A 205,424-nucleotide genomic window follows, 5' to 3' on the forward strand; every position below is an offset into this window, starting at 1 on the left:
TGAGTGCAGCACTTTCACAACATCATCTTTCAGGATTTGAAATAGCTCAACTGGAATTCCATCACCTACACTAGCTTTGTTCATAGTGATGCTTTCTAAGGCGCACTTGACTTCACATTGCAGGATGTCTGGCTCTAGGTGAGTGATCACACCATTGTGATTATCTGGGTCATGATGATCTTTTTTGTATAGTCCTTCTGTGTATTCTTGCCACCTCTTCTTAATATCTTCTGCTTCTGTTAGGTCCATACCATTTCTGTCCTTTGTCGAGCCCGTATTTCCATGATAATGTTCCCTTGGTATTTCTAATTTTCTTGAATAGATCTCTAGTCTTTCCCATTCTATTGTTTTCCTCTATTTCTTTGCATTGATCACTGAGGAAGGCTTTCTTATCTCTTCTTGCTATTCTTTGGAACTCTGCATTCAAGTGGGTATATCTTTCCTTTTCTCCTTTGCTTTTCACTTGTCTTCTTTTCAAAGTTATTTGTAAGACCTCCCTAGACAGCCATTTTGCTTTTTTGCATTTCTTTTCCATGGGGATGGTCTTGATCCCTGTCTCCTGTACAATGTCACGAACCTCCGTCCATAGTTCTTCAGGCACTCTATCTATCAGATCTAGTCCCTTAAATCTATTTCTCACTCCCACTGTATAATCATAAGGGATTTGATTTAGGTCATACCTGAATGGTCTAGTGGTTTTCCCTACTTTCTTCAATTTAAGTCTGAATTTGGCAATAAGGAGTTCATGATCTGAGCCACAGTCAGCTCCCGGTCTTGTTTTTGCTGACTGTATAGAGCTTCTCCATCTTTGGCTGCAAAGAATATAATCAATCTGATTTCTGTGTTGACCATCTGGTGACATCCACGTGTAGAGTCTTCGCTTGTGTTGTTGGAAGAGGGTGTTTGCTATGACCAGTGCGTTCTCTCTTGGCAAAACTCTATTAGTCTTTGCCCTGCTTCATTCCGCATTCCAAGGCCAAATTTGCCTGTTACCCCAGGTGTTTCTTGACTTCCTGCTTTTGCATTCCAGTCCCCTATAATGAAAAGGACATCTTTTTTGGGTGTTAGTTCTAAAAGGTCTTGTAGATCTGTCTTGTAGTTAAGTTTTGTAAAACCCTAAACAACAATCTTAATCTAAATTGGTAAGGCTTTCAAGTAATTCATTCTTCTATTCAAGAAATTATGTGCTAAGCTCCTTCTATATTCAAGGCCGTGTTCTAATCATAGTACTCAAAGAGGGTGAACTTTTAAACCAGAAGTTGCAAACCAGTGACCTCTGAACTAAATGAGACCCATGAGATGTGTTTTACTTGTCTTGCATATTTGCCAAGCTTCCCAGGTGGCTCAATGGTAAAGAATCCTCCTGCCAGTGCAGGAAATACAGGAGATGAGTTCAATCCCTGGATTGGGAAGTTCTCCTGGAGAAGGAAATGGTAACCCACTCCAATATTCTTGCCTGGAGAATTCCATGGACAGAGGAGCCTGGCAGGGTACAGTCTATAGGGTCGAAAGGAATTGAATATGATTGAGCAACTGAGCATGCACATACGATATTTGCCAACACTTAAAAATTGAGACATTTCATTGGACCCCTGCCTCCAATCTATATTTCCAGCTTCACTTGAAAAATTGGAAAACTTGGCAACATAGTTTATTCTGGGGTGGTAACTCTTAACTGAATATAAGCAGCAAGAGCCACCTTTATTCAGGCCATGATATCCCCCAGTCAATACAGTCATGGGCATATGGGCCTAGCAGAGCTGATTAGATCCTTCTCTGGATCACTATATGACTCTAGAAAGAAGAGCCCTCTTTCTCTCAGGGTTGCTAGGCAGGTTGTCAATGTCTCAATACCTCCTTCCAGAAAAAGGCTACCTGTAGGAAGCGAGATCAAGCCAATTTGCAAGTAGAAGCAGAATCAAGCAGAATCAGAGGTCAGGGAGGGGAGAAAGGAAATGGCAACCCACTCCAGTACTCTTGCCTAGAGAATTCCGTGGACAGAGGAACCTGGTGGGCTGCTGTCTATGGGGTCGCACAGAGTCGGACACGACTGAAGCAACTTAGCATGCATGCATGGATTGGAGAAAGAAACGGCAACCCACTCCAGTATTCTTGCCTGGAGAATCCCAGGGACAGAGGAGCCTGGTGGGCTGCCGTCTGTGGGGTCGCACAGAGTCGGACACGACTGAAGCAAATTAGCAGCAGCAGCAGCAGCAGAGGGGAGAAAGAAATAGGTTTGGTTCATTGATTTCTATTTTTATCTTGATACCCTGTTTCTTGCAGCTATTTCAATTATCAGCTTTCCTAGAAGATAATCCCCCAACCACAAAAAAATTAGCAAATGTTTGTTGGTCTGGGTTGGAAGTTTTGTTTTGTTTTGTTTTCATTTCATTTTGCTTGAGCTTGATTGAGAAAGATTTTAGACTCTTGTAACCAAAATCATCAATAAAGGTGATAATAAATAATTGAAACCCTGAAATCTATTCATCCTACCAGAATTGTTTAGTACTCAGAAAGACCTTCAGGCTCCTTGGTTTGTTACTAGCGAAGCCTTTATCTCATCCTATGTGTTATTCAGGGACTGTCTCCCTTCCTTCCTCAGTCACCAGGTATTCTTCTGCCAGTCAGAGAAAACATGATTCAAATAAAGTCATGATTGATGAAACAAGAAGAAAGTTGGCCTGAGAATTAGAGCCTTCAAGTTCTAATGTTGGCCCTGAAACTTGCTAGCTTTGTGGATTCAGTAGCCACTTATTCTCCCTAAACTTGGGTCAGTCACATTAACAGTGAAAGGTTTGGACTGGATGATGTGTTAATTCCTCTGCAGGGCTAAGATTTTTTAACTTGTTACTCTTGATTTTTATTTAAAAAATTTTACTGTGGCAAAAGCTTATCACATAACAGTTTACCATTTTAACCACATGAAGGGTACAGTACAGCAACATTAAATACAGTCACAATAATGTGCAACCTTCACTACTGTCTAGAATCAGAACTTCTTCATCATCCCAAAAAGAAAACCCATACACATTAGCAGTAACTCCTCGTCTATCATATGATGATAATGTACAGCATTAATAAGGTTTATAGGAAACAGGTAGTTTCACATACTATGTGCATGCTCAGTTGCGTTCAACTCTTTTGCGACCCCACGGACTGTAGCTCACCAGGCTCCTCTGTCCATGGGATTCTCCAGGCAAGAATACTGGAGTGGGTTGCCATTTCCTTCTCCAGGGGATCTTCCCGACCCAGGGATCCAAACTACACTCACTATTGGAAGGAATTTAAGTTGGTTTAGCCCTTAGTCCAGACAGGAAATAGAAGGCACTCTAGGTATTTCAAACACAGGGAAAATAATACAGAGAATTGGCTCCACAGGTGATAGTAGATCTGAGAAACCAAACCGGATAGAGATTAGCAATAACAAGAAGATGCTGCCACTCCCAGGACAGAGAGGACAAAGGAAAGAGATGGTTACCATAGCCCAGAAACTGAGGCCAGTGGGTGGGAGCCAGAACTGCAGGTAAATGCAGACACTACAGGAGGATGGAAAGAGAAGGCAAGAAATCCCATGGATTCTCCCTTTCTCTCACCCTCAGATCTACTGTTCAACCCAGCCAGTTGACTCAGGAGCTGGGAAAGGAAATGTGCAAGGGAATTCCCTGGAGGTCCAACAGTTAGGACTCTGTTCTTTCATTTTGGAAGGCCCAGGTTCAATCCCTGCTCAGGGAAATAAGATCCCAGAAGCTTCGTGGTGAGGCCAAAAAAGAAAAGATATATGCAGTTTTTTAAAAAAGGAAACATGTAACCATCACCATTATCTATTCCAGAACATTTTCGTTACCCTAAAAAGAAACCCCATGCCCATTAGCAGTCACTCCCCATCCCGCTGCCCTTTAGCCCCCAGCAACTACTAATCTGCTTTCTCTATGGATTTTCTCTTCTGGACATTGCATATCAATGGAATCATACAACATGTATGGTCTCTTGTGTTCATTTAGCCAAATCTTTCTGAGGTTTATCCATGTTGTGACATGTATCAGTACTTCATTCCTTTTCATATCTTAGTTATATTCCATTATATGGACAGACTATATTTTGATTATCTGTTCATCTGTCAGTAGGCGTTTGGGTCGTTTCCACCTCTGGGCTATTGTGAATCATGAGACTGTGAACATTCATTTGTATGTCTTTGTGTGAACATGTGCGTTTGGTTTTCTTGAATATATACCTAGGAAGTGGGATTTCTGGGTCATACAGTGACTCTACACTTAACTTTTGAGGAACTGCTAGACTCTTTTCTACAATGGCTGCATCATTTCACATTTCCACCAGCAATAAATGAGGGCAGCCACTTTTTTCTTCTATATTTTTTGGCTCTGTGGCATGCAGAGTGCAGCCACGTTCTAACGGGGATCAGGAACTCAGCTTGCTGTTTAATCATGAATCATCATTAGCAATGTCATGATGCTGAAAGAACTGAATAACCATCAAAGATGTTTAAGTAGTTCTGAGAAATGGATGACTATCTCCATGATTTTATATCTCTGAACACTGTCATCCCCCAAGGAGAACTGTGCCAGGTAGAACCACTTTTCCCCGTTGCTCATTAGAGAGTAGCTCACCAGCATTTAAGCTGGCAGGTCACCTGCAGGTCCCAAGACAGATGGAAAAGCCAGCCTTCACCACCCGATCAGATGGGAAACTTCTTGTGCAATTCTGAGACACCATATTAGAGGAAACAGAAAATTGCTCTGAACAAGGAAAAATATAATATGTGAACCAGGTCTCCTGTGTGCATGCATAATCATTTTCTTTTGATAATTCAAGAAAATCCAGCTGAGAGGGAAGAAAAGATCCCCTATTGAATAAAACGATGCCCAACTTTGCCAGAGTCACGCAGAGTCTCAGGGTTCAATCAATACAAAAAGTTCTGGGTAATTAACTGAGCTGCTGGGGAAACTTGATCGCTAGCCTGACAAGCATCGCTAAGTATTTCCAGACCCAAGGTAACATTCCAGCTTCTCAAAGCTCATGAACTGAATTGACCTCACTCCCTGGGGAAAGAAACTCTCCTTGTTTCCTCTGAACCTCCTATATCATCCAAAGTCGACATCACCATCTGCAGCTGGAGGGATCAATGGACACATTAATTAATTGAAATTGAGTTTACGTTTCTATTGTCAACTCTCATTATTTGTTTTCAGGAACCCACTTCCCATATCTCTTAGTGCTATTAAGAAAAAGATAATATACATTACGTATTTTTCAGAAGTCTATGAGTATATCTTATACTCACCATTTTTTTTTTTTTTTTTTGCTGATACCCTGACTCACTCCTAATACTTGACTTAATGGCAGTTTCCAGGTGAAGTGGTTGTTTTCAATAATAGAAGCAGAAACTGCATTGAGTCACTGCTTTTCTTCCTTTGCAGGATGATTAATTCCTTAGTTTATAAAATATTTTTTAGACATTTCAGTTTGCAAAAATTTCTGCATCTGTAATGTTTGATGATCATCTACCGCCATAGTGGCAACGCATAGCTTTCTACTTACAATAAGGCTGTGTAACAGCTACAAAACCCTGAAGGCATGACAAGACACATGTTTGATTGGACATCTAGGGCGGTAGGCTAGGGAGCTCTGCTAATCTTGCTGGGGCTTGGTCACAGATGGGAAGTGTGGCTGACTGGGTGATCCAGAATGGGTATGCCTGGGGACAACTGGAGTGGCTCTAGGGGTCTCTCCTCCTCTGCAGCCCACCTGAGAGCATGGTAGAGACAGAGATGTAAGAAGGTGGGAACAAGTATATCCTACAGTCGTGAGCTAAGTGGTGGCTTGTATCAGTACTTCTGTGCACTCCTTTTTTATTATTATTAGTTTTAATTTTTGGCTGGGTCTCAAGGCTTGCGAGTCCGCCAGGGATCAGACTTGCACCCTTGGCAGTGAAAGCACAAGTCCTAACCACTGGACCACTGTGTTCTATTAGCTAAAGCAGAAGGCCAGCACAGATCCAAACTTCAGGAAGTAGAGTGGATCTTTGGCAAGAGGAGCTGCAAAGTCATGCAGCATCAAGTGAGGAGAGAGGGAAAAGTAAAGAATTGGAGCCAGAAGTGCAATTGCCCAGAGGCTGTCCCTTTTCATCCCCTTGAACCTCTGCTTATTTAGGCGAAGGGAGAGTTGAATCCAAGAGGCATAGATATAACTGATTTTTGTGTGTTTAGTCTCACACAAACAATTATATGGAGCTTCCCAGGTGGCTCAGTGGTGAAGAATCTGCCTGCAATGCAGGAGCCACAGGAAACTTTGGTTTGATCCCTCGGTGGGGAAGATTCCCTGGAGGAGGAAATGTCAGCCTACTCCAGTATTCTTGCCTGGAGAATCCCGTGGACAGAGGAGCCTGGTGGGTTACAGTCCATGGGTTTGCAAAGAGTTGGACACGATTGGTGTGACTTAACATGCATGCACGCAAACAATTATATAAATAGATGCATCGGCTGTCTTAGTTTGCTCCAGCTGCCATAACAGAATACCATAGATTGTCTGGCTTCCACAACTTGAATTTATTTTCTCTCAATTCTGGAGGCTAGAAAGTCCAAGATCAAGGTGTAGACCAGTTCAGTTTCTGGTGCTAGCTCTCCTCTTGACTTGCAGATGGGTGCCTTCTTACCATGTCCTCATTATGGCAGAAAAAGAGAGCTTCTCTGATATTTCTTCTTATAAGGACATTTAACCCATCATGAGCACCCCCTGACCAGGAGCTCATCTAAATCTAGTTACCTCCCAAAGGCCCAACACCAAATACCGTCACACTGGGGGTTTCAACATGTGAATATGAAGGGGGACACTATTTAGTTAATAACATGAGCTAAACTTAATTTTAAATTGGGGACTTCCTTGGCAGCCCTGTGGTTAAGACTTTGCCTTCCAATGCAAGAGTGTGGGTTCAATTCCTGGTAGGGAACTAGATCCCATATGCCATGGGGCCAAAAGAACAAAGAATAAAACAGAAGCAATACTGTGAAAGTGAAAAGTGAAAGTGTTAGTCGCTCAGTCCTGTTCAACTCTTTTCGACCCCTTGGACTGTAGCCTGCCAGGCTCCTCTGTCCACGGAATTCAGGCAAAAACATAATACTGGAGTGGGTAGCCATTTCCTTCTCCAGGGGATCTTCCTGACTCACTGACTGAACCCTGGTCTCCTGCATTGCAGGTAGATTCTTTACCATCTAAGCAATAGTACTGGAGTGGAATGCCATTTCCTTCTCCAGGGGATCTTCCCGACCCAGGGATCGAACCCTGGGGTCTCCCACACTGTAGACAGATGCTTTACCGTCTGAGCCACCAGGGAAGTCCATCTAAGCCACCAGGGAAGCCTTTAATAAACTTTATAAAGACTCTAATAAACAAATAAATTTGGTATCTTCATTCTTTCCCCCAAATGTATCTCTCACTTGAGCCACGATTGAATCTTCCTAATGTTAGAAATCAAAGCCAGAACTTAACTCTGGAGTCTAGAGATTGATCAGGGCATCATGGAATTTCTTATTTAGTCTTTAAAAACATGTCTGTTTCTACCAGAGTTAAGGATAAAATATGTACCTGATCTAAAGTTTCAATTGATGTTAAACTTGAAGGAATTATAAACCGTCTTTGTCATCCCAGATTTATTGGAAAATTCAAAGTGATTTGATGCTTCCCAGCCACAGCATTGGAGGTCACTCTTCCCATAAGCGTCTGGAACTTCTGAGCATTATTCATTCAATCTGAACAAATACATGATTTTTTCATTCTTTATTTTCAGGCTCCTAAATGCCTTGAACCATGACAGCAATTAAGTTGCCAGAGAACTTCTCTGATATCCTGTTCCTTTTAACTTCTTCGGAGAGCTTTTTATTCAATGTGTGTGTTGAATAAAACACAGAGAAAGGAAGAGAAACTCTTCTTCAGGATCTCAATTTGTTCCTATCAGTGAATTAAAGAATGGACAACTTGCACTTCCCTGGTGGTCCAGTGATTAAAAACTCTGCACTTCCACCGCAGGGGGCTTGGGTTTGATACCTGCTCAGGGAACTAAGATCCCACATGCCACATGGCACAGCCAAAAAATTAAAAATAATAATAGTAAGTAAAATAAAAAAACTATATACATGATTCTTGATATATCTTGCACAGATGATAAGTATTCCTGTGTTATGCTGCAAACAGACACATACACACATGATCTCAGTATAAATATTAAAACAGAAAAATACACTTGGCAAACAGGTGACAAGTCTTGAAGAGATATTGAATATTTTGAGCTTCTTCCTCTGTTAATAATGAATCCATTTTGGAATGTAAATTTCAACTAATCTCTTAACTCCTCTCCAGCCACTCTAGAGTAATAGGGGGGGAAAATGGTAAGTTTTGGATTTGATTCTTCCTTTCCAAGTACAAATTATCTTGAGGATATAAATTACATGATTTACTTTTTTTTCCCAGAGTAAGCCTTAAGGGAGACATTAAGAGGAAAAACACCATGCCAGTAATTTGCTGCACATAAATATTAGTGATTAAATAACCATTGAGAGTAGAAATATATTAAAGGAAAGAACATATTTTGAATATTATTTATGCCCCCACTATATTAAAGTGCTTATAAAACTTGTGACAAGGCCAAAATGAAAGGAAAAATTCTTTTTTTCTAAAAAAATTTTTTTGAGGTATAATTAACCATCTAAGGTGAACAATTCAGTGACAGTACATTTATTTTGTGTGATCTCTTGCTCTACCTAGTTCCAAAACATCTCAGTTCAGTTCAGTTCAGTCACTCAGTCGTGTCCAGCTCTTTGAGATACCATGGACTGCAGCACCCCAGGCCTCCCTGTCCATCACCAACTCCTGGAGATTACTCAAACTCATGTCCATTGAGTCAGTGATGCCATCCAACCATCTCATCCTCTGTCATTTCCTTCTCCTCCTGCCCTCAATCTTTCCCAGTATCAGGGTCTTTTCAAATGTATCAGTTCTTCGCATCAGGTGGCCAAAGTTTTGGAATTTCAGCCTCAGCATCAGTCTTTCCGATGAATATTCAGGACTGATTTCCTTTAGGATGGACTGGTTGGATCTCCAAAACATCTCTAGCTTCCCAAAAGGAAACCACATACCCACTAAGCAATTTCTGCCCGTTTCTACATCCTGTAAGTCTCTAGGAACAACAAATCTATGGTTTTGACTCCGCAGATTTATCTATTCTGGAAAATTCATGTAAATGGACTATGATCTTTGGCATCTGGCTTCTTTCAGTTAGCATGGTATTGATGTTCAGCCATGTTATAACATGCAGCAGTACTTCATTTCTTTTTATGCTCAAATAAAAAATATGTATGTATATCACTAATTGATACACACAAACATAAATTGATAGACATTTGGGTTATACATATCTTTTGGCTATAATGAATAGTGCTGTTACAAACGCTCATGTATGGTGTTGACCAGAAGGTTTGTTCAGGTTTTCCCGTACAGTGCTATGGAAAAATCCAAATGAATCTTTTGGCCAACCTAATATAAACCTTCCTTTGAGAACTTCAGTATTTCAGTTATTTGGGGTGTTTCCCTCACAGTGAAATTGCTAATTCTTCAGACTTTTCCCACTGCCCATAGTATCCAGTGTAGCCCAACTCTGAGCTGCTTCCTGAGGGTGCCTGTTTTGGGAGAGAAACAAATGCCATTAGCAGGGTAGAGGAATCCTATTTATTAAGGACTAGAGCCTGATATATTCATCACACAGTTCAAACAAACATACAAACAAAAATCTTAAGGGGGAATTCCCTGGCTTTTCAGTGGTTGGATCAGGACTTTTACTGCCAGGGCAGGTTCGATCCCTGGTTGGGGAAGTAGGATTTAATTATTTATTTGTGGCCAAAAATAAATAAATATAAACAGTTTAAAAAATCATAAGGGATATATATATATATAAAATATGCTTTATAGGATATTTGAAAGTATGGCTATTTAAGATTGACAGTTACAGGATCTACCTTTTCATATACAAGAGTCAGTTCCAAACCAGTTAAGGCTGAAGGCCTGTTTATCTGTTGCAAGATTCACTGGTCCCTAAAACATATAGGCACTACAATATTTGGCTTGATGAAAAAAATGTTTAACTCTAGAAAAATAAATGCAATCAAAACAAGAAAGACGCTGTTATGTAGCTATAATATTAGCCAATATTTAAATAAATTGATAAGTAATTACTAATCAAAATGAAGGGAATCAGGACCTTTCTTTACAAGACTGGTAAGAAGGCAAATTGATACAGTATTTTCTGTGGACAAATTTAGGAATTTTTATCAAGACCTTAAAAATGTTTATATTCTTTGACTCCATTTTTCTCTTTCTGGCTATTTAACCTTAGAGAATAACCACAAGTATTCATGATGATTTTTTAATGTATTCTTCATTACAGTGTTATTATAATGAAAAATTGAGAGCTACCTGAAATCCATCAACAGATATTAGACATAAGTTGATTCACAATTAAGAAGAATACATGTGAAACCAAATTATTTGATAGAAAATATTTAATGACTTGGAATAATGTCCATTATATTTTTAAATAGAAAATAATATGTGTACTACAACACTAAATTTCTAAAAATGTATCTGCATGCACAGAAAAGAATCAGTTTCCTTCCTCTATAAAATGGGGATAATAATAGCATGTATCTCATAGGATGGTTATAAGAATGAAATTTAATGAGAACATTCATATTCCAATGCTCAGCATAGTGTCTAGCATATTTAAAGCATTCAGTAAATGTTTAATTATTGCTATTGTTGTTTATCTGTTGCAAGATTCACCGGTCCCTAAAATATATAGGCACTACAATATTTGGCTTGATGAAAAAATGTTAAGCTCTAGAAAAATAAACGCAATCAAAACAAGAAAGACGCTGTTATGTAGCTATAATATTAGCCAACATTTAAATAAATTGATTATACATCAAAATTCAAGCTTCAGTTATCTTTGGGTAGTGGAATTATGAGTGATTTCCATTTCCTTAAATAGGCTTTTCTTTATTTTCCACAATTAATGTGTTTTTATTTTCTACGCAGAGGAAAAAAAAGGCATTACGAGAAAAGCATTGACTTTCTCCAAGCAAGATAATTCTACTCAAGAATTATTCTCACTTCCTTGCCAGAGAGAGTTGATAGCAGATAAAGATGTTGATATTTCCAGAAAGGTATCCCAAACTTTGCTGCCTTCTCTTTTGATTAAGAGTAGAGATGAAAGCAGTATCAGACAACTTTAAAAAAAGAGAGAGAGACTTCCTATTAGGTCAACTCTCTAGGATATTTCTATTCTTAGATATGAAATAAAATTTGGAGAGCAGTGCTTTAGAAGTTAGACAAGAATTTTAAAAAGCCACAGCTTACAACAGTTCAGTTCAGTTCAGTGACTCAGTCATGTCCGACTCTTTGTGACCCCATGGACTGCAGCATGCCAGGCTTCCCTATCCATCACCAACTCCTGGAGCTTGCTCAAACTCATGTCCATCAAGTCAGTGATGCCATCCAACCATCTCATCCTCTGGGATTACAACAGAGGTCACTAATTTCAAATCAATCAAGCAATCAAAGTTGGATTATGTCATTCACCTGCTAACATATTTTACAGCATCTCTTGGCCTAACTTAGGAAATATACAATATTCAGCCAGACATTTGAAGCCATTTCAAAGATAATTTTCAGAGTGAATTAAAGCATTTTCTTAATCTAAGTTTCGGAGTTTTCTGCTTTGCACTTTGGAATTTTAATTTCACACCCAGAGATAAAAGTGTCAAGAGAAAATTCCAAGAACTCTGTTCTTTGGATGTCACTACCACATACATAGTTGAAAACAAAACTCGAGAAACTTTCAGAAAAGGATTCTTCTATTTAACAATCTTTAGATATGGTGAGAAATTCTTGGTCATGTAGGTTGGATGGGATTGGTCCCACTCTCAGCCAATGGAGGGCTCCTACTCCTCAGCCATAGTGATTGGTTTAGTGATGGGCAGGAGGCTCAAGTTAGACCATCAGTTCCTCAATATGTGGAGGTGAGAAATGATGGGAAATAAATCATGCCCTGGTGCCAGTGTGCAAACACTAGATTAAGCTCAGTCTAAAGGAATCTTGCTGGAATAGCCTGTTTAGTTGAGTTATTACCTTGCACCCTGTTTAGGGGTAGCATATTAGCAGGGCAAAGGCTAATAGAGTTTTGCCAAGAGAATGCACTGGTCATAGCAAACACCCTCTTCTAACAACACAAGAGAAGACTCTACACATGGACATCAACAGACGGTCAACATAGAAATCAGATTGATTATAGTCTTTGCAACCAAAGCTGGAGAAGCTCTATACAGTCAGCAAAAACAAGACTGGGAGCTGACTGTGGCTCAGATCATGAACTCCTTATTGCCAAATTCAGACTTAAATTGAAGAAAGTAGGGAAAACCACTAAACCATTCAGGTATGACCTAAATCAAATCCCTTACGATTATACAGTGGAAGTGAGAAGTAGATTCAAGGGATTAGATCTGATAGACAGAGTGCCTGAAGAACTATGGACAGAGGTTTGTGACATTGTACAGGAGGTGGCTCAGAGGGTAAAGCATCTGCCTGCAATGCGGGAGACCTGGGTTCGATCCCTGGGTCCGGAAGATCCCCTGGAGAAGGAAATGGCAACCCACTCCAGTATTCTTGCCTGGAGAATCCCATGGGCGGAGGAGCCTGGTAGGCCACAGTTCATGGGGTCGCAAAGAGTCGGACACGACTGAGCGACTTCACTTCATTTCACTTCACAGGAGGCAGTAAGCAAGACCATCCCCAAGAAAAAGAAATGCAAAAAGGCAAAATGCTTGTCTGAGGAGCCCTTACAAGTAGCTGTGAAAAGAAGAGAAGTGAAAGGCAAAGGAGAAAAGGAAAGATATACCCATTTGAATGCAGAGTTCCAAAGAATAGCAAGAAGAGATAAGAAAGCCCTCCTCAGTGATCAATGCAAAGAAATAGAAGAAAACAATAGAATTGGAAAGACTAGAGATCTATTCAAGAAAATTAGAGATACCAAGGGAACATTTCATGCAAAGATGGGCACAATAAAGGACAGAAATGGTATGGACCTAACAGAAGCAGAAGATATTAAGAAGAGGTGGCAAGAATACACAGAAGGACTATACAAAAAAGATCATCATGACCCAGATAATCACGATGGTGTGATCACTCACCTAGAGCCAGACATCCTGGAATGTGAAGTCAAGTGGGCCTTAGAAAGCATCACTACGAACAAAGCTAGTGGAAGTGATGGAATTCCAGTTGAGCTATTTCAAATCCTGAAAGATGATGCTGTGAAAGTGCTGCACTCAATCTGCCAGCAAATTTGGAAAACTCAGCAGTGGCCACAGGACTGGAAAAGGTCAGTCTTCATTCCAATTCCAAAGACAGGCAGTGCCAAAGAGTGCTCAAACTGTCACACAATTGCACTCATCTCAACACACTAGCAAAATAATGCTCAAAATTCTCCAAGCCAGGCTTCAACAGTACATGAACCGTGAAATTCCAGGTGTTCAAGCTGGATTTAGAAAAGGCAGAGGAACCAGAGAACAAATTGCTAACATCCATCGGATCATCGAAAAAGCAAGAGAGTTCCAGAAAACATCTACTTCTGTTTCACTGACCATGCCAAAGCCTTTGACTGTGTGGATCACAACAAACTGTGGAAAATTCTAAAAGAGATTGGAATACCAGACCACGTTATCCACCTTCTGAGAAATCTGTATGCAGGTCAAGAAGCAACAGTTAGAACTGGTTCCAAATTGGGAAAGGAGTATGTCAAGGCTGTATGTTGTCACTATGCTTATTTATTTATATGCAGAGTACATCATAAGAAATGCCAGACTGGATGAAGTACAAGGTGGAATCAAGATTGCTGGGAGAAATATCAATAACCTCAGATATGCAGATCACACCACCCCTATGACAAAAACCGAAGAAGAACTAAAGAGCCACTTGATGAAAATGAAAAAGGAGAGTGAAAAAGTTGACTTAAAACTCAACATTCAGAATACTGAGATCATGGCATCCGGGCCTGTCACCTCATGGCAAATAGATGGGGAAACAATGGAAACCGTGACAGACTTTATTTTCTTGGGCTCCAAAGTCACTGCAGATAGTAACTGCAACCATGAAGTTAAAAGACGCTTGCTCCTTGGAAGAAAAGCTATGACAAACTTGAGTGAGTGAAGTCGCTCAGTTGTGTCCGACTCTTTGCGACCCCATGGACTGTAGCCTATCAGGTTCCTCCGTCCATGGGATTTTCCAGCAAGAGTGCTGAAGTGGATTGCCATTTCCTTCTCCATATGACAAACTTAGACAGCATATTGAAAAGCAGAGACATTAGTTTGCCAACAAAGGTCCGTCTAGCCAAAGCTTTGGTTTTTCCAGTATTCATGTATGGATGTGGGAGTTGGACTATAAAGAAAGCTAAGTGCCAAAGAATCAATGCTTTTGAACTGTGGTATTGAAGAAGACTCTTGAGAGTCCCTTGGATAGCAGGGAGATCCAACCAGTCCATCCTAAAGGAAATCAGTCCTGAATATTGATTGGAAGGACTGATGCCAAAGCTGAAACTCCAATACTTTGGCCACCTGATGTGAAGAACTGACTCATTGGAAAAGACCCTGATGCTGGCAAAGATTGAAGGCAGGAGGAGAAGGGGATGACAGAGGATGAAATGGTTGGATGGCATCACCAACTCAATGGACATGAATTTGAGTAAGCTCTAGGAGTTGGTGATGGACAGGGAGGCCTGGCATGCTATAGTCCGTGGGATCGCAAAGAGTTGGACACGACTGAGTGACTGAATTGAACTGATTAGGGTTGTTGTTGTTCAGTTGCTAAGTTGTATCCGACCCCATGGACTGTAGCCCACCAGGCTACAAGGGTACATATAATTAGTCTATGGGGTTTTCCAGTCAAGAATACTGGAATGGATTGCCATTTCCCTCGCCAGGGGATCTTCCCGACCCAGGGATCAAACCCAGGTCTCCTGCTCTGCAGGCAGATTCTTTATTTTCTGAGCCACCAGGGAAGTCTGTACTTCCCTGTACAGGAAATACTGTAGATTATAACTGAATGTCATATGCAACTGTTTAGTGCTTTAGTCATGCACATAGCTCTTCATTGCGGCTCATTGGACAAAATGCTGTATCTCAAATAATATAACATTCCTCTTTTAAATCTACCCTTTTGCCTTGTTTTTAACTTAAAGTAGGATTCATCTTGCTTCACCAGAGGATTTTTTTTCAAGTGTCAAATGATGAAATGACTATTTGAATAAAAGAGACCATTCTAAATCGAGTTACCTTGAATTAGAAGAAAAAAGAATCAAATAGAATTGAGCTAGTTGAAACAAAGCATCTTCAATGTAAGGTCAAAAGAGCTGTTTTGGATATCTTTTCATCACCACCAGTGATGAAAGAAAACAAGATTTAGAGACAGTTGGGTGTTAGGGAATATCATTCGACATCGTGATCTATACAAAATTATTAATGCTACAAGCATCATGATCCCAGAAAAGGGTTTTAGAATAAGGATGGATGAAAGATTGACATTTTAGAGAACAATAATGAGGCACTTACATATAATTATGTTTAAGATTTATTTATTTATTTTTGGCTGGGCTGAGTCTCTGCTGCTGTGCAAGGTCCCCAGCCGTGGCGAGTGGAGGCCACTCTGCTGCAGTGTATGGACTTCTCATTGCAGTGCCCACCTCCCCCGCCTGTTGTGGAGCACAGGCTCCAGGTACAAGGGCTCAGTAGTTGTGGTTCACGGGCTTAGCTGCCATTCAGCATGTGGGATCCTACCAGAGCCGGGATCGAACCCTTGTCTCCTGCATTGGCAGATGGATTCCCAACCACTGGACCACTTGGGAAGCCCTATATAGCCTTACATGATTGTCAATGAATATGGTGTCGAAGAGAAAAAAGTACTAAGTCTGCAACTGGAGTTTTTCAAGATGACTATCCTTATCTCAACCATCTGAATATCTCCATCCCTGCATGTTTATCTTGTTCATTTATGAGTTGATAGTGTTTGTATTCCATTGTGTCTGTCCAATTTGTCTGTAAATGTGATCGAGCGTCAGCCTGTCTGACTTGGACTATAAATTGTTAAAGAGAAGAGGCAAGGCTTAGCTAATTCTCTCTGTGAATCATTGAGCCCAGCATAGCACCACATGCAATTAGAGATTTTATAAATGTGTTTATTATGGCTCTTGGAAGGAGGCTGAGTCCCATTTATTGCCTTCTTGATCCTGCCGGCACTTCTCAAGAGAGTGGGGAAAGTCGACTTGATTTGCACTGTGAGCCTGGAAGCAAATGCTGAATGTGATGCCATATCGCTGAGGCCTCTCAATGATATCTGCTGGTCAAAGTCTGTGTATTATAATAAATACATTTGGCCTTTATCCCCAGGTTCATCGCACAGAGAACTTAAAGCCCTTGGAATTTCATGAATGATCAGGGTATCTTTTGTTATCCCTAGGAGCCCCTTTTGAGCGAACCTGAGCTAATGAGGGGTCTTAGGGTGGTGTGCCTAGATGGAGCTTGGTCACCAGGAAGATCAAATGATTAGAGAGTTGGGATTTTCAGCTGATCTTTTCAAACTGCTGATGGGGTTCTCAACGCAAGAGTACTGGAGTGGTTCGCTGTTTCCTCCTCCAGATTTTTTCTTGGGCTGCAAAATCTCTGTGGATGGTGACTGCAGCCACGAAATTAAAAGACACTTGCTCCTTGGAAGGCAAACTATGGCAAACCTAGACAGCGTATTAAAAGAAGAGACATCACTTTGCCAACAAATATCTGTATAGTCAAAGCTATGGTTTTTCCAGTAGTCATGTATGGATGTGAGACTTGGACCATAAAGAAGGCTGAGGGCTGAAGAATTGATGCTTTTGAACTGCGGTGCTGGAGAAGGAAGACTCCTGAGAGCCCCTAGGACTGCAAAGAGATCCAACCAGTCAATCCTAAAGGAAATCAACCCCGAATATTCACTGGAAGGACTGATACTGAAGCTGAAGGTCCAATACCTTGGCCACCTGATGTGAAGAGCCAATTCATTGGAAAAGACCCTGATGCTGGGAAAAATTAAAGGCAAAAGAGAAGGGGGCAGCAGAGGATGAGATGGTTAGATAGTATCACTGACTCAATGGACATGAACTTGAGCAAATTCTGGAAAATAGTGAAGGACAGGGGATCCTGATGTGCTGCAGTCCATGGAGTTGCAGAGAGCTGGACATGACTTAGTGACGGAACAACAACCACCACTGATCTTTGGGGAAGTGGGTGGGACTGGAGATTAAGCTCTATAAAAATTCTTCAATAAGATTTGATGAGCTTCTGGATTGGTGAACATATCTGTGTGCTGGAAGGGTGATGTACCCCAGTTCCATGGGGACAGAAGCTCCTGTGCTCAGGACTCTTCTAGACCTTGCTCTCTGTACCTCATCATCTAGCTGTACATCTGTATCTTTACAATACCCTTTATAATAAACTGGTAAATATAAATAAATGTGTCTCTGAACTTTGTGAGCTATTCTAGCAAATTATCTGTCCAGAGGAGGGAACCACAGGAGCCCCAATTTATAACCAGTTGGTCAGAAGTACAAGTTACAATGTGGACTTGCAATTGGCATCTGAAGTGGAGGCAGTCTTGTGGGACAGCCAACCTGTGGCATCTGATGTTATTTCCAGGTAGATGGTGTCAGAATTATGTTAAATTTGTGGGACCTCCAGTCAGGGTCTACTGAAAAGTGAAGAGTTGGGTGGTGGTATTGGAAAACATTCCAGTCTGAAATTTACGTTTTCACTTTTTTTTTTTTTTGCCATGCTGCATGTCATGTGGATCTTAGTTCCCCAACCAGGGATCGAACTTGTGCACCCTACATTGAGAGAGTGGAGTCTGAACCACCAGATGGCCAGTGAAATTCCTCAATAGCAATTTTTTGTTGTCACAGGTTGGATGGGGGCGATACATCCCTGGCTGTTAAAGGGCAGGGATGCTGCTAAATATACTACAGTGAGCAGGAAAGTCCCCCTCCCCCCAGCAATGTTTTCAGTCCAAAATTTCAATGGTGCTTGCATATTACTGGTTATATTTTCTAGGAGGATTGGCCCCTTTATCACTACAGAATATCTTTTTTCCTTCCTGATAACTTTGCTTACTTTGAAGTCTGCTCAGTCAGAAATTAAAAGAACTCCTGCTTTCTTTGGATTAGTGTTAGCATGGTATGTTTTCTCCAACCGTGTACTTTTAATCTATATTGGTGTGTGTTCTTAAGGTGAGTCTCTTGTAGGCAACACACAGTTGGGCTGTGTTCTTTGACACACTCCAACAGTCTCTTTGAGTTGGTGGGTGCATTTGGAGCTTTGACATTCCAAATGATTATCTGATCTGGTTGGATTAATACTTACCCTATTTGTTACTATTTCCAATTTGTTGGTTCTGTTCTTTATTTCTTGTCTTCCACACCTTCTCTGCCTTTTGTGGTTTCAGTCAAGCATTTTTTATTTCATTTTCTCTGCTTTCTTAGCATATCAGTTATACTTTTTTTTTTACTCTTTTTAGCAGCTGCCCTAGGGTTCGCAATATATGTTTACAACTAATCCAAGTCCGCTTTCACATAACACTATACCACTTCATAGATAGTGTGAATACCTTCTATTAATAATAATAAAGTAACCTAATTCCTTTCTCCTTCCTCATGTCATTGATGTCATTAATTTCACTTACATATAATTATGCATAAGTGTATATGTAATATACAATATGTAAAGAAGCATGTATAATCAAATACATTGTTGCTATTATTATTTTGAACAAACTGTATCTGTTGGATTAATAAAGAAAAGTAAGTTCTTATTTTGCCTTCACTTACTCCTTTTTTTTATTTAATATGCTCTTCCTTTCTAAATGTAGACCCAAGTTTCTAACCTATATTATTTTCCTTCTCTCTAAAGAACTTCTTTTTAAACAGTTTTTGCAAAGGAGGTCTACTGGCCACAAATTCCCTCAATTTTTGTTTGCCTGAGAAGATTTTTTTGAAGAATTATTTCCCATGATACAGAACTTTAGGTTGGTGAGTTTTTCTCTCAGCACTTTAAATATTTCACTCCATTCTCTTCTTGCTTGCATAGTTTATGAGGATAAGTTGTATGTAAGTCTTTTTTTTTTTTTAAATATTTATTTAGCTATAGTGGATCTTAGTTTGGTGTGTGGGATCTAGTTCCCTAACCAGGGATCAAACCTGGGCCCCCTGCATTGGGAGAGCAAAGTCTTAGACACTGGACCACCAGGGAAGTACCTGGATATGTCTTAACCTTGTTCTTCTATATGTAAGTTGGTTTTTGTTTTGTTTTTTTAACCCACCTCTGGCTTCTTTCAGAATTTTTTCCTTGATTTTCTGAGCTTTGAAAATGATATGCAGAGGTGTAGTTTTCAGACATTTATCCTGCTTGGTGTCCTCTGAGATTCCTGTTATCTGTGTTTTGGTGCCTGACATTAGTTTAGGGAAATTCTAAGTCCTTATTGTTCCAGATACTTATTCTGTTCCTTTCTCTCTTTCTTCTCCTGGCATTCTCAGCATGCATACGTAACACCTCTTGCACTTGACCCACAGTCCTTGTACAGGGTTGGCTAAAAATTTGTTTGGCTTTTTTTCCCATATGATGTAATGGAAAAGCCAGAATGAAATTTTTGGCCAACCCAGTATAATCTACTCTGGTTTTTTAGCCTTTGTTTTCTTGGCTTTTCAGTTTCAGATTCTGTTGCGATAGCCTCTATCTAACTCTTTCCTCAGCTATGTCCAGTCTACTAATAAGCTCATCAAAGTCTGTCTTTATTTTTATTGTAGTGTTCTTTATCATTCTGAGTGTTCTTTCTTAGGATTTCCATCTCTCTGCTTACACTGTCCATCTGTTCTTGCATGCTATCTACTTTATCCATTAAAGCCTTTACCATATATATATATATATATATATATATATATATATTTTTTTTTTTTTTTGCCACACACCCCAGCATGTGGAACCTTAGTTCCCTGACCCAGATTGAACTGGTGTCCCCTGCATTGGAAGGCGGAATCTTAACCACTAGACTACTACCAAGGAATTCTAGAGCCTTTACCACATGAATCATAGTTGTTTTACATTCCCCCAGTCTGATAATTCCAACATCTCTGTCATGCCTGGTTCTGTTGCTGGCTTTGTATCTTCAAATTGTTTTTTGCCTCTTGATATGCCGTGTAATTTTTTTCTGATAGCCAGTCATGATGTACCAGGTACCTGTAGTACAGTGATGGTGAGGTGTGGGGAAGGGAAAGATGTCTATAGCCCTATGATTAGGTCACAGTCTTTTAGTGAGCCTGTGCCTCTGCACTGAGAACTTCACGTGTTTCGAACTTCAGAAGTGTTTCTCAGTTTTTTCTCCCCACTCTCGCAGGATGGCCAGAATGGGTTGAAGTTGCCTGTTTCCCTTCTCCAAGTCACTTAGGCTCTGATGATATACCAGTGGGGTAGGCTCTGGTTAACTAGTTTAGTTAACCAGGCAAGCCTTTTTAAAAAGAGTGTTCTGGCTATTTCAAAGTGGTTCCTTTTCCTGCCTGAATCCTGAGGAGATTCTTCTTTGATGTTTACTATGGGAACCTTGTCTTGCTTCTGGAGGTAAATCTCATGATATTATGGGTCCCCCACCCACACCCCTGACTGGAATTCCCTGGACTCTTAAATTCTCAGAGTAAGTTATAGTGCAGGCACTGGTGCCCACTGGCCATTTCTCCTGATTTTCCTGTCTGTCAAACTTGGAGGTGGTGGTTTGCTTTGTGCTCTCTCCTCTCATGTGGATTCAGAGAGTTGTTGGTTTTTCAGTCCCTTCAGCTTTTTGCTTTTCAACATTCAGAAAACTAAGATCATAGCATCTGGTCCCATTACTTCATGATAAATACATGGGGAAACAATGGAAATAGTAAGAAAATTTATTTTGGGGGGCTCCAGAATCACTGCAGATTGTGACTGCAGACATGAAATTAAAAGATGCTCGCTCCTCAGAAGAAAAGCTATGACCAACCTAGCACTGACTTTGCCAACAAAGGTCTGTCTGGTTAAAGCTATGTTTTTTCCAGTAGTCATGTATGGATGTGAGAGTTGGACTATAAAGAAAGCTGAGCACCAAAGAATCAATGCTTTTGAACTATGGTGTTGGAGAAGACTCTTGAGAGTCCCTTGGACAGCAGGGAGATCCAACCAAGCAATCCTAAAGGGAATCAGAACTGAATATTCATTGGAAGAACTGATGCTAAAACTGAAGCTCCAATATTTTGGCCACCTGATGCAAAGAACTGGCTCATTGGAAAAGACCCTGATGCTGGGAAAGGTTGAAAGTGGAAGGAGAAGGGGACAACAGAGGATGAGATGGTTGGATGGCCTCACCAGCTCGATGGACATGAGTTTGAGTAAACTCCAGGAGTTGGTGATGGACAGGGAAGCCTGGCATGCTGCAGTCCATGGGGTCGCAAAGAGTCAGACATGATTGAGCGACTGAACTGAACTGAGGTATAATAGAGTGGCAACTTCGACGCTCCTTACTTGCAGAACTGGAAACAGGAAATTCCACTTATAATATTTTGATAGCTATCTCAGGGACTGGGGAACCTGGTGGGCTGCCATCTATGGGGTCGCACAAAGTCGGACACAACTGAAGTGACTTAGCAGTAACAGCAGTTAGTGCTTAAATTGCCAACATCCATTGAATCATAGAAAAGGCAAGAGAATTCCAGGAAAATATCTGCTTCATTGACTATGCTAAAGCCTTTGATTGTGTGGATCACGACAAACTGTGGAAAATTCTTAAAGAGATGGGAATACCAGACCACCTTACCTGCCTCCTGAGAAATCTGTATGCAGGTCAAGAAGCAAGTTAGAACCAGACATGGAAGAACAGACTGGTTCCAAACTAGGAAAGGAGTACATCAAGGCTATATAATGTCACCTTGTTCATTTAACTTATATGCAGAGTACATCATGAGAAAGGCCAGGCTGGATGAAGCACAAGCTGGAATCAAGATTGCCAGGAGAAATATCAACAACCTCAGATATGCAGATGACACCATCCTTATGGCAGAAAGCGAAGAGGAACTAACGAGCCTTTTGATGAAAGTGAAAGAGGAGAGTGAAAAAGCCAGTTTAAAACTGAACATTTAAAATACTAAGATCATGGCATCCGGTCCCATCACTTCATGGCAAATAGATGGGGAAACAATGGAAACAGCGACAGACTTTATTTTCTTGGGCTCCAAAATCACTGCAGATGGTGACTCTAGCCATGAAATTAAAAGACGCTTGCTCCTTGGAAGAAAAGCTATGTCAAACCTAGACAGCATATTGGAAAGCAGAGACACTACTTTGCCAACACAGGTCCATATAGTCAAAGCTTTGGTTTTTCCAGTAGTAATGTATGAATGTGACAGTTGGAACATAAAGCAGTCTGAGTACCAAAGAACTGGTGCTTTTGAACTGTGGTGTTGGAGATGATTCTTGAGAGTCCCTTGGACTGCAAGGAGATCAAACCAGTCAATCCTAAAGGAAATCAGCCCTGAATATTCATTGGAATGACTGATGCTAAAACTGAAACTTCAATACTTTGGCCACCTGTTGCAAAGAGCTGACTCGTTAGAAAAGACCCTGATGCTGGGAAAGATTGAAGGCAGGAGGAGAAGGGGATGACAGAAGATGAGATGGTTGGATGACATCACCGACTCAATGGACATATGTTTGAGCAAATTCCAACAGATGGTGAAGGACAGGGAAGCCTGCCGTGCTGCGGTCCATGGGGTCACAAAGAGTCAGACATGACTGAGCAACTGAACAACATCTTAGTATTCACATCTTATAGTTCTCTATGCTCTCTCTTCTTTTTAAATTATTTTATTAACATATCTTAGTTTAAAAGTCTTTTTACACCTTTTTATACAAAGTTGATATATTTGCATCCATAGATCTTGCCTCTGATAGCTTCCACATCTTTTATAATCCTAAACCTATTTCATGATACATCTGGAGTAAATAAAATATGCTTTCTCTTAGTTTAAAAATATATATACGTTAAATTTCTTGTTTGATGTAGACTTTATTGTAGATTAGAGTATAAGATCTATTTGGGAACTGTTCCCCAAAACTACATTCCCAAAGTTATCAAACAACTCCAGATTCTGAGTCCTGGATTATCTTCAAACGTAAGAGGAGAGACAGACCAGATTTTTCCTAAGTTGCTAGTAAAAAGCATGAAGTTGGAAACTAGAGACTTAGCTTCTGAACCCAGCTTTGCCTGCAGGTAGATGAGCACATTTGACTCTCTGAGACACAGCTTCTTCAATTCTAAAACGAGCATGTATATGGTCACCTTGAAGGGTCCTTTATGGCTCAAGAATTCTGTAGCAAACCTTGAAGGACTCATTATTTAAGTCCTGAATCTATAGGCCATAGTAAGACTCTTTTCAAACTATATCATTCCATGAAATAACTGTGAAATAAATGGGATGGGTAAGGGGGTAATTAAGTTAATTCATATATTCAGTTCAGTTCAGTTCAGTTCAGTTGCTCAGTTGTAACTGACTCTTTGTGACCCCATGAATCACAGCAAGGTGCAGGGAGCCAGCCCGAGAGATCCCACCCATGACAAGATCATGCGGAGGAGACCTGACAGGCAAGGCAGATAAGGACTCAAGGGACTCCCTGGACCTGCTCAAGCATCTACCCCAAGCCAAAATCTGTCTGTCTACTTTTTATGCCTTTCACCAACTCTTCTGACATTAACAGGGGGCTATCCCCGACCACCTTTCTCTGGAGAAAATCAGTTTAGGGCTCTAGTTGATAAGTCTCCTGGGCATGAAAGGAGCATTTCAATTCAAACCCCCCTGTTAGCATTCTAGCTTGCTTGGCAGGTTCATCCAGACTCTTGCAGCTACGTATACGATTGTTCACAACATCCCAACCATGACACGGGAAGCCTAAGCATTCTAAAAATGTAGAGCCCTTCGAGGGGTGAAAAAGTTTTATTAAAATAATACTGATGAAGGGTTTTATTGTTGAGCCAATGCTTGCTGCCAAGTTCCCATATCCCTTATCCATTGTGTGCCTGGGAGCGCATAGAGTTAGAATCTAGGAAAAACAAGCAGTAGCCTTGGCATTAGCAACATTAGACCTTGAGTTAATAAGTTCTTTCTTTGTTGTAACCCACTGCACCTTTGACTATAAAAATGTAACTCTGTTCAGGTATTCTAAGGGTGACGCAGATTAAGGAATTTAAGAAAAAACACTTCAAGGGAAAAAAAGTTTTCTGGTTGACCAACCTTTATCAAAAAAGAGTCATAAAATGTCAACAGGCCTCTGGGCCAGAAGATAATGTACAAAACATAAGACCCTTGTTTATGAAACGGTATGCAGGAATAAACCTGGCATTGATAAAGGACAAATTTGGAAAACTCAGCAGTGGCCACAGGACTGGAAAAGGTCAGTTTTCATTCCAATCCCAAAGAAAGGCAATGTCAAAGAATGCTCAAAAAACCACACAATTGCACTCATCTCACACGCTAGTGAAGTAATGCTCAAAATTCTCCAAGCCAGGCTTCAGCAATATGTGAACCGTGAACTTCCTGATGTTCAAGCTGGTTTTAGGAAAGGCAGAGGAACCAGAGATCAAATTGCCAACATCTGCTGGATCATGGAAAAAAGCAAGAGAGTTCCAGAAAAACATCTATTTCTGCTTTATTGACTCTGCCAAAGCCTTTGACTGTGTGGATCACGACAAACTGTGGAAAATTCTGAAAGAGATGGGAATACCAGACCACCTGATCTGCCTCTTGAGAAACCTATATGCAGGTCAGGAAGCAACAGTTAGAACTGGACATGGAACAACAGACCGGTTCCAAATAGGAAAAGGAGTACATCAAGGCTGTATATTGTCACCCTGCTTATTTAACTTCTATGCAGAGTACATCATGAGAAACGCTGGGCTGGAAGAAGCACAAGCTGGAATCAAGATTGCCGGGAGAAATATCAATAACCTCAGATATCCAGATGACACCACCCTTACGGCAGAAAGTGAAGAGGAACTAAAAAGCCTCTTGACGAAAGTGAAAGTGGAGAGTGAAAACGTTGGCTTAAAGCTCAACATTCAGAAAACAAAGATCATGGCATCTGGTCCCATCACTTCCTGGGAAATAGATGGGGAAACAGTGGAAACAGTGTCAGACTTTATTTTGGGGGGCTCCAAAATCACTGCAGATGGTGACTGCAGCCATGAAATTAAAAGACGCTTACTCCTTGGAAGAAAAGTTATGACCATCCTAGACAGCATATTCAAAAGCAGGGACATTGCTTTGCCGACTAACGTCCGTCTGGTCAAGGCTATGGTTTTTCCTGTGGTCATGTATGGATGTGAGAGTTGGACTGGGAAGAAGGCTGAGCACCGAAGAATTGATGCTTTTGAACTGTGGTGTTGGAGAAGACTCTTGAGAGTCCCTTGGACTGCAAGGAGATCCAACCAGTCCATTCTGAAGGAGATCAGCCCTGAGATTTCTTTGGAAGGAATGATGCTAAAGCTGAAAGTCCAGTACTTTGGCCACCTCATGCGAAGAGTTGACTCATTGGAAAAGATTCTGATGCTGGGAGGGATTAGGGGCACGAAGAGAAGGGGACAACAGAGGATGAGATGGCTGGATAGCATCACTGACTCGATGGACGTGAATCTGAGTGAACTCTGGGAGTTGGTGATGGACAGGGAGGCCTGGTGTGCTGTGATTCATGGGGTCGCAAAGAGTCGGACACAACTGAGTGACTGAACTGAACTGAAAACTGATGGAATGTTGAGCTGACTCTGCATGACTCTGCATCTTTCACTTTGCTCTATGTACAACCCAAGGTATAAAAGCCCCTTTTGAAAATAAAGTTACAGGCCTCGCTCACTGAAGCTTGGTCTTCCTGTGTCATTCTTTCATTCGCCGACGCCATTCATCCTGAGGGTATCTCTGGACCCTGCTGAGGCTGGACCTCGGCAGCACGCCAGGCCTCCCTGTCCATCACCGACTCCCGGAGTTCACTCAGACTCACATCCATTGAGTCAGAGATGCCATCCAGTCATCTCATGCTCTGTTGCCCTGTTTTCCTCCTGCCCCCAATCCCTCCCAGCATCAAAGTCTTTTCCAATGAGTCAACTCTTCACATGAGGTGGCCAAAGTACTGGAGTTTCAGCTTTAGCATCAGTCCTTCCAAAGAAATCCCAGGGCTGATCTCCTTCAGAATGGACTGGTTGGATTTCCCTGCAGTCCAAGGGACTCTCAAGAGTCTTCTCCAACACCACAGTTCAAGGGCATCAATTTTTCTGGTGTTCAGCTTTCTTCCCAGTCCAACTCTCACATCCATACTTGACCACTGGAAAAACCATAGCCTTGACTAGACGGACCTTTGTTGGCAAAGTAATGTCTCTGCTTTTCAATATGCTATCTAGGTTGGTCATAACTTTTCTTCCAAGGAGTAAGCGTCTTTTAATTTCATGGCTGCAATCACCATCCGCAGTGATTTTGGAGCCCCAAAAAATAAAGTCTGACACTGTTTCCACTGTTTCCCTATTTCCCATGAAGTGATGGGACCAGATGCCATGATCTTTGTTTTCTGAATGTTGAGCTTTAAGCCAACGTTTTCACTCTCCACTTTCACTTTTGTCAAGAGGCTTTTTAGTTCCTCTTCACTTTCTGCCATAAGGGTAGTGTCATCTGCATATCTGAGGTTATTGATATTTCTCCCGGCAATCTTGATTCCAGCTTGTGGTTCTTCCAGCCCAGCGTTTCTCGTGATGTACTCTGCATAGAAGTTAAATAAGCAGGGTGACAATACACAGCCTTGACATACTCCTTTTCCTATTTGGAACCGGTCTGTTGTTCCATGTCCAGTTCTAACTGTTGCTTCCTGACCTGCATATAGGTTTCTCAAGAGGCAGGTCAGGTGGTCTGGTATTCCCATCTCTTTCAGAATTTTCCACAGTTTATTGTGATCCACACAGTCAAAGGCTTTGGCAGAGTCAATAAAGCAGGAAATAGAAATAGATGTTTTTCTGGAACTCTCTTGCTTTTTTCCATGATCCAGCAGATGTTGGCAATTTGATCTCTGGTTCCTCTGCCTTTTCTAAAACCAGCTTGAACATCAGGAAGTTCACGGTTCACATACTGCTGAAGCCTGGCTTGGAGAATTTTGAGCATTACTTTACTAGCGTGTGAGATGAGTGCAATTGTGCGGTAGTTTGAGCATTCTTTGACATTGCCTTTCTTTGGGATTGGAATGAAAACTGACCTTTTCCAGTCCTGTGGCCACTGCTGAGTTTTCCAAATTTGCTGGCAGATTGAGTGCAGCACTTTCACAGCATCATCTTTCAGGATTTGAAATAGCTCAACTGGAATTCCATCACCTCCACTAGCTTTGTTCACAGTGATGCTTTCTAAGGCCCACTTGACTTCACATTCCAGGGTGTCTGGCTCTAGGTGAGTGATCACACCATTGTGATTATCTTGGTCTTGAAGACCTTTTTTGTACAGTTCTTCTGTGTATTCTTGCCACCTCTTCTTACTATCTTCTGCTTCTGTTAGGTCCATACCATTTCTGTCCTTTATCGAGCCCATCTTTGCGTGAAATGGCCCCTTGGTATCTCTAATTTTCTTGAAGAGATCTCCAGTCTTTCCCATTCTGTTTTTTTCCTCTATTTCTTTGCATTGATCGCTGAGGAAGGCTTTCTTATCTCTTCTTGCTATTCTTTGGAACTCTGTATTCAGATGCTTTTATCTTTCCTTTTCTCCTTTGCTTTCCGCTTCTCTTCTTTTCACAGCTAATTCATATATTAGTACTCACAATATTGAGACCACTCCAGTGGCCCAGCCCAAATCACAAATCTAAACATAAAGTCAGTCAGGTATTTATGGGAAATACCTACCAAGAAAACCTAACATACACCAATTACAATCCTCTAGCTCAGCTTTAGCTAGTTTAGCTTACCCTTGAAAACAGGACCTGCTAGACTTATAAGGAAATTCTCACCTTCTAGCCAGTCAGGTTCTGTTTCCATGTTGCTCCTTGTATTAATAACAGCTGTTATAAAATTCACTCTCACTCAAAATTCTTCAAGATGGTGCTCCATATCTTATGAGGTCCTGTACTCCCCCAACCCATGGATTGCTTTCTCTTGAATTAGGGACATTGAACGCGTTACTGAATTGTCTTAGTTTTGTCATATGACAGTAGTCAAAAGGTACACACCTCCAGTTATAAGTTCTGGGAATGTAACTAAAGTATAACGTGGTGACCATAGTTAACAATACTGTATTCTATATTTGAAAGTTGCTAAGAGAGTCAGGCTTAGAGTTCTCATCCAGAAAAAAAAAAGTAACTATGTGAGGTGATAACTAAACTTATTGTGATAATCATTTCACTATATATATATATATGGATCAAATCATAATGTTGTATACCTTAAATTAATATAGCATTACATGCCAATATCTCAAAACTGGAAAACATAAAATTATAAATGGGGAGGAATTCCCTAGTGGTCCAGTGGTTAAGACATGCACTTCCCTTGCAGGGGGCACAGCTTTGATCCCCAGTTGGGGAACTAAGATCCTGCAAGTCAAGCGGCACATGAAAAAAAGAAAAAGAAATGGGAAACTCAGTTTTTTTTTTTATGTGTTTGTTTTTTTAACTCTGTTTAGCATGTTATTTTCTTTTGGTGGCTGTTCCTACTTAGTGCACTTAGTACAGAGCTTGCTATAAGTAAGCAAACCAAACTTCTCTTAAAACTTAGAAAGGCCCAGAAATACACAACCAGAAAGAGCACACGGAATGAGACAGGTTTTGCATACGAGGGAAAGTTGTGCCCTAACACTCTGGTCCAGATACGGCTCCTCTTCAGTTGGTGAGTGACTGTATTGTTTTCATGCTCAGTGCTACCATTTCACATAAGTTTATTGCTGAAGACCTTAAACGTAACAGTCACCAGGGCTTCCCTGGTGGTCCAGTGGCTAAGACTCTCTGCTCCCAATGCAGGGGCCATGGTTTGGTCCCCGGTCAGGGACCTAGATCCCACATGCCACAGTGAGGATCAGGGATCCAGAGTGCTGCATCTGAGCCCACACAGTCAAATAAATAGATACATGTGAGCGTGTGTGTGTTTTAAAGTAATTGTCACCACCTGATGATGTGACCCTAGTTAGCTGAATCATCACCAACCATTGTTTCTTTCCAAACCCATTGTTCACCCCTCTCTGTTACCCTTCCATAAGTGTTCTTGGACCTTTTGTCCACTGAGTTTCACCTGAAAGCATTGGCTCTGATTTTCAAAGAACAGAGAGGCAGAGAGATAGTTTTGTTCTCAAGAATAACTTCTTGGGCTTCCCTAGTGGTCCAGTGGTTAAGAATCCACCAGCCAAAGCAGGGAACCAGTTTGATCCATGGTCTGGGAAGATCCCACATGCTGCGGGGCAACAAAACCCATGTGCCGTAACTACTGAACCCAAACACTCTAGAACCTGTGCTTCCCAACAAAAGAAGCCACCACAATGAGAATCTCACATACCACAGGAAGAGTAGCCCCCACTCATTGCAACTAGAGAAAGCTTGTGCTCAATAATGAAGATCCAGTGCAGCCAAAAATAAAATAATTTTTTTAAACCCCCAACTATGAAAGCAGACAGTGACATAATGTTTACCAGGGCCTGGGGGTGGGGTGGGGAAATGGGAGAGATGTGCCAGTTCCTGTGAGAGGCCATGGGTGATAAGGAAGTAATTTAAAGAGAGGAGAACTTTGCTCTTAGATAGCTTCCCAGATGGTTCAATTCAGTTCAGTAGCTAAGTCATGTCTGACTCTTTGAAACCCCTTAAACTGCAGCATGCCAGGCTTCTCTGTCCTCCACTACCTCCCGAAGTTTGTTTAAATTTATGTCCACTGAGTTGGTGATGCCATCCAACCATCTCATCCTCTGACTCCCCCTTCTCCTGCCCTCAAGTCTCTCCCAGCATCAGGGTTCTTTTCAATGAGCCCACTTTTCACATGAGGTGGCCAAAGTATCAGAGCTTCAGCATCAGTCCTTCCAATGAATTTTCAGGGTTGATTTCCTTTAGGACTGACTGGTTTGGTCTCCTTGCTGTCCAAGGGCCTCTCAAGAGTCTTTTCCAGCACTACAATTTGAAAACATCTATTCTTTGGCATACATACTCGCAAATGGTCGATAAGCAAGTCCTAATACAGGAGACCTAATACACAATTCAGTGATTGTAGACAATGATTGCATTATGGACATTAAACTTGCTAAGAGACTACAATGCTTATTGTGTAGAATTTCATTTTAAAGCTAGAGAAGGAACATTCAGTAGAATACTGAATATATTTTTCTCTTTCTTTAGTAGGCTTGCCTTGTATAGGGGGTTGTATGGTGCCCTTCCACAAGATATGTCCACCCAGAACCTGTGAATGTGACCTTATTTGGAAAAGGACCTTTGTAAAAATCATCCTGGATTATATAGTTGAGCTGTAAATCCAATGACAAGTGTCCCTTTTTTTTAAAAATGAGGTATAATTGAATATAACATTAGTGTCAGGTGTATAGCATCATTTGATATTTGTTTATATTGCAAAATGACCGCAATATGTCTAGTTAATGTCCATCACATACATAGTTACAGAATTTTTTTTCTTGTGATGAAAACTTCGAAGATTTACTCTCAGCAACTTTCAAATATACAATACAGTATTATTAATTTATAGTCACCATACTGTACATTGTGTGTGTAGGTGCTAAGTTGCTTCAGTCGTGTCTGGCTCTTTATGACCTCATGGAGCGGAGCCCGCCAGGCTCCTCTGTCCAGGGGATTCTCCAGGCAAGAATACTGAAGTGGGTTGCCATGCCCTCCTCCAGGGGATTTTCCTGACCCAGGGATTGAACCGGCATCTCTTACATCTCCTGCATTGGCAGGTGGGTTCTTTACCATTAGTGCCACCTGGGAAGCCCCATGCTGTACATTACCTCCCCATGATTTATGTATTTTATAACTGGAAGTTGGAAACTTTCACCCATTCCACCCACCCCAATGACTAGTGTCCTTAGATGTTGTGCACCTGAAACTAATACAATGTTATATGTCAACTACTTCTCAATAAAACTGAGGGAAAGAAAGACAGGAGACCATATAGAGGCCATGCAAAGATGGAGGCAGAGCATGGAGGGACGTGGCCACTGTCAGGGAACACCTGGGGTTACCAGCAGCTGGAGGAGGAAAGGAAAGGTCCTCCCTGAGACCCTTTGGAGGAAGCATGGGGCCCTGACATCACCTTAATTTAGGATGTCTGGTCTCCAAACTGTGCGAGAATACATTTCTATCGTTTTAAGCTATCAAGTTCATGGGGTTTGATATGGCAGCCCCAGGAAACATAGATGCCACTTCAGAAATTTCTTTCTCTCATCATGGCCATTTAAGCTCCATGAGGAGAGGTGCTGAGTCCCTCTTCTCAATGCTTGGCACATAGTGGGTGCTTAATATATATTGAATGATATATCAATACCAGTGGGAAATTGTACTGATTCTACATTTCAGTGGTAGGTGAATTGTTTCCCCAATACTGTATGATGTTTATGAAGAGGTTATATGTGAATGCAAATCTAATGTACAAGAATTAACTTGTTTTGCAAGGTCTGTCTCTTTATTAGAATAGTAATACAGGTGATTATAATACTGGGCTGGGAGAGAAGTCTTGGCAACTATTCTAACTTTCATCATATCCTCAGGAGCCTCAGGCAAGAGGGTTCACTTCTGTGGCTCAGTTTCCCAAGCCATGAAAAGAAAATCCTGTCTCCTTTCTAACTACTAAGGAGGATCATGGGGGATTGGGCTGCGCGGGGGGAGCCTGTAAAATGCTCCAGCTTACTTTTTTTTATTTGATGTGGACCATTTTTGAAGTCTTTATTGGATTTGTTACAAGATTGCTTCTGTTTTATGTTTTGGTTTTTTGGCCGTGAGGCATGTGGGATCTTAGCTCCCAAACCAGGGATTGAACCCTCACTCCCTACACTAGAAGGCAAAGTCTCAACCACTGGACCAAAAGGGAAGTCCCTCCAACCACTGGACCACCAGGGAAGTCACTCCAGCTTAAGAGAAGTATGATGCGGCCCTACATTATTTGATTTACTCTCTGGGAACAGTTTTAAGTTCTGTTTCTGTCTTACTTTCTGTATCTGTATTCTTCAACCATTCAGCAAAGTGGAAGACAATAGCCCCCCAGTTAATAATCTTTTTTTTTTTAACAGATGGAGAAATTTAAGGCAGAAGTGGGTTACATGTTCAAGTCAGCAAAGTAATTCACCGAGAGAATTCCGAAAAGATTCTGAGTCCAGAACAAAATGATTTTGTGGAGCCATCTGTTCTCCAGCTGCAGAGATGGTTTGCTAAAGTGCAGTGTTGTTGGAACCATTTTGACTGTAGCAGAAGTCAATCAGGATTCAGATAAGACCCAAATTAAGCATTCCAGTGAAGAGATGCTTCTTCATTGTAGAGATGAGCAAATTTTATGACCTCTCTACAACTTTGGCATGTGCAAATTCAGGTTAAAAGATGATAGAGAGTCCTTGTGGTCTTTTAAGTCATGCAACTTAAGCAGTGACCACAAAGGAGATGTATTATCTTGACTGGGTGAAAGAATTATACTGTATTTGTGAAGGTGACCAAGGATAAACAACACAGATCCATGGCTCAGATACTTTTGTTCTCAGATACTTTTGGCTCATATCTAGGCAACAGAGTCATGCACTAATCTTATGTTGCAACTTAACTCAGATGGGGGGTGGGTGGGGAGTGGGTGGAGAGATGCGAATGCTGGAGATGAGACAAGAATGGCAGAATGTAGAGAGTTGTTAAAACTGGGTGATGGATATATGGGAATTCATTACACTATTCTGTTTACTTCATCTATGTTTGAAATTTCCCCAAATAAATGGTTTAGTACAGCAAGTTGCTAACTAACATTGCAAAAGGCTCAATATGGTCTTCCATGACTTACTGTCTTTGAGACAATCCATTGCTAGAATAAAAACTTCTGTCCTTCTACTATATTGTCTAAAAGAGTACACGTGCTGTTGAAAGAACCGTTTATTCAGTAACTTTTATTTTTTTTTATTTTTATTTATTTTTTAAACTATTTATTTCGTTGTGCCATGTCTTAGTTGTGGCATGTGGGATCTAGTTCCCTGACCAGGGATCGAACCCTTGCCCCTTGCATTTGGAGCATGGAGTCTCAGCCACTGGACCACCAGGGAAGCCCCTATTCAGTAACTTTTAAACATTTTAATAAAAGTTTTGCTGCTTCTTGAATTTGAAAAAGGTTTTGAAATTATGTAATTGACTTAAGAGTGCATTATGAATTCAATAAAAGAATTCTTTTGTGGGATTAAATAAAAGACAAACTCAGAGAACAGCAAGTAAGTTTAGCTGCAATAAATTATCCCACATGTCTTGGGAATACTTTTATTCTGAAATACGAAGTATTAGGCTGTTGATGGTTATGTCAGCAACAGACCACATTTTCCTGAACCCTAATTGGTACAATTAATACACAGTTGAAAGAAGGGTGTCATTATACAAAGTTTGAAACAAAGAAAAAATTTCAGTCACACAATGTGTCTCTTTTATTGAAAAAGTATGATGTTGAAGCACAAAAATGCCTCTCAGGCTTCAGTTCAGTTGCTCAGTTGTGTCCGACTCTTTGCAGCCCCATGAATCGCAGCACGCCAGGCCTCCCTGTCCGTCACCAACTCCCAGAATTCACTCAGACTCACGTCCATCGAGTCCGTGATGCCATCCAGCCATCTCATCCTCTGTCGTCCCCTTTTTCTCCTGCCCCCAATCCCTCCCAGCATCAAAGTCTTTTCCAATGAGTCAACTCTTTGCATGAGGTGGCCAAAGTACTGGACTTTCAGCTTTAGCATCAGTCCTTCCAAAGAAATCTCAGGGCTGATCTCCTTCAGAATGGACTGGTTGGATCTCCTTGCAGTCCAAGGGACTCTCAAGAGTCTTCTCCAACACCACAGTTCAAAAGCATCAATTCTTCGGTGCTCAGCCTTCTTCACAGTCCAACTCTCACATCCATACATGACTACTGGAAAAACCATAGCCTTGACTAGAAGGACCTTAGTCGGCAAAGTAATGTCTCTGCTTTTGAATATACTATCTAGGCTTCAGGGGGTTCCAATTTCAAGTATTTAGCAACTGTGAACTTGTGTATACCCTCTTTACTTCCTTTTTTAAAAAACATTTTTCTTATTTTTTTCAATGTTATATTCCTTCTCAGTCTTCCAGAAGAAAGAATTCACTCAAACTTTGTTTTAAGTTAGGCACAGAAAAAGGTCATCCTCAAGAACTGCAGTGTTAAAATGGTCTCGAATACAATCTCTCCCTACTATTGTTTTAATTTCTTTTTCCTGGTCACTCTTCAGGAAACTGCATTAACTGTGTGTGTGTGCTTTGCTTCTCAATATCTTTATTATCATGATCACAGCTTTACTGAGATATAATTCACATACAACTCACTCATTTAAATGGTACAATTCAGTAGTTTTTAGTGTATTTACAAAGTTGGGCAACCATCACCACAGTAAATTTTAGAATATTTTCATTGTGCCCCCCCCCCAGAAACCCCTGGGCCCATTCACAAATCCCCCTAACCACCTCAACCCTAAGCAACTACTACTCTACTTTGTGTCTCTCTGGATTTGCCTCTTCTGGACATTTCATATGCGTGGACTCATATATGGCCTTTTGTAACTGGCTTCTTTCACTTAGCATCACGCTTTCAAGGTTCATTCACATTATGACAGGTATCAGTACTTCATTCCTATTTTAGTTAATTTTCCATTGTGTAGACATTTCATTTATCTGTCAAATAATGGACACTTGGGTTGTTTCCACTTTTTGACTATTATTGATTACGCTGCTATGAATGTTCATGTTATAAGGCTTTTTGGTGGACTTACTTGGGTTTTTATACCTAGAATTACTGGGTCATATGATAATTGTGTTTAATATTTTGAAGAACTGCCAGTTTTCCAAAGCAGCTGCACCATTTTAGCGTCATATCAGCAATGTAATTAGAGTTCCAATTTCTCCAAATTCTTAACAGCGTTTATTATCTTTTTTATTTTAGCCATCCTAGTGGGTGTGAAGTGGTATCTCATTGTGGTTTTAATTTGCATTTCCCTGATGGCTAATGATGTTGAGCATCTTTTCATGTGCTTAATCGTTAACTCTTCAGGTAGACCTGCCAGCTTCCTTTCTAAAGAGGCAGAAATATGACTTTGTACCACCAGCAAATTTTTATTGAGTTTGTGCCTGGATCATTAGAAGAATTAATACTTTCTCCTCCATTGAGATTCAGCTGCCGCTCCCACATGGTGAATGAAAGTCTTTCTTTGCATTTTTCCAAAGAAAATCCAGGACTAGAGAAGCTAAACTGTATTATCTGAGCAGTGCTTTAAGCCAGAAAAATAAGAAAGCGAGTACACAACGAGTATTATTGCAGCCTAAGTGGGATGGCTTTATGTTTTAATCTGACATAGTACATATAAGCAAATCTATTCAAAAGCAATAGACTAGACTTAGGTCCCCATGAGAAGAATTGACATCTTTATATCTCTTTCCCTACTTAAATATTTAAGTACTGGTTAGATGGGAGAGGAAGAATATAGGAAAAACTACGGAGTGTCATCAAATCAGGCTGAAGAAATCAGTACTTTAATTTACAAACTAATTTTCTCGATCCAAATAAAGCCAACTCCAAGGACTCACCTTAATTCTCTCACCGTGCTAGGATTTGGTTATTTTGAACATCGCTCTAAAAGAGCTGTTGGGATCTGAGAACCGTTGGTTCTTCAAGTGTTTTCAATAAACCTTGATTTTTAAAGCCGAGTCCTTGCGTGAGCAGCTGCCACTGCTCAGTGGACGCTCCAGAGAGGAGACCTGAGGTCATTACCTAGTGTGAGAGGCTTGACCGTCTGGAGAGGAAATCCGAGGCCCTGCTTTGACCGTTATTATTACAAAAACCTTCCAACCAAACCGGCTTTTTCAAATTTACCACGCCCCTTACCGCCCTCACCTCCCAGAGAACTTGACCACCCAGCCTTAAACCCAAATCTCTGCCCCACAGATTCTTCAGGGGATGCTGACTCCGATTTCAGCGACCCAATGAAGAGAACCTCTGGGAGTGTACCTACCGGCACCCCCCCAGACCCGCCCATCTCCGCCTGCGGCGGAACGGATTCTTCCTTAGCCTACCAGGCAGAGCTAGAGGCCCCGCCCCATTCCCGCCCCTTTATTGGCTTTGGGGCCAGGCCCCCGGAGTGTCGGCTTCAGATTGGCCGACTCGGCCGCCACTCGGGGCGCGCAGCGGGCGTGGCCACGCCCCTTACGTCTGGACGCTGGGTCGCCCAGAAAGGCCCCGTAATCGCCGCCCAGAAGGAAGGAGGGCGGTTGTGCTAGGAGCTGCTATGGTGCTGAGTTCCCTGGCAGAGCCGACCCAGACGCGGCGGTCGCGGCCATGAAGGTGAGGGGCCGGTGGGGCCGGGCAGTCCCTCCTCGTCTCTCATATTTGGCCAGGGCGCCTGAAGCGCCTTCTTTTTCGCCTCAGCTGTTACCCCGCCGGCACCACGGAGAGCTCCGCGGAGACCTGGGGCGGCGGGGAGGGGGGGACCCCGACCGGCGTCTGGGGCCCTGACCCGCAAGTGGGTGTCCTGGGCTGTCGGCAGTTCCCAATTACCACAGCTCTTCGGACAGCGAGGCCGAGGCCGGGGGAGAGGCCGGGCGCCCCCCGCCCTCATGCTTGGTGGGCCCCTCTCGGCGCCGGGCCCTGTCCGCGTCCTTGGGGGCCGGAGGCAGACCCACCGGTGTTTACCTCACCCTCTGTGCCTTTGCCTACAGCGTGCCCTCTCCCGTCCCGAGTCCTTGAACTAACCCAAATGTCGGGAGCACCACGGGACTGTCGCAGGACGGCAACTACGGGACGAAGGGAAAAGGAGTGTTGCGGAGAGTCGTAAAGGCTCGGGCTAGGCTCCCTGTTAGAAATACCTCAGGGCGGGGATCCCAGCCTGAAGGATCTGTTTACAGGCTTAACACTGGGGCCGTGACCTAGAGCGCTATCAAACCCAATGTGTCTCTGTCGCCGCTAGGTACGCAGCAAGTAATTTGACAGCTTGAGTCTTCAAGGTGGGTGTGAGAGCGTGGGAGCATCACTGAGTGAGAAGTTTAGGGGAAGGCGGGGAGATTCTGGCCCACTTTTCGGAACTGATTCTCTCAACTCTATCGCTGAGAATTCTGAAGAACTCTGGGTACAACAATCAATTCAAGTATTGATTCAAACCAAGTGGGATGAGTCATAAGGTGATAGTCTTTCAGACTTAGATGATTTTTTTAAGTTCTGTGAAGAGGTGTGATTGACAGTGGGTTAAGAAAAATAACAGAGTGAACCGCTAGCTTAAAACTACTTTCACAAAGCCCCAAGGAAATATTTTGTTGAGCATTTCCCACATGTTAGCTAAGAGGGATATTTCATGCATAGAAGTAATTCATAATACAATCGCATCCTTTGGGAGTTTGCCAACCAAAAGAGAAGAGACATTCTCAAGAGACCACATTCTGAGGGAGAATTTGATATAAGGTATCAAAAATGCAAAACCCTCAGGAGCAAGAAAGCATTTTTTCTGGCTATAGGAAGCAAGGAAGATTTTTGGAATAGGTAACTTCTGAACTGGATGTTAAGTATGAGTATATTCAAACAGCTTATTTTAACTTCCCATTTCAGCCATGAAATGTTTCAACTTTGAATTTACCTATTAAGGTATCTAAAACTAGCTTTCTTTGCTGAAAACCATCATCTTGCTGTGTTTTATTAATAAGATCCAAAAACAAAGCAGGAATCTTTATACATAACTCCTCAAAGAATGTTAGTATCTTTATTAGTATTAAATTTGTGACCTACCAAGAAACAAGGTGTCAAAGGAGAGAATGAGGGGCAAGTCCAGTGTTGAAATCTTTTCAGGAGTGTTTTTGAATTTAGGTGGAAGATGCTGCTTTCTGAGTTGAAGTTTTAAAAACCAAATTGGATGGGATTTGAAAATGTAAAAAGACATTTGTGAAACATATTGTGAAACAAAGTACAAACCTGATAGACCAGTCTGAACAAGACAAATATGAAGATTCTGTTTTCCATTTAAATTTCTGTGAATACTGGATTCATAAAATTTAGGATTTGAGCTATTTATTAACTTTGTTTCTCACTAGGATTAATTATGTGGTGTCATCTGAAGATTTCTGGGCAGGATCATTGATTCCTGATGTCATGAAATTCTAACATATGAATGTTCATCAAAGCAAGTACTTCTTTCACTGGAATTAAAATTAATTTAAAAGTCAAGCAATCAGATAAATACATCTTCACACAGACCCAGGAATAGGAGCTGGTTTTAGTATATGTATAAAATGGGTATTTACTTTCTTTAATTTTTGGGGGAGGAGTCTAGAAAATGTTGTTTTGAAATAGGTTTATGTCTCAAAGATTCAGGTAACTGTTTTACCTTTGAGTAGTATCTAATTAACTTCCTATAAGGGATTTTAAGAAAATACAAATTAGTGTCATATGTTCAGTTCAGTCGCTCAGTTTGCAACCCCATGGGCTGCAGCATGCCAGGCTTCCTTGTCCATCACCAACTCCCAGAGCTTGCTCAAATTCATGTCCATTGAGTTGGTGATGCTATCCAACCATCTTATCCTCTGTCATCCCCTTCTCCTCCCTTCAGTCTTTCCCAGCATCAGGGTCTTTTCATCAGGTGGCCAAAGTATTGGAGCTTCAGCATCAATCCTTCCAATGACTATTAAGGACTGATTTCCTTTAGGGTTGACTGGTTTGATCTCCTTGATGCCCAAGGGACTTTCAAGAGTCTTCTCCAACACCACAGTTGAAAAGCATCAATTCTTCAGTGCTCAGCTTTCTTTATGGTCCAACTCTCAAATCCATACATGACTACTGGAAAAACCATAGCTTTGACTAGACGGACCTTTGTCAGCAAAGTAATGTCTCTGCTTTTTAATACACTGTCTAGGTTGGTCATAGCTTTTCTTCCAAGGAGCAAGTGTCTTTTAATTTCATGTCTGCAGTCACCATCTGCAGTGATTTTAGAGCCCCCCAAAATAAAGTCTCTCACTGTTTCCATTGTTTCCCCATCTATATGCCATGAAGTGATGGGCCCAGATGCCATGATCTTAGTTTTTTGACTGTTAAGTTTTAAACTGGCTTTTTCACTCTCCTCTTTCACTTTCATCAAGAGGCTCTTTAGTTCCTCTTTGCTTTCTGCCATAAGGGTGGTGTCATCTGCATATCTGAGGTTACTGATATTTTTCCCTGCAATCTTGATTTCAGCTTGTGCTTCATCCAGCCTGGCATTTCTCATGATATACTCTGCATATAAGTTAAATAAGCAAGGTGACAGTATACAGCCTTGACATACTCCTTTCCCAGTTTGGAACCAGTCCGTTCTTTCATTTCTGGTTCTAATTGTTGCTTCTTGACCTGCATACAGATTTCTCAGGAGGCAGGGAAGGTGTTCTGGTATTCCCATCTCTTTAAGAATTTTCCATAGTTTCTTGTGACCCACACAGTCAAAGGCTTTGGCTTAGTCAGTGAAGCAGAAGTAGATGTTTTTCTGGAATTCTCTTGCTTTTTGTATGATCCAACAGATGTTGGCAATTTGATCTCTGCTTCCTCTGCCTTTTCTAAATCCAGCTTGAACATCTGGAAGTTCTCTGTTCACGTACTGTTGAAGCCTAGCTTGGAGCATTTTGAGCATTGCTTTGCTCTTGTGTGTCTTTTAGTTTGATTTAATTTTCCTTCCTGTTTTTCCGTATTTATATTGATTTCCCCCTTAATTGTACTAATAATGTTCATTGTTCCAAATTCAAATGAGACATCAAGAAGAAAGTAATCTGTTTAATGTAATTTCTTTTTTTCCTTCTCTTTTCCTTGAAAGGTGGGGGAGTGATGCTAAGGGTTAAGTATACTGTTTAAAAAAAGAAAACCCAAACAGAAAGAAGACAACATTTATGATCTCCAGAACACGTTATTGTAAAAATCAGTCAATTTGGTCAAATGTCTTGCATAAAAATATTACATTTTTAAGACCAGCATTTGTTTTTGCAGCCTGCTTAATGTTCAGATGGTATGAGAGAAAGAACTTAGGATGCAGAGTTTCCTCCTTTGTGGTATATGGTCTAATACTTGATCATTAAGGTAGCAGAGTTGCTGGCATATTATATTTCAGTTGAAGCACCAGTTTCAGTAAGAAATCCTTTGACGTTTTAAGAAACTGTGTTCCTCCAGTGGCTCTAAATAGGGTAAAGGTTTTTGCTTATTATCTTAACAGTTTCTTCTGGTTTACTTTAAGTGTAGGGAAGTTTAACCTCATTAAAATTAAAACTGTAAAACTTATTCTTTTGTATCATGGGTACTGAGATTTGAAATGCCTTGTCTTATTGTTAACACAAGGACATTGAGTTTCAGCAAACTGAAGGTTGTTCACAGTTTAAACACAGAGTTTTTGATGATTGAGTTCTCTGAAGAAGCTTCCACTAATGGAAGAACTGAATTCCTGCCTGGTCCTTATAACTTCTTACAGCATCCAAGAAAACTAATGTTTCTGAAATGGGAACTTTTAGGTTTATCCTTAATTGTGTAAATTATTACCACATTTAGAGTTAAAGCAAGCAATGCTTAGGAGGTGGCTTCATGATCACCTAGTTTAGTCAAAAGCAAATGATTTAGACTATGATCATTTAGATTATTTAGCTTTCCTCATAGCTCAGCTGATAAAGAATTCACTTGCAATGCAAGAGACCCTGGTTTGATTCCTGTGTCAGGAAGATGCCCCTGGAAAAGGGATAGGCTACCCACTCCAGTATTCTTGGGCTTCCCTGGTAGCTCAGATGGTAAAGAATCTGCCTACAATGCAGGAGAGCTGGGTTTAATCCCTGGGTTGGGAAGATCCCCTGGAGGAGGGCATGGCAACCCACTCCAGTATTCTTGCCTGGAGAATCCCATGGACAGAGGAGCCTGGCGGGCTACAGCCCATGGGGTTGCAAAGAGTGGCACAGGATTGAGCAAGTAAGCACAGCACCCATGATCATTTAGTTTTTTACTGTTTTCAAACCCATTAACTCCCCCTGCTTCCTGATTTAGTCTTCATGGAAATCAGTATAGCTTTTCTTATTCCTCATTCTAGTTTGCCTGGCTACTATTACATTTGGTGGACCCATTAAAAGGGATCACATCCTGATATAGTTTAGAAGAGGATTCAAAGTTTGTAGTAAACTTTTTGTTAATTCTCTCAGTTGAGCATTTTAGAAGTCTCCCCTGCCCTCAACCCCTAGCTATTCTAAACAACACATTAGAACACACACACACACACAGGCAGCAGCTGAACCTTGAGTCACTGAACACACACAACATACACACACACACAGGCAGCAGCTGAACCTTGAGCCACTCAAAAACTCTGGCATTGTGCCAGAAAGAAGGCTGGGCTACTGCTCTCCCAGAGAAACAACACATTTCCTCTTGCCTTTGTTGACTAAAATGATGATTCAGAATGAGCCTCTATTGTGACTCTGACTGAGGAACACCAGAGAGTGCTTATAAAATTGGTGGTCTGGTACTGTTGTGGAAATAAGTGTCACAGCACTGGAAACTGTTAGTCCCGCTCTCCTGCAAATTGTCTAGGTTTGTGAGTAACAAACTAATCTGGAGGAGAGGGACTTTCCTCTTCATTCTCTAGGAAGAAACAACGCAGGAGGAACACTTTCAGCCTTTCTGCTACTAGAAAATAAAGAGAAACTTCTATGTTGGTGATCTTAACAAAGGAGCTAAACATGCTTGACTCAGTACTTTCCTGGGACCTTCTCAGATCTCACTTCTTTTGGTTGGGATGACACTGATTAGCTGGATGGTAAGCTGCTGTTGGCCAGCTGTGTAGGTAATTGGGTGACATGTTATCAAGACCAGTTGGCTGCAGAGCTAAAGTCATGTTCTCCCATTGGTGTTACCAGTAAAAAAGCAAATATTAAAATTCTATTTGTCTTATCTGTTTACTCAGTTTTAGAATGTGAGTGACAAAAAAAAAAAAGTGTTATTGGCTCCCTAAGATCTTGGTGCACTGGCTTTGGAAAAAAAAAAAAAGAGCTGGCATTGGAAACCAGAATAACATGAAGAGATCTAGGTGTCTGGGGCAGTTCAGATAAGAGACTTTAAAACTTAATTTCTTACTGTGGGTCATGTAAGTTTTTAATATGATATCTGGTTCTTAACTGATGCCAGGCAGGCCCTGGTTCTGTGGCTAATCTGTTCAGGAATAATTTTAGTCTTAACAGGATGTGTAGGAAAGGGATTAGGTTTATCAGGAAAGTCATTTATTTTCAGTAGTCATTGATGGCTAGAAAATCAGCTGCAAACAGCTACATTCCCTGAGCTAGGAGTTTTGTGCCAGACATAAGTAGATGGTTGCCTTATTCAGTTATTCTCTATGTTGTTTTTGAACTATATTCATGGCCAAGAGAGGAAATGTCACCATCTTTACAGATTATTGTTCCTTCTAACCTCTTGGGTTCATGTGGTTTAGTCTGTTGAGTCCTGCTGTCAACCATGGTCCCAAGTAAGGTTTAGAATTGTTAGTCACATATACCCAGATCATAGCTTTAGTTTTCAGAGATCCAGACTTTGTCTTTTTTTTCATGGAAGGGTAGTAGGTTTGTTTGTTTGTTTGTTTGTTTAACAAAGTAAGCAACTGAAAGATGGGTGGTGACCTATATTTAGGTGACACACCTCTTTGTAACTGAGGCATAGCAACAACTTGAATTTACTGCAATTCCAAAAATCAAAGAGCTGTGTCTTGTGTACTGTCTGCCTAGAAATTGTGTTTGCTCAGAATATTCAGAAGAAAATGGAATAGTTTGGAAAATATGCTTCAATCTTACTATCAAAAGATGATCAGAGTGTAAATAAAAGCAAAATAAGAGAAGGCAGGCCGATTAAACTGGTAGAAGATCTTAGAGGACAGGGAAAACAGAATTGGAAAGAACATGAAGTTGGGTCTCTAAAGCTCTTCAAGGGAGGGTACAAGTACAAGAAAGAGGGCTTTTTGGTTACAACTCCCCTAGATTCGGGAACTGGGCTCCAAGGAAACGTAAGAGTCAGAGAGTCAAAAGCTCAGAGGATAAATTCATGTTGCCCCACCTGCCCCCTTCCCAAGAGCACACATTCAACTCAGTTGTTGGAAAAATGCTCTCTTAAGTTGTTCCTTAATTGCTTTTGGAGATTCTGTCACTTGAAAAATGGGACTGTTAGTGTGTGTGTTGTGTACTCAGTCATGTCTACTCTTTGCGACCCCATGGACTGTAGCCCACCAGACTTCTCTGTACAAGGATTCTCCAGACAAGAGTACTGGAGTGGGTTGCCATTTCCTCCTCCAGGGAATCTTCCCGACCCAGGGATCGAATTCCCATCTCTTGTGTCTCCTGCATTGGCAGGCAGATTCTTCCCTGCACCATCTGAAGCCCTGGAACTGTAATATCAAGCAGTAACAGAAGTTTGGATAGATTTGAAAGGGAAAGATTAGTATAGGACACTTCAAGTACTATTAACTGAATGGCAAGGTAACAGTTGTTAGGGAGGGTCCTTGTGCCCCGAGGGAACATCAGAAGAAATTTAGGCAATTAGGACTTTAAGGGAAAGTGCTAGAAGGTGAAACATACTAATGGAAGTCAGGGAGATGGAGCCTAAGCCTGGAAGCTTCATCTTTTGCGTGGATCCTTCAACTTAGAGGTGAGGAATGACAAAAATAGTTTGCGCAATGGCTGTTTTTGATGGACGTAGAAATCACTCTTTCTCCCAATACTGGAGATTGCACACAAGAAAAGGTGTAGAGGAATAAGTTAGAAAATAAGAAATTTGGGCCAAAAAGCAAAGAACAAATGAAGGACGGCATCAAATTTCAGCCTAAGTTCCAGGCTAATAATGTGTGGTAAAGGAGAGGAACTAATTTAAAAACCAGAGTAAATTGTTGAAAACTCAAGCTGAGCCTTTCTGAAAGAATTAGGGGAAACCATGGAGGGAAAGGAAGAACAGAAAGCATATCCCACTACTTGGGGCCTGGGGATGGGACATGGGGTGGGGAGTATACACAGGTCATGAGGAGCATGTGATGGAGGTGTTGGTCCTAGAACTCTAGAGGCACAGGCTTCAGAAGTAACTGCAGCCCCTTCCACTTTGGAATCTCTGAGTGATTCTCCAGCTGAAATGATGGAGGCAGGAAGGAGAAATCTAGACTCAGCAGGTGTTAACCATTTAACCTCGACTGTATGTTCACATCACATGGGGAATTTTTTTTATAGTTGACTTTTTTCTCTTTATTAAAAAATTTTTAATTGGAGAATAATTGCTTTACAGTGCTGTGGTAGTCTGTCATACATCAACACGAATCAGTCATATATGTCCCCTCCTTTATGAGCCTCACCCACCCCAAATTCCATATTCCACCCCTCCACATAGGGAATTTTTTTTTTGTTAGTTTTGATGCCCAGACTAGTTAAATCAGAATCTTGGGGCTCAGTATTTTTTACGGCTCTCCTGGCCAGTCCAACTACTGTCTTAAGGGCAGTTTCACTGGCCTAGGCAACTCCTTAGTGAGAGGCAGTGACAGCAGCCTCTGTAGTACAAGATTAAAAATACCTGCTCCAAAGAAGTGGGGGAGGTTGAGTCACTAGAGAGATCACTTTCATTTCAGCACTGGGGTGCCAGAAAACACAGTCTTAAAGGGGAAATAGAAATGAAGTTTTTAAGATACGCTGAATGGTAAAGAAAGGTACCTGGAATAAAACTGGTAACTGGGCTTCCACACAGTACGCACAGGTAGATTTACCCTTTAGCGGGATGTGAAGAATATTCTCTTATTGGGAGATTATTCTCATTTTGGGAGATTTTGTTCAAAATTGAGTTCACAGATCTAAGGAAGCGGAAACAGATTTTCAGTGTTTCAGATTTTTCTTTTTTTTCCCCTCTGGTATGGTCTTTGGCTGATTTGTACCAAATATTATGTTATAGCAACACATTTTTGCCTGGGACAGTGCTCTGGGAGTTGGCTTGGGCTTTGTGTTTTAATTTTTATTTTATAATGAAATAACTGAAAGATAGAAGCATTCTTTCCATTATATTCCCGTCTGGGGAATGAAAAGGAAATTCTCTCCCCTCTATAGAAACGTGAGGAATTGGATGAAATTGTTACCTTCCAATATTGATGTCTACACAGAGATTCAGTTGCTTTCCCAAAAACAAATTCTTCTATTCCCTTCAACAGAACTGTGTGTATTTTCAACCTAGAATTTTAATGGTTGTACTCATTAACATGGTTTGAAAATTTGTATCCTTCCTTTACTCTCGTTGTAAAAGTGTTTCGGGACAGAAAGAACAGAATGTGCAACAGAGCTACTTTTAGAAAGGGAGTATCATTCATTTTTTTGGCCTGCAAGGTCAGAATTTTTTCCATCTTTATTACTCTTTCTTAATAAGACACAATTTGAACTTTTTAGGTAGCAGGAAAAATTTAATTACATTGCCTTTTTAAAGAAGTATCATAATGAAACCTTTTACAGAGTTATTTATCAATTAGTCATGGTGATGCAACTATAGAAAGAAATTCTGTTCATGAGGAATTTTTACTGGAGTTAAGACAATATCACCCAGGAATTAAAAGGGTGCTAACCACAATTTAATCATTTAGAAGTTAGGTCAGCAGGAAGCTAAAGTTTCTCAAAACTATACTTCTTTAAACTCTTGGAATGAAAAAAGTTTTTCCTGGTGGTGCTTTCTGTAGTTGAGGTATCCCCCCCAAAATATTATGTGCAAATTGAATATTTTGAAAACATTCTCAGTTGTTTTAAGAGCTCACTGTTTAAAGCACTGAGGGTGAATCCTTTGCTTAAAAAACAATCACTTTAAATGGACTGTTAGTAAATCTGGATTTTTATGTTTTTATGTTTAAACAAATCATGGCTCTAGGGTCTGAGGTATGTATTTATTTAAAGGTATGAACTATTAATTATAACTTAACCTGACTTTAAAGGTATCACTATTTCTTGAGAATTATAGGGTTTGAAGCCATATAATACTTAAGTCAGTGACCCTGATGCTTAAGACTATTTGAACCTTGTATTGTGGTTTCATGTTTCTTTACCTTCTCTTTTCCCAGTATTTAACATAGCATACTACTTCTGGTGGGCTTCTCAAGTGGCGCTAGTAGTGGAAACCCGCCTGCCAATAGAGGAGGCGGTTCAATCCCTGGGTCAGGAAGATCCCCTGAAGAAGGGAATGGCAACCCATTCCAGTATTCTTGCCTGGAGAATCCCAAGGACTGGCAGGGTACAGTCCATGGGGTCACAAAGAGCCAGACACAACTGAGCACTTGAGCACACACACGCACTACTTCTGAGCACACACACGCACTACTTCTGGGTAGTAGCAAGAATGGCATGATCCTTCTCTAACATTCCAAATAACCTTTTAAGATTGTTTATAAAAAAGTTTTTTAAGAGTTCATTGGACGAGCAGTAAATGTTTGACAGAGTTAGATAATGAAGGGACAGCGTACTGTTGTCGTTTGCCCTTTTAACTAGTAAGACCTCACCTACCTGGAATTCCACTACTTATCACATTACCTAGAGTCTAGAATGTGCTTAATCAGGACAAGGGGCAAGAGCTCACTGGTTCCAAACACCGTAGCTTTTTGTTTTTAGCATGGGAAAATGCCTAAAGCCCTCACTGAAAATATATTTTTATATACACTTCTAACCAGCTTGGTTATCAGGTTTCTGAGTACAGTAAAAAAAACGAAGTTGCTAGAGGTAGCTATAGTGATAGCAGTGATGATTCACAGAAAGGGAAGAGATGGGAGAAAACATAAAAGGCAGCATATTAGTTTCAAGCCACTTAGTGGTGTAGCAAATAGCCCTTAGAACTCATAACGTCATTATGGTTATCGAGTTATCAAAAATTATGTTCAGTATTGTTTGCTTGTAAAAATTTTCCTTAATGTTAATGTATACATTCTTTTTAACAAATATTTATTTATTTGGTTGTGTTTGGTCCTGGTTGTAATAAGCGGGATGTTCATTGCGGCATCCTGGCTCTCTAGTTGTGATGTGCAGGCTCTGGAGAACTCTGTGACCAGCTTTGTTGGCCCATGTCATGTGGGATCTTAGTTCCCCGACAAGGGATCAAACCTGTGTCCCCTGCACTGCAGAGTAGATTCTTAACCACTGGACCACCAGGGAAGTCCCTAATATTTTCTTTATAAAGATTTGGAAAGCAGGGGAAAACTCCAGAAAACAAATTATATGAGATCTACATGATAACCTAGAGAGTGCCTCAGTTGGCATTTTGATGTTTTCCCAGTCATTTTTAAAAAACCAAAAATGTATTCATATGCCATAGTTTATTATGTCCAGTTACAAATGAGAGGACCGAAGTTTAATGAAATTAAATAATTTGAATTTATATTCTTTCTGCTAAATGACAGGAAAAACTGCTTCAGCCTACAGAACAGTGCTATCTGTAGTCACCAGTCTTTAAGGTTGCCAGGTAGAATACAAGACACTTAATTAGAATTTTAGATAAAGAACAATTTGTTGGGGGGGGGGTGATAAGCATTAACCCCAAATATCACACAGCATGTACTTCTATCCTGTCTTTTTTTTTTTTTTTCTGTGCTGTATGCACATACATCTCTAAGCATTTATGCGTGGGGTTTTTGTTGTTTTTTTAATGAAATTGGGTTCATATTGTATCTTTCTCCTTTAGTTAACAGTGTATCATGAGGATCCCCAAAGCCAAATATTCTTTGTAAATACCAGAATATTACCCACTGTCAAATAGCTTAAAATTTTGATGCTAAAAAGATAATCTCGATGGAACTTCCTTGGTGATCCAGTAATTAAGACTCCATGCTTCCACTGCCAGTTCAATCCTTGGTCAGGGAAGTAGAATCCCACAGGCCAGGCAGTGTGGCCAAAAAAAACCCCCTCACAATCTCAAAATTATTTAGGGCAAACATGCTTCTGCAGAATGGCATTCCTTAAGAATCCTGGAGAGCCCAGGTTCCACTCAGCTTTAAACTGATGCCTGTTTTTGTTCCTTTTCAGGCGGGTGCTACGTCTATGTGGGCTTCGTGCTGTGGGCTACTGAACGAAGTCATGGGGACTGGAGCTGTCAGGGGCCAGCAATCTGGATTTGCAGGAGGCACTGGTCCATTCAGATTTACACCAAATTCTGATTTTTCTGCTTACCCACCAGCATCTGCAGAAGGGCCTAATATAGTTTGCAAAGCCTGTGGACTTTCATTTTCAGTCTTTAGAAAGAAGGTGAGTTGCATGAAATGTTATATACTAAAAACTTATGTGTCAGAATTCTCAACTGTATGTTATTTTGAATACTTTCTTCATTTCTTCTTATGCATGTCAAAAACTTAGTCCTAATAACCATTTCCCATTTGGAAAGTATTAAGTTGAAGGGGCTGTGTATCATCGCTCAGTTTTTCTGACTAGACACTATTATTTCTCATGATGCTCAGCCATCCTTTCTCCTGATTCTGACTTTGTTTATCCACTTTGATTCTTCCTGATACTGCTTATGTTCTGAAGCAAAAGATTTAATTAGTCAACAATCTGTTCAGAGATGATTTACTATGGCTCTGACCTCAAATTTCAAAAAATATGCCCCTACCCATATGAACTCAAGTGAAGAAGTGACTATGTTAATATTGACTATTGTTTAAAGATTCAACATACCACACTTGGGCTAAAACAGTTATTTTTTTTTAGGACAGAAAGTCATTCTTTCTGAGAACCATCATATTGCTAGGTCATCTCCTAGTCTGTCAGTTTAGTCTTTTAAAATACTTAAGGAACAAGGTGTTAGCAAGGGTTGGTATTCCTAACCCCAAGTGGAAATGACCACATCTTAGTATCTCTAAGCTTTGCTCACGGAATGGCTTTGATTGTGATTTAAAGTTCTGCAAAGAATAGCAAGGAGAGATAAGAAAGCCTTCCTCAGCGATCAATGCAAAGAAATAGAGAAAAACAATAGAATGGGAAAAACTAGAGATCTCTTCAAGAAAATTAGAGATACCAAGGGAACATTTCATGCAAAGATGGGCTCAATAAAGGACAGAAGTGGTATGGACCTAACAGAAGCAGAAGATATTAAGAAGAGGTGGCAAGAATACACAGAAGAACTGTACAAATAAGAGCTTCACGACCCAGATAATCACGATGGTATGATCACTCACCTAGAGCCAGACATACTAGAATGTGAAGTCAAGTGGGCCTTAGAAAGCATCACTATGAACAAAGCTAGTGGAGGTGATGGAATTCCAGTTGAGCTATTTCAAATCCTGAAAGATGATGTTGTGAAAGTGCTGCACTCAATCTGCCAGCAAATTTGGAAAACTCAGCAGTGGCCACAGGACTGGAAAAGGTCAGTTTTCATTCCAATCCCAAAGAAAGGCAATGCCAAAGAATGCTCAAACTACCACACAGTTGCACCCATCTCACATGCTGGTAAAGTAATGCTCAAAATTCTGCAAGCCAGGCTTCAGCAATACGTGAACCGTGAACTTCCAGATGTTCAAGCTGGTTTTAGAAAAGGCACCAGAGATCGAATTGCCAACATCCGCTGGATCATGGAAAAAGCAAGAGAGAGTTTCAGAAAAACATCTATTTCTGCTTTATTGTCTCCGCCAAAGCCTTTGACTGTGTGGATCACGACAAACTGTGGAAAATTCTGAAAGAGATGGGAATACCAGACCACCTGACCTGCCTCTTTTTTTTTTTTTTTTCTGACCTGCCTCTTGAGAAACCTATATGCTGTTCAGGAAGCAAGAGTTAGAATTGGACATGGAACAACAGACTGGTTCCAAATAGGAAAAGGAGTACGCCAAGGCTGTATATTGTCACCCTGCTTATTTAACTTCTATGCATAGTACATCATGAGAAATGCTGGACTGGAAGAAGCACAAGCTGGAATCAAGGTTGCTGAGAGAAATATCAATAACTTCAGATATGCAGATGATGCCACCCTCATGGCAGAAAGTGAAGAGGAACTAAAAAGCCTCTTGATGAAAGTGAAAGAGGAGAGTGAAAAAGTTGGCTTAAAGCTCAACATTCAGAAAATGAAGATCATGGCATCTGGTCCCATCACTTCATGGCAGATAGATGGGGAAACAGTGGAAACAGTGTCAGACTTTATTTTGGGGGGCTCCAAAATCACTGCAGATGGTGATTGCAGCCATGAAATTAAAAGATGTTTACTCCTTGGAAGGAAAGTTATGACCAACCTAGATAGCATATTGAAAAGCAGAGACATTACTTTGCCAATAAAGGTCTTCTAGTCAAGGCTATGGTTTTTCCTGTGGTCATGTATGGATGTGAGAGTTGGACTGTGAAGAAAGCTGAGTGCCAGAGAATTGATGCTTTTGACCTGTGGTGTTGGAGAAGACTCTTGAGAGTCCCTTGGACTGCAAGGAGATCCAACCAGTCTATCCTAAAGGAGATCAGTCCTGGGTATTCATTGGTAGGACTGATTGTAAAGCTGAAACTCCAATGCTTTGGCCACCTCATGCGAAGAGTTGACTCATTGGAAAAGACCCTGATGCTGGGAGGGATTGGGGGCAGGAGGAGAAGGGGACGACAGAGGATGAGGTGGCTGGATGGCATCACTGACTCGATGGACATGAGTTTGAGTGAACTCTGGGAGTTGGTGATGGACAGGGAGGCCTGGCGTGCTGTGATTCATGGGGTTGCAAAGAGTTGGACACGACTGAGTGACTGAACTGAACTGAGGGTACAGATATTATAAAGTGGTGTCCTCTGTTTGCTTGGCTTGATGTTGAGAGATCAGTTGTCTTTCTCTTTTCTTCTCTGTGTTAGGGGCTTTCCCCTCTTCTCTTACTTATTTTTTATTTTATATTCGATATATTTGATTAACATGTGAACAGCTCCCCTTCTCTTTAAACAGGAAATTTTCACAGGAAAAGAGCAGGAAGAGAGTTTGTGCTTGTGCTTTTCTGCTCCATGTGGTTCAAGTCAGCTCTGCTTTGCTAATTACATGTTTGCACTCATGAGTGGAAAAGGTTTTAATTCATTAACACAAGAGTATTTTTTTTTTAAAGGGCTATATTTGTACTTCGGTGAATCCAGACTGCCTCAGCAATGACTGTTTTGATTTTCACAGCTTTGAGAACACGAAACGCCCATGGGTCTGGTGCCATAGGGGGCTTCATAAAAACTAAAATTTAATTTTAATAGAAAACGAAAGGAAAACTAGGGCTTTTGCAGTGGCTTATGTCTGGCTCTCATTAAATGCTTCTTTTCTCTCTGTCTCTTCAGCACGTATGTTGTGACTGCAAGAAAGATTTTTGCTCTGTGTGTTCAGTCTTACAAGAAAATCTCCGTAGATGTTCCACTTGTCACTTATTACAAGAGACGGCCTTTCAGCGCCCTCAGTTAATGCGACTGAAAGTGAAGGATCTCCGACAGTATCTCATCCTTCGAAACATACCAATCGATACCTGTCGGGAGAAAGAAGACTTGGTGGACCTGGTCCTGTGCCACCGTCGGCTGGGCTCTGAGGACGACTTGGACACGAGCAGTCTCAATTCCTCAAGGTCCCAGACTTCTAGCTTTTTTACACACTCATTTTTTTCAAACTATACAGCCCCGTCTGCTACCGCATCTTCGTTTCAGGGAGAGCTTATGGGTGGAGACCGGACCTTAGGATCTGGAGCGCTGGCACAGGTACGAGGGTGCAGTTACCCCAAGGGCCTGGCACATCGTCTGCTCTTGGCCAGTGTGGTGGGGCCCTCAGGGCTGATGGCTCCTTGCTGAGCAGAGGTTCCACGCTTTGCTGAACTCTGTGCCTTCTGGCTCCCCTAGTGTGAAGCTCTGCACTTGGGTGCTGTACAAAGGGTCTGAAAAGAGCTTGTCAGTCTTGACCTTAGTTATCCCAGTTTCCTTAAATCCTATAGTTAAATACTAGCTGTTGATATAATGGCCGTGAAACATAGCACATAAGTGTTTACAGGATGTAAACATTTTTACTATTTGTGTTTACTATTGAAACTAGTAAAAATGTTTACTATTTGTGTGTCAATGACCATGGAAACTATAAGGTAACCTAATGCCCAGTTGTCTTGCTACGGTAAAGTTGTGCTCATCTAGATATTGGGAAAGAGCCATCTGAATTAGCAACATGATATGGTTATTTACTCATTTCAAAGAAATGCCAGTGCAGAATGTTGTCCCAGTGAGGTCCTTGGGCATTCTGATGGAATAACATGCAAGGGCTTGTAATTAATACCCAATTTGTATATATGAATGATTCTAAAATGCTGAAAGAATTGTTTTGAACATTTCTCTCCTTGTTTAATTTTCTCCTCTGAGGAAAGAGGTTAGAAGCAGAGGGAAATGTGGTCTAGTTGCTTTCTAAATAGTCATAAATTAAATAAGCCCAAGCTGGGCATTTTATTGTTTTGTCAAATGGCAGCTGGCACAATTATGATGCAAACACAGGATGCATGTGTCTGACCTTCAGGTCACTTTGGGGTATATGACACCACTCAGGAGGTGTGGGTTTTGGGTATTGCAATATGGTGCTTGTGAACTACTGGGATAGAATACTTGAAATCAGAAATTGACATAGGGTTTCTGTTCTCCCTAAAGAAAAAAGTATCTGATGGTTGAGGAACTTCTAAAAACTAGAACTAGCATCCACCATCAGTGAATTATTCTAGAAAGCTTTGCTTGGAATTAGAATGTCTAAGTATGAGATAGTAAGACTGAGATCTTTGAAATCAAATAGCCCTGACACTAGGGCTGATCTTAGAGCTTTAGTTTCTACCTGTATCTTAGAGGCTCCAGTTAAACTAGCCGTGTGCAGGTCCTTTGATCAGGACACAGTGCAGTTTCATATGCTACTGGCTTTGGTATCCTGTGATGGCCCCTTCTTAACTCCTTGGGGAATTAATATTCTGGTTAGACTTTTACAGATTCACATTCTTATAGGAATTTGACCTGTGAGATAACTATGGAAGGTTAGTTATTTAGAGAATCATGTGGGGCCCAACTCTTTGGGAGGGGCAGCAGCTCTCAGGACCCTGGGAAGGTGTGGAGTATACCAGGTATTGGGGCCATTCTTAGGGAGGATGGCTGGAAGGGTTTTCTCTAGTATTAAATATGGGTTGATATTGCTAGGAAAAGTCCTGGCCTAATATCCATTATGTGTGTAGGAGCCCAGTGAAATAGCTTCAGCAAACACAGAAGACGATGACGATGATGACGACGATGATGACGATGACGACGACGATGATGAAGAAAACTTGGAGGAGCGGGTGAGACTGCCTGTGTAATTTGATTTTCCTGACATTTCTTCACCCTGGTAGGGAAAATACCCATGTGGACTTCCGCTAGATTAGCACAGGTTGTTGCTTCTAGTCTGAATGCAGCACAGCATATAGGACACAACAAGGACTCGTGAGAAGTCTGGATCGAACCTCCAGGACCAGTGATGCCCGTAGGGCAAATGTGCTACGCTGTTTTCCTTGCTGAATTTGCAGGAACAGCGGTAATGGATGCACTCTGATTTCAGACGCCTGGCCTCGCCAAGAAGAGAGTGAGAGCTTCTCTGTCTGACCTGTCAAGCCTTGAGGACGTGGAAGGGATGAGTGTGCGCCAGCTGAAGGAGATCCTGACTCGGAATTTCGTCAACTATTCTGGCTGCTGTGAAAAATGGGAGCTAGTAGAGAAAGTAAACCGGTTATACAAAGAGAATGAAGAAAACCAAAAGTCATGTAGGTTTATTTTTCCTTTTTTTTTGTCCTTAGAGTAGCCTTCTTTAGGCTTTTTAAAACTGGGCTGTCTCTGTCACAATGAAGTCCAATTTATTTTTGAGAAAACTGTCCTTTGATTGAGTGTGAATTAGTCATGAAGCTGTTTATAGATCTTTTAAGCAGTAGGTTCATTATGTAATGTTGGCTTTGAGATCACCATTGCTTCACCATTGCTGGTGAGTCAGGTAATCATTTGTTCAGTCTGTTTTTTCTTTCCATAATTTGTTAGAACTCTAATGAAATTCCTTGGATCTATAAAAAGGCTTCTTTTCTCACTCACCTGTCTTGCAAGCTGGTACTTAGGATTTAAAAGCTATAATTGAGATAATCAGTGGGGAAAAAAATTCTCTAGAGCCAAGATATTAAGTAGTTCTTAGCATCAGTATTAGTAGGTTTCTGTGTAAGTCATGAAAAGCTGAGGTTAAGAACTTCTAAACTACATACTGATGGAGCATGGAACAGAAATCCTCAGCTAGTAAAGGGTCAGGGCCACAGAGCATTTATAGGTAAGAGAAAAGAATTCAGTGGTGTTCAGACTGACAAATATTATGTTCTAATCTCAAAAACAGTCCTCCCATCATTAACTTTTATCATCTTGAATTTTTTTCTTTAAAAGCTGGTTATAACACAGCATTGGTTGATAAACAGGTCCATGCCCAGAATATGCAGAAAGCCTTTTGGCACACCTGTTTCTAAGATGATGCCACAATAGTAGACACAGGCATCTTAGTCACTGGAGCCTTTAGAGGCTTACGTGTCATCTTATTCCATGCACGCTTTCTACCCACTTTGCGGTAGTGGTGTGGGCCGAGAACTAGGACCTCAGAGGACAAAAATCTCTTGACATGGCAGTGTTTATTTCTCTTAAATCCGGAGACTACTGGCCCTTAGAGATTGGATTCCTGTTTGGTTTTCCTAACCTTCATGATTCCCATTGAGTCCTTCTGTGACCTGTAGAAGGGGAAACCTCACTGTCCAAAGCTCTGTGGCCAAATCTCAGGCTGCAATGAACTTTTTAAAATCATTCCACACCTTTCTTGTTCAGAACCAGAAGGTGCCTTTTGAATAGACAGACCCCAACAGTACTATCATAGCCAGAAACACAGATGAATTTCAAGATACTTCCAAGACTCAGGGGGTGCCTTCCCCCAGTGACAGGCAACTTGATGTATGATGCTTTAATAAACTTTCCTCAGTTCCTCCTCCAGAGATGAGGCTTTGGAGTCTGTGACTTTCCCAAGGCCACACAGTTGGGCTGGAAATTACAATCATGTTCTGACTCTGAGGCTCCTGTATCAGCCAGCCTGGGGTTTCTTCATTTTTATTTACAGAAGCAAACCATTATTATCACAAAAACCTTGTATTATGTACACATATAAAACAGAATCGAGGGTCCCCAGGTGGCTCAGTGGTAAAGAATCTACCTGCCAATGCAGGAGACACTAGTTTGATTCCTGGGTCGGGAAGATCCCCTGGAGGAGGAAGTGGCAACCAACTTCAGCGTTCTTGCCTGGAGAATCCCTCGGATAGAGGAACTTGGCGGGCTACAGTCCTCGGGGTCACAGAAGAGTCGGATACGATTTAGCAGCTAAACAACAGCAACATAAAATAGCATTAAATAGCTAACATTTGCTAGGCACATCATCCCTGGCCCTCAGCTTAGCATTCCTCACTTATTCTTCACACAACCCTACGAGGCGTCCTTACTGTGATTTCTAGGGGAAGGAAGCGAGGTGCGGAGAAGTGGGGACTGCTGCTCACGGTGGGGTCACTGGGTCCCTCCGCGGCCGTGCCCGCCACCTCAGCCCTCTGTTGCCTTTCAGATGGCGAGCGGCTGCAGCTGCAGGATGAGGAGGACGACAGCCTGTGCCGGATCTGCATGGACGCCGTCATCGACTGCGTCCTGCTCGAGTGCGGGCACATGGTCACGTGCACCAAGTGCGGCAAGCGCATGAGCGAATGCCCCATCTGCCGGCAGTACGTGGTGCGCGCTGTGCACGTGTTCAAGTCCTGAAGCCCGCCCCCTGCGCTGAGCTCGGTCCGAGACATCTCCGTGCACAGAAGGGGACTGGAAACTTCCTGTTCGAAAGCTGAAGCTATTTAAAAAAAAATTACTTTCACTCCTAACTGGGGACGGGAAAGATTCATCCTGAGTTGCGGCCACACTGGTCTATGCCGTATGCCCGTCAGCCTGAGCACGGGCTCAGTTTCCCAGGTTCTGCTGGGCTCCCTCACAACGCCTCTGATCACTCCTCGCTCAAGTGGACTGCTTATGGCATCAGCTACTGCTCTCTTTGCAGGACATTTCTCTTGTTCTCTTGTTTCTCCTTCGTCCTATTTTTAACTCAGATGTTTGAAACTTCTGTTCTCTTTGGATGAGATCACTGTCTGCAAATGGCTGACATGGTACACGCTGAGCAGTGGCACCTCTGAATGTTCATTTTATTAGTCATGTATATTTTAAATGCTACTATTTGATGAATGTAAGTTTCCACATTGTTGCTCTTTCTGCGTTTCAACATCATTGGGAACAACTGACATTCTATAGTCATCTGCCAGGGCCTTAGACTAAACATGTCCATTTTTGTTCAGGTACAGCTTTTTCTAGCAAGGGCTGCATCTAGCTTCCTTCATTAGAGAAGTGTGCGTGTTGAATTCTTTATTAACGTGTAATCTGTTTACACTGTTTTGTATAGTGAAAGTGTATTTTCAGTGCTACCCACTAGCTAATTTGAACTTTAGGAATAAAATTAGATTTTAAGAAATGTTTTTATGGACACTTTTCCTGGTCAGTTCCTAATTCACTTGGGTACAGCATGAATGGGTGTCCATGCCTGGTCCAGCACCTCCTTTAGAAGAAGGGGCACCTTCAAAGATGTTGCCCCCATCTACCCTTGGCTGCTGACTTAATGGTGAGTTTAACTACATTTTCACCGTTTACTGTGACCAGGTGTTGTGCCAGGTGCTGTGTGGTTATCTCCAAATATATATTACCTCATGTCACAGATGGGGAACTCACTCTGGGAAAACTTGTCTAAAGTCTGTTAAAAAGTCACCACAAGGAATTCCCTGGAGGTCCAGTGGTTAAGACTCTGTGCTCTCATTGCCGAGGGTTGGGTTCAATTCCTGATCGGGGAGCTAAGGTCCTGTGAGTCATATGGTGAGGCCAAAGAAAAAAGTTTTTAAATAATATAAGCCCCACCTCAGAATTTGAACCTAGCTCTGATGTTTTTTCTTAACTCCTCTAATACCTGAGATGATAAACCTGAGAAGCTAACTTATGCAAAAAAGGTGCTTGGGATATTAATGATCTGAAATCTCTCTTCTTTTAGATCTAATTCTGATCACGGTGGTTGAGTTGAGACCAACTGTGGAGTCACTTCCACTGCTGGTGACGAGGTATGTTTTTGGGAAACATCATGTAACTCCTTGGGTGAGTCCTGTGGATTTCTGATCTTTTGACTCTGTGCAGTGGGTAACACATGCCTTCAGGTGCTCAGGATCCCGAATGAACAAGATCTGAAAATTATAGCAAAGGAGGTAAAGAGTCTTCCCCGCTGTGCTTATGGCCAGAAGTTTGGCTATGAAATAAAGTTGCCTTTCTATGTTTTCTGATAGTGAGAGTCAAAAGCATGTAAACCAGTGCTTTGTGGATACTCTCAAAACCTCTTTTCTTGTGTTTGCTGGCAGACCCAAAGCTCAGCCCCTGCTGAAGCTATAGGTGCACTTAATCTGTACTTCTAGTCAGATAGTGAACTCCAGAAATTCAACATTACCCACAAATCACTAATTTGGTGGAGGGGTCTTCAAATCCCGGCTAGTGGGTGAGATAGTAAACACACCTAAATAGAAGCCAAGCAGCAGGTATTGGTGTATCTGAAGTTAAATTAGAAAGTTGAGATTTGTTTGCTCATAGTCTCAGCTGAAAACAGCTTATTTACTGTTTCCTCTTGGACTTATATATAGTATCAGGTGCTTGTTTTAGCAGTGAAAACTAGTGGTGGATCTTCTTAGGTATCATTTTCAAACAACCTTGGCTTAGTAAGAAGCAAACACATTTTCAGCCTAATAGATTGCAATAATAAGGGACTAATTTATTTGGCAGAGGGCAAACATCTCTCTCCGGAACCTGCATTTTCTAGCTGCATGCCATGTCTCTATTTCTGAATAGGTAACCTGTCATATGGATCCACAAGGGAATAGTGACATCTCTTTATCCTCAAGGTACGGAAGGATGTCATTCGATGGGCCATGATATCTCCCTTTGTCAAGGTCAGCATCCCTCAAGGAAAGGGTTGGAGCCTCTCCTCTTTCTTGGGTTAAGATGTGGTCTTACCCAGGAAGTGCTCCGTATGGTTTATGTGCCTTCCATTACTTCATCAGATACAATATTTGGGCTCAGAATAGCTGTTTGCAAGCATCTAGCTTGGCCCAGCCTCATCTAAAGCTCATTCTGAGGAACAGGTCTGTACTGGGATATTCTAAGTACCTTGACATAATGTACCTTCAAGTTGTGAACATGTGTTCACATGTCCAGTCATGAGTTAGTTCACATACCTCGCATACACTGTCGTGCATGCATCGTCTAGGAGTGGTTGTGCTTTTGTGTACTTCACAATACTGTAGAGTACAGTGTTTATTTCAAGCCCAGGATGTCTGGAAGCAAGTGTTAAAGCAGTGATGTAGCTGGTACTGTACTTAAAGTCTGTACTAGAAGATGAGAAATGTGTCTAAAGTATTATAAACCTATACAGTTCTATATATCTGATTGCATTAGTTAGGTATTTAGGCTACTTTGTTGGACTTCAGAAAAAGCTGAACTTAGGAATGTGCTCTCAGAACAGAACTTGTTTGTGTATAGGGGACTTACTATATAATCTTAACTGGATTGTTTCGTACACCTGGGGGATGGTAATCTGTGACCAGCACACTGCAAACGTGACCAGGAAACAGGGTTAGTTTCTAATGCCAAGATTCTACATGGAAACGACTGTCATCCTTCAGCAGTTCCCAAGGAAGAAGATGCCTTTACTGGACATCAGGGTCAGTCTTACTCAGAGGTTCGCAGCACTCAGGCTGCCAAGAAGACTGCAGCTTGACCTCTGGTGTGGGTGCTCCACAATGAGAGATGAGGCTTGTTAAAGGTGAGCGACATTTTTATAAACCATCACGTGTTAATCTTACGTCTGTCAAATGGATCCCCTGAGTTAAATTCCAGGGTGCAACAGCTTCAGATGTCTCCAGTTTGAGTCAGAAAGGATCTCTGGATTTAAATGAATAGGAGGCATAGACCTAGACGGGATCTAAAACCATTTCACCATGGGGGGAAAAAAAGGATTGGGGGTGGTGGTGTGAGTATGAAATGACTATTAGTGGGAAAGGTTAGTCCCATGAGACCCAAGTCTGATGGTGCCGTTGATGACTGAGGAAGGAAGCTGGTCTACCTTTATTTTTAGATGACTAGTTGCATCTTTCTGTGATCTCAAGTTGACTTCCCACCTGGGGTAGTTACCTCCTAGCTAAGGGCCTCCAGCCACCCCAGCCCCAGGTCACCAGTTCAGGCTGTGGTCTCCTTGAGTCGCCTCCACTGGAGGCTGAGCAAGTGGACCCCCGTTCCCTCTCTTTGGCAGTGGAAATGCCAAGTGGCTGTGGAAGTTATTTTATATAGGTGTGGTCAGAGGCAACCACACAGGTAAGCCACTCTGCCCCTTAAAGCAGTTTGTATCTAATTCTTACATGTGGACTTACCTTATTAGCTACGAATGGCAAGATCTCTTTCTGACGACGGAAAAACATTTACCAAGGGGCTGCTGCATTTCTCTGGTGACTAAGAAATGATACCTAGTCTGGCTTCAGAATAGCATACACTGGTGTCGAGACTATGGCCTCTGGACCTCCCAGTCCGCCCCAGAACAAAAACCCTCAAAGTCCAAGAGTGGGTTTTTTTGTACAATTGTTTATACAAATCCAACAAAGGTAAAACTGCATCAGGGAAGGTCTAGGAAAACAACACCTTACAACAGTGGCACTTATGAATGCGTAACTTTACAACTGGGCAACAGCCATGTGCTAAACCTCAAATGAGAACTCAGCTCACTTCAAAGGAGAGAAGAAAAGAAAAGGCTGCGTTGGGTCATTTATTCTATTTCTCGACTCACTGTATAAATTAGATCTATGTAGAATATAAGAGCTCATGCTGGAGCAAACCCCTCCTGAGTGCAAAGGCTGAAGTCTGAATTTCAAAATTTTGAGGGAAAAAAAAAGGTGAATTCTATACAGAGGAAATTTAGCAAAGTGTCTCTCTCACTTTGACTATAATTTACATATATCCACATCATGCTTATGCAATTTCTTGACATACAAAGCAGGCTCTCAACTTCCAGTTAGACATGCTTTTAACTAGAGGTCTTAGCCTGCTTTGCCGGATCTGGGCACATGTATAGATGGGTTTGTATGAAGTACAGGGAAAAGTTCTCTCCTACCTTAAGGAAACCAGGGAAGTTGGCAATCTCAAAACAATAAAAACACTGGTATGCATTCAAACCTTGCATAAATAACTTTTAAACAATTTGTACAAAAATAGTTCTGCATAATGTAAGATGTAACAAAACCAAACAAACATGTTGAGACGGCAGATGTGGTGTGTGGTCCACTTTATGTTGACACCAAAACCCCCAAAGTTGTCAGGAGTAAGGTGTCCAAAACAAAAAACACCACCACCCCCCCCAAAATTTCCTAAGCTCATGCTTCAGTAAGAGAATGTCGCCCAAGTCCATCCTCCTCTCCAACGGGAATGTCTTCTTGGTAAAGGCCGCCTGAGCAATGGTCCAGAAAGCAGTGCGGTTTTGATTCAAAAAGACCAGAGGAAAGCACCAGGCTCGCTCATCCCCCAAACGGTGGCGGACTGGCTTCTCCCTCGGCGAGACTTGCAAAAGGGAATCGTCTGGGGTTTGTTGTTCCAAGTTCCAAATTGGAAATATTTAAAGGCCCTAGTTTTTTGTAAAGTCTTTCCCCTTTTCCTGGCGTCTCCCCTCCCCTCCCCTACCCCATATTTACATACTTGTCCTTGGACTAACTCAGTTTTTGCAGGAGTTTTTCTTCCACTTGCCCGAACTGGACACTAACAGACATTTCGGCTATGAACTGCTCACAGCCTTCCTTGGTAACTTGCTTGCAGTACCTCAGGTCAATGTGACAGATATTCCCACAGCGTTTGAAGAAGGACAGGCACTGGTCAGTCACCTTATTGCAGTCTGGAGGGAAGAGGACACAGGTGAGGTGGAGGAGGCGTGGAACCGAGAACCCCTATCCCCCTGAGCAGCTCTCCTGTTCCATCTCCTCAGATGGGACCTGGTTTCCTCTGCCACTTACAAAGGTTCATACATGCCTGAAAAACACCCCCAAGTCCACGTAAGAGTCTTACATTATACATTCTCGCATCAACAGGTCCTGTCCATGTTGTTTTACAGATAAGATCACACGACACAAGAAAACAGCTTGCTTTTCATGTCTATACTTCTGCTGACGAACACCTCTCTCTGCACGCTCTTGTGTGCTTACCTGCTCATTCCCAGGGAAGAGATGCTGGGCAGTGAGGACACAGGTAAGGCCATCCCGGGACCCTCCTGCTCCCCTGGACACTGGCGCTTTACTGCAAGGCCCCACATGCTTGGTCCCCTTCCATGGAATGTCTACCTCAAACCCATGCTGGAAACTAACACTAGAAATGGCTGAAGAGATTCCATCCACAGAGAGCAAAATCAGAACTCCGAACCCTCAACCAAGTATTTCTATCAGTGTGGACTTGGGGTCTGTCATACTCTTTTCTTAGAACTGAACCCTCAGTCAATGAGCTGCAGTGCCAGCTCTCATCCAACTGAGGCCAAGTCCCTACCCTGAGCCCGGAGATTCCTTCATCTCAGTGGTATTACTGACCTTTGCTCGTCATTGCTAGTATGCATACTTTCATTCTGCTATTGAATTGAGTAGAACAAATGTTAACAGTAAGGGCAAACTGCAGTAATGCACATGAGGCCCATGCCAGCTCCATGCCAGTCCCTCCAGCTTGCGAGGTGGTACAAAGTCGTCACGCCATAGCACCCCACGAGTCACCAAAGAGCCCTCTCCTCAGGTCTGCACACCCTCCTTGCACAAATGCTCGGTCTTGATACACATTCCAGACAATGCCAACAGAATCCAATCCGGAACAACGAACTCATGAACTCCGAACAAGTGGTAACGGAAAGCTGAGTGCCTCCCATGCTAGCCAGGCAGATGGGAAAGTGACAAGGATGCTGCCAAAGAGGTGACTTGGAAGATTAACACCTCAGATTTTCCAAGGGTATCCCCTTACCTCATAATCTCTCAAATATTTGCCCCCATAATCTTACTGTAAAAGTCAAGTGAGAAAGGATGGTGTATAAACCCTGTAAGGGGAAGAGGTATAAAGCTGGAAGACTTTATACCAGAGTTTGTCTCTGGGCAAGAGAAGGGCTCTAGGCTAGGCACCACCACTGTGGAAGGCAGGAGGGCCCACTGAAAAATGGGGGTTACAGGGAAATCTACCTGCTGACTGTTGACACGCTGAGACTCCTGTCCTGCCAAGCCCTAGAACACCAGCAGCCTGGCCTGAACCCTTCAGCTGGGAGGTCAAGAAAAGCGTCCTTGGGCAACTTTGACCAGCTTAAGAGGAAAGATGACAAGTCAAGTCGAGTTCCCCAAAGAAACAACCCATGCTGACCACCCAATGACATCTACAGTCAGTCAGCTCCCACCTTGTCCCAAGAGCAGCCCGTCAGCTGAAGAGAAAACCACACGCTGAAGACAGAACTGAGAGGAGCCCCTCAGGCAGGCCCACCGGCCGCTCCTGAAGGAACGCATGGTCTATGCGGAGAAGAAGACACAACCGCCAGTATTCTCAGGATGGACACCACCTGGATCCAAGAAACAAGAACAGGCCACTCCCCAAAGTGCTGAGAACCGGAGCTCTCAAGTTAAAAATACAGGCTAAACCATGTGAGAACTGCCGATTTATGACTTTCTGACCTACATAATAAAGCATTTTCATATGTCTGAAATGAAAAATTCACTGTAGTTGATCCTTGAACAACACGTGTTTGAACTGTGCAGGTCAACTTATCTGCCCATGTGTTTCAACAGTAAATACTACAGTGCTACAAATTTGTGGTTGAACCTGAGGTTACGGAGGACATGCGAATACCAAGGGCCAACCATCAGTTATATTTGGATTTTCTACTGCAGAGGGCTCCACCCCTAAGCACCTAAGTTGTTCAGGGGTGAACTATGAACTGTGTAAGAAGTGGGGGAAAAACCAGAGAATAGAGCCAAAAGACAAGAGGTAGGGAAAAAGTAAAAATATCAAGACTACTAAGGAAAGAAAACAGAAGGGAAGGAAATTAAATTCAAGGAAATTTTCCAGAACCACAGAACATATATTTCCAAGTTGAGAGATTGATTATAACATGAAGGTATAATGAAACCATTTCAGACACAAAAGATCTGGATTATGTCCTCCACCAAATGAATAGATAAACCAATAAAGAAGATACAGGACCAAGGAAAGAGGGGCCCCTACACAAGACAGAGACCAAGGAAATCCTAGGAAGCAGACATGCAGATGGCAGAGGCAGTCAAGTTCAAGTGGAGGCAGGAGGAAAGAAAGCTAGGAGGGTGGTTTCCTACCAAGACTGGTCAAGGGCCTGATGAGTTCATGAGGGTAAAGAATAGTGCTTGAGTCTGTTGTAGAGTCTGTTCAGAGACTGAGCAAACAAAAAGGAGGCAATTATTAACTCTAGGGAAAACAAAAAAATTGTGCAAGGAAAGAAACATACTCATAATACACACTTTGGCTCAACAGTGGACAATACATGCATGGCCATAATGCGGTAAATAACAGTGACTTAACCATACAAACTGGGAAGATTTGGGGTGGGAGAGGCGGCAGTGCAGAGAATTTAAGATCAGTAATCCATATGCTCTATAAGGCAAGTTAACAAAAAAAGCATCTGAGTAAAAAATAAACAAGAAATAGCAATGTAGGCTGTTTGTAAAAGTGGAGGTAAACAAACAGCAAGAGCTCAAAATCTGAAGGTGGCTCCTCCAGGTCAGAAGGAGGGGAGGCAAGGCACCAAAGTGGCTTCACTTTTGCTACTAGACCTGATCTGACCACACTGAAGGATCTGGCAGTGTGTCAAGCGCACTCCTTTCTGTGGCAGAGGCTCATTTTACCATTAACTAGTTACACTTACAGGAAGAGAACACATGTTCAAAAGAACCGACTATAGAAAAAACTGGGTATGGAGACAGGCCTTCATGCGTGTCACAGCTCTGAACGCAAACGGGGAGACACGCATGCAGGCTCTGAGACGAAAAGATGAGGCGACTGGACTGTGGTGGAAAACAAAATGCAAAAGATGACTCACACACACATATCATGGACATCCTCTTGCTACAGGGGAGCAGGGGAGGGGATTTAGATGGCTAGCCCTGCTATATACCCTAGTGACCCAGTCAGAGCAAGGGAACGAGTTCATTACTACCAAGCACTTAGAACAAGCTGCCTCCCAGGACCTTCTCCACGGGGCAGCCTGGCATCACTTCAAGACCAATAGCTGAGGTCTTGGTGGAAGCTCACTTCAGTGTGGCTGTCTGTTCGCTGCCTCCTTGGGGGGCCACCACCCCACTGCCGCCCGCCACCAAAACTCCCTGAGGAGGTGGGAGGGGCCTCCCAGGCACTAAGGTACAGCTTTAGCTCATGTGAGCCAAACCTCCCCGCTCCCAGTCGGATGGAGCATTGGCAACAGGAAGGAGAAGTTTCTCAGGAACGAACATGGGCCGGAGAGAGGCAAACAGCAAAACAGCACGTGAATGCTGACCAAGCCAACAGCAGATTAGATTGTGTCAAAATTAGTTTACATGAGGTGAGAATATCATTTACTACTTCCTAATTTCTAGAGGAAAAAAAAGTTTGTTTTTTTTTGGTCTCATCCAAATCTCCCACACCTAACCTGACCATCCCAAGCCATCAGAACAGTACAGGATTAATGGCTGGGCTGAGAATGGGTGGCGTCACCTCGGTGTACCTCCCCGTTGGTTGTGCCCCAAGCTCTCAGGAACATCCAGCCGCATCAGTACGTGGAGGGAGTGAGGACTCCACTGTGGGGTTTTCTTGTCAACAACGGGCCCCTTGATAGCAGAGTCAAGAGGGGGACACACGAGCGACGACAACGGCAGCCATCAAGCCGGGTATTCCATCCGCCTGGCCTGGCTGCACTGCCAGGCGCCCTCCCACACCTGCTGCTGCCCGGCACCAGCTCATCCACTGAGCCCAGGGAAGCTTTTCTAGCCCTTATTTTGGGTCAAAAGCCACTGCTTTGTGCTCATGTGTGCTCACTGCTACTGGCACTAATTTTTTGTAGCAATTATTTAAAATCTAATAATGCTTAATTGTTTAATGTGTTTCCCCGCTAGACTAGGCCATGTGTTTGTCTTGTTCCCTGGTATGTCACCACACCTAGGACATGACCCTATAACAAGAGGCAAGCATTTCTCTACAAATGTGAAATGCCCCCCGCCCCCGAACCATGGGGTCCTGGACAGAGCCCCGTGGGTGCCCCTGACTGACCTGACAGGTTGATTTCGGTTAAGGAGTCCCGGGTGGTGGTGCCCACAGCAGTGAGCAGGTTGATGGACTGGTCAGTGACGTGGTTACAGTAACTGAGGTGGAGCTTGGAGAGCAGGGGCATGTGGCGGATGATAAGCCGCAGGGAGGCGTCTGTGATGTCTAGGCCGGCCAGACGCAGCTCCACGATGTTCCGGAGCTTACTCCGATTGTCCATCTGACCTGAGGAGGGGGCGTGGAAGAGGCAACATGTCACCTGGACATGACACTCTACAAGGCCCACCCGCCAGACGGGACACCTGGGTTTCAATCAGCCAGTGAGTGTCTCCCCTAAAAGATCAGGACTGCTTCCAACATTTAAAGACTAGCATATTCCACGTCAAGTTTTACATTTGCAAATTCTTTAAAAGTCAGAAGACCTACAAACACAGCCTGCATTCCACCCTCAGTGCTTGGCCAATTAAAGCAGAGATAGCACAGCATCTCTGGGTCAGCAGTTTCCTCTTTGAAGGTACGGGTGTGGAGCAGTGAGCCCTGAAACCTGTTCTAGAGGGCTCCATCCCTGAGGCCCTGCCCAGCCACACAGACCCCGATGCTTCCGAGGCGCAGAGCTCAGAAGAACAAGTGAGCAGCAAAGCAGTCAGACCCACGCAGAGCTCCCAAAGTGGCATGATGGGAGCCTCTGCCCTCTCATGGATCCCTTCTGCGCCCAAAGCTGACTAAGAACAGAAGGGCCGAGGCCAGAGAAGGCTTGAGGACACAAGCACCAGACGTGTCTATGGTGAAAACCAGATCCACCAGCACAGCTTGGTCACGCCACCTTTACCTGAGCCGCGTGAGTCTGGCCCCTCACCTGGCCTGTTGTCTGTAGGCGGGGACAGGAGGTCCCGCATCTGGGCGTCCTTCAGCCCTTCTACCCACTGGACATCCAGGGTCCGGAGCAGTGGACAGCTGGAGCTACAGAGGGCGGAGACTGCGATCCACGAGCAGCCGGACAGCACCAAGTCTCGGAGCCCTGGGAGGGCAGAGAGGGGGCCACAGGTCAGGTGACACGCCCCCAGCCCCCAATACTGCACTCTGGGGGGGTCCCTGGTCCACTGCTCACCAGGCAACCGGTTGATAAGCCAGCTCAGCTGTTTCTTGGAGATATTGGTCCAGCTGAGGTCCAGGGAGACAGGCTGTCGCCGGATGATGCCACTTAGCATCAGGGGCGTGATGGACTTGCAGTGGTTCAAATCGATGCGGGTCCATAACCGCTTATCGCAGCACCTGGGGACCAGGCCCAGCAGAAGGGGCAACATCAGAGTTGGGAGCTCACTGGGGGAGCCTCCTGCATGGCTGTGATCAGTCCCCCACCTCCCGAGCCCAAGGGGAGGCTCCCTAACTTTGCCCTCTGGACTCTTCTGTTTCTATCTCATTCTCACCTGGAAGAGGCTGCTCTGGGGTCACAGCCCTTTCTCCCCCACCCTCCATGGAAAGTACCAGCACCTATAATGTATTTACTGGGGGCTTTATGACACCTTCCACAGATCAAATCTCAGAACCACCCTGCAGCATGCCTGTTCACAGATGAAGGTAAGTAACTTGACCAAGGTCAGAAAGCTGGGGACTCTCAAAGCAGGAACACCAGGAACTGGCAAGGTGCCCTTAACGTGGGCTCCTTTTTTTTTTTTTTTGGTGCCCTACTGCTTGGGATATGGGATCTTAACTTCCTGGCCAGGGATTCCTATGCCCCTGGCAGTGGAAGCATGGATTCCCAACCACAGGACTGCCAGGCAAGTCTCACCTGGGCTAACTCTTAGAGAATAAAGATACCACTTGGTTCTTAGTTCACCTCCCAAGGAGCTAAGCCAGGAAAGCAAATAGGGTTCACCTCTTTCAACAAGACCACACTGACGGGACTCTGGAACTCTCTGAGGATACTGAAGCTGGACTGACTTAGAAGGGGAGGGCATCACAAGTGACGCCCCATGGGGATGCCCCGGCCCACCCTGGTCTAGCAGCAACCTGGCCCCATGGTGCCTCCCCATCTGAGCTCGGCCCCTCACCAGCGGTTCCAGGTCTTGCAGACCCGCATGCAGACACACAAGTCTTGGTGGCTGAGGTAGCTGAAGACGGCCATCCACACCTCCCTGTGCATGACGTGGGCTGCCCCGTCATCGAGGGGCAGCGAGTCGGGCGGGGGGCTGATGGGGGGCGGCCGGATCACATGTCGCTCCATCTGGATGCACTTGGGAGGGGACACGGAGGGAGGGGGCCGGGAAATGACTCGGGGCGGGCTGCGCAGGCCGGGCCCCAGCTGGTGCCGCAGCTCCCGGGGGGTGCCGTTGAGCCCCTTACTGAAGCGGTGGGGGCGCTCGCAGAGGCCCAGGGGCCGCTTGGGCTCCTCGTTCTCGCTCTCAGGCTCCGACTTGATGGGCTGGTGATTCTCCTGGGCCAGGCTACTCTCGGTCTTCTGGATCTCCTGGTTCAGCTCCTTGCTCAGCTCCTTGCTCAGCTCCTTGTTGGGGAGCCGTCGCTTCCGGCGCATCTTCACCTTCTTCTTCTCCTCGGGCCCCTCCGCGCCCTCTGTGCTTGGCCCGGCAGTAGGGGAGCTGGAGCGCGAGTGGTCGCTCTCCCTGGTCTTGGGGGGCGCTTCGGGCAGGTCGTCCTCTGGTTCCTGCTTGAACCGCCGGAGAGGCTTGTTGGGCAGAGTTATCCGGTCCTCGGCGTTCTTCCAGGACCGCCGCTGAGGAAGTGGAGCACACACAGGAGTAAGCCCCCATGCCCAGGACTGCGCCCACCCAGGCCCTCCTACCCTCCAGCCTAAGACTACTGCCCCAAGAGAGGTTCTGGGACAAGCGGGGGGGTGGGGGTGGGGGGTGGGAGATGGTACCTTTTTCCTGAAAAGCTTATCTTCTTTGCCGGGTTTTAGCTGTCATGGGAAAGAAAAGATGCAAAGCTTGCTCCCAGGGGTTGCGGGATTTGGTCCCCTCCACACCCAGCCCCACCAAGAATCCACAGTCTCTACAGAGCAGAGGCTGGGGGGTCACCTTCCCAACAAACCCCTGTCTCCTCCGCTCTGGGTGGGCCCTGCCTGCTGGCTTTAAGGACTATCTGGAAGTGGCAGAAGCTGATGGAACTGTCCCCACCCAATTGACCTCCCACCCCTGGACAGACCCAGGGATCTGCAGTCGCCCATTCAGGTCGGACTTGGCTCTGGAAGCCAGGCCTGGAAGCAGGGTCTGCGGGATTTCCCTGCAGATTCTTAATGGCTAAAGCTGGGAGAAGACAACCGGGCGCCACCTCGTGGCCGATGCTGGAAGGGCCGGTGGGTGGAGCGGTGCCGCCAGGATCCTCGGAGGTTCCCCAGATCCACAGGGCTTCCCTGCGGCAGCTTCAGCTTCCCAGGCCCCACGCCAGAACCATGAGCCGGCGACCCGGGGCTGGGGCCTGGGAAGTTACGGTGAAACGGTGTCTGCGGCAGTGGGTTCGAGGACCAGTGGGGGGGGGCGGGGTGGGAGTGGGGGGCGGGGGGCCTGGAACTCGCGGTCCCGGGGGCCTGGGGCGAGGGGGCGGGGCGACGTGGGAGCACCTGCTGCTGGAAGTAAGTGAGACTGGATCTCCACCAGGGGCTGAGGCTGCTGCCTAGAGGGGGCCTCGGCGAGAGGTGAGAGGAGGAACCGGGGGACGTTTGAAGCGTCGAGGCCTAAATGGGTGGGAAGAGGAGTGACTCGCTGGTTTTCCCCTCCTTTTCTCTTGGGCTGGGCTCTCAGGACTTCTGTGACTTGCTCGGGCGGCCCGCTGCCCGCCCCCGCCCCCGCCCCCGCCCCCGCCCGCGCGCCCCTACACCCGGGACCAGCCAGGCCACCCCTCGCTGCCCGCTGCCGGGTCCCTGCCCCCCGCCCCTAAGCGTACTCGCTTGCGTCCACTCAGCTCCTGGGGCTTCTCGTATTTCCGCTTCCGCCTCAGGTGCACGTCGTCCGACTTTCGGCGCAGGATGCCGTCGGGGGGCACCTTCTTGGGGTGCTCGTCGGACCTGCGCCGGGGCGCCTCCTCACACTCACTCCTCCGCTTGGCAGGCTCCTGCCCTTCCTTGTTGTCCCGGTTCATCTTCTGCTCCTTGAGCAGGGAGCCAGGCAGGTTGGAGGCGTACTTAAAGCCAGGGCCACGCTTTTGCTTGTAGGCCAAAAACAGAGAAGGAACACACCAACTGTATATCTTTGGACTTGCCCCTGCCCCCGAGTCCGCAGGAGCCCCTCCCAGCCGACATCGCGTGGCGGGGACAAGCTGGGTCTGGCAAGGCCAAGGTCTACCCCTCCCGGGCTGACCCCTGGGACTTGGAGCCCGGCACTCACTTTCCCGGTCTTGCCGGCGTGGTTACACTTGGGACACTCCCAGCAGTTTGGAAGCTCATCGTTGACCACGCCCTCTGACTCCTTAATCTGGGAGGGACACACACCAGTCAGCAAGCAAGGAGGTGGGGAACAAGGCCAGCTCTGCCCCAGGCACTGACAACCCCCTCCCAAATGCTATTTCCATACCACCTTTGACCAAGAAAAAACAAGAGTAGTAGTTAAGACGGGTGGCTCTGGATTCAGGTCAGGATTCAAATCCTGATTGTGCCTCTTCCTAGCTCCATGATCCTGGGCAAATCGCTTGATCTCCGTGGACAAGTACCCTCAGCCATAAATGGAATGTGCCTGTTTCCCTGGAGTTGTGTAAGAGTTCAATGAGGTAACCTAGTGAAAGCAATCAGCTCAGGGCCTGGCACCCAGCAAGGACCCACACACTGTTCAGTCATCTCACAGCGCCATACTGGGTGCTTGGCATCAGCCCGTCAAATGTGCTGTCCTGGTTCTCCTGGAGATTCAGATCCAAGAGAGAGAGAAGTGACCAGGGGCTGGGGGAAAGTCTTAGCACCCCTTTCAGAGTCGGAGGTGGGTGTGTTGGGGAAAAGGGGTAAGTGTCAAAACAAACCTCCGCTAACATCACTAAGGGAAAAGGGGACAGACACCTCAGAGTCGAAGCACCCTTTGAGGCAGGCCCCCTGGCAGACCCACCCTCATCTCTCTCAACAGAGATACACCTGGGCTGATGGGAGGTGCCAGGTATGACGACATTCACTTGAGACAGAAGGCGTGAGGTATGTGCCAGCCCAGAGCAGTAGCTTCCTTTCAAAGGTGGAACCGGCTGCCTAAGAAGGGCAGGCCCAGCATGACAGTCCCCAGGAGAAGGCAGGCCTGTCCTGGGCACACTGAGGGAACAGGTTCCTGGCACAAAGGACAGGAATGCAACCACCTGTTGTTACATGACCTACCCTCCCCTGGCCCAGGCCTTACTTTCCCAGAAGCCCCAAAAGCAACCCAACTACCCAGTCTCTCTGGCCCAGGTGCAAGACTCTGGGAACTCTGTGGGTCTGAGATCCTAGCAGGTGGAGTGTGTGCATGTGCACACATGTGTGTGTGCAGAGACATGGGTGTGTGCAAGGTCTGAGCTAGTCCAGGCCCTTCTGCTCTCAGCTCAGCCTCGGATGCACAGAATCCCCCAGACTCCCAGGTCTTCCAGGGAAGGAACTTACTCCCCTCCACCCCAACTACCCCCAGCGTCAGCACCACAGAGAGAGAGCCAGGGTCAGGTGTTGAGCAGTGCAGCCCGATGCCCCCAAGCCTGCTCACCTTAAGGCATCCAGGGTGGATGATTTCATTGCAGATGGAGCATTCCATGAGCATGAGGTTAAACTTGCCTTCTTCCTCTTCCACTGTGTCCTCTTTTCCCGCCTCGCCACACACCAGGCACACGGCGGTGTGAGGCAGCACTGGCTGCAGGGGAAGAACACAAGGGAAGTCAGCATGGCTGGGACCCTGGGGAACAGATCAAGGGCAATGAGCTCCCCTCAGGCCTTCCAGGAGCCCTGAGAGAACCAGCCCAGGGCTGCCACCGTTCATTCATTCATTCATTCAAATCCTTATCCATGTACTACCTCCACACGCCAGGTACTGCTCCAGCACTGAACCAGACAGAGAGAAGTCTCTGCCATCCTGAGCTTACATTTTAGTGGAGAGAAGCAGACAAAATGAAGAGTCTGTTAGATGGTGACAAAGGAAATGGAGAATAAAGCAAGGAGGGCCGCCAGGGGAGAGATGAGGGAAAGGAGGGCTGACCTGAAACACAGAGGTCAGGGACCGCCTCATACTTGAGACAAGACCTGCAGAGGGAGGTGGGGCACAAACCAAGCCTGGATGTGTCAGGGCTGAGGCTGTATCTCTCCAGTGGCCATCAAAGCACGGATTGAGGATTCTGGGTCCTCAGGACTTTAAAGGGAGGTCAAACTATGTTCAGAATACCACCAAGACGTCATCTGCTTTTTTTACTGTGTGAGTGAAACCACTGGTGTCAGGCTCCAATATGCCTGGGCAGTCACTGGGCCATTCCTGGCTATACGCTCCTTAAAGAAATGGCCAGTTTCATTTAAGGGTATCGTCAATAAAGCAGTAGAAATGATTAATTTTATTAGAAGTCTGACCTCTGAGGTCACACCCTTTTCAGATTCTGCATGACAAAATAGGAAACAGCCATTAACTATTTTAGCTGAACACCAAAGAATGATGGTTATCTAAAGGAAAAGCACTTGTGACCAAGCTATGAGCTGAACTGGCCACTTTCTCCATAGAACATCAGTTTTTTTTGGAAAGAATGACTGATTAAAAAAAAAAAGGGGGGGTGGGTAATGGCACATTTTTTCAAGGATGAAAATAAGTGAGCCTGTCACAGAAAAATAAATGAGGGCATTTGTTGCAGATGATGAAATACAAATTTTCAAACAAAAATTAGAATTTTGGAAAACTTACATTAACTATCATGAAATAGACAACTTCCCAATACTTAAAGACATTCCGGAGGACACTAGTGTGGTGTTCACACGTGTGTTCATTCATTTTTTTTAACACTGTATAACACTATTTGCCCCGACTTGGAAAATCTGTAAAAACTAAGTGAGCCAGTATTTTCCAAATGTCCAGTGTCTGATGTTACAATATTATGCAGGAGTACATGAGGGGCAAGAAAGACTAATGAATTTTAATGTAACAGTATGAAAAGTGTGTTGATACAGTTTCAGCTTCCACATTGCAACTAACCAGGGAGCGCTTGCCACCTGTCCCATTCTGGTGGTGGATCAGAATATTCACAATTCACTGAAAACACTACAGTAAAAGACTCCTCCCTTTTCCAACTACGTATCTATGAGCCCAAATTCTCCTCAAAGAGTTCTTTGAAGTATTACCGCAAGAGAATAAATACAGGAGCATACGTGAAAACCCAGGTCTTTTCTAATGAACCAGGCATAAAAGAGATTTACAAAAACATAACAATGCTATTTTTCCTACTCATCCCTTTTGCTTTGGAAGATGGTATTTCTCATAAAAATGTTGTTTATGCTAACATATAGTGTGGGTTTCTTGTCATTTTTAAATGAATTCAAAACATTAAAAAAAATTATTATAGTAATGTTAATAAATAAATAGCCCACATAAAAAAAAGCTCTTTGGGGGTTCTCATAATTTTTAAGAGGGTATCTGGAGACCACAAAGTCTGAGAGCTGATGTAGTCCTAGACTGTAAACCCCTGTGGGCAGGCTCTCACTCTCTCCTCGTTATACATGCCCACCTCCCAGTACTCATGATCCAGAGGAAACACACGGCCAATTTTTAGTAAACTGAATTAGAACAGCTTCAAATAAGCTAGGATATACACTCCATCGGTAACTAGTAAAAGTCTGTAAGATGACAACACATTTCAAGTGAATGGAACACTTAAGTCAAAGGAGTTCTCGTTCATTCAGGTGAGGAGGGGCAGACTCAGAGGCCAAGTGAATGCACAGACACCGGAGGGGAGGCCCCAGCCCAGGCTTGAGGGAGAGGGTGCTGGGAAGGGATCAAGTCAGTGGGAGAAGCGTCCTTGAGAGAGGGTGCAAGGGAAAGCTGCCAACAGGAAGAGGCAGACCCACACTTCAGGGAAAACGGCCTGGAGAAGCAGGAGGGGGCAGAGGGTCTGCCTGGGTCACAGGTGGATAAAACATGGCAAGAATGCCCCAACAGATGGGGAAGGCTGGAAGAAGAGGACAGAGGGCTGTGCTTAGGCTGCCTTTGCTATCAGTCCCAGAAACGTCAGACTGGGGACACACACAGAGGTGAGATTTCCTACAACCGACAATCCCTTTGCCAGGCACCAGGCCAGACAGCAGGGCTGCAAAGATGAGGTGACGGCAGGGACAGGTTCCTATACCTGGGCCTGGTTCACTGGAGGGAAGGCAGGGGTGAAAGACAGCACAGCCAAAGAGGAAGAGACCGTCCCGGGACTGCGCTGACGGGCCAGGGTTTAGGTGACACTGTTCTCTAAACCCAGAGTCCCTACCGACAACCTCTTAATTCGTGACAGAATGCAACAGGTCATGGACCCTCACTCCAGAAAAAGGCACACACACTCATGCACACAGATAACAATCTGTATTTAATTTCAGGGGAGCGTTCAAATTCCCTGAAATCCATTCCAATGGTCTGGGTACAGGTCATAAAAACACAAGCCATGAAACTTTAAAACTCCTGCACAGAAAAGAAAAAGACTAGTGACTAGTCAATAGAGCAAAAAGGTAACCTACAGAATGGGAGAAAATATTTACAAATCATTTATCTGATCAGGGGTTAATATCCACACCATGTGAAGAACTCCTACAACTCAAGGACAGAAATGCAATCCAATTTTAAAATAGGCAACGGACTTCAACAGATATTTGTACAAAGAAGATCTACAAATGACCACCAATCACATGAAAGCATGCTTGACATCAGGAAGCACCAGATAAATGTGAATCAAAACCTCAATGAAGTAGCACCTGGCACCCACTAGGAATGCCCACTATCGTAAAAAAGACAGCAGGTGTTGTGGAAAATAAGAAGGAAATGGAGAAACTGGAACCCTTGTGCACCACTGGTGGGCAGGTGAGACAGAGCAACTGCTGTGGGAAACAGTATGGAGATTCCTCAAACAATTAAAAACAGAACTACCGGGCGATCCAACAACGGTACTTCTGAGTAAATATCCAAAGGAATCCAAAGCAGGATCTCAAAGGGATACTGGCAGGCTCCTGTCCACTGCAGTGTTATTCACAATAGCCAAGAGGTGGGGGCAACTTAAATGCCCATCAACAAATGAACAGAAAGAGAAAATGCGGCGTTATCCATACACTGGAATATCAGTCATCCTTTACAAAGAAAACCCTGGCAAGGATGAGCCTCGGGAACCTTAATGTTAAGTGAAATCGACAGACCCTGCCCTATTCACCTTCTAAGACATGTAAGAAGTAGTCACAATTAGAAACAGAAAGTAGAAAAATGGTTGCCAGGGGCTGGGGTGGAGGGTGGGGGGAGGTGCTGTTCAGTGGATATAGAGTTTCCATTTGACAAGATAAAAAAGTTCCACAGATCAGTTTGCAATAAAAGAAAAGTACACTGGTAATATCACTGACATGTACATTTAAAAATGGTCACAGAAGTTACTGACCACAATTAAAAACAGAGACAGAAAATACAAGCAGTACATGTAGGAGGCAGAGGAAGGTGCCCAGGCTTGAAGCAGCAGGGACACAGGAGGAAGGCTCCCTCGATGCCAGGCTGGGCCTGCAATGGGCTCACCTGGGCCGGAGGCCTTGATCCTCCCGCTGAGCCTGCTGTCCCCGGGGAGCAGGGAGATCGCCACTCCCTCCCTGGGGCTGGAGGCACAGTGCCCTAAGGAAGGCAGAGTGCGTCAGTGTGTACAGGGCAGATGCAGGGCAGAGCTGGGACCCCGCCGAGTGGCCAGAGTCGGTGCCCACCACCCTGTCCAGGGGGGAAGCAGGAGGCCAGGTCTGGTGGGGCTGGCCAGGCTCTCCAGCAGCCCACTCCTGGACCCCATAAATCAGTCCTCTTTCTCTGAGACGGCCCCTTCAGGAGGGGCACTGACCTTCCACCCAGACCTCTGACTTTGAAGGCAGGACAGGAAGGAAGGGAGGGCCCACAACCATCATGAACTGGACCATAAATGTTGGCAACGGGGTCAAAGACAGGACAGGCTGCCCCGACATCTTTAATGGCTGAGACTTCAAAGTACTGGGTCATCAAGGGAAGGAAGGAGTTTAAGACCATCGGACTATGAAGAAAAAGGAGCCGCAGCACATGGTAGAACCATCCCGGAGGCCTGCAGCCAGCAATCTGGAAACAGCACTAGGGGCCCCCTCTCTTTCCAGGAGGGAGCGCCCCTCTGGGATTTCTGCTGCGGCCACACTGTCTTTCAGCGGAGGGACTTGCTGAGAGCAGCCCCACGCGGAGGGAGGAGGGAGGAAGGAAGGGCTGCCCCTCTGCGAGGCGGGGGCAGGGAGAAGCGCGGCCTGGGGCGCACTCACCGCGATGCACTGCCTCATGATGCAGCTCTGCTTCATCCGCCCGGGGCCCCCGAACTTCTTCATGTCCTTGCAGAAGTGGCACTCGCCGCACTCCGTCCGCAGGCAGGCCTCGCACTTGCGGCATCGCGTCCGGCGCCGGCGAGCTCCCGCCGTGGTCCGGTTGGCGGCCAACTTCACCGCGGAGGCCGGGCCCAGCTTCCCCTTGGGCCGACCTACCGCCCGGTTCTGCGGGAGAAGACACGGGCGTGACGTGGTGAGACGGCGGTTTAGCGGTAAAGTGTGCCCCACCCCTCAAAGACATACTGAAGTCCCGCCCCCACGACCTCCGAATGCGATCTTATTTGGAAACAGGGTCTTTATAGAGGAAACCACTAAAATAAGGGCCTGAAGAGGTACGTTGCTCCAGTGGGGACTGGTGTCCTTGTGAAAGGGGGCACGTGGACGCAGCAGAGAGATCTTATGTGAAGACGCGGAGAGACGGCGGAGAGACGACTGGAGGGCCCCAGTCTCCAAGCCAAAAAATGCCAAGAAAGCCAGCGGACGCCAGAAGCTGGAGGAAGAGAGGAAGGGTCCTCGCCTAGAGCCTTCCGAGAAAGCAGGGCCCTCGCGACACCTTGACTTCCAACTTCCAGGCTCCAGACGGGATCCGTTGTTTGGGGCTTCATTATGGCAGGCGCGGAAAACTGCGGGCTACATCTCCTGCTTCTGAGGGCAGCTCAAGAGCCGCCCGTGGCCCCCACGCTTCAGGCCAGGCTCCTCAGGCCACCCGTGTCTCCGCGGGGAGCCCGTCCACCAGGAGCACCACCCCCTCCGCACACCGCCCACCCGGCTAAGGCCAGCTCGGGCTGCAGGGCCCGGTTTACACACCGCCTTCTCCCGGCCGCCCTCCCTGACCGCCTGCTCCGGCCCGCCACAGCGTAACTGCCCATCCTCCTGTGGGAGTCTTCTCGAGACAAGAGCTCGGGAGGCAGTTACGGAGGGTGCTTGTCGCCACTGTCCCTCCACAAGGCGGCTGACACCGGGCATGCGCTCAATAAACCAGACCCCGGGAGAAGGAGACCGGAACACCAAGGAACTGATTTCTGAGACCTTACCCACACGGACTCCAAACCCTATCAGAGAAACACAGGTGACCAGAAAGTGCTGGCAAATGCTGAACAGGGCACGAGCCAGCCACACGTCCTGCTCTGAGACCCTTACAACCTGGCCACCAGCTCCAGAGCCTCCTGCAAACCAGGACTGGAAGCCAGCTGCTGGGACACTGTCCACCCGGGATAAGATCTGGGAAAGACCTGGATGGCAGGGAGAGTCTGTCCCGCCTGGAGCAGCTTTCTGTCTGCTGGAAAATGGTTCATCCCTCGGTCAGGGAGACGCACTCTCTTCCCAAAACTATCTAATTGGCATCGAACGCTTCAAGCCCTTAGCCAGCTACAGTCCATCCCAGCCCTTTCATTTAAGTTGCTTGCCAAACTTGGATCCCTCAGCAAAATCCTGCCCCGCGCCAGCTCCCAGGCCCAGAGGTATGGTTATGCTGTACCACAGTGCAGAGAAAGTCTTCCTTCCAGGGACCCGCCTCTGACAATACACACTTACAGTCCCCTCCCCAAAAACTACATGGGCTGCTGAGAAACAACCACATCAGCAAGGAAAAGAGCCCACGTTTCTCTGAGAATCATGCCTCACTCCCACCATCTTCTCTGACTCTTGATCCCTCTCAACTTGCTCTCAACTCCAGAGGGAAGGAGACCCAGCTCTGCGGGTCCCTGCGTCCTCACTGCCCCTGCCCTGACCCCGCCATTCCTGCCAGACCACACCAGTGTCCCCAGGCGGGGTACAGGGCTGCCCCAAGGCAAGTTACTCCTCCTGCAAGCTGCGGAGGGCCTCCCTGCACACCACACACAGCCCAGGGAGGTCGGGGGTGGGGGGTGGGGCACGAGTCATGCACAGGGGCAGTTCCACAGCCCTGGCAGGCATCTTCAGAGGGATATGTCAGCCTATGCATCACCTGTCAATTCAGGTCAGGTCTTGCTGCCAGATGAGTAGTGAAAAAAAAAAAAAAATCAGTTTTCAGAGTCTCTAGATTTGAGAACAGCAAGTAAGGGACCGTGGACCTGAACATGAAGCAGCAAGCAGCCACGACAGGGACGGTGACCACAGTGCAGGTGGGCACTTGCCAGGGGCCTGGCATCCTGCTCATCACTTCACATAGGGCATCATCTAATTTCCTAGTAACAACCCTGTAGGAGATGAGGAAACTGCGGCTAGAGGGTAAGTGACCTGCCCAAGGTCAGGGAGCCAGCAGAGGATGTGCGTACCCTGCAAGTGCATGTAAACGCTATAAACCAGAGTGATGCGCAGGCCGAGTAGAACGATCGATCCCAGATCCACGGGAACTGACCACATGCCCTGGAAGGGGCCCACAGCTAGTGCCTCGACGCCCTCAGTAGAATGGAGGCCAACACGAGGTGCAGAGGAAGACATCAGTTTCCAGAGAAATGGAAACCAGCAAGGTTTTTCCCTCTCTTTACATCCCAGAAGACTGGTAAAAAGCCTGAGTCCAGTTAGCAACTCACTCCTCAAATCCCTGAAACATGGGAGATTCAGAGCTACAAGTCAGGTACAGAGAGGAGAGCACACAGTCTAGCCCCACAGACAAAACCAAGGCCAAGGAACTCACACGCTGACCCTGGAGCAGGAGAGTCTAAGGACTTAGCTTCTTTGATGAAGGGAAAAAATTCCAGGTGTCCAAAACTGGCTTCTGCCTCCCACTCAGGAGCATCAGGTATAAACAGCCGCTGAGCACCCCTGGCCTCACTGCCCACTTGGAACTATGAGAGTTGGGTCAAATCGACAAGAGTTATAAAGCTCATACTTGACTCTGAAATAAACCCACTTTCCTTTGCTTCCCAAAGTTCATTTTCATCTGAAGAAGCACTTTCCCAGGCTACGGGAAAACCAAATCTGTCTGGATCTCGATGGCAGCTGAGACATCCTGGAAAATGACAAGAATCAACAGTGGACAATGCCTCGAAGGAAGAGGTTTAAGGGCGGCTGCTTCCAGAGACCTTGATTCAGGCCCTCTTGGCCAGGCTGCCAGACAACCAGAGAAGCTCCTGCTGCCTGCAGCTTCGTGGGCCAGGGGGAGTCAACTGCTCGGGAGTCAACTGAGCAATACCTGAAATGCAGGAGCCTCATAAAGACCACTGAGAAAATTAACAGGTAAGATCAGAAGGTCTCTATTAGGGAAGGTGACGCTTCTATCCTGACCTCTTTTGGGTGACACCTAAACGTTCCCAAACTTCTTTTAGTCCCAAATTTTGGTGTCCGACTTTTTGTGACCCTGTGGACTGTAGCCCGCCAGGCTCTTCTGTCCACGGGATTTCCCAGGCAAGAATACTGGAGTGGGTTGCCATTCCCTTCTCCAGGGATCTTCTCTGGATCTTCCCAACTCAGGGATCAAACCCGGGTCTCCTACACTGGAGTTGGATTCTTTACCACCTGAGCCACCAGGGAAGCCCAAACCAATACTCCATTCTACTCTATCCTACCTGTACCTCTATTCAAATAACCCAGGATGGTCCTTTGTTAATTTCAGCCTGAAGTGTTCTCAGCAAAAGGGAATGGTAGCAACCACTGACTTTCACATACAAACCAGCCTCCCAAACCCCAAGGTTTGTTGATTTTATCAGCTCAGGACTCATAGTCTCAGCTCCATCTGGTTAGGAAAATTGAACCCACGCAGATCTTAAGTATTTCAACACTTTTTCCCCATCAACATCTCATAAGTATCATCCCTTAAAAGGAATGTTATTGATAAGAAAGTTTTAAATAATCAAATTTAAAAAAAGGAATACTACTGAGATAGTTCATTCATTCCACAAACATTAACTGAGTGCCTCCTATCAGATCTTATTCTCCAGAATATTCATGGGCAGAACCTTCAATCCCTCATCTCTAAAATATTGGGATTAACATTATTTGGATTAACCTGAATTAATAAAAAGACATCCCACATTCATGGACTGAAAGACAATACTGTTAAGATGGCTGTACTCCCTAAAGTGGTCTACAGATTCAGGGCAACCCCTATGAAAATCTCAGCTGGTTCATCTGTAGAAATTGAAAAACTGATTCTAAAATTCATGTGGAGGGACTTCCTTGGTGGTCCAGCAGTTAGCACTCCACACTTCCAGTGCAGGGGGCAGGCTGGATCCCAGATCAACTGGAGAACTAAGATCCCACAAGCAACACTTCATGGCCCAAAAAAAAAAAAAAAAAAAAATCATGTAGAAACACAAGGAACCCGAAAAACCAAAACAATTTTGAAAATGAAGAACAAAGTTGGAAGACTTACACTTCCTGATTTCAAAACTTACTTCGAAACTACAGTCCCCTGATAGCTCAGCTGGTAAAGAATCTGCCTGCAATGCGGGAGACCTGGGTTCGATCCCTGGGTTGGGAAGATCCCCTGGAGAAGGGAAAGGCTGTGAACTCCAGTATTCTGGGCTGGAGAATTCCATGGACTGTATAGTCTACGGGGTCGCCAAGAGTCAGACACAACTGAGCAACTTTCACTTCACTCACAGTAACCAAAACAGTGTGGTACTGGCATAAGGACAGATATACAGATCACTGCACTGGAACTGAGAATTCAGAAATAAAGTCCCATAAATACAATATTTATGACCAACTGATTTTTGGCACGTATGTCAAGACAATTCAGTGGGGAAAAGAACAGTCTTTCCGACAAATGGTGTGGGGATAAATGGATACGTGTAAAATGATGACGTTGAACTCTTACATCACATTACATAGAAAAATTAACCCCAAAATGGATAGAAGACCTTAATGTGAGAGCTAAAACCATAAAACTCTTAGAAGCAAAAATAAGGATAAATCTTCATGACCTTGGGTCAGGCAATGAGTTTTTGAATACGATACCAAAAGCACAGGTGACAAAAGATAAAACTGGACTTCAAAATTTTAAACTTATGTGCTGAAAAGGGCACTATCAGGGGTTTCCCAGGTGGTCCACTGGCTAAGACGCCACGCTCCCAATGCAGGGTTCTGGGGTTCGATCCCTGGTCAGGGAACTTGATCCCATGTGCTACAACTAAGACCTGATGCAGTCAAAAAAAAAAAAAAGGCACTATCAAGTAAGAAGTACAGAGAGTGGGAGAAGTTATTTGCAATGTAGACATCTCTTAAGGGGCTAGTATCCAAAGGGTATAAAACAGCAACAACAGAAACACAACTATCTCGGGACTTCCCTATCAAGTAAGAAGTACAGAGAGTGGGAGAAATTATTTGCAAAGTAGACAGCAACAACAGAAAGACAACTATCTCGGGACTTCCCTGGTGAACCAATGGTTAAAACTCTGCGCTCCCAATGCAGGGGAAGCTGCATTTGATGCCTGGTCAGGAACCGAGATCCTCCGCGTTGCAACTAAAAGCACACGTGCTGCAACTGAAGATCCCAGACAGAGCAGAGAAGGTCCTGCATATGCTGCAACCAAGACCGGCGCAACCAAAAGGATTCCAGCAGATACTTCTCCAAAAAGAGACATAAGAAATGGGCAATAAGCGCATGAAAAAATTTATCTGAACTAGGCCAATAAGGCATGTGATCTGTGCCAGAGACTCATTCATTAACCCCCTCACACTCACACCCACCCACCTATCCACTCAACTGTCTTCTGGCTGTGAATTATACACAGATGCAACGCTAGGTGCTGGGACTACAAACCTGATTAGTAAGCTGTTTGTTCCTTACTCTCAAAGGCACTACAGTCTAGAGGGAGAAAGATATGTTACTGCATAAATGCATGGCAACACAATGATGATAAAATCAAAAGCTAACATTTACTGAAGTAACACTCTTTTTCAATATTTGTATTGATAATCTATGAGGGAGGAATTATTATTTTCTTTCCAGGTGGTTCTGTGGTAAAGAATCCGCCTGCCAGTGCAGAACACGTAGGAGATACAGGTTGGACCCTGGGTTTAGAAGATCCCTGGAGGAGGAAATGGCAACCCACTCCAGTATTCTCGTCTGGAAAATTCCACGGACAGAGGAGCCTGGTGGGCCCCAGTTGATGGGGTTGCAAAGAGTTGGACACGACTGAGCACACACATCCATTCAGAAATAAGGAAACTGAGGCACAGAGCAGTTAAGTGATCTCCTTAATGTCATACTGCCCATAAACGAGAAGCCAAGATAGCCAGGCAGGGGCCCTACAGCCTGGACCCTGGCATGCTGACCCACAAGCGCCTCATCTCACAAGGAAGAGAGGCTGAGACAAGTGTCACATACAGTGCCTGTGACCAAAGTGAGTTTTAGAGAGAAGATAGGCTGCTGCAGGCCAGGAGGAGGGGTGGGGTTCAGGAGTGAATATTCTAGGCAGAAGGAAGAGTAAGATAGAGAGAAGAAGCTAGATGACTCGTACAAGGAATAGCTTGATATGGCTGCTGGAAAACAGCCCTGAGGTGGCAGGAGCCTAAACCTGCAGGGCCCCATAGACCACATTATGGTGTTCTGCATAAGAGCTGTTAAAGGGCTTTGCGTGCAGGAACAAAACGATTGTATTCTGGCTACAATGCAGGGAGTGAATTTTTTGGGTGGTGGGCAAGATGAAAGACAGGGAGATGAATTGAGGATGCTACACCAGTCAGGCCGGGGGTTGTGAAGGCTGGGGTAGAAGCCACAGAAGGAATGCCAGGGAGGGGAAGAGTCAGGGGTGTTTTAGAAGCAGAGCCAGTTTAGAAGACCCAGCAGGCTGGCTGCAGGTGGGGCTTACAAGCAGGAAGAGTCCTGGAAGACTCTGAGGTTTCAGGCTTGAGCAACAGGAGAGAGGAGAGAACACGAATTCACTGCAGACACATGGAATCCGAGGAACCCATGAGACATCCAAGGAAGGTGGCCGGTAGCGAACAGCCAGGAGGGACTGGAGCTGAGGCACACGGCTGGGAATCAGCATCGTGTGGTGCTGAACTACTTAAGTCTATAGCGTTGTTCAGGGAGAATGGACAGCATGGACCACAGGGTCCTGAGCAGTACCTTCAGGAGAGAAAACATCCAAGGGCCGGGTGACAAAGAGCACCCTACTGAGCAATGGCCAGAAGGGCAAGAGAAGCAGCAGGAGTTGGTGGCATCGCAGACGGAAGCCAGAGAAGAGCTTCAAGGAGGGAGCAGGCCAGAGTTTCAACTGTCAAAGGAGTCAGTCAGGAGAACAGTAAACGCGGCTATGTCTGTTTGTACGATTTGGTGTTCCCCACCAAACTGCCCCAAACAGCAGCCCACTGACACCTGGCCCCCAGAAGGGCAGCCAGAGCCCCCAAACAGCAGGGAAATCTTTGTCATGCTAACGTTACCTTCAGTTGTATAACAGATTTTTTTCAACATCTTGTCTGTTCCCAGATCTTCAAGCATAATGGATATCCCAGGAAAGGCTGGTTTTGAGCTGCGCTGCAGGCTCCTTCACACACACCTGCAGACTCCAGGGAGGGTTCGGGTTTGTTTATATACCAAGAGTAAGGAGCAAGAGAATAAAAACACAGGAGCTACCAGAAACCCAGGGGAGGGGTGGGCCTCTGGAGAATCCAAGCAAAGCTGAAGACCTTTATCCCAGAAAAATGCACATACACACAAGGGCATAAAACTTTCGTATGTAATTTGGGGAGGGTTCAGGGACCCATTATGAAAATGTCACTCTCAGTATTAACAGTTACAGAGAATAGTGCAGTGATTACAGCCATATAAATTTCTGAGATCTTCTTCATCATAATTTCCTAAAATTCTTTTTTTGGCCGTGCCATGGAGCATGTGAGATCTTAGTTCCCCAACCAGGGATTGAACCCGTGTTCTCTAAAGTGGAAGCACAGAGTCCTAACCACTGGACCACCAGGCAAGTTCCCTTAATTAGTATTTTTAACCAACAAGCAGTAATGATTTTTAGTTAAAAGAAAAAAAAAAAAAGGAATAATGGTATTTACTCTTCAACAGTTAAAAAAAACAAAAAACACAAGATGGGATTCTCCTTACTAATAGCCCTCAAACTAAAAAATCAGAGCTGAAAAGAATCTTCCCGCACATTCTGCACTGGAGAAGCAAAGGAAGTCCATGGGAGAAGGCCCAACCAAGGGTCTCTCCCATTGCACAGGCCCAACACTGGGAGCAGGGGAAACCCAGGGTACTGTGGGGAGGTGAGGGGCAGAAGGCCAGCTTGGCAGTACACGCGTAAGGAAGCCTGATGCCACCCAGGACTGGACAGCACCCTCCAGTGGGGACCAAGGAAGTGCAAAGACTTTTAAGGTAGAGAAGGCAAAATTCTGATCAAGGGTGAGGGGCCAGGCTCAGCTGCAGGGACAGACCAGGTAACAGAAGCTTCCTGACAGGGCCTCCACTGGGGCCCTTCACGCAGCAGGTGGCCCACAGCAGGTGGCTGAGCATACCTGCATGCCCACACTCCAAGACTTCTGCCCCTCCTTGAAGGAGACTTCAGAGGAGAGTGGGGTCTACAGTCTGTGAGCTGTAGATTCCATCCAGAGACTCTGGCTCCCATGTGGAAGACACGGTTGCCTCAGAGGAAGCCACTCTTCTCAGATCCAAGAAATCCTGGGGCTGAGGAAAGGGTTGGGGGTGGGAGGGCAAGCAGCAGGGAGCCATGGCCTGGAGGGTTGGCAAATGCAACTTCTCTATTGGGACTCTGGGGAAAACCTTCTGCCCACTGGCCTGGCTTACAGGTCATCTCCCTCAATGCTCCTGAGTGGTAGCATCATCTTAAAGCGGCAACCTGGAGAACTTCCGTTACTAACAACTCCAGAAGTGCCACAGTCAGGCTGATGTGAACAGGAGGGGGAAAAAAATCTGCCTACAGGGAGTATGGGTCCTCTCAGGAGTGGCAAAAAGGTGAAAATGTGACTTAAGCCCAGAGACGTACCTGTCCCATGTAGTGTCTACCATAGGGTGTGGCCAAATTAAAAAACCAACACAAAACAGGTAACAGGAACCTCACCCGAAACACCAAAACACAATCAATACTGAATACAGGTGTCTTATCAGTGACCAGATGCAGGAAGGGTATGCTGTTGGCAGGGATTAGGCAGACCCACACTGAACTGAAAATTTTCAGAGGAAGAGTTGAAATATGAACTAAGCAGCAAGAACTGAGAACCTCACAGACTGTGCTTCTGCCCTGATGAAAGTTCCAAGGTAAAACCACTTGGGTTGTCTCTGGGTTCCTCCGATCTAGAAGACAAGTGAGATTCAGGAACACATCATAAGATACACGATGAGCCTGAAAAACGTCCAGCAAAACTGAGAAAATGCACTTTAACTTCATCTCTGTTACATAAAACCACTTAATAATATGTGTGTTACGACTTAAGTGCAGTATATATAGTACTTCCTCAACCACGCCTGATAGAAGGAAAAAAAACGTTCCTACATCTTGGCCTGAACATTCCAAAACATCTTCATTCCACTGAGGAAATGCACCCGGGATTATAAGTAAGCATCTTATTCACCTAGTCTCATGCCCACACGATAACTCAACCCGTCAGTGCTTAATTCCTCAGACAAGTCTACCAAGCCGGTGCCCTGTTTCAAATACCGTGCAGATTCTACTTCGTAAAACCTCAACTTTCTTTCTCCCCCTCCTTCCTAAACACGAATCTCCCCGGAGTAAATTCACGCCGTAAACACACCCAAGGCTTTGTTTTATACAGATTTCAACCCCCTGGTCCCAAGAGAGGTTGCTTTCCCTTCTAGATGCAACCGAGGCCAAATACTGCCATCTGGGGTCACGGCTTCCTCTCGCCGCTGCCGCCGCCGCGGAGCGGACTCGCTGGGTTCCGGATTCCCCGCGCCGGCCCGAGCCTCGTACCCCTTCCTGTCTCCGTCTGCCCACGGCAGGCGGCCGGCGCGCGGCGCCCAGACAAAAGCTCGGGCCGTCGGGCCCACGGGCCCCGGGCCGCCCACCCTCCGGGCCGCTGGCGTCCTCCAGCCCAGAGGCCGAGGGTCCCGGTGCAACTTTGCTAACAGAAAGGAAGGAGGCGCCGTCGCCTGCAGGTCCGGGTGCGCCCGGGGCGGCCGGCACGCGCGTGGGCCGCGGGCGAGGGCGCGAGGGGAGGGCGAGGCGCGCCCGGCCGCCCGCGCCGGCGCCCGCAACTTGCCCGCGGGCCGTGGCCCGCGCCCCTCAGGGCCCGCCCGACGGCGAGGCCCACATTGTCCCCGCAGCACGGCCGGCCACCCTCACGCGCGGACGCTCGCACACGCCCCCTGCCCCGGCCGGCTGCGGGGCCCGAGGCGCCCGGGTGGCCGCCGGCCTGCCGCGCTCCTCCACGCCCCGCTCGGGCCCGGCCCTGGCAGCTCCGCCGGCGGCGACTGCAAAACTTTCTCCTCATCGTGGCGGCGGCGGCGTCGCGGCCGCCCGGGGCGCGTCAGTCGGCCGGTCGGGAGGTCGAACCGGCGGGCGGCGGGTCCCTCCCTCAACCCCACCCCGGGCCACAGACCTGGTCCGGCTCCGATTCATAGTCGTCGTCCTCGGCGCTCACGGACATGGCCATGGCTCATGGTGGGCCCAGGCTCGCGCGCGCTGACATGGCTGGAGCGGCGCCGCCGCCGCCGCCGCCCGCCCGGAGCAGGCTCGGCTCGCCCTGGCTCGGGCTCGGGCTCGGGCTCGGGCTCGGGCTCCCGCTGCCGCGAGGAGGGAGCCGCGCCGCGCGCTTCGCACGCCCGCGCGGGAGGGGGCGGAGAGGGGCCGGCGTGGGGAGGGCCGGGGCGCTCATGCATATGCATGAGGCGAGCCAGGAAGGGGCTGGCCCCCCGGGCCGGCGGGCCAATGGCGCGGCCCCGGCGTTCGGGCCGCACACAAAGGGAGCCCGGCCTGCGGTGACACGGGGGCGGGCCCGCCGAGGGCGGCCCCTCGCGGCCGGAGCTGGGGGACTGGGGCTGCGTGGGGGCGTGCCCGGCGCCCCGCCCGGCCCGCGCGCCGCGGGATGCACATGGGTGGCTGCACGCCGCGCGTCTCTAACAGGAAATGCACGCCCGACCTGGGGTGGGGTCTTTTGTGTGGTCCTGCGGGGTGTCTTACAGGAGCCCCAGGGTGCATGGGCCGCGGGGAACGGCCCTGCAGGCGACACCAGGGACGGGTCCCTGTGCCCCCGGCAGCGGGCACACGGACTCTCGGGTTTGCACAAGCTCTGAGACCACGACCTGATATGCCTACGAACCCGGGAGTCCCGTACCCTCTTCGGGCCCGCTGGCCTGGGTACGGTCTAGGGAGCTAGTTCTGCAAGACGCCAGCAGTTCGGTTAGGCTGGTCCCCTGACGTTGCCCTCAGGTTTGCCTTTCCAGGTCGCGAGGGAGTCAGCGTAAAATGCGGCGTGGTGCTACAGGCGGGAGCTGTACTGACTTGGGCGGTTGCCAGACAGAACACCATGAATGCACTCTGCCCTGAGGTGGGCGCCCTACTGTCTTGGACAGGATCCCACCCATACCCCGCCCTTTCGTGAGGTGCCCAAGGGTCGCTCTCAGAAGGGGTGAGGGCAGGCCAGAACCCAGTCTCGTAGAAGCCTTGCAGTGCCTGAAGCTGGCCCAGAAGGTGTGGCTTTCTAAATTCTTAAACTGGAAGCATTCCTAATGCTTACTTCTAAAGCAGCCCATCCTGTAGAAAACTGTTACTGGAAATCCAGATTGAGATTGATTTAAAAGAAAAAAGTCTAGGGGGTACTTAGGCCAGCAGTCCTTACTCTGAAGGAAGAGCTCAGTGACCATTAGCTAGAGTGTGCAATTCTGTTATAAGCATCAAAACCACAGCCAAACTCAAGCTAAGGACCAGACTGACTTAGCTAGGTAGCCGGCGTACTCATCATCTAATTAGGATGTCCAAGGTGACACTGAACATGTATACATGCAACCGTTTCTTCATCTGTAAAGTGGGAGGGTTTGCCCAACCAAGGAATCTGAGGCTTTCCCAAGAAAAAGCTCATTAGCTGTGAAGCCTGGTGACCAATTCTGCAGTGTTGTCCAACTGTTATTCATGCCCAGGCCATGGGCCATGAAATCCACTCTGAGAATAGAAGGGACCCACAGGCAGGTCATGCCCTGGGCTTTCAAGGAAGGCAGAATGAGTGATGGATGTAAAACTCAGGAGGTTTCTATCAGGGAGTCGGCAGGAGTGAATAAACAGGGATGTCAGTTTTACTGAGTGGATTTTAAAGTCTGAAATTTACACAACCACTGACACTTAACGGGAGGAAAAAAAATCCCAGCCAACTTGCTCTTTACTGAAACATACCTTTTCTGAATTACCTTTCTCCCTTCTTACATTTTTCACAATTCACTCAAGGTTAATAACAAAAACGTCATTTTGAAAAGAATACTCCCCCCTCCATCTCAATCCACCCCCCAAAGTCTCAGCCTTTATAAAACTACCTTGCCTGGATTAAAGTCTCTATCTGATGTAGTCCATGAACTCTCAGGGGCCACTCAATCTAGTAGGAAGTCCCTTAAAGAAAGAGGAGGGGCTGAAAAAAAAAAGCTAATCATGCTTTCACTTCACTGTAATTGGTCAAAACTGCCAGGGTACAGAAACATACAAATAGCACAATACATTAAGAAAGAGGTATGGAAACAGGACTTTTTCTCAAAGGTTTTTCTCATTACCTAGTAGGAGTACAAGATTATTTAGACCTGTCTTTGGGCTGATTTCTTTTCAGAATTCTCAAAAGCTCACTTCTATTTAAGGAAGTAAAAAGACAGTTCTCATTTATCATGGTTCAAAGAAGAGAAAGGGAAAGTGTTAATGAACAGAAGCTGCAGCTAACACAAAACTTCCTTCCTTTCGTCACATCATTTCTGAGCTAAAAGGGGCCTCACCGGACACCCTCATCCCTGACTTCACAGGTAAGGAAAGCCCAGAGAAAAGGTGAGGAAGCCCAGAGAAAATTGGAAAGTATCTGTGAAGCCCAGGGTTCCTTATAAAACACTATCCAGAGGCCCTCTCTAGGGGTCCAGGCAATAAGAGGAGCTAATGTTTACTAAGCATGATTGAAGGGCTAGATCCCATGCTAAGTGTAGTGCAGATATATCTCATTTATTCTTTTAGACAGCCTCATGAGGTATGTTCTACCGTTCACCCATTTCACAGATGAGGAAACTGAGACACATGGCTGATAGGAAGTGAAACGACCTGGATTTGAACCTATAAGCAGCTGGAGCCTGCAGCCTGGGCTGTTAATAACACTGCACTAATTCCAGAATCAAGACAGGAGGATGCCATGTGAAACCCGTGTAATAATCCAAGTGAAATACTCAAGATTTATGTGGAAAATTAACTGTCCCTTACTAAAGTTTACAAATTCTGTGTTCTCAGTTCAAATTCAATTTCAGGACAGGTAGGTATGGTTTTGGTAACCAGATTGCTGTCTGATGGATCTGTGGAGGTTGATGTGAAAGGAGGAAGCCAGGATTAAGATATGGCAATGTGGTGGGTCCTCTCCAAATTGTAACAAGGCTCATGCCAGCAGCCACTGCCCTAACTCCTCTTAAAAATTCCTCTTCTGACACTTGAAAAGAGCCTTTTAGCATCTTTACCTCCTTGATCAAAACTTCCTTTAGTTAACTGGTACACACAACTATCCAACGTTTCTTTTGTATTAATAGTGTACTGGACTATATATAAAATATATTATTTACTTGCCCAGAATTACTACCATAAAATTTAGCATTTATATTGTGCCTTAGGCTTGTCCTTTCTCCCTTTCAACCTCCTCTTTCAGGGACCCTAAGAACTGAACGATCTCCCAGCTCCACTTAGCCAAGGTTTACTTTCTTAAAAAGAGTTCCCCAAAGCTAATGCCATCAGGGCAACTGGTGCTTGCCCTGAGCCAGGAGGGTCCAAAATTTTCACCAAGTGAGGAAGAAATAAATAAAAACAGATGGAAGCCAAGCCTGCCTCAGTCACAGGTGTCACCCACTTCTTCGCTTTCTCTGAATGTCATTTAATTTTCTGGTCTGCCTATTAGATCATGAGATTCTAGGAGGGATCCCAGTCTGCCTAGAGATTTTGCCCAGACTTAGCCATCTGAAGGCACTGCAGCCTGTCCCAGGGCAGAGATGGGCAGTGACCTAAAGTAGAAGGGAGAAGGCAGCCGTCCCCTCCAGTCCTTTCCATCCTCACGTCCAGGACCAGTAAGAAAGGGACAGATTGAATAAATGCCCCCTGGACTCTGGGCTCCCTGGGGGAGGGTCTCCCTGGCATGTGCCCCGTTTCCTTGTATCCATGTCACAAAGGGCATGGCTAAACTTAGAAAAAGTCTTTTCCAGAGGATCAGGACAGGGAAAGAGAATGTATTTCCTGTGTCCAGACCAGTAACTGGCTGGCACACTCCTGAACCAAGGGACACCATTTGTAAACATGCCCCTAAGGAAGGAACAAAAATGACTCGGAGGGTTGCTTCCTAACATACATAATAATGTATGTTTAATAAGCAATAGAGAATGCATGCTTCAGTTATTTTACTATTATTTTACCACTTGTCTCTCTGTTCTTCAATGGGCTGTTCCCCATTCACAGCCCAATAAGTAGGTCTTTTGGAGAGTTATTTTTCTAATAAAACATAAATAAGAAAAATTTTTGCACTGTGTCACATAGCAATTTAGGACTAATTTCAGAGCTGCCTGGATAAAACTATGGTTCAAAGAGTCACTGTATGACAGACCGAGGGCTGCACTGATTTCGGTTAAGGAAATTACTAATGTTAATTGCTTTTTATTTTGCCCCTGGAGAATCATTCCACAAGCATTTAAAACCCACATATATCTGTCAGATGGCTTCTTTAAAGAGACCAAGCTTTCTCTTAAATAGGGTTCCTCTCCTAATACTGTCTCCTTACATTACAAAGATCAACCAATAAATATTTACATTCACTGGAAGATTTGTGACTGTGCACAGGATTTTTTATTTAAATTAACTAATTTAACAGGTGACTGGCACTGATCTGAAAAATGTTTCCTGCCATCCATCTCATTTCCAACTCAATCACTCACCTTAGAAAGTTATTTCCCTTCTCCATTCATTTCCCTACACAAATCCAGGTTAAGGCTGAGCGCTCGGACAATTCAGACAAGATTAATGAATTCACTTTGCAATCCCACCTCCCACCCTAGAAAATAGGGACTAAAAGTACATAAAATGCCAGCGTAATTTGGGCCTACAACCAGGACTTTTTATTATTATTTTTATTGTTTTTTTGCCAAACTACTTGGTATGTGGGATCTTGGTTCCCCAACCAGGGACTGAACCTGCATGCTTGCGGTGAAAGCATGGAGTCCTAACTACTGGATCACCAGGGAATTACTTCATGCAGGACTTTTGTAATTTTTTTTTTCCCTGTCTACTTTGCATGTGGGATTTTAGTTCCCTAACCAGGGATCAAACCCCTGCCCCTGCAACGGAAGCACTGAGTCCTAACCACTGGACCACCAGGGAAGACTCCCAAATATTTTTCTTAACAAGACCAAATCTTGCCCTTGGTTTCCTTCGTAGTCAGAGCACCCCTCACTGTCCATCCCACCATCCTTCAAAGAAAGACCTTGGAAGAGCAGGTTATAAAGACTTAAAAAGACCAAATACAAAGCTTACGCAAAGTGGACCAATAAAGCAGACAGTGAAGAGGCAAAACAGGAGTAAAATTAGCAGCTCTGTTCACAATGGGCAAATGGCAGAAACAAATCAGATTCTGTCCATCGATGAAAGGTAAACAAAATGCGGTATATCCACACAATACATCAATATAGCCACACAATGGCGTGTTATTCAGCCATAAAAGGAATGAAGCAGTGGCACAAGCTACAGTGTGTTGAATCTTGAAAACACGCCAAGTGAAACACACCATATAGTATGATTCCATATATATAAAATGTCCAGAATAGAAAAACCCACAGGGACCAAATGCCAATTCATGATTGCCAGGGGCTGGGTGGGGATGTGATGGGAGAGTGGAAAATGACCTCCTAATAGGCACAGGGTTTCTTTGGGGAGTGATGAAAATATCCTGGGGTTTAGAAAGAGGTGATGCTTACACAACACTGTGAAAATACGAAATGTCGCTGAATTGGTACTTTAAAATGGCTAACTGTATGCTAATTGAATTTTACTTCAATTTTTAGGGAGTTTGGGATGGACATGTATACACTGCTATATTTAAAATGGACAACCAACAAGGTCCTACTATACAGCACAGGGAACTCTGCTCAATGTTTTGTGGCAGCCTGGATGGGAGGGGAGTTTGGGGGAGAATGGATACATGTATATGCATGGCTGAGTCCCTTTGCTGTCCACCTGAAACTACCATAAGATTGTTAATCAGCTATATTCCAATATAAAAAGTTTTTAGAAAGAGTATCTGTATATACACACACATGTGTTTGGGTATATATACAATATTTGTATATATATTTGTATTTATATACAATACAAATATTTGTATATAGAAATATACATATATACACACACATATATATACATACACACACACACACACACGTAATTTTTTTTCCTTTTCATCAGTTATCATTTAAGAGTGATCTTAGTTCCTGTCCCTGACAAGTAACCTGGTTAGGAAATGTAGCCAATCAGCCCTGGGGCTGGTTGAAACTTACCAGACCAAGGTGATACTTGAATCACCTCCTAAATGAGCTGCTAACAGTCACCACGGGGGTCTGATGGGCTTTGACAGCACTTGAAAGCCTTTTGCTTAAGGACGCCTAACAAATGCGAATACACACTGGTTGGTATGGCTGGGAGCAGGGATGGGGGGACAGACACACACACACACTCACAGACATACTGTGGCTGCCTTCTTCACCTACATTCTTGCTTTCCGTTAAAAATGGCTCAGCTCCAGCAGGCCAATTTGCCTCTACAAGCCCCCTGGATCTATGAAAATCCATGAGTCTACCAAGATACTCAAAATAGAAAAAATCTGACAAAACTCATCTGTCACCATTTGAAGCAACCATTATACCAACTCCTTAGTTTGAAAATTGGTGTTTAAAGGGAAAGAATTAAGCATGTGTGTAGCCTTTTCAGGAGGAAGTATATTCAAGGGAAGGGCCCACTGATGAGGGAAAACTGCAGGAAAAAAGCCAGCTAGCGCATAAAGGAGGGATGATAATACTTCAAAGATTCATTTTCTTTTTGGGGGGCTGTGCTGTGCAGTGTGTGGGATCTTAGTTCCCGACCAAGGATTGAACCCATGGTACCCTGCAGTGAAGTGTAGAGTCTTAACCGCCAGACTGCCAGGGGAGTCCCAAAGGTTTATTTTCATCTCCTGAGAAAATTATTGATATAGGAAAAGAATGATAACTGGTGGTGAAATCATCAGTGAGTGGTAAATGGAAGCAAGGCCCTAACGTATTCCCTTCCAGATTATTCTCTGGAACAGAGGCATGAATGTAATTGAATGATGAGGGAATAATCAGACCACCATTGCTTTAATCCACTACCTATGAAATTTAACTTCAGTCTAACCAAACCTTTAGACCTAATTTCTAGTTTACAGAAATTACAAGAGATAACGAAAAAGCTAAATATCACCACAAGGAAGCAATCAGACAAATGCATAAAGTGAGATATTCTTCAGGACATGGCTCCATCTTCTCTACCAATCAATATTCTGAGAAAGGTCAAGATTAAAAGAGACTTAAGAACAGATTCTTGGAGTGGATCCTGATTTGAACAAAACAGCTGTAAAAGATAATTTATATGACCCAGCATCAGGAGGAATTGTCAGTTTTGCTAGGTATAATAATGTTATTTCAAGAATGGAGAAAAATATTATTTTTCAGGGATGCAAACCTAAGTATTGAGGGATGGAATGACATGATGTCTGTCATACTGTAAAGAAAACTTCAACATAAAAAATAAAGTTAGTTGAAAAACAACATACCCATTAGGAAGGCTATTATGAAAAACAAACGAACAGAAAATAACAATAGCCAGGATGTGGTGAAACTGGAACCCCTTGTGCACTGTTGATAGGAATGTTTGATGCAGTCACAGTGGAAGACAGTATGGCAGCCCCTCCAAAATTTAAAACATAATTATTCTATGATTCCAGTAACTTCATTTCTAGGTATGTACCCAAAAGAACTGAAAATAAGGACTTGAAAAGATTTTTACTCACCTCTGTTCACAGCAGCATTATTTATAACAGCCAAAGGTGGAAGCAACCCAAGTGCCCATCGACAGATAAATGGGTAAATAAAATGTATATACATACAATGGAAAACCATCCAGCTCTAAAAAGGAAAGAGATTCTGGCACATGCTACCGCATGGATGAACCCTGAAGACATGCTCAGTGAAAGGAGCCAGTCACAAAGAGACAAATACTGTATGATTCCACTTATGCAAGAGTCAAATTCACAGAGATAAAAAAAGCAGAACATGGGAGAATGGGGATTTAGTGTTTACGGGATTAAGAATTCCAGTTTCAGATGATGAAAAAGTTCTGGAGACGGATGGTGGTGATGGTTGACAACAATGTGAATGTACTCAATGCCATCCACAATACACTCAAAATGCCACTCAAGTACACCAAGAATAGCTAACACAGTCAATTTCATGCTGTCTCTTTCCCACAATTTAAGGAAATGTGATAAAAGATAAATAAAAAGATGGACCTAGAGATTACCATACTAAGGGAAGAAAGTCAGAGAGACAAAATTCATCCGATATCACTTATCTATGTGGAACCTAAAACATGGTACAAACGCACTTATTTACAAAACAGAAACAGACTCACAGACATAGAAAATCTTATGGTTACCAAAGGGGAAAGGAGTGAGGAGAGATAGATTCAGTTCAGTCCAATTCTGTTGCTCAGTCATGTCCGACTCTTTGTGACCCCATGAATCGCAGCACGCCAGGCCTCTTTGTCCATCACCATCTCCCCGAGTTCACTCAAACTCATGTCCATCGAGTCGGTGATGCCATCCAGCCATCTCATCCTCTGTCGTCCCCTTCTCCTCCTGCCCCCAATCCCTCCCACCATTAGAGTCTTTTCCAATGAATCAACTCTTTGCATGAGGTGGCCAAAGTACTGGAGTTTCAGCTTTAGCATCAGTCCTTCCAGAGAACACCCAGGACTGATCTCCTTTAGAATGGACTGGTTGGATCTCCGAGATAGATTATGAACTTGGAATTAGCAGATACAAACTACTATATATAAGTAAACAACAAGCCCTACTGTATAGCACAGGGAACTATATTCAATATCATGCAATAACCTATAATGGAAAAGAATCTGAAAAATGTATAACATTTACTATACAAAAATGAATCACTCTGCTGTACACCAGAAATGAACACAACATTGTAAATCAATTATACTTCAATTTTAAAAAATAAACTAATAAGTAAAAAGAAATAAAAGAACACCCTCCCCCAGAAGAATCAATCAACTGGGTACACTCAAACCAACAAGTTTCCCCAGAGCAGTCCCCAACACAACCCTTCCTTCCATCTTGTCCCATAAATATTAACTAAGAGAGAAATGAATTTAAATACCCCCCCAAATCATTCTTTTAATGGAGATTATCTCTGAATTCCTGCAACATGCTTTGCTGTTTAGTCATTTACATTCACTGAAGAAGGTGAGTGACTTAGAGCAGGTTTTACCAGAGCTTTCACTTTCTACCTATTTTCTTTGTATGTAATTAAAGATCCCCCAAAGTCCCAACAAATGGACTTCCCCTTCTCCCTTTTGTAACAGGAAGCAAACTTAAATAAAGCAAATATTTCATCTGTATTCACTTAACTGTGCCCCTTTTTTCTCTAGATCACCTACATTTGGGGAGCAGATTATCTGACAACATCATTTGGTTGCACACACATCCATCTTTCTGATAAAGCCAGATTAGATACGCAGGGGTTGGGGTGGGGAGGGCTGTCACTGCTTACTCCCAACATCAATGATCAAGCATACTCCTTTGAAACAGGAAATATACAATGCCATTTGATTTTAAAAAAAAAAGGAAAAGCCTGAAGGATAGACCACTGTTCTAGAAATAAAACCATGATAATGGCAAGCAATCACTTACAGTGCTAGCCAGGCCTTCTAATTACTCCACCAAAGGCAGGAAAGCCCTCGGTATCTCAATTGCTTTCCAAGAATTTGTCTTTGGCATTATTAACACAGACAGCCGAGCAGGTTATCAGACTAAGAAAGAAATCCTAGGCTGCAGACTTTAATTACAGGTTATTTCAACTGATCACTATCTTAAAGTTTCAATAAAATGATACGGTTGATAGCTGAAAAGTTCCAGGTGAGAAATAAGATCTTTTTAAGTCCAAGAGGATGAAGGGAGATGCTTAAATGTGAGGGGACAAAAGGGTCCAGGGAAGACCAAGAGCCTTTCTTAGTGTTCTTCTATTCACCATTCTTTTATTGGGTGCAACTGGGACACACAAATTAAAGTAAGGAGAGAGGGTTACTTTCACTAGTGATGACTCTGAGGGATCTGGAGAGCAGGTAAAAGACAGCAAGGAGACTGAACTGACTGACTACAACTTCATCTTCTAGAAACTCTGGGGAAACCTTGCTATCAAGTTCATTCATTCACTGAACATTTTCTGGGACCAATCTTGCATGACAGGATACAAAAAAGGATGAGAAAAAAATTAATAAGATGAGCTCCAGTCTCAAGAAGCTAATGGCAGCTTAAGACAGATATGCAACAAAATGCAGAGTATACGGACTTCCCTGGTGGTTAAGAGTCGGCCTTGAAATTGTAGGGGACATGGGTTCCCTGGTCCGAGAAGACCCAACATGTCTCGGGGCAACTAAGCCCATGTACCACAACTCTTGAGTCCTTGCGCCTGGAACCCGTGCTCCGCAATAAACAGTAGTCCTGCTCGCCACAACTAGAGAGAGCCAGTGCCCAGCAACAAAGACCCAGCACAGCCAGAAATAAATAAATTTTTTAAAAATGAAGAGTAGAATGTGGATGTCCAACAGAAGGAGAAAACGGGAAGTCTATCAGTCAGATCTTAGCAGGAAATGAAAATGGCATCCTGGCACCCTCCCACCAGGTCACGGAGGGGAGTTAAACAGAGGCTCAATTTACAGAGCATCATTGGGGTTGACTAAAAAAGGCAGGGGGCTCTGATGGGATCCCAGTCACATGGTTCAGAGATTACGGATTGTGGAATCAGAGATCACATATCTGGTCAGAGACCTGGGGTCTCAGCTTGTAAGAAACAGTGGCATTCTTTGACCATCAATGGGATTTTTCTCTTGCTGATGTTGGAGGCAACATTATCCAGAATGAGCAGACCATCTCTTGTGGGTATTCTGTGATCAGGGATTTTGGCTGTCTGTGCTCCTGGGAACCTGCTGGCCTCCAAACTCCAGAGATGACTTAGCTGTCACTTAGGGAAGTCCTGGGGACTCTAGGTGGGGGTCCTGGATTGTCCACTTGCTGCTCGTGTCTCTCCGCCCTATAGCCGCTGCTGCCGGTCTCCCCGCTGCCTATTCCTGATCGCCAAGGCTGCTCTCACGAGGCTTCTTCTGGCACATTCTAAGGCAAGTTACCCTTCTGCTCACAGGCCTAGGGTTCCTCCCTCCAGTGGAGTGCAGAAGGCATAAAGAAGCAGTTCCTTAAACCAGCCCCGTTTCGGGAAATGCCAGCTGTGACTACCTCCACGAAATTGAGCCATTTAAGCCCTTGCCTGAGATTGAGTTTTTGCACCAGCCAGTAATCATGTAGAGATGGGGAATGTCTCTAAACTAATCACCCCCTTCTGACCCAGCTCCTCCTCCAGTGTCTTCTATTTCTGCCTTCTAGATGGGCAGATTCGGGATTATTATTTACTAACAGAACTATGAAAAAGCCTAATTGGTATCACTGATGGAAGGGCTACTATAGAGGTATTTTGCAGACAGCCCCTCACAGCAACCTTGTAGGAAAGCACTATGAGCCCTTTTCACAGGTGAGTAAACTAAGGCTCAGACTGTCCCACGACCACACAGTTAGTAAGTGGCAGTGCCGGAAGTCAATCTCCAGGTGTACCTGACCCCAGAGCTCACCCTCATTGTGCATGAGACTTACCTGTGAAGCATTTAGCAAGTGCAGATTCCTAGGCCCCACCAACACCTAATAAATCAGAGTGTCTCAGGGAAGCCCAGGAAACAACTTGGAAAAAAAAATACGTTTCCCAGGTAAAACAGATGTCACCAGCTTGAGCACGGGTCCTCCTGAGGCCACACGGCCTTTATAGGAAATGATCTGGCCCTGAGCAGGCAACAATAAATGGCAGGCATTATCCTCCTCCTCAACTGTACACCATCAACTTAATTACTTGGGGGAGACAGGAGCTGGGAGCAGGTCAGTGGGAACAGGAAGCACATGGGGGCCTCTTTTAATGACTTATGTGACTATCCTTCAGGGAAAGGCTATGTGTGACGCTCCCTGGGGGACCCCAGACTTATCAGGCCTCCCAGATCTAAATGACCAAGTATGGAGGAAGGGGAAAAGCAGAACTGAAGCGTGACACAGACATCAGGGGTGTGTGTGTGTGTGTGTGTGTCTCTGTGTGTGTGTCTGTCTTCCTCCCGTGGTTCCGGTGACGTCCCCGTAAGGAAGCTGATCCACTAACTGCTGTTGAGGGCTGTCCCCAGCCTGTCAGGGTTCTTGGTATACTCTGCAGCCTCTCTGCTCCTCCACTCCAGAAAAACTGACAATAATTGAAATTCAAGAGGCAGCCTGGTTTGGCCACTAGAGATGAAGAAGCAAATGCATCACCGTGTTCTCTTTCCAGGAAAACCGTGGCTTCCTCTCACCTCCTTCCTTGGTTTCCTTTTCTGGGAACCAACCTGAAGCCTGGCCCGGTAGAAGCGTCTGGCTGCTGCGAGGAAGGTCAACATACTAATAAGGCTGAGGTCAGAAGTCGGGCCTCAAAGTAGTTCAGTTCCCTCGGTTTGGTTCTAAGGTCACAGACAACCTCCCTCCCTCCAAATCTTACCACTTGGTCATAAAAGGAAGTGGCCAGAGTATAGACAGATCAAAACAAATCCATCACCACTGGTGAAAACAGCCAATGGGGTGGAGTGGGGGTGGGGGGACTGTGACCAAGGGTGATTCAGTAGCATCTCTGATTTGAAAGACGCCACATCAGAAATGACCTCATGGCACCTAATCAGTTCCAGAAAGGGACTTTGTTCTCCAGGAGGCAAGGTGGGAGATCAAAGCATTTCTTGCTAATCATCATTTAGCATTAATTATTTAAGTAACCTGAGCCAGACCTGGACCTCTCCCGACTTCGCATCCTGACAGCCTCAATGAGCACCCTTGATCTTTCAAGCCAGCCTGCATCAAATTGGGAGAACCTGAGAACTGAGAGACCCGGGGTGGCCCAGGCAGTCAGTCGTGTACTTGCTTCTTCCTTTCCCGTTAACTTCTTAACCCCACCAGCCAGGAAACGCATAAATACAGCACCCAGCCGCCCCTCCCCCTGCCCTCCACCACATCACACAGAGTTCCTCAGGCGCAGGGACAAATCTGAGGACGAACACCTTAGATTCATAAGCTGTGTGGCCTCAGACTTACCAGCATACCTCTCTGAACCTCCAGTTTCAGCTGCACCATGAAGATAATGCTATCTTCCTAGCCTCGTAAGAATTCAATAAGACCTCAGAACTGTTGCATACATTTAGAAGGAACACATGGGGGTTTGGTTTATACTGGAAATAATTTATTTCTAGAGTTGAAGGGGGAATCATGATATTCATTATTATATGATTTATTCCTTTGTATCATGTGTAATACATGTTATGGGCTAAACTGTGTCCTCCTCAAATCCATATGTTGAAGTCTGACCCCCAGCACTTCAGAATGTGACTGTGTTTGAAAATAGGTCTTTTTTTTTTTTTAATAATTTGGCTGTACCAGGTCTTAGTTACAGCACAAGGGATCTTCACTCTTTCATTGCAGCATGCATTTTTTTTTTTTAATTGCAGCATGCAGGATCTAGTTCCCTGACCAGGGATGGAACTGGGCCCCCTGCAGTGGAAGTGTGGAATCTTTTAACCACTGTACCACCAGGGAAGTCCCTAGAGATAGGCCTTTAATGAGGTAATAACTAAGTTAAAATGGCATCATTTGGGTGGACTCGAATTCAGTATAAACGGTGTCCTGATAAGAAGAGGAGATTAGAACACACACAAAACGAAGACCATGGGAAGATGCAGAGACAACGGCCATCTATAAACCAAGGAGAGAATCCTCGGAAGAAATAAATCCTGCCAACTGACATCTTGATCTCAGACTTCTGGCTTCCAGAAAGGTGAAAAAATTAATTTTTCTGTCATTTCAGCCCCTCAGTCTAGGGTATTTTGTTATGCTGACCCTTGCAAACTCATACAATTAACTTCAAATAATTCATAGGAAAAAAACTCGAATGGCTCTAATGAAAAAGACAGGCAATGAGACTTCCGTGGTGTCCAGTGGTTAAGATTCTGAGCTTCCAATGCAGGGGGCATGGGTTCCATCTCTGGTCAGGGAACTAAGATCCCATATGCTGCATGGCACATGCAGCCAAACATTTTTTTAACTGAAAAAAAAAAAATAAAAGATAGGCAATAGGTGTTGGGTGAAGATGTGGAGAAACTGGAACTCTTGTAATTGCCAAGGGGAAGACAAAATGCTGTAGCCACTTTGGGAAATAGTCTGGCAGTTCCTCATAGAGTTACCATCTGGTAAGCCAATTGCATGCCTAGGTTTCCACCCAAGAGAAATGAAAACATAAGTTTACATAAAAACCTGTACATAAATTATTCATAGCATCATCAATCACAATAGCCAAAAGGGAGAAAGAGCACAAATGCACATGGACAGATGAACAGATAAACGGACTGTGGTCCCTCCATACAATGGAATATTATTCAACCCTATAAAGGCATAAAATACCGATAGATGTACAACGGAGACGAACCTTGGAAACATTCTGCTAAGTGAAAGTAGTCACAAAAGGCCACATACTGTATAATTCTATTTATATGAAATGTCCAGAATAGGCAAATCCATGGAGACAGAAAGTTTCCAGGGGTTGGGGGAAGGGGAACTGACAGCTGATCGAGTTTCTTCTAAGGGGTATGAAAATGTTCTAAAATGAAGATTGTGGTTGTGGGGATGGTTCCACAACTCTGAATATTTTCAGTATACTAAAAACATTTAACTCTATACACTTTAAGTGGGAGAACCATAAAGTATGGGAGTCTTATTTATTATAAGATTAAAAAAAAAAGAAAAGCCTGCTACCATGAGCATTGTTAAATGTCAAAGGCTCTTACTCCTCCCTCCCACCCACTCTTTCCCAACCAGCCTAAGGGCTCCGATTTCTCCTACCCATGTTGACACCAGCCATGCCATATAGTCCCATGGTTATAAACCAATCCTCCAGAGCAAACTTAAATAAGAACTACTGCCCCCAGAATCCAGCTTCCTGTTTCCAGACCTTAAGAGGAAAGGGGGCAGAGGTTTGAATTTAAAAAAAAAATGCCTAGAAGCCCCTAAGGACTGCGCTGAGGGTCTCGAGCACAGAAGACAGGGCACATTTACGGTCCTGAAGTGATCTCCAGAGAGGCTGGTCTGAACACCTCCATTAATTCTGAGATTACAGTGAGCAACGTCAAGTGGGTTCCTTTAGAAGCCCATGTTCTACAAACCCCAATCCATCCCATGAAGCAATTCCTCCACCATGAGGGAAGCGGGCAGCAAGGCAAAGCCACGGTTTCCTCTATAGGTTCAAAGCAACCATGGTGCCTAGCTGGGCTATTTCAAGGTGCTGTGTATGCAAGTACAGTCTGTGATCTGACAAATGACACTTATATTTTTGCCCATTTCGGGGAAAGTCAGCTCTGAAACCCCACGCATGTCCACAGATCGGGGAGCTAAAGGTAGAAGATGTGGAGGCAAATCCTTTTTAATCCTATGGCCACTTCAGTTCCCACTAAGCGTCAGAGAGAATCAGAATTCAACACCCACAAAGAACTGGGTGTCTTCTCTCCATTAACAAGTCCACATTTAGGAAGATAATCAAAGATAATCAAAAAGGTGAACAAGATAACCCAGAACAGCGATGTCCAACGGAAACATAATGTGAGCCACATAAGTACGTGAAGCCACTTTTTAAAAGAAAAAAAGAAACAGGTGAAATGAGTATTAATAATCCATTTTGTTTAATGGATTATTGGGCTTCCCTGGCCACAGATGGTAAAGAATCTGCCTGCAATGCAGGAGACCCAGGTTTGATTCCTGGGACGGGAAGATTCCCTGGAGGAGGGCATGGCAACCCACTCCAGTATTCTTACCTGGAGAATTCAATGGAAAGAGGAGCCTGGCAGGCTACAGTCCACGGGGTCACAAGGAGTCGGACACAATTGAGTGACTAACATACAAATATGATCATTTCAATGAGGGTTGCCAGATTAAGCAGATAAAAATACAGCCATAGTACATTTCAGAAAAGAACAAAAACTTTTTTGGCGTAAATATATCCCATGTAATATATGGGACATATTAAACTAAAAAAACTGTCTGTTTAATTGTCTGAAAATCTGAAGTTCAAATTTAAATGAGCTTCCTTTTTAAAATCTGGAAACCCTAATTTCAACATGCAATCAATATAAGTTGTATTGTACACTGTTCTTTTTTATATTGTCTTTAAAATCTGTTATGTATATTATACTGGCAGCACCTCTTAATTTAAGCTTGCCGTATCTGAAGTGCTCAATAGCCACACATGGCTCATAGCCTTTTGGACAGTATAGATTGAGAAAGTTCTAGAAAGTTCCTCTCAGTGTTTTTTATAACAGTAAAAAATCAGAAATTAGCAAAATACCCATCAACAGGAAGGCTGCTTAGGTTACAACCAACATTTAGAGAACTTATCATGAGTCAGCCCTCGTCCTATGGACTCTGCACGCATTATTTTTAGTCCTCACAATGACCACTCAAAGTAGGTACCAGTATAACACCTTTCCACAAATGAGGAAGTAAGGTTCTTGGAACTCATATAACTTGCTCAAGAAAGTGAGGAAGCCAAGACAGACTGATGATAGATGAATGGCTTCATATATAAATATCCCACCCTAGATACACCAAAATGTTATTGGTTTTCTCTGGACTGTGGACAGTGGGGCAGGTATTGGTTGAAAGTTAGGTCTCCGCTGTCAGTTAGACCTACATTTGCATCCTCGGCTCTGCCAAGTAACCTAACAAGTAACTTCGCCTTGTTAAGCCTTGGTTTCCCCATCTGTATAACAAATCATAAATGTCTATCCACAGGATTGTGGGAGTCTAAATAAAACAGGGCATGTAGAGGACTAAGCAGGGCAACCTGCCCCTGGTAAGTTCTCAGCGATATCACTGCTAGTCTTCTCAGCATCTTTGTCCATTCCTGTTTGATTAGATTTTTCATGGTGAGCATCAACCCTTCTTGTGTTCTTTGTCTTTTGGTCACACTGCAAGGCATGCAGGATGTTAATTCTCTGACCAGGGATTGAACCTGTGCTCCCTTAAGTGGAAGCACAGAGTCCTAACCACTGGATTTCCAGGGGATTCCCAAGGACCCATTTAGAAAGAGAAGAAAAGTTAACTTTGAAAAGAGGAGAAAACAGAGATTTCCTGTGGTGAAACAGGGATTTCACTTTGGTCTAGTGGCTAAGACTCTGTGCTCCCAACACAGGGGGCCCGGGTTTGGTCGCTGGTGAGGGAACAAGATACTACATGCTGCAACTGAAGATTCCATGTGCCTCAACTAAAACAGACACAGTCAAATACATAAATCCTTTTTTCAAAAAAAGGAGAAAACGGCCCATGAAGCAGCTAGAGGACAAAGGAAGTAAGGAGATAGAGAAGCAAGGAGAGAGGGGAGGAAAAGAAGAAAGATCCCCTAATGACAGGCAAAGGTGAGGTATCATTTCCCCGCAGTTTTCTGCGTGACCACAGGGGGCACTGCTTGCAGTTTCCGCAGCAAGGGAAAATGATCCCCCTTGGAAAAACAAAAACTTGCAAGGAAAAAAAATCACCAGCACCATTCATCTTGATTCGGAGGCCTCTCCCTGGAGCTCCCCCTGAAAAGCTGCCGACATTCATCTTACAGGAGATGTGAAAAAGCAATGGATACGGGCTCTCAGCTGCGGGTGATCTGTGTCTTACCTTTGGCGTCTTCTTTGGCCAAGTGACTACGGGGACCCCAGTGATGGCCAGGCTGGGGTCATCCTCCGCGTGCTCCTTCAGTACGTTCTGTGGTCAAGCAAAGGAGCCAGATTAGCCCAGGGTACAGGAGAGGTCTCTGAAGGGAGTGGAGGCTGGCCCTCACCCAGCAAAGGACAAAGTTCTCTGCAGCTTCACTGCCTGCCCCGACTCCACCAATACTCACACGCTCAATAGAAACCAAGTTGCCAGGGTTCCCCAGGGTCCGCAAAACACAAAACATCCCCTCCAAGAAAGTTTTTAAAAAGCATATCGCACACCTCCCTGAGACTTCCATAAGCATATTGCTCACTGATGATACGACAACAAACATTTGTCCAGAGCACCAAAGACTCTCATGGACCCAACCTCCTTTAATCCTTACACAGTCCTCTCGGAGGTGCTTGCTGGGCAGCAGTCTAATAAATCCTCTAATGTACACGAACTCAACTATGTCCACAGAGAAACGAACAAAGGAACCATGAGGTCTCACCAATGAGCCCTGACTGGTTTTTTCACCAGTCAGCAAGTATGCCCTAGGTCCTCTCATCCTGGTGTGTAAAGACATTTCTTTGTTTTTTGCATCAAGGTCCCTAAACATAGGTAGATACTCAGTCAACTGGACAAATGCTGGCAGAAAAAAATGGGCTGTGATGGACACACTGCCAGATTTTGTGCAGGTCTCCCATGTGGCACCTCACGGTCAGTCCTTTGTAGGTGGTTTCAATGCTTTACAGGGTAATCCTGCCTTTAGCAGCTTTTGGTGTTGTGTGCACCCAACTGCAGAACCTCATCAAGGTGTAAGATGTCACTCCGCTGAATTATCCCTATCCAGTAAGGCAACCAAGATTCAGAAATGCTCAAAGAATTTGGATGCCATCCCAGAGCAAGAGGGCAGAACCCTGAACCCTGATCTCTGGCACCAGACTTCCTGCCCCATGACCAGGTCATGGGATGCATCCACATGGGATCTGGGGCTGCATCCACATCGTACCATACAAAAGTGTTGAGGGATGGACAGGGAACCGTTACTGGTCTCTTCTGACCCCAACCACTAATTTTTGGATTGTACAAAAGACACTCCTGCAGAGACATCCAAGGATAGAGAAAGTTGCATAGTAGCACCTCACAGGAAGTGCAAAAGAACTCAGAAGATAAACGCAGGTGAAGATGATTTTAACTCACTTTTTAGTCTTCACCAGAAAGAATCCAATTCACTTCTAATTTATTCTCCTTACTTTCCTGCTTTAATTTTCAATTGGTTGCCTGATTTTTCAAACTGTGCTTTATTACCTCAAACACGCCTGAATAACTCCCTCCTCTTCCCACGGAAGGAGGCCAACAGCAAGGTCAGGGGCTTGGGTTCCGGGTTCACTTCTCAGCACGTACAACTTTCTCTTAAGTCCAACAGTCAATGTCAATGATTTATAAACACTGTTTTTATAAAATGCCTTGGTTCACTGCGATATCCCCCAGCCTTACACAATGACTAACCTACGGTAAGCCTCCAGTAAACATCTTAAAAAAATGAAGCCACAAATCCCCAAAGGGGGACTTTCTGCTGAATGTCTGACCTCAAATCTGTCAAGGCGGACACACAAGCAAACTCTGAGAGACTATCACAGCCAAGGGGCGAGAGAAAGGACACAAGGAAAAACTGAGGAAAAGTGAATAAATTATACACTTTACTTAACAACAATGTATCAATAATGTTTCATTAGAAGTAACAAATGCACCACATTAAGGCGGGATGTTAATAACTGGGGGAAACTGAGGGTGAAGGGTATGTGGAAACTCTATTATGTGCAGAATTTTTCTGAAAATCTACAACTGTACTAAAACACAAATCAACAACTTACACTTCTAAAACAATTTTAAAATAATTTTAAAACAATAGCGATGAGCAAATAATCATTTTAAAAATGCCAATCAGACAGTAGTAACAGTTACAATAAAGGAAAACAGGACTCTTAGGCTGCCAATTTTGCTAACACCTATGCGGTATATTTAAAAAGTAATACAACAGAAGGGAAACAATTCATCTCAGACAGGATTCATCTCAGGTATGGACTTCACATGGAGCATCAGAGGCAACCAAAAGCTGGGGCAGTGGCAGCGATCGTGCCTGGAGGAAGGAGTATTTCATCACTAACATTGTTTTTTGTTTGTTTGTTTTGGGGTTTTTTTGGCTCCACCACCAACTCTTAGTTCCCCAATCAAGGATAAAGAACCCGTGACCCCAGCAATGGAAGCTCAGAGTCCTAACCACTGGATTGCCAGGGAATTTCCACTGACATTGTTTAGAACTGCCAATTCCTGGTGATGATAAAAAGCAAATCAACTTTTTATCAGCTTCATTTTTTAAATTATGGCTTTCACAAACACTGCAGACACTGTGCCCCTCAGAACTTGCATCCAAATGGGCCATTTCCACAGCCCTCTCCCCACCTTGGTCCACCTCTCGGAGTAGGTGGAACCAGCCAAGTTGAAAGGTAACTGTACCCATCAGGAGGGCAGGCACCTCCCGTTGTGCTGAATGAAAGGATGGGAGTAAGAGGTCCTGAGGTCTTGCTCTGCGGCGGGCACCATAACAAACATTTCATGCCCACACTCTCATCCAATCCTCTTGACCACCCTGTGGAATGAATGACCATTTCCACAGTGCAGATGAGAAGGGCAGGGCTCAAGGGGCGAAGGGAACAGTTGACTAGCGCTCAGCCAGGAAGGGCTGGAGACTCTTGATGACCTGGGCTCTTTAACCTTGGCATCATTCAGCCCATCTCTGAAAAGGGAATGGAGCCGTGTTCACAGCAACACTGTTCACAACAGCCAAACAGCAGAAACAACCCAAGTGTCCATGGATGGATAAATGGATAACATACAAGCCATGGAATATTATATAGCCGGAAAAAGGAAGGGAATTCTATCACATGCTATAACACAGATGAACCGGAACGACATTACGCTCAGTGAAATCAGCCAAACACAAAAGGACAAGTACCACAAGGTGCCACTAATATGAGGCGCCTAACGCAGTAAATTCATGAAAGTGTAAAAGCAGAAAGCCGGTAGCCAAGGGTTGCGGGCGAGGGGGTGCGAACAAGTGGGGAGTTACTGTTTAATGGATATGGAGGGGATTTTCTTACTTTAAATTTTTTTCTGGATATAGAGTTTTAAGTCCAGGAAGATCAAAAAGTTTTGGCTATGGATGGTGATGGTTACCCAACAATGGAAATGTACTTAATGTCACTGAACTGAACGCTTAAACATGGTTAAAATTTTATGTTATGTATATTTTACCACCAGCTGAGGGGTGAAGAATCCACTCGCCAAAGCAAGGAACTCGGGTTCAATGCCTGGGTCAGGAAGATCCCCTGGAGGAGGGCATGGCAACCCACTCCAGTATTCTTGCCTAGGAAATGGCATGGACAGAGAAGCCTGGTGGACTACAGTCCACGGGGCTGCAAAACAGTGCAGGCACTACTTTGCAACTCAACCACAATCTTTTCACTATATTTTTATCTCTATTTTTAACTGGGGAGGAAGAAGTGGGGCAAAGCAATCCCTCCCTAAGGAATGGATCCAGGACCCCTCTGAATGGTGGTCCAGTGGTTGGAAATCTGCCTGCCAATGCAGGGAACATGGGTTCGATCCCTGGTTGGGGAAGATTCCACATGTTGAGGAGTAACTAAGCTGGCGAACCACAGCTGCTGAGCCCGAGGCATGCCTAGAGCCCACGCTCCACAACAAGCCTGCCTCCACACTGAGAAGTCCACGCCCTGCAACAAGGAGTAGCATACTCTCGCCGTAACGAGAGAAAGGCTCCCTGCAGCAACAAAGACCCAGCACAGCCATAAACAAATAAAGGAATGGATTCAAGACCTTCTAGAAAGTACAAGTTGGGCACATACCGCCTCTCTAGTTAAACTTTTGCTGTTATGCCTGGGACAACACTAGTTTTAGAGTCAGAAGACCTAGGACAACCTGCGTGATCTCGGGTAAGCCACAGCTTCCTACAGTGTGGTCCTGGGGTAGAACAGCGATGTCTGCACCTTGATAGGAGGCTACGAAGCTGGAGATAATTTTACTACCATTCTTAGGAACATTTGTTGAGTGCTTGCCCTAAACGTTAAAATAATCTCAACTGGGAGACTTTCCTGGTGTTCCCCTTCTATGCAGGGGATATGGGTTCAATCCGTGGTCTGTGAACTAAGATCTCACATGCCGTGGGGCAATGAGGCCCACAGGCCACAGCTAGAGAAACCTGCACACCGCAATAAAGACCTAGCATGCGCAGCCAAAAAAAAAAAAAAATCCTACCTGTGGGGTAGGACTGATTCTCCCTGTTTCACAAAAGCAGAAACTAAACTTAAGAAAGGTTCAGTGATATAGTTCAAGGTTACACAGCGAAGAGGTGGGCAGAAGCTGGCAATGACCTGGTCCATCTGATGACAAGCCTAAAGAGTAACCCTGGGTGATAAAGCCTCAGGAAATCGTGGCAGCAACCTCTCCAGCTGATCCTACTCCATTATTAAAAAGACACCTAGGAGAAAATCTGGCCTTATAGTTACCATTCAACTCACAAATACAGAAATGAATCACAATCACCTGTTCTTTGTAAAGAAGAGAGAGAACTAACTTGACTACTAATGCCTTTATAAAGCATCTCAAACATCCCCCCAAAATCACAGAAGAGGTTTGTCCCCCTCCCCATATCACAGAAGAGGCTTCCATGACCAAATTGGGCCTACACAACCATGAAGTTTTATTGACATTTCATGGTTCTTACTAACCCATATGAATTTCACACCCTCCTCCACAATACAACAGTTTGTTTTTTCTAAAAATAATGTTTCCTCCCCATCCCCCAAAATCATTAACAAAAAAAGAGCTTTTCAGGAAGATAGTGCCTGTGTAACCAAAGCTTATATGGTTATGAATATATGTACAAATATCTCGCCATATGGTTGGGAAGGGGGCGGGGCAGAGGACTTCCACAGGACTTTCTGCCCCCACCCCCCATTCCAATCTTTAACTCTAGGCTGGGGATGACAAACTCAAATGCCTGCAGGAACCAATCAGGTAAAGTGAAAAATATAAATGGACCAGAAAGACATGGAGTGGTGTGGTCACCTATGGCAAACTAGAGGTCACCTATCCCCTATTTAAAGATAGCAGACGCTTCCTAATTTCAACCTACTAACCTCCTGTGGGAATGAAAGCCCCACTAGATCTCTGATTTTTCAGAAGAAACCAAAGATCCAGAGTTTTAATTGAAATCTCTCCAATTTCAAATGTTGGCAACTGACTGAAAATTTAAGAAAAACAAAAAATAAACAACACTTGTGAGTCAAATGTATCTGTGGGCTGGCTTAGGCCATGGGGTGACCAGTTTACAAAGACTACTCTGCGTATGATTGAAAATAATGACTGCTTGCCTTGGTTTGGTTTGAGTTTCCTTCTGAACTGTCTCAAGATTTCCTGTCATTTCACTATCAGAGCTGGAGTCAGTGACTCACAAGCATTAAAGTGAGGCAGGCCACTTCAGAGGAATGTCTGGTTACAAAATCTATTACTGAAGTCATGAGTATTATTAATAATTAAGACATAATTATAAATAATAATTAAAATTAATAGACACCTCCCCAAGTATCCTTGAGTCAGTAGATCTCACACACTTGCTGAAGGAAGCAATACCTCTCCACGTGTGGCTGCCAGTGACCACCAGGGGGCACTCTGGGCTCTGTCCCTCAGGGAAGTATTGTGTTTTCATTTGTATGTGACAGGCTGCAGAAAGAGGAGATTATTCTAATTGGACATTTTCTCTCTGAGAAATAAATTGCGCTGAAGGGAATCATGTCACTGGCTTCCCTGGGCTCTGCCAGAATTTATACACTCCCTGGGGCTCTCAGAAGCAGAGACGAGGAGGCCTGGGTGCCTGCACCAGCCCAGCACTCTTGGGTTATACCACACAAGCCTTTTAGTAGGAAGTCACAGGGCAGGGTTTCTAGAAGAGAAAGACTGGGGTCACCAGGCCCTTTCTGCTAGAAACTGCCCTGCTTTTGACCTAACAAGATATCCAAGACAATGGATAAGCTGGGCTTCCGCTCTTCCTGATGCCAACTTCTCTCAAAAAGCGTAATTAGTCAACAATGGATTCAGGCCCCATGCTCCCCAGAATGCAGCATTAATAATTAGAAACTGCATCTATAACTGTGACTAAAAATACCAACACTGTGACAGCAAAGCAGAGGCCAAGCACCAGGAAAGAAGCCCTAACCACAGGCCTGTTGAGGGAGAGTAACATGGCATGGAGTAGCTCAGGCTGCTGTTGTGGGGAACTTGGCAGTCTCAGGGGTCCCTCCTGGCCACAGGTAAGGACCCCTGCAAGTAGGCATCAATGCACCTTGGGTCTCCCAAGATCCCTCCCTCCAATCCAGCCCAACCATCTTGTTCAGTTCAGTTGCTCAGTCGTGTCTTAACTCTTTGCAACCCCATGAACTGCAGCATGCCAGGCCTCCCTGTCCATTACCAACTCCCAGAGCCTATCCAAACTCACGTCTATTGAGTCGGTGATGCCATCCAACCATCCCATCCTCTGTCATCCCCTTCTCCTCCTGCCCTCAATCTTTCCCAGCGTCAGAGTCTTTTCAGATGAGTCAGCTCTTTGCATCAGGTGGCTAAAGTATTGGAGTCTCAGCTTCAACATCAGTCCTTCCAATGAACACCCAGGACTGATCTCCTTTAGGATGGACTGCTTGGATCTCCTTGCAGTCCAAGGGACGGACTCTCAAGTCTTCTCCAACACCACAGTTCAAAAGCATCAATTCTTTAGTGCTCAGCTTTCTTTATAGTCCAACTTCACATCCATACATGACTACTGGAAAAACCATAACCTTGACTAGATGGACCTTTGTTGGCAAAGTAATGTCTCTGCTTTTTAATATGCTGTCTAGGTTGGTCATAACTTTCCTTCCAAGGAGTAAGCGTCTTTTAATTTCATGGCTGCAATCACCATCTGCAGTGATTTTGGGGCCCCCCAAAATAAAGTCTGACACTGTTTCCCCATCTCTTTGCCATGAAGTAATGGGACCGGATGCTATGATCTTAGTTTTTTGAATGTTGAGCTTTAAGCCAATTTTTTCACTCCTCTCTTTCACTTTCATCAAGAGGCTCTTTAGTTCTTCTTGTGCCTGCCTATAAAAACCCATCTGTACTATGTTGAATTGCATCTCTCAGGAATATATGTTCAGGGAATTCCCTGATGGTCCAGTGGTTAGGACTCTGTGCTTTCACTGCCAAGGGCCCAGGTTCAACCCCTGGGTCACAGAACTGTACAAGGCCCGAAGTGTGGACAAAAATAAATAAATAAAGATATCTTCAAGTCCTAATTCCTGGTACCTGTGAATGTGACCTTACTTGGAAAAAGGGTCTTAGCAGATATAATTAGTTAAGGGATCTCAAGAAGTAATTCTGGATAGGGTAGACCCTACATCCAGTGACTGATGTCTTTATAAAAGAAAGGAGGGGGGCTTCCCTGATGGCTCAGTGGTAAAGAATCCACCTGCCAATGCAGGAGATGCAGGTTTGGTTCCTGATCTGGGACTATCCCACGTGCCTCAGAGCAACGAAGCCCATGTGCCGCAACTATGGAGCCTGTGCTCTGGAGCCTGGAGCCACAACTACTGACGCCCATGCACCCTAGAGCTTGCGCTCCGCAACAAGAGAAGCAACTGCAATGAGAAGCCTGTGCACCACAATGAAGAGTAGTCCCCGCCTGCCACAATTAGAGAACAGTCCACACAGCAACAAAAACCCAGCACAGAAAAAAACAAATAAATTTTTAAAAAAAAATAAAGAGAAAGGAGAGGAGATTTGAACAAAGACATAAAGGAGAAGGCCATGGGAAGACAGAGGGAGAGACTGGAATGACACAACCACAAGCTAAAGAACTCTAGGCAATACCAGAATCTGGAAGAGCAAGGGAGGACCCTCCCCAGAGCCTTCCCAGGAAGCACACCTCGATTTATGATTTTCAGCCTCTGGAACTGTTAGAGAATAAATTTCTATTGTTTTAATCCACCAAGTTTATGGTCATTTGTTATGGCAGCCCACAGGAAACTAACACACCATATTTTTCATAGTGCATCATAATTAAAGGGAGCTTCCCTGGTGGCTAAAGAATCTGCCTGCCAATGCATGAGACTCGGGTTCGATCCCTGTGTAGGGAAGGGAAGGCATATAGGGCATAGGGTCTACCCTATCCAAAATTACTTCTTGAGATCCCTTAACTAATTACATCTGCTAAGACCCTTTTTCCAAGTAAGGTCACATTCACAGGCCTTGAACACATCTTTATTTATTTATTTTTGTCCACACTTCGGGGCTTGTTTGATCCCCTGGGGAAGGAAATGGCAACCTACTCCAGTATTTTTGCCTGGAAAATTCCATGGGCAGAGGAGCCTGATGGGTTAGAGGAGCCCTGTCTGGTCCATGGAGTAGCAAAAGGAGTCAGACACAACTTAGAGACCAAACAACAACAAACATCATGATTAAAAGCTGATTAGCTACATGATTTGGGCAGATCACCACATCTCAAGGAGACTCAGGTTCCTGTCTCAGAAATGGAATAGTAGCTGTCCCCACCTTGCCAGGATCATAATGCATAGAAGGTATTTGGCATGTGGATAATGCTCAGTAAAGGTTGCGTACATGCATGCTAAGTGTCTGACTCTTTGTGACCCTATGGACTGTGCCAACGTCTTCTGCATTGGCAAGTTCTTTACTACTAGTGCCATCTGGGAGCAGAAACGAATGTTAGTCAATCTCTTCTGGCTTATGCCATATTTCCAGTTGGGATATGTTGTCCCCATTCTGTTTGCAGAATTCATCCATTTAACAAGTTCTAAGCATAGGGGCCGGAGAAGGCAATGGCACCCCACTCCAGTACTCTTGCCTGGAAAATCCCATGGACGGAGGAGCCTGGTAGGCTGCAGTCCATGGGGTCGCTAAGAGCCGGACACGACTGAACCACTTCACTTTCACTTTTCACTTTCATGCACTGGAGAAGGAAATGGCAACCCACTCCAGTGTTCTTGCCTGGAGAATCCCAGGGACGGGGGAGCCTGGTGGCCTGCCGTCTATGGGGTCACACAGAGTTGGACATGACTGAAGCGACTTAGCAGCAGCAGCAGCAAGCATGGGGGAAAAATTTTTAAGTTTATTTAGTTGGAACAACAGTTTAAAAGCTGATTTAGCTGCACAACTAGAGGGGATAAAAATGTGATTCAGGGACCAAGAAGCTAATTTTAAGCCAAAAGGACCCCTAAATGGCATTGATCAACATATCCATTTTTCAGGCCTAGGGGTACACAGCAGTTTAGAATTCAGATCTTCTGCCCCTCACTGCTCTCCTTCATTCTCCTGAAGTGGTACCAGCAGCGGACTCAGAATACATGTGGCTTGTTTGGCTCCTTAGGTGACAGCCCTGTCTCATTTATCCCTGCATCAACGCTCTATCCATTCACAGCTCATCCAAAATACCAAACCCAAGGCTCAGTATAACATGCAGCCCCGAGCAGAAGAGCCTCAGCGGCTACTGGACGCCTGACACCCTGACCAGGCTGAATCTGATTGTTCCCTGTTTTCTATACTCTGGGTCATCTTCAGGGTGTGAGCAAAACAAGCTGTAGCCCTCCCACTGGCTTCCCACCTTCTGGCTCCTCTGAAGCAGGCCGGGTATGATGACTTTTAAAAAGTCAACAGTGTTGGAGGTCGGGGTTCTACATCTCACTGTTTCACAAAGAACAAGACCCAGGAAGGGCAACTTAGATAAGCAGGTGTGTTCTCGGGTGCAGACCTGATGACCCCAAGGGAGAAAAACTGCACACACCTTCCTTTTACAGTCATGAGTTTCACACACACTCTCACACTTGACCCTTAATGAGCCTGCTCTCACTCCACAGTATCAGTGAGCTCAGCTCTAGCTCACTGAGCACTTAAAGGCCCTGTTCTAAGGCTTTTTAAATATGTCACCTCACTAAACTCGATGAGGCATGATTCTTTCTATCCCTATTCTACTACATTCCCTCAGAGCAGTCAGCTGATTAATGGATGATGCAGGGGAGTCAGCCCGATTCCAGAACCTTTGGTCTTAAAAGGTAATACCTGTTTGGGTGATCACTCTTATTTTGGATTGTTTCCCAATTGGGTTTTGATGAAAGAGCAATACCATTGATCTCTTTTTTAGTGTTTAAAAATAAAAACGGTAACACCTGAAAGCAGTCACCCCTCACTGTCTCTTTCAGCTCCTTGATTCCACTCTGCCCCACAATTCTATGCAGCCCCATAATTCTGTGCAGTCCCATAACTCCAGGCAGCCCCACAATTCCTTGCAGACCCACAATTCTATGCAGTCCCATAATCCCACACAGACCCACAATTCTATGCAATCCCACAATTCCATGCAGACCCACAGTTTTATGTGGCCCCATAATTCCATGCAACCCCATAATTCCATGCAGTCTCACAATTCCACCAGTTGCATAACTCCGAGACCCCGTAATGCCATGCAGGGCCCACAATTCCATGTGGCCTGACAACTCTATCAGTCTCATAATTCTGTGAGGCCCCCATAGTTCCATGCAATAAGAAAGATGGTTATCCACAGTGCACTGGTGTTTCCACCCCTAGCCAGATACTCTGGCAGCCAAGGGAGCACGGAATCATGTAAAAGAGAGCTTGGTATTATCTTAATTAACAAGGACAGCTGCAGAATCACCTGGCAAAAACATATCTAATGAAGACTCTCCCATTTCCTATCTCAGTGGTAACTGCGCACTTAGGCCCAAGTCCTCACAAGCTTGCAATGCATCTGGTTATTTTCAAGTCATTTACAACTACTTAGAGTAATGCCCCGGAGAAGGCAGTGGCAACCCACTCCAGTACTCTTGCCTGGAAAATCCCATGGACTGAGGAGCCTGGTGGGCTGCAGTCCATGGGGTCGCTAAGAGTCGGGCACGACTGAGCGACTTCACTTTCACTTTTCACTTTCCTGAATTGGAGAAGGAAATGGCAAGCCACTCCAGTGTTCTTGCCTGGAGAATCCCAGGGATGGTGGAGCCTGGTGGGCTGCCGTCTATGGGGTCGCACAGAATCGGACACGACTGAAGCAACTGAGCAGCAGCAGCAGCAGCAGAGTAATGCCCATATGCCCTCCTTCTCTCCCATCAGGAGCCTCAAGCTCTCTCCTTGAGTTCTAGTTGAAAGCATGGACTCTTCAAGAAAGGACAGCATGCAGGCCAATTCCCATCTCACTATGAATTAGTCTATCTACCAATTAATGGTTGCCAATCCAAGAAAGAAAAGGGAAAAAGACAATGCACTGAATTGAACAGCACACGTGTGTGTGCACACACACACGCACTCAAGTCAGCTGTGTCCGACTCTCTGCGACCCCTTGGACCATAGCTCTCCATGCTCTTCTGTCCGTGGGATTTCCCAGGCAAGAATACGGGAGGGGGGGTTGCCATTTCCTCCTCTAGGGAATCTTTGCCCCTCAAAATTCAAGCGCATGTAAAACTTCAGAGTATGACCTAATTGGAAAATGGGTCATACTGGATTAGAATGAGACTTAATCTACAGACTGATGTCCTTATGAGAAGAGAAGACACACAGAAAACACAGACTGCCAGTGTAAAAACCGTGGCAGAGACTGGAGTGAGGTAGCTACAAGCCCAGGAACTCTAAGGATTGCCAGCAACCAAGAAAAGCTGCAAGAGACGAGGAAAAATCCTCCCGTAGAGGCTTCAGAGTAAGCATAGTTTTGATTTCAGACTTCTAGCTCCCAGAACCATGAGACAATAAATTTCTGTTGTTTGAGCCAGTCTGTGGTACTTTCTTATAGCAGCTCTAGGAAACTAATACAGGTGGTGATCATTAACCCTTAAGCGGGGATAGAGAAGCTGAAAGGCAGGGAAAGAGAATGGGAAGGGTGGGGAGCTGGTCAAAGCCAGTCTGACTCTCCTCTGCCTGCTATCTAAGAATAGCTATTTTTTCTCCAAGGGCTTACTAAGAGAGCTAGGTGCTCATTACCTCATTGTCCCACACAATAATTCAGTGACCTAGGTTCCTTATTTTATAGCGAAGATACTCTGATTTCAATCAGTTACCCATTTCTGAATGGCCGAGGAACCACAGAATCTGGGCTCTGGAGGAACAAAGCACATTTAGTCTAATATCTTAGATTTACATACAAGTAAACAGAAAGCTGATGTGACCTGCTCAAGACCACACAGCAAACAGCTAAGAACAGAAGTCAAAATTGAAGGAAAGCACGTTTCATGTCCCAATTTCCTGTTTACCCATTGCACACAGGCCAATATCCTGCAACCCTAGCAGAATAATTGTCTCAAAAGAGTCAGGCTCCTCTGGAGGCTCAGTGGTAAAGAATCCGCCAACCAATGCAGAAGACACGGGGGTTCAATTCCTGATCTGCGACTATCCCGCCTGCCTTGGAGTAACTAAGCCTGTGAGCCACAGCTGCTGAGCCTGTGCTCTGGAGCCCAGAACCCCAACTACTGAGCCCACATGCTGCGACTACTGAAGCCAGTGAGCCTAGAGCCTATGTTCTGCAATAGGAGAAGCCCCTGCTCACTGCAGCTAGAGAAGGCCTGCAACTAGACCGGCACAAACAAAACTAAACAAGTATTTTTAAAAAAGAAACAGACACAAAAAAGGAAGCTTTAAAGGGACAAAAAGCAAGTATGAACCAATTTTAGAAATATGTATATATATGTTTATATACATGGATGTGAAGGGAGAAGCTCCGAAAGTATGTTCAGCAGATGACTAACAGAGGTTATTCTCCAGGAAGTGAGAAGTGAGGAAGGAGACATTTTCTCTCCTGTAACCTGTAATGTTTATTTAAACAAACAAAAAAAAACACACCAATCACTTAAGATTATAATATTACACTCAAAACTTTTTTTTTCCCCTTGGCCATGCAATGTAGCTTGCAGGATCTCAGTTCCCCAACCAGGGATTGAAAACCCAGGCAACAGCAGTGAAAGTCTCAAATCCTAACCACCAGGCTACCAGGGAACTCCCTACACTTACAACTCTTAGATAGATGAACTATCCAGAATAAATAAGTCCATAAAGACAGAATGCAGGTTGGGGTGAGGGGGGAAATGGAGCCTGACTGCTGATGGTCTAAGGCTCTGCCTAAGGTGATGAAAAAGTTCTGAACTAGACAGAGGTGGTGGCTGCACAATACTGTGAGTGTACTTAATCCCACTGAACTGCACACTTTAAAATGGTGAAAATCATAAATCTTCTTTCTTGAAGATTCTAAGCTGGTGATCTAGTCAGTATAATTAATCAACTAGTGAAAATGGTAAATATACGTTACCACAATTTAAAAACGTACATTATGAATGAAAGAAAAAAAAAAGAATTTCTGATAAAAGCTAAAACCTAGCCATCTGGAGAGTGACATTAATATTAATACTTTGGGGAGTGTCTCTAATCCCAGGGGCTCTGGTTACCATGTACCACCATTAACAGCCATCTCTGAGGCCTCAGAGAAAGAGACAGAAGAAAAAACATCATCTTTTTGCCACAAAGATCATGACTGATCAACCATCAAGGGGGAACCAACACTGGTGAGAAACACAAATCGTTCAATAGTAGTGGGAGCAGGGGGCATCAGCTAAGAATTCTATCTGGAACCCACATTCCTGAGGTGACTTTTATTTCTCAGCCAGTGCAAAAGAAACCCCAACATCTGAGAAGAGAGAACAAAAGGCCCTAAAGCGTGCAGCCAGGAAGAAGCTGTTCGCTGACAACATCCTCATTCTAGAAGCTAGTCTTAGGTTCAAAATCTCTTCTGGGTCTCCAGGGACTGGGAGGGGCTGATGGCCTGACCAGACAGCCAGGAAGCAGCCCTCCCTATGCTGGAAAATGCGATTGGTCTACTTCCCCCACGCAGGCCATACAATACTCAGAGATGAGAGCAGAGGCCCCGATTTTCCTGAGGCTTTAAGGAGACTTGTCCACCCAATTTATAAGCTCTTTAGCCCAAAAAGGCTTTCCTCAGACAAGACTCAAGACCATAAATATCTCTGAAGACAAGTTAAGTCAATAAATAAGCTAAGTTGGCTAGATTATACCAAAAAGAGATGTGTGAACCTAATGGTAAGCCAACACTCAGAAGGCAGTAGGGAGTGGTGGGGACTGGGGTATATAAGATCACTTGCTACTCATTTCTTGCTGCTTAGAGTCAGTCATCTGGAGAAGGAAATGGCAACCCACTCCAGTATTCTTGCCTGGAGAATTTCATGGACAGAGGAGCCTGGTGGGCTACAGTCAATAGGGTCACAAAGAGTCAAACACGAGTGAATGACTAACTTTCACTTTCAGAGTCAGTCAGAAACATGAGCCAGGATAGCCAAGATATTTTATATAACTCTTTTGATTTTTTTTTCTTTTTCACTTACTCTTCTGATTTTTTAACGTTGGCAAATAATTACAAAATTATGTTCAATACTGCACAGGTCAAATGCCATGCCTAGAGGCTAGATTTTGTCCTAAGACTACCAATTTACAGTTTTTGTTTACAGGACCAAACAAATGTGTTGCCTGTTCTGTAAAGAATGCCATTAACAGTCACCTTAATACCTTCTCCCTAATTTCAGAGTGGCCTCTGAGAAGAGAGAGAATTAGTTTCTCTAGAGCAGCCAAACAAAGCCTGGTCTAGTAAGTAAGAGCATGGACTTCCCCACTGAGCAGTATGTGTGGCCTTGAGCAAGTCACTTAACCTAATCTGTACCTCAATTTTCCCATCTGTAAAATGGGGGTAACAAAAGTAACACAGAGGATTGCTAGGCAGTTTAAATTAATTTCTATATGAAAAAGACCTATGGGAGCACACAGTAATTGAAATCCATTCATTATCACACATCATCATGAGCTACCACTGAGCCCCAAGGTGAGGGTTGGGGAGGAAAGAGGCTGGGATCCTTAAGATTTGTCTAAGCTCCTACCCCAGGCCTCCTTCACACCATCACGGGGCCTAGGCTGAATCTAGCCTCAGAGGGCCATCAGGTGGGCACAGGTGAGGGATACAAGGGGCTGAATCCTATCCCTAGAAAGAAATCTAACCAACCAGGAACTAGGGACACTGCACAGGAACATAAAGTGAAAAAGGCTTTCCACAACACTTCCTTTTCAGATGAACGTGTGTTTTTTAAACTCATTTACAACATTTTGGAACTCTAACGCTATTAGTGATGTTATTATTGATGAAAATACTTTGCTTTCATTTTATAGGACCTTAGAAGAGAAAAGTAGCCACACTGCACAATTCTAAGGTTTCCTTTAGGAAAGCCAATATCTAAAACTCCATAAGATTAGAGGGTCTTAAGCTGGGGTTCTGGATCAGGCTCAGGAGTCCAAAACCCACTGAGACTGTGTGCAAAATTTTGTGTGTATATGCGTACTTTCATGAAACTCTTGAGAGGTGAAGCAACCTCCAAAACAGTCAAGAATCAGTTTTAAAAAGACCTATTTGAAAGTAAAGATATGCTTTGTAGGGATATTCATCACAAAGTTCTTTTACTTGGCAATTTCCCAGAGTCATAAGATCTGAATTCACAGCATCTGCAGGGAATAACCTGCTATATAAAGTGAGATATACCTGAATTATGGAGATCCCCTGGGGAAGGAAATGGCAACCTACTCCAGTATTTTTGCCTGGAAAATTCCATGGGCAGAGGAGCCTGATGGGTTAGAGGAGCCCTGTCTGGTCCATGGAGTAGCAAAAGGAGTCAGACACAACTTAGAGACCAAACAACAACAAACATCATGATTAAAAGCTGATTAGCTACATGATTTGGGCAGATCACCACATCTCAAGGAGACTCAGGTTCCTGTCTCAGAAATGGAATAGTAGCTGTCCCCACCTTGCCAGGATCATAACTCATGGAAGGTATTTGGCATGTGGATAATGCTCAATAAAGGTTGTGTGCATGCATGCTAAGTGTCTGACTCTTTGTGACCCTATGGACTGTGCCAACGTCTTCTGCATTGGCAAGTTCTTTACTACTAGTGCCATCTGGGAGCAGAAACGAATGTTAGTCAATCTCTTCTGGCTTATGCCATATTTCCAGTTGGGATATGCTGTCCCCATTCTCTGTTTGCAGAATTCATCCATTTAACAAGTTCTAAGCATAGGGGCAGAGAAGGCAATGGCACCCCACTCCAGTACTCTTGCCTGGAAAATCCCATGGACGGAGGAGCCTGGTAGGCTGCAGTCCATGGGGTCGCTAAGAGTCGGACATGACTGAGCGACTTCACTTTCACTTTTCACTTTCATGCACTGGAGAAGGAAATGGCAACCCACTCCAGTTTTCTTGCCTGGAGAGTCCCAGGGATGGTGGAGCCTGATGGGCTGCCATCTATGGGGTCGCACAGAGTTGGACACGCCTGAAGTGCCTTAGCAGTATACCTGAATTAATGATCCTGCACACCAGCTCCCTCTGCTGGTGGTACCTGTAAAGCTACCTGACACAGCCCGAGGTCTCGCCTCCACTAGACCCCAAGAGTTCAGCCCCTGATCACTGAGCACCTCAAGGGCAGCAGAACAGTCTTAATATTTCTATATCCCAGGATCTGACATGATGTTTTCTAAGTGAACAAATGTACAAATGAACTAATTAACAAATCCTGGGTTGAGTTTGCAGCCATCAAACAAGAGACCTGAATTCAGTTTTCAACGCTTGAGAATCAGACATTGGAGAAGGAAGCCCAAACATCTCTGAGGCCTCACACCCAAAAGCATTACCAATGCCGAGATAGGAGGCAGTTCCACGCAGTGATAGCCACACAGGCACTCTGAAGACTTCATCCTGACCCTACTGTCCAGATACAGGAGATAGAGCTGTGGCCTCAAGCAGGTCATTTTACCTCTCTGAGTCAACGTCCTCGTCAGGTGCCTAGCATCTGCTGAGCCCTGCTACCTGGCAGGGAGTAAGCTTTCAACAGGGCTTTCAACATGGTGAAGAAACTGCCTGCAATGCAGGACACCAGGGCTCAATCCCTCTGTTGGGAAGATTCCCTGGAGAAGGCAGTGGCTACCCACTCCAGTATTCTTGCCTGGAGAATTCCATGGACAGAGGAGGAGCCTGGTGGGCTACAGTCCATGGGATCGCGAAGAGAGGACATGACTGAGCAACTAACACACACACACACAAGCTTTCAACAAATATTATGATTACTACCAGAAAAGGTCTCCAGTGTATTTCCTATTTCTTAAATACACTTCATGTTTGTAGTTTGCCTAGAACAGCCTTCTCCATCTGAAGAACTCTATGTAATCTCTGAGGCTCAGCTCAAATCCCCTGTACATAACTGTCCCAGAGCCCTGGCCCTGATGTGGCCAATGAATGTCCCCTTACCCCCCTCCCATGACCTGGGTACACACAGTGACACTCAATTCCCTGCCTCCCAATTTCTTTTTGGCCACACCGCAAAGCTTGCAGGATCTTAGTTCTCCAAACAAGGACTGAACCCATGCCACCGTGGTGAAGTCATCAAGTCCTGAAGACCAGGGAATTTCCTCCTGATTTCTTTACCTGCCTGCTTCCCATTCCCCTATGGCCAACACAGCTGGTGCTCAATGAGCTTGCTCAGTAATTAGGCTCTGGGAGGGAGGTGAGAGAGAGGTGGGAGGAAGGTTTAAGAGGAAGGGGACATATGTATACCTATGGCCGATTCATGTTGATGTATGGCAGAAACCATCACAATGCTGTAAAGTAATTATCTTCTAATTAAAAATTAAAATTAAAAAATTAATAATAATTAGGCTCTACTTGGAGACCTCTCAATCCTGGTGGCCCACCTGAGATGGTCACCTAGGGGACAACCAGGATGAATAACCTGTTCACATGAAACAGAAGCATCCTCTGGGGTGAAAAAGCCAGCCCAGGGCAGCAAGTCTCCCTGGCCATGATGTCAGGAGTTTGTCCCCAAGCCCAACCACAGCACTATTGGTATACTCTAAGTAGTGACACCCTACTGTCCTCAATGGCTGGGATTCTCAACACGTCCCAAGAGAGTGTTCATTGTCAACTGCAGAACCAACTTCCACTACAAGATCCCCTTGCAGGGATCTCAATGGTGGCCTCTACTCGGATACCCTAGATGGGCTTGTTTGGACCTGAGGTCCCTCTCCACGCATGGACATCCCCCCAGGACAGTCTGTCCCAAGCTCCCTGGAGCTGAGCTACCCTCGAGAATCTGTATGTTGAACAAGACCTGCCCAGCCCTCCTTAGCTGCCCAGCCCGAGGCAACCCCCTTTGCCTACCTTCACACCCTCCAGGAGGGCCTGGGGGTCCTCGATGCCCTCGGGGACACACTTCTTGTTCTCCGGGAGGGATTCAAGTTTCTCCACCAGAGCTTTCAGGCCCTTCAGTTCAAACTCGGTGAGGTGGGTCCATTTGGCAGAGACCTCAGTGGCAGGAGAGCCGGTGGGAGTCTTGGGGTAGTCGGTGGGCATCGTGGCAGACTTCACGCTGTCCTCTGACTCATTTGACAGAGTCCTTTTGAGGAACCGCATGGCAGGGGCTTTGGGCTTCTTCCCGGGGGCCTCCTGGTCCTCGGATGGGGTGCTCGTGGGTGAGGCAGGGCCATCGGTGGATGCTTTGGGGATCTTTTCTGCACCCTCCTCCTCTTCCTCCTCTTCCTCCTCTTCTTCCTTCTCCTCCTGGGGCTGCTGCTCACAGGACTCCTCCTCCATCTCCAGCCAGGAATCAGATGAGAAGCCGTCTATGCTGGGCTTTCTTGGGGCATCTAAGAATGGGGTTGGGGCAGGAGGCGTGGAGGAAGAATGTCACAAGAAAGAGATGAACATCCCAAACTCCCTGCTGGAAGTCCCTGGAAGCCCCACTCTGATGATTCTAATGGCCTTTGCCTCCCTCAGGCCCTAGAAAGGCTGCCATCAGCCAGACACAGCTCTGCTTTTCCCTAGTTGTGTGTACCCTGACAGGTTGCCTTGCCTCTCTGAACACACCTGGTACTGTATCTTTCAATATGGGAAAAAATAAAGCAAAAATGAGCACATATCAAATGATTCCATTCATATCCAATGTCCAGAACAGGAAGAAACTACATAAAGACAGAAAGTGGATTCGTGGTTGCTTAGGGCTGAGGTCACAGGCATGGCGTGAAAGGACATGGTAGCTCAAGGGTACAGAATGCCTTTGGGGATGATGAAAATGTTCTAAAAACTGACCGTGCTTGTGTCTGCACAACCCTGAGAACAGACTAAAAATCACTGAATGGTACATATTTAAAAGGGTGACTTGTATGATATGTGAACTATATCTCAAGAATGCTCTTTAAAAAATATAGGCACTAAATACTTCCCTTGAACACTCATAGTGAGCATTAAATAAGGCATCACAGAGCATTGTTCCTGGCACAAAATTAGCACTCAAGAAATGAAGCGTCCCCCAAATATGCCCACTTCTCTTTGGTAGGGGGGAACTGACAAGAAAATTGAAGAGAAACGTGGGTACCAGTGATCCAAACGTTGCCTTAAAACTTCCTCTCAAGCATGGAACAGAATAAGGAACTTTCTTCTATGTCCCTAAATTTCCAAGTGAGAGTGGTGACCCTCTCTTTCCTGGTCCTGTGGACTGCCACGAAATCCAGCCTCGGTCCCCAAGGGAGCATGTAGCTACATCACAACAGAGGCCCCACCCCCGCCCCAGAACCCCAGACAGAACTGAATTTCCAAAAGGCACTCCCTAATCAAGACGCCCCCCACCAGCAGAAACATTGGTACTTCATCACATGTCAGGCCTGAAACCCCTGGAAGTCAGGACAGTAGTCAAGGGAAGGAAGGAAGAGGTTTAGTAAGAGGGAGAAAACAAATCTAAACGTCTTGCAAATCAGAGCAGAAATTGTTCAGGCCCTCAAGGAGACGGGCCGACCCCATGTTTCTATCCCGTGATGAGAAAGATGCACTGAGTAAGGTACAGTGACTCTAGCATCCAGAAGAAACCCCTGACTGTACCAGCTCAGAGGCTGAGGGGAAGAAGCATATTCTTCCTACAGATAGCTCTTCGAGGCTGTCACAAGCTAGATACAACTTCAGGGTGTGTGCCTGTGAGCCAAGATTCAAGGACTGAGCTATATGTGGGGGGAGTGTGATGTCCCTTTAAGTAATAGCAGCAGGGCAGGGCATTGCAGCTGCAGCTATAAATGCTCTCTCCCTGCCTCTGTCAAAACCACCCACCGCTCTGCCAAGCTTGCACCCCCAACTCTGGTCACCCCTCCCTCTGGCTTATAACTGGCCTGGGTTTTGAGGAACCGGTTGAATCTCTTAGGACTGCTTCTAGATAGACAAAAATCTAATCTCTAGTGCAGGGAGAAAAAAAATCAGTTGATGGCCAGTGAGGGATTAAAAAAAAAGAACCAGGAAACTTTGCTCGGTGGGGATCCTGTCTCAGTAACCATGCCAGGGGACTAGCCCCTCCCCACCTCTGTATAATCAATTAGTAAAACCTGGGGGCCACCAAGATGACTCTGTTGGAGGTCATGACTTCCTTCACTTAAGACTATTTCAAGTGGGAAGCTAAGAAGGATGACTTCCCTGCCCCTCCTCAAGAGTCTCTAGGAATTTGCCTGACAACACTGGCTCAGAAGAATTCCTGGAACCCAGGACTCCCAAAGCCCCACTGAAAATAATTACTTCTAGGAGGGAATATATGTATATGTATAGCTGGTTCATTTTGCTATTCAGTAGAAACCTACACAACATCAGAAAGCAACTGTACCCCAATAAAAACTAATCTTTAAAGATAAATAGAAATACCGACCTAGAGATGGAAAAATAATACTGCTGAGAATTTAAAAAAAAAATTATTTCTGCTGCAGCTGAGCCGTTGAGGCAGCCAAGCAAGGCTCACTCACCAATAAGCATTGATTCTCTCTGGTATTCCTGAGTGAGGTAGGACCGCTGGGTCATACAGTACACGTATCTCTCCAAGACATACCAGCACATCTCATAGTAGAAGGGGTAACGGAATTTGGGCTGCACCTGAAAGCAAAGATCCAGGAGCAGAGGTCAGTTTCTGGAGGGCAGAGGAGAAAGACGGAAAAGAAGGGTATTGGGATGGGGTATGGGGGAGTTCCTGGGAGTGGGAGTCATTTTCATCATCTTAGCAAGAGCACAAATGGTGTGAAGGAAAAATGGGGGGCGGTGGGCAGGGGTATGGGCTGGAGGGAAGCGCTGAAAGGGGCAAGATACCAGCATGCACATATGAGGAGGAAGAGCGGGGAAGAGGCCTATGTGAGAGCGTCATTGCAAAGGTCCTCGAGCTTTGCGCAGGGAAAGCTGTACAGGGTCCACTCTGTGCTTCGGGGAGATGCAGAGAAAGAGGTGTCCCCTGATCTGATGACAGAGGGTGCAGGCACCTGCGGCTGTGAGCCCCTGCCTGATTCTAGCTACCACAGACACAGGCTCCTTGCCCATTCTCAAAAATCCTTGCATAGATTCTACCACCACTCCTTCCCGCCTTGAAAAACAGAAATCAAACCCCAAACCTTACCCATTTGTAGACAGGCTGTCAAGCATCTCCTGTACTCAAGAGGAGGCCACAACAGACGGACCAATGAGGATGGAGGGGGTGTGGCCTCTCCTGCCATCAGAGGCAGGGCCTCAGCCCACCTTCTGCGCCTCCCCCATGACACCTGGCACTGCCAGCCTTAGCTCCACAGAGGACTCCCTCTGACACAAGTCCCTGGTGTGACCTGGGACAGTCCTAACACTGCAGGACACACCCCCTGGGTCTGGAGCAGGCGTCCAGCTGGAGATCCCCTTTTGACTGTTTCTTACAGGAAAGGAAGTACAGGTGCTGAGAGTTTGGTACATCAGAGCTGTGAAAAAGGCCAGGGGCCCCAGGGGGATTCCAATGGTTGGCAGCACAGGCTCTATACGGATGAGACGGCCGCAAGAGATGGGAAAGAAGCAATAACACTGATGGCCCTGGCATGGAGGAGCCTTCCAGAAACTACATCCCGAGAGGGCGAGGATGGTGGGAGATGGTCCGTCTCCCGCAGCTGGGCCCTCTTCTCTGAGACCACTCATGGCTCCCGCATGTCCACAATCACTCCTGGACCCCTCACCGAGCATGCATCAGCCTTGCGGGACCTGTGTGGGGGCCAGAGACCCCTCCTCACCTCTCCTGTCCTCTAGGAACTCAGGGAATTGGGTGTCAAGGAAGCGCACTCTCCCACCTTGCTTTGCTGACAACCAACAGGTGACATTCTACATCTGGGAAGAAGGCAAATACAGGCAGACCCAGACGCTCCATCAACTCCATCATCCCTAAAATCCGGTCTTCCTGCCTCTCTTGGTGTCCACCTGGACAAGGCCCCCACTCTGCCCTCTCAGAGTCCCAGTTCCAGCTCCCATCCATCCCAGATCCCACTGACTCAGTTTCCCGACTGCAAGGCCCTGTCCCCACTTCTCCCATCTGCATCCTGGGCTCATCTGATCTCCCTGCCTCTGGGGGACAGTATGCTTTAGGATGAGATCCTGGCTGCCGCATGCTTTTGAGCTCCTGGGGAGATGCATGGAGTTGGGAATATCATTTAGCGGTTTCCTTGGCTCCAGCTTGCTTTCCCAAGAACCCCAGTTTTATTGCTGGGAGAGTATTCATTGTTTCTCAGTCATTGGATCAGTGTTCTCCAGAGTCTGAAAAGGAGAGAAGCTCTTGGGTCTGAGGCCTTCCTGGCCTCCTGTGAAGAGAGTTTGGGGAGGGGGTGGTTCTCAGCCCCACCCCAACCCTACTCCAGAACAAGGGCCAAGAGATTTTGAAACAAATTGTCAAAACCTACAGAGCAAGTTGAGGACAGGCAGGCCTGCCTCTTCTCAGACCCTCCCTCGCATCTCCTGACTCGATTGATAAAACTCTTAAGTTGCTTTTGACTTTTCAAATTTGGAAAACTGTCTGAGCCACTTGGCCCTGATGGGCACCATGGCACCTGAGAATCTTTCTAGATTAGGAAAAAAAATTGTTTTGTAGTTCCGGAGAGGAAGATAAGTCTCCCCTCATCGTTGCTGAACCCAAGGGAAACCAGCTGGGTGAAAACAAATGCTGATGGAAGAATTATTATCTTTTTTTTGTTTGTTTGTTTTTAAATTTTTTTTTTCCAAGAGAGCACCGCAGGAAACAAAATTTGCAAAGAATTGACTTACAAACAGGTTGTCGCCTTCCACCCTTCGCCTTCAAAAGGTTTCAGCCACATGCCTGGGAACATTAAACACACGATTGCTCAACATTACTTGTTGACACATTCGGAGCCTCACCAAATTGAGTTGATCATCGAAAGGCAAGGCAGTCAGAAAGCATGCAATGCTCCCAGCCTGGGGGAGTAATCAATCTCTCAGCGGGTCTCAAGGGGTCAGTTTGAGTTCCCAAAGGTCCATTCGAGTGGCACCTGGCCTAAGCCCTTCCTCCTGGAGCTGAGTGACCTCAGGAGATCAGAACCAAAGATGTTTCGGTGCATCTAGAACCCCAAGGTCTCAAGGACTTGAGAAACTAAAATATGAGGGTGGGTGGAAGTGTCTTAAAAATTGTTTTTCTCCTGGAAAAAAAAAAAAAAAAGTCAATGGAAAAAAAAAAATCCAATGGTAGGGGAAAGGTGAGAGGAAGGATAAATTATCTGCAATTTCCAAATAGATTCACTAGCTGAGAGGGAATGGGGCATGTTGGCATTCATTACCTTTCCTGAGAAGGCTGTTTTCACTAGAGACATTGGGGTGGGGGGGAGAAAGATAAATATGAGAGACGGCAGTTCAGTGATCGATTGGACCATTCCTATCCTTTATCAAGCCAACTGGAGTTAAAAATATGGAGTGAGAGTTGTTGAGATGCTATCTTCAAATAATAAACATGCGACACATCCAGTCTTTGGTTAGCTCTTCACCCCTCTGCTTATCTTTCGAATGAGAGGGGAAAGACGGTCAGGAAATGAAAAACCCAGTCTCAGAACATCTGCACCTGTCCATGCTTGCTTTATGGGCAGCAGGGTGGTCACCTCTCATCCAGACGAGAAAAATCCAAATCATGAGAGCCAGACATGCTTCCTAAACATAAGAGAACACTGGGGTTCCCCTGATGTCTACAGAGAGGTCCCCCACCTTGGGCCACAAAGGCAAATGATTTTTCTAAATCGAGCCCACACCCCAGGGCTTAGAGACTGATGGTTTCCTCTGTCCCGCCCCCGGCATTTGGTTTCCAAGCAAATCCATGTTTTCGGACTCTCGAAAAACTATTTTTAAATGGCCATAACCTTCTTAAGAAAGCTCACAGGGATACAAAGAATTAAGCTGTAGCGAGCTGACGAGGAGCAGCCCTGGCATTTCATCTGGCTTCCAGGGCTCTCTTCCCAGCATCTTTTGTCTGCTTTGGCTCCTAAGACATAAACAATCGGGCCTTGTAGCCAAGCCCTCTCCAAAGACCAGAAATCAAAGCAGATTAAACAGCCTGCTGCTGGTTCCCGCCCAGCCTGCGCCCATTCCCCCCACCCCACACCCGACCTCTCCCCCACAAGCCCCCGCCCATCCACCTGCTTCAGGAAACCAGATGGGATGCCCACTGAGACAGGGAACAGTGGGCCTTGGGGGAGGGGGCCCTGCCGTGCTCATCTCGATGTAGGCGCGATATTCCACAGCAGCTCAGCATGGTGCTGGGGGTTCCACTCCATTACCCTCCCTCCCGCCTCCTGCTGACGGGGGAGGGCAGCTGGGCTCCCAACAGAATGACGACAGGACCCCAATCCATGGAGAAGTAGGATCCAGATTCCCTCGGGGGGGAGCGGGGACAGCTGCCAAGTGAGTTGCTGAAGCCTTTAGAAATATCCCAGCCTGACTCCGGCTTTTAGGAATTGCCTGGAAAGTTGTGTGCTTGACTTCTTTCTCCTTTGCTCTCCCACACCTACCCGTCTGCTCGCAAACAAACCGGTCCATTCTTTAGGGGCTGGCCAAAGGACAGTTGGCCAGAGTCCCAGACAGCTCTTGACCCAGACTACAAGTTGACCACTGGCACCCAAATGGTGCCTTTCTCTAGAACGCCATGGGGCAGCAGCCTCCAGACCAGGGCTGGAACTGGCCTCCCCAAGACCAGGAGAGGGATGGTCGGCAGGCAACAGAAGAGAGGCACGAAATTCCACAAAGCTGGACTCCTGGGATCCAGGCATCCCAGTAGCAAACCCACCAAGCTGAAGATATGCACTCGCCCTTGTGAGCACATCTGCTCACTGAACACAGCATAGAGTGGTCCCCAGGGAACCTGTGGACAAGGCTCCTCAACATCAGGACTACTGCGACGGTTAGTGCACACAGAGTGGCTAAGACTTTGACCCATGCATGTGATTCCAGGCAGACCAACGCCCGGAAACAAGACCAAGAAAGGCAGGAACCCTGAGCACAGAGCATCAGCTTCTATGAGAGGGTGCATGAATGGCAACCCTCTCTGGGGCAAAAGTCACTTCCAAGGCAAAGCCCGAGATGGCCAGGTGTGGTCTACCCATACAATGAAATAGAATTAAGCCATGGGAACAAAGCACTGAGAAGCACCACAACTGTAGATGGACCCTGAAGAGGCTGCTAGGTGAAAGAAGCCAAACAGAAAAGGACAGGTTATACGATGCCATTTCCATAAAATACCCAGAACAGGCAAATCCAGAGACAGAAAACAGGCCAGTGACTGCCAGAGGCTGGGGATGGGGGAGTGGGGAGTGACTGCTACTGAGGACAGGGTTTCTCCTTAGGGTGATGAAAACCCCTTTGCATTAGAAGTGATGGCTGTGCAACATAGGCACATGCTAATCGCCACTGAATTGTGCACTTTGTCTGTGTGGATTACATCTCAATTAAAAGGGAGGAGAAACATTTGAATAACTGTTAAGAATGAAGAAGTATGCCTTTTGTGTCCTGGTTTCCCATTCTCAGAGCTGTCTCAAATGCCTGGGGACACTGGGTCAGTTTCGGGCATGGAAGAGACAGTGATTTTCAGAGGAAATTTGTGGAATGGGAACAGAGTGGAGGACCCAGGTCAGATGTCTGAGGCTTGGACTCTGCTCCTGGGGCGCAAAGTAGGGGAGACTTCTTGTCAAGAAGACGAGGGACCACCCCCCAACAGCAGCAAGCAGACACTGAGACGGAGCTCAGGGACAGTCCCCCAGCGGACTCACAGATCAATACTGGCTTCCTCAGGATGCCCCCATGGTCAAGATCTGAGTTACTTCCCAAGATCCCAACCCTGCTCCAAACTACCAGCACAACCATGAACCACCAACCCCTCCACCCCCCCCCCCACTCCCTCGTGTCCCTTTATACACATGGGAAGAAGGAAGAACCAGAGTTCCTGACATCTTATGGTGCTTTCTCAAGAGATACTTCCTCTTCGACAAGGGGGTTTTGCGCGCCACAGGTCTGGAGGTGAACAGAAACACCCGGGGCTTTGAGTGGAGGCTCTCGTGGGCACCCCCTGCCCCAGAGAACTAGGACCAAGACCTGCCTCGAGGCAGGGAACTCGGGAGGGACAAGGAGCCAGGAAGGACTTTGGAAGGACCGCCCCATGTGCCCCGAGGACCAGGCAGAGCTCAGGGGCTGGCACGGTCACGAGAAGAAAAGGAAGCCGCCTCACCCGCGTTCTGTCCTCGATCTCGTAGATCCGCAGCTGCATGGGCACGTTGAAGCTGTGCAGGATGTTCCCGCCGAACACCAGAGAGTCTACGGGAGTGTAGACTGCATGGATCCAGCCTGGGGTGGGGAAGGGCACGGAAAGAAAGGGTCAGCAGCTGGCCCTGCGGTAATGCCCCACTAGGCCCACAAGTAAGACTGCGTGGAAGGCCTGGGTGAACACCCGAGGATGCTCAGGCTATGTGATGCAGATAGCTGAGCTCCTAGCTGTCCTGGAGGACCCAGACCTGAAGCCCCACTGGACCACTGCAAGCCAAGACCCCTGGCTAGCTCAAGTCCAGCCAGGGCAGGCAGCTGCAGACCAGCCCCTTGTCCTGAAAACCTTGGTGACAAAGTGTTATGAAAAACCCAACTGTAGACGCCAACAGAGACAGGCTGTCCCCTGCCACTGCCAGTCAGGGAGCTGGAAACCCCTCACTCAGGCTACTCATATGGCCCAAAGCCTCTTTCGCATCATTCCAGAGATGCCTCATCTCAGGAGGGGTCAAGGATTACTCAGGGATGGCTCGAGGCCACAGCTAAGGCTCCTGATATCTTGACTGCAGGACCCAGATGCCCTCCTCTGCCTGAGGCCACCTCCTGCCATCAAAATCACCCACAGCCCATTTCCAGGTGGTCTCTTGCACCTCTCATATCAGCTCTGCGTCTGCTGTGCCCTGCAGCTGCTGACAAGTCTCTCTTGTCTGACTGCAGCTTCTGAACAGCTTGGAGCAGGGCTTTTTCATCTCCCTGAGCTCCCGGCCCAGAAGCTGGCAGTGCAGTCATGAGAAGGATCCCTGTGGGCCAGGCCCTGGTCTGAAGGCTTTCCAGGCCTCAGCTCATCTAATTCTCTCAAGATTGCTACAAGGTACATGCAACATTCATCCCCAAATCACAGATGAGAAGACTGAGGCACAGCAAAGTGAAGTCAGTTGTAAGGATTGGAGCCGCCTAATTCCTCCAGTGAGTAACTAACCCGTCTCAGACTGATCATGCTCTCAGAGCTCAGCAGACCTCCCTGCAGCACCCAGCTACCACGCTGGACAGCGCAGAGCTGGGGGAGAGGGAGTGTTATACCCCACTCTCATTAACAGATACTGAAGCTGAGGCTAAGAGAAGGTAAGTCACTTGGTGAATGACGTCGCAGCTGGTGAGTGAAAGGATCTCGGTTTTTTAGACACTGCATCAGAGGCTTAGCACAGGCCCCGGAGTCCCGGGAGACAGGCCGGCAAAACACAGGAGCTGAGGCAAAGAGAGAAACAAGCAAGACAGAGGCACAAAGACAAGGACAGGGGACTCCCAGTGAAAGACAGAGGATCAGCAAAGAGGGAAGGATTCACACGGGTGACCTGAGATCCTGAGCCTTCTACCCACAACCTGGAGCCTAACTCATTTGCTCAGAGGAAAATTACAGAGGCCTCCCCGCCCATCCCTGAGCGGGAGCAGATCCACCCTCCTTCCTCGGCGAGCTGAACATGCCAGCCCTGAGTCAGGGTCAGCAGTGGGTAGCCACGGCTGCCGGGAGCAGCGCTACCACCTGGGAAGAGAGCCCGGAGGCTGCAAGGCCACTGCTGGCATCTGTTTCGACACTCTGGGCGGCTGGCCCTCCCCTGCTGGGGACAATAGGTGGGACAGACCTGGTGGCGCGCGGGGCAGGGAGGGCAGGGGAACCCGCCAGCTAACCGAATGGGAGCGAAGGCTTTATGTAACCCGGATCTGCTGTCACCTCCCGCATCTCTCACAGCATCTGTGCCAGCCAGGTGTGCCCTTGTGGCATGTCCTGGGCTCCTTCCCTGCCCCCTCCCCGGCTCCGTGCGGCCTCCAAAGCCCCAGTTCCCACATTTGCTTCAGCCTCTCCGCCTCAGCTGATTTTCTCAACTGTACATTTTTTTATTTCTACCAAGCAGAGCCACGCTATCTATTATGATTGTGGTTACCACCATCAGCATTATTTAAGCAACACCTCCCAAGGCTGGGACCTAGGACAGCGGGACTCAGGCAGATGCTCACGGTGGGGTGAAGCCCAAATGGGACAAGGATTCCTGGGTCCCCTTCCTATGCGGCACCTCTCACCCTACAAAAGCTCATGCCCGGAGATGGAGATTGTCTCCAGGGCTGATCCACCATGTGGCCTGGGGCACCTGACTATCCCCACTCCTGGCCTCCACGTGCCTATGTGAAATGAGGAAGATCACTGCTTCCCTTATGAGTAAGAACTCAAACCGTGTAAGCAACTACCGCTGATATTCGCTGCAGTCTCAGCCATCACGAGGGCTTCAGAAAGAACAGCAGCCATGTGAATCTGCATTCATCAGCCCTGGACTCTCCCTTCTGGAAAGGCAGACACACCTGACTTACAGCTATCCCTCTGATGTGAGAGGTGCTGTTGTCGGGGGGGGTGGGGGGGGTGGGGGCAGGGAATCTGTGCTCCAAGATATTCCAGGGGTTCTAGAAGCTTCTCTCCACTCTCCTCTCCATGCCGGTGCCCTGCAGGTGGATCAAGCAACCTTACTTGGATTAGAGTTGCTGCCCAGCCCCTCTCCCCAGCCCTTTTCACATCTCAAATGCTTGTTTCTGGGATTTCCCTGGAGGTTCAATGGTTAAGACTCCACACTTCCACTGCAGAGGGTCCAGGTTCTATTCCTGGCTGGGGACCTAAGATCCCACATGCTGCATGGCACAGCCCCCAAAAATTATTTTAATAAAATAAATTGTCTCTGAACAACCAAGGAGGGGAAGTAATAAAATTCAGAAGTCCCATCTGAACCCACCCTCCCGATGGCAACTCATTCACTACACCCCAGGAAGCACCAGGGAACAGGTGTCCCTAGACTGGCAACTGTGCCAAGGAGGCTGGCATCTACCTCCTGCTTCCGGGCCAGAGTCTCCAACAATATGAAGTTAATCACAAAGGCTATTCAGGCCAGGCAATGGGAGACCGATCCAGTCAGGGAAGGAAAAGGCAACCCAACAAAACCTACTGACAGGTGTGTTCTCTGGGACCTGAGGGGCCGAGAAGGCCAGGGGGGGCACACAGAGTCTGACCCACAGCCCAGCCACTCAGGATTTGGAATGCAAAGGCCCTGACCCACATCTGTCTATATTAGTGGCTACTGCAGGGGTATGTCTACAGTTCACAAAATTCAGGGTGCCTCCCAGAGGCCCATGGCCTGTTGCTTTCAGGAACATCCATGAACACCCTGTTCAGAGCCAGGCCCAGGGCTTGGCACAGCAGCTGCCAGGATGGCCTCTCCATTCCAGGACCTCCTTGCTGGTACCAAGCCATAGGCTGCATCAGAACCAGGGGTGTGTAGAGTTTGACCTGCCTGTGTTATTGCAATAGGGAACTTTCACAGGGCTATCTGAACTGGCTTCCACGCCAGATACATGGGCTTCCCTGGTGGCTCAGAACTTAAAGAATCTGCCTGCAATGCAGGAGAGCCGGGTTCAATCCCTGGGTTGGGACAATCCCTTGGAGGAGGAAATGGCAACCCACTCCAGTATTCTTGCCTGGAGAATCCCATGGACACAGGAGCTTGGTGGGCTACAGTCCATGGGGTTGCAAAGAGTCAGACACAACTGAGCAACTAACACTTTGCTAATAAATGAGACAATGGCCCCACCCAGGCCCCATTCCCACCTGGGCCTAACTGGCTGGAGCTGAGCAGCAATTCTCTGGGTTGCCAGAGGCCCTCCACCTCAGCCTGCTTCACTGCCCTTCTTTCTCTGCTCTGTACCCATTTTACAGATGGATCATCTCAGGTCCAAGCCACGTTACACTGTTAAACAACTGTGAATTACTGTTTCCTCAGACTGGCCCGAGTCTAGGAAATGCCTGGAACTACTATGAATTTCACTACCAGGCAAAGTGACTGAGGGGGTCTTTCCCAGGCCCCTGTACTGGGCTCCTCCATCCTACTGCTAGCTGGCTGGACTGGATATGTAGTCACGACGGAGGAAATCTGTCTCTCAGCCTCCCCAGCACCTTTCACGCTGCCAAGTGGACCCTTAAGAAAGTCTATTAAATGAGCACACAATTATCCCCAAGTCATGGAGCCAAGAACGGGAACCAGATCCCAAGCCTGCTGACTCCCAGGCTGACGGGAAACCAGGTGGGATCTGAAACCAGACACACCTGGGTTCCCATCTTGCCCTGTTACTTATAAACTGTGTGACCTTGGACTAGTGTGTTCACTTCTCTGGACCTTAGGAACCTTCACTTTTAAAAAGCGGGTGGAATGGGACTTCCATACAGTGTATGAGGATTCGATCCTTGGTCAGGGAACTAAGATCCCACATGCCGCAGGGCAACTCAGCTCAAGCGCTGCCGCTAGAGAGCCCATGTGCTGCAACTCGAGAAGGCTGCCCGCCACAACAAAGACCAAGCACAGTTGAAACACAAAATTAAAAATGGGGGGGGGGGGGGGAGTCTCCTTATGCACACGGAACTTACATACATAAAAGGATCATTACTCAGTAATGTAAGTTCTTATTACTATTAACTGCAGTTCTCCAAAAGGGGAATTGGACATAGGTCAGGTCAAAGAAAGGAAAAAGATGTCACCAGGTCCACTGCTGAGTTCCAACTCCAGCATTCCTTACTCCCAATGATCAGGTTAAATCTTGGGGATACCTAACCCACTCTGGACTCTGACTCTGTGCAGACTGGCGAGGCCATTGTAGTCCCACCTCCTCCACCTTTGAGAGCTGGCCAGTTCAGTGGGACAAACTCCAGCCCCTTTATCCGGGTCATCTTACTCCTCGGTCACCTTCGACAGTCTTCCTCTTCCAGGCAGCTTTCCTGGACTACCCAGGAAGGAAGTCTGAATAACCACCACCTCTGAAGCACAGCTAGCACCCAACCCTTTCATCCTCAGACAAAAGGCGGCTCAACCGAGTTTTACAAAGATATCAGATATCGTTACAGTTGACATCTTCCTCTCCCATCAGCATCTATTAGCTCACACAGGGCTGATGAGGAGGGAGGCCTGAGACCAGCGTAAGGCAGAACACGTCTGAGGTCACACCAAGGGGGTGAAAACCCAGGTCGGGGGTGGGAAATGCCAGAGTGAGATTCTCCACTTTCCACACCCAATAGCTCACATACGCAGCGGCAGGAATCCCCAGGGCCCTCTCTCCCCAAAGCCACATCCCAGCTACCACAAATCTCAGATGTGTGTTTGCTTCAGAGGGTATGATGCTAGGAAGAATCCCTGGGCTCCCATGAGGACCCAAGATGATCAGCGACCCCAAAACTCTGGCCCTTAAGTTTTCACTGGTTGGTAACAAGATGAGAAAAATGAAGATGGTATAGTCTCATAGACACAAAACTAGTGACTGTTCTTTATTCTGGAATTATGTACTGTCATCTTTTTTAGTGTCAGAATAGTCTTCCTTTCATAAAACAAGTAATGCCCATATTTAGCAAAATTACAAGGTTCATGAAATCAATGTCTGGAACCACATGTACACCCTGCCCCCGAGAAGGTGACAAATTTCAATTGTCTCTTTTTTTCTTCCCAAAAAAATCCAGGAAAAAAATTCTAGTGTCTCACTCAAGACCCTTAGGGCCAGAAGTCTTTGCTGGGATCTAAGTAGATTCCTGCCAGCTGCAGTTCAAAGCCACATCTCCCTTTCTGCCTTCAACACACAGTCATACCCCAGCTGGGGTTTACCTGGCTGCTTCTTGAGACCTTTTCCAATCTGCCTAAGTCATCAAAATTAACACCCTTCCCATCCCAGATTGGAGGAAAGCATCGAGCCTCCTCCCAGTTCAGCAAAAGACCCTGTGAGAAAAAGGCCTGTCTTCCTAGGAAGGCTAGGAGGCCTGTGCTCAGGGGACAGAGTTGGGAGGAATCTTTTTTTAATGGCCATACCACACAGCATTTGAACCTGTGCCCCCTGCAGTAGAAAGGCAGAGTTTTAACCACTGGACCACCAGGGAAGTCCCTGGGAGGGATCTTGAGGGTCCCAGAGTTCAGCCTCACCCTGCCCCCACTGTAGAGATGGGACAGTTGAGGCACAGAGAAGGGAAAAGATTAACCCAAAGTCACAAAGACAACAGCAAGATCAAGAGCACACCAGCCTTCCTTTGAATCTAGCGGGGCCAATCCTCCAGAACCCAGAGTGGCCCTGAACCCACGGCAGATCAGCAGCTCCTTCCCATCTCTCCGCACCACACCGGCCAGGGTGCGCTCCATAAACACTGCCCACCAGCCGCAACTCCTTCCTGTCTCAAGGAGGGGTCCCAACCCTCCCCAAGTCAAGCAGGTCCAAAGATGGATCCGGGGCCCTGACGACAAAGTTACCCCCACTAAACCCTGCCACCTCCGAATCCCAGATTTCCCGACCAGTGAAATCTCTGCCCAACTTTCCAGAAGAACCCACGTATGCAGGTCCCACATCCCCATGGCAGGAGCTATCACCACAACCACTCCTCCTTCAGTTGACACTACTGCTTGGCCCAGACTCAAGGCCAACTCCAGTCCAACTCTCAGAAACCTACGTGTGACTATCTTCTCCATCCAATGAATCTTATTGGCCTCAAAGGATATGCCTACCCTAAGAGCCACACTTACATTCAGCAGCAAATTCTCTGCAGGCTCCTTGGCACATAACCTCTACTTGTATACTTCCAGCGATGGGGAGCTCAGTGCCTAGCAGAGCAAGTCAGTCCAGCACTACTTGGCGACACCTCTTCTTCCAGATGGTCCTTCAGCTGGCTGACGGCCGTTACCATACATTTCCACTTCCATGGTGAAACAATCCAACTGCTCCTTCAGATTTACCTCAGTTCAGTTCAGTGCGGTCGTTCAGTCGTGTCTGACTCTTTGCAACTCTTTGCGACTCACCTGGTGTGATATCCAGACTCTTTTCTCTCTCTCCAGGTTGACTTCTCCTCCAATTTACAACCCACAAGGAACACAGTCAGGTGGCCTGACCGACTCACTCACTCTTCTATCCAGTGGGACTGTTACCTCCCCCATGTGGGGTAAAATGCTTCCACTAACGCAGCCTATGGAGAAGGAAATGGCAACCCACTCCAATATTCTTGTCTGGAGAATCCCATGGGTTGCAAGAGTTAGACACAACTTAGACACTAAACTACCACCAAGGCAGCCTAAGGGTCCCAGGTCCCTGGCCACATCCACTAGTGACTCAGTCTGTAACTGGCCAAAAGCCCTCAGCCCATCTCCCAGGAGCTGTAGGCAAATAGGTCTTGGCTCATTCAGTCCTCATTACCACCCAGTAAGTCTTCCATTTTACGGATGAGAACACTGAGGCACCGAGAGGTTAAGTTATTTCCAGGAAGTCACAGCTGGTAAACAGCAGAGAAGGAATTTGAATTAGGGCGGGGTATTCTGGCCCCAGGGCCCATGCTCTTAATTACTGCCCTGTGTTGTAGTTATGGAGCTAATTATTTTGGGGGAAGGGGAGAGTCCAACTGCAGGAATTGACCTTGAGCCCAATTACATTTCATCTCATTCTGCAGGAAGGAGGCTGCCACTCTGGGTGCATTCCCCTCCCCCCGGGCTTCCATGGGGTCTGTTCTTCCCCTGGGCCAACCCTTCTCTTCCCCCTCCCAAGCCCGTAGGGTAAAGTCACCCCTTCCCTCCCTACAGGACCACCCTCATCCTCACTATCAGAAATCTCAGCAGGACATCTTGGAGGAAGGCATTCAAACTTCCCCAGACTGGGAGGGCTCTGGCTTTCTCCCAGGAGAAAATTCTAGCCCTCGGGCAGGAAGAAACAGGTAAGATGTGAGAGGTTGTTTTTCCCCTGCAGCCTGAGGCCTGCTTCTCTTGGAGACTGCCCAAGGCCGGGAGGCCCAGAGAGACCCCATCGCCTGGCCTAAACCCCTGGTAACAGGAGGCTGCTAAGAGACAGCCCAGTGCCAGCCTCGCAGGAACCTACCGGAAGGGATGAAAAACGTGTAGCCCTGTTTCAGCTCAATTCTTTGGCATCGCTCCACACGGTCTCCCAGGAAGATGTCGCTCTGTTTGCCTGACAGCACCCACTCCTCATACAGTGCCAAATTGTGCAAGGTTGGAGGAATCAGCCAAAAGATCTTAGGAGGAAAAGGAAGCAATCGGTTAAAAATCCAGGCCAAAGTCTCTGATTTCTTCCAGGCTCTGCCACAAGCCAGGAGACAGTCCCACCTGCCTGGGAGTGGAGAGGATGGGGGAGGACCCATCCCTGGGGACCCCTCTAGGTCCAGGTTCTCCAAAGGGTCTCCGGAGGGGCAGGGTGGGCTGTGCTGCTGGTCTGGAAGGCCCCTTGCCTGCCTTTAGAGAATCTTCATTCCAGCCGAAACACCAGGGTGGAAAGACTTAGACTGGGTAGAACATTCTTTCTCCTGAGCCATGGGCTTGTTGGGGGAGGTGGGGCAAAGAGAGGAAGGGGGATTTCTTAAGTTGTAGGATAAAATGGCCCAATAAATAAACCCAGTTTGTGCTCGCTCTGGAGGAGGAAAAACATCTGGAACCAAGTGGGGTGACTTTCTAACCAGAATTTCTCCCAACATGTTTGGTTAAAACACATGCACACGTAGACCCAGAGGAGCAGGACGGAGCACACATATTCTCAAGGAACACTCACGTCTGTGCAGGGACCCCTCCATTCCCACGTCGACAGGCACACAGGGGCAGACACAGCAGGAGCATCCTGAACACATGCCTCACCTCCTTTCCCTGGGTGATGTCTGTCCCTCATGGAAAATGTTCTTGGAGGCAGGTGGTGCCAGCAACTAGACTTGTAAGTTAAAAGGTCACAGTGCTGGAGCTGAAACTACAGCTGGGGGAAGTGAATGCTGGGGGGTTCTTGGGAGCCAAATCTGAAGTTCTAATGTGGCCTAAGATGCTTCCCAGGTGGTGCGAGTGGTAAAGAACCCACCTCCCAATGCAGGAGACATAAGAGACTGCGGTTTGATCCCTGGGTCGGGAAGATCCCTGGAGGAGGACATAACAAATGATTCCAGTATCTTTGCCTGGAGAATCCCGTAGACAGAGGAGCCTGGCAGGCTACAGTCCATGGGATCACAAAGAGTCAGACAGGACTGAAGCATTCATGCTCCCAATCCGGCCTAAGATGCTTAGGACATTGATTGGACTGGGTGAACAGGGGTGAATGGGTGACCAGAAGTGATGCAAAAAAGTTGACCTTGATCTTTCCCTCCAGAAAAAGACAGAGAGTAAGGAGGTGGCCCCAGGGGACCAAGTGGCCCTCAAAGTACGCACAGGGTGGGGGCTTGCTGGGGAAGGTGAGTGGAAGGAGAAAGGTGAGAGCCCCTCCAGGCACAAACAGTCAGGGATGCAGAGAGATGTGAAGAGACTCAACTCACCTTCCCACCCCGGAAAACATGGTACCAAACGGAAGTGCCTCCAAAGTCGATGTGGAAGTCAGTGAAACAACCCTTCACACTCATCAGACAGTACCTGCAGCACAGGAGCGAGAAAAACAGAAAAAACAGTTCAGTGCTTGAATCACAGGAGGTAAGCAAAGAGCTTCAGAGATGCTTGACCTGCTGCCCTTTGACAAACCCTGACGCTGGGGAATTTTCTTTTTTTAAAATACCCAAATCTAATTAGAGTTCCCCATGGGGGAAGCCCCTGTGACCACATGATGAATCTCAAGCATTGGCTACCTGCCCCCAAGGCTGGGGGAGGCATCTTTGTTCTCAGGTTCCCGCCAGAGAAAGAACTGGCAACCCACAGGCCACTTCGTTTCTTCCTTGCAGACAGTTTCTACTCTTGTCCCACCCCCACACCTCCTACCCAAGCAAGAGGCTTCCTTTCTACTCCTTCCAGCTCCTGTACCTGCTGTTCTCCCAAGCTGCCAGGCCCCTGTGCAGCAGCTGGGCCCCCCGGAATTCAGTTGTAAACCACCTGCATTGCTTGCCAATTACTAGTCCCCATTCATCTCCTCCTTCATTCAACAATCACTGACTGAGAGCCAAGCAGTGGTCCAGTCCAGAGCTAGGCATAGCACTTAGAGAAAAGCATAGACCCCTGACCTGAAGGATGAAACACTCTTACTGGAACACAGCCCTGAAAAAGTTAAATGGCAAGACAAACTGCAATTGATTGCAAAGTAAGCAATGCAGCTGAAAGTACAAGGGTATCAGCTGTAAAAGACCATAGTGTTCGATTCCATGTAGGAAATGTCCAGAGTAGGCAAATCTCGAGACAGAGAGCAGGACAGTGGCGGCCAGAGGCTGAAGGAGGTTGGGGGAGGAAATGAAGAGTGACAGCTAATGGGGTGTCACTCCATTTTGTGGGGTGACAAAAATGTTCTAAAATTGATGGTGGTTGCATGACTCTGTAAACATGCTAAGAAACACTGAATTGTACACTTTAAATGGATGAATGGTGTGTGAAGTACATCTCAAAAAAAGCTGCCAAAAAAAAAGTCAAGTGGTAAAGCCCCTGGGGGTGGGATGGTGGAGAGGCAAAAAGGGAGGGAAAGAGGGAAGGAGAGCTTGGCCCTTAGAGGCTGGGACAGAAGAAGTGCATTTGAGAGAAGAAACGCACCAGCAGCACTGCTTCTGAGCTCCTGCAACTGCCAGACAACCCATCCTTCCTTACTCAGCCGTCTCCTCCCTCCTCCCTCCACTTGCTGCCCTCCTAGGGGTAGGCAGAGCTCAGGAGGGGGAAGGACAGGCTTCCAGGTCTGGGCCTGGCAGATGGCGGTGCCAGGGCCCCCTCCCTCCCACCTATCCCTTCCCACAAGAGCCGCTGCTGGGGGCAGTCCCCCAGGGCTCATGCTCACACACCCTGGCACCTCCAGAGGCCCGCACACACATGCTTACCCCACTGACCTCTTTTCCCCGCTGCACTTTGCTTTTCCACGGTTTTGGGGAAGAGGGGAGGAATGGGGCGGGGACGGGTAGGGAGGAACCTGCAGCTTAAGAGATAATGGGGTGGAGGGGAGGAGGGTGGCGTGGGGCAGAGCTGGTTAGGAAGCTGGAGGGTTCCAGGTGGCCCCTCCCTCTGGTTGCCTTTTGCACCTCACATTCAGGTGGACCCGGGGCTGTCGGCAGTATGCAGGCGGCGTGCCCCGCGTCCCTCCTCCGGATAGGCTGGAAGGAGCCTTAACCATGTGTCTGCAGGAGGCTGACAAATCAGAAGGCCTTCCCGCACATCAGAGCCCCGCTGCCTAGCAACCCCATCGGAGGGGTGTAGTTGACAGCGCAGGATGCAGCCCAGTCACGAAGACAGGCGCGGGCTGCGGGTGCTGGCGCTGAGGCTGTTAAAGTCCCAGCTCCAGCTCCGGCTCCACACCCCGCTGCCTCCTCCCTGCCCACCCAGCCAGGTCCCCAAGACGAAGGCCTGGGTGTTTCTCATCTCTCCAAGGAACTCAAGGTGCAGCGGGGTGCTGAAGCCCCCACCCCACCCCCACCCCACCCCCATGGACCACACCGGCCTCTTCTCTCTAAGCACCACTTCAAAATATTAGTCCTCATTTTCCTAAAACCATCTCTTCTTTTTTTAATCTAACCTTGATTTCCACCTCCTCCAGGCCCCTGGCAGAACACAGTCAAGGAAAAACAATTTAAGTGTTCGTGGGATGGAGAAAGGCGAGATGCTTCCTTTGGCCGGCAGCTGGACACTCCCCGGTGCCCAAAGCAGAAAAGAGTAGTTTTGTCTCTTGGGCCGCAGACCCAAGCCTGCCTGGTCAAACAGGTCACCCACCTCAACCTGCCCATCTCCAGCCCCAGCCCGAACCTCCCCAGCAAGTGTGGAAAGGGAATCCCTTCAAGCTGCGGCGGCTGCTGCGTGCAAGCGAAAGTTCTCCAAGTTGAGCTGGTGTCTGCTCTGCCCTCCCAGTCACCCTCCAGCATCCTCTGAGGCCCCTCAGAGCTCCGGGGAACCACTTCCAGACCCGCCTCTCCAGGAGAGGTCCCTCCTCCCAGGTCCCTCATTTCCAGGCGTCCAGGACCGACCGGTCCCTCCTGCCGGGCAACTGCATGCTTTAGGGCAGCCAGGGGAGCTGGGAGAGGGCCGCTTCGGTCCTGGTGGCTGCAGCCTTCGCCCCGCCGTGCTCATCCCACGTCTCCCCCCTCACTCCGGCTTCTGGCTCTCTCTGGCGTGACGCCTTTGCACTGACCTCTAACAGCTTCCTCTTCCAAAGCACACCGCAGTCACATGGGCACCCCGGCTCGGTGCCACGGCCGCTAAGCTCTCGCGGCGGCCAGCCAGCCAGCCTTGGTTCCGCCTGGGCCGCGGCCGCCCCCTGCCCGGAAAGCCGCGCCCCCCCACCCCCGCACCGACGCGGGTGGTTTTCTGTGGACACCTTCCAAGTTGGCGGCTGAATATCAGGCGCCCCCAAGCCTTTGGGGGGGGGTTCCCGCCTCCCAAGGCTCGGGCTGGCTGGGGAGGAGTCTGGAAGGTGGGGGCGCTGCACCTGCAGCACTAACTTTGGGGCGCTGCCTGGCATCTGGGGAGGCAGGGCAGCTCCACCCCGCCCTTTTCCCTCCAACTTGGCGAAACTCCCCCGGCAGCCCAGGGGGGCGTCCCCTCGGGCAAAGGTCTGGCGCGCGGGGGAGGGGGGATGCCTGGAAAGCTGGCACCGGGTGATGGGGCTGGAGGCGATGAGCCGCGCGCACGCGTGCACACTCACTACACACTTACACGCAGCCCCGGGAGACACAAAGAGCCGCTCCGCGACGCCGGCCGTTCAGCCCGCGGGCGGGAGGCGACCCACACCCCGCCCCGGCGCGCCCCGAAGGAGTGGGGTCTCCCGGGCAGCCCGGGCCCGGAAGGCGGACGCCCGCCCATCCCCGCCCGCGGTTACCCTCGGCGGTGCGGCTCCCGGGTGTCCCCTTGGGCAGCGGAAGCTGGACGCTCGCCCGGCCCCCGCGACCAGAGCCGAGCACCCTCCACGGTGCTGCCAGGCCCCAGTCGAGGACCGCGGAGCCCTCGCTTGCTGGCTTCCTTCCTTTCTCGGGGAGCTGGGCGCAGCCTGCACTCATCCCCGCGCTGAAACTGAACACCCGCGCGGCAAGGCGGCCGCCAGGGAGGCGGAGGGAGGCCGCGGCGGTGACAAGGAAGCGCGCCAGACCAGCGCCAGGGGACGCCGCCGCCGCCCACGGCCGCCCCCTCACCCGGGCTGGGTGGGGGCACCAGGATAGCTCTCCCCACCTCTGTTCTACTGGCAGGCGCCCGGGGACTCCCGCACACACGTTTTCAGGGAGTGTGGATGCTATCCTGCTGTTGAAGGCGACCCAGCAAAACTAGCTTCCTGAAATGCACCCATGGGGCAAAGCTATAGGAAGGGCGAGTGCCAGCAGGTGGAGGGCTCGTCAGATCCCGGGTGTGGCAGCCAGGGACCACGGACACTGCTCTGGCCTTAAAACACACTGCCAGTATGACCTTGGACAACCACTTCCCCTCTCTCAGCAGGATACTTGTCCTGAGGGCAGGGAGGTGACCTGAAGTTCATTTGCAATCTAAGATGCTCTTTCAGCCCTGTCCCTTACCTGCGCCCTTAGTAGCTATGTAACCCCACATCATCGAACTCCTGTAGAAATTCACTGAGATAGACACTTTGATGATGAATCCAATCTTCACAACAACCCTGTAAGGTCATTCCCAGGATTGTACCCATTTTACAGGTGAGAAAGCAGAGAGGCTCACCCTGATCACTACCCTTGAAGTGAGGTACTTATCCAAACAGCCTATCTCAGAGTTTCTCAGCCATTCTCCCCACATCTCCCTGGTAAATCCCAAGACTCACAAACAGCAGAGTCTGCAGGTTACAGCCAAACCTCAGACACTAACTGAAGGAACTGTTGTTTAGTCACTAAATCTTTCTTTGTGACCCCGTGGGCTGTAGACTGCCGGGTTCTTCTGTCCATGGGATTTCCCAGGCAAGAATGCCAGAATGGAGTCTCCTGCATTGGCAGGTGGATTTTTTTAAATCACTGAGCCACCAGGGAAGCCCTAAAGAGTTAGTCCAGCTCAAATCATAAGTTCCCTCCATCCCAGGCACACGCATCAGGAAAACAGCCCACTTTTCATCCCACCCTTCCCGCCCTCCTCCCAAACTACAAGAAGTGTAGGAGATGGTGGTATGCTGGCTGCAGAGACAGAAAGCAAACTTCTCCTTTCTTTAGCCAAGTCCCATTCCCCAGGCTACCAACCATTCTTAATGAATAGGTTCCAATTATCAGCTGCTCATAATAATAGCTGTTTACAGGTATGATAACATTTTACCCTCAAAACAACCCAATAATCCCCATTTTAAGGAAGTGAACATTGAGCCATTTCAAGGCAGTCAATATCCTGTGGCAGGGTGCTGCTTTCTGGTGTCATTTACAGGATGGCTCATGCATTGGAACCTCCCCGATGGCCTGCTGTGAAGTTAAACTGTAAACGCCCTAGAAAGGGTTGAATTTTTTACCTTATGAATACTTTGCCTATTTAAAAGAAAAGATAGTCATGACAATGATTATTCCTGACCTTGAACCTGAGCACCAGTCATTGAATTAAATGACCTAAGAGAGGAGAAGGCCCTGACAACAGGATCAAGCTGTCCACATGGGAGACATATTACCTTTCTTTTTTTTTTTTTAATTTTGTACTTTGGCCTCATCACCAGCATACAGGACGTTTCCCAGAGACTGAACCGAGGCCTTCGCAGGGAAAGCACCCAATCCTAACCACTAGGCCACCAGGGAACTTCCCCATATTACTTTTAAAGTCACAAACGCCTCAGCTACTTGAGAGGGAGGGATCACACCAGATTCATCCGTGTAAATGCAGCACCCAGCAACAGCCCTATAATTATTCTAATCAGCTATGCGAGCTGGACCAAATCTTTCCCCGCCTCTGGAACTCAGCATCCCATTTGTTAAACTGCTCAGGGCCCTCTAAATCATGGCCCTCACAGATCAAACCAGGCCCTGAATCGATTTGGTTTGGCCAGCACTTTGTTGTTGTTGTTTTTTTAAACGTTGCCTCTCCGGTTATCCAGAAGCCACACCAGCTCCTACTGACTTACACACCAGCTGACTGTACATCCATACTGCATTAAACGACTGTGAATTTCAGCTTCCATTTATCTGTTATGGATGTGACAGCTGGACCAAAAAGAAGGCTGAGGGCCAAAGAATTGATGCTTTGGAATTGTAGTAATGGAGAAGACTCTTGAGAGTCCCATGGACTGCAAGGAGATCAAACCAGTCAATCCTAAAGGAAATCAACCCTGACTATTCACTGGAAGGACTGATGCAGAAGCTCCAATACTTTGGCCACCTAATGCAAAGAGCCGACTCATTGGAAAAGACCCTATGCTGGGAAATACTGAGGGCAGGAGAAAGGGGCAATAGAGGATGAGATGGTTGGGTGGCATCACCGACTCAATGGACATGAGTTTGACCAAATTCGGTGTGCTGCAGTTCATAGGGTTGCAAATAGCCCCATACAACTTAGTGACTGAACAACAACAAAAGTAACCTGCTTCCTAGATTTTTGAGATTTGTGTGCTAAGTATAAAACACAGCACCTGGGTCCATACATGGCACTACAGGAAAGAACAGTTTTCTTTGCTCTTCCTTTTAGGTACAAGGGAAAACCCACGAATCCAGAGGCTTGAGTCCAGGGCATGGCCCATGTGTGACATCAGCAGCCTCTCCATGTCACTTTCTCTGTGTGATATATTACACAGGGGAAATCATTTACGATGCCAGCAAACATGACTGATGAGAGTGAGAAGGTAAATATGGGTTGTAGAGATGCCCTATGCAAACGTGAGGGAGGGCAGATTAGAAAGCGGTGGATGCCTGGATTCCAATAGCAGCTGCAGCCTCTGTGTGTCTATACATGAGGCCACATGGACAAAAACATTTTATCTCAACTATATTTCACATCCATTGTAGGCTCCATCTTCCCTTTAGCATGGCAGGGAGGCAGGGCAGGGATCACAGGATCCCCATTTCGTAGACAGACGTGAAGATCCGGACTTCCCTGGTGGTCCAGCGGCTGAGACTCCATGCTCTGAATGCAGGGGGCCCAGGTTCAATCCCTGGTCAAGGAACTAGATGCTACATGCCACAACTATGAGTTCACATGCCACAATTTAAAAAAACCCTGCCTGCCACAGCTCAGAGGAGAAGGCAATGGCACCCCACTCCAGTACTCTTGCCTGGAAAATCCCATGGATGGACGAGCCTGGAAGGCTGCAGTCCATGGGGTTGCTGAGGGTCGGACATGGCTGAGCGATTTCACTTTCACTTTTCACTTTCATGCATTGGAGAAGGAAATGGCAACCCACTCCAGTGTTCTTGCCTGGAGAATCCCAGGGACGGGGGAGCCTGGTGGGCTGCCGTCTCTGGGGTTGCACAGAGTTGGACACGACTGAAGCAACTTAGCAGTAGCAGCAGCAGCCACAGCTCAGACCCTGGGCAACCAAATAGATAAATAATTTATTTAAAAAAAAAAAAAAGGGAGATGAAACACTTGCCGTAGCTACAGGGAGCAGCAGAGGCAGCCCCAAAACTTGGTCTTCCCAGTGCCTGCCTTCATCCTGTTTCACCCTTGTACCCCCACATTATTCCCTTGTTCTTCCTGCCACTTCCAGAACATACACTGGGAGAAAATGTGGTCAATTTTCAATTTTGGGGGAGCCAAGTGTATGCTTTATACGGGATCCCGTTTAGGCTGGGCTTCTAAGATCTTTTGGTCCACGGTATATCTCCAATATACCAGCAAACCTCATTTCTGCAAAGCCTGGAGTGTGAGCAGGTGAGAAGGGAAACAACTTGCCCATTTATTTTTGAAATGCGTTAACATATCCAACACTCCTAAGTGAAAGATGTGTGCCCATGTCACAGACCTAGATTACTGTAGAAGTTGTAAAACACGTCCAAAAAGTCTCTGAGTGCTCCCCCACCCCTTCCAGAGGCAGAGCCAAATTCCCCTCCCTCGAGTGTGGGCTGGATTTAGTGACTTGCTTTTAACTAACTAGAATATGAAATGGCAACCCACTCCAGTATTCTTGCCTGGAGAATCCCATGGATGGAGGAACCTGGTGGGCTACAATCCACGGGTTGCAAAGAGTCGGACACGACTGAGCGACTTCACTTTATTATGTCTTCCATAGAGATTTTGGTCGGAGAAGGCAATGGCACCCCACTCCAGCACTCTTGCCTGGAAAATCCCATGGAAGGAGGAGCCTGGTAGGCTGCAGTCCATGGGGTCGCTAAGAGTCGGGCACGACTGAGGGACTTCACTTTCACTTTTCACTTTCATGCACTGGAGAAGGAAATGGCAACCCACTCCAATACTCTTGCCTGGAAAATCCCAGAGACAGAGGAACCTAGTGGGCTGCAGTCTATGGGGTCGTCCAGAGTCGGACACGACTGAAGCGACTTAGCAGCAGCAGCAGCAAACAGTATGTTAGGCTTCCCACGTGGCACTGGTGGTAAAGAACCCACCTGCCAACGCAGGAGGCACAGGAGAGGCGGGTTCAGTTCCTGGGTTGGGAAGATACCCTGGAGGAGGAAATGGCTATCCACTCCAGCATTCTTACCTGGAAAATTCCACGGACAGAGGAGCCTGCCAGGCTATATTCCATAGGGTTGCAAAGAGTCAGAAATGAATGAAGGGACTTGGGATGATCGAAAAGAATGTGACTTCCAAAATTAGGTTATAAAAGGCACTGTAGCTTCCTCCTGTTCTCTTTCAAACCACTCCTGATGGAGGGTAGGAAGCTGCCATGTCTTGAGGACACTCAAGCAGCCTTACAGAGAGGCCCACATAGTGAAGAATTGAGGCCCAGGCCTAAACTGGTTTTTTGTGTTTTTTTTTTGCCAAACCCCATGGCTTGTGGGATCTCAGTTCCCCGACCTGGCATCAAACCTAGGCCCTTGGCAGTAAAAGTGCAAAGGCTTAACCACTGGACCATCAGGGAATCCCCCAGGTCTAAAGTTTTAACCCAAGTGCAAGCAAGACTTTGAGCCATAACTGAGCCACCTGAGTCACACCTGCCCTACAAAAGCTGTGAGCTGATGCTGCTAAGATATACAGTCTTTTAAGTTGTTAAATTTAAAGTGTAATGTAGCAATAAACAGCCAACAGGGATACTTGCAAATCATTGTCACTGTTTGTACACCGGTAAGGAATTTCCCAAGACAAATAATTCTGTACAGTCAAAATGTTTCTATAGGACGGCGATGGGGGTGGGGAGGACGTGGTAGAAATAAGATGGTACAGCTGATATTCAGTCCACTCTGTCATCACCTTTTCCCTTTATCCTGCTGATGACACTTATCACTTCCTAATATATAGCTTAGGATAATATAATAATTCAGGGTAAAAATTATACTATAATTTAGAGCTTGGCTCAGACAGTAAAGAATCTGCCTGCAATGTAGGAGACCCAGGTTCGATACCTGGGTCCGGAAGATCCCCTGGAGAAGGGAATGGCAACCCACTCCAGTATTCTTGCCGGGAGAATTCCATGGACACAGGAGCCAGGCAGGCTACATACAGTCCATGGGGTTACAAAGAGTCAGACACGACTGAGCAACACACACACACACACACACACACACACACACACAATATAATTTATCCTGGCCTGTCTCTTCTCTCAGCGAGAATACAAGCTTCATGAGAAGAGGGACTCTATTTATTCACTGCAGTCTACCAACTACTTAGTGTCTTGCACGTAATACACAGCAAATGTAAGAGGTAATTAATAACTAGTATAAATACATAGTTATTTATATTTTGGCTGCACCATGCAGCTTGTGGGATCTTAGTTCCCCCACTAGGGATCCAGTGGGAGCCACAGCAGTGAAAGCACCGAGTCCCAAACACTAGACCACCAGAGGATTCCCACACTAGTATACCCTTTACACATATTTTGTCTCCCACAATGTTGCAACTACCCCCTTAACAACTGTCTCCACCCCTTCCTTGCCTGAAATTCCTGAACAAAAATCCATTAAAATTCCTTACCTCCTCACCATGATCAAAGGGCATAAATCCTGGAACCAGGGAGGAAGCAGTCATGGGTTGGTAACCCTCCTCTCGCCCCTGCAAACCCTCGGTTCAGGTGACCCTGCAGCTCTTTCCACTCTCCAGGCACCTCCAGCATGAAAACTCTGATTTCTAGAAAGTGTCGTTTTAATTAAATTCCAAAGAACAATTCTATGATCCCAGAGGACTTCATCATCATGGGATTTTTACCTTGTTTATTAACTGAAATTAGCATTTGTTTCAGCCGAACAAATGTACTATTTCCAAGGCGACAATTTCCTTCCTAACAAGCTTCAAATCCTATAACAAGTTCTAGGCCACTGACAGGGTTTGTAAATTTATTTGCCACATGATGCAACCAATATGTCCAAGACATGTGGTTCTAGAAAGTTGTGGGTGACTCTTTTCTTGGTAATTAGATAGAACTCTCAGTGTATTAACAGAGCTTACTATTTAAAGGAATCTTTCAATAAAATGAAGAATACACTGAATATCTCAGACAGGCAAGGTAGACATTACTTAATTGAAATCTGTCACTAAAGGCTATCTATTTCACCTTCCTAAATACATGTCCTGTTTGCGCTCTGCTCTCCCCTAACCCTGCCCCATTACCCATCCTCAGGTAGATGACACAATGGCTGCTCCTATCATTCTGCCCACACACCTCCTTCAATCCACACTGAAGCTGCAGAATTTGCAGAGTGCAAATCTGAACACGTCCCTCTCTGCTTAAAATCTACAAGGTTTCAGGGGACTTCCCTGGTGGTCCAATGGTTAAGACTCTGCCCTTCCAATGCAGGGGGTGTGGGTTCAATCACTGGTTGGGAAACTAAGATGCCACATGCTGAGTAATCAAAAAATAATTTTTTTTTTTTGTAATTCAAGAAGTTTCTGATTGCCCTTAGGAGAAATACAGACCCCCAAGGCAACCCACTCCAGTATTCTTGCCTGGAGAATCCCACGGATAGAGGAGCCTGGCAGGCTCCATCCCATGGGGTCACAGAGTCAGACACAACTGAAATGACTTAGCACGCACATCAGCTTTATGACTCTCCTCAAAAAATTGTACATTCTTTAATTAAAAAATACTTTAATGATAAAAAACGTTGACCATCATCTGAGCCTTCAGCAAGTCATATGGTAACATCAAAGATCACTTATCATAGATCACTACAACAAATAAAATAATAATGAAAATATTTGTAGTACTACAAGAATTATCAAAACATGACAAAGACATGAAGTGAGCAGATGCTCTTGGAAAAATGGAACCTGTAGATTTGATTGACATAGAGTTGCCACAAAACTTCAATTTATAAAAAAAAAGAAAAAGAAAATAACAACAAAAAACCGCTATTGGCAAAGCTCAGTAAAAATGAGGTATCTCCTATATCATGAATATTAATTATAAGTTCTCTTTTTCTGAAGTTTTTTAGCCCTCTCCTCCCCTTTTTTTTTTTTTTTTAAATATTTCAGGCTTTCCTCATACAGTTGTTGATCTTTGGCTGTCTATTCAGTTAGATGTTAAAAAAATGATTACAAGCTGGGATTGTAGGCTGGGTTTTGTTAGTGGGCCTTACTAATTGTAAGCTACCTTTTCATGGAGAGAGCCCTGTACATCAGTATCTGTAACTATTTTCTCTTGAGGCCATGCAGTTTCTTCATGGAAGGAGTCCCACTGTAGAAACAGACTCACTCCTGCCCCGTGTCTGATAATATTCTCACCTGGCCTTCCTGTGAGCCTAGCGTTCCTCCTCAGTTGAGAGCATCCCTCCTCTACAGGCTGATGCACTCCCAAGGGGTGAAACAAAACCTTACTCTTTGTATGTGTAAAGTACACACACACACACACACACACACATATATATATACATAAACAGATACACAGTATCTTTGTGACATTAAATTTTGAGAGGTGGGCAATTAGGAGAAAGATGTGTTTAGAAGGGAAATGTCTTTAAAAATAAAAAAGGCTCCTTAAGAGGATAATCAGAGAAGGCAATGGCACCCTACTCTAGTACTCTTGCCTGGAAAATCCCATGGACAGAGGAGCCTGGTGGGCTGCAGTCCATGGGGTCGCTAAGAGTCAGACACAACTGAGCCACTTCACTTTCTTTTTCACTTTCATGCACTGGAGAAGGAAATGGCAACCCACTCCAGTGTTCTTGCCTGGAGAATCCCAGGGACGGGGGAGCCTGGTGGGCTGCCATCTCTGGGGTCGCACAGAGTCGGACAGGACTGAAGCGACTTAGCAGCAGCAGCAGCATGACTCCCGTCAGCCTGGCCCACCCCTCATCCTGCACCACTGACCCTCCCTCGCTCTGCTCCACTCCCACTGGCCGTGCAAACCCTTCAGCTCCACCCTCTTCCCAGCCCTCCCCACCACCCCAGGCTCTCTGTACACAGTCAGAAAAGCTCTTCCAAGGTCTCTTCACCTAAATAACTCTTCTTCTCTTCAGACCACAGCTCAAGGTGGCTTGCCCTGTCCTCCCTGACCTGATGAATCCCCTGGTTCACACTCTATAGCACCAGGGGTCTCTGCCTTGTGGCCTCATCACAACTGCAAACTTCCATTTGTTTCTCTGATCACTGGATTAACAGGTCTCCTGCACAGACTATAAGCTCCATGAGGGCAGGGAGCTCACACGGTTTTCTCCCCACTGTATTCTCAGTGCCCAGCACCAACCAGTTGTTCAATATATAGGTGGAATCAATCAATCGATCAATCAAAGAGAGCTAGGATCTGCCTCTAATCTGAGTCCCACACTTGTTCCTCAAGGTCCGCCTCTGTGACTCCATCAAGGCCCTTGGCACTTGCCTACCTCCATCCCTCCCCACTTTCCTCCCATCTCCTCTGTCCTTTAAAGCCAATGTCAAATATCCCCTCTGAGAGGGTTTTTCTGAGGCCAGCAGCCAAAAAGGATTTCTCTTTTTCCCATTTCCCTTCTGGTAACCTATTTCTCTCTGCCTAGGATGAAAGCTGGCTTCCCTGGTGGCTCAGATGGTAAAGAAACTGCCTGCAATGCAGGAGACCTGGGTTCGATCCCTGGGTCGGGAAGATCCCCTGCAGGAGGGCAAGGCAACCCACTCCAGTATTCTTTCCTGGAGAATTCCATGGACAAAAGAGCCTGGCAGGCTACAGTCCATGGAGTCACAAGAGTCGGACACGACTAACACACACACAGGATGACAGCTGCACCTTGCCCTCGCGTTAATGGCCCGCTGTTCTCCAGAAGGTAGGGGTTTTTAGACCTGTTTCTGTATTACTTCCCTGTCCCAGGGTCTCCATAAATTTTACTGTGATCGCATCAAAACAGAACAGAATTGAAAACCCTCCTACCAACCCCACCTTGAACCCAGTCTTTCCCTTCAAGACAGCCCAGATCCAAGGGGTATTAGGGAGCATCAGCTCTGAGAGGAGAAAAAATGCCTGAGAAGTAATTAAACAGAGAGAGCGAGCTTGAAAGCAGAACGTTGGGAAGCCCAGGGCCAGCGTGCTGGCCTCCCTTACAAAGCCTGGCACGGAGTTTGCATTCAATATGCACTGAATGAAGGGCTGAGTGAATGAGAAGTTCACAGCCTTTAAGCTCCTTGGGGGCACTCCTGGCAGCAGGGCTCGGCAGAGATGCTAATGGATTCAGAGCCACCAGAGCCAACTCTTCTAGGAAGCACAGAGCAACTGCCTGGGCCAAGAGTATCTCATTCTCATTTTAGAGATAGAAACAGAGGGCCTGAGATGGCAGGAGCCCCAAGGTGACTTCATCATCCCAAGGGTCCTCCACTCAAATCCTAGAACACGGAGGTGCTCGCAGCCAGCTCTGCCCGTGTTAAATAACTGGTCTCAGGACTTGCTAGTCACGCTGCCTGTAGTGATGTCCCCCTAATTAGATGTGGCCAACCTTTCCAGCACAGCACCAACCTCTCCCTTAGAGGACACTGTCTCTCTAAGGAGTGTCTGGTGAGAAAGTGGCCCCTGGCTTTATTCAGAGAAGGTTTTTCTCCATCAGAGGTGCCTGGTCTCAACAACAGGAAGCAAAAGAATACCAGACCCCTATCCAGCCCTCAGCAAAAGCAAAGTGTCCATGGTGGGTCCCTAGAAAATCCACTCCTAGGACACACTGTCACTTAGAGGGAGTGGATGAATGTTTGACAAGCACGCACACACATGCACACACACACACATACACACACACACATGCAGAGAGAGATGGTTTCCATTACTCCTCCTCCTCTTCAGATCACATCCCCTTGGGTGGGGCTGGCAGGAAGGCCAAAGAACCATCTGGATGAAGAATCCAGACCCAGAGCCAACCTGCCCACACTCAGGACTCCCAGCACTCACATCCCAGCAGCACCCCAAAGAGCTGCGGCCTCAGCCCAGGCTCATTTCCAGCCCTCACCCCCTACAAGGCTGAGAGTCATCCACTCCCAGCTCCCGCCACCAGCCAGCCAGTCTTACTTCTTCACTTTCGGGTACTTCATCTCTGCAATGGCGTTCGTGGCTTCCGTCTGCTTCTCCTTCAAGTGCTGAGGCCACATGTTGTCCACCCAGTCCACCAGGTCTACCTGAAATCCAGCCAGGCCACCATCAGCACTTCCTGGCCCCAGGTACCCTTAAGTCAGACCCCATCACTGCCTCACCCCTCCTCCTCCTGTTCCCAAATCCCTCCTGCCCTCCCCCCATAGGCAGGTGCAGGCTGGCTTCGAGCAAGAAGGGGAGGGGGAAGGTGACTGGGGAGGGGAACCATAGCTGGGGACCTACCACGGTGGGACGCTTGACCAAGTGCTCCAGCTTGGTGTGGCTGAACTCAAGGCTGATGACATTGTATAGCTTGTCCCGCTGGGCCTCGGGCGTCTCGTAGTACCGTACGAACTGGGACATGCTCATCTCCGTGCCTTTCTGGGTGTTCACGTCCATCACGTCCACCAGCCGCCGGCTACCTGGGGGCAGAATCCACAGGCTGGTGGCTCCAGCCAGCTAGAGCTCCAGATCCTACTTGGGAGACCCCGCAAAACAAAACCTGCCCCTAACCCAGCATCCAGAATATGCCTCATCATCCTACAACCCTATACCTTGTCTGCTCAATGACGTCATCCCATCAGTGTTCCTCACTGAATCACTCTCCAATCTTTAAAGGAATCCCTCTTCAATTGATCTGTTTCCCTCCACAACTAAGTTACCCCAAAAGCTCAGTTATTGAGCAGCAGAGCTGGGATTTGAAGCCAATTCCATCTAATGCCGGCACCAAGGTTCTTAACCCCCAACACTGGCCCCTGCCCCCTGCAATACTGAATCTTGATCACATGCTAAGGCTGAAAAATGACCCCCGCCTTCAGAGGCTGGCTCCTCGCCCCATAGATCCCAGGAAGCCTTGGAGAAGTGCTTTGGTTTTGAGTCAGGAGTGCAAATCCACCAGGGGGCATCCCTGAACTTTGCCGGAAACTCTGGCCAAGCTCTAGACAGTGCCGGCTCCTTCCTTACCAGGGCTCCTGGAACAGGTGGGCTCTGCTCAGCTTTTCTGGAAAGCCCACCTGGCAGAGAACCTGCCGTTAGAGTGGGGAGGGGAAAAGAACAGCCGCCCCTGCCCCCCGCCAAGCTCTCCCCACTTTCTGGCCCGCCTCCAGCCTCTCCCTGACTCTCCACCCTCACTTTGCTCAGGGTCCCATCAGCAAAGCCCCCTGGGGAAGGAGATTCACTGGGCAAGTAGCTGATGGGACTCACAGCCCTACAGCCTGGGGCAAGTGGCTTTAAAGGCCTGGAGCTAGCTGCCCCATCAGTACAATAGAGTGGTTATGCTGGGGAACTCCTGGCAGTCCAGTGGTTAAGAATCCATCTTGCAATTGCAAGGGATGCAGGTTCAATCCTTGGTTGGAGAACTAAGATCCCACATGCCAAGGAGCAACTAAACCCACACGGCAACTACTAAGCCCACACGGCAACTACTGAGCCCGTGGACAACTAGAGAATCTGTGTGCTGCAAGGAAAGATCCTACAGGATGCAATGAAGATCCCCCATTCTGTAACCAAGACTTGATCCATTAGAGATTTGATGCATTAAAAAAGATTAAAAATAAATTTTATATATATATATATATATATATATATATATATATATATATATATATATGGTAGTTAAGCTTCCCTGGTGGCTCAGATGGTAAATAATCTGCCTGCTATGCGGGAGACTTGGGTTTGATCCCTGATCCCTGGATTGGGAAGATTCCCCTGGAGAAGGGAACAGCTGCCCATCCAATCTTCTGGCCTGGAGAAATCCATGGACAGAGGAGCCTGGTAGGCTACAACCCATGAGGTCCCAAAGAGTCGGACATGACTGAGTGACTTTCACTCATTAAGCTAAGACTTTGTGGGTTTGAACCCCAGCTGGCCCTCAGGCCTCTTAGCATCTCAGAGTAGCAGTTTCCCCATCTATAACATGGTAGCCAGCCTATGGTGTTGTCATATGATTTAAATGAGCTAATGCACATGAAAGACTTCTGAGAAGTGTCTGCAAGTAGGAACTGTTACCTAATTGGCCAACTTCATTTATAATCACAGGTGGAACTACTATATTTAAAATAGACAATCAACAAAGACCTACTGTGTAGCACAAGAAATTCTGCTCAATATTCTGTAATGACCTAAATGGGAAAAGAATTTTAAGAAGAACATATACTTGTATATGTATAACTGAATCACTCTGCTGTACACCCGAAGCTAACACAACATTTTAATCAACTACATGTGCTTGCTCAGTCATGTCCAACTCTCTGTGACCCAATGGACCATAGCCTTCCAGGATCCTCTGTCCATGGGATGCCATATCCTCCTCCAGGGGGATCTTTCCCACTCAACTGCACTCTAATAAAAAATTAAAAAAAAATTTTTTTAATATATATAGTTACAGGTAGAGAAAGTAAGGTGGTGGGAAATCAGAGTCAGTTAAATCTCTGCCAGTCAGTCTAAAAGGATGACTAATGGAGAGGGGTGAGAGGTATGAGGGGTAATGAAAATGTTCTAAAATTGACTGTGGTGATGACTGCACAAACTCTGTGGACAGACGACAAACCATTGAATTGTACACTTGAAATAAGTGAATTGTATGGTATGTGAATTATAACTCAGTAAAGATATTATTAAACAAAAACACTCAGACACTAAATGACCAACAAAGTTGGTTTTTCTACAATTATCTTTTTTCTTCCAAAAGTCTTCTATCCACTTAAAACACACATCATAAAAAATATAGAGGGACCTCTCTGGTGGTCCAATAGTTAAGAACCTGCCTGCCAATTGCACGGGATGTGGGTTCAGTTTCCGGTCCAGGAAGATCCCACAGGCCTGGGAACTACTAAGCCCGTGGACCATAACTACTGAAGTCTGGGTATTCTAGAGCTGGTGTTCTGCAGCAAGAGAAGCCACCACAATGAGAAGCCCCACACTGATATTAGAGAAAACCAGGGCACAACAAAGACCCAGTATAGCCAAAAATAAATAAAATTTTTTTAAAATATAGGGACTTCCCTTGTGGTCCAGTGTTTAGGGCTCTGCTGTTTCCCTGCAGCAGGCCAGGGTTCTATCCCTAGCTGGGGACTAAGATCCCACAGATGATGGCAGTCAAAGATTCCGCATGCTGCAACTAAGATCAGACACAGCCCAATAAATATAGTAATAAATAAACAATAAATAAATATTTTAAAAATAGTGACTAAAGAAATGAATGTTGAGTGTTATTCTTCTTACTGTCCAGCATTTAACCTATTACTTCACACGTAAATGACAGCTGAAGAAACAACCTGAGGGTATCCGGAGGTGGATGAGAGTAACCCTCTTTGCACTGGGCAAGATGCCCCACACACCCCTCCCTCCCAGCCTAAAAAACATCCAGAAGTATTGAGCAGTCCAGCCCCACCTCTACAGACACTCATCACTGAACAAGAAGGATACCCATGGGAAATGCCTGCTTTTTACTTTTTTGAGTATTAACCAGGCTTTTGAACTGTGGTGTTGGAGAAGACTCTTGAGAGTCCCTTGGACTGCAAGGAGATCAAACCAGGCAATCCTAAAGGAAATCAACCCTGACTATTCATAGGAAGGGATGATGCTGAGGCTGAAGCTCTAATACTTTGGCCACCTGGTGCGAAGAACTGACTCATCAGAAAAGACCCTGATGCTAGGAGAGATAGACAGCAGGAGAAGAAGGGGACAACTGAAGACGAGATGGTTGGATGGCATCACTGACTCAATGGACATGAGTTTGAGCAAGCTCCTAGAGACCGTGAAGGACAGGGAAGCCTGGACTGCTGCAGTCCACGGGATTACAAAGAGTCAGACACGATTGAGTGACTGAACAACAACCAACCAGGCTTCCAGAACCCCCTCTCCCCAACACAATCCCCGGGGCTTCCTGTGCATCCTCACTCCACTCTGATCCTGCCCAGGTGCAGGTCCCCTGTTGACCCACCTCGATCTGCTCCACCCTCAGTGGAAAAGGTAAGTCCGAACTCTGGAGTGGTTAGAACCGCGAGGGGCAGCTAGGGCCGAGGGGCGCCGGAGGGAAGAGGCCCTAGGGTGGGAGGCCAACGGACTGTATCTGGAGCGGTTCTAAGAATAGCATCCTCAGTGTTCACGAAACGCCGTCCGGCTCCCCCAGGTGTCCTGCCAGCCGCAGCGGGTGGGTGAGAGGAGACAATGTAGGAATACAGGGAGGAGCAAAGATAGTCAGTTCTTCTGGATGCCGGGCCTCTACAAACCCCCAGGGAAACATGGGTGTACCAGTAACCGGATTCAATCCCGCTGCGTTCCAGCCCGCAGGCAGGGATGAGAGATGCAGGAACCTCAGAACGCGTCCTGGGGAGGCGAAAGGATACTGAGTGAAGTGACTATAGGCTTAGGGGTCTGACACAGCTGAGATAAGGGCCAGCTCAAAGCAAGCTGCAGAGGATACCTGCTTTTCTCCATAGATGTATTCCAGACAATAAAGGGCAAAGGAGGACTACTGGTGGTCCAAAGAAGCAGCCCCAGGGTTCCACTGCACGGGTAGGGGGTGATCCCTGGTTGGGGAACTAAGGTCACGCAAGCCCTGCAGCACCGCTAAAATAAAATAAAATGACGGAGATAGACGTCAATAGCTGCTAGCATCAAGAAGAGGGAGAAGCGAGAACCTAACATGCCCCTCCTGACGGATCTATGAAGCAGTCAGAAAAAAAAATGAATGAACTAATTATGAATGAGCGAGACAGGCTCTGAGTCTGATCAAGCATCTATTAATACAGCCAACTACCAATTCACAGAAATTCCTCTGTCCATGGGGATTCTCCAGGCCAGAATACTGGAGTGGGTTGCCATGCCCTCCTCCAGGAGATCTTCCCAATCCAGGCATCGAACCCAGGTCTCCTGAATTGTGGGCGGATTCTGTATCCTCTGAGCCACCACGGAAGCCCAAGAACATTGGAGTGGGTAGCTTATCCCTTCTCCAGGGGATCTTCCGGACCAGGAATCGAAACGGGGTCTCCTGCATTGCAGGTGGATTCTTTATCAGCCGAGTTACCAGGGACGCCCACAGAGAAGCTACTGCAAGGCTGAGTCCAAGTAATGAAAAACTCTATAGCTCAAACAATCAATCCAACTTCTTCAGATGGGAAAGAGATCGAGGAAGAGCCCAGCGATTATAGAAGAGTTAAAAGATACCTCAACCAATCACAATGCAAAACCTTATTTACATTCTGACTCATACAACTGTTTAAATAAAGAAAATAACATTTGTGCCATATAGGAAACAATTGGAAATTTGAACAAAGGATATGGATATTTACTCATTTTAAGGCATTTTTAAAACTTTTAGCTTTTAAAAAACAAAAAAAAAATTCCTTAGTTTTTAAGGTTCCTAGTTTTTAAAAGACTAGGTGTGAGAGAGCACTCCGTGGCCCTGCAGACCTATCTTTTGCTTCATCAGTGTTGGGATGGAAAAGACCCAGGAACACCCCTTCCTCTAGCCTCCAACCACCCTCCAACCTTTTTTCCAGTTACACCTTAGGAACCAGCCACTCAACTACCCCTGATCTCCAGGACCAGCCAACAACATTTTAAAAAAATGGATTGTTGAGTATTTTTAATTGGGGGGAGGGGAGACTGCATTAGGCAACATGTGGGGTCTTAGTTCCTTGACCAGAGATTAAATGTGCACCTCTTGTGGAAGCAGAGTCTTAACCACTGGACCACCAAGGAAGTCCCAGCCAACAGCATTTTTTTTTATCTGAGCTCTTTATACCCATCAATCATGAGCTCTCAGGTTCGTCAGAATTATTCCACCACAGCGGAGGGTGCTGTCCACCACCTGGGGAACATGCATCTGCAGGCCTCCTATACCTACCTCTCTCTGGGATTCTATTTCGACCACAATGATGTGTCAGTGCGTGGCTCTGGAGGGCATGGGCCACTTTTCCCAGAATTGGCAGAGAAGCTCAAGGGCACCAAGCATTATTTGAAAATGCAAAACCAGTGCGGTGTCCACATCCTCTTACAAAACGTACAGAAGCCATCCCAAGATGAGTGGGGTAAAAGCCAGGACGCTGTGGAAGCTGCCATTCTCATGGAGAAGAAACAGAGCCATGCCCTTTGGTCTGCATGTCCTGGGTTCTGGCTTCATAGACACCACCACCTCTGTGACTACCTGCAGACCCAAATGCCCCTCCTCTAGGCCTCAGTTGCCTCATATGTAAAGACAGGAAGAAGTTGATCTTTACATTTTTTTCATTGCCGCAGAATTCTTCCTTCAAACATATGCTTTGACGAGAGCCAACTACATAAATAAAAACAAGCAGCTCAGGCTGAAGTGGGTAGGGAGAAGGCGCTCAGAATTCAGAACTGGATTCCGGGGATTTTCCTTTGAAAACCACTGGGTTAGGTCATTTTTAGGTCCTTTCCCAGGGCTGACACACTGATTTTTAGCCTAGTTTTTTTGTTGGTGGTGCCGATTTAACATTTTTCTCTTTTATTTTTAATTTTTATTTTTTGGCTATACCACATAGCATGTGGGATCTTAATTCCCTGACCAGGGATCAAACCCGTGATCCCTACAGAGAAAAGGCAGAATCTTAACCCCCGGATCTCCCGGGAATTCTCTAGTCTAGTTCTTTTTTTCTTAATTAAGTTTATTTATTCTGAATTGATGGATAATTGCTTTATAATATTGCGTTGGTTTCTGCCATACATCAACATGAACAGCCATAGGTAAACCTATATCCCCTCCCTCTTGAACCTCCCTCCCCATCCTAGCCTAGTTCTTACTTAGATCATATCCCTTAAATGTGAACTGAGGGACTTCCCTCATGGCCCAGTAGTTAAGAGTCTGCCTTTCTATGCGGAGGATTCGGGTTAGATCCCTGGTTGGGGAACTAAGATCACACATGTCTTGGGGCAGCTAAGCCCTTAAACCACAACTAGAAAGAACCCGAAGCACTGCAATGGGTGATACATGCACCACAGCTAAGACCTGACATAGCCAAAAATAAATTAAAAAAAATTTTTTTTTAATGTGAACTGAGGGGAGTGGGAGGAAGAGGGAAAAGATGGAGAGGCTTGCCCGAGGGGTCACTGGGGACACTTAAGGCCTTCCAGTCCCTTTCAGTCTGAGCTGGGAGATTAAGTGCCAGGACTCCGTCTTCTCAGGTTCCCAGGCTGGTCTGCCACTGGTGGCAAAGGGGAGATGGACCTAAGTGCCAGGTCTCCGAGCTGGAAGCTGAGCCCTGGGGAGGAGGCAAGTGGCACAGCTCAGTGCTGAGAAGGGAATGTGGCAGTCCAAGCTCTGGGGAGCACCCCGTGGGAGCAGGTGATGGGGACAAGGTGCCTTTTAGAGCCTGCAAGGGATCCACAGCGCTAGAACCCAGGCCCCTGAGGCCAAGGGGTTACAGGAGAAATTTTTCATGTCGGTGTGGTGCTGGAGTTCCTAAGCAGGCCAACAGCTCAGCAACCCCTCTGCTTCTCTCTCTCCTTGCCCCCTCCTCCCTCCTCCTCCTCCCTCCCAGTCTCACTGGTTCTCTGCGCTCACAGGCTTCACCCACATCCAACAAATTCCAGCTGCAGAAATTAATCCGTGGCCCTATGGCCCTTGCTTTGAAGGCTCCATCAGTCAATTCCAAGAGCTCGGAGCTGGGAGGAGGCTGGGGAAAGTCACCTTGAAGGCTAATGTAAAGCAGGCACAGGCACTGACCCCAACTCCCCCTGAGCCCACTTTTCAGAGAGTACATGCAAGCGTCTTGCATCATAGTTCTGGAACCTTCTCTATCATCCTCAAGTTTCTGGTTTGTTATTCTGCTCCTTGGGAGTATTTCCTCATCCATCTCATTAAGGCAGTGTTTATTAGCAAGAGCACCAGTCATTGTTCAAATCCTGCTCCTCTGTTTCCCAGCAGTGAGGCCTTAAATAAATCCCTGACCCTCTCTGCCTTTAGTTGCCTTACCTGCAAAGTGGGATAATAGGACCTGCCTAGTGGCCCAACACAATTATTGGAAGCACTTTTTAAACCTAAAAGCAAGGGTTCTAGTAAGGATGCTGTCCCAAATTGAAGATGCAAGGGTACAGGAAAGAGAGAGCCCAGGGCTGAGTCATTGCACAACTTGGGAAACCAGATCAGTTTTCCTCTTTGTGAAATAAGAGGATGCTCTCAAAGGTCCACAGGCTTTCCCTAAGCACCAATATCTTCTGACTTCCTTACCTTTGCACCTTTTAAGATGATTCCCAAGACAGATCTGGTGCCAGGCTGTCCTCTGTGCCCTGGGCTCAGGACTCTGAGCCTTGGGACTTCGCTGGTGGTCCAGTGGCTAAGACTCCACGATTCCAACACAGGAGGCCCAGTTTCCATCCTGGGTCAGGGAACTAGATCCTACATGCCATAACTAAGAGGTCACATGCCACAACTAAGACTCGGTGCAGCCAAATAAATAAATAAAAATAAATATTTTTTAAAAACACTCTGACCCTCAGAGAGAGGGGCCATAAGAAGATACAAAACAGACTAACAAACCAGAGTTGAAATCAATCAGGCAAGAAAATCCAAAAGACACCCAGCCAACAACAACAAAGAATTCAACATGAAGAGACACCGAGTACCATACAGAAATTAACAGGATAGCTCTGCGGTCAGAGAAATATGGGCACAAAGCTCAGCTCTTCCACACTCTAGCTATTTGACTGTGGACAAGTCGCTCTGAGCCTCAGTTTTGCCATCTATAAAATGGAGGTCGTAATAAATAGGATTTCGTGTGATCAGACAAAAAGCTATAGTAAAGATCCTTGGCTTATAACAAGGTCTCAGTGAACAATGGTTAATGCAGACAGTGGGTAGAAGCAAACACAGTTTCCCTAGGCCCCTAGCAGCATCAAGAGTTTGATTTTAGGGATATCCCCTGGCTATCCAGTGGTTGGGACTCTGTGCTTCCACTGCAGGGGGCCTGGGTTTGATCCCTGATTGGGGAACTAAGACCCCACATGTCATGCAGTGGAGCCAAAAAAAAAAAGATTTTTATTTTAGGGGAAATGGACACAGAACAAATCAATGAGGTGGATGTTTCTCTTGGAAAGAAAACATACCTGAGAACATAACTGAACCCCTCAGGAACCCTCCTCACTTGGGATCCTCAGCACTCCTGGCCTCATGCACCCCCCAACCTCCTGGCACTTCTATCTGTCCTGCCACCCCTACCTGTCTGTCCAGCCTTAATGTCACTCCTGAGCTCAAATTGAGTGTGGCTAGAACTGAACTCATCTACACCCCAACCTGAATCAATGTTTCCTCTTGGGTTCTGTTGCAAGCATCATTTCCCAATTGCTGACATTCAAACCTACATTTGAATCTGATGCGCCATCTGCTTGGGCAACTTGCAAATAACTTCTCTCCAGGTTTCAGTTTCTCCCTCCTGTGAAATGGGAAAGCAAGACTACAAGAATTCTAAAAAGTCGTCCAGGATTTTAAATATTTTCTATTTTTATTTTACTGTTATTATTTCTTTTTTGTTTGTTTGTTTGACCACACCACACAGCCTGTAGGATCTTAGTTCCCTGACCAAGAACTGAATGTGGGTCCCAGGCAGTGGAAGCAAGGAGTCCTAACCACTGGACCACCAGGGAAATCCCTAAAGTCTATGCTTTTAAACCAACTTTTAAAAGGTCTACACGTACCTTAGATCCTGTGCTTTACAACAAGTGAAAGTGAAAGTGAAGTCGTGTCCGACTCTTTGCGATCCCATGGACTGTAGCCTACCAGGCTCCTCCCTCCATGGGATTCTCCAGGCAAGAGTACTGGAGTGGGTTGCCATTTCCTTCTCCAGGGGATCTTCCCGACCCAGGGATCGAACCCTGGTCTCCTGCATTCCAGGCAGACACTTTAACCTCTGAGCCACCAGGGAAGTCCAAGAAGCCACCAAATGAAAATCTCAAGAACCGAAACCAGAGAACAGTCCCTGCTCACCACAAGTAGAGAAAGTCCGTGCACAGCAAGGAAGACCCAGTACAGAGAAAAATTAATTAATTAAATAAAATAAATAATAAACCAAAACAATTTTTTTTAATTCTAGGAAAGGTGGAGGGATAAATTAGGAGTATTCAATTAATAAACTACTATACATAAAATAGTAAGCAAAAAGGATTTACTGCTTAACAGAGAAAACTATATCCAATATCTTGTAATAACCTATAAATGGAAAATAATGTGAAAAGATATGTAAATGAAACACTTTGCTATATACATGAAACTAATACAATATTTTAAGTTAACTTTACTTCAAGTTAAAAAATTAATGATTAGTTGGGAATTTCCTGGCAGTCCAGCAGTTAGAACTTGGTGCTTGCACTACAAGGGCACAGGGTCGATCCCAGATAGGGGAAGTGAGATCCAGCATGCTGCATACACACACACACACACACACACACACACACACACACGATAAAAATAAGGTCTGAAGACAGATCAGCCACCTTTGATTTCTAGAGTAAAAATGTAGTCTCCCTAAACACAGCCAGTCAAGGGTAGAGCTAGGGCCAGATACAACAAAGAGATCCAGTAAATCTGTGAGTGAAGAAGGAATGGAGGAGGGCTAGGGTAGAGTAGGAAGTCATAAAGCAAAAGCACGAGCTTGGGGTACCTCCCTGGAGGTCTCCCCACTCCCAATGCAGGGGGCCGGCCAGGTTCCATTTCTTGTCAAGGAACTAGATCCCACCCACCGCAACTAAGACCTGGCACAGCCAAATGAATAAATATTTTTTAAAAAACATGGGTTTGAGAAATACCCTGGACTGGGTTCGGATCCTGTCTCCACTGCCCACTAGCTGTGAGACTCGGATCCCTCATCCAGAAAAGTGAACAACAGCAGTTAATTTCCAGTTATTAGTGAGGACAAAATGAGGTCACATGGTAAACATACAGTAAAAGATAGGTGCTGCTGCCAAGTCACTTCAGTAGCGTCTGCCGACCCTGTGCGAGCCACCAGGCTCCTCTGTATTATTCTAATGGTATGAACAAATAAATACTGAATGAAGTGATCTGTCATGAGATTTTTTTAAGAAAAACGGCCAAAGAAAGCATTGGTTGGCTTGGGTACCCTCATTAGAGAGAAATACAATGAAGAGACAATACGCAAGTCTCCCCTTAGCCGTGGGCCTTCCTATCTTTGGTGATGTCAGTTCAGACAAGGAGTGGAGACCCTGCACTTTCTGGGTGTATGTTCTCAAGGGGTTTAAAGCATCTTCAGAAACAACAAGAGAAATCTCTTCCTCACTCTCCCTATCCCGCTAACTCCTAAACCATAGATGTGAAAATATCCCAGTCTTCTTACATGAACTATCCAGAACAGCAATCCTGGGAGTGGGGGACACAGATTAGAGCATCAAACAGATTCAGACAAATGCAGTCACTTGTTTCCCAACAAAGTAACCTGATTCAGTACCATGGAGAAAAGAGTGATTTTTCAGTAATGATACTGGATCAATTGGATATCTATATTCAGTTCAGTTCAGTTGCTCAGTTGGGTCCGACTCTTTGCAATCCCATGAACTGCAGCACTCCAGGCCTCCCTGTCCATCACCAACTGCCGGAGTCTACCCAAACCCACGTCCATTGAGTTGGTGATGCCATCCAACCATCTCATCCTCTGTCGTCCCCTTCTCCTCCTGCCCTCAATCTTTCCCAGCATCAGGGTCTTTTCAAATGAGTCAGCTCTTCGCATCAGGTGGCCAAAGTATTGGAGTTTCAGCTTAAACATATGGGGGGAAAAAAGATCTTGACCCCATCTCATACCAAACACAAAAATCAACTCCAGATGGACTACATGTAAGAGTTTAAACAATAAAACTATTGGAGGAGAACATATGAATATCTTCGTGACCTTGCACTATGCAAAATTTTCTTAATTTGGAAAGACACAATGTGAACTAATGGACTAGGAAGAGTTAAATGGTCTATGTTAAAATTTAAACTGCCTGTTCATTCAAAGACATCTCTTCTTTAAATTTTTTCTTAATTGAAGGATAATTGCTTTACAACATTGTGTTGGTTTCTGCCATACATCAGCATGAATTAGCCATAGGTACATATGTCCTCTCCCTCTAAGACATCTTTAAGAGGACGACAAGGCAACCCACAAAGTAGGAGACTAACTAACATGCAGAATACAGAAAGAGCCTTTATATTATCAGCTGAATTGTGTCCCCTAAAGTTTATATGTTGAAGTTCTAACCCCCAGTAACTCAATATGTAACCTTATTTGGAGATAAAGTCTTTAAAGAGGATATTAAGTTTAAAAATGAGGTCTTTGGCGGTGGTTTAATCACTCAGCCACATCCAACTCTTTGCAACCCCATGGACCATAGCCTGCCATGATCCTGTTTCCATGGGATTTCCCAGGCAAGAATACCGGAGTGGGTTGCCATTTCCTTCTCTGGGGGATCTTCCCGACCCAGGGATCGAACCCAGGTCTCCTACAAGCAGGTGGGTTTTTTAACCAACTGAGAGGGTGGCCCCTACTCCAGTAAGACTGGTGTTCTCATAAGAGGAGGAGATTAGAACACAGATACATACAGAGGGAAGACCATGCGAAGACAGAGGGAGAAGACGGCCATCTAAAAGCCAAGGAGGGGGACCGTCAAAGAACTAGCCCTGCTGACACCTTGACCTTGGACTTCCAACTCCAGAATTACGAGAAAATTAATTTCTGTTGTTTAAGTCACCCAGTCTGTGGTACTTTGCTATGTTTGGCCATAGCAAACTGATACACCTCACAATCAACAAGAGACAATCTTTGTCATAAATAAAATGAAAAGACAACATACAGACTGGGAGAAAATATTCACAAATGATGCAACCAGCAAGGGCCTCATTTCCAAAACATACAGTTCATACAACTCAGTATCCGAAAAACAAACAATGCAATCTAAAAATGAGCAAAGACCTAAATAGACCTTTTTTTAAAGAAGACGTACTGGTGGCAACAGGCACATGAAAAGATGCTCAATATTGCTAATTGTGAGACAAATTCAAATCAAAACTACAGGGAGGTATCACCCCACACCAGTCAGAATGACCAACATCAAAAAGTCTACAAGTAATAAATGCTAGAGAGGATGTGGAGAAAAGGGAACCCTCCTACACTGTTGGTGGGAATGTAGATTGGTGCAACCACTGTGGAGAATGGTATAGAGTTCCTTAAAAAACAAAAAATAGAGTTACCATATGATCCAGCAATCCCACTCCTGGGCATATATCCAGAAAAAACATTCTATTTAGAAAATCTACATGCACCCCAATATTCACAGCAGCACTATTTACAAAACCTAAGACACAAAAGCAATAGATGAATGGATAAAGGTATGGTGTGTGTATATATATACATGCAACAGAATATTACTAAATCATAAAAAAAGAATGGAATACTGCCATTTGCAGCGACATGAACGGACCTATTATTATGCTAAATGAAGTAAGACAGACAAAGACAAATATTATATGATATCACTTACATGTGGAACCTAAAAAATGATACAAATGAACTTATTTACAAAACAGAAACAGACTCACAGACATAGAAAACAATCTTATGCTTACCGAAGAGTAAGGTGAGGGGAAGGATAAATGAGGAATTCGGGATTAATAGATACACACGACTATATATAAAATAGATAAACACGCACCCCGATTGTCCAGCACAGGGAACTATATTCAGTAACAGAATCACTTTGCTGCACATGTGACAAACACGACATTGTAAATCAAGTACACTTGAATTAAAAAAAAATGTTTTAAAATAAGAGATAGTCTTTACAGTAATGGAAAAAAGACTTGATCAATCAGTTCACAAAAGAAGATCTCCAAATAGCCAACACACGTAATGAAATGGAGCTCAGTTTCATGAGTCATTAGAAAAATGCCAAATGAAACACGGTGAAATAGAACGATACTCCCATCAGCATGGAGGCGTGACTACAATGAAAACGATGAACACGCCAACTCTTGGTGAGGTTGTGGAGCCAGCAGAACCAGAACAATTCCTCCAGATAATTATTGGACAGTGTTTACTAAAACTGAACATACATGCTAACTCTCTGGCCCAAGCAATTCTGCTCTTAAGTATATGCCCAATGGAAATGTACCCATTTGTTCATCATGCCTAGCATGTTCATGGCAGCACTATGCACACAGCCTTAAACTGGCAGTCACCCAAGTGCCCACTAACAGAATGAATAAATCAACTGGGAAATAATCACATAAATGGAAAACCATACAGCAATGAAAATAAGCCATCTACAACTGCACACAACAAATTGGGTGAATCCTGTAAACACAAAGCTGAATGAAGGAAGCCAAAATCAAGAGGACAGACACCCTGTAAGACTTCACTAACATAAAGTATGAAAACAGGCAAAATTCATCTACACTATTAGAAGTCAAGAAAACAGCGGAGGGAAAACCTGGACAGGAATTCAAGAGGGGTTGATCCCGGGGTTCCATGGCACTAGTGATAAAGAACCCACCTGCCAATGCAGGAGACATAAGAGATGCGAGTTTGATCCCTGGGTCAGGAAGATCCCCTGGAGGAGGGCATAGCAACCCACTCCAGTATTCTTGCCTGGAGAATCTCCATGGACAGAGGAGCCTGGTGGGCTACAGTCCATAGGGTCACACAGAGTCGGACACGACTGAAACGACTTCTCAGGCAGGCAGGTTCCATTGTTAAAGTCACACATTAAAACTACTGTGGACTTCTCTGTATGTATATTAGACTTCAATAAAAAGCTTCAGTTTTAAGCATACAGTGCCAAAGAAATAAAAAGTGCCACGTTTTATTTCTGTTCTTTAGAGGTGAGGAACTGTAAAGAGGCTAGGTACCTGTCTTCCCAGTGGGCAGATAAACAGGGCTGAGGGGTAAAAAAGCCCAATCTCAGGAGATTAGAGAAGAGTCTGGAGCCCCAAGTTGTGACCTGAGAGCTGGTCATGCACCAACCCGCTTCTCCCAAGAGACAGGGCCTGGGGAGGGGGCAAGTGGCTGGAAGATAGGCTGAGATAGCCCACTAACTCAAAAGGGATGGTCCAGCCACCCTATGCCCTTCCCTCCATAGCAGAACTCCCAGTTGTGGGAATTCCCTGGCAGTCTAGTGGTTAGGACTCCACGCTCTCATTGCAGAGGACCAGGGTTCAATCTCTGGTTGGGCAACTAATATCCCGTAAGCAGCACAACCAAAAACAAACAAACACCTTCCATTTGTGTTAGGGGCCTGGTCATGTCACCAGCAACCCTGGGAAGTCACTCCTTCCCTTCTCAGTTCACATGGTTCTGCTTGGGCGGACCCCATCAGCAGCTCTGGGCGTGGGGTTGTGCTCCCCATTTTTCTTGCCACATGGGGAAAAACTTGCCAGAGAATGAAGCAGAAAGAGGAAACAAAAAAAAAGGGAAGCAGAAATGAAAAAATAAGAACCGAGTTCTTGAGATCGTCTTGGAGCTTCTAGATCTAGCTATGCCTAAGGTCACATCCTGAACTTATTATGTAAACCACTGAATTCTGTTTTGCTTAGGGCAGATTGAATTACATTTGTCACTTATGTCACTGTGACAAATGTTCCCCATCGCCACTCTCCAGAAGCCTGCGTGCACTCCCAGAGACTAAAATGGGCATTATCATACCCCCTGCCAACTGCCATCGCAGGCATCCCTCACAGTATCAGAGCTTCTGGACTTCCACAAAGCACCTTCATATTCTCCAGTCCATTCAATCATCACCAGAGACATAGGCTGCAGGTATTACTCTTCCCCCCTTCCCCACCCCCCTTTTTTTGGCTACATCATGCAGCATGCAGGATCTTAGTTCCCTGATCAGGGATCGAACCCATGCCTCCAGCATTGGGACTGTGGAATCTTAACCACTGGACGACCAGGGAGGTCCCACTATTCCCACTTTCTCTGCCATCCTAAGCTTTTCAAGAGCTGGGAAGGAAATTGAATTCTGCTCTCACGATGAGAAGAATGAGGCTCAAAGAAAGAAGAGGCAGCCTACATACAACCAGAACTAGTAACAAAGCTACGGAGGGCTTCCCGCATAGCTCAGCTGGTAAAGAATCCACCTGCAATGCAGGAGACCCCAGTTCGATTTCTGGGTGGGGAAGATTCCCCTGGAAAAGGGATGGGCTACCCACTCCAGTATTCTGGCCTGGAGAATTCCATGGACTGTGTAGTCCATGGGGTCGCAAAGAATGGGACACAGCTGACTCTCACTTTCACAGAGGGCTTGGAAATTTTTCAAAAGGGCAAAGAGCAACATTACTCAGACTGTAATGTTGATGCCTGAATCCCAGATTTGAGAATCTGGTTTTAATCCTTATCCATAAAGATAATCTCATCAGATCCACATCCTTCCATTAGAATAATAATAGGGACCATTTACTGAGACCCCCCCCACCCTCGACCCAGTCAATCAGCTAAGCATTCATTCATTTTCTTATAGGATCCTTATTTGAGGCAGATTCTGCTATTAGGTTCATTTCACAGCTGAGGAAAGTGAGGCTTAAGCAGGTGAAGTAGCTTGCCCCAAATGACTCAGTCAAAAAGCAGAGCTGAGCCCCAACAACAAAGGTTGGGGCTGAGCAGAGGCATCAGCGAGAGTGACCTATGCCAAGACTCGATTTATGGGGTCCATCGCCCCACCTTCTGCTCACTGCTGGAAGGTTGCCTCCTTCCGCTCTGACAACCACTTCCTTCAGTGTTTCTAGGATCCAGCTTAAAAAAAAAAATCTCTCCTAAGCAAACCCTCATCAATTAACTGAGATCCTTCTGTCAACAGCACTATCTCCTTATAGCCAACTGGTCCTCTCTTCTTTTTTTTTGGCTGCAGGCATGTTCCCTGATCAGGGATTGAGCCTGCGCCTTCTTCAGTGGAAGGCAGAAGGCAATTCTTAGCCAATGGACCACCAGACAAGCCCTAGTCTTCTTTCCTGCATTAACACATCTCTGGGTCAATAACTTAAACTGGATCATCTGCATACCCCCTGGTCAGCTGCCTGCATCCTCCCCACCAGAGTCAGCTTTGATAGAACTTGGATCACATCACTTCACACTCACCAGGATGGCTAGCAGCAAAAAGACAGACAATAACAAGTGTGGGCAAGGAAGGCAGAGAAATTAGAACCCTTGTATATTGCTAATGGGAATTTAAAATGGCACAGCTGAAAAAAAAAAAAAGGGTGCAGCTACTTTAGAAAACAGTCTGGTAGTTCCTCCAGAGATTAAATGTAGTTACCTCATGACCCAACAATTCCCCTCCTACGGATCTACCCTGAAGAAGTGAAAATGTCTGTTCACACCAACACTTGTACATGAATAGCCATAGTATCATTATTCACAAAAGCCAAGAAGCAGAAACAACCAAAATGTCTATCAACTGACTTATGGGTAAACAAAATGTGGTCTATTCATATAATGGGATGCTATTCATCCATAAAAAGAAGCAAAATACTGAGACATGTTGCTACACGGATGAACCTCAAAAACATGAGGCCAAATGAAACAAGCCACATACAAAGGACCACATATTACGATTCCACTTATACAAAATGTCCAGAATAGACAAACCCACAGAGGCAAAAAAGTGGATTAGTGGTTGTCAGGGGATGGAGGGAAAGGGGAATTGGGAGGTACAGAGTTTACTTTGGGGGTGATGAAAATGTTCTGGGATTAGCGGTTAACGATTGCATAACACTGTAAATATATGAAGAACCACTGTGGAAATCCCTGGCTGTCCAGCAGTTAGCACTTGGCACTTTCACTGCTGCAGCCAGGGTTCAATCCCTGGTCAGGGAACTAAGATCCCACAAGCCCTAGGATGCAGCAAAAAAAAAAAAAAGAGGGAGAACCACTGAATTGCACGCTTTAGAATGGTTAAATGGTGAATTTTATGGTATATGAAATCTCTCAAGTTAAAAAATGTTTTTAATTCCCCCTCCCAAGAAAATAATCAGATCACAAAGCTACCCCCTCATCACACTTTAAAATTCCCCAAGGGCTTCCCCATTATACCCGGAGACAAACCCAGATTCCCCACCAGGGCCTAGAGGGTCCGCTGTGGGCCTGGCCCTGAGACCTCTCCCACCTCTCCTCACTCCTCCCATTCTTCCCCCACCCTCTGTCCTTGTTTATCCCTCCATCCAGAATGTTCTTTCCCACAGTTAGTTTCTCATCAGTTAGGTCTCTGTCCAAATGTCCTCATCACCTCCACCCAGAGGCCCTCCCTGACTACCTCCATCTAAAATAAACAACAACAACCTCCATCCCATTAATGCTGCTTTATTTCTACATAGCCCCATCACCTTCTGAAAAGATACATATTTTTAAAAACAGTTTACTTCTTTGCCTGTCACCCCAACCAAGAGGGCAGGGCTCTTATCTGTCCTATTCACAGCTCTGAATTTGCCTGCCATGTACAAGTTACTTGAGAAACACTTCTGGAAAGAATGGATGTATCGAACAGCTTCCTGTAAAATGTGAAAGGCGGCCCACTACCTGGTCAAGAGTCCGGGACACTCAGTGATCAGCCAAGCTCTGCAGGTGCCCAGGGCCAAGCCCCGCCCTAGACCTGTCTGGAACCCAGAGGAAGTAGGGAACAGTAATCCCTCCCTCTTGGACGTTCTCAAAGTCTTTCAGGGGTCACATAGCACCCAATGTTTACCCAGCAACCCACAAACAAACACCAGAAGAGATCTAAGATTGCCTTGCTGACACTCAAGCTGGAGGCTGGGGTCCAAATCGGCCTCATAAAACTGCACTGGCAAACACCCTCTAATACAGCTTCTTACGGCTCTGCAATCCAACCTGTTCTCCAGAGTGAGCCGGTTGCAGCTCACACCTGCTCCTGCCTCCTCCCATGAGGACTTTCTTTTCAGAGGCAGTTAAATATCCAAATGGGCAGGTGATACAGGCCTTGCTCCCCGGGCCCCCCATCCCCAAATGCAGCATCTCCACCACGCACGCAACTTACCCACTAGGAGTTTGACATCTCGGACTGTGAAATCAGGGTCAGGCATCCTGGAAAAAGAGGAACGCAGACATTTGGTGGGAAGCCAGAAACAATAGGGTTAGATCTCACAATGGGGGCAGGGGAAGCCATTTTTCTAAGAGAGTTCCTTGGTTCTCAGGCTGAGAACCCACAATGAGATAACTCAACAAAAGGGTAGTGATGAGTTGGTGCCTGGAGGGAGGGTCACCCCGGAACTAGTGAGCAGTTTTCTCAACTCAACAGGCAAATCAAACCCCACTCTCCCCGACACCCAAACTCAACACTGCTTCAGAGAAGAGGATGGAACTCACTGTCCCCCCGCCCACTTTTCCCAGGAAGACTGAAGTGTGCTGTCAAGGTAAGCACCAGAGTTGGGCATTCAAACCTCTGCTTTAAAAGAGAGTGGCTAGCTCTCTCTGTGGCTTCACTTTTAGAAAATACTTTCCCTAAGGTGTTGTATGGAGGGTGGGAGGAACCTCTTTAAGTTTAGAGGGGAAAAAAAAAACCACATCATACCAATTGCAAGGATTTGGTGACCCTGGCTACTATGGCGGTGATGATGTTCACTATTAATTGACAGTGATGCCAAAGATTTCATTTTTATTCATAGGAATGAGACTCTTGAGCAAATCTGGCAGTAGATGCTTGCGGAAGGAGGCAGGCTGTGACGAGGACACCGTCAACCTCCTCCAACCCCTGCCCCAGGGGCAGAAACCTGTTCTTCCAGGCTTCCTCCGGGATCTCTCCCCCACCTGGAGCTCTGACAGATCTCCAAAGAGAATGTAAACCAAACAAGCTACTGTGGGGAGGCAGGTGCTGGGGCACCAGCAGAAAAAGGAGACAGGACCTAGTGTCCTGACATCCCCTCCAAGGACTTCCCCAGCGGTCCAGTGGCTAAGATACCACACTTCCACTGCAGGGGGCACAGGTTCGATCCCTGCTGGGGAAACTAAGCACCTGCATGCCAAGAGGCAGGGCCAAAAAAAAAAAAAAAAAAAAAGGAACATGCCCTCCAAAGAAAAGGACCAGTTTCCCATACAGTGGGAGTCCGAGTAGAAACAGGCATATAGGCATTCTGCCTCTCTGCCCAAGGCTGGCTAATCCCTTCACAGTTTAGGCACTGCCTCAGTTTCCCTTTAGGAAGTCACTGCGTGTTAAGTGGGAAGGATCAGAAAGGAAAGTCCACACGGTTGAAGTACCCTGTGACCTCTCCATCCAAATTCTCTGAAAATCCAGACCTATCATTGGAGATTTTTTCCCCTCTCTTGAACAAGGAGGTGCAAGCCCCAAATAACAAAGAAAAATCCTCCTCAGTGACGAACGGTAGGGGAAAGAGTAGAAGAAATCCTTCCCAACCTATAAACTGTGTGAGGGAAGGAGACAGGGGAAGAAGCAATTCATTTCAGCAACTTACTTAATTCCCAGGCCATCCTTTTCTCGAAATACCAGGGGAACTCTGAGAGCTTCTCTCTGCACATACTCATAGTTGAAATCTGTTTGGAGATGGGAATTAAATCAGGTTGGTTAAGTCACGAAGGAGGAAATGAACCATGATCCATCAGTTAGGGGAAGAACATTGATGGAGGAAGGGGCAGGGGTTATATGAGATGCAGGCACCAGCTCAAAGAGCAAGAGATCCCTAGAAAATGACAAGGAAATGGATGAGGCAAAGCCCAAGAGAAGCTATGCCAACTCTTGGCTCCTCTGCCTACTCAGTCATTCCCTGCATGCCCCACGGGTCAGAACTTGTCAATGAAAGCCCAAGGGCGGCGAGGGTTGGGGAAGGAAACTCAGGAAAGAGCCCCACACAGAAAGAGCCCCAGCTCTCACTGCGAAAGAAGGACGGATGGAGAAAACGCATCCCAGGCTGAGCTCAGAAAGTAAAGGAACTGCAGAACTGAAGAATGCCACCTGGGAGGATCTGAAGCCCCATAGAGGAGGCTGGGAGGAGGCTTCTCATTGTAGCTGAGCATCAGGGAAGATCTTATTGTAATATCCTGCGTAGTGAAGGGGAGGGGGGGGAAAGCCGGTTTCCCTGGAAACTGTGTATTTGGTGCCAAAATAACTAGGGAACTGGGCACAGCTTTGTTGTCTTAATAGTAAAATTCTGTTGCAGCCATCACAACACTTGCTTCAGCTGGATAACCCAGGGGGATGCTGCCCAGGTGAAGGGGACATGGTGAGGCCCAAAGAAAATTCACCACTTAGTTTTCTGTCTGATGGATGCTTGTCTAGTGGAGACCCCAACATCCTTATGGAATGCCCCAGAGAATGAAGGAAGCCTTAGTTTCCATCCTCCTGAGTTCCAAAAGTTGGGGAGTCACTTAACCTTATCCCTAAATATGGAGATGAGGGAGGTGGGGACAAATACTCACACCCCCTAAGACCTCAGGTAACTAAAGCAATTCACAAAGACACAAGCCCACTCTGGCCAGTCAGAAGGGAGACAGATGAGATCTCAGGGCACTGAAACCCCTGCCCCAGAGAAACAGTTCACTAGGGCAGCTTGGGGGGTTGCGGGGGGCGGGGAGGCCACGGCAACTCTGCTCAGAGGAGAGAGAACAAAACCAGAGCTGGGGAAAGCCCTGACCTTAGCAGCTCAGATCCCCAGGGGCTCCTAGTGAATGGGGATTCCTAAGGATTTAAAGGCAGAGAAGTTTAAGAAGCTTCTATTTTGAATCCAGGCTAAGGGCTCCTTCTGTTTCTCAGCTCCTCCCTCGAGTTTTGGGGCAAGATCTGAATTAACAACCAACAACCCTAGAGTCCTCTTCTTTGAAAGGAGCCTGGACAGTAGATTTAAGGAAATCTCCCTTACTGGAAACCTCCCCCGACTACCACCTTCCTCCCCAGTACACACACACCCAAAGTCCAGCCCCAGGGTCAGCTTCAACTTCCTCAAATGAGCCTGAGAAAACAGGAGATCCTGGGCAGAGAATTCCTCACCACTGACCAGGAAGAGTTGCATACTGTTTTCTCCTACAATGTGCCAAACAACTCAAGAAAAATGGGGAAGGAGAGGAATTAAAATCCCATTTGTGCTAAGGGAATTTAAATATAGTTGGGACTAGACCCCTGAACTATCCGGCCTCCACGTGCAATGCTCTTTAAGACCTGGCAGGCTGGAAGAAATTTCTTCCTCCTTTCCCCTACTACTACCCTCTACCACCGAACCCCTGCACTCCAGGAAGCAATCGACACAAAAGAGAAACTTCAAAAATGCAAAGCCAGGCCCTGTCTCTCCTAGGGGCTAACCCCACAGCCCCAGTCACTCAACCAGAACCTGGAGGTGGGGGAGGCTCTTCCCCTGTTAAACAGCTCACTGAGGGATTGGAGGGTTTTCCAAGGGGGAAGGGGGATCAACAAAATAGAAACAGTAATATAAAGGGACACCCAAATAACTGAGAAGCAAAAATATACTTAAATCCCAGAAGGGCACAGAGGAACAAGTAGGCAAAAACAAATCCAAAACCCCAATCCCATGGGCCCAACCAGGGGCCTTGCAGGGGCCTTAGACCCAAGTCAGAGCATCACTTAAAGGTCTCCAGACACCTTGCGAGTACCAGGGTCAGGCTGAAAGTCAGGTCCCGAAGGTCTCAGGTTGGGGTGACATCGCCAACCCCTCCCCAGGCTTCTCTAACTTCTCTAAACTGGCAGGGCTCACAAGAGGGACAGAGCTCTCAAGGCCTCAGACTTGGGAAGAGACCCTGTTTCCCAGGAGGGTGCCCCAAGTCTTCACCTCCAACTGCCAGGAGGAAGCCTGAAGCCAGAGCAGGGATAACCCCTTTACCCGCAGTCCCCACATTCAAAGCATCAGGGCTGCAGGACTAGAGGCCTCGGGCTTCACTGGGGGCCAGCCAACAACTCGGGGCTCATCCACCCTGCTCCAGTCTGGCAAAGCCCACGAGGTGATGGGGTTCAGTAGACCCCAGGCCAGAGGAGGTGTCACTAAGTGACCCGGCGCGTCCCCAGCTCCAGAGCCTAACTGGCAGGGTCCGAAACGGCACGGGGTTAGGGAGGCTTCAGGCCTGGGGGGCCCTCACCCCAATGCCCCTGGGGTGACCCTGGCCCGCTGCAGCCCATCAGCCGCACTTCGTGCAGTGCAAGGAGCTGAGCCGGCTCCGGGAGGGGTAGAACGCGGCGCACCCGCCCTGCCTAGGTCCACCCGTCGGTCCCCAGGTCCCTCTGTCCACCGGGCCCCTGGCTCTGCCCACCCTGGGGCTGGTGGTGGGCGCGGGCCGGGCCTAGGCCCACGGCCGGCCCCGTCTCCCGCCTGGCCTCCTCCCTCGCCACCCCACCCCACCCCCCCCAGTGCTCGGCCTCGTTTCGTCACCGGATCCCCTGGAATGGGGGACGCGGGCGCGAAATACGAACCCAGCCACCGGCAGCTCCCTCCCCACGTGCGCTCGGGCCTCGCCGCGGAGGACGGCCTGAAGAGGGGGCGCCTCACCTTTGCCCTCCATGGCGTGCACGAAATCCCCCTGATACAGCTGGCTACGCAGCTTTTCCTCCAGGCTGAAGCCGCGGGCGCTGACGATCTCCTCCACGTCCGACAAGTCCTCGTTCTCGTCGTATCTTTGGCGGTCAATCGGGCGCTGCGGGGACCCAAACCGGAGAGCCCGGGACATTATTGGGGGATCTGGGGGTCGCCTCTCACCCTGGGCCCAGCTCGAACAGGTGCAGGAGCCGCGCGCCCCCCTGCACCCCACCTTTGGGACCGGGGCAACTTTGCGCAGAAGCCAAAGATGCCGAAAATCGGGATAAGGAGAGGGACCCGCACCCCCCAGGGTCAGGCGGCGCCCTATACAGGGCACTCCCCTCCTGCATCTTTGGAGGCCGTGGAAGGGATTTCTGGAGGACTCTCCCTTGCTTCCAGGCCCCCACCCCCGAGAGGTGTTGAGTTTTGCCCACTCGACCGGGAGCCTGGTTATGTAACCCGCGAGGGGGGCTCCGCGCACGGGCTTGCGGGGCATTTGTAGGCCCCGGGAGGAGCCGCCGCAGCGCCCGGCTCGGCGGTAACAGCAGCCCTGGCGGCCGCGGCGGCAGAGCCGGGAAGCCGGAACCGGGGGCCGGCGGCATTTCTAAGCCTGGAGCCGCCCCCGAGCTACCGGGTAAGCTGGAAAGCTGAAATGGAAGGGCTGAGACCCCAGCCGCCCCAGCCGACCGACCGCTAGTGCGAGAAGAAGAGGTGGGGGGGGGGGGGGTTTCGCGGCTTGGGAGGGGGAGAGGCAGACGGCCCGCCACAAAGCTCCCATCGGAGACCCCAAAACGCACCAGCAGCTGCCTCATCTCCCCACAAGCGCGCGCGCACACTCACTTCTTTAGGAGAATCCCCCACCACTCCCCGCATCCCCTGCCTCCTCCCTCCACCGCCGAGCGCCCGGCCCCGCAGCCCCCCAGATTCCGGGCGAACCCCGAGCCCGCTGAGCACCCCCCCAACGCCTTTCCCCGCTACCACCTCCCCACATAAGTGTCTGAGACTCAGTCTCACAAGGGACTGGAGGAGTAAGCTGCTTGCTTCCTTTTGCATGCAATTTATTATATTTTTTTCCGGTCCTCTTGCAAAATACAGAAAAGGAAAGAAAAGGCAGCAAGAAACAACGACCAAAAAAAATAGATCTATCATAAACCAGATACAGATTTGGAAAAAAAAAAAAAAAGCTACACACCAATCTTCTTCCAGAGTCTTTCTCTGCCTCCATTTTTTTAGGAGAGTTCACCAATTAATTGTCAACACTCCTGCCCCCTGCATTTTGGCGGAGGGGGGAAGGAGGGAAGACCAAAGAAAACAAACCAGAAAATAAATAAATAAAGCAAGCCAGAGCCGAGATCTACAAAGTTTTGCACCAACACTTAAGCAGATCCGTTTGCAAAGTCCTAGGAAACCATTTTCAGCAGTTGTGGGGGGGGAGGCGTCGACGTCATAATCCCCGGAACGTAAACATTGTTGCCGATCGCGCTCGGAGCCCGCGGCCGGGCTAGTAGCGGGAGGGGGCACTCGGCCCGGGATGGGGGCGGGAGGGGGCGGCGGCCCGAGGAGGTGTGGGGCGGGGAGGGCGCCCGGGAGGCACCGGGCGCCGTTAGCGCCCTGGCATCGCTGTTTTGTTGTTGGGTCACGAGTGCGCCTCTGCACGCAGGCGCCGCCGCCGCCCGGGAGTTGTGTGCAGAGCTGACTTTTGGAAGGGCTGAGTTGCAGGCGGCGGGCGCATCCCGGAGATGGCGGGGCAGGGAGGAAGGGAAGGAGGGAGGGGGTGGGGAGGGAGGTGCAGATTTGCACGGCTGGCCTCAGCGGGAGGCGCGGAAATGCAAGCCGAGCCTGCTGGAGTGAAAGCCCCCGGGGCCTGGCACCCCCGAAAACGACCTCCCACCTTAATCCCTGCCCCCATCGCCCACGGCCCCCACGGGCGACCCCTCTTCTTCCTCTTCCTTCATTTACCCCACCTCGTTACCTACGTGGCTGACCCAAATTCAAAGCATTTTGCGTATATATAATTTTTTTTCTTTTCTGCTATGTCTTTTTTTTTGGGGGGGTGAGTTGGGGGGAGAAATCCTCTCTAGAGCCGTAAGCGGATCGGCCACACGGAGGAAGCATTTGGGGGCTCAGGAAGAAACTAGCGCAGCTCCGTACCTGTACGGACTACATAACTTTTAAACTACTGGACTCAAAGGATCCACATACACACAGGTACAGGAAATACAGCCAGACCAAAGCCTTTTCAGACCCGAGCTGACCGGAAGACGTTGCCTTTCATTCATTCATTCTGCCCGCGTCTGTGGAGTCCTTTACTAGGCGAGAAGCCCTAGAAGAGAAGTTGGACATTTTTTAAAGGTCCCTGCGCTCTCCAAGAAGAGGAAATACATGCTCAGGAGTGAACTACCGAGAGAATCGGATCTGGCGCCTCCTAACGCAGCTGGCAAACACGCGAAGGGTAAGCCCTTATTGGCGGGTTACAGGAGAAATGTCGGTGGAAAGGTGCAAGGCGCTGGGATGAGGCCCGGGGAACTTTGGGTGCACCTTGATTAATCCTACAGTGCTTCTTGGCGGAGGCATGGGCACCTTCTGTATATATATATGGGGTGTCATTAGATCTGGGTATACTTACCTGTCGACATACCTAGTTCACTGTGCCCACCTCCCAAAACTAGAATGGTAAAGGTGTTGTCCTGTAAGTTCATCATGTACAACAGTTGGGTCGACTTTGTGAGAAAAAACTGGCCCTGAACATTCTTCCAGCCCAACTAGGCCCGATCTTGAAGGTAAAGATCGTGATGAGATAAGGAGGCACCAGGGCTACAAGAAAGGAGCCTTATACCTGCTCATAGGTGGCTTTGCAAAAAGAAAAACTTCCCATCCTTTTAAAATTTTACTTCTTTCCTGAGCCCTGTGGGATAGTTGGAGCAGATCATTTTGCAGATGGGAAACTGAGGCTCAGAGAAGTTTTGAATCTGGTTGATTGCTCTACGCTCATATCCTCTTCATGTCAACACAGTGATCAGACAGATAAGTGGAGAGGAAGTGGCTTCTCCATCAGCAATCAGATGTGAACCATCAGCTCAGTGTTGGTCACCCTATGAGACAGCTCCCCCCTCACTCACCTTGAAGTTTCCTCTCCTATCTTTCTGTATCTTTTTCCACCCACCCTCCAAAGACTACTCTTGAAGTTGTTTTAATCCAAGTCCACTTAACTGGCAAACATCAAAATTTTTTCCAAACTGAAATTGCCCACCTTGTCTTAATGGGGGGGGGAAGGTTTTTGCCTTTAGCCTGTGTCAAGAACCAGGGACTATTTTATTTGCTTTTTTTCACTTAAGAACCCTTTAAGGTAAATAGTTTTGCAAATAAGGAAAGTGCGATTCAGAAAGGGAAAGCCAGTCCCTCAAGATCACACAACTTATAAATGGGATTGCTGGGGCTCAAACTGGAGCCTGCCTCTGCCATCACATCTACTTTTGGATACTGGCCCTCTTAACTGCTCCCACATAATGAGATGAAGAAGTGAAGTGAAGTCATTCAGTCGTGTCCAACTCTTTGCGACCCCAGGGACTGTAGCCCGCCAGGCTCCTCCGTCCATGGGGATTTTCCAGGCAAGAATACTGGAATGGGTTTGCCATTCCATCTCCAGGGGGATCTTCCCTGACCATGCAGTGGGCTGGAAGGTCATGAGTTAAGTGCAGTAAAGCAAAAGTGTGAAGCAAAACACTCGATCTTAATTCTCTTTCCCTCCCGAAGATCTTTCTGTCTCCCCATGTGGTCGGTCTCATAGTATCACCAAAAGCTGGTGTCAAGAGAAAACCCAATGGCGGACACCTTAGTGTAAAAACAGTTAAGTCCATATATCACCCAGATGGGGAGTTCCTGGCCTGTCAGAGTGGGAAGGGGTTGGGTAGTCACCTAATTTAATCCTGTCCCTTTACAAACCGCCAGGAAACCACAGACCAGAGAAAAGAATGGGCCAACCAGGGTTTGTTCCCCTTTGATGCCCCCAGAGTGCCTACCCTGCCGCCTGGTTTTAAGTGGTCACTCCATAAATGTTGGGCCCTTGATGGATCACCTTCCTTAGCAATATTTGCATTTTCCCTTTATCAGTAATTGGCAGATGAAAGGCTTTGTCCTCCTGTTGAAAGAATTCCAGGCATTTGCTCAAAGTGGGGGAGGAGGTTATGTTGGGCCAAAGGGGGAAGGGCCAAGACCCTTGAGCTCCTTCCCTGGCTGATAGTCCCAGAGGAGTGCACTGTAGGTGAGAGAGGGAAGGGAAGCGTAAGGTGATTCCCCAGGAGGGGGTTTTTTTGTTTGTTTGTTTTGTTTTTATCTTGCAGGAAAAAAAAGACCAGGCCAGTTGTATTTGAAACAAAATAATAATGACTTTTGGACCTTCTTGCTCATTCTTACAAAAGGCCCAGTCAGATCCTGGCTGTGTTGGCCCCATTCATTCATTTCTTCATTCATCAAAGGTTGATTGAGCAGCTCTGTGCTCTAAGGACTTCGAGGATGGAAAAATCAGCTCCAATTGTAGCCTCTTCCTCCAGACTGGGCAAGAGGTGGGCTGCCAGCTTCCCAAACAAGTCAGGAAGGACTGATACTGGATGGAACCCCCAGAATCTAGGATTTTTCACACTGTTAGAAACTGAAGCTGTCATATTCATGTATCATTATAATAGCTCCTGATTTTTGAGAGCTTACTCTGTCTTTGAGCAAAGGCTCTCACATTTTGCTATCTCTTGGAATCCTCATCAAAGTTCTCTGAGAGAGGATCTGTAATTGCCCACTTTTACAGCTGAGGCTCAAAGAGAGGTCAAGTCACTTGCCCACAATTTACAGCTGCGAAATAGCAAAGACGGGTTTTGAATCCTGGGCTGGTAGCAATCCAGAGCCCAGAGGCTTCCATCTAGTCTTTCCTGCAGGGTGGTCCCATAGAACACGAAGATGGAAATGTTCTGTGTCTGTGCTAACAGAGGAGCCTCTAGCCACATGTGGCTGTTGAGCACTGTCCAAGAATTATTTAATCAGTTCCCCAAATTTCAAAATGAAATGTGAATAGTGGGATTAAAGAACTAAATGCTGAATTTTATTTAATTTTAATTCAATTTAAATAACTATATATAGTATCTCCCTTACTGGACAGTGCAACCTTAGTGCACAATACAGAATTTATCTTTAGGGGAGGAGGTCAGGGCTATCTACAAAGGTTTTCTAGAAGGAGCCATCTGTGCAACATGAATGGAGTGTTAGCGCTTAAACCACCCACTCTGTGTGCCTGCTAAGAGCATGGCACCGGAGGCCCCTGGGGATGCCAGCAAGATATAAAACTGTCCTACCTGCCCAGATCTGACAAATAAACTTCTCAGGTACAGATGATTGGTGACAGAGCAGGAGGCCTTAGAAATGGATGACTACTTCTTGATATATATCCAACAGTCAGACTCAAACACAAAGATGCAATGCATTGTAGCCCTATTTGTAATAGGAAAAGATTAAAAATGATCTGAAAGTTGGGGAACTGATTAAATAATTCTTGTGCAGTTTGTATGCCCAAGGAAATGCTATCAAATCATTAAAAAGAACAAGGTAGATATATATATATATGTGTATATATATGCATACATATATATTTTATATATAGGGCTTCCCTGGCTCAGTGATAAAGAATGCAAGAGATGTGGGTTCTATCCCTGGGTCGGGAAGATCCCCTGGAGAAGGAAATGACAACCAACTTCAGTATTTTTGCCTGGGAAGTCTCATGGACAGAGGAGCCTGGCAGGCTATAGTCCATGGGGTCCCAAAAAGAGCTGAACACGATTTAGCAACCAAACAATAACAAACTATAGATACTGATGTAAAGTGATTTCATGATATCCTTACATTAAAACAAAACAAGGTGCAGAATAATACCAAACTGTGATGACCGCTTATGTAAACCAAAGAGAATATATCTACATTTTTTTATATGTGCAAAATTTTCTTTGGAAAGAAAGACAACTTTTAAATGGGGAAAAGAACTGGAAAAGACAAAAATACTTTTTCTTTGGTACAGTGTGAAATCTTTACCATATATAAGTGTTAGTGTTGCCTGATTTTGAACCTTATAGATTTCATTTTATATATTACCTTTTGAATTTTATACTATGCGTAGTATAAAATTGTATGTATTACATACTCAAAATTGAGTTTCATTTTATTTGTGATTTTTGAGTCTATGAGTTTCAAAATCAGGCAAATCTAAACCAAAAAAATATTATTTAGTTATACATACATAAGTGGTAAAGCGTAAATAAAAGCAAAGGAGTGATTAACAGAAAATGCTGGAAGAAAGTCGCTCTGGGCTAGGGAATGTGAAGAGTGAAAGGTACTAGTGATTTTCTGTTTCCTAATCTAGGTGGAGGACACCTGATAAATTCTGTGTTTATGAAATGTTCCACTCTTTAAAAATTGTTTTAAAATTGCTTTCTTTCTCTCCCACTCCTAGTTTCTCCTCTTCACACTCCCATCCCCAGAAAATTTAGCAAGTCTCTTGGGCATCCTCCCAGAAATGGTTTATGCTGTTACAAAACCTCTACGTATATTTTCTTTTATTATTGTGTCACACAAATATACACACTGTCCTTCCCCTTACTTTTTCATTTAATATAATCTTGGAGTTCTTTCCAGATACTATCTGTAGAAGTGCCTCATTCTAAAATATTATTTAAGGATGAGATAAATCTGAATCATGTGATACAGAAAAATTCAAGATTGGTTAAGAAACATAATAAGTCACAGAATAACCTGTAATGATCCCATTTGTGTTAAAACAAACTATAATGTATAGACATGCAAAAGAAAGAGAAACAAAGGGAAAAAAAAGGCTTGAATAGAACAACAAACCATCCATTGTTTGATCACTTCTGAGGAAAGGACAAAGTTTTGAGGGGGTTATATAGAGTCTATACTTAATTATTTGCATTTTTAACAACCATTGTGCCATGTTAAATTTATCAGATATTTCAAACATAAAGGAATAGAAAATAAATATAGGAAGAACTTGTGTATCTAGCATCTCTGTTTGCCAAACCGAATCTTAGAGTTTTGTCATATTTGGGGTCACTTTTGAAATTTAATAAATACTCTGGGACAACAGACCACACTATTACAGTTAAAGTGATTGTAGTTCCCAGAGACTTGTGTGTGTTTGGGTTTTTGTTTGGCTCCTCAGTCCTTGTGGATTGCAGTATCTGAGTAAGAAAAACCATGGCCAAATTACACATGGCCTGAGTGTCAGGCTTTGATCCTTTGAGGAAAACAGGTTTGTGCCCAGAGTTCTACATATTATCTCTTCCTTCTTGAAGGTTGGAAGGAAACTTGCAAGTAACAGGTGAGTTAATCAAGGGGTTAACTCCAGGAAGAGAGTCATGAAAGTTCAAAGATACTTTCAAAACTTGCATCTTTGGATTTATGGACAAGTATGTTAACCAATGGAAATCAAAATTCTGGCATTACTTCATCATGCTAAATTGTCATTGGCTGCCAATCGCTGAGGGCTGGACCGCCGGGCTGGCAGTTAACCCTTTCAGGGACAACCATGCCCTTTACATTCATTTTATTTTGAAAGATGAAGCAAGGACAGATGAAAAGCTTAGAAAGGTCCCCAGGCCTTCAAGCTCCACCTTTGGTTCTCACCCCAGAAGAAAGAGTTTCACCCTGCAGAGGAACACCCGGGGACAAATTTCCTGGAGAAAGGTTTTGAACTTTTAAAGTGTAGAATCAGCTGACCTTGCTTAGTAAGAGGAGAGGGGAAGAGAGAGGAGTTTGATTCACTTTTTGTGCTGTCAGAACAGAGACCAGAGTTGGAAAGATTCCATTAATCTTACAGAGCAATCAGTCATTGAGAGGATTGAATTGCATTTCCTGCCCAAAGATGTAGAGACAGATGACCTTTGCAGCAGCTCTCAGACCCCCAGTTCACAGCTGGAGAGAGGATGTGTCAGCATTTACTTAGGGTCTCACCCTGCCCTTTGTTCAAAATTCAAACTCTTTTTGTGTTCAAGCTGCTGCGTGGTTTTTTGTAGTTGTTGATGCTGCTGATTTTTTTTTTTTTAACCTCCCACATCTTGTAACTTATGAGAAACAAACTCTGTTTGGCTGATGATAATAACTGGAGGTGCCCCAGAGAGGAAACCAGAATAGATGAGGGGGAATTTTAAGAGAGACCACTGGGCCTTTTGGTTTTCATTTACTGCCCCTTCCTGGGCTTCTTGAATGCTGCAGGCTGAACTGGATGGAGCCAGAAATCCAGCAAAACTAATAATGCTTCATGTTTGCATGGCTCTATTACCAAAAAAAGCTTTTACATGCGTTACTTCATGTGGGGGTGGGGGGGGGAACTTCTAGAATGGAAGCATTTACATAAAGGAACATTCTAAATTCCCAAATGTCATGAGCTACATGACTTGGACCAAGGACCCAAGCTGAGCCTCAGTTATCCCATCTGTAAAGTGGGGCTTTGAGGGGGAATCATGATACCAAACGTTGAAGAGTTCATATGATGATTGAGTGAACCAGTGTTCTGGAACAGAGTGGTCAGTAAACGGTGTGTCTTCATTAAAATGAAGGCAACCACCTGGACTTCATAACTCTAACTAGTTGTGGAATCAAGAAATTTAGTCTGGGGACTTCCCTAGTGGTCCAGTGGCTAAGACTCTCTGCTACCAATGTAGGGGGCCAGGATTCCATTCCTAGTCAGGGAACTAGACCTTGCATGCTACAACTGAAAGGATTCCGCAGGCCCCAGTGAAGATCCTGTGTGCCGCAACTAAGACCCAAGGTAGCCAAATAAAGATTTTTTTAAAAAAGAAGAAATTTAGTTTTCCCCCAAGAGGAAGGCGGCCTGAGATGAAGGCATCAGCCCTGGTTTTCTCTCCAACATTCTTTCTCTCCCCAATAGGTCTCCTTCAAAGTCTGAACACACCAAACTACTTTGAATTCTTTGAATAAACCTGCTTTCTCTCCTCCAGACCTTTGCCTATGCCAGTTCCTCTGCTCAGAGCACTCTCTCCTGGCAGCACTCCTCCTCTTGTTTGTAATATAATAGTTCTTATTTATTCTCCTGGAATCAGACTAGATGGCTTCTCTTCCCTCATTCACTGATGTATCTTAAAGGTAGCACAGTGCCAGCACCTACTCTAAAATAGTGTTTAATGGAAGTCCAGCATCCCTTACATGCCTCTCCAAGTCCCCAAATTCTTCATCTTCCACAAAGCTAGGAATGAAAGTGCTAAGATCTTCTCTTTTCTTAGTGATCCATAGTATACCACTCTTTGCAGATGGAATCAGTGGCTTTTTAACTCCCCTTGAAATGGCATTCAGTAATTCACCAGTTCTTCACTGAGTGCCTCCTAGATTCATCCACAGAGTGGACTTTACAGGAAACACTCCTCCTCACCCAGCAACACCTATTCATTGCTCCTGTGCCGTGCTCAGTCTTGTCCAACTCACTTGCAACTCCATGGATTGTGGCCCTGCCACGCTCCTCTGTCCATGGAGTTTTCGAGAGAATACTGGAGCGGCTTGCCATTTCCTATTTCAGGGGATCTTCCCCACCCAGGGATTCTGAACCCTCGTCTCTTGTCTTCTTCATTGGCAAGCACGTTCTTTACCACTAGTGCCACCGGGGAAGTCCTAGTCATGGCTGAAAGCAGGTCTTTCGTGCCAGTGACGTTAGGATGGTCTGAAACAAGATGGACCTCTGGCTCTTAGCCTCAGCCTGAAGAGAGAAATCTCGCCAGTTGCAAACTGACAGCAGGTGAGTTGGTCCAGTTTACCTTAACACAAACCCTTTCTCATCCAGAACACTTCTCACGATTATAATATACTGCTCACGTATTCATGGTCTAGTCTGTCTCACTGAAAGAAGTCTCTTCTTGAATGAGAACCTTCTGTAATAGCACAGGGAACTCTACTCAGTGCTCCGTGGCGACCTAAATGGGAAGGAAATCCGAGAGAGTGTGGATATATATGTCTATGTATGGGCTTCCCTGGTGCCTCAATGGTAACGAGTCAGCCTGCCAATGCAGCAGATGTGGGTTCGATCCCTGGGTCGGGAAGATCCCCCAGAGAAGAAGATTGCAACCCATTCCAGTATTCTTGCCTGGAGAATCCCATGGACAGAGGAACCTGCTGGGCTACAATAGGGTTGCAAAGAGTAAGACATGACTAAAGCGACGGAGCACCGACCCGTATGTGTGTGTGTATAACTGATTCACTTTGCTGTACAGCAGAAACTAACTGTACTCCAATAAAAAAATAAAGGAATGCAAATAATGTCTGTCTAGTGGAACCCGAAGGATATGGGTTTATGACCCTGTTGTACAGTCACCAGTTTTTTTAATCTAATTTAGCAGTCTAATAAATTGTAATAAATTTAATAGCCCATCCCCACCCCCAAAAAAAGAAGGAAGTCACTGAGACTGACCTTGGTCTTACTCACTGCTTATCCTCAGCCGTTATGGCTTGGCTCATAAAATATACCCTCCAAACATTTGTTGAATGAGTGAATTCAGCCAACTCCACACTATGTCTATTTTCAGCTTGAGCAACTAAACCTTAAAGTGTACCTCTTTGAAGAAGATGCAAGGGCTCTAAGAGACCCTCTTAAAGTGTAACAAACACGGTTGTGGGGGACACAGTGCTCTGTACAGTTTTCTAGCTCCAAAGCCCACGCTCTGTTCTGTATTCCAGACTGCCTCCCAGGCTCAGGGTTCATGAGATCTGCTGGGCAGAAACTGAGTCACAGGGCCACCTAGAGGTAGGGAACCAGCTATCAACACCACCTGCAGCTGGGGCCTGCAAACAGGCATCCTGCCCAGACCCCTGACCTTCACTGTCTATCTGGAAGGCCCATCGAGCTAATAATGCTGGGAGAGGAGGCCTATTTGCATGTGATTGTGGCGCAGGGAGGGTGTGGTAGCACTCTGTCACTAGCTACTTTCTAGATCTCTTGATGGCCTGGAGGCTAGAGACCTGGGCCAAAAGGGGGCAGGGCACAAAGCCAGCTGCGGGGGCAAGGCTGATGGGTCTCTGGGTCACCAACAGCCCCCCAAAGAGCTAGGCTGCCTTGGTCTTCTGCTCCTGATTTCTAAAATCGATCTGTCAGCCTGAGCCTTGACTTCAGTCTCAGCATCAGTGCCTCCCAAAAGCAGTCACATCTGCCCTGGGCAAGGCATAGACACTTGAGTACTGCTTTGTGAGTCCTCCACTCACCTGGCCTAACTTACTGACCTGCCAGACCTTAAACTCTTGGAGGAAAGTTTGATGCTCCTGGGACCTCCCTGATGGTCCAGTGGCTAAGACTCCACGTTCCCAATGCAGGGGGCCTGGGTTCGAGATTCACACGCTGCCACTAAACGATTTCACATGCCGCCAGGAAAATCCCCCGTGCAGCAAAAGAAGAAGAAGAAGAAAAGTTTGATGCTCCTTTTGTTTCCAACCCTACACACGGTAGGTGCACAGTAAAAAGTACAGGATGGGTTCCTATGTTTTTCCAGAATTCTGACTTAACCTATGAGCTGTGTGCCTTTGGGGAAAGTGACTTCACCTCTCTGAATCTTATTATGACTTGTACAATGGGAAAAATAATAGATCGTTGGAGGAATGAGATGAGATCATGGAAACACTGTCATAACACTCCGTATTTCATTATTCTGCTTCCATATGCTCTGTAGACTCATCACTTCTATCACATAGTTTATTTCTTTATTATGTTTAGTTTTTCTCTCCTTTCATTTCCCTCTGTACTCCCAGCCCTGCAAATAGAGCTTGGCCTGTTGTAAGTTCTCAGTATTTGTTGAATAAATGAATAGAGGGATATAAAGTGATTAGTGGTCAATAAATGCCCTATAGTGGTACCGATCATTAATCACCATTATGATTAAGAACTCAGTTTCTGAAATCTAATTGAAAGCAGTGTAATTGGAACAGGGGAAGTTTCAACATCACAGTAGGAAGTTAGGTGCTCTGGCTGAGAAATCCTGTCCACACCATTTACTAAATGTGTGACCTGAAACAAGTGACTTCACCTTCTTAAGGCCCAGTTTCCTCATCCGTAAAATAGAGGTAATACTACCATCTCCCTTGTACGCTGCGAGGATAGGATAAGATGGTAAATGCAGAGCATTTAGTGCCTGGTAAGTGTTCAATAAACAATGGTAAGTGTTCAATAAACAATGGTCATCGGGGACTTACCTAGTGGTATAGTGGTTAAGAAGTTGCTTGCCAATGCAGGGAACATGAGTTTGATCCCTGGGGAAGATTCCACATGCATCGGGGCCACTAAGCCCGAGAGCCACAACTACTGAGCCTAAGTGCACCCTAGAGCCCATGCTCAGCAATAAGAGAAGCCACCACGATAAGCCCAAGTACCACAGCTAGAGAAAGCGCACACACAGCATCAAAGACCCAGCGCTGCCAAAACAAAAGTCATTACTCATTATAGTAACATTCAGACTAGAAATGACTTCTGAGCCAATTAAATAGTTCTAAGTACTTAGCTCTGAAGCACTTAAAATAGGTAAGGGTCCAGAAAGCTCAGTTAATGTTTATTAAACTTTGGTTGCTCAAGGAATGGGATTTTGCTTAGTGTGCCATGATATTGGGCCCCTGCTGCTGCTGCTAAGTCACTTCAGTCGTGTCCGACTCTGTGCGACCCCATAGACGGCAGCCCACCAGGCTCCCCCGTCCCTGGAATTTTCCAGGCAAGAGTACTGGAGTGGGTCGCCATTACCTTTTCTGATATTGGCCCCCAGTAGATGGCAAATAATGTTAAAACATGCTGAAAAATTTACACCCTGAGCTCCAACATGAGTGAGAACAAAGAATATCTATTAGAATAATAATCGGAACTTACCTGGTAGTCCAGTGGCTAAGACTCAGCACTCCCAATGCAGGGAGCCCAGGTTCGATCCCTGCTCAGGGAACTAGATCCCACATGCCACAGCTAAAGCTCTCAAGTGCTGCAACTAAGACCCAGCGCAGCCAAATAAGTACATAAATATTCAAGAAAGAAAGAAAAAAAAAACTAATATCAATTGCCTAATGTGTGCCAGGTATGGTGTTGGGTGCTGGAGCTAGAGTAGTGAGCTGAAATAAACATGGTGGTCATGACTTTCAGACTAGTGAAACTTAGCAAAAGGGAGATTGTACCAACAGTTGCACAGACAGAGGGAACATCACAACTGATAAGTGGGTCACAGCAGAGAAGTATATGAGGCTTGAGATGTATAATATGGGTGGGGGGAGAAGGGGGTTCATCTGGCTTGGGGTTGAGAAGCAAGTTAGGGAGCTGTTCCAAGGAAGTGAGGCACAGAATTGAGCTCTGAGGCAAGAGTTAGGCTGAGTGTGGGGGAAGTGTTCTCAGCAGAGAAAAATAGCAGATTGGAAGTCGTTGTGATGGAGTACATATGGTGAAGGAACCGAAAAAAGGCCCGTATGACCCAAATGTAGTGAGCTGAGGATGGGGGTTAGGGATGAAATAAACTGGAAAAATAAGTAGGCACTTCAAGAACTAATTGAGGGGCTTTCCTGGTGGTTCAGTGGCTAAGACTCCAAGCTCCCATTGCACGGGGCCCGGGTTTGATCCCTGGTGAGGAAACTAAGATGTCACATGCCTCAATTAAGACCCGGCACAGCCAAATAAATAAAAAATCTTTGAAAAAAAAAAAAGAACTAACTGGGCAATATCTGACAAAACTGAAGGATTGGGTAGCCTGTGATCCTGCAGTTCCATGCTAGGAACATTCTAGAGAAACAGACACAAGTGCACCAGAAAGTATGACCAAGGATGGTAACCTCAGCTGCATTGTATGCAATCTTGGAAAACGGAACAACTCATGTTCATCGACAGGGGAGTGGACACATTGCAGGTATGTCTTTCTTGGGTTCCTCAATAAACAGAGTCTGAATCACAGGTCTACTTTGTTGGGGAGCGCATTCCCAAGGAGAAAGAGTGCAGAAAAGTGGGAGTGAGGCAGGGAAAGAGTCAAACAAGAGTACCAAAGAGAGGCCATCGTTACCATGGCAACTCAGGACAGTTCTGGGGAGAGGGAGGGAGAGGAATTATCTCCTAGCTCCTGATCAAAGGTTTGCCCCACTGGGGTGTAAACACCCTCCTTCAGGATTACCCATGTGTGAGCACCTAGGAGGCCCTCAGTATCACACAGGAAAGCCCCAGATAGAGGCTGTTTGGCCAGAGCCCCACAAAATCAGTCAATGTGGTAATCAATGGTTAGGATGGAAAAAGTGGCAAAAGGAAATCACGCAAGACAGGAGGTTAAGGGCTCTGAAGGAGCCTATGGCCTGCACCTTGTAAGGTGGAATCTACACAGCAAGGGGAAAAAACGGCCTAGAGCTCTCCTTGTGTCTACAAGATGACTCTGACCAGAAAATATTGAATCACATGACAAGTTGCAGAAGCAGGCACAAGCTAAAGTTCTGAACTGTGTATAAATTTCAGAAATGGGCCAAAGTAAACAATGTATATAGAAAAGCAATGGAACACATGAAGGATAAAGGCCAAACAGCAAAGTAGTTACTTTGGGAAGGAGGAGGAGGAGACTGGGATGGGCGGATGAGAATTGCAAAGAGAGATGCTGGTAATATTAGGGTTCTTTCTGCTGGTATTGTTTTTTTCTCTTTCTCTCCTTTTTTAATGGTACACTTCACAGATATGCATGTCATGTCATCCTTGTGTAGGCACCATGCCAATCTTTGTATTGTTCCAGTTGTAGTAGACTGCACAGTTTTTTAAAATATTTATTTGGCAGTGCTGATTCTTATTTGCTGCACCTGGGATCTAGTTCCCTGACAAGGAATTGAACCCAGGCCCTCTGTCTAGCGAGTCTTAACCACTGGACCACTAGGCAAATCCCATATTAACTATTTCTTAACAAAATGGTACATTATAAAAGCTATCTTTGTACATTATCAATGTTCTAAATGAATTAATCATTAAATGTAAGAACCCAATAAAAAATAATGAGTAAATAGTGACTTATTTTTAATAAAATTTTATTTATTTGGCTGTGTCAGATCTTATTTGTGGCATGTGGAGTCTTTATTTGCAGCATGGAGGATCTAGTCCGCTGACCAGGGATCGAACCCAGGCCCTCTTCTTTAGGAGCTTGGAGTCTTAGCCACTGAACCACCAGGGAAGTCCCATAGTGACATCTGAAATTATTATTTAAAAAGAAGAAAAGGATGTCGATGAGGGGGGCATAAGTGTGAATGTACTTAATGCCACAGAACTGTATGCTTTAAAATGATTAAACTGGTAAATTTTATATATATTTAACCCCTATTTTTTTAAAAAAGCGGAGGGGGTAAGGAAAGAGGGATGGAAAGTGGCAGATCAGGCAAAGCCTTGTGACTGCGGTGAGGATTTGAATCTTTAACAATTTCTACCCATTGCATGAATTTTTATGAGAATAGACTTATATAGAAGTCCATGCAAGGAGTTATACCAAGGAAGAAGACCAAATCCTTCACTGATCACTGGAAAAGTCAGGCCAAATAGGAGGGTGGGTAACCTGTCAGGGGCCTCCAGCTGCTGTCCTCCTGCTGAGTAAAGGAATAACCGCCAGTAGAGAATCAGCAGTAATCAGACAAGAGGCAATGACTGAACACGCAGTACAGGCAAAGTCCTTCCTGGGGGCCCAGGAGATGGACAGGCAAGTGAGTGACCAGTGAGTCCACCTGACCTTCAAAAAGCTAGTTCCCAGGTGAGAAGATAAGACTGGTAAAGGTACCCACAACTACAAGGTGATAAGGGGCCCCTTTGCACTCTGAACACACCCACATAATAGCCTTCTTTCCATGTTAGAGTTATTTATTTATAGACATTTTAGTAGGAAGACTAGGGGCTCCTTGAGGGCATTCACTGACTCAGGCATTTATTGAACTACTGTGTACGCAGGCACTGATTTGGGGCAGCTGGTATACAGTAGATATTTCAAAAATGTACATTGCCTTGCTTTCCGTCATCACTCAAATGCTCTTTTTTTTTTTTTTTTTGGCTTTGCTGCACAGATGTGGGATCTTAGTTCCCAAACCAGGAATTGAACCCCACAGCCCCTGCACTGGAAGGCAAAATCTTAACCACTGGACCACCAGAGAAGGCTCTCAAGATTCGTTTTTTAAAAAATTTTGCTAGTTGCTGTTACAGAATGGCTTTAAAAGCAGAGACATCAGGGAGCAGTTTACTGCAGACCTCTCGGTAGGCAATGATGGTAGTCTGGTTAAGATGGAAGAGGCGATGCCAGGCACAAGAGCTGAGATTTTAAGAAAATGTGGGTTTCCTGATGGATTATATGTGGTAGGAAAAGGGCAAGGGGGAGCAAGGACCCAGGGGTGACTCCGAGGATGATCAGCACCCCAATTTCCCCTTCTCCAGAAGGTTCTCTAGAACCACAGAACCGCATTGCACTTGACAGTCTGTTCCTGGGATGCTGGGCATTTTTATGTGATTAGGCTGGAATAGTTCTCTGGGAAATAAATGCCCTCAGTCTAAAAGGCTTTTACAAGCCAGGGCAGGGGATTAAAGGCGGCCAGGCTGAGGAGAAATTCCAAGGTCAGGAGACAGCTGGGTATGGAGACTTTTAATCTAAACCTTAAACGTTTTTATTTTTCACTCCCTGAACCCAGGGTGTCACTTTAAATACGTGTTTGGCAACATTGGCTGTTCTATTTTTCTTTTTAATTATACAAAGAGAGATCCTGGAAACAGCTCAGCCCCCAGGCTGGGGGAGGCGAGGAAAGTCTGGCAACAGTTGGAGGAGGCAGACACCAGCTAAAAATTGAGTGGATTGAAGTCCCTTTGAAGGAGAGTGGAGACTCTACCGTGAACTCGGGGGGAGCCCTGACTCAGGGTTTCTAAAAGGAGACTGACAGTCACCAGCTTAGAACGGAGAGATGACAGATGGACAAATCTGCAAGATAAAAATATCGCTAACACTAGCACGGCTCTCGTACCTTGAGTTTCTTCCCAGACCTCTGTCCTCCTCCTTCCTTTCATCCTCTGAGCAGAAAAAAATTAACTAAACAATTCATTCACATTTACAGGCTACTGTCTACTATGTGCTGGGCTCTAGGTTCAACTGTTTGTATGTGTTATCTTGGGATTTTTTTTTTTTTAATATATATTTGTTTGCGCCAGGTCTTAGTTGTAGCATGTGGGATCTTCCATCTTCACTGTGGCATGTGTGAACTTTTTTTTTTTTTTAAGATTTTTGTTGTGGGCCATTTGTTTTGTCTTTATCGAATTTGTTACAATATTGCTTTGTAGTTTTTTGTTTTGGTTTTTTTTTTTTTGGCCCCAAGGCATGTGATATCTTAGTTCCCCCGACCAGGAATTGAACCCATACCCCCTGCACTAGAAGGTAAAATCTTAATCACTGGACCTCCGGGGAAGTCCCAGCAGGCAAACTCTTAGTTGCAGCAAGAGGGATCTAGTTCCCTGACCAGGGATCAAACCTGGGACCCTGAATTGGGAGCTCGGAGTTTTAGCCACTGGACCATCAGGAAATTGTTGATACCTTGTTTCATGCAGACAGCAATGTTGTGAGTAGATAATCATACATATCATTATCCCTATTTTCTAGATCTGAGACTTAGAGAGATTAACTATAACTCCAGCTCCCCAGTGTTGGGCCTGGGCTTGTTTGCCCTCAAATGCATTCCTTGCCCTTCCTCTGCTTAGCTCTATCACTGGGAGGCCCACCTCTGCAGGCTGCCAAAAGAGCTGACTTCCTTTATAGATCAACCAATGGGAGGCAGTGATAGGAGCCTAGTGGGCGGGAAGAAGGGAGAAGCCAGGGTTTTTCTCCCTCTCTCAATCGCTGGAAATAGTTCCAGGAGCAGCTGCATTTCCTGTGTCTCTACCTCCCACCAGACAGTGCCACTGTGGGTCCAGCTTCTACCTGGGGACTCGGGTCCTTCCTAGGTACCAGAAGCACCACCCCGCCTCTGTCCATCCAACTCCGGGGGTGGTCCTGACCTTCCTGCTGTTGCTAATCTGTAGGTTCTTCACCCTCCCCTGTTTGCCTGTGTCCATGGTTCTTCCATTACCTAGGAAGCGAATGCATACATTCCCCTATTCTAGTGTCTGCTTCTCCAGCTTGGATTCTCACTGATTTTCTGCCTTTCGTGAATACTCGCCATCTAGCCAATTCATCTGGTTTGGAATGACACAATTCTCTCCTCGAGCACAGGACATCCCACAAAACAAAAAATAGTAACCACCGTTTGTTGAGCATTATGCCGATTGCCAGTCAAATGTTCTTTCGTGGAACACTCATAGCAACCCTTTCTGCCAAATCCCATTAATTACTATCCCCATCCTGACAGGTGGGGCTCAGGTTGAGTTGCTTGCCCAAAGGGGTACAGTTATAAACTGACAAAGCTGGGATTCACATCAAGGGACTCCTAAACCCATGTGACTTTCTCTAATCTCTGCTGACATCTTTTTGTTGTTGTTTTTAATTTATGTGGCTGTGCTGGATCTTAGTTGCAGCATGTGAGATCTAGTTCCCTGACCAGGGATTGAACCTGGGTGCCCTGCATTGGGATCATGGATTCCTAGCCACTGGACCAGCAGGGAAGTCCCTCTGCTGACATCTTGAACACACTTGCAGCCCCATGATAAACCCATTAGGACTCAAGTCCCTCGGGTGACTGAAGATCCCTCTTCAACTCAGTCCAGGGTACATATATGAGCATTCCTAGGGTAGGGGCTTCCCTGGTGGCTCAGGTGGTAAAGAATCTGCCTCCAATGCGGGAGACCCGGGTTCAGTCCCTAGGTCAGGAAGATCCCCTAGAAAAGGGCATGGCAACCCACTCCAGTATTCTTGCCTGGAAAATCCCATGGACAGAGGAGCCTGGTGGGCTACAGTCCATGGGTTTGCAAAGAGTTGGACATGACCGAGTGACTAACACAGACACACAGGGTGAACTATCAGACTGGACAGCCAAGAACACAGAAGCTTATTGCCTCACATTTGGGGAGGCTGAAAGTCTGAAATCCAGGAATCAGGAAGACCATGATCTCTGAAGTCTCCACCGAAAGATCTGACCCAAGCCTCGCTCCCAGCTTTTGGAAGTCTCAGGCACTCCCTGGCTTGCAGATGGCCATCTTCACCCTGTGTCTCTTCATATCATTTTTTCTCTGAGACTCTGTGTGTCTAAATCTCCTCCTTTTATAAACACACATCATACATACTGGATCAGGACTTACTGTGATTAAATGATCTCATTTTAACTTGGTTGCCTCTATAAAGACCCTGTTTTTAAAATCAGATAATGCTCTGAGGTACTGGGAGTTGGAACTTAAACGTCTCTTTTGTGGGGAGAGGGACATAATTTAACTCATAGCCGTCCTTGATGCAGGTGCCCTGTTTCTACAATGTGACCTTGTTGGTCCTGTTTTCCTATTTTTGGTGGCTCTGAGAAGCTTGCAGAATCTTCTTTCCCAGGCCAGGGACTGAACCCAGGAGCATAGCAGTGAAAGCACTGAGTCCTAACCACTGGGCAGCCGGGGAACTCCCACTCCTCTTTTCCTAATGGTTCCTAGATTTCCAGGAAGACTCCACTCCTTTAGGAGACTGCGATGACTTCCAAAGTCATGTTTGTATTCCAAAATTTATCCCAACATTCTACCCCAAAATATTTAGCGAGATGTAAAGCACCTAATATAGCCAAACCTATTTTGAAAAAGTAGGACAAAGTTGAAAGACTTAACCTAACTAACTTCAACACTTATTTTAAAGGTAGAGTAATCAAGAGAGTGTATACTGACATATTAGAAAATAGGGCAATGCAATAGAATAGAGAATCCCGAAACAGACACTCACATATAATCATTTGATTTTTGACAGAATGGTCCGTGCGTTTCAATGGGGAACTCTTCTTATCTTTTAAAACTCAAAAAAAAAAAAAAATTTATTTGGTTGTGGCTGACTTAATTGTAGCACGCAGGATCTTCAGTGTTGGCACGCAGGCTCTAGCTCCCCGACTATGGGTTGAACCTGGTCCCCCTGCATTGTGAGCATGGAGTTAACCATTGAACCACCAGGGAAGTCCCAAGGCTTTTTTTTTTTTTTTTAATAATTTTTATTTATTTATTTAGGCTACTCTGGGTCTTTGTTACTTTTGCCCTGGCTTTCTACAGTTGAGGTGAGCAGGGGCTACTCCCTGTTGCTCTGCCCAGGCTTCTAACCATGGTGGCTTGCTGGGGAGCACGACCTCAAGCTCAGGGACTCAGTAGTTGTGGCACACAGGCTTAGCTACTCTGTGACATGTGGGATCTTCCCAGACCAGGAATTGAACCTGTGTCAATCCCTGCACTGGCAGGTGACTTCTTAGCCACTGTGCCATCAGGGAAGTCCCCTCCAAGATTTTTTAAAACTCTTGTGTTTTAGTTTTAAAACATAGGTGAATAGCTTTATGAGCTTGGGACTGGCAAATATTTCTTAGCCAGGACACAAAAAGCACTAGCCATAAAAAGTGTGAGCACAAACACACAGTCCCAGCGATGGCTTCTGCCCAGGGAGGAGAGTGAGCCCTGAAAGCTCAGGGCCTGAGGGGCAGGAAAGTGGGCTAGGGGCTCCCCTGCACATGGTCTCAGAGCTTCAGGTGCCGAGAACCATTCTGAGATCAACACAAACCCTAACTCTGAATTTTGTATCCAGTCCTCTGCTTCCTTCCATCACCCAGTTCTTTGACTCTCAAAGCCCCAGGATCACACACTAATGCCACCTTCCTGATGTCCTGTGGAGCTGGCACCAGGCGTGGGCAGCAGAGGGATTTCACACATTCTGTGTGACACCTAGAGGGAGTCACATGCATAGAAGGAAAACTTTTGAACTACTAAAAATAACTGTACAGGGAACCTCCCTGGTGGTGCAGTGGTTAAGACTTCACCTTCCAATGCAGGGGGGCATGGGTTCGATCCCTGGTGGGAGAACTAAGATCCCAAATGCTGAGTGGCACATCCAAATAATGGAAAAAAAAAAAATACAGAAGGAGGGTGCTTCCTATCACCAGAGGTATAGAAGCACTGTTCTATAAAGGCAGGAGCTCAAGAAATTACGGCTCTTTTATTATTATTAATTTAGGGCTTTCAAACCTCAAGAGTAGTCAGAGGTAAGGCAGAGATAGGGGAAGGAAATAGAAGCAAGCATCCACGATGGGCTCTGACAAAATGCTCTTATTTCAAACTGAAAGTGGGGAATTCTTTACGGCCTTATTGGGCAGGAAGGGGCAAGGGATTTCCTCTTCAGCTGGGCATCAGATTTACCCCTTCTAAAAATGTGCCTGGTGGTGGTGACTGGGTGTCCAGACTCGGGGTCCATGAATAGGTATTTGTAATCTTTCTTTTTGCTAAGAGTATTGTTTGCTCAGAGAGGTTAAGTTTGTACAAGGTCACACTGCAATGAACTGGCCAAGGGAACAGTCAACCTTAACCACCGTAGAAGACTAAAAGTATTTAAAATAGTGTGGTGGTTCTCAAACTTTACCCAGAAAACTGGCTAAAAGGAAACTGCTTGGGTAGGTTTTAGGAACTTGCATTTAAAAAGAATACCTCTGGAGATTCTGATGCAGAAGCAGGGGTCACTTTGGTGGTCCTTAAACTCCAGATTCTAGAGACTTACTGACTCAGTTCAGTGTCCTGTACTACTACTTACTAGCTTTCTGTGCATTTTTTTTTTCATCTACAAAGTGATGATATACTCCTGAAACCAACACAATATTATAAATGGACTATAATTTTTAAGTGGTGATATTAATATGAAAATGTAAGGAATTTTTGAGTTCAATATAATATTTAATATATTCAATACACTAAAATAATAATAACAAAATAATTAAACATATTTTTTAAACATTTAATAAGATAATATAGATATTTGTTGTTGTTCAGTCAGTAAGTTGTGACTCTGACTCTTAGCAACCCCATGGTCAGCAGCACACCAGGCTCCTTTCTCCTCCAGTATCTCCTGTATGCGTGTGTGAGTCACTCAGTCTTGACTCTTTGCAACCCCATGGACACATGGGGTCCTCAACAGGCTCCTCTGTCCATGGAATTCTTCAGGCAAGAATACTGGAGTGGGTTGCCATACCCTTCTCCAGGGGCTCTTCCCAACCCAGGGTTGAACCTGGGTCTCCAGAATTGCAGGCAGATTCTTTACTGTCTGAGCCACCAGGGAAAGAAAGAAAGTGAAGTCGCTAAGTCGTGCCCGACTCTTTGCGACCCCATGGATAGTAGCCTGCACCAAGCTCCTCTGTCCATGGGATTTTCAAGGCAAGAGTACTGGAGTGGGTTGCCATTTCCTTCTCCAGGGAATCTTCCCAACCCAGGGATCGAACCCAGGTCTCTCACATTGTAGACAGACGCCTTACTGTCTGAGCCACCAGGGAAGCCCCCACTGTCTCCTGGTGTTTGCTCAGATTGATGTCTATTGAGTCCGTGATGCTTTTTAACCATTCTCATCCTCTGCTGCCCTCTTCTCCTTTTGCCTTTAATCTTTCCCAGCATCAGGGTCTTTTTCCAATGAGTTGGCTCTTCGCATCAGGTGGCCAAGGTATTGGAGCCTCAGCTTCAGCAACAGTCCTTTCAATTGGATATTCAGGGTTGATTTCCTTTGGGATTGACTGGTTTGATCTTGCAGTCCAAGGGACTTTCAAGAGTCTTCTCCAGGAGGAGATTCAAAAGCATCAATTCTTCTGTGCTCAGCCTTCTTTATGGTCCAGCTCTCACTGTTGGAAAAACCATAGCTTTGACTATACGGACCTTTGTTGGCAAAGTACTGTCACTGCTTTCTAATACATTGTCTAGGTTTGTTATAGTGTTTCTTCCAAGGAGCAAGCATCTTTTAATTTCTTGGTTGCAGTTACCTTCCACAGTGATTTTGGGGCCCAAGAAAATAAACTCTGTCACTGCTTCTACTTTTTGCCCTTCTATTTGCTGTGAAGTGATGACACCAGATGCCATGATCTTAGTTTTTTGATACTGAATTTTCACTCTCCTCTTTCACCTTCATCAAGAAGGCTCTTTGGTTCCTCTTCACTTTCTGCCATTAGAGTGGTATCTGCTTGACTGAGGTTGTTGATAATATATTTAATAAATTATCTATTACTCTGTTATTTAAGTATATTTTATATTACATATTTATTTATAATATATAAACTATTTACTAATACATAATTTAGAATGGTGTCTGTCATTGGTTCAGTTCAGTTCAGTCGCTCAGTCGTGTCCAACTCTTTGCGACCCCATGAACCGCAGCACACCAGGCCTCCCTGTCCATCACCAACTCCCGGAGTTTACCCAAACTCATGTCCATTGAATTGGTGATGCAATCCAACCATCTCATCCTCTGTTGTCCCCTTCTCACACCCTCAATCTTTCCTAGCATCAGGGTCTTTTCAGATGAGTCAGTTCTTCACATCAGGTGGCCAAAGTATTAGAGTTTCAGCTTCAACATCAGTCCTTCCAGTGAACACCCAGGACTGATCTCCTTTAGGATGGACTTGTTGGATCTCTTTGCAGTCTAAGGGACTCTCAAGAGTCTTCTCCAACACCACAATTCAAAAGCATCAATTCTTCTGACCTCAGCTTTCTTTATAGTCCAACTCTCACATCCATACATGACTACTGGAAAAACCATAGCCTTGACTAGATGGACCTTTGTTGGCAAAGTAATGTCTCTGCTTTTTAATATGCTGTCTAGGTTGGTCATAACTTTCCTTCCAAGAAGTAAGCGTCTTTTAACTTCATAGCTGCAGTCACCATCTGCAGTGATTTTGGAGCCCCCAAAAATTAAGTCAGCCACTGTTTCCACTGTTTCCCTATCTATTTACCATGAAGTGACGGGACTGGATGCCATGATCTTCGTTTTCTGAATGTTGAGCTTTAAGCCAACTTTTTCACTCTCCTCTTTCACTTTCATCAAGAGGCTCTTTAGTTCTTCTTCACTTTCTGCCATAAGGGTGGTATCATCTGCATATCTGAGGTTATTGATATTTCTCCTGGAAATCTTGATTCCAGCTTGTACTTCATCCAGCCCAGCATTTCTCATGATGTACTCTGCATGTAAGTTAAATAAGCAGGGTGACAATATACAGCCTTGACATACTCCTTTTCCTATTTGGAACCAGTCTGTTGTTCCCTGTCATTGGTAAGTACTACTTAAGTGCTATTTTATTTTTTACCCCATGCCATGTGGGAGTTTGCTGCCTCCCAAGGCAGCTCATACCATCTTTGGCCATCCCTGGGCTGTATCCATTGGCCACAGTGGTGAAGCAGGTTGCAGAAGTCCCTTGGATCTCTATACTTACATACACAGAGTTGATTGAAAAATTCTGTTTGGCTGTTTCAGATAAAACTCCAAAAGGCTGAGAGCACACACACCCCCTAGCCACTAGAGGGAGCCACACATAGTCCTTGGAAGCACCCCTGGGATGGGCAGTCCGGGTTCCAAGTCTGATTCTCCACTGGCTTCTTTGGTGTACTTTGGTAAGGTGCTTTCTCTCTGGGGCATCAGTTGCTGTTAAGTAGGGGTTTGGAATGGGGTGCATCTCACGGCCCCAACTAGCTCTAATGTGCTATGAGCTCAGTTGCTTCAGTCGTGTCTGACTCTTTGTGACCCCATGGACTATAACCTGCTGGCTCCTCTGCCCATGGCAAGAATACTGGACTGGGTCGCCATTTCCTTCTCCAGGGGATCTTCCCAACCTAGGGATCGAATCCGCATCTCTTATGTCTCCAGCATTGGCAAGTGGGTTCTTTGCCACCAGCCCACCTGGGAGAAAATTTATTAACCACTGACCCTTCAGGGCTCTAAGATTCTAAAACAGGAAGCAGGGTTTGCCCAGATACCCACCCCATCCACCCACCAACCCAAGTCTTGATAATTTTTTTTCTTCTCTTTTGCTCTGTGCATGTGGCGGTGGGGTTCAAACTCCATAGAATTAGGAGAGTGGGAGAGCTGGCCCCATCCCTACCCCAAAGCCCCCGGCCGATCTGCCATTGACAAGTCCTTTGGTTCCTTCTTAGTCAGCAAATCTTCCCTCCCTGCTTCAAGGTTCTTCTCTTGCAGACCTGCTGGCCCCACTCAGGTTCCAGGTGGGTTGTAAAACTGAGGGGGAGCTTCTTAGAACCAAAACCATCTCATTATCTTTTTCATTAAACCTGTTCCTCTTGGGAATCTCTGTTGTGCCAGGTCCTATGAGAGGCCATGGGTGATAAGGAAGTAATTTAAAGAGAGGAGAACTTTGCTCTCAGATAGCTTCCCAGATGGTTCAATTCAGTTCAGTCGCTCAGTCGTGTCCGACTCTTTGCTGCCCCATGGACTGCAGCACCTCAGGCTTCCCTGTCCATCACCAACTCCTGGAGTTTACTCAAAGCCATATCTATTGAGTCGGTGATGCCACCCAACCATCTCCTCCTCTGTCTTCCCCTTCTCTTGCCTTCAATCTTTCCCAGCATCAGGGTCTTTTCTGATGAGTCAGTTCTTCGCATCAGGTGGCCAAAATATTGGAGTTTCAGCTTCAGCATCAGTCCTTCCAATGAATATTCAGGACTGATTTCCTTTAGGACGAACTGGTTGGATCTCCTTGCTGTCCAAGGGATTCTCAAGAGTCTTCTCCAACACCACAGTTCAAAAGCATCGATTCTTCAGTGCTCAGCTTTCGTTATAGTTCAACTCTCACATCCATACACGACTACTGGAAAAACCATAGCTTTGACTAGATGGACCTTTGTTGGCAAAGTAATGTCTCTGCTTTTTAATATGCTGTCTAGGTTGGTCATAGCTTTTCTTCCAAGGAGCAATCATCTTTTAATTTCATGGCTGCAGTCACCATCTGCAGTGATTTTGGAGCCCAAGAAAATAAAGTCTGTCACTGTTTCCCCATCTCTCATTGTTTCATTGTTTCATCTCTCATTGTTTCCCCATCCATTTGCCTTGAAGTGATGGGACCGGATGCCATGATCTTCGTTTTCCTGACTGTTGAGTTTTAAGCCAACTTTTTCACTCTCCTCTTTCACTTTCATCAAGAGGCTTTTTAGTTCTTCTTCACTTTCTGCCATAAGGGTGGTGTCATCTGCATATCTGAGGTTATTGATATTTCTCCCGGCAGTCTTGATTCCAGCTTGTGCTTCATCCAGTCCAACATTTTTCATGATGTACTCTGCATATAGCAGGGTGACAATATACAGCCTTGACATACTCCTTCCCCAATTTGGAACCAGTAGCCACCTGCCAATGCAGGAGACACAAGAGACGCAGGTTCGATCCCTGAGTTGGGAAGATCCCTGGAGGAGGGCATGGCAACCCACTCCAGTATTCTTGCCTAGAAAATTTCATGGACAGAGGACTCTATAATCCATGGTGTCACAAAGAGTCAGATACAACTGAGCACACTCATTTGTTGAGGGGCGGGTTGGGGGGCACAAACAGGTCAGTACATAAATACACTAGGTGATTTCAGATACTGTTGTGATCACAACTATCAGGAAAATAAAACAGGGTGAGGTGACATAACATGAAATGGGGCCTACTTTAGAAAAGGAAGGTCCCTCTTTAGAGGTGATATTTGAGCTGAGACACAGATGGCAAGTGAAAGAAGTGACAAGTATAAAGGCCAGCAAAGAAACAAGCCCAGTGGGATGAGATTTCAAATTCCAAGTTCCCTGGTCTTCATAAAAAACAGAGAAAGGTCTCTGGAAGAATTCCAGAGGCTTTTGGGAGGGGGCCTTCAGGTCTGTCCCATAATGTGGGTGAGTGGAGGGGTGCCCTCTAGTGGTGACAAGAGTTAAATTTCACATAGCTGACCTGGAATGCTGCATGCTTGTGACTTGACTCTGGGATAATTATAAGTTTCACTCATTCTTGTCTCTCCCACACTTATTCATTCAACAGATATTTACTGAGCACTGTGCCAAGCAACCCTCTAGATGCTAGAGTTGTGAAACCAACAGAGACCGTTCTTGCCCTCCTGGAGCCTGATACCCTAGGGAACAGTTCTTACCTCAGTACTCTAGCCCCACTTCACCTCTCCCCTCTATTATTCTGTAGCTAAATTGGCCTCCTAATATTCCAACAGGCAGATATTGTTGCTTCAGAGTCTTTGTTATCTGCTATTCCCTTCCGCCCCAGGAAAGCAGGTCCCTGCTTCTTTGCATTGCTGGTTCA

General features: G+C 46.1%; 2 protein-coding genes and 1 long non-coding RNA gene across 9 annotated transcripts; 2 read left to right on the forward strand and 1 right to left on the reverse strand.

Moving 5' to 3' along the window:
- On the forward strand, positions 36,583-56,896 carry RNF34 (ring finger protein 34). The gene is made up of 6 exons (XM_018061273.1): positions 36,583-36,699; positions 48,387-48,605; positions 51,630-52,037; positions 53,528-53,629; positions 53,887-54,088; positions 55,951-56,896. Exons 1-6 carry the CDS (start codon positions 36,694-36,696, stop codon positions 56,139-56,141), a joined length of 1,128 nt encoding a protein of 375 aa, XP_017916762.1. The 5' UTR covers positions 36,583-36,693; the 3' UTR covers positions 56,142-56,896.
- KDM2B (lysine demethylase 2B) lies at positions 60,064-179,916 on the reverse strand. 7 transcript variants are annotated; one of them, XM_018061277.1, is made up of 23 exons: positions 179,381-179,703; positions 178,162-178,306; positions 175,129-175,207; positions 173,697-173,743; positions 154,950-155,128; positions 154,647-154,753; positions 140,545-140,638; positions 139,119-139,272; positions 131,170-131,285; positions 125,426-125,552; positions 122,814-123,298; positions 104,413-104,499; positions 76,186-76,410; positions 71,426-71,569; positions 70,106-70,192; positions 69,666-69,935; positions 69,343-69,456; positions 68,644-68,682; positions 67,817-68,496; positions 66,874-67,037; positions 66,622-66,783; positions 65,772-65,990; positions 60,064-61,380 (listed from the first exon to the last, which is right to left on the reverse strand). In XM_018061277.1, exons 1-23 carry the CDS (start codon positions 179,411-179,413, stop codon positions 61,199-61,201), a joined length of 3,939 nt encoding a protein of 1,312 aa, XP_017916766.1. In that variant the 5' UTR covers positions 179,414-179,703; the 3' UTR covers positions 60,064-61,198. The 7 variants fall into 7 exon arrangements, with proteins under 7 accessions (XP_017916766.1, XP_017916767.1, XP_017916769.1 ...); XM_018061278.1 differs by having other exon boundaries at positions 69,666-69,926; positions 179,381-179,700; XM_018061280.1 differs by lacking the exon at positions 69,343-69,456 and having other exon boundaries at positions 69,666-69,926; positions 179,381-179,916.
- On the forward strand, positions 61,387-63,211 carry LOC108637871. Its single transcript, XR_001919379.1, has 2 exons — positions 61,387-61,730; positions 62,308-63,211. It is a non-coding gene; the product is annotated as an uncharacterized LOC108637871 (long non-coding RNA).

This window comes from Capra hircus, chromosome 17, assembly GCF_001704415.2.
Source record: "Capra hircus breed San Clemente chromosome 17, ASM170441v1, whole genome shotgun sequence".
In the NCBI taxonomy this organism is placed as follows: domain Eukaryota; kingdom Metazoa; phylum Chordata; class Mammalia; order Artiodactyla; family Bovidae; genus Capra; species Capra hircus.

Excerpts from the sequence above, each read along its gene's own strand:
- KDM2B (XM_018061274.1), bottom strand. The coding sequence starts at position 178,684 with ATGCCCCGCAAGCCCGTGCGCGGAGCCCCCCTCGCGGGTTACATAACC. Across the intron at positions 69,936-70,105 it reads ACGCCGGCAAGACCGGGAAA|GCCTACAAGCAAAAGCGTGG; the intron begins GTGAGTGCCGGG and ends TCTCTGTTTTTG. Across the intron at positions 61,381-65,771 it reads AACCGAAATCAACCTGTCAG|ACTGCAATAAGGTGACTGAC; the intron begins GTCAGTCAGGGG and ends TCTTCCCTCCAG.
- RNF34 (XM_018061273.1), top strand. Across the intron at positions 52,038-53,527 it reads GATCTGGAGCGCTGGCACAG|GAGCCCAGTGAAATAGCTTC; the intron begins GTACGAGGGTGC and ends TTATGTGTGTAG. Across the intron at positions 54,089-55,950 it reads TGAAGAAAACCAAAAGTCAT|ATGGCGAGCGGCTGCAGCTG; the intron begins GTAGGTTTATTT and ends GTTGCCTTTCAG.